Source organism: Acipenser ruthenus, chromosome 21 (assembly GCF_902713425.1).
Source record: "Acipenser ruthenus chromosome 21, fAciRut3.2 maternal haplotype, whole genome shotgun sequence".
Taxonomy (NCBI): domain Eukaryota; kingdom Metazoa; phylum Chordata; class Actinopteri; order Acipenseriformes; family Acipenseridae; genus Acipenser; species Acipenser ruthenus.
The window spans coordinates 19,629,804-19,918,161 of NC_081209.1; the positions used below are offsets into that span (position 1 = coordinate 19,629,804).

The 288,358-nt window shown below is 41.0% G+C and overlaps 10 protein-coding genes across 23 annotated transcripts in view; 8 read left to right on the forward strand and 2 right to left on the reverse strand.

Moving 5' to 3' along the window:
* Nucleotides 1-39,344: 39,344 nt before the first annotated feature.
* Nucleotides 39,345-46,622, forward strand: LOC131699105 (zinc finger and SCAN domain-containing protein 29-like). Its single transcript, XM_058994928.1, has 2 exons — nt 39,345-42,251; nt 46,018-46,622. The coding sequence occupies exons 1-2, from the start codon at nt 41,264-41,266 to the stop codon at nt 46,026-46,028; spliced, it is 999 nt and encodes a 332-aa protein (XP_058850911.1). The 5' UTR covers nt 39,345-41,263; the 3' UTR covers nt 46,029-46,622.
* A 14,238-nt stretch (nt 46,623-60,860) lies between these two features.
* LOC117427741 (RNA-binding protein, mRNA-processing factor 2a) lies at nt 60,861-87,991 on the forward strand. The gene is made up of 8 exons (XM_034045989.3): nt 60,861-61,275; nt 73,004-73,081; nt 75,176-75,214; nt 76,727-76,789; nt 77,896-78,046; nt 79,836-79,984; nt 86,574-86,646; nt 86,894-87,991. Exons 1-7 carry the CDS (start codon nt 61,222-61,224, stop codon nt 86,637-86,639), a joined length of 600 nt encoding a protein of 199 aa, XP_033901880.1. The 5' UTR covers nt 60,861-61,221; the 3' UTR covers nt 86,640-86,646; nt 86,894-87,991.
* An 18,535-nt stretch (nt 87,992-106,526) lies between these two features.
* LOC117428540 (AP-3 complex subunit beta-2-like) lies at nt 106,527-175,668 on the forward strand. Of its 10 annotated transcripts, none has more exons than XM_058994934.1 (29): nt 106,527-106,933; nt 130,090-130,165; nt 139,427-139,501; nt 146,634-146,729; nt 147,431-147,591; nt 148,125-148,191; nt 148,476-148,658; nt 149,773-149,955; nt 151,269-151,366; nt 152,818-152,872; nt 154,260-154,331; nt 154,424-154,486; nt 154,979-155,111; nt 155,454-155,563; nt 155,988-156,164; nt 157,564-157,750; nt 158,445-158,563; nt 159,901-159,960; nt 161,255-161,366; nt 163,226-163,394; nt 164,371-164,539; nt 164,981-165,047; nt 166,952-167,061; nt 167,649-167,880; nt 168,595-168,679; nt 168,772-168,869; nt 169,887-169,910; nt 171,509-171,647; nt 171,898-175,668. In XM_058994934.1, the coding sequence occupies exons 1-29, from the start codon at nt 106,821-106,823 to the stop codon at nt 172,046-172,048; spliced, it is 3,384 nt and encodes a 1,127-aa protein (XP_058850917.1). In that variant the 5' UTR covers nt 106,527-106,820; the 3' UTR covers nt 172,049-175,668. The 10 variants fall into 10 exon arrangements, with proteins under 10 accessions (XP_058850917.1, XP_058850918.1, XP_058850921.1 ...); XM_058994930.1 differs by lacking the exon at nt 106,527-106,933 and adding an exon at nt 122,652-123,228; XM_058994935.1 differs by lacking the exon at nt 159,901-159,960 and having other exon boundaries at nt 158,445-158,575.
* Nucleotides 175,669-177,433: 1,765 nt separating this feature from the next.
* On the forward strand, nt 177,434-196,171 carry LOC117427681 (cytoplasmic polyadenylation element-binding protein 1-like). 4 transcript variants are annotated; one of them, XM_058994939.1, is made up of 12 exons: nt 177,434-177,550; nt 179,306-179,474; nt 183,078-183,266; nt 188,151-188,395; nt 189,732-189,975; nt 190,345-190,458; nt 191,099-191,203; nt 191,661-191,797; nt 193,451-193,649; nt 193,822-193,916; nt 194,200-194,280; nt 194,855-196,171. In XM_058994939.1, the coding sequence occupies exons 1-12, from the start codon at nt 177,536-177,538 to the stop codon at nt 194,963-194,965; spliced, it is 1,704 nt and encodes a 567-aa protein (XP_058850922.1). In that variant the 5' UTR covers nt 177,434-177,535; the 3' UTR covers nt 194,966-196,171. The 4 variants fall into 4 exon arrangements, with proteins under 4 accessions (XP_058850922.1, XP_058850923.1, XP_058850924.1 ...); XM_058994940.1 differs by having other exon boundaries at nt 191,099-191,188; XM_058994941.1 differs by having other exon boundaries at nt 188,175-188,395.
* Nucleotides 196,172-198,362: 2,191 nt separating this feature from the next.
* On the reverse strand, nt 198,363-215,103 carry LOC117427856 (synaptic vesicle glycoprotein 2C-like). Of its 2 annotated transcripts, XM_058994943.1 has the most exons (14): nt 214,823-215,103; nt 211,961-212,053; nt 210,782-210,943; nt 209,587-209,749; nt 208,986-209,107; nt 207,419-207,582; nt 206,669-206,749; nt 204,612-204,653; nt 204,223-204,312; nt 203,548-203,636; nt 202,321-202,457; nt 201,600-201,695; nt 200,943-201,102; nt 198,363-198,939 (listed from the first exon to the last, which is right to left on the reverse strand). In XM_058994943.1, the coding sequence occupies exons 1-14, from the start codon at nt 214,917-214,919 to the stop codon at nt 198,756-198,758; spliced, it is 1,680 nt and encodes a 559-aa protein (XP_058850926.1). In that variant the 5' UTR covers nt 214,920-215,103; the 3' UTR covers nt 198,363-198,755. The 2 variants fall into 2 exon arrangements, with proteins under 2 accessions (XP_058850926.1, XP_058850927.1); XM_058994944.1 differs by lacking the exon at nt 204,612-204,653 and having other exon boundaries at nt 214,823-215,102.
* A 763-nt stretch (nt 215,104-215,866) lies between these two features.
* On the forward strand, nt 215,867-231,998 carry LOC117428458 (sorting nexin-1-like). The gene is made up of 15 exons (XM_058994945.1): nt 215,867-216,078; nt 221,786-221,918; nt 222,547-222,692; nt 223,261-223,330; nt 224,917-224,960; nt 225,090-225,231; nt 226,181-226,259; nt 226,530-226,605; nt 227,777-227,890; nt 227,972-228,065; nt 228,234-228,439; nt 228,968-229,111; nt 229,417-229,497; nt 229,730-229,801; nt 230,090-231,998. Exons 1-15 carry the CDS (start codon nt 215,950-215,952, stop codon nt 230,138-230,140), a joined length of 1,581 nt encoding a protein of 526 aa, XP_058850928.1. The 5' UTR covers nt 215,867-215,949; the 3' UTR covers nt 230,141-231,998.
* A 14,167-nt stretch (nt 231,999-246,165) lies between these two features.
* Nucleotides 246,166-260,094, forward strand: LOC117428420 (sorting nexin-24-like). The gene is made up of 7 exons (XM_034047415.3): nt 246,166-246,542; nt 255,317-255,400; nt 256,759-256,863; nt 257,405-257,499; nt 257,809-257,841; nt 258,316-258,386; nt 259,602-260,094. Exons 1-7 carry the CDS (start codon nt 246,477-246,479, stop codon nt 259,742-259,744), a joined length of 597 nt encoding a protein of 198 aa, XP_033903306.3. The 5' UTR covers nt 246,166-246,476; the 3' UTR covers nt 259,745-260,094.
* A 729-nt stretch (nt 260,095-260,823) lies between these two features.
* On the reverse strand, nt 260,824-264,453 carry LOC117964293 (peptidyl-prolyl cis-trans isomerase B). Its single transcript, XM_034907499.2, has 5 exons — nt 264,251-264,453; nt 262,340-262,453; nt 261,996-262,089; nt 261,391-261,575; nt 260,824-261,261 (listed from the first exon to the last, which is right to left on the reverse strand). The coding sequence occupies exons 1-5, from the start codon at nt 264,383-264,385 to the stop codon at nt 261,139-261,141; spliced, it is 651 nt and encodes a 216-aa protein (XP_034763390.2). The 5' UTR covers nt 264,386-264,453; the 3' UTR covers nt 260,824-261,138.
* Nucleotides 264,454-275,158: 10,705 nt separating this feature from the next.
* LOC117963145 (uncharacterized) lies at nt 275,159-281,345 on the forward strand. Its single transcript, XM_058994948.1, has 8 exons — nt 275,159-275,192; nt 275,834-275,923; nt 276,206-276,315; nt 278,264-278,281; nt 278,571-278,656; nt 278,861-278,961; nt 279,454-279,615; nt 281,128-281,345. Exons 2-8 carry the CDS (start codon nt 275,891-275,893, stop codon nt 281,335-281,337), a joined length of 720 nt encoding a protein of 239 aa, XP_058850931.1. The 5' UTR covers nt 275,159-275,192; nt 275,834-275,890; the 3' UTR covers nt 281,338-281,345.
* A 479-nt stretch (nt 281,346-281,824) lies between these two features.
* The window catches only part of LOC117963200 (uncharacterized), a 12,111-nt gene continuing 5,577 nt past the window's right edge, over nt 281,825-288,358 (forward strand). Inside the window, exons 1-10 of the mRNA XM_058994946.1 lie at nt 281,825-281,972; nt 282,373-282,479; nt 282,576-282,677; nt 283,318-283,483; nt 284,130-284,275; nt 284,485-284,538; nt 285,017-285,133; nt 285,766-285,870; nt 286,546-286,636; nt 287,649-287,807. Of these exons, the coding sequence (XP_058850929.1) occupies nt 281,828-281,972; nt 282,373-282,479; nt 282,576-282,677; nt 283,318-283,483; nt 284,130-284,275; nt 284,485-284,538; nt 285,017-285,133; nt 285,766-285,870; nt 286,546-286,636; nt 287,649-287,807 (1,192 nt within the window). The 5' untranslated portion in view covers nt 281,825-281,827. The remainder of the gene's footprint in view (nt 281,973-282,372; nt 282,480-282,575; nt 282,678-283,317; nt 283,484-284,129; nt 284,276-284,484; nt 284,539-285,016; nt 285,134-285,765; nt 285,871-286,545; nt 286,637-287,648; nt 287,808-288,358) is intronic.

Below are 288,358 nucleotides of genomic sequence, written 5' to 3' on the forward strand. Positions count from 1 at the left end.
AAGTTACCAACTGCTTCTTCCCTTACTGCCTGACTTACCTGTCAGCCAGCTTGGGATTTGCAGCCTCACGTAGAGCTCTCTTCTGTAGCATTTAGTAAAATAGGTCAGGGGGAATGAGACATTCTTTTCTATCTAGATCAAGATCAGGGATCAGAAGGAATTCCTGTTTGTTTAAACAATTACATATCACAGAGAGGAAAGCAGCCTTTAAGCTCCTGCCAATACAGAGGATCTGCACCATTCCTGTAAGCGATCTACACACTACTGTTTTACCACAGCATTTCACCATCAAGGGCACTATATCTAGTCAGTTACAAGCTATTTCAGTCTTAGTTGAATGGAAAGTTGTTTGTTTGTCTTTTACAGGACCTTTTCCTTCTGTGTCCCTATAAATGCTCTTTCCCTGAAGAACATACTGTAGCAAGCATAGCATCCAGCTGGTTCCTTTAAATCTTCTTATAAATGAGAGTGGTTTTAGTTAAGCAGGTCTCATGCAGGGAATGCATTGCTCTTCAGGTTGGAAAGCCTGCTGTCCTGACATGGTCCACATTTCGAGCTGCAATGCTCACGATCATGTTTAATTTGACATTAATATAGGATCCTTGGTGACTGTTTTCTTCACCAGCTACCTGACAATATTGGTTTTCCAGTTGGCTTACTTTCGGTAAAGGTTTCAGCTACAAGCAAACAAGTTCACTTACTCGAAGCTTTCTTTCTGTCTCTCTCTGGACTAAACCGGCTGCTACGACCTGTGGCAGCAGCACAGTAAGCTTATCAGGGCTCCTAATCCAAATTGGGGACCGTGGCATGGTGGATGGACCCTACCTCTGTTTAACACCCAGCACCCTAACTGTAAATATTGTGTTATTGTACATTGTGTGTACATTTCAGCTTTTTGATCTTCAGATTAATAAGCTCCTAGAGCTGACTGGCTGGCTAATTGACCAATAAGCTAATTAAGCCAATTCATTTGGAAAGCAGGCAGATCAAAGCTTGCAATGTGCCTGTTTTAGGGTGGGCTGGAGCTTGTGCAGGGCCTTGCTGGGTGCGAAAGCAAAGCAGTCAAACCATTCCTTTTTTACCTTTAAGAAGAGGAAGGGACTTTTTTCTGGCACTTCATAAATTCAATAATTATTATTATTATTTTTCATTTTTGGGGGAACCTCTGTCACTGCAGTGGTTTCTACAGGCAGACGGTTAAGGACAGGGACATAAAATATACTGTGTGTGTGTGTGTGTGTGTGTGTGTGTGTGTGTGTGTGTGTGTGTGTGTGTGTGTGTGTATTACATTAATCTTGGTTGCATTAGCGGTCACAGTGACAATTCTAGGAAAAAAGTACAGGGAACTAAGTAGGATATGATTAAGTATGAGAGATGTCATAGGGGACTGGCTGGATCGTTTCTTTTTAAATTATGGGGCCTGCCCTCATTTGATAAGCACTCCCTTCTCAGCCAGTGGAGAGCATTCAGCGCCTCTGGAATTTCCTGTAAAAAGTGCCATGTGGGGGTGGGGGTCTGAGAACCACTGGTGAGAACCACAGATTACAAAACAGAAGTTTGTTGACATCTGAGATATTTAAAACCAGTCGTAAAAAGATACATTACGGTCAGTACTTGCAGATAAAATTCAGTATTCTCAGATTCCGTTAGCTAGTACTGGGCTATTTAACTACCTCTAAGCCTATTGACATGCACAATGTTACAGATATAAATTCATTCATATTTTAAACTATAATCAGTTATGGAAAGTGTTGGATCATATGGAAATCTATATGTATGCATTGTTGTGTAATGCACTGATGTGTTTCTGTCCCCTGTCATGACATCAGATGAGGTCAAAAGCTCACTCGCCAGTTTGTACCCAGCCTGCGTCGTGTTACACATACTTCACATTGTTGGACAGCTGGATGTATAACATGAGCACATAAACACTCCTGTGGTAACATGATCAAAAATGCTCAATCCAGCTTTTATTTATACAGGGTGATTCATAATTTGCGCAAAGTTATTATTATTATTATTATTTATTTCTTAGCAGACGCCCTTATCCAGGGCGACTTACAATCGTAAGCAAAAACATTTCAAGCGTTACAATACAAGTAATACAATAAGAGCAAGAAATACAATAACTTTTGTTCAAGTAAAGTACAAGTTTGACAAACCACAATTCAATAATACAGCAGGTAATAGTGAAAGTTACATCAGGATATGATTAAATAGTGATAGTTACATCAGGATGTGATTAAATACAAAGTACTACAGGTTAAAAACTTGGCAGATTACAGTATTCTGAAGTACAGGATTAAATGCAGTAAAATAGGGGCTGATAAGAGCAAAATAAAGCACATTTACATGAAGGGTGATAGTGTCCCAGGATACAAACAGAGGAGTTCTACAGGTGCTCTTTGAAGAGGTGAGTCTTAAGGAGGCGCCGGAATGTGGTCAGGGACTGGGCAGTCCTGACATCTGTAGGAAGGTCATTCCACCACTGCGGAGCAAGGGCGGAGAAGGAGCGGGCTTTGGAGGCAGGGGAGCGTAGCGGTGGTAGAGCTAGTCTTCTAGTGCAGGCGGAGCGGAGAGGTCGAGTGGGGGTGTAGGGAGAGATGAGGGTCTGGAGGTAGCTGGGTGCAGACTGGTCAAGGCATCTGTAGGCTAGTACAAGAGTCTTGAACTGGATGCGAGCGGTGATCGGGAGCCAGTGGAGCGAGCGGAGTAGTGGAGTAGCGTGGGCGAAGCGAGGCAGAGAGAACACCAGGCGGGCAGCAGAGTTCTGGATGAGCTGGAGCGGACGGGTGGCGGACGCAGGGAGGCCAGCCAGGAGGGAGTTGCAGTAGTCTAGGCGGGAGAGTACCAGGGCCTGGACCAGGAGCTGGGTAGCATAGTTGGTGAGGAAGGGTCGGATTCTTCGGATGTTGCTCAGGAAGAATCGGCAAGTGCGTGCCAGAGTGGAGATGTGCTGGGAATAAGAGAGGCAGGGGTCCAGGGTGACTCCAAGGTTCTTAGCTGAGGAAGAGGGAGAGAGTGTGGTAGATTCCAGAGGAACAGAGATGGAGAGATCAGAGGAGGGGGAGGAGGAGGGAAAGAAAAGGAGGTTAGTGAACAACCATCTGGCGGCCTAATGATGCGTCACAGAGTGTCTATTATAAACATTTTCCTTTGCACATCATCCTCCAAGTACCCTCCCCCTAGTGTTTTCTCCACTGATACATCCTACTGTATTGTGTGCTGTATGCATATACACATATAAAGTAGAACCTCAAAGTTACGATTGGAGGGTGTTTACGAATCTGAAACGTCCAACACTGAAACTTGTATTTTTCAATGTATATATATTCTCTGAAGAATAATAAGGAAACAAAAAGAAAATAAGCCAGACTCACCCTGTTCCACAGTTATTCCCAGCATCTGCCCAGGAGCCCTGTTTCTGGCTTCAAGTGGAGTGCTTTGTTGACGTCAGTTTGTATGTGTGGTGTCTGTAAATGGTTCTACTGTATAAGTGATTTATTATATATCAAATATCATAAGGAGTTTATTTCCACCCCACCAGTGGCCAGAGCATCTTTCAGCCTCCCTATTCTGTGACTTGTTATCCTGTGTTGCTCTGAGGGAGATATGAGGTAATTTCAGCCAGTATGTGCGTTTGGCATGATATAACTATATTATATTATATTCAGTTTGTGTTTGAGGCCTCAGCTCATTAGTTGAGCATGGTATCACTCAGTGATGCTAAAGTGCATATAGCTAACAAAATCATTCCAGTATTCCGGATCTAATATGCGTTTCCATCACTGTAGATCCCACATTTTCCTATATGTTAAACGTGTATTTGATTTGATTTTAATGGTAGTTAGTTCATTATTGGTTTCAGGTGCAGGTTATTTGAGTGCAAACCACCACAGGGCTTTTAAATTTTGTCTGAAAGGTTTCTATGTGGAACATTATTTTAGTTAAGAAGATTGTGACCAATAAAACTGTAGCATGCAAGTTTGTACAATATTTACCTCTGAACTTAAAGGGCCATATTCATAAAAGATGTCACTGGCATACACCGTCTGTTTACACCGTCACGGTATGGATATGGGATGTGTCTGGAGACAGGTTATCTGAAATATCAAGACATAAGATTAATCAAAGTTTAAATAAATTGCACACACATACACACAAACACGTATTTATAGTGCTTGTTTTATTTTAAATGTCTAAATCATTGTGCTGAATTAACATTAATGTATTAATATATACTATAGCCAAGTTTGCATCACCCTGTAGAATATACATATTTAGCTTCATGAAGTCGAATGAAACCTGCTGAGTAATGTTACGTTAACATAAATTTCCATATTATAATATACAAAAACCTGACAAAAATTTTAAAATGTGACATTTCGAAATCTAATATGAAATCCTGTACTAATATTATGGCTTCTGGTAGACTTTTGAGTTATCATTTTGTAATTTACTTGGTTACATGATGTTAAATAAAAGATAAAAATTATGTTCATATCGTTTTGTTTTTGTTTAATTATGTTTTAGTCCTAAAATTCTAGGTAATGCAAAACTTTTGGCTATAGCTGTACAGCAAAGTCGTAAACTGAAATGAATAGCCACACAAAACAAATCATGCTGCTGCATAACACACACTGTACAATGCTAAAAATAAAGTACAATAAAAATAAACCATGATGTTAAATTGAAACTAAACGGTTTTAGCACATTTTCTTTTACCATAGCCTACTTAGCACACAAAACAGATCACAGTGCCGCATTTACACGTCATGATACTATACAGTACCTTACATATACTGCACACACTTTACAGAAATAAATCATTTTAAATGTACATAGAAACCTGTATAGTGTACAGTTGGCTACAAGTAACACACAGCCTACCTGCTACTTTTGTTTTCTTTTGACATGAGTCAAACTTTCTTTTCTTTGCAAAAAGCATAAAGACTTCAAATTCAGAATATTGTCGTCCACATCTTGAATTTTGAACCACAGGAGTGTTATCAGTATTTCTGAAAGTGTCTTGCCCTCTCTGTTTGTTTTCAGTGATTTAGTGTGCTACTTGTATCTGTTGTTGGGTTTATTTTCATCCAGTCAGTATAACAGTCGGTTTTTTTTGCAATGGGTGTGTTGGGATAATGTAATTCTTAGCATCACATTAAACTGGTTATGATCGGGTACATATCAGGCATATCAGAATGTATGGCATAATGGTGTCTGTATAGCAAGGGACTTAAAGGTGCTGGACATGAGTGAGAGGTTAAGAAAACCTCCATTCACTCCCCAGTAACTCGCAGTATTAAAAGAATATGTACTTGTCAACGTAGATCAGCTGTTTGAAAATACGCGGTTCTGTGGGAGAAGATAGCTGACCGGGTTAATGCGGCTGGTCCTGTAAAAGGAGAGGTCATATACTGCCAGAAGCGCTGGCAAGATGAACGTCAGATTGCAAACAAAACTGCAGAGTCTTCTTCACTCTTCTGGATCATGTTCCAAGATATTGTATTGACCCTGGGTCTGCTGTGACCGCGTTCGGGAAGGTTCTGTGACTCAGGGTCAACAGTTCAGTGTTTGCCGTGCGAGTGGTACCCAGTTTCAACATTGTTGGCACAAACCAAGGGATGAGATGTTGCAACCATCAGGGGATGGAGAGCAGGAAGCCGTGTCTGCCTGTGATTGGTGGCTGGTGCACTGGGGGCGTGTCCTGGACACAGGAATATGTAGCGGGCTGCTGCTGCTGAGCTGCTGAGCTGCTGCTGAGACGGAGAGACAAGCTGGAGTGAGAGAAAGAGTGCAACAGAAACAGCCAAGGAGAGCAGAAGAGAAGCAGGACTTCAGAAACAAGGAAGCAGAGACTGCACTTAGTGGCTGTAGCACACGGCTGAAACCGTGTGCTTTGGATTTGTCACAGTCTGAGTAGCACTATGCTGCTCAGCTATAAGTTTACCACTGGCTGGTAAAGCAGCACACTTTTACCTGCTCAGTGTAGTCCCAGCTTAATAAACCGTGAATTATTGAGCCTGCAAATCCTGTGTGAGCCTCCTTCATTTTTCTGCAAATGCTACAATATCTCCCTCCTCTTGATGTACAGTCCACACAAGCATACTGAAGCCTGGTATTTTCTTAGAGCAACGAATAGGGTACAAACGTGATTTATAATATATTTTCCATCCAGTAAGTAGCCTATCCTGTTCAGACGAGTTAACAATACAATTTAATGTATGCGTTACAAATAACAAAATACTAAAATTACGTGTTATTGGATAATTAAACATAGACATTTTTTTTATTACTATTGACTTTAATACATGTTCTTAAATGCAGAAATTATGCTAGGAAATGATACCGTTAAAAAACATTCTCCGCCTGGTCTGAGGCACGTGTTAATTATGATGCTGGTAAGGGTCAATTAACCGCACAATGCAGATTTATGAGTCAGACGAATAATATGCTAATGAGAAAATTGGTCTCTAAGGGCACGTTAGTCTAACGTCACGATGAGTGATGTTTTTTGATGGTAAATGGTGTTCATGCATCACCTGATTAAATAGTGTCATGTTAAACCCTATTACTGGCACAATAATGGAGACGGTAAGGTTTCTGAATATGGGACTTAGTATTTGAATGCATCGCTTTTGTAAACATACCTGTATGTTTTTGCTTACTATGAGCACTGTTGTAATGTAGTTATTTGATATGTATAAAATCCATTAAACACTTAACAGTGCTGAAAGACATTCAACTTTTTTTTTTGTCAAAATGTTTTTCTTTGAATTTTCTTTTAGTATTTAATGTTATTTCTGTTTCTTTTTACAGGAGGCTGCTATTGCCCCTTCCCATGCTTATTTTGTTGCACTTTGTATTGCTTGCTGTGTAATGTGTTTATCACTTAATGTGTGTAAGAGTAATAGTAGAAGTGGTGACTTCTAACAACACACATTTTTGTCTGATGAAACTCACTTGCATTGATTTACTGTGTTTGGGTAATTAAGAGGTTAAGATAATGGCTGCTGTAATGAAATCGTGGCCAGCGTTTGTTTATATGCTTTACTGGTATGTTGCAATGTTGATAATTTATGCTTATGTAAGGCCGTCAGACTGTATTCAATTGAGTATGTCCAGTAATATTGTGAGTAATTTCTCAGAAATATTACAAGTCGCAGACCAGAGGACTCTGCAGTTTGTTTTGTGAGTGAACTCCAGGGACCAAACTATGGAAAGCCTCTGTTAAACAAATCTGTACTTTAATACCCGTGGAAAAAATATGTTTTTCAGATTCTCCTCTGATTTTAATTAAGAGGTTGATCCTAATCAGTCATGACAAGGAAGCTGATTTCTCATAAATCAGACAGCATTAGCTCCTACAGTTCAACATGTTCAGCACAGATATAAAACACAGGATTTGTAGCTGGTCATTGGCTGCACTGTTGTATATTATATGCAATTCATTGCTAAAGTGAAAAACATATAGTTATAGATAAGGGAAATAAGGTCTGGAAACATTTAGGAAAGTCTACTCAGAAACTAAGAGGGTTTACTCCTGAGATGTTTTAACATATGATTTAATGGAATATGAATTTCTGTTGCTCTATAGTATAGCATTTCATAGGCAGAATATTTTATTGAAGGATACAGTCAAGGAAAGGATTATGGAGCAATTGCGTCTCTGCTAAATATTGATTTTAGTTAGTTTCTTCTTGGCATCGTCAGAATTTACCCGGGAATAACAAGGAAAAGTACTGAGCCTGAACACATTGTTTGTCACAAAATATTTGTATTATCCTTTCTTTTATTATTGTTTCATTACAATGCTATGAAGAGTGTAAATGATACCTGCTCAAATGACAATTCTTATGATGTTGCTTGGTGTGAAAGTGGTTGGAAAATGTCCCTGACAACACGTTGTTAGGGAAGTTGCCTAGAGTTCCATGGGTTCCATTCATTCTCTTCTGGCATCTAATCTTCTGCCTTGTTTAAACTGACCTGGTCAGATTTTGTTGAATAATGTAGCATGGTGTTTGAGTAAAGCTGAACCCACCAAAACCCTTTCAGTTTTGGCCGGAGCTGTATTCAAACCCAGGGCTCCACAGGTGGCACCTTGCACCACTGAGTGTTTATCTGGTATCTTTAAGGGCTTTTGTTGTTGTCCTTCATGTACAGTGAATTGCCATCGTTTTCCGAATCAAAATGGTTGCTGTTGTGCTTCCAGTATCCTCAATTCAAAGCTGTTTCAATTTGTTTGAAATTGAACCAGGTCACTATGACCTGAAACATAACAGATGTAATTAAATTCAGAACATAACAGGAGAGTTCTTTAAAAACGGTCTTTGGTTCAGCAACAGCGATGGCTAAATTATTTAGTGGCATCTCTCAACATCAAAAACACTACTTTTTAAACTTTTTCTTAGGGAAAAAAGTGATACAATCTACACTGTGATTTTATTCCCTTCCCTTTAAAACACATTTTGGGTAGAACAACGCACATTCATCTACACAGCCTGACAATAAGCTTTAATATTTTGTTATATTTAAAAAGAAAAATATGCAGAAATAGTAAAATAAACTAATAACATTCTTTGACAAATGTCTTGCCATGTAGCCAGTTTGCAATTTGTGATTGTGTTTGTCGTTTCATTTTAATTGTAAGAGTTTCATTTTATTTGAAGAGTAAATACATGCTTGGCTCTGTCTGTGGCTCCCATGGTGTGTGGACACGGCTTGAAGGAGCTGGAACACAGTTATCTAAATAGTTGGAGGATGCAGACAGCTCTGTTTATGTACGCCTAGCTCTTGCTTGTGTCTTAATATGCCATAGCTTTGGAAAATCTTCCAAAATCCATTATGCCGTGCACTTTAAAGGTCATTTTAAAACAAGAACATACAAACACAATGTAGTAATGTAGCAAACTTTAATTTGAGGGTCTCTTCAGAAACAACATGGAAAGATTAAAGTTTGTTTTCTATGTTTGGAAATTCCTAACCCAGATGCTTTTCTTGCCCAACTAAAATGAAACCGCTGTCAGTCTCGCAGGACTGGGTTTTGATGTAGCATTTTTTAAGAGAATATACCATGATTGAGAAATTAGCACCATTTATCATAAACGATCCCATTTTTATACCTGAAGAACAAAATAGTATTAACAGTAGTTAGGCAGCTTAACACGCAGGAATAATGTAAAAAATAGCTGCAGTACTACAGGATAACATGTTTATCATTGCACATACTATAGCTGCTTCCAAAACATTAACACAACATACCATTACTTTGGTGCCGTCAAAATAATCAATGCTGGTGATATGTGAGTCTTGCACACAGTCATACCTGTGGTCACAGTGACACTGTGCCTTATCTCCACAAGTAAGATTGTGAGTTTATCTCTGTTGTTGCTGTTGCTGTACAAGCTCTTTCCTCTCCTCTATGGAGAGTGTCCCATTCGGCAGTGCTAAAGCAATTGCCTGGATGCACTGTATATATCCGCTGTATATAAAGTTAATTGTAAATTTTAACACTAGAACCGCCACGGTTATTTATACTCATACCTAAAACCGCCAACGGCAGTCATTATGATGGACACATTTTAAATAACCTCAATATTAAAATGAAAGACAAACTATCGGATACAACTCAAAAGTTTTATTCAATCTGCTCAGCCAAAACGCTGTATTTAAATGAATAATTAAACATAAAAAGGTTTATTTTTTAACTTACCACATATAAAGCACTACTTCAAAAAATGAAAAACTATAATAAAATAAACATTTCAAAAGAAACTAGTGTGTAAACAGTACAGTGTATGTACATACAAAACTGTAAGAAAAACTAAATATTTGTTTAATTTAAAATGAAAATATGTTTTCTCTAGCGTGTGTCACTCAGTGTAGCACTGAATCCAAGTTGAGCTGCATTTGCTTCCTGCTTTGCAGTTTTCTGATCGAAATGTTTCTGCTGAAGCGCTGTGGCTAGCTTCAAGGTGAACTCTCACCTACTGATATTTTCCCCGGTGCATTCTTTGTACAAAACAAATAACAACAGGCCTGTGTATGTGTATATGTATATATATATATATATATATATATATATATATATATATATATATATATATATATATATATATATATACAGTGCCTTGCGAAAGTATTCGGCCCCCTTGAACTTTGCAACCTTTTGCCACATTTCAGGCTTCAAACATAAAGATATGAAACTGTAATTTTTTGTGAAGAATCAACAACAAGTGGGACACAATCATGAAGTGGAACGAAATTTATTGGATATTTCAAACTTTTTTAACAAATAAAAAACTGAAAAATTGGGCGTGCAAAATTATTCAGCCCCTTTACTTTCAGTGCAGCAAACTCTCTCCAGAAGTTCAGTGAGGATCTCTGAATGATCCAATGTTGACCTAAATGACTAATGATGATAAATAGAATCCACCTGTGTGTAATCAAGTCTCCGTATAAATGCACCTGCACTGTGATAGTCTCAGAGGTCCATTTAAAGCGCAGAGAGCATCATGAAGAACAAGGAACACACCAGGCAGGTCCGAGATACTGTTGTGGAGAAGTTTAAAGCCGGATTTGGATACAAAAAGATTTCCCAAGCTTTAAACATCCCAAGGAGCACTGTGCAAGCGATAATATTGAAATGGAAGGAGTATCAGACCACTGCAAATCTACCAAGACCTGGCCGTCCCTCTAAACTTTCAGCTCATACAAGGAGAAGACTGATCAGAGATGCAGCCAAGAGGCCAATGATCACTCTGGATGAACTGCAGAGATCTACAGCTGAGGTGGGAGACTCTGTCCATAGGACAACAATCAGTCGTATACTGCACAAATCTGGCCTTTATGGAAGAGTGGCAAGAAGCTTTATGGAAGAGTGGCAAGAAGAAAGCCATTTCTTAAAGATATCCATAAAAAGTGTCGTTTACAGTTTGCCACAAGCCACCTGGGAGACACACCAAACATGTGGAAGAAGGTGCTCTGGTCAGATTAAACCAAAATCGAACTTTTTGGCAACAATGCAAAACGTTATGTTTGGCGTAAAAGCAACACAGCTCATCACCCTGAACACACCATCCCCACTGTCAAACATGGTGGTGGCAGCATCATGGTTTGGGCCTGCTTTTCTTCAGCAGGGACAGGGAAGATGGTTAAAATTGATGGGAAGATGGATGGAGCCAAATATAGGACCATTCTGGAAGAAAACCTGATGGAGTCTGCAAAAGACCTGAGACTGGGACGGAGATTTGTCTTCCAACAAGACAATGATCCAAAACATAAAGCAAAATCTACCATGGAATGGTTCACAAATAAACATATCCAGGTGTTAGAATGGCCAAGTCAAAGTCCAGACCTGAATCCAATCAAGAATCTGTGGAAAGAACTGAAAACTGCTGTTCACAAATGCTCTCCATCCAACCTCACTGAGCTCGAGCTGTTTTGCAAGGAGGAATGGGCAAAAATTTCAGTCTCTCGATGTGCAAAACTGATAGAGACATACCCCAAGCGACTTACAGCTGTAATCGCAGCAAAAGGTGGCGCTACAAAGTATCAACTTTTGCACGCCCAATTTTTCAGTTTTTTATTTGTTAAAAAAGTTTGAAATATCCAATAAATTTCGTTCCACTTCATGATTGTGTCCCACTTGTTGTTGATTCTTCACAAAAAATTACAGTTTCATATCTTTATGTTTGAAGCCTGAAATGTGGCAAAAGGTCGCAAAGTTCAAGGGGGCCGAATACTTTCGCAAGGCACTGTATATATATATATATATATATATATATATATATATATATATATATATGTATATATATATATATAATATTGTAGGTTATATTCCAAATAAGCGCCACCTAGGTATTAATTCTGTGACATTGCACTCCTAGGCTGGTTGATGTTTTCCTACACCAAGTCACAAAACCTTATCCCTCATCGAGAACGAGCTACAGTCTCTGTGCCCATAGCCAAAAACTGATGGCGACACCCCCTTCCTGGCATGCTACACTATAAAATATGTATACCACTTTTCAACTTGTGAGGCAACAATTGTGTCTAGTAAAAGAGACTGAGCACTTCCTGAACCATTTCCTCCCCCTATGAGCAAGACCTGGGGGAAGCTGGACCTGCCTCCCCTCAAGTGTGAAATGTTGGCAGTGAACTATCGCTAACTCTGTTATTACTGAGAGTATTATTATTATTATTATTTAGCAGACGCCTTTATCCGAGGTGACTTACAGAGACTCGGGAGTGTGAACTATGCATCAGCTGCAGAGTCACTTACAATTACGTCTCACCCGAAAGACGGAGCACAAGGAGGTTAAGTGACTTGCTCAGGGTCACACAATGAGTCAGTGGCTGAGCCGGGATTTGAACCGGGGACCTTCTGATTACAAGCCCTTTTCTTTAACCTGTTGATATGCAGTGCCTTTTAAACCTGTTCTACTATGAATAAAATGATTGAAAAATTCAGAGTAATTCAGATGCACAAAAAAGTATGTCTGGAGCAGCCTGTATGCACAAGGATTATTATCGGAGAGAGACGGGAGGGGATTCATTGCCGTTCAGCTGTATCTACCTGTGTATCGCTGTGAAGGGCTGTAGGCTAACTGCAGTGGAGAGCTGCAACTCTGGAGTTGCTGTAGCTATGAAAACAGTGTCATAGAATGCCTCAAGGCTTGCCCTCTGTGTAGGGCAAGCCTTGAAATGTCCACATTTCTTTGCTTATTTTGAGTTTCTGTTTGAGTAAATGAGTCTGCAGCCTGGGTTATTCATTCACAGTGTGGGTCTATAAATACATCTGAATCTACTCACTGTTTTGCTTTGTCCAGTCAGTTTACAGCTCCCTTGTTAGTTTTAGCAGTAGAGCTAACTGTCTCCCTGAAACGTGCTTGTCCGTACAATACTTCATTTTAACTTGAAACACAGGATTATAAGGTAACAACTTTTGTTAAAATAAATAAATAAATAAATAAATAAATAAATAAATAAATAAAAACCCATAGAAGCATCTGGGGAACCACACCTTTATATTTGCTGCCCTTTTAAATGTGAAGACACACATATTCAAACTCCTTGTGTGCAGGACAGAATTTTGAGTTTTGAGAAGAATTGCAAATTTCTCTAGAAATCAGCATGCAGTGCTTGTCTACATAAAATCAATGCAAGAAAATACAACATGCGCTGTTTAAATTGAATAGTCATTTTATTCATAGTAGAACAGGTTTAAAAGGCACTGCATATCAACAGGACACTCAGTACCGCATCACCCCTTGTTCGCTGTATTTATCACATACCTCTTCTGAGTCGTACATACTGATAAATCCATTTCCTGATCACTCGATTATTCACCAAACTCCTCTCAATAATGCTATCCAAGTTATTATTTTATTCCTATAACATCTCAAAAAGCCTGGCAAATGTCCACGATTTTCTGTGAGTGCTGGATGCGGAAGCAGCTATCTTGGTTGCTTGTGTCCGTGCTATGTCTGTGATGAAGGGACTATGCGTATTGCTCAGATCCGCCTCCAGTTTTTCTTTCTGGCTTTTTTCGGCTTCTCTCGGCCATTGAAAGCTTTTCTCTGCTTTTTTCGGACAAAAAACGACTAGGGACCTGTGAGTGATGCCTTTTTGATGATGTCAGACAGGGTCCAACATTGGAAAGGAAAGGGAATTTTGCAATGTCGGACCTGGATCGACATAGGACCGCAAAGAGTTAAACTATGGAAAAAGTCACCAGGATGTACAGACTGAAATATAACAGTAAATGATATGAACTGAATCTAAACAAGAACAAAAATACTTTAAGATAACTCTTATTTCATACCCTTGCCAAGTTGTTAATTAAGAGTTATGGCTTACATAAATTTTAATTGCATTTTAATTGCCTTTTTGATTAAATGTTTTTGATTATATGTTTTTCTGGTATATCACCTAAAGGACATCTCCAAATCAAGGTACATTTCAAATTGCATTTCCTGTTTTTACAGTTAATTGTGAAATAATAACTTAGACAAGTCAATGATACTTGAAATCCTGAAGCAAATTAAACTGTAGCTTACTGTATTTGTCAGTTGTACAAAAATGAAGTACCCGAATCAAGTATGTTAAACATGTAATGGGCCGTGTTGTGTGATGTACCTCTGTTACGGATTTTGTGAGGAGGTTAAAAGCTCTATAACTACAAATGTAGACACGCCCTCTTTTGCATTATGGGTAAGAAGCTTGCTTGCAGTGTGCATGGATTCCGGTTCACTCCCAGCCTCTGGCCCTGATACCTTGGTGCTGGGCTCATCTGCATTTGTGGTTATAGAGCTTTTATCTCATCTTACCTGCATTGAGAACCCGCTGGACTTTCCAAAAAACAATATCAGATTACTGTAAGTCATTGTTTTGCCTGAATTCAACACCTAACCATTCTTTGTAGCGTTTCTAAGATCAAACCAGTTGGTATCTGAACATGGAGACTGTTCTCCAGTCACACTGATAAAGACACAACCCTAACCTTGATCTGCAAAAAACATATTGAAATACAATAATTAAAAAAGTAAAATAGTATAAAAGTAAGTATCTTCAAAGACGATTTTCCTTAACTTTGTAGCGCTTGTATTCTGTCAAAAAAAATATTGCCCTCTATCATTATGTTTTTACATTTTGAATGCTGAATTACTTAACCGCTGGCAATTTAGAATGCCCACTTGTGCTCCCTCACCACCTCAATCCCCACAATAGCTCGGGAGAACTGAAAGTCATTGGGCATCCTCCAGTCCCACGACCAAGCCAATCGCCTCTTTACACACAGTTACCGGCCCCTGGAAGACAAAGGTCAGCCCTGCAGGTGTCCACTTTACTAGAAGGGTCTGCTGTAGCGCAATAAGGAGAAATAGTCTCTGACGATTTTGACTCCCTAAATTGCAAAGACTGGCAGCTTCACATAGGACTGATGAGTGAGTCAGCACACCAAGTGGTCTTGCCTTTACCAGGTGAGCAACTCAGGACCCAGGCCCTAGCTGATTTAACATACCCTTCTGCATTGAGAATGTGGCCCATAGCCACCTTCATTAAAGGTCCAGCATTTTAGAATCAACCATTTTAGCCCAGAAGGAAACACAAGGTAAGGATATGCTCCCACTTCTAAAAAAAAATAATTCACTTTTCAGCAGCATAAAACAGCCTGTCTTGGATAAGGGGGTAAGTCCTTGTAGACTGCTTAGAAGATCATCTTTTTTAACAGCAGACAACTTGAAAGTTTCCTCAGACTTGAATATGTGTTTCACTTAGAGGCTGAGGACATTGGGAACATAAGCTAAGTGCTTTAGTGCCTCCCGATGCTGATGCGATGTGACAGCTGCAGCGAGGCATGCAGGTGGAAGAGTGCTGCACGACGTGGCCTTTGGGACAATGGGGCTACACTGCAGAATAAAACATGAGGCCCATGAGGGACCCAAACCCACAAGCTTGTCTCAGCCTGTCTGGCCAGGCTCTGTCAGGTGTTAGGCACTGTGGCATTGTGCCCGCCCCCGTGTCTGTTATATGTTACATGTGCCGTGTTAATGTTGGTGTATTGTAGTTGGTACACGGAATATAAATGGGTGTGTGCAGCACGAGTATTTAAAATGTATAATTGTAGTTAGGCACAAGGATTGCACATCACATCACGTGCAGATAAAATGTGTATAATGTGTGTCACGGGATTGCACTTAATTAATTCACGTGCAGTTGTACCGAGATTCCAATTGAATGATTGACTAGCAATCGAGTCTCAGTACAACTGCATAAAAACAGCATTTTTTCACTCACTCTGGGTTGTGTGTTCGGTGAGTGGAGAACGGGTGTGGAGAAGGAGAAAATAAAAAGTAAACCAAGGAAAAAGTAAATATATGTTTTCACTCACCGTGTTTGTTCGTTTGTCTGTTAGTCCACCGTTTGGTAGTGTTAATCCGTTTTGTTTGTCTGTTTATTTTGGCTCAAGTGCCGTGTCCTGTTTTGTTTTTAAAACCTTTTTATTTTGCAATAAACCTTCTGAACGCTACCATTGCGTCTCAGTTTCACTCACCACTACTGTCTGTCTGTGTTTCTTCCGGGTCTGACGTGTCACCACTCAGCCAGCCTTGTGACAGGCACCTGTAAAGGTGAGGAGGAGGAGGACAACAAGCTTCCTCTAAGCAAGCAAGGCCAATTCAGTGGCTCTTAAAGGAACGGATGACAAATCCAATTCCAAACTCTTTATGCCAGGTAGTCCTGTGTTGATGTGTTGAGTGTATTTTACAGTCTTTTTCTTTGTTGCACTCACTGTTTGAGCGTTGGTAGACATTAACTCTACCCTTACCCACTAATATTGAATGGCTGTGCAGTGTACCTATGTCACAAAGACGGCCGGAGTGGGTGGCGTCAGACCAGAAACAGGAACACAACAAACAGAGATTTGGGTTTAAGCTGGGTGCGTGATTGCGCTCAGCATTTAATACAGAAAATAAAAAGGTTGAAACAGAAAACACGGGACACGGCACTTGCGCCAAAATAAATAGACAAACGAAACGAACTAAACAGTGCACAGACAGACGAACAAAACACGGTGAGCAGATACAACTAATATTATTCTTCTTCTTCTTCTTCTTCTTGTTATTACTTTTACCTCTCCACACCCGTTCTCCACTCACCGAACACCAACCCCGACTGCATGCTACGTGTCTCTATATATACTGTTGTGCTGGGATTCAATTACTAATTAATTATTCACTTGAATCCCAGCACATGAATTAATTCTGTGCAACCCCGTGCTCACATATTACATTTAACCAGCACGTGAAGTGATTTGTGCTCTCCTCGTGCCTAAATACAAATCTACACTTTTTAAATATACGTGAAACACAGACCCGTTTATATCCCGTGTACCAATCTATACACCAACATTAACATACGCACCCATACATACATACACAGAACACACAAATGCACACAGGGGCGGGGCACTTTGCCACATATACCCCCCCTTGTGCGCAGCACACATGGCCTCAACGGCCACCTCCCCCCTTAAATACCCAGCAGTCCAGGCCAAAGTCTCGGGCTGGGAAGGGAGGCTTCAGTGGGCCCATGGCTGGAAATGCTGTCAGCTCCCCTGCCGGTAGTGGCACGGCTGACAGCATGCTGGTCCCGTCCTGCAGCGAAAAAGCTGCGGGGGCAGGTGGTCCCCCGACCTCCCCCTTCTTCGTAGCCGGCAGCTCCCTCCTGTGGGGCTCCGGCCACAAGAACTCCTGCAGCGAAACTGCTGCTGGGGAAAGTGGTCTCCAGACCTCCTCCCCCTTCTTCATGGCCGGCAGCTCCCCTTTCTGGGGCTCCGGCCACCGTACTCCCTGCGGAGGTACGGGCAGCAGAGGCAGCTCCTGCTCCTCTGCTCCGGGCGGTGGCGGAGGCAGAGGCAGCTCCAGCTCCTCTGCTCCTGGCGGTGGTGGAGGCAGAGGCAGCTCCAGCTCCTCTGCTCCTGGCGGTGGTGGAGGCAGAGGCAGCTCCAGCTCCTCTGCTCCTGGCAGTGGTGGAGGCAGAGGCAGCTCCTGCTCCTCTGCTCCTGGCGGTGGTGAAGGCAGAGGCAGCTCCAGCTCCTCTGCTCCTTGCGGTGGTGGTGGCGGAGGCAGAGGCAGCTCCTGCTCCTCTGCTCCTTGCGGTGGTGGTGGCGGAGGCAGAGGCAGCTCCTGCTCCTCTGCTCCTTGCGGTGGTGGTGGCGGAGGCAGAGGCAGCTCCTGCTCCTCTGCTCCTTGCGGTGGTGGTGGCGGAGGCAGAGGCAGCTCCAGCTCCTCTGCTCCTTGCGGTGGTGGTGGCGGAGGCAGAGGCAGCTCCTGCTCCTCTGCTCCTTGCGGTGGTGGTGGCGGAGGCAGAGGCAGCTCCTGCTCCTCTGCTCCTTGCGGTGGTGGTGGCGGAGGCAGAGGCAGCTCCTGCTCCTCTGCTCCTTGCGGTGGTGGTGGCGGAGGCAGAGGCAGCTCCTGCTCCTCTGCTCCTGGAGGTGGTGGAGGCAGAGGCAGCTCCTGCTCCTCTGCTCCTGGAGGTGGTGGAGGCAGAGGCAGCTCCAGCTCCTCTGCTCCTGGCGGTGCTGGCTCCCTCTGCTGTGGCGGCTGGGCATGTGCGCGCCGTGCTGCCTTCAGCAGCATAGCGAGAGGCTGCTGGGGGACACCAGCATCCTGCCCTTCTCCCCCCCAAAAATTTTCAGGGGGTTGAGCCTGTAACCCCTCCCCTTCCGGCTCTTGGGGCTGAACCAGCAGGCATTTTCCCTCTGCTGGTGGCTTGGGTCCCAGGGCTGTGGAAGCCCCGACTTGCCTCCCTTTGGGCTGTGGACGCACCGACTCCTCCCTTTTGGGCTGTGGACGCACCGACTCCTCCCTTTTGGGCTGTGGACGCACCGACTCCTCCCTTTTGGGCTGTGGACGCACCGACTCCCCCCTCTTGGGCTGTGGACGTTCGGGCTCCCCCCCACTCAGGCGTAGGATGTTCGGGCTCCTCCCACTCAGGCGTAGGACGTTCGGGCTCCTCCCACTCAGGCGTAGGACGTTCGGGCTCCTCCCACTCAGGCGTAGGACGTTCGGGCTCCTCCCACTCAGGCGTAGGACGTTCGGGCTCCTCCCACTCAGGCGTAGGATGTTCGGGCTCCTCCCACTCAGGCGTAGGATGTTCGGGCTCCTTCCACTCAGGCGTAGGACGTTCAGGCTCCTCCCATTTGGGCTGTGAAGGCAAAACCAGCAGGCATTCACCCTCTGCTGGTGGAGATGGGGACAGCAGGTACTCACCCTCTGCTGGTGGAGATGGGGACAGCAGGTACTCCTCTGCTGGTGGTCCTGCTACCTGGGCTGCTGTTCCATTTATGGTTGCCTCCAGGTAGCTGAGGACAAACTCCACACCTTCCTCCAAGGTGTTTGGGGTGTGTTCCTCCTGATAGGCCTCCCATCTCTCACTGTCCATCATCCACAGGGCTCGGACGACTATGGGCAGAGACTGGGCCTCCAGCCCAGCATTCTCTAGGAACCAGCCCCGCAGTTTGATGGCGTCTTCTGCCATTGACTTTTTTTTTTTTTTTTTTTTTTTTAATCCAGACCCCTCCTGGTCTGACGCTTGGAGGCGCGGCTATCCCACGATGACACCACGTGTCACAAAGACGGCCGGAGTGGGTGGCGTCAGACCAGAAACAGGAACACAACAAACAGAGATTTGGGTTTAAGCTGGGTGCGTGATTGCGCTCAGCATTTAATACAGAAAATAAAAAGGTTGAAACAGAAAACACGGGACACGGCACTTGCGCCAAAATAAATAGACAAACGAAACGAACTAAACAGTGCACAGACAGACGAACAAAACACGGTGAGCAGATACAACTAATATTATTCTTCTTCTTCTTCTTCTTCTTCTTGTTATTACTTTTACCTCTCCACACCCGTTCTCCACTCACCGAACACCAACCCCGACTGCATGCTACGTGTCTCTATATATACTGTTGTGCTGGGATTCAATTACTAATTAATTATTCACTTGAATCCCAGCACGTGAATTAATTCTGTGCAACCCCGTGCTCACATATTACATTTAACCAGCACGTGAAGTGATTTGTGCTCTCCTCGTGCCTAAATACAAATCTACACTTTTTAAATATACGTGAAACACAGACCCGTTTATATCCCGTGTACCAATCTATACACCAACATTAACATACGCACCCATACATACATACACAGAACACACAAATGCACACAGGGGCGGGGCACTTTGCCACAACCTACAATGGCAATGCTTCTGTGCTACTGTAGAACAGGATTACATTTGTATAATTTGACATACCAATGGTATCACAGTGATTTGAGACAATGCACATTGGTTTTCTTTTGCAGTACCATGGTACCATCTCACCACTGTACAATTTGTTCCAAAACCATTGTGTTGCCTTTGCTGTAGTCTACTCTGCTAAGGTGTCTTATAATGCTCAATTTTTATTTAAGAGTGCCCAATTGTTTTATGTCTGTTTTTTTCTCCCAGATTTAGTCTAATGTTCTCTCATCACAACAACTCCCTGCAACAGCTCACAAGAAGTGAAGGTCAGTGGGGGTCCTCCGATCACCTCTCTTCTCCCAGGTGCAGGTACTCCCCCTGACTCTATGCCTCACCCTGCACACCACACGGTCGCGTCTGTATATGTGGATTTTATCACTTGTTTCGGAACATGCCTATTTGTCCAGCCTGTGCAAAATAAGAGGACTTGTGGAAGATGTCATGAAAGTTGGTATCAACATTGTTTAGCATGAGTTATTGAGAGAAAGCTATACTGAGGTGTCTATATGCTGCAGTTACATTTTTGCATTAATCTGGAGGATCGCATATCACATTGTAATGAAACATTTAATTGCTCATTCTTTTACACAGATACTTTTCTGTACATATTGTTCCTATATGTCATGGCCATCATTTTGTTTTATCATACTGCTAGCTCTAAATCTGAATTTACAACCGTGCTGGGAGATGTATGTTTCTGGCATTTATTTAGGAATTTTAGGACTATCTGAAGATGTTCTGAAACTAGATATTCCAAGATACTGTAACCCATTTAAATCAAGATATTTGAAATAATTTACGAGAGGTAAGAAAATGTTTTTTTCCTTGGTTATCCCCTTGTATGATCTACAAAGAACTGTATCAGCACTGTTATATTGAACTGTCTGAGAGATGATACATCAACACTGGTCCTGTCCTCCACTCCCTTGAAGGGTGTTTGGAGATGGACTGTATCAAGCTTATCCACCAGCAGAATTCAAACTGTGACCTTCGAGTCACCAACACCCTTTAAAGAATGATCGAGTGCACTCTGGGGACTAGCACTACACAAATGGTTTACTCAATAAGTCAATGCTGGGACCATTGACAGAAATGCTTTGGAAAGCTGTCGCTCAATGTAACACTAAAACCTCAGCAAAAAAATTACCAAATAATTTACCCAAACATCAATGTTTCAACAAAACTTTCAGGACGTATAGAATAACAAGTAAAAAGAAAAATATACATTTTTATGGTTTCGGAAGTACTTTATACTGTCCCCAGTGTGTTCTGAAGAAGAGGACACCAATTCCTGTAAATAAATTAGTGCATTTTTATAAGAAGAGAGTCAATACAGCCAAAAAAAATGTGATCCTGGGGGCGCATCCCACTGAAAAACGTTTGGTCCTTAAAGAGTTAATAAGAATGCCAAGGGACCAGCCAAAAGAAATGTGTAATGCATATCAAAGTCACAGTAACACTGACATCTATTGTCAATTATAGCACAATGAAAATGATTATAAAGTACTTTGCATTTAATTGAAAATACTGTTGTAAGTGAACTTTTAAAAAGTACACATTACAAATGAGCTGTGCTTGAGCATGCCATTCTGATTACAGGCATTTTTAAATCACAAAGGCAATGTGTCCTCAACATCAGGGTATTGAGCAAATCAGAAAGCTGACCACTTCATAAGCCTGTATTATTGTATCCTGGGTTTTCAGAATGGTTGACATTCACTGGAATGTTGAAATCTGCAGCAGCATCTTTCTTTTTCGTGTATGGTGGTGCATCATCCACCCCTTTCAGCATCTCCACTTTTGTCTGCAAGGATAATGCATGTTTTTTGCACTGCTTCGTGGAAATGGCATTGATGCGTGAGCACTATGGCAACTCGAAAATTATGTCTATAGCAACTTGAAATGCATCATAGTATCAGTATTCCCAAAACAGCACGAAAATACAGAACAGAGGCACTAATCTGGATGCAAGTTAATACATTTCCCAATATCCTTTATACTTAGCTGTACAAAAAATAATTTGCACAAACAGGAAATTCGTGCTGAGCGAATTTGTATTATAAGAAGTAATTTACAATAACGACTGCTAAGTTTGTCCAGGACCACGTAGAAAATTCATAGTATCAGGAAATGTGTTTAATCCAAGTCCAATTTTATGAGAAATGACTGTATATATTTATGTATGTTTTTATATATGGCTTTCCCAATAGTAGTTAATGAGTTCATTATTAGGTATTTGGGAGATGGGGATTCTGTTGAGGAACCTTTTGCTAAGGAATGTGGAAATGAGGCAATGAATGAATGTGGAGGTCTTTATGTTTATTTAGAACATATGAAAAGTTTGAGAACGAGAGAAGGCCGTTCATCCCTTGTTAACCGTTTTCCCCCACGGGGGAGGGGGGACTCGTTTAAAAGCACAGAATCTAGACTTTTATTAAATATTCCCAGTTTTAGGAATTGTTTCATTATTTTTTAAGGAAAGCGCTGTTTTAGGGCTTTTTTAAATCTTGTTGGCTAATGGAAGTGTTTTTTAGTTTGAAATTCCCATCTCCTGTGTTTGTTTTAAAAACAAGTTACATTAAAGTAGGAACACGCTGCACAAACTATATTTCATACATCAAAGTGGACTTTGAAAGCTTTTTTACTCCAAAGTGTGTACTACTCCCTTTTTCAAATGGGGAAAAACTGTGAATAATTCATAACCAAACTGTACTTCAAAGTCTTTGTATTAACTACCTGGTGTGATTCTTGTTTTGTTTTGGATCAGCCCATTGGGGCGAGTTTGGAGTGGAACATATGAAGTGATTGGGTACCAGGCGTTAACTTTTCTTCCGTGGCATTGTCATTAAACCACACAAGCAAACCAAACGATCTTTGACTGAAGGAAAGTAGGATCAGTAATGCCAGATCTTAAGGTAAGAACATTGTTATTTTTTATTTAGAAGATGCCTTTATCCAAGGCGACTTACAGAGACTAGGGTGTGTGAACTATGCATCAGTTGCAGAATCACTTACAACAACGTCTCACCTGAAAGACGGATCACAAGGAGGTTAATTGACTTGCTCAGAGTCGCACAGTAAGTCAGTGAGTGAGCCGGGATTTGAACCAGGTACCTCCTGATTACAAGCCCTATCCTTTAACCACTGGACCACACAGCCTCCTCACATGGATTTAAAACTTTACTTTGCACTCCTTTGTAAATGGGACCCATAACTCAAAACCCATTACCGATAGTTCTATGTGATACCCCCAGAGCCACAGCTGAGATATCTCTATGTGACATGATTCGACTCAAACCAGGTTATGTAGTCTCAACGCGGGGGTGGGACAGTCAGAGGTTCCAGTCTCAATACTAAACAGACACCTGGTCCAAGCTAACTTAACTCCAACAACAATGACATGAACATTTCAGTCCTAGCCAAAGACTGCAGAAGTACAGAATTGTGATAAATAATACATCTTTCTTCTCTTGTGTTTATCAGGGGGAAAGATGTAACCGCACAATGCTGCATAAAATATGAGCCCTGAACTTTCCGTCTATTTTATTTATTTATTTTTTTTGGCTTGAACGACAATGCTTTAAATCATTTAAGACGTTAAGAAGAAAAAAATAAGGGAAAAATATAGCTATAGTTCTGCCAATATAAAAGCATTAACACCTGTTATAAAGAATTCATGTATAAAATGACTTGGACATTTCCAGCATTGTGATTGGCTCATGACATTCCAAAGCCATATGGTTACTTGAGAACAAGCAGTGTCCAGATTGAATTTCATTCCATGCATTAAGATCAAAGCACGCCTGGGTCAACAGCTTTTTAGAGCGAAATTCATCTGCATTACAACTGCTGGTTAAGAGTTACAGGCCACTTATAAATTGAGTTTTCTTCATAATTATTCATTAGTCTAACCATGTGATAAAGTAAACACAATTGTATACTTTTTAAATGCCTGGAAGTATCTACCCTAGGTAGAGACAGTATAAACTGGTTTTTAAAGTAGATAGTTATATACATAGTATTTACATACTAAAACAGTAACTGTCAATACGGTGCAGAAATGACTGCAGTGATTCAAGGTCCTAGAGCAGGGGTTCCCAGCCCTGGTCCTGGGGACCCCCTGTGTCTGCTGGTTTTCATTCCAACTCAAATACTTAACTAGACCCTTAATTGAACTGATCGTTTGCTAACTGGAAATATGCAACTGTTAAGAGCTGAAAACAATTAAAAAAGTCTAATTCAGCAAGCTATCAATTCAATTAAGTAAATAATTGAGAGCTCAGTTGGAATGAAAACAGCAGACACAGGGGGTCCCCAGGACCGGTTTGGGGACCACTGCTCTAGAGGGATGCATTACCATTCTTTAATGATTATGTCTGCAGATTCTAATGGATAGACATTCGGCTGTCTGTACAGTGTTCTGTGAAAATATGTACATTGTGATGACAGGGATGCACCCTAATCATAGCGTCCCCAGGTCTGTGATGTGATTCTGAGATGTATATAAACTTTATGACCAAGTAAATGTTAATACAGATACCAAAACAATCGTGATTATGTTAAAAAAAAAAAAAGACATTGCAGAAATACATTCAACACAGTGGGCAGCACTGGTAAGTAATGTGTTTTGTTGTAAACCCAGCCCGTTCAGAAAGAACGCCATTTTGAGTGGCAGTGTGTGAAACAGACTCTGTTATGTAGTTAATGCCCATTTCATAACTTGTAGCTGCCTGCATATGAAGTTCTTTTATGATTAGTATTCCAACTCTACTTTATGAGCAGAAGATACTCTTTAATTCCCATTCTACAATATTCCCAGCCCATGGACCATTCATTTTTAATTTGTAAACCATTTACTTCGCTGCCTAAAAGCAGCAGAACAAGCGGGGGAAGTACTTTTCAACCTTGCAGGAGAAGTGAAGTAGAAGAATGGACTGTGTGGAAATGAGGACAGGAAGAGAGTGGAGTACCTTGGAGAGCTGCTAAAAGCCTGTTTTCAATATGGGCTTCACTTCACAGCTTCACCGGCTACGACTGTGATGCTTGCTGAAGAATATGAAATGAAAATCTATCTAGAAAGATTCTAGGGAACGTTTGAAAGACTAGCCAAGCTAATGAGATACTCAAGCAAGGACGCCCTTAGATCTGGTCATTTAGGGAAAAACTGAGGTAAAATAAGTGGACTCCCTACATGTATTGCCAGACCAGCTAAACACTTCTTTGACAGAACTCTAGAAACACTTTCTTTATATTCTCCACTGTTAACGCGCCCCCTTACAAGCCCATCATATCTGATGAATCTTCACTGTCTGTTATAGTAAGTGACTCTGGCTAGCTCTTGCATCCCACAAATACTTAGTCCTCTCGGATAAACCCAAAGTGACAGTCCTCCCCTTTTAAGGAAGGGAAAGCACAGAAGTGGCTATCATTCTGTGAGCCTAGCGTAGTCCACCCTCCTCACAAGCACTATCTCTCTGCAGTTTGTTTTTTACCTTCTAAGTGGCAGCTATTTCAGGCACTGTGCAAACTCAAATTTTCCATGATGGCGGACAACTGCCAAGATTCCATTAGGCCTACCTTTTATAAGTACCACCTCATATGGAAGTCCCAAGTTTCTGTCTGCTAGGAGAATAAATACACTACTCTCCAAGCAATAGGAAACTTCACAAAAGATGACAGCCTTCTCTTCAAATACAGGCATCATTTAAAATATATTGATATCCCAAAATATTATCTATGAATGGGCTCCTGGCAGTCACTTTTGCATTATTTTGAGATTAGAACCACTATCCAACATTGTCATTCTGTCCTGGTACAGAATGTATATTGTTGGAGTGGAGTAGCACTTGTAGGATGGTCTGTACCTTTTTTTATTTCTTGTTCCTTGGTTAATAGCATCATAGTACTGTATGGTTTCATATAATTAATTAGAGCTTCAGTTTTTCGTTGTATATTTTTAGACATTTTTTGGCTTTTGGTGTTTATCGATGTTGCTGCCATTGTGCTAACAATCTGTTTGTTGAGTCTTTTATTTTTTATATCACCCGAATAGTGAATTGACAGCCTCTTTATGGTATCTCTCAGAAGCACTGCTCTTCAGTATTGGTGTGTTTGGTCATCCTGAGAACAGCACAGATTGGAATCAAAGCCCCACGCTTGCAACAAAATACAGAAACCCTAAGTAAACACCATGAAACACCACGTACATAATCTACTAAGGTGCACCTTATACACACTACTATACTTTGTCACTATTGTGAAGCCATCTGGTTCATATCATTTCTTTACTACAATAACCAACATATTCAGAATCCCATTGTAAAAGAATGGCATTACAGTTTTTGTTGTCTCTCTTAATGGTTTTTCAGAATTGAAGATTGTGAATAGATGTGTTTTTCAAAGCCCTGCTGCTCCTCTGCTTACCAGTCTTTTGCCTTCAATTGCAATAGTTCTGTTCGAATGGTATCACAAGAACAGCTACAATAGCATTCCATTGGTAGAATGGTACCACTCCACTGAGTCGTGACCCACTGAGTCGTGACCAAAAAAATAAGAAAATCTATCTTTGAGGCCACCATTTTCCCTTGAGGAAAATGAATTGGGTGTTAACAAAATGTGGAGTGCTGGTATAAATAAGAGGGTACTTTCTGTATTTTGTCAAGTATTAGAGACTGACACTGATCGACGCTGTTCTTATCTCAATGCTTAGGGAAATAAACAGTGGGGCTATTAGTATCTGTGAACCTAATGAGTCTGGAGAAGGGGCTTTTATATTCATGTTAAGTTAAATTAATAGAAATATTTTTGGCTTTAAATCTATTCCTGAATACACTCTTCATGTGTGTTATTTAATGAGTTAATATGTGGTGTGTAGGGTGTCATTGTGTAGGGTATATATATATATATATATATATATATATAAATTTATTGTGAAAGGTGAAGCACAATGACACCGGCTACAATCACATCGTATGGGCAGGCACACTTGACCTGAACACCAAATGTTTCTAGTTCAGGCCTCTCTCAGCAGAGATTGACAAGTGTGCTAAATTGTGCCAGGTACCATAATTCTTTCTACTAGGAGGGGCGTGTACCTTTAAATACTGTACCTTATGACTTTATAAAACTTCTTCTTCATTTCTATGGTTGAAGCCGCTTAAAAAGTAAGTAGCGGGGTTCCAAAAAATCTAGCGTTACACATCCCCACGTGTTGCTACAACTGTTTAAATAACGTACTTGTCATTTTTCTTTTCATTGTTAACATCCTGTAGCTCTAGTGCTCTGATAGTGTAAGGATTATTGCCCACATTGTCAAACAGGTAACACAGCAATAAAGATCCATGATGTGGTACGGAACAGAAAAGCCAGAGCCCGTGTGATTGTGCTTTTTTTTTTTAATTGCTCTTCCTGCAGTGATTTAGAGGACAGATCTCAAACCCCAGTGCACAAGAGCGGCCATTTTGAAAAGAGCTTTGAAACAGACATTAAAGTTGTAAAGTGTAAAAAGCTGTCAGGATGTTAACAATGAAAAGAAAAATGACAGGTATGTTATTTAAACAGTTGTAGCAACATGTGGGGCCGTGTAATGCTATATGTTTTCAGAACCCACTGCTTACTCTTTAATGTGTAGTGCCCAGTACAGTTTTAAAAATATATAGCTAGCAAATATATAAATAGCAATGGTGCAACTCAGTCATATTCCCTTGCACTGAGCTTGAACCCAAAGGGGAATTCAGCACTTTGCTGTGTGGCAGTGACAAGAGAGCAAAGTTTATTAATTTCAGGAGAAATCACCTTAAATGGAGCTCAGCTGATACGTGTAGAAAAGACATCTGGTAACACATTACGTGTTTGTCACATTCGCTGTCATGGTTACTAGTAAAAATATCTGTGTGAATTAGTAGCCGTGTAGTGATTTGTGTTCGAGCTGTGGTGTTCTCATTTTCAAGAGTAGGCTTTATTATCATGTTGCTAAAAGACTTGTTTAAATCCAACTGCAGGTTTTGCTAAATGTTTCCTTGCCCCTTGAAACCTGCTTGTCATTCTAAAAGTCAAACAGTTTCACTCTTGCTAAGACTGTAGTAGAAAAATGCTGAGGGTTGACTTTTTTTTACCAAAATGTCCAGGTGATTTTACAAGAATATATTTCATACATGGGCTTATAAGGGCTTCTTAAAAATGTTAAAACAGTGAATCATACTCGTAAAAGTTGTTTACCGGGTGTTGTTTGCATGTGTGTATCACTTGGTCACATCTAAAGGAAAAGGACTTCCCTTATAAAAGTTTACCATAGAAAAGGTGTAATAAAGCACAGTGAAAACATGATGAAGCATAGGTAAAGCCCAGCTAGGTATGATGAAGCATCTTGCAACTAGAAACTCATAGACAATGGCTTCATTTAAACAAATCTCGAACGTACAGGTTTATTTACCTTTTCAATGTTGTGCTTTCCTTCTGTTTTGTTGTTTTAAAGCTAGGTGCTCTATCTGATTGTTCTGTGGTCGTCTAATGTGTGGTAGTGCCCTACAATGGAGCGCCCTGATTGGTGGATTAAGGAGGGTTCTAATGTTTGCATTAATTGTTATCTGGTTAGTGACTGATTTAATGTAGCCACTGATTTTACAGTATACATGATGGATTACCAGTACTGCTTTGGTGCAACACTCAAAAAGGATCCTTTCCTTTTATTTTAACCTCATTAGGAAGTTGGATATGGAACAAATTAGTAAAGGATCCTTTTTGACAGCTAATTAGATGAACATGACATGTACAGTGCCTTGCATAAGTATTCACCCCCCTTGGACTTTTCCACATTTTGTAGTGTTACAACCTGGAATTAAAATTGATTTAATTGGGATTTTTACCATTTGATTTACACAACATACTTAACACTTTGAAGGTGCAAAATATGTTTTTATCATGACACAAAAGTTAATTAAACAAAAAAGAAGACATTTGTTGGTTGCATAAGTATTCACCCCCGAGTCAATACTTGGTAGAAGCACCTTTGGCAGCAATTACAGCTGTGACTCTTTTTGGGTAAGTCTGTACCAGCTTTGCACATCTGGATCCTGCAATTTTTGCCCATTCTTCTTGGCAAAATTGCTTAAGCTCTGTCAAGTTGGATAGGGACCGTCGGTGAACAGCAATTTTCAAGTCTTGCCACAGATTCTCAATCGGATTGAGGTCTGGGCTTTGACTGGGCCATTCTAAGACATTCAGGTTCTTGTTTTTAAACTACTCCAGTGTAGCTTTGGCTGTGTGTTTAGGATCATTGTCCTGCTGGAAGGTGAACCTCCGCCCCAGTCCCAGGTTTCTTGTAGACTGAAACAGGTTTTCCTCTATAATTTCCCTGTATTTGGCTCCATCCATCTTGCTCTCAATCCTAACAGTTTCCCAGTCCCTGCTGATGAAAAGCATCCCCATAACATGATGCTGCCACCACCATGCTTCACCGTGGGGATGGTGTTCTCAGGGTGATGAGCAGTGTTGGCTTTGCGCCACACATAGCGTTTTGCGCTAAGGCCAAAAAGTTCAATTTTGGTCTCATCAGACCAGAGAGCCTTTTTCTACATGTTTGCTGTGTCTCCCACATGCCTTTTGGCAAAATCCATACGGGATTTGATATGGGTTTTTTTTCAGCAATGGCTTTCTTCTCGCCACTCTTCCATAAAGCCCAGCTTTGTGGAGCGTCCGGGTTATAGTTGTCCCATGGACGGTTTCTCCCATCTCAGCTGTGGATCTCTCCAGCTCCTTCAGAGTTACCATTGGCCTCTTGGTTGCTTCTCTGACTAATGCCCTCCTTACCTGGTCACTAAGTTTTGGTGGACGGCCTTCTCTAGGCAGAGTCGCGGTTGTGCCATATTTTTTTTATAACCCAACCCTGATTGGTGCTTCTCCAGAACTTTATCCCGGACTTGTTTTGATAGCTCCTTGGTCTTCATGATGCTGTTTGTTTAGATCTGAGATCATGTGACACTTTAATTGCACACAGGTGGACTCCATTCAACTAATTATGTGACTTCTGAAGGCAATTGGTTGCACCAGAGCTTATTTAGGGGTGTCGCAGCAAAGGGGGTGAATACTTATGCAATCAAGACTTTTCAGTTTTTTATTTGTAAATAATTTTGAAAATTATGTAGATTTTTTTCCCCACTTCGACATTATGGACTATTTTGTGTAGATCAGTGACAAAAAATCCTAATTAAATCAATTTTAATTCCAGGTTGTAACACTACAAAATGTGGAAAAGGGGGTAAATAATTATGCAAGGCACTGTGGACTTTTTTTAGAGCAGTTAAGGTAATCATTTTTTAATTACTAGAAATAAGTAATTTAGGTGTGTCTGGCTAAAAGGGTTTAAACCTAATTTCATGTATTCATACACATTCTTAAACATCGTTTGTGTTAAATATGGCTAAAAGTGAAAGATACGATACAAGGCTACAAAAACATGTTGGTTTGCTGTAACCCGCCCTGCCTATCATTTTCAACCCTACCTCAATATGTTTTCATGCAGAGGTTCTCAAACTGGGGATCAGGACCCTTGGGAGAGTTTCAGGGGGGTCACAAAACAATCAAATCTCAATCAAAGCTTTACTGAACGTAATGGCTCCAGAGCTCTACAGCTGGTTCGTTTTCTTTTTAATCTAAAGCCGACATTGCATTTTGAAACTCATGTCAGATAAGAATGCATGTCTTTTTTAACTCAGACTTAAAAAAAAAAATGAAGACATTGAGAAAGACTTCGCATTTTGGGTGACTCAACAGTTTTGCTGTCGCCATTTGCTGTCTTCTGTTCCAACCAAAAAACTCACAAGAATACAGTTTTATACCATGTGACAACTCAGAGTCAACTGGACTCTAACCTAACCACACCCCCCCCCCCCCCCCATCATCCAAACTAAATTAAAAACTAAAGATAAATATGTTACTGGATTTTAGGAGGAAAAAACTTCAGCACTGTAGTTATTAAAATATTTATCCATGTGCTTTCGTCCAGACATGAAATTGCTATAAAAAGTACTAAATATTTAATTTCCTTGACTAAAAAATGTTTTTTCTAAGTGAAGCTTGACAAGGTGTGGGACAAACAAAGTTAAAATGAGTGAATAGGCACTGGAGAAATGAAATTATGAGAATAAGAAAATATAGAAATAAACTTTCATTTAAACAAAGGGGTAAGCTGCAAGGGTGCCCCCCCCCATTTCAGCCAGAACATTGAGGCAGATTTAACTTTAACATGCTGTGGGAGGTCAAGGTGTTAGGGTGTGGTTTATTCTTTTCTTTTCTTCTTTTTTTTTAATTTAGAGTGCCAATTTTTTTTTTACTCCAGATTTTTCTGCCCAATTTAGAGGTCCAATTACGACACCACAGCAATTCCCCACAACAGCTCATAAGAACTGAAAGTCAGTGGCAGCCCTCCGATCCCCAAGCCAATTGCCTCTTTACACCCAGGAGAACAAGAGCGGATGTCGGAAAACTACCCTTACCCACCCTGGGCCAGTGGGGTCCACTGTAGTAAGGAGACACAGTCCCTGCTGGTTTTGCCTCCCTAACCATAGGATCGCCAGAGCCAATGCAGTGCTCCCTCTAGAATCCCCTGTGAAGACCAGGAACTTTGCACAGCTAGGACACAAATCTGTGCTCCCCTGACTGTATGACTTACCCTGCATACAGAGCTGGGACACAAAATGTTTCAGGTTCAAGCACTTTCATGCACCCTTTTATCAAAGAAAAGATTTTAAACCATGAAATAAAGTATATTTAAAATACTAAAAGAAATGTTATGTACTCTTTCTTGAAGACATTGACAGAGAGTGTTAGTCAAAACATTTGTTATTGAATTTACAAAGTTTCTTTGTGCTTCTTTGTGTGTTTCTTTCAAAACTTTGTGACCAATGTAGCTAATGGGAGGTAAAGGTTTGGGATAATCTTGTGTTTAGGGCTATGTGTAAATGCTCATGGAAGCATCAATGTTTCTGTCTGAAATGAATCATCACAGTGACTGCTTGTTTCTATGTTGCAAAAAAATTTGAAATAATTGATTATGAGACCAAAAAAGATAACCTCAAGTCTATTTGATATTACATCAATAAATAAACTGGCCTTACAGCTTGGGAGGATACATTCATTTCTGTCATCTGTCTCGTTTTTCTATTACATTGTGAGTTATTACTACTTTCATCTAAATACAAAGGAGATTATTGTTGCTATGAAATAATTATTTTCATTAGTTGAGCAATTTTCATCTAATTCAGTGCAATCTCAGTTCCTGTGGATGTATTTTTAAGCAGCTGAACTGTATGAGGATAAATGACATAATGGGCTATACAGTAATTGAACCCTTGGTAATGCTATCTTTTCATTTGAGATGTTTTCTGAAAAACATGGAGGAGTCTGATTCTGGAGTTAGAAGCAGCTTGCCTTTCTGAGTGACATTTTGTTGGCATAAATATATGTATAGGGATAATTTTAGTATCTTTTTTGGAGAAAACTTGAGAGCCCTTTTCTTCAGTCCCTGTAATTTTTAAAATCCACTGTTTTACTTATTTAAGAACGTTGTTACCTGGGCGTCCTGGCTGTGCAAAGCTGTCGGTCTTCACTGGGGATTCCACAGGGTGTTGCATTGGCTCTGGTGCACTCGCGGATCAGCAGGGACAGTCCTGGCCACAAGACAGCGGCTCCAACTGACACCCAGTGAGCTCAAGCAGACACCTGCAGGGCAGGCCTTTGTATTCCAGAGGCCGGAAGCTTGTCAATATCTGCCGAAAAGCTCCTGGGTATAAAGAGGCAATTGGTTTGGTCATGGGATGGGAGGGCGCCCACTGACCTTCAGTTCTCTTAAACTGTTGTGGGGAGTTGCTGTGGTCACAGCAGCATGCGTGTCTGACTGACACCCTTAGATTGAACTATCCTTAAAACAGCGTTTAAAAAATGCCAAATAACTAGGCAGGCAGTGTGGTCCAGTGGTTAAAGAAAAGGGCTTATAACCAGGAGGTCCCTGGTTCAAAACCCACCTCAGCCACTGACTCATTGTGTGACTCTGAGCAAGTCACTTAACCTCCTTGTGCTCTGTCTTTTGGGTGAGATGTAATTGTAAGTGACTCTGCAACTGATGCATAGTTCACACACCCTAGTCTCTGTAAGTCGCCTTGGATAAAGTCTGCTAAATAAACAAATAATAATAATAAGATAACTCATTGTTTCGGTATTTTATCCAGGGTTAGCATTAAATATTTTCAGTGTTATATTTATTCATTATTTTGTTAACTGTTTTTGTATACTGGACAAGGGTTAAGGTGACATAAAAAAAAAGTTTGTGCATGTATCTGGAGAAGTGTGAATCAAATCGTGATTAAACTTTTCATTGCCATTTGTTATTCTATACATACTGGTCATATTCATCCATTTTTGTTTCATAGTAATGGCTCTAATTTTTGATTTACCGCCATGGAGAGGGGGTGCTCTTTACTCAACCTTTTCCTTCACGTTTTCTAAATCTCCAAACAATATAAACCATGTTTGCCAATACAGTGCTTCCTTTTTCTAAGTTGAAAGTGTCTTTGAGAGATGGATTGTGCTGGCTGAGTCCACACAGATCCAGCTTGTTTGTGTTAGACAATAAGATTTATTGCAGCCTTGTGCAGTGTTTATTTCATACCTTCTCTGTTATAATTAAGAAATTCTTACTGTTTAAACTAATACAATGGTGAGCGCCTTAAATGGCAAATAATTCTGAGCTGAATTATAATGCCTAAGTTATGACACTGTCAAATAGTCCTAGATATGCTAGCCTGCTAGGTTACAGGTTCTGTAAAAACAGCCACCGCAAATACAGGTTGTGTAGTCATGAGTTGTTCGGTATTAAGTAAATGTACTAAAACATGTTAATTACTCAGTACAAAACCAAGTGTTCCCTTTGTTGCCCTTGTTTGCACAATCATTGTGTGAACTGACAGTGTGATTACACTTAGTATAGAACCTGTCGTGATCAGCTAACTAAAACCACTCGTATTTTATATGCGATTATGTCTTAAATGCCAGGGTCAAAGACTCCCAATCAGTTTTAAAATCACTCAATGCACAAGTGAATTGCCATTGATAGGTACTCAATTGTAAAGGTGAGAGAAAGGCAGCTTTTCCTGTTGTGAAATAAATGGGCCTGTTAATGAACAGGCTTATTTGGTTTCTTTTAATACCTGCCTACAAAAACGTCTTAAAGGGATTTACCCAGAAAATACGAGTATCGTATTTATGAAACTTAATTTTAAAACCTTAGTTATCACTCATTTGAACCTTTTCAGTGCCAGTGAGAAGAGGTCTGGTCCTAATCTATTGTTAAACATAAAGATTATAACATGAGTAGCCTACAAAACATTAAACGTATCTAAAAAAAAAAAAAACTACACTGCTTCTATCTGTCCACTCAGGGTAATGTTTAGAAGTTAAAGTCTTGTGAGATGTCATAGCTAACCAGGTTTAATGGAAGCAGTGTTAAAATACAGATTTACAATGTAACTGCAATGGATGATCAGTGGAATATATATATATATATATATATATATATATATATATATATATATATATATATATATATATATATCCCCTCCAAAATCCTACCCTATGCCTCAATGTGGCGGAGGGGTGGCACTGGGTGTCTGTCAACGATGCACAGCGGGGATTCAACCCCCCAGAAGGTCCTACCAAGCTGAAAAGAAGACAGACTTCCGGCTGGCACCAGCCAGTCGGGCCCAGCTAAATAGGGAGGTTCCGGTCCTAGAGGCCCAGCAAGCCATGGACCGGACAAAAACAAAAACAAAAAAGCTACTACAACAATGAACACGGGCCCCAGTACCCTGCACGTCCGTGCGCCCGCTACCCGGCGGCGGAGCGACCCGGCCACGGGTGAGGGGCTGCTAAGAATCACAGGTAGAAGGCCGCCTTCTGGAAACCGACCACGGAACAACAACACCAACACCAACATCTACATTGGCACCTACAACGCAAGGACAATATCCCGGGAAACGGATCTGGCCACCATCATCGCCAAGAAAGACAACATCCAGTGCGACATCCTGGGCCTGTGCAAGACGCGGCGCCGCGAGCCCATGCACATACGATGGGAAGACGGATCGACGGTGGCACTGGGAGCCGGCGAAGCGGACAGGACGGTCAGCGGCGTCGGATTCATTGTCTCCAGACGATGGCCGACGTCCATCGACCTGGTCGACGTGACCAACCCCCGAGTCGGAGTGCTCACCCTGGCGCTGACCAACAAGACGACCATCCGCATCGTGCAGGTATATGCGCCGACCACAGCAGCCGAGGACGACGAGATCGAGCAGTTTTACGGGGACGTCGAAGCAGCCATCGCCCCTGATGGCCGACTTCAACGCCAAGGTGGGGCGGGGGCTCGACAAAGAGAAGTTCGTCAGCCCCTTCGGCAGCGGCGACCGGAACGACCGGGGCGAGTGGCTGGCGGCCATGGCCGAGTCCAGTCGCCTCTACATCGGCAACAGCTTCTTCCAGAAGCGCCTCGGCCGTCGCTGGACGTGGTTGTCGCCAAACGGCACTACGAAAAACGAAATCGACTACATCCTCTGCAGCCACCGCCGCCTCCTCCAAGACGTCTCCGTCATCGGCAAAGCGTTCTGCACAGGCAGCGACCACCGACTGCTGCGTGCCAAACTGACCATCGATTCCAGGGTGGAGAAGCGCGCACTGGCAGCCAGCAACCAGGCACAACGGCAGACAGCCATCGACCCGATCGTCTTCCGGCACTATGTCGACAGCACCGACTGGGCGCAGACCGACGAGGACATCACGAGCGACTGGGACCAGTACACAGAACGGCGCACGACGCTGCTGCAAAGCCACGCACAAAAGACCAGACCAGCCGAATATCAGACAGCACCAAAGCCCTCCTGCTGAAAAGGCGGCAAATGAGATAGGACGGCGCAGACCACGTGGAATACGGTCTGCTGTGCTAGATGGTCCGGGCGCGGCTCAAAACCGACCTGGAGCAGTACAAGCAAAGCCGCCTGCTAGCAGCGGCCGAGCAGAAGAGGAGCTTGAGAAGTGCAGACGGCTGATGCAGCAGAAGCGCGGTCAGGTGCCGGCGCTAAAGACACCAGACGGACGGACGACCAGAACCTGGCAGGTCATCGAGGCCGAGTGCAGCCGTTTCTACACGGACCTGTTCGCCAGCAAGACGCCAGTCGACCCGCCCAACATGCAGCACGATGCCCTACCGGCCATCCCGTCAGTGCTGACCAGCGAGGTCAGGCACACGATCCAGAATACCCAGAAAGACCGGGCGCCAGGACTGCACGGAATTGAGGCCGAGCTACTCAAGGAGGGCGGACCGACGCTGTGGGCAGCATTGGCCAGCCGTTTCAGCCGCTACATGGCGCAGAGATGAACACCGGAGCAATGGAAGACGGCCAAGACAGTGCTGCTCTACAAGAAGGGTGACCGCGAACAGCTGAGCAATTATCAGCCCATCTGGCTCCTGCCGACCGCGTACAAGGTCTTCACCAAGGTGCTGCACAACCGACTAGCCAGGCAGTTGGACGAACAACAGCCACCCGAACAGGCCGGCTTCCGGTCTGGTTACAGCACGATGGACCACATCCACGTGCTGAACCAACTGCTCGAGCGCTGCCGGGAGTACAAGACGCCCTTGGTGCTGGCCTTCGTAGACTACGAGAAGGCCTTCGACAGCGTGGAGACCAACGCCGTACTGCTCACCCTCCAACAACAGGGCATTGCCGACGAGTACGTGGCCCTTCTGCAGGAGCTGAACAGCGGCTGCGCCACTAACATCACCCTGTTCGACCGGCCACTGCGCATCCCCATCGCCAGAGGCGTCAAGCAGGGTGACCCCATCTCGCCCAAGCTGTTCACGACGTGTCTGGAGTACGTCTTTCGACAACTCGACTGGGACAAGAAGGGCATCAGCGTCAACGGCCAGTGGCTTAGCCATCTGCGCTTCGCCGACGACATCGTCCTAATCAGCGAGTCAGTGGCCGACATACAGCTGCGACTCGACCAGCTCGACAAGGCCGGCACAGAGGTCGGCCTGAAGATGAACCTGGCCAAGACCAAGTGGATGCGCAACCTCCAGGCAGCCAACAACAAGATCCTCATCGGCCAGAAGGAGATCGAGCAGGTTGACAGCTACGTCTACCTTGGCCAGGAGCTGACTGCTGGGCACAAGAACAGCCGCGAACTGGCCCGCCGACGGAGGGCCGCCTGGGTCAGCTATGCATCCATAGCAGAGGTGGTCACCAACACGGCCGACGTGACCCTGCGCGCCCACATGTTCAACAGCACCATCCTGCCAGCCATGCTCTACGGGGCCGAGACCTGGTTGCTGACCGCGGCTGACAGGCAGAAGCTGGCAGTGACCGAACGCGCCGGACACGTGGCCAGGAGGTCGGACGGGCGATGGACGCGGGCTGTGACCGAATGGCTGCCTCTCGACATTAAAAGACCGCTCGGCCGCCCCGCAACCCGATGGCGGGACTCGCTCAGACAAGACATCGGCAGAGACTGGATGGGACAGCAGGGAGGGAGGTTAAAATCCTCCCTGTGTAGGATATGTGCGCAGGCACCTTTTTTCTTAGTTTGCTTTATTGTTTAATTTTGATTTGTTAATTGTTTTATTATTAATCATCCCCTGCACCTGGTGCTTATTATTAAATTAGAGCCAGGTGCAGGGTATAAAAAGAGAACAGACAGTTTGTTTGAGGCTGCTGAGGAGAAGGAGGCTGGAGGGATGCTCTGCTTCCAACCAGTCGTGAATAAGTAAGTGCAAAGAAGAGTGCGTTTTGTTGTTTGGCAGGTAAACGGCTTAGCCGTCCTGCGGGTGAGTTAGGTTCCCGCTGTGTTTAGCTAGTGCTCATTGAAGAGCTAGGTGTTTCTTTTGTGGTTTGTTTATTTTTGTGTTTTGTGTTTATTAAAAAAATAGCGCAACTGCGCTTGAAAAATCAATTTCTGCTGTCTGGGTCAAGTTTTTAAAGGGGCAAGAACCGTGAGTGGTGCTGGCCAGTTCACTATATATATATATATATATATATATATATATATATATATATATATATATATATATATAATGTAAAAGATTGCACTCACTCGCGTTCGTTGCCCCTTTAAAAATACGACCCAGGACACGGAAGTGGATTTTTCAGCGCGTTTGCGCTATTTTTTTAATAAACAGAAAATAAAACAAATACAAAGCAAAACAAACACCTAACTCCTCTTGGAGCGCTAACTCAACTTTCAGGAATCCCCTTCCTAACACGGGACAGCTAAGCCGTTTTCCCGTCTTCACAAAACCCAGGTTTAACACCGCACTTACTTTTCTCTCTTCAATGGCTACTCGGAGACAGCGCACCTCTCTGCCTCCTTCCATTCAGCAGCCCCGAGCAGACTGCTTGCTCTCCTTTTAAACTCCCGCACCTGAGTCTAATGCCCAAATAGCCCAGGTGCGGAAGATAATTAATAATCAAACAATTAAACTAAACAATAAGCAAATCAATTAGCAAATTAAATAAAACAATAAAGCAATACAAATCAAACAATTAACCAAAAGGTGCATTCCCACATGTTTTTTTCTTGCAGGGAGGTTTTAACCCCCTCCCTGCCGTCTCTCACAACCCGCTATATTACATTTCCCCCCCCTTGTCTTTCCAAGACACAGGCCACGAGACGGCCACCTCCTCCCCTAAAACACAACCACCCACCCTCGAGTCCATAAATGTCCATTTTCGCCCTCTTCCACGGGCGAACTCGAGGGTGGATCGGTCCACGTCCTGGGTCGGCCAGGTAGGGACCGCGCACCGGCGACGAGGGACCCCACCAGTTTGTCAGGGGCGACCGGCACGACAACCGGGGCACTGGAGGCTGCAGAGGTCTGCAGCTGGGACCCAGTGCAGCGACGTCCGGTCAGCAAGGGGGAGCGAAGTAGTGACCAGGGGGAGCGTACGCGACGTCTGGGAGCAGCGTAGCGACGTCTTAGTGTCCGGGAGGAGCAGAGCAGGGGACCAGGTGGAGAACTGTGCCCGATCCTGCCGACTCCTGGGCTCCAGGTCAAGTAAAGGGAGGTCCAGGCTAACCGACAGGGTGTCCAGGAGCAAGGGGTGAGGGACTGGACGCAGCACCGCCGGACTGGACCCTAGGGGTGGTGGTCGGGGCTGTGGTGGAGGTACGCTTGTCACCTCCTCCCCTCTGGGCTCTGGCAGCGGCAGCTCCTCCCCTCTGGGCTCTGGCAGCGGCAGCTCCTCCCCTCTGGGCTCTGGCAGCGGCAGCTCCTCCCCTCTGGGCTCTGGCAGCGGCAGCTCCTCCCCTCTGGGCTCTGGCAGCTCCTCCCCTCTGGGCTCTGGCAGCTCCTCCCCTCTGGGCTCTGGCAGCTCCTCCCCTCTGGGCTCTGGCAGCGGCAGCTCCTCCCCTCTGGGCTCTGGCAGCGGCAGCTCCTCCCCTCTGGGCTCTGGCAGCGGCAGCTCCTCCCCTCTGGGCTCTGGCAGCGGCAGCTCCTCCCCTCTGGGCTCTGGCAGCGGCAGCTCCTCCCCTCTGGGCTCCGGCAGCGGCAGCTCCTCCCCTCTGGGCTCTGGCAGCGGCAGCTTCTCCCCCTCTGGCTCGGGAGCCTGCGGAGTTACGCTAGCCTGCTCCCACTTTTGGAGTAACAGCTCCAATTCGGTTGGCTCCCTTCTCTTCACTGGGGCCAACCCCATCTCTCTCTCCCATCTCCCAAGTTGCTCTCTCTGAGCAACAGCATTCCTGGTTATCTGCTTGATCATCTCCAGCAAATCCATCTTCTCTGGGTCTTAGGGGCGCCCACACTTTCTGACACCAAATGTAAAAGATTGCACTCACTCGCGTTCGTTGCCCCTTTAAAAATACGACCCAGGACACGGAAGTGGATTTTTCAGCGCGTTTGCGCTATTTTTTTAATAAACAGAAAATAAAACAAATACAAAGCAAAACAAACACCTAACTCCTCTTGGAGCGCTAACTCAACTTTCAGGAATCCCCTTCCTAACACGGGACAGCTAAGCCGTTTTCCCGTCTTCACAAAACCCAGGTTTAACACCGCACTTACTTTTCTCTCTTCAATGGCTACTCGGAGACAGCGCACCTCTCTGCCTCCTTCCATTCAGCAGCCCCGAGCAGACTGCTTGCTCTCCTTTTAAACTCCCGCACCTGAGTCTAATGCCCAAATAGCCCAGGTGCGGAAGATAATTAATAATCAAACAATTAAACTAAACAATAAGCAAATCAATTAGCAAATTAAATAAAACAATAAAGCAATACAAATCAAACAATTAACCAAAAGGTGCATTCCCACATGTTTTTTTCTTGCAGGGAGGTTTTAACCCCCTCCCTGCCGTCTCTCACAACCCGCTATATTACAATAGCTATTTCTGAAACAGATAACACACACGTCGTAAACAGCTAGAGGTTTCTTAGATTCTGTCTGAATCTATGTGTTTTCACTGCACTTGGAGTATTTTCTATTTAGATGCCATTAGTGCAGAAGTTAGGTTGGTTGTACCATACTAGTCCCCATACAAAGTCTTTTTGGCAGTACCTTTCAATAGAATCAGCTGAATATGTATTTCAAATACACAATAGGGATAACATTAGCAGTGTATTATTACAATGGCAATCCTTGCAAAAGGATCTTCAATAGCATTATACTAGCAATGTAGTAGTTCTCTACCAAGAGGTAATGGGAGCCTGTGACAGAGAGAGAAAGAATTCAAACTGTAAATCTCCCTCCCGACCAAAGAAGGCGCTTGGTAAGGTGGATCGTATGCTTCCTCCTAGATGGACTGCCTTGACGGTAGGCGGAAACCGGAAGGTGACCATATTAGGGGGAGCGCGTAGTTGCATGTACCTGGAAGGATTCCATTGCAATCAGCTGCGGGGCGGGCCCCTATTGGAGAAACCATGGCAACGGGTTGTTTGCAAGGAGGAGGTTCTGGGTACAAAGGGGAAGCAGTTACGTTAGTACGGCCCCCTTGCGCTGATGACGGTATCCAGCCGGAGCCTGTGTCTCTGTTATTGTTTTGTTTTGTCTCTGACAGAGGAGGAGTGAGAGTCGGGAGCTGCAGCCGCGGAGCCAGCATTAGACCCGGAGCACGTCCCTCACAGCACAACACAGCACAGCACCAGCACTCACCACGACCCCGGAAGAAAGAGCACAGTTTCGTGCACGGAGGATTGTGGTTCAGGAGTGTCATTCTTTTTGTTAATAAGTACTGTAAACCTGCCGTGTTCCCCCCGATACCATCGCTGGCAAAAGGGGGGGGGGGGGTGTTTATTATTATTATTTATTATAATTATTGAAATTAAAACACAGACGTTTTTGGGAGAACTCTGGTCTGGACATTGCCTTTATTATCACCACTCACATCCTGTTCACAAGTGGTGTCAGAAACGGGATTTTACAATGGACCCTGCAGCACTGAACACCATGATGGAGGCTCAGGCACGTAGGCATGAAGAGACCTTGGCAGCGGTGATGGAGAGGATGAATGCCATGTTCCTCGCGGCCAACCAGAGGAGGGAACCGGTGGCCGAACCAGCAGTAGCGCCTCCGAAACCTAAAGTGGTGAAGATGTCGCTGGAGGATGATCCCGAGGCCTATTTAACATCCTTTGAAAGGCAGGCGACAGCAGCCCTATGGCCTCGGGAGTGGTGGGCTACCCAGCTGGGACCCAATCTGATCGGGGAAGCCCAGGCAGCCTACCACGCTTTAACCCATGAACAAGCCATGGATTATGATCTTGTAAAGAAAGCCATCCTTCAGCGACTGGACATCACGGAGGAGACGCACCGCCGCCGGTTCCGGGAGTACCAACGCCCAGAAGGAGTCCGACCCCGAGTAATGGCCCAGCAGTTGGTGGACCAGGTGACCCGGTGGCTCTGCCCTGGTGAACGCACAGCAGAGGAGGTGGCTGAGATTGTCACCATTGAACAATTTATACAGTTGCTGGGGCCAGAAGCCAGTAATTGGGTCAGCCGGCACCGGCCCACCACGCTGGACGCCGCGGTCAGGTTGGCTGAGGGGTACGAGGACTCTATGCCCACACCGCTGCCCACCCCGATACATTCCACGCCGACCTTCATCAGACCCAGGATGGCGGGCCCAAGGCCGGGGCCCCTTCACCCACACACACCCTTCACGTCTGGACCAGCACCCTCACGTTCCCCAACGGGTGGCCTCGCTCCACAACACTGGAGGCCGAGGTCAACCCCCAGCTGGGGTAGAACAGGGGCCCCCTCCCCGCTGTCAGGTCGGCAGCGGGACAATCAGGCTCCGTGGGCGCCTCTCCCTCTGGAATGTTACCGGTGCCATGGGGTCGGCCACCTTGCCCGGAATTGCCCCTCAGCAATGGAGTGTGGTGCGGCTTCGCATTATTTGGTACCGGCGACAGGTAAGTCCAGGGGTAATGATTGGGAGGGACCTTGTATTGTTGATGTGCGGGTTGGTAATGTGAGCACCCACGCATTAGTGGACTCTGGGTGTGGTCAGACCTTGATTTCGGAAACTCTCTTAGAAGGGGTACCTTGGTGGTCACGTGGGTTAGTGGTCATCTCCTGTATCCATGGAGATAACAAGGACTACCCCCTCACTAAATTAGATGTGACCATTGGTAGTCACACCCGCCGTGTAATTGTGGCGGTGGCAAAAAGGTTGCCATACCCTGTTATTTTAGGTCGAGACTGGCCATGTTTCGAAACAATTATAAACCAAAAGGTAGAGCCAGTCTCCGGTAAGACCATAGGAGCAGCGGGGGAAACTATTGGAGATATTTTTCCGCTGCATGCTGATCTGTTCCCCTCTCGGTTCCGCCCAAAAAAAACTAAACGAGAGAGAAGGGTGGAAAAATGGGAGGGCGCATCAATGACACGAGGTTGGGGTTTGGTAGGAGACTCCTCCACGTCTGATAAACGCCAGGGAAAGGGAACTGGGATCCAGTGTGACCGACCGGGCCAAGTTACTGAGACCCCTAGTGCTGAGGCTACCATATCCCCGCTCGATATACCGAAAGTCTGGGACCGAGATGTTGATCTGGCGTACGAGCAAAAAAATGATCCTACGCTGGCTAACCTCTGGGGGCAGGTTCGGTCTATCGAGGGGAAGGAAGTAGATGGCAATCGGCCGCTCACATACCCTCACCACATTGTGCTTGGGCATTTGCTGTATAGAGTATCCCGAGCCCCGAGCACAGGGCAGACTGTAACACAGTTACTCGTTCCTCAGTCTTTTCGACATGAGATCATGCGGTTGGCTCATGATGTCCCTTGTTCGGGCCACTTAGGTAGCGAAAAGACTCAGGAACGAATATTGGCTTGATTTTACTGGGCGGGAGTGTACAGTGAGGTGAAGCGGTATGTGGCGACCTGTAGAGAGTGCCAACAGGTAGCGCCGGGGCGGGTTCGCCCGGCCCCATTGGTTCCACTGCCCCTGATCAATATCCCCTTTGAACGCATTGCAATGGACATAGTGGGCCCATTGAGCCAGTCTGACTGTGGATATACGCATATTTTAGTAGTGGTGGACTACGCGACCAGATATCCAGAGGCAGTACCATTGAGGTCCACTAGTGCATTAGCGATTGCAAAAGAGTTAGTGCAGATCATAGCGAGAGTAGGGATCCCCAAAGAAATTCTGACTGATCACGGAACTAATTTTATGTCACGGTGTTTAAAGGAACTGTATAAATTATTACAAATTCGATCCATTCGGACCTCTGTTTATCACCCGCAATCGGATGGTTTGGTGGAACGTTTTAATCAGACATTGAAGCAGATGCTGAGGCGGTTTGTCAACCAGGAGCAAAAACATTGGGCTAAACTCCTTCCCTACCTGATGTTTGCAGTGAGAGAGGTGCCTCAGAGCTCGACCGGGTTCTCTCCCTTTGAGCTGCTGTACGGGAGACAGCCACGAGGGGTCCTTGATCTTGTAAAGGAAGGATGGGAGGAGCAAAATAAAGATGCTAAAAACATAGTGAAATATGTAATTATGTTGAGAGATCGCCTGCAATTGGTTGGTCAGTTGGCACACGAGAACTTAAAACAGGCTCAGCATCGGCAAGAGCAGCAGTACAATAAACAAGCACGGATTCGGACTTTTCGGCCAGGAGATAAGGTACTGCTGCTACTTCCCACTTCGGAGTCTAAACTGTACGCTAAGTGGCAGGGACCATATGAGGTGATGCGGGCAATTGGTAATGTAAACTACGAAATCAGACAACCCGATCGCCGGAACAAAACTGAAATTTACCATATTAATTTATTAAAACCCTACAATGAAAGGGAGGCCCTGTTTATAGCCAATGACAGTATAGAAGAGGATTTTGGTCCCTCTGTCAGTACACCAGCTACAGTTAACATTCCGATGGGGGAACAATTACTTCCTGATCAGAAGTGTGAACTCCGTGGGTTAGTGAAACAATTTGGTGATGTTTTTTCTGACTTGCCTGGCAGAACTAATATGATTGAACATGCTATTATTACTCCCGCAGGTGTCAGGGTTCGAGAGAGACCGTATCGAATCCCGGAGAGTCGCAGGGGTGCCGTTGGCCGGGAGGTGAGGGATATGCTCGAGCTTGGAGTCATTGAGCCTTCCCGGAGCGAGTGGAGCAGCCCGATAGTGATGGTGCCTAAGAAGGACGGCTCCACTCGGTTCTGCGTGGATTTCAGAAAGGTTAATGCCATCTCCAAGTTTGATGCATATCCCATGCCTCGGGTAGACGAGCTCCTCGACCGACTGGGAGGAGCGCGGTTGATTTCGACTTTGGATCTGACGAAGGGATACTGGCAAATTCCACTGACCCAGAGTTCGCAAGAGAAAACTGCTTTCTCTACCCCGGGTGGCTTGTTCCATTTCCAGACCATGCCCTTTGGGTTGCATGGAGCCCCGAACACCTTTCAGAGACTGATGGACCAGGTCCTAGCGCCCCATCAGCAGTATGCCGCTGCATACATTGATGACGTGGTGATTTTCAGCTCTACCTGGAGAGAGCATATTATTAGACTTTCGGCCGTCCTACAGTCTCTGAGGGAGGCGGGGCTGACGGCTAACCTGGGCAAGTGTGCATTCGGCAAACAAGAAACCCAGTATCTTGGCTTCCTTATGGGTAATGGGCGGGTAAAGCCGATCGCTTCTAAAGTCCAGGCTCTAGTGGAGACGGCGATCCCGAGAACCAAACCGCAGGTGAGATCACTATTGGGGTTAGCAGGCTATTATCGCCGCTTTATCCCCGAGTATGCCACCATAGTTAACCCCTTGGTAGAGCTCACCAAAAAGACGGCTCCAAAAATAGTTAAGTGGACAGGGGAGTGTCAGGGGGCCTTTGACACGATTAAGAGGAGACTATGCCAGGCCCCAGCACTTATTTCACCAGATTTCAGTAAGGAGTTCATCCTCCAGACCGATGCCTCCCAGATTGGTCTGGGGGCGGTCCTGTCCCAGCAAGTTGACGGGGTAGAACACCCGATTATTTACATGAGCAAAAAATTGGCTCCACGGGAGATTAACTACTCCGTCATTGAGAAGGAGTGTTTGGCCATCAAATGGGCCACTCATGCCCTTCGCTATTACTTGCTGGGGCGTTCTTTCACTCTTGTCACTGATCATGCTCCTTTAAGGTGGTTGCATACGATGAAGGACAATAACGCTCGGATAACTCGGTGGTATCTGGCGCTGCAACCCTTCCACTATACAGTGAAACATCGTGCGGGTAAGGAGCATCAAAATGCAGATTTTTTTTCAAAGAAAGGGGGGCCCATTGGGGAACTTAGAATTGGCCGAGTGTGCCTTCGGCATCACTCTGAGGGGTGAGATGTGTGACAGAGAGAGAAAGAATTCAAACTGTAAATCTCCCTCCCGACCAAAGAAGGCGCTTGGTAAGGTGGATCGTATGCTTCCTCCTAGATGGACTGCCTTGACGGTAGGCGGAAACCGGAAGGTGACCATATTAGGGGGAGCGCGTAGTTGCATGTACCTGGAAGGATTCCATTGCAATCAGCTGCGGGGCGGGCCCCTATTGGAGAAACCATGGCAACGGGTTGTTTGCAAGGAGGAGGTTCTGGGTACAAAGGGGAAGCAGTTACGTTAGTACGGCCCCCTTGCGCTGATGACGGTATCCAGCCGGAGCCTGTGTCTCTGTTATTGTTTTGTTTTGTCTCTGACAGAGGAGGAGTGAGAGTCGGGAGCTGCAGCCGCGGAGCCAGCATTAGACCCGGAGCACGTCCCTCACAGCACAACACAGCACAGCACCAGCACTCACCACGACCCCGGAAGAAAGAGCACAGTTTCGTGCACGGAGGATTGTGGTTCAGGAGTGTCATTCTTTTTGTTAATAAGTACTGTAAACCTGCCGTGTTCCCCCCGATACCATCGCTGGCAAAAGTGGGGGGGGGGTGTTTATTATTATTATTTATTATAATTATTGAAATTAAAACACAGACGTTTTTGGGAGAACTCTGGTCTGGACATTGCCTTTATTATCACCACTCACATCCTGTTCACAGAGCCTAAAGGCAGGTGCAATGCCTGAGCCTAACCTGAAATCTGAATATTTCCCTGGCCTCACAAATTGTTATCCATTGCAAAACCTTATAGTGTGCTATTGTATCCACTGTGCAATATCTGCTTCAAATCTGTATTGTTATTGCTGGTAATGTTGTGGTCTCCTTATGTTAGGGTTTCAGGGCAATAAACTGGGATTTTAATGGTATCCCATTTGTATTTTTCAATTCTTTACTGGAAGGGTAGCCTTACTGATTTACTGTAGTTGTGTTTTCTCTCAAAAACGGGGGTCCTGCAAGAACACATTAGATAGGACCTTTTTGGTCTTGTCCTGTCTTTGGTGATAAACTGAAACAGTATCTGTAATACTGAAGTTAGTAAGAAAATAAAACTATTTTTTTCAGTAAACTATATAAAGCTTTTGCAGTTCTTTTTTATATTGTTGCTGTTTTTAGTAGTTTTACTACCACATTGGTCTTAGTAATTTTCCCCCCATTTTAAAATGCCAAGCTCTTCGGACTGTTTGAACCATACAGTTGACGATCCCCCTCCCCCAACCCCCTGCGGTTGCATTGAACTGCCACTCAGTGAAACGCTGGCTGTCGTCCTTCGGTCCTTATCTCTGTCAGGATGGAGGTGTTTGGGAAAGTGATAGCCGACTGGAAAACAGAGAAACACTTTATTTATAAACCCAGGAAAGAGATAAAGGAAAGCCAATGGAGGAGGAACTTTATCGTGATTCTACAGTGTCGTTTTCAGCTACTGTCTGAACAAAAGAATGCCTCAGTGTGCCCGGAACATAAAACAACACATGTACCACATTTACACAATATACACTATAGGTTTATTAGAAAGCTCACAGCCCTTATCTTTTGTGAGATTGGCCTTGACTTCTTGGCTCCAGCTGCACTCTGTGATACAGGTGCTTCCACTTGAGGAACACTGACTGTAATGTTCCTTCACAATCCCATAGATCTTTGCGTTTATCCTTTTCAGCCCAAGCAAAACAAGGAGGCTTGCTCGACCTCTTACTTCAATGGTGGAAAGCACGTGTGTTAAAATGATACCAGCGTTATTTGTCTGTCAGGGCACTCCCCAATATGGCTCTTTTGATTCATAAGTGTGGTATCCCATTCAAGGCTCTTAATGTGTTTGAAAACACAGCCCAATTGAGATTAAGATTGCTTTCAATATCTAAAAACATGACAGTTACCCAAAAGAACCAGGAGCTCACATAAGCAGAAAACACGATTGCACTGGTGAAGTCCCTCAGGCTTTATTCCTTGTTGGTTACACAGCCTTTATTGTTGGCAGGTTGCCTTTGCTTTGTAATTCTGGGGAAAAATGAATCAACATTAAACTCTGTTTGCTCCGCCAGTTGAAAAGTTACAGTGATTTTAGTTTGTGTGAAGTAAAGACAGTTGGGCAAATAGCAGGGATTCTCCAAGCAAGTTCAAAACAAGTTAGCATGGGTACCAATGCTGTTTTCTCCTGTCTTTTTGTATAATTTATGGAATTTCTATCTGTGTCATGGGGTGAACATCTATGAAAAATATTGAAAAATAAAATCTCTTTGTTCAAAAAAAAAAAAAATAATAATTAAGAAAAAACTTAGACATTTCCATGGGTATCATAATATTGTAGATAATCACTTTAGTTTAGCATGTACAGTTAACTCTACCCCTTATAATATAAGAAGTGGGCTTGCTTCAGTCACCCAAAGTGTGAACAACAATACAGAGAAGGGGTAAACTTTGCATATCATATTATGATAACTCATCTTCAGTTTAAAGAAAAGCAGGAAACAGGGATGTTGTTAACAATTCCTCAATCATTTTACTGCTACTGCCCCCCCTCACTTTGTAAAATGGTTTGTCCCAGTCTGTGCACTTGGGGTAAAATGAACTGGTGAAAATGAAATGTGTGTTTGGTTGAAAGGGACTTCATGGTTTGAATTCTGTTTCAAAACACTCTCTGACCTTAGAGCATGCCTGTGAACACTCTGGCCTACAGCTATACCCCCCTCTGAACCTGGTCTCCTCAGCTCTCAGAAGATAAACAAGATGGGAGGCGTCCGGTGAACCCCGAGGAGCAGCAGGAAGTAGAGCTGCACAGCGGTACAGAGAGCACCAGGCCCTGTAAGCACAACACCAAGCCAGTGCCTGAGCCTGAACACTCAGGAGGGGCTGTGATGTTGTAGGTTCCAGGGTGAGATGTTTAACTGAGATATCCTGGTTAGAACTAGCGGGTTGGATAAACATGTAATGCATTTACAGTGGTTGTAGCTAAAATTATTCCATACATTCACTATTGTGCACTTTCGTTCACTATATCGGTGCAGTATGGAGAACAACACATGAAGTGAATCAGAAACAGATACCCTCAAAGTGTATCATGTTTTAAAATGCATGTTTGCTGCAACATGTGTGTCTTTCAAATGAAGACCCATATACCCACTAGCACATGACAGGTAAGATTTGTGAATCATTGCGTTAGCTACAGCCCCTTTAAAGAGTAAGTAGGGGTTCTGAAATATATTGTGTTACACGTCCCCACGTGTTGCTACAACTGTTTAAATAACGTATCTGTCATTTTTCTTTTCATTGTTAACATCCCGACAACTTTTTACACTTATAACTTTAAAGAATGTTTCAAAGCTGTTTTCAAAATGACCGCTCTAGTGCACTAATAGTGTAAGGATTATTAACCAATGTTGTCAAACAGGTAACATAGCAATAACGATCCGTAATGTGGTACATAACAGAAAAGCCAGAGCACTTGTTATGTTTTTTTTTTTTTTTTTTAAATCGCTCTTCCTGCAGTGATTTAGAGGACAGATCTCAAACCCCAGTGCACGAGAGATGACATTTTGAAAACAGCTTTGAAACAGACTTTAAAGTCATAAGTGTAAAAAGCTGTCAGGATGTTAACAATGAAAAGAAAAATGACAGGTACGTTATTTAAACGGTTGTAGCAACACGTGGGGACGTGGAACGCTAGATTTTTCGGAACCCGTCTCTTTAATGTGTAGTGCCCAGTACAATTTGAAAAATATATATTTTGAAATGTAATAATGGTACATACCTTCAAAGCCGATGATGAAAATAAGAGTTCTGTTTTGTATTACCTTTCAAATGTTATTTTGGCTTTATAGCTAAATAGCAATGGTGCAACTCAGAGTCCTATTCCCTTGCACTGAGCTTGAACCCAAAGCAGTCTTTAAAGCAGACACCCTGGGCTCATTTATTAATTCAACTATTGATCCAAGTGGCATTCTTGTGAAATATAAACTGGGGTTCAAGTCCTTTTCTGACCCAGTCCTCTAACTGTTTACTTGCGAGTTTCCTTTGGAGTGCACCAGGAAGCTCCATGAAATTATACAACGTTTACAGTCAGCTTTTTTCTTAAACCTTTGGCCTGTTGGTCTGGGAAAACATATTAGGATGAATTCTTGACACGTTAAGCATAACAATAAATAGATATCCTTGCTGTGATACATGCTTTAAGGGATATACAGTTACAGGGAAATCACCAAAGAGTCAATCTCAATTAGAAAACAGAATTTAGAATTGTGTCCAGTACTGTAGGGCACATGGCCACCTTCCCACCTTCCTCTGCTTCAGACTACTTTAAGTGATCAATACTTCCTGGGTTGAGATGGTCAGATAGGAAACCACAGTGCCCCAAACGTAGATCTCTTAACCTTGATTTAACTTCATTTAAAACAACACCCTCACGTTTTTTCAAGTTAAACAGTGACGCTCAATTAGAACGAATTAACTGTGTGTTTGGGAGAGTAAGCACATTTTTAAGTGTATTGCAAGCCATCCTAGAATGAACTATTTGTCAGTGTTTATAACAACTATTTTATTGATGTACTAAATGTTTTGTATATGTTTTGATATGAATGGGCCTGGTGTTTACCTCCATCCTATTTTTTTTAAACTAGCAAGAAACACTATTTAATCTGAAAAAAATTACTATTGTCCAAAAACACTTTAGTTTTCCTATAATAAACAAAATATACTTAAAATGACTGTATTTAGAAAGTACTATGAAAGTACTAATGTATTGTTTGAGCACATGTAATAATTTAATATGTACAGTATTACTATTGTAGCGTGGTCTTTGGAATAATTATCAGGCGCAATATATACAGTCAAATCTCAGAGAGGTAGGTTTATTTATTTTTCTTCTTGATACAGCAGTAGTATAGATTTAGCGGGGCAGACTTGAAACCGAGAACATGGCCGCTTGTTTATCTCTCGTTCGCTTACAGCGTGTGTAAATACATATATATATATATATATATATATATATATATATATATATATATATATATATATATATAATTATTTAGTAAACAAACTACACTCACAAACTCCTGATGTAGACAGGCTTCGGTAAGGAAGATAATGGTTTCTTGTTGTGTACTGTTTCTGCCTAACCCGTGGCTATTTATTTCAAACTCACATTATTACGAGAGTGAATGACCTTCTCGTTAACTAGTGTCTGACGTCACCATCTTCTTCCTCACTAACTTCCCGTCTACCCCCGAAATCTAGTGTCTCTAAACGGCCAAAATGCTACATATAGAATTAAACACAAATGAACTGAAATATACTGCTTACATTATAGTAATAATAAGTCCTGCGTTAACCTAAAGTTTATTATATTGTTAATTCCCAACTTATACATATATATAATAATAATTCTGCTGTTTTTAATTCTACACTATGTTTATAGTGTGCATGGACAAGTTAAAACAATTAAAATATATCTTGACTTTTTAGATGTGATGAGATTAAATTTTATTGGTGCTGTTGCTACTGTAGATATTAGATATGGTCATGACTTGAGCCCTGTGTTTTTCGCAAATACGAAATAGAGCGAAATAAAACGAAATGCAACATATAAAACGAAATGCAAATATAAAACGAAATAAAACAAAAAACCATCATAAAGTAAACAAAGAATGACATTTTTAAATTGGGAGGTTTATATAACAAATACTTAAAATAAGTACTTGCAATCGTAGTTGTCAAGGCTCAGCCGTTACCATAGACACGGTCTGAAGGGAAACAGAAGCTCTGACTAGTACTGAGGTATGACACAGGCCCGGTTTTTGGGATGGAACCGCATAACAGTCTCGCGTTTTGATTGGTCCATGTCTGTCACATGAATATGTCGTCACACGAGTGGAAAAGCGTGCAGGCATTTTTAACATTGTGATCAGATAGGGAGAGTGTTCTGCTTTCCACAACCTTTCCATTAAAATATAATGTGGTATTACACTGTACTGATATTACAAACTATGAGGAATTACTTTATATAAATTATCATGTTATGCACGAATATAAGAATTGGCTTTCTGTGGTGGTGTACTTTTTTCTTTCAAGTAGCATATATCTATAATCGTTTTTGCGATATATTTTAATATAAAACATATACGCTATTGCAGTTTTGTTACAGGATACATTAGTTTATCTCTAATGTAATCACAGTTTTACATATAGACTGCCCCTGTTTTCATTTACGTCCCAAATTCTGGGCCGCTTTGCTTTTCAGATAATGTCCCAAATTCTGGGCCGATTTGGTTAGCAGATAACATCCCAAATTCTGGGCCGCTTTGGTTTTTAGATAACGTCCCAAATTCTGGGCCGCTTTGGTTTTTAGATAACGTCCCAAATTCTGGGCAGCCTTGGTTTTTAGATAACATCCCAAATTCTAGGCCGCTTTGCATTTCCGAATTCAGCCCACTTTTGGGGAATCAGCTGACAGCCGAGTTTCTAAGTCATGCATGCACAGTTTACCATAAACTGGATCGTGAATTCATTTGAGAGTAACCCTTAGTACATTAATCAAAGTTCATGTATTTTTTACTCTCCCCAGAAATCTTTTTTTTTTTTTAATGAAAAAAACAAAAATGTAAATGTTAAAAAACGTATTTCTTATTACATGAAGAAACTACATTGCACTGAAATAGATACATGAAAATTAATTTAAGCAGTCGTTTTCCTTTATTAAAGGCTAATATTAAAACACATTTTTGGAAAGGAACATGGTATTCCGAAAAAATGACATCTCGTTTTCTTATGTAACGTCCATCAATATATTGTAGTGTTTTAGGTTCTTTTTGGACAGAAATGAGACTGCAACTGTGAGTAGATGAAGGCCGTTTATTTTGACAATAATTAAATAATCACAAAATAAAATCATAAAGTGAGGGAAAGGAGACTGGGAGTCGAAAGTGAAAATAAATGATTGTAGTAATTTTTCTTTTACCCTACCCTTCCCAGTCTTTTCCCCGCCCCTCTTGTGCGCAAAACCTGAACTCCAATTCCCCTCCACACACATGTACCACCATGCAACCCTGGCACGCACACACCACCATGCAACCCCTGCACGCATACACCCACCATGCAACCCCTGCACGCATACACCCACCATGCAACCCCTGCACGCACACACCACCATGCAACCCCTGCACGCACACACCACCATGCAACCCCTGCACGCATACACCCACCGTAGCAATTCTTTGCAAAATATATTTTCGGGTATTCAGCCCCATTCATGTCTATGGCAGTGTTATAAAACACATTTTCAGGCATATCTCTCGAACCCGATCACGTAGAACCACCATTCAAAGTGATATAGACTCAGGGGAGCACCCCAAACCACCCCCTAAAAAGGTGTGGTGGTTCACCCAAAAACTCATGTCATGACGAAAAAATTCACTTTGCCAAGCCGTCCTGGCGTTTGAACCATGAAAATGGTGACTCCTTGTTCGGGGCCCCATGGGGCCCCAACGCAAAAAAAAAATCAAGTTCCTAACCCCCACAGAACCCGAGATACGCCTTGTCAAAAATGTCCAAAAACTACCCTTTTCGGGGTCATATCTCCATGACCCCGGGGCCTAGAAACCGGGTTGAACTTCCTAGGGTCATGTCTGGGGGCCCTCTTTCACAGGGAGCCACCCGTTTTCAAATGCTACATTTTCAACAAATTTTCACATTTTCAGCATGATGGCATGTCAAGGTTGCATTTCCAATAGCTTTTGAGCTCCAGGTTGGCAAAAAAAAGTCTAAATTGGTGTCCTTTCTAGCTGGGGACACGTCACTTGGAGGGATCGACAGGGGCCCCGAGGTGGACCTCCATACCGATTTTCAAGTCTTGGGGACCCCCGGAACCCGAGATACAGCACCCTGAAAAATGTCTATGGGAAATCCCATTATAAAACCCCTTTGGGGCAACGCCCACCATCTGGCGGTGGGGTGGCGTTTGAACCCGTGGCTGATGTCTTTCTTTAGCTAAGATTCTTGTGCACCTTCCCTATGGCAAATCCCATTATAAAAACACCATCGGGGTAAGGCTCAGCTAATGGCGGTCGTGGGTCTTACGAACTCGAAGGAACCCATTTTCTTTAGCTAAGATTGTTGTGCATCTAAAAAGAGTACAGAAGCACCAATTTAAGTCCATTCCAAGTGTTTTGTGATCACAGTATCAGCCTGAGTGTATCGGAGCATAGTTTTGCACCAAAAGCGAGGGGAGGCGAAAAAAAGCACTATATACCCTATTCTTTAAGATATCACTTTGCACTGCAAATTTGAGGAACGCAACCACTTAGCAACTTGCAAATTGGTACTGCAATTTAAAGGCCTGTAGTGTCAGACTGGTAGTGCCTAACTGATTCAAGTGTTTTTGGAATGATTCTTGCAAAGACTGATTTATAAGAAAAAAGAGAGATTGACAAACAGCATTTTGCTTTATATGCAGAAACGGGCAACTACAAGAGGGTGTCAAACAAGCTGTGAATGTCCCAGGAGGCTACAGAGTACCTCTGAGTATGAATCCAGATGCTCGCAGTACCTGTTCTTAGATGTCCGAAACCACTGTATCGCTGTATAAACTGTATACCCTATAAATATCACTTTTTATTGTGTATTTGAGGAACACAACCAATTACAAACTTCATTTGAATTGCTGTGCTATCAGAATATCAGTGTATAACTTTGCTGGGTATTGCAGTGTATGCTGGGTATCAAAAGGCCTTCAAACTTTTACAAAAGGCCGTCAAAGTTACAAAAAAATAGGTGTGCTCCTAACCCAATACTTGTCTTTTTAATTCTGTGCATCCAAATACTTGTAGTTAAAAGTTTTAAGAATTAAGCTTACTGTTTGTTGTTCTGTCCTAAACCAGCAGTTTGTCACCCAGATTTATTAAATAAACAGGGGGGGGGGGGTCATCAGATTATTCTCCATTTTATTGTAACTGAGGTACCGTTCAGTTGAGCGAAAATTGTAAAGGGGTACTCGAGCTGAAACCTCCAGATAGAAGGGGTACAGTTTCAAAAAAAGGTTGAAAACCCCTGACCTACAGTATAAATGATCAGGAATAGATAAGGGAAATGCTGACTAATACAATACAATAGGATTTATTTGAAGTTGTTGAAGGGCACTGGTCTCTTAAACCCAGAAGTTCTGATAAACCCCTATGCCTCACTATATATTGATGGACATTACATAAGCAAATGAGATGACCTTTTTTTTTTTTTTTTTGGTATACCATGTTCCTAAATGTTTTCTGAGGAGAGTAAAAAATACATTAACTTTGATTCATGTACTCTTAAATGAATTAACGGTCCAGTTTATGGTAAACTGTGCATGCATGACTTAGAAACTCGGCTGTCAGCTAAGCAGAATATCTCAAAAACTGGCCTGAATTTGAAAATGCAGAATTCGGAACGTTATCTGAAAACCGGAGTAGCCCAGAAATTGGGATGTTATCAAAGCGGCCCAGAATTTGGGACGTTATCTAAAAACCAAAGCGACCCAGAATTTGGGACGTTATCTAAAAACCAAAGCGGCCCAGAATTTGGGACGTTATCTAAAAACCAAAGCGGCCCAGAATTTGGGATGTTATCTGCAAACCAAATCGGCCCAGAATTTGGGACATTATCTGAAAAGTAAAGCGGCCCAGAATTTGCGACGTAAATGAAAACAGGTGCAGTCTATATGTAAAACTGTGATTACATTAGAGATAAACTAATGTATCCTGTAACAAAACTGCAATAGCGTATATGTTTTATATTAAAATATATCGCAAAAACAATTATAGATATATGCTACTTGAAAGAAAAAAGTACACCACCACAGAAAGCCAATTCTTACATTCGAGCATAACATGATAATTTATATAAAGTAATTCCTCATAGTTTGTAATATCAGTACAGTGTAATACCACATTATATTTTAATGGAAAGGTTGTGGAAAGCAGATCACTCTCTCTATCTGATCACAATGTTAAAAATGCCTGCACGCTTTTCCACTCGTGTGACGACATATTCATGTGACAGACATGGACCAATCAAAACGCGAGACTGTTATGCGGTTCCATCCCAAAAACCGGGCCTGTGTCATACCTCCTAGTACTTACGCAGATGTATAATTTGAAGTGAGTCGTTTGGGAATTAAAATTGTGATGGAAGCCGTTTGTTTCTAAAACGCCTAAACTGCACATAACAATTAAACAACACTGCAAAGAATTTGAGCATGAGGGGATGTATGCAGCTGACGGTGACAAAATAATGGTGTGCAGGTTTTGCAATGACGGCTGGAATGAGAGTCAAAAGATACCGTCGTTAAGCATTAGCTGTTTATTCCTTTTGGGGAAAATATGGCTTGTTTGCTTGTATTTTGCATTAGTATGCTAATTATTTGTTTTATTTCAAGTGGTGCAAACTTTGCACTGGAGCAAATGCTGTTTTGGTTTTGAATTAATTTGAATGAATGAATCTGTTTTGCTTAGTGTTTAAATACTGAGAAACCCCAAGCTTGCAGTATACTGCTTCAGTGCAATGGGATTGAAATACAATTCCTATCGTTTTTTTAATGGGTAGATTGCTGTATGTGCAATTATTAGGACAACCCCACAATAGTAAGGCAGTGTAAATATATATTTTTATTTTATCAGGCAGTTAATTAAAAAGAGTGGGGGGCTGTACGTAACAGTTACTGCCGCTAATGAGAAATTATGGTAACTACATTTTTTTTCTGTTTATGTCAAAATGTAAAAAAAGCAGCTGTTTAATAAAAAAATATGTGTGTAGTTAAAACATGATGTATACTATACTATTATTGATATACGTATATTTGAGTTGTTTTATTAATGTGTATCTGTAATAAAACTAAATAAAATGAAATTTGTGAAAAATAAAATGAAAAATTATAAAAAAAATAAAAAGAATTCCACAGGGCCTTAGTCATGATCTTATTGGGATAGGCTTTAGACAGAACAGTGGGTGTGGTCTTCTAGGCCAGCATTGAGGGACATTGCTAGAACTCTATGGGGAACATTGGTGTTGGGAGAGTTGTTCAGATGAATAAACACCAATTTGGTTGAAGGCTCAACTACTCTTCATAAAATAATGCCATGTTACAAGAAAGAGGGTCTATCAAATGAGAATTTTGCCTACAAAAAAATGAAATGGTTATTATGGAGGTTTCACCTTTAATGAATATACCATATATTTGCATAAATTAACTTGTCTATTGCCACATTCTTGTTTTTTGTATCCTATGTAGGCAAGATTTTGCTCATTTTAGGTCATTATCCTATGTTGCACCATTTTTTTTTTGTTTTTAATCTTTAAACTTCAGTTTAGCATTAGGAGATGTGATGTGGGTCTACATATAATTCAATACAGATGGGAAAAAAGGATGTGACAATAAACAAAATCATTTCTGAAAATATATCCTCTGGTAGTTCCATTACAGGTGAAACAGCTTCCATAGTAAATACTTCATTTTTGTCTGTCACTTGCAGGCAAAATTCCTATCCGATACACCCTTGTCCTTGTAACTTGACACTGTTTTACAAAGAGAAGTTGTGTCTTCAATCAAATTTATCAACCAGTGTTAATTAAAAAAAATGTACACCAACTCAAAATGTTTGGGGCAAGGAGTTTAAACAAACATTCTCAAATGTTATGTACAGTACATTTGTGAAGATCGGTGCTTGGGATTTGACATGCTATTTTTCTGTGAAATGCAGTTACTTCTTTGGTTTCATATACCTCTATCCGATATAAGTGCATCACACTGACACAAATATAAGCTGAAGATAAGTGTTAAAAGTAATTGCGAAGATGTTTAGACATTTGGATTATTATTCAACAGCAGTATCTTTTGTGATTGTAAACACATACTTCAATTGGTTTTGGACTTTGTCTTCCATTCTCCATGAAAATAGACCTGCATACAAGCACATGTGCTATCCACATAGAGGTGCACCATGCCATGCACCCGTCTACCAATATATTTAAGATGCAAGGGTTCTGAGTGGGGCACAGTTGGCAATAAATGCTCCTCCCCTATCATTTTTCAATTCATAGGAAATTGATAACTTTTTGGAATACCACTGCACTTGCAATCTGCAGCTTTAAAATATGAGAAGAGGAGACCATTGTTATTCAGGGATAACGAGACATTTAGAAATCAAACGGGGCATCTGAGTCTTGTAAAATAGGAAACTATTGCCCCACTTCCAGGCATTCTGCATGTATTGATCTGCCAAGCTTCAGCACACATTTTCTTAGTTTGTATTTACTGTCCCCATTTTGAGGATGTTTGCAATCATAGTTTTTTTTTATAATTCTGTGTTTGTCTGTGAGTGCAGAAGCTGTTCTTCAGGTCTAGTTACCAGCTATATATATATATATATATATATATATATATATATATATATATATATATATATATATATATATAATGTAGCCTAGATTCGCCAAAATGTCTTAATATTAGCAGGTGCCATGACCCTCTATTTTATAACTGTGTGTTACCAGCAAAAACAAAACTTTCAAAAGTAGCTAGCTAAAGTAGTCTATGTTACAAGCAGTATATCTATGAAAAAATAAAAACAGTATTTTATTTGCAATAGGAACCATTAAGCATCATTACAATGTAAAAGGACAGTAAAAAATTGAACAAAATAATAAAGTGTAATTGAGGCTACTGACTCGTAGCAATTCCGTGTTTCCAATTGCCATTTAAAAAAAAAAATCAGCAATGGTTAAGTTCACGTGAATCTATCACATTAAAATGTGAACAACGGCTTACATAGCACATGGGTCTGAGGTGCCTCATTTTTACATGAACTTCATTGATGGCCTTCCTTCTCTCTCTCTCTCTCTCTCTCTCTCTCTCTCTCTCTCTCTCTCTCTCTATCTCTCTCTCTGGCCATTATATGATCTGAAGCCAGTGGTCACATGCTTACCTGTCTGAAAGAGATTCCTCCACAGGGGGAGATCTAGGCGCTTAAGATACAAGGTCATTCTCCCTCTCTCTGCATACATTTATTTTCATTAGAAACAAGCTTTATCAGTCTCAGCATGAAACATGGACAGGCCTGCTTTGAGTCAAATGTGCAATGAAATCAAAGCTGCAGTAGAACGCACACACACACACACACACACACACACACTCTTTCCCAAGTTAACCATTAGCTAGTGGCTAGTGGTAAAGCCGGCTATAACTTCAACATGACACTGTTGGAGGCTGGAGAAACTAGGTATAGTAGACTTCATGCATTTTCCACCAATTTGCTAGAATCAAGATTGTTTCACAGTAAAAATTCAGCTATGCACACAGTAAAAATTCAGCTGTGCACACAGTAAAAATTGCTTTCAATAAGCTGAATAGGTTGCCAGAAAATATTGCCTGGTGTTGTATAATGTAGAAGAACCTGGAGCACAGACTTAAGACATGCGTGTAAGGAAGGCAATGTGGGCAGGCTCACATTGGCAGTGCTTGTGCTGTCCCAGCCCATCTGAATACATTAAGAGGACTACAGGGAAGAAGGACAAAAATCTAAACAAATGGAGGGAAATAAATATATCCTTTTTTTCTAGACTGTGTTTTAGTTAAACTTCTAACAGTTTATAGGAAGCACCTGGGGAGATGCTATTTTCAACATGGGCTTATAAAGTAACTTAAATATATACAACAGACTATTATTTAAACAGCATTGCTCACTGCACCTTGACATAGTAAAGCTGTTGTATCTTAGCTTACAATAACACCTCCAAAGAAGAATTGTATTTAATGACCCCCCCCCCCCCTCCCCCCTCCATCCTGTTTTTTTTTTTTTCAGAACTTGACACGCTGCGTGCTTCTTTGGGGAATTCACATACCATCTTTGGTGTTTTTTTTTCTTGTAGCAGCTTCACTGGCATTTTGCCTTCCGATAGTCTTGTGTGCAATCTCTTGAGACCAAGGGCCGTAATATCCTGTAAGTGTGTTTACAGTGGGAACATTTAGTTGGGTGCATCTTTGAGAATGTTCGTGTGTTTGGGAATGTTGGGTGTTTGGGGGAATCAGAATGCTTTCAGAAATCTAACAGTGCATAATACTCCTCTACACTTCAGGAATTGTGGGTGTTAAGTAAACAGCCCAACACCCAGCCCCCCTAAAATGCTAGTTGCTCATTAAAAACTACCTGCAAAACTTTGACTACTAGTTTTATTAGTTCACATGCAATAAGGCTGAAGGTCATTGGAAACAATTAGTCCATGTTAAAAGTCTGTCCAATATTAGCAGCTCTAGAGTAGTGAAGTTAAACAACCAGGAGTCAATCTCTAGCATTCTGCTATAGCTTTTGCACTTCACATATACATAAACACTGCGTTTACATGTAATATGTGCTTGTAAAATGTGAGATTTGTTAGAACATTGTACAGTCTGTATAAGGTGTATGTCTATGGACATGAATATTTTTTTATTATTTAAGAAGAATTAAAATTGTTACTACGACTACTACTTCTAAGACTGCTACTAATGATAATAATAACAATTATAATGTTAAAATCTATGTGTGAGAAATTACACAAAATAGTGACTTACAAACAAATATAGCAGTTTAAGAATACCGTATGGAATTATCAGATGGGAATTGTAGGGAGATTTTATTCCCGACGCTTTACATTCTTACTGCAGTAAGAAAATATAAACAAAATAAATACATAAATAAATAAAATAAGTGCTGCGGATTGGTTCACAAAAGGAAAATAATATAAACATATACATCTGTTATTTGGAGTTTGTTAAAAAAAACAAACATTAAAAGATCAAATGTATGTTATTTATGTATGCATTTATTTTTTAATTTGTTTATGTTAGCATATCGGTACACATTTCAGAATTACTACAAGGGTTCCATTTTTTAAGTTTTAAACATTGACTTTTTAAATATTCAAACATTAGGCAAAATAAAAACTTACAGTAAAAAAAAAAAAAAAAAAAAAAAAAAAAGATTATGCAACTTCGGAGGTGTGTTATTAACAGTTTAGCAAGAATGATCAAAGCCACAAGTTTTGGGAGTGAATTGTGATTGGCTTGTAGGTTTCCCATAGAGACGGTGATGCGGTCGAGTAGGGGGCTGGGCTTGGTCCCAGCTGAGACCCATCTCAACATCAGTGCCATAGACTTTCTTTGGCTTTTAATTTAATTGATGACCAAATTGAAAAGCAGAAGGAGAGAGACCACGGCGCAAACCCCCCCTTTAAATTCCTTTCTTTCTTAATTGAAATTTAGGGCAAACAAGCTTCATGTGAAGAGCTAAGGGGATAAAAGTCTCTTTTTTTTCCTTCTCTCACCGTCACAGTGCACCTCTCCACCTAGATCACCTTTATTTTTCATTTCAATTTTTGTTTTATACTTCCTTGGATATTTTGGCTGAAGCACGGCTTCACTTGGGCACCCCCTTTTCTGAAGTCTTTCACGAAACGGCACCAACTAAGGCACTTCAAGGTGAAAACTTTCTTTTCTTTTTTTTTTCTTGGACCAAGACGCTTAAAAGTTCCACAATGAGTAACCTAAAATCTGACAGCGAGCCTAACAATAACAACGTTGAAGAGGAGGTAAGAATAAATTGCTCTTTTACTTTCGTACAATAAGAAATTATGTCAAGTTTTTGTTTTGTGCGTTTAGATACATGTTAACATTTAGATTGAGTTCAAGGTTTGCGGACTTCCTAAACGGTACCTGTACTGTACGCATCAGTTTCGTGTGTGGGGTCTAATTATTACTATTATTGCGGGGTGAGTTTGGGTACTTGGTTTTAAAGTTTCTGGTTACAGGAGTTGTGTATCTGTCTATATATTGAGAGTACTGTAGCATGGTAAACAATGATATTTAGAGGTCGAAGTTAATGCGTTTTCTATAACTGTATTTAAGTATTGTTTATTTGGAAGGAAGCCCTGCTGCCGAACGACTGCCAGGCGAACTAATTTATACTATTAGGCCTGAATAGTATTGCTGTTTTTTTTTTAACTAAAGTCTTTTTTTGGTTTTAATGCAGTTTTAATGAAACTGCAGACAAAACTGGATACAAATAATGGCAAGCCAGTGGTTCTCATGCAGCGGAGCAGAAAAGTTGAGGGCAAAACATAACGCGCTTCTATCTTTTTGAAACTGAGAAGCGAAACTAAACTTCAGTAAGTAGTGTAACGTATTTAAACAGACAGGAGTGAGATCTCAAACAATTGTTTACAAAGTATAACCGTAATACAGTAGTAAACGCGTGTACTTTTACAATGGGTATCTATTGACGGAATCATACGTGTGCAACATAGATTAATGCATTGTTTTAAACTATTAGACTCCTTTCTCAAGTGGCTTTGTTGCTACTTTTTTAAAACGTTTAACTGCGTGATGCTTTAGTAAATTCAGTTTACATGATCAGTCATGATGCCTGTACATAGGAAACTTGAAACGAAGAATTTTGTTCTGACCTTTTGGCCACACAAAGGCGAGTAGAAAAGGACCATAGTTCATTAATGCAAAAGGAATGCTTCGCCAAGTGGGGCAGCGAGCATTCCTTTGTTTAAACTTCGTCTAGTTGTAATTTCAGGAAGTGAAAGATGAGGTTTGGCATTCCACCTTGTTTTGGCAAGGACTATGCCATTAGGGGGGAATGGGTTCTGTCCTCTGCTAGCGCCTCAAATCAAATTTCTTAAACCTATATACTATGCAACGTTTTGGAACTTTGCAAATGAATGGGTGCTAGGCCAACTACAATAATTTCCTTATTGTATTTAAATAAAATCCCATAAGGGTGGGAACTTTTTTTTTTAAGCAGTGCGAGTTTGGGGTACAGTATTCTTAAAGGGTATTACCCCACGTAGAAATTGGTATCCTGGTGATATCCAATTACTGTGGGCTAATGTTGAAGACCACTGGGCTCCTAAAGAGCCTGTAAACTTAAGTACCCAAATTGAGTAGTTTCACAGTGTAAATCATAGCGAAGGTGAGAGAAATAGTTGGAAATAAGGTGACCAGTTGTCCACTCCATGTACACACTACATAACCGATCTCGAGAACCGTAGGCTACTCGAAACCGTTAATTAATCGAGCTGGGTAATATAAATTTGCTTTGTCAGTAGTTACGTTTTGTTTATGCCCTCTCTCCTATAAAGTAGCTTCTACCTCTGCACAATTTTTTTTATATAAGTTGACTAGTTCAAATCGAGTAGAATTTGCTGGTTAGGTGACAAGATACGGTATATGCGTTTAGTCTGTTTGTTTTGATATAAGAAGATAATGGAACTTTACACCAGCTTCTATGCAAGGTTTTTTATCTATTGCTATACTTTTTTACAAGACATCTGAACATGTCTTGTACAACATTAACAAAATATAGCAACTATAGTTGCGTGACTGCTTGTTCACTGAACAGCAACTGTCCAAATATGTTTTGCACAACAAATTCCAAATAAGGGTATCGGTTTGACTTCAAACGAATACTTCATCTATTATATATGAACTGGGGGGTTGGGTCAATATCTCTACTTTGGCAAGGGCTGTCTGTGTCCTCAATCGCTATTCTTACTTGGCAGGCATGTATGTAGGAACCATGTCTAAAACTACACTGCATGTTTCTATGAGTTCAGTCAAGATTGAGGTCTGCATATTAAATGCTAGCTTTTCTGCAAGTTCTGTATGTAGTATAATGAACTCCAAATAGCAGCAGGTGCTTTGACTCAAGCGGAGTACTGAAGGAGCTAAAGGGCAGTGCCACTGAGGTGTTTTTAGTATTTGAACTGTATTCTAGATGGCTTTGAGGATGTAAAGTGCAATACGTATCTGTTTTTAATTGTGTGTTTTGACTGCTTGATGCTATCCCTGTTTTAAAAAAAAGACTAATCGACATCTGATATTGCAGAGGAATCCATACATAGTGTTCTCTCTCATGAGACCCACTCGTAGATTGTGACTGTTATTATGTTGCAGCCAAGTTTGTGACTTTGATTTTTGGCATTAGGTTGGCTGGTTTATGGAAGCATGCATCTGCACCCAAATTGAGTACCTTTACATTTGTTCTAAAAATATTTGATGGCTACATCCATCCATCTGGTATTCCCTTTGATTAGCGCATCCTAGAATAGCTGTTTCTGTGCAGGGACTGGCTGATGTCCCATCAACATGGAACACAACTGCAGTTTGATTTTGACCCTATTTGAATCCTGTCTTATACCAGACGGCTACACTTCAATTTCTTGGCTGGTGGTTATGCTTCCTACAAGTTTTGTTGTAGTTCCAGAGCATTTTGGAAGCTTCCATTTTCACAGTACTTGTGTACCGGGTATTTTGCTTTATAGTCGGACGCGCTTTAAGAGACTACTTGTTTTCTGTCTTGCAAGAAGGAGAATGATCTTTATCATGGAGTACTGAGCATGCCCAAGACGAAGTGGCGCTGCAGGGGTAGCTCCTATTCAATCACCATGTTTTGCTGTAATGTAGAGGCTTAAAGGTGTTTGTTTTTTTGTTTTTTGAAAATCAAATTAAGCTGGGCCTCTGTACCAGCATGAAAAGGATCTCTTTTTGGCCAGGCTGTAATTGAATCATTTTTTATTTTGGTAGGGTGAGATGTAGCACAAGTTTTTTGTGAAGTTCAGAGCTTTTATTTATTTTTATATTTGCAGTGGCCAGGCATATGAGATTTTTTTTAAAGTTGTAAAAGTTCTCCCAGGAGTTTGCCATTATCCTTTTAAGCATTTCCCAACTTTCTCATTTCAATGGTATAATATTGCAAACCTGAGATGGTGTGGTAAAAATATACGTTTTAAGACCAAGCTGAGCTCCAGAACGAGGCTTGTGTCTGGCAGTTTGTAAAACCCGAATAGTGTCACTGATGCTGCATCCCCTTGAGTTCTGATGTACAGTAGTCTTGAGCTAAGAACACACCTCGGGAAGCAAGCAAAATGTTCTAAGACTGAGTTCACCACCAGGCACTAATATGAATCAAATATTTATTACTTGTGACACTTGCATCAACATATGAATAGAATAAGAGAAAAGCAATAGGCAAGTAACAAACTATAGAAGTAACTGTCAAACTAAATTAACATGTTAAATGCAGCAGCTCTAGATTGATTAGGAATACCTGTACAGGAGCAATATTCAAGACCTGCACAAAGTTATTTAACAGAATGGTGAAGCGAACAGTAAACACCAAATTACTTGGCGACCTGTGTCATTCCATTTTTTTTTTTCAGGAGCTTGCACAATTTCCAACTTTTAAAAATCGAAACGGCAGTGCATTTCGCAGTTCTTTTTACATGCTGTTTTGTAGCAGAGGTGCGCTCCTGGAATTGGAATACAAAACAAGGTAATGAGATGCCGGTTCTAGAAAGATTAAATAAATAAATTTGTGCCTGAAGACACCCTCGTGATAAATTACACTTTGAAAAGCTTGAATAAGCCATTTGAATTTAAGTGAGTTATCAGGTTACAAAACGGTACAGTATCAGTTGTGAACAAATCTCTAGCGGTGGCAAAAACTTCCTGTTCCTTTTTAGGCTGAGCATTTACATAGAGAGGGGGGGGGGGGGGGGGGGGCTATAGCATATGCAAGAGTTCAATGCTTTGAAACTACATACCTAAAAAGCACCGTCTGTCTGACCTCGACATTGTTGAAATATTGCATGATTTTGGCTGTAACCCAAGTGCAAATTTAAAATTGTACCTTTATGTGCTGGTATTTTAGAACACTAACCAGCCTTTTCTACTCTTGCCTAAATTAGAATCTAGCTTGTTATACAGTGCAGGAGTACAATGAAGCCCGTGTTTAATTAAACAAAGGAGGAACTCTGGAGCGTATTTTTTGCATGAGTTTGGCATTCTAAATGTTAATGGGTTATGAGTAGACATGGTCATGGTTTTTGTTTGCCTTCCAATACATCCCAAGCAATGATGATGTAAATATGAACTTCTCCCACATTATTTACTAAACTGGACATATTACTTTGACTAGACCGCAAGTGAGTTTCGCAATCCTATCTGAGGAAGGACGGTTGCATGGATTGACTGTGCTGTGAATATTGTGCTCTACAGAGGAGTAGTATTTCATGTAGTTATGACAGGGGTTTAGTTGGGAGTGTTAGGTTCAGGGTGTATTGTAAAATGAAGGCTTGACAAGGTTGTGCAGGATGGCTAGTTGGCCATGGCTCAAAGATGATTGTCTCTGATTCCTTCAGGGATGTGGATCATTTTCTTCAAATTATATCTTCTTGAAAAATGTGTGCAGCCTTGTGGGTAATCATGGCAACGGAGATTTGTTTATGGTGGAGTTAACTGGCACATTACATCACTATCTGATTGTAAGGTTTAATTTTGTTGAACATGGTTACTACATCCTATAATAATGCTGAGGCAAAATCATTGGTGGTTTAGTCTGTACAGGGTAAGTTTCAAATTGTATATCTGGAGTTTTACATTTCCAATTCCTGATTAATAGCAATTGTATAACCTTTGTTTGGAATGTATTCTAATTTCTTTCTGCACACAGTACTTAATAGATCCAATATATTCATCAATGCACACTAGCTTATGTGCACTCTGCCACATAGTAGTGCAAGTGTACACCCTTAAGTGACTAAATTGTGCTGCTGGTTTAATCTACACTATAGGCACATTGATTTGTTTAAATTGTATTTTAAATAAACAAAACTTTGCACAACTAAACACAAACTTCTTTTTATAAGCTTATTTAATTCCTAGGCCTATGTTCTAGAAGAAACAAAGATGCTCACAGGGCAAGTGTTAAACGTATTTATTGCAGAGCATATGATCCAGTGTATTTTGGTGTTAAGTGGTAAGACTTTTTGGAAACCTTTGGGGTAAATGCACAGCCACTTCTCTACGTGCACTAGTTTACTTGTACAATTTAAGTGCAAGCAACATCTTCCCTAATCTTTTTTAGTTGTGCTGAATATGCAGCAAGTCTAAATTGTATTTGTGCTTTGAAATTGTTTTGACCTGGTTAACCCTGATGTAATTACAGTGTAGTAATTTGTAGAACAAGTCCTTGGTAATGTAATTTATTCCACATGGTGCAGTTGTGTTCGCTCACTATCTGGAGAAACGTCTTGGATTGTGATGAACCTTAACTGGGAGGAGCAGAGTCTTGAATATATGGAGGTGCCCGTTTGTTCATGCCTGTCAAATGTAACCTGGATACACTGTGGAAATGGGTCATGAATAGGCATGATGCTGACTGAGGCACCTTGGCTTGTTCTGCTTTGGTAGCAAATTGTTTGTTTCTCATCTGCTAGATCAGCCACAGCATGACTGGATCTATCCCAAAGCTAAACAACTTTATGCCATATATATCTATCTGTATCTTGTGTAGTTTTACAAGTGGGGCCTGATCAAGTATGACAAGTGATTTACATTATGTGAAATGGGTTAGACTGTCACAAACTAAACCCTTGCTCAAACTAAAAGATTATCTACATATGGACAACCAGCAGTAGAAACCTGACCTTTTCAAAGTTTGATGTGGGGTGTGTAATTTACGAGCTGCCTGGCTCTTTCGACCAACCAATATTGCAAAATCTCCTCCGCTGGCTGATGCAGGCTTGCACTATGGAACGGTGCAGTACTAAGCAGTGAATGAAGTCCCCATGGGTGTGGACAGACACCCAGTGCCCCCACCATTTGGGAATTTGATTCTTTTGCCCATTTTTAGTCCTTTGGCTGAAATAGTTAAGTGTCATTGTGTAAAAGCTTGTGAACCAGCAATAAATTGACCTGCTGCTAAAAGTTCCCTCTTTCTCGGTTTTACAGCTACACTCGGGGTTGCTTTAAGAAAACACAGCAGGGAGCTTCTTGGTGCAGTTTAGGAGGGGGGGGGGGTGCATTTACTACTTGCATTAAAACTTGTCTCCAACCCCCAGGATAAAGCGTGCATGCATTCATAAATCCTGTTACTCAACAATTCGGCCAATCAAACTTGTGGTCTCTTACTTCTGAAATCCTTGTTTTGAAAGCATTCTTGGCACCCAAATCAACACTACTTTCTTCTGGTCTTGTTTTGTGTGAAGTTGGATGTTGAGCCACATGTCATCACTGATGCTCAGACATGCAGAACACACTCCATAAATAGTAAACCGTGCCATTCCCAGCAGTAAAAGCTAATTGTATTCATTTCTGGAACAAAGGTATTTAATGTAAATGGGATCTCTTCCAGGAGCAACCCGCCCCTTGGTCTCCAGATAATCGCAGCACTTTTTGGTGGGGATAATTGGCTTGGCAAATTAATGTATACCACCCATGGTTTCTTTTTGGAATGTTTTGGTGCCTTTTGGAAGGTAGTACTGTTTTCACTTGCTTTTTATTGGTATATGAAATGTGGTATGGAAATCAATCAAATGGACCACCATCACAAAGTGCTTTACAAGATATTGAGGAATAATGCATAATACGTTAAATACAGGGCGTAGTGCATTAAAAAACCATGCAAATACATTAAATAAGACTAGGTTGTGAATTCTAAACATTGTGGATGCATGTGTCCAGCAGAATTAAGATGGAGTAAAAAAAAAAAAAAAAAAAAAAAAAACTTAACCAATTTCAAGACAGTGGCTAATAAGATACCCGGCTTGGAGCATTAAAAGCAAGAGTGAACAAGTGGGTCTCGAGTTGATTTTTGAAGTGAGCAATTGTGGGAGCTGCACACACTAAAGCTGGGAGAGTTCCATAGTCAGGGCCATGAAGCTAAAAGTGTGCTTTCTCTGTGTGGTGCACTTTTGCTTGGGTATAACCAGCAGGCCCGAGTCGGAGGACCTACGCTTGCGTGCAGGGATATAGTGGGTCAGCAGGTTGAGATACTCTGGACCTGTGTGATGAAGGTCCTTGTAGGCAAGATGGAGAATTTTCAAGTAATCTTGAACTTTACAGGTAGCCAGTCAAGACAGGGGGTAGAGTGTACAAACATCTGGTAAAGATTTTAGCAGCGGCATTTTGAACCAGCTGCAATCGGTTTATGGCACGTGATGGAAGACCATCAGAGTTGCAGTAGTTGAGATGAATGCATGACAGTATCTTTGCTTCTGGGAGGGGAAGGTAGGGATGGACCTTTTGAGATGGTAGGAGCATTTGACTACAGAGGACATTTTGGGCATCAGCGAGGTTACTATCCAGAAGTACACCAAGGCTTCGTACAGTGGGGGAAGGCAGCAGACTGTTAGTTTGTTTGTTTGTTTGTTTGTTTGTTTGTTTGTTTCAAAGGTTCAAAGAAGCAATATTGATATTGAGTTGAGTTTTTGCTCCTGGTAGGTTGTTCAGATTTGTTGGCGTTGAGCTGAAGAAAATTGGCAAACATCCAGGCCTCTGACTTGCATGCAAACATAGAGCCGAACCATGGCAGAGGGACATCCAGGGTCTAGTTTTTGGGTAGAGCTGGGTGTCCTCTGCATAGGAGTGAAACATGAGGCTATATTGGCGGATAAGGTGACCCAAGGGAAGTGTTTAGATGTTGAAAAGCAGGGGACACCGCACGTGACCGGGTTTGCACTGCTCCCATCATAGAAAACTGACTTCATGCGTCCAGATAGGCAAGAGGACAGCCAGGAGAAACGGGTTCCAGAGATCACTGCATACTTCTGAAAGTGGTCAAGAAGAATGCTATGATGTATGGTATCAAAAGCAGCAGTTAGGTCAAGGAGAATAAGGACAAAAGGTAGCATCAGCAATGAGCAGGAGATAATTTACAATCCGGAGCAGAGCAGTTCCGGTACTGTGATATGGCCGGAAGCCAGACTGCAGAGATTCAAGCAGATTATCTGCGAGATGTTTATTCCGCACTGATGTTACTCGGGCAGCAGGAACCAGGCCCGAGACAAGGGATAGGTTGAGTGTGCGTAATGGAAGGAGCAAGATCAGAAGCACACAGGCAAGATTTGTTGGCCAGGGGTCCAAGGGGCACGTGGCAGTAGCTGATTTCAACAAAAGGCTGGAGACATCAGTAATGGAGAGAAGGAAGAGAAAGCAGGAGGGGCAATCGGAGGAGAGTCAAGGTGGTCAACTGCTATATTGGGTTTGTGGCAGGAGAGCGTAGAATAAATGGTGTTGATTTATTGTTCCGAAAGGGGAGAAATCCTTACAGGGAAGAGGAGGATGAATGGGAGATGGATTTATGGATGGCTGGATGCAGGATTTGGTCAATGGTTTTGAAGAGTATTTATTTGGTTTACTGTGTCCCAGAAGTTCTGAGAAGTGCTTCACACTGTTGGCAGCGAGCGCACGTCTGTAGCTAATGAGGTGACCGGTCCGAATCTCTCTAACTGAAATCAACAATCAAGATGCCTTGTCTGTCTGGTTTTAAATGGTATGTATCCCCATATACATTCCACAAAATTAAGTGGAATTGGACTAATGAATGGGTCATTCATGTTTTGTAACCTGACTGATGGCATAAGCACTTTGCCATTTGTAAAGTACAAATTGCTTTTCTAGGTTATAAAAGCATTAAGGGGTAGATCTTAATTTGCCAACAAATGCTATAATTTGCTGCCTTCTAAAATGTGTATCCTCCAGCTTGAACACTTGCTAGCTGGTGTCCAGTTGGTTGCTTCAGATGAAAGGGGCGGCCCATAGAAGCCAGGGACACCAGCAGGGCTCACTTTTTACAATTTGTGAATGTGTTGCTGCAGTAACATTAACCTAATTTTTAATGAAGCATTCATAATCTGTAAATTCTCTACAGTCAGTGTGCCTGTCCCTTGTCTTGATCATCAGTGTGTGATCTTGTAGTCTGTAGCCTGTCGTGACACTGATTTTAGTAACTGGTTTGAATGGTTCTAACTGCCTATTGTCCTGTGCTTCAGATGCTGCTGATGGTGGGTTTAGTTTCCAGGTTCAATTCTGAAAGCCAGCAAACTCTTATGCTTTCACAATTCCATAAGCCATGCCTCACAGGATTAGTCTTTTTTATCCAACAACTTACTACTGTATAAATGTTTCCCCTCAATCCCATATGGTCTGGTGTTCTTAAATGTGGACCTTCCCACCCAGTTTCCATTGGAAAGCTCTGCATGACTACCTTCATTTCAGCAAGTCCCCCTCCCCAAGTGGTTTTTTTTTTTGTTTTTTTTTTTTGTTTTTTTTTGTTTTTACTTGCCCCAGTGTCTGCTTGAATAAATGATTGCTTCATGAGATGGTTTAAGGCTTTTTCTGCAGCAATTCTTGCCATTAGTTTACACTAACCGAGTGATCTGTAAGTCTTCTGAGTAGTCCACAACAGTGGTACTCGTACATTTTTGGTGGCCACAGAGTGCAGCCACAAACGGGTCAAACAATAGTGTAAAGTTTGAGATGATGTATAAATACGTCTCCTGCCATGACATTGAGTGAAGACAGATGAGCAGGAATTAGTATGTATTGATTTTACATATTCAGAATTGGTTTTAATTTAAGAATCTTTTTTTTTTATATAAATGTCCCATACATCAATGGGATCCCGTTTTGACTAGCAAGTTAATACAGCTTTAATTACTGGGCTGACTTGATGCATTGTTTTACAATCCTCTGAAGGGAGGGTGGTCAGACAATGTATACTTTTGTTGCAATTGAGCATCTTTTAAAACCTGCTGGTATCTGGAACCTCTTGATTTGTTGCAATTGGGACTATCCTGCAGTATCATTTTAGTAGCGTCCTCAGTACTACCCGCAGGAACATTGCCAGTTAGTGCGCTGCTTTTAGTTCATTGCAATTGCAACAGTGTTGGACTTTTGGCCATGGCTAAGAGTTGCAAACTGGAGTTAAGCACATCCTGGTGAAAAGGCTTTCAATGAAACTTCAACCGGTATTCATAATGACTTGAACACCCTTTTAGCTCAGCCAGTCTGTTAGATGGGCACTGTTAGCTACAGTATGTTTAAGCTACAAGTGGCTATGCATGCAGTCAAGTCGTGTTTTTTTTTTTTTTTTTTTTTTTTTTTTTTTAATTCTCTGTATAGACTTTCCCTTGTTCTACAAATTTACTGTGATTTTAGCCACATCTAATGTAGAATGTATGCGTGTTTAGAGATTAACAAACTGCACGGTTTACACAAGAGGAACATGCTTTCTGTATGATCTCAAAATAAGTTGGTTGGTTGGTACTTGGGTGTTTTGTCAATTGTCATCTTCTTACTTGGGCATTGTAGGTAGACTTTCCTACACCACCTTCCAGACTGCCCCCCCCCCCCCCCCCCAAACTGTTTGCAATTGGTTAAATTTACACATGTACATGTTTTAGTTTTACCTACATGTTTTTTTTTAGCCATTATTGAGTATTTAAAGATTTTAGTGCTGCATTCATTTGCTTTGAAGTTAATTAGTTAGTTTGTTCCTTTATTGTAAATGGCAGTTTAACAGACCTTCTAAACTGTATAAACCTGCCATTTTGAAAGTGTGTTCCTTGCTGGAGGGCTGCATCATACATGGCCTTCTGTCATAGAATTGAAGTTTTCGGTCATTAGCTCTCAAACAAGCTGCAAATAACTTTTCATCAATTCAGTCGGTGCATGCAGTGCCAAAACCTTTTCTAAAGCCTCTCTGGCAGCAAGCACTAGTTCAAAATAACATTTACTCTACGCACCAGAAAGGCCTGCTTGGAAAGTGTGAATTCTTTGGTCATATATGGTTTGTGTATATAAAGTGTTTTGTTTTAATAAATCCAATATGCAATTTGTAGATGGTCTGAACAGGTGTTTAGTTGCAAACATCTGGTTTATCTTGGGCACCATCATTCTTTCCCAAAGAAATGTTTACCCTTTTTGTATTCTACTAAACCTACTGAATTTGTGCTACAGTAGTATTTCTGAAGGCTTAAGTGTTCTGGCTTGAGCAAGACTTGGACTTGAATGTGTAATGGTCAGTCATCCTTGGTATTTAGTATATTGCCTTTTTTGTTTTATTTTGGCAAAGCAGTATCTTTAGAGAAGCCCATACTGTACAGTGTACTGTTGGTTATAATTCCAGAACTATCAATCTGACAAGCTGCTCACTTTACCAATGAAATATTAAGGGCAGCTATTGAGGAAAAGGCCTACCTGATTGTTCAGTGAATGCAAATTTACTCACCCAACAATGGTTAGTCTGAGAAACTATTGCTGACCTTAATGCCTTCAGTTTAAGGCAGGTATAGCATTTGTGTATTTCAGTCTGAACAGTTTTATACTATTGATGTACTTTTTTTTGTTTAAAGAACACTTTTAGCTTTTTTTTTTTTTTTTGCAAAATTGACTTTACAATTCCACATACTCTGGGTTTTTTTTTATTTCTTGTATACAAGCTTTAAATTATTTCTTGTTCTCTTCTAGGTCCGAACTCTCTTTGTCAGCGGCCTACCAGTTGATATCAAACCCCGGGAACTCTACCTGCTCTTTAGACCGTTCAAGGTAAGCCTTAGCTGCTTGGAGTCAAAATGCAAGTGCGGTCTTTAATGACTGGTAACCTGCTTAACAACCAATTGAAATCCGTTGGAGCATTCAAGGCACTTAAAAAAAAAAAAAAAAAAAAAAAAAAAAATTAAATAAATTAAACGTCTGTCTCTACCTAGCACTTGTACGTGAAACCGGTGTATCCTAGAAACATTGAAAACCGGAGTTGTTTTTTTTAAACCATAATAAAATGTGTATTTTCAGTTTCAATCTGTACCATTCAGTTGGTAGCAGCTTGTGTAAATCAAGCGTTAATGGAAGGTATTGTCTTGCAGGATCTACCTATGATAGGTTCTACTGTACATACATTATACTTGAGTTGATTTTGATCAATCCAAAGTATAGGTTGAGCTATTTCTGCTAAAGCTGTTTGCACACTAATGAAGGCACTTATCAAATATCTAAACTTGTTATACCGTAATCTGTTTGTGAATGGATAGTTGTCATGGTGATCACCACTGTCATGTGACCTGTGTGTTGCCATTTATTTGTTTGTCAGTGAGCACAGGACGTTATCGTGACTTGCAGTGCTGCTCAATGTTTATAGTGTATTTGAGCAAAACACCTTGGCATTCGAGACAATGGTATTCAAATATGCCACTGTTTAAGACTACATCCCAGCACAATATCAGGCTTATTGTATAGCAGCTAAAGAACTGAAACGAGTATCAGTTCTGGAGAAGAATTAAACCCAGACTTCATTGATGCTCAGCAGTCCCACTCAACCGTGTAGATGCAAATGATCTTACACATCTCCTTAATGTGCTCGAGGATAGCGGATGTTGCATCAAGTGGCAGTCTCAATGTATAAATAACCAAAATCACAAGTGTTTAAAAGGGAATTTATGAAAAGTGTAGTCCTAAACTAGCAGACTTGTGGAATCAGATACAAAAACAGTCTTGACAGTTGGTTTCACCTCTACCACGGAGCACCTCTGTGCTGTGCTCTCCAATACTGGTTGTCAAACGATTCAGTGGATGGCTGCATCGGTCTAGGCCACGTCATTTTATGGATGCTCAGATACTGGTCATGTGTGAGGCAACTAGTACCTTGTACTGCACCATCTCCATGCAGCCTTGACCACCTGTCTCTTTGTATTGTGAACCATGGCAAGAAAGCACTCCTTGAAATCCATATTGCAGCCTGAATGGTTATCCCTTTTACTACAGTTGCACTTCCAATTTTTAATGACCGTGCTTTTTTTTTTTCCCTTTTCTAAAGCGTACTGTGGACAAGTGCTAATTTTCATGACTGATCTAATGTTACATTGCAAGCTTATTTTGTTTGGACAAATACTCGACTATAAGCAATGTCCTGTAAATTGCATGCAAACACAATTCCTTGCATAGTTGAAGCACACAGACATCGGATTAGTTTAACATTTAATGGTAATTTTGATTTTAAAGTCTTCAAGCCAAGCTGCAGTTGGCATTGCTTGTGTAGAGTAAATTATAACTAGTAACAATTAAGTTAAATAGTATACACTAGTTACTAAATTTTGTAGCGGTTTGATTTCTTTAGCATGAAAGCCCACAGTCAACATTAAGATTTAGATGCCAGAAGCACACTGATAGATGGAAGGTGGGTGTGGGTTGTGTGTGCTTTTTTATAGATATAGATATAGATATAGATTATAGATATATCTAATCTATATATAATTTCCTGCATTCATTTTTAGCCAACCTGGGTTTCATTGACATGGTTGTGATCCAGAGAAAGCTGGATCTGTTGTATCTAACACTTCCTTGACTGACTTGGTTAGTCCAGACGTGTAAAATATAAATATATATATATATTAAAAATATATATATCCTCAAACTGAAGTTCAATGTTACTACATGTTCTCCAATCTAATGCCAGGCACTACTTAAGAGTACTCCAAACCCATATTGTGCAAGACCAACCTTCTTGGCAGTGGCTGGACTGGTATGGAATGTTGACTGAGCTGACATTCTAACTCCATAGTAAACCTAGCCCCTCAAACTGTATTCTGTGTGAACTTTACATGCAAGACTACATGGCTGTTCATTGGATTGATTTTGTTTTCACAGGGTTACGAAGGTTCACTGATTAAGTTAACATCAAAGCAGGTAGGTTGTGTCTTTTTTTTTTTTTGTTTGTTTTTTTCTTCCCCAAGTGAAGGCTCTGGCAGAACTGCATTACCTAAACCATGCATACTGTGCATTTTATAGTTTGTCCATTTGGCTTCACTGTACAATGCCAATTTTTAAGCTCGAGGTATGCAATGATTACTAAAATGTAGCAGTTTTCACCAGTATCATACTTGCATAAAGTGGATCTGTAACACAGTAGGATAAACCCTCCTTGCTGCATGGTCTGCTAATTGAATGAATGTGTTTAAACTGGTTTATGGAAATGTAGTGGTATACAGGAGTAGTTGGATGGAAGCTTAAATCACTGGCTGTTCAATTCCTAGTCTGGGAGTACCCCAGTGTTTAGTAAGGGGGGGGGGGTTTGTCTGTAAATGTTCCAGTGGTCCCATCAGGGGACAGCTGTCTGCAAACCATCAGAACAGGAACATTCTGTGCTTCTGCTCTTAACACTTGTGGATTTGTTTAGTAAAACATTGACGGCTGTAACCCTCCCCGCATTTTAAACCTGCTCAGACCACCTACCTCGGCTAGTGATGCGAGCCGTCCCATTTCATGGCTCTGCTCACGATCACTGAACTGTGCCTGACCCCCGCCCCCACCAAATAAAAACCTTGCACATTTTGTATTTAGTGTTTTGCAGCCAATTTTAAAGTTTTAGGATAACGCTGAAGTTTCCCCATATAAAACTTAACATTAGAAATATTTAATTCACTAATCCAGCTGAAGTGGGGGATCTTGGCCTAGCTCCCAGCATGCATTAGTCATGTTACAAAAGCTCCCCACAACTGTCTCTGCTTGAGAGGCCCAAAAACAAATGGCAAGTTGGCTCTTGCAGCGATGAGGGCCAGACTCATGTCTTGTGCACCTGGCTGTAGCTTGGTGTCGTCCTGTTCATAAGCTCAATTCACAAGCAGTAAAATGTCTTGGTCAGCCCTGTGCCTTGCCTAATGGAGGCTGGATTTACAGAACCACCTACCTAAATTTTATAAACCTTGCTCAGGCATTTTCTAATTATACTGGGACTGTAGCTCAGTTTGTAACTGCTGTACTACCTTTCATAGAACTATAGTCCAGAGCCATAATTGAATGTGCTGTTTGTGTACCGTCTTATAACAGTGCTAGTGGAATGGGATTATGGGGGAAATGGGAGATGTTACCATGCAGTATTAGAACCTGTTTCGCAGTAGAGGGGCAAGTTGTAAAGGGGCAGCACTGTATTGATGTTGGGAGGATTTGTACAGGAAGCCCATAGATCACTTCAACCTTACTTAAGCCTTTTATAACCATGTCAAACACCAGCTGTGTGTTCCCCCTTCATCAGTGTTACTTTTCTTGGTTAGAAAATTGATAGATTTTTTTCAATGGTAGTTAAGGTGCAGTCTTACAGCTAGTCACACTTCATGTGTGTTGCTACCTGCTGGCCTCTTGTGGAGGTGGCAGTTTCAGGAGAGCTAGTACTGTAACAGGTTTTTTTTTCTCTTTTTCCAGCCTGTTGGGTTTGTTACCTTTGACAATCGGACTGGTGCCGAAGCCGCGAAAAATGCATTAAATGTAAGTAAGCAGCGAAGCGACAGTAACCAGATGTGAAAGTACCTCCTGAAATAAGTGGCTTCTGTCTGCGTGTTGCTGAGGGATGAGAGAAATTGGAGATGGATCGGCATAAATGCATTTGATTTTCGGGGTGGTGGGGGCTGTACTAGCTGTAATTAATCATTCTGGACTCTGAAATGTGCTTTATTGGGGGGTCTACATTTGCTTGGAGTAGACTTAAAGTCTTGTGTTTGTTTTTTTGTTTTGACGGTTAACTTCCACCTCCAATAGATTAAAAACCTGATCCAGTGTCTCATATAATATATGGCATTTCATCTTTTTTAAATTTCTCCTAATTTGGATTAATACTGTGGCTATTGAACATGGCTTTGAACATTTTTTTTTTTATATGAAGGGGAAACCTGATTTGGCTACATTTGCAGATCAAGACAAATTGGTTCCGAAGCCTTTTGGTTTAATTGGTTAAATTTTTTTATAACCTGAAATGTGCATTATGATACCATTACTAACTACTCTATTGAAAAATGACAGCTGCTATTGTAGTATACATTTTGTCCTTTTTTACCCATGGTGTCAACCCTATGACCTATTGTACTTGGCTGGAAAGTCTTAAACACATTTTCTAGGTCTTTCACCTAAGAGAAACCGCCTTGCATAATGAATTTGCCTGCTGAAGTAAAATGGGTAGCAGTTATTTTGAATTTGGTTTTGTTTAGGTGTTTGTATGCTTAAACATGTAAAGTAACATGGTCAGAAAATATCGCACAATGCATGTTGGTTTTGGGCTGGTAAAACCAGCTTGAGACATGAAGTGACAGTTTTCTGAACCATATATTGTGTTCAAGTACTACCACCCTTCCCTCAAGCCAGACGTGGATAATGTTCTCTTGAGATGCACTCTTGTCATTTTTAGTCTAAACTGTCATTTCTTTTACACAGGTATGAAAAGACACTTGCGTACAGCCATGTAGATCACCAGAAATGTGCACTTGTAGGGTAGGCTGCACACAGGGCACTACTTAAACTGGGCATTGCCAACACTGCTCCACCATCACCACACGCCACCCCCATCGGCTTCAACCTTTCCCCATGTGTTTCTCCTCTAGGGAATTCGCTTCGACCCAGAGAGCCCACAGACACTGCGATTAGAGTTTGCAAAAGCCAACACAAAGATGGCAAAGAGTAAACTGATGGGAACACCAAACCCCAGTAACATGCACCCTGCTCTGGGAGCACACTTCATTGCACGGGACCCATGTAAGTATACAGCTTGTGCCTAACCCACTTGCCATTTTACACTGCAGCGATCACATGAGCTTACCATATCCAAATGCACCCATGCATGTTCTTTTATCTATGCCTGCTGCTTTTGACAAGGCAATAATTTTGATGGTGCATTAAAATATTATGCAATGGAAACCAATGCATAAATGTCAAGCAACACCTTTTATTGTAGGTTAAAAGGTAATGCATTGATATTGCGCGACCAAGTTAATCACCTCCTGAGACCTGCAAATATTTTAGAAGAATAAGCTATCTCGACTGTTTGATCCCCACATGTGAACCAGCCATGCCATGTTTTCAAAGACACCTTTCAGTACAGAGTGCTGCATGTGCAGTTTACTGGCTGAGTGCAGTGAAATTACTGTTTTGGTGAGGTGTTTAGTGAAAGCTAACACTATACACAGATCAGGTATAGTACCCAAGGCTTATCCCCACTCACTGTTCAGACATCTCCATTATCAACAGTAATGGTGAGAGGTCTGAGGCCTCAGCAACTGACATTGTTGCTGTAAACCAGGAATGAACTCCAGCTTAAGCAGATTGTTATCTTTAGGAGATGGCGGGGGGATTGGACAAACCATCAATTTCTTGTTTTTTTGTAAATGCAATTGGGTTGTTTCACCCGGTAGAGAAGGGAGGGGGGTGTAAGGTGCAAACAAAAAAATAATTTGACTTTAATCCTGCCTCATTTATTTCTTCACTGCTGCTTGGCAATGTGCTTCCAGTAAGTTTTAAAGTGGACAAGGCATTTTTTTGTCAAGAGCGTTTTCAACAAGCTTGTTTTGTTAATGCCTGGCCCAACTATTAAACTAATGGGGTGTTAATTTATTTTTTTTAAATTCATATCCAACTTCCCCCCCCCCCCCCCCCCCCCCCCAAAAGGTTGGCACTACTGTTGTGGGGGGGCAGTGGCTTTACAAAATGGAACCTGTAATGACAACCTCACTAACTGGGTTGACAGTCCAGTTGTCCTAATGTGTGTTGCTCTTTCAGTCTTAGTCTAGGATCCTTCAACCACGCAGATTTTTTTCAAACCAGTCTCTATTTTAATTGAAACTATGGCTTCTATTAAGTAATTGATCTGGTTGGAACAAGGTGCTCTACTCTGGAATGGACAGAGTCAATGTCTTTCAGTTCCAATTGTTGCCTTGTTTCAAAATGTTCCTTAGCACATTGGTAGGCAACTCCTGGTTTTAAGTACTTTTAAAGAGCTGGTTAGGGTGTTTTATTTGGTTCCGTTTAATGGTCTGAACCGTTGGTGCTGAGGTTAGTACAAGTTCTTGAGAGCTATCAGGATCTAGGTATATTAATGCTACATCTGCTGATCCAATGAACCCCACTGCAACTTTGACCCTACAAAATATACATGAAGGGTCTACAAAAATATGAATGAATTATCAAATTTGGCATTCATAAATTCCTCCCTTGTTGTGGAGGAAGGGTGTAATTATGGTAGTTTACCCACCACATGCAGAGTTTCTCCTATCCCTGGGTATGGCATGGTTGCTTTATTGCAAGGCACAAAGCTATTCAAGGCTACCACTTACCCCAAAATGTGGTTGTTTCTTGGGTATTCACTAGTTTTGGAAACTGCTTGGGCATTTTACATGCTATGGTATAGATTAGTGCCCTCCATATTACGGACACTAGTAATTGCGTCCTCCTTGACCAGTCTTCCGTCACTGAAGTAAGGATTGTAAATGTGTCCGAACACTGATTTTTTTTTTTTTTTTTTTTTTTTTTTTTTTAATGCGTGTTTCAGATGACCTGACTGGAGCAGCACTGATCCCTGCATCTCCAGAGGCCTGGGCTCCCTATCCACTGTACACCACTGAGCTGGCCCCTGGTATCCCCCATGCTGCCTTCACTTACCCAGCAGCGGCTGCAGCAGCTGCTGCACTTCACGCTCAGGTAAGGGTCCCGCCCAGCCAGTGTGGACTGGAAGAGCAGCTTTTAGGTATTAGAAACGCTTGAATACACTTTGATATTGTATATTGAGTACTTATCCAAGTTCTTATAAGATTTGTCCTTTTTTTTTCTCTTTCATTTCCCCCCCCCCCCCTCTTATTTGGCTCTATTCAGTCTTCTGGATTTAGATATTCTGGTGAGCTAGAGATGCCAGATCTACCTTTTTAATATAGATGTTGCTGCTCTCCACAAAGCTTTTTTTTTTTTCTTGGCCTCTGTAGAGCAGCAATTGGTCCAAATTCAAGCCTGGGTGGCATGAGCAAACATTCAGTTGAAACATGCCTTTGTTTGACAGTCTGCTTCCCTGTGTTGTGGCTGCAAGTTACGTTTATTTGTATTGCCTCTTGTAAAATCCAGCTATGCTTGAGGGAACGAAACTTTGCTAAGAAACCACACTTTAAAATAATGGAAGCTAATGTCTTGGTTATTGCTGCCCACTACATTTGGGTTATGCATTTACAGGTGGTGGTAACCGTTTACATATGAGGTTAAATATTACACCAGCTTGTACTGGCGCTTAAGGGATTGTTCCCAACTGTACACCATGCTGTTATGTAGTGGTGCTTTTTAAAGGTACAGTGTTCCATTCTTTTGCTTGAGGTAAAACTGAGCTTGCTTGACATGCATACCCCCTGCTGAGGATGGCAGTTTAGTTCAGAGTGAATGTTCCAAGATTCAAGGCTGTGTGCCTGTTCAAACTACCTTGGGTAATGTAAACAACCTCTCTTGGCTAACCATTCCCGGTTTGAGGCACAGGAGGTTCATCTTTGGGGCATCTTGGTAAAACATTAACCCAGAAACCATATTATGGTGTAAAATGTAACACGAGGGACAGTGGCGTTTAAACTGCAGGAATTTAATGCAGACGGTCAATCTGTTTAATGGAGGCCTTCTTGTGATGGCTGTTTTTAGTGCTGTTAAAATTATATATATATATATATATATATATATATATATATATATATAAACAATTGCAGCATTAATCCATGTTCACAATTTTACATGTAGCAGACAGTGAATGTACACATCCTACATTTTGAGACCCTAACTCCAAATTGCCTGAGACATCCTGCAGTTAGTGCTCAAAATAGTCTTCTCACCTAGTTGCAGCAGTATTCATTTAATGAGGTTCACTTTAAAGAGTTAATCAAAGGTGACTGGCTAAGCAAGAGTAGGCCTGTGACCGCATGGATTGATCGCAAACCAGTTTGAAATTGTCGCCTTGGCAACAACCTATTAAAAGCATAAGGTCAAAGATGAAAAGGGTTGACCAAGCATTGCCTTTGCAGAAACTACTTAATTGAGAGGGATTTTCCACCTGATGGCTTTTGGGGATTTTATATCTAATGCAGTTCAATAGTCAGACATGCAGGGACAGGTTTGAAAATGGCTTTCACCATTAATTGATGATCTATAATCACCAATACCTTTGGTCAATGTAGCATGTGGTCTGTCTGTTGAACTGAGTAATTTAGCTTGGTCTGTAATAAACAGTACTACATACAAGACCTAGCCCTTTTTTTTTTTTTTTTTTTTTTTTGGCCTGAATTGTATACAAAAAGCTTCACCTGAGGCATTTTATTTTTAGAAGCACTAACCTTCCCAGTCAGTACAAATCTTAGAAGCTTGCGAGTCCTACAACCAGCCCAGGGTTTTGGAATTGCCTTCAATTGGGTATATTTTAATTGGGAGGTAGGTGTGAGCAATAAATTAACAGGGGTCTAATTAGCCATGTAGGTGTTCATGTGGCAAATGGTGAACCTACAGGCTCCTCCTGACTCCCTTATGACCAGTGAAATTGTCATTAGATTTAGTTGGGGGCCTGATTTTTGCTGGTGCCTGGTTATTTCAATAATGTACCTAAACAAAGGCACCTTGGAAATCCAGGACTGGGTGCAGTACCAGCTTGTTTCTAACCCTATTTAGACAATTTAATAAAGCTTATTTTAAGATTGGGTCAAATCTAGTTGCCCATGTAATAAAGAAGCCATGAGGATTTAATCTCATTAGAGGAAGCAGCTGTAAATGGAACTGAAGAAAAGCACTTGTCTACAAACTAAACAATGCTTTGAAGTGCTGGAGAAAGATCCAAATGACCAGCACAATTGTGCAAACAAATTTCTTTAACTAGCTCATTGATTTGTTGAAGCTCTGCAGATTTACTGCACTTTTAATTTTTTTTTTTTTTTTTTTGTATGGCAATGGAAGGCAATTTAAGAATTTCATGAGCCTCATTTTTTTTTGGGAGTTTAGTGCCAAGACTGTGCGAGGCAATGATTTTAGGGAGGACCTACCAGGGTTGAATTTGTTTTGTAAATGCAATTGATGGGATTACTTTTTTATATTGAATATGTACCGGAAAGATTGCTAGGGGTGGGTAATTGTCAGATTTGGCTTTCCCATTGTTGAGACCCAACTTTCCTAGGGGCGTGGTATCAAAAGCTAGTTGGCCCACTTCCGATATCAGTCTAATTTCCAACTTGAGGTCCTGCAAGGAAGGAAACTCATTTGCCCAAGGCTATTGACAGTTGAAATTCAAAGCCAGGAACTCCTGGCTTGGACCCAGGTGACCAAACTAAAACTGGCATGCAGTACTGCATTCATTATCCCATAGGATTGGTCTGCAGCCAGTTTTGGCAAGTGTCTTATTTACTTGTCAATCCACACAAACAGGAGCTTCTTTGTTTACCTTCCAATGGTAGGAGAGGGGCATGTTGTCAAAGCAGGTGCTCCCAGACACTGCTTGGAAATTGTATCCATTTCATCAAGAACCATTACATATTTGACCAGGAAAATTGGTTTAGCTTTGACTGGGATAAATGTACTGCATAGGCCTATTGAGGCACTGAAGGCTGTGGGTGGAGAGGCAAGCTCCTGTGTCTGCATGAGGGCCAACAGTTGCTGGGAATAGACAGCAGCAGATGAAGTTGGCGTCTCAAAGGAACCATTCTGGTTTTCAGTGAAGGGTTTCACAAGAGGCTTTAATTGCCCCAGAGAAGATCGATATCCCTGGTGACCGATGTAGTGGAGTTTTGCTCTTTTTATAGCCTTCTCATGAGAACCACTTGGCTTGTGATGCAACTAGTCCTGTTTTTTCCACTAACTTTTCAGAGGGATTGAGCTCTGTGGCAAAGTGCCCCCCTGTGTATGTTATATGTTACGTGTTGTGTAAATGTTGGTGTTTAGGCATTGGTACACGGGATATAAGCGGTCTGTGTTTCACGTGTGTGTAAATTGTATATTTGTATTTAGGCACGGGGATGGCACATCACATCACGTGCAAGTAAAAAGTAATATGTGAGCACGGGGAATTGCACTTTAATTAATTCACGTGCAGTTGTACCGAGATTCCAATTGAATGATTGACTAGCAATCGAATCTCGGTACAACTGCATAAAAGCTGCATGTTTTCACTCACTGGGGGTTGGTGTTCGGTGAGTGGAGAACGGGTTAGGAGACGGAGGGTAGTATAAAGTAAAATAATAGTAAAAGAAGCTCACCGTGTTTGTCTGTGTAGTTCGTTTTGTCTGTCTGTTTATTTTGGCTCAAGTGCCGTGTCCTGTTTTGTGTTCTGTTTGTTAAACCTTTTTATTTATTTGTTATTAAACGCTGAGTGCAACCATCGCACTCAGTTTCTCATCATCACCGTCTGTCTGTGTGTTTCTCTCTCTGGTCTGAGTTCCTCCCTGCAGCCGTCTTTGTCACAAGCTCGCATTCACTTTTCACACATTCTACAGTTGGCGTGTCTGGGGTATTCATGTAGATTTATTGTGGCCGAGTACATTAAGGCTGTTTTTGAGAACAGCTTTCTTTTTTTTTTTTTGTTACTCTGTACATTGGTATTTTGAGATCCTAATCTTTGCACAGAAGAATGAAATTAAGCAAGGGTGGGTGGTCATGACAAACGCAAAGGAGCATGTCATTCCTTGAGTTTTTTTGAAGTGCTTGTATCAAATTAATGGGAGGCAACATTTTACGTTGTACAAAGGCCTAGAGATGCTAGTACCCATTAAAAGTGCCCTCCTTTTGTTTTAAGCAATGGTTTCCAGATGTAAACAATTTACATTTGACCCATGAAAAGGATCCATGCTTACAAATATTTAATGTTGGCTCTTAAATGTAATGGAAGTGCCAAATTGCTGGGCTTGCAAGTGGAAGTAGTTCAGACTCGTTCTGGGTGCAAAACTGTATTTGGTTAAACTGACCTAAAGCTTCCATTTGACTTGCGTTGTTGAAGCTGGCCGAACACTGGTATTGGAAATGGCTTTTGCAGAAATATAGGGTAGTTGCATTACATTGTAATTGCAACTGGTGTGTATTCCTAAATCCTTTTTTTGCTTTAATGTTAAGTTGGGTACAACACCTGCATGGAGAAATTAAGCACAGGTTTTTTGAATCCGACTTATTTTTTTGTAAATAAACCCAAGCTCTGCAAATCTACATAATTGCAAAGCCGCACAAGTCTCTGGAGCCATATCTTGCATGGAAGGACCTCACTTTTAAATTGTCAACATTGTGTAAATTTTTTTTTTTTTAAATAGTTGTACATTTAGACCAGATGTGGGTTTTTTTTCTAAATTGATACAGTAGAAGTGCTTGGTGAAACTGTCCCCTTGAAGGCAGGTCTCATGTTTTGAGTTTGTTCAGGAACAGTAAACTCCCACATTGGGGATAGTTTGTGAGACTGGCCCTCTAAGGGGTGGGCACTGAAGTTTAGAATGTAATAAGGGCGCTGCTTCTCTCCAGGGTGGATTGAGGGTCTGCTGTGTGAACAAGGCTTACAAATTAACAGTTTCCTCTGCCTGCATCCGGAGGACTAGTGGTAGGTGGGGGCAGATTAAAGACAGATGTGAGGATGGAGAGGGTAAGAGAAGCTCCTTAAGGATATTGTCATTTGTTTTGGCAGCAGGCCTAACTAAACCCTCTATGCTAGAATTGCTCATGTAACTGATTTAACTCTTTTTGGTATAGCTTTAAATTAGCCTTTTTTTCCCAGAACTGACATTTAACCAAGATGTTTTTGTAGCCTGTCTTCACATGATCTTCCAATCCTATTCAATACTTAAATACAATATCTTTCCAGTAGTAATCCTGCTTTGGAACTAGCTGCAATGCAGTGGTTCTTAACCATTTGTTCTCTGACTGTAGTTCTGTTGACAAATCTTTACCTGTTTGCACAGTGTTAATGTTACATGATTCTAAGGCGGCCAAATTGCATAATTGTATTATAAACAAATTTGTGCATATTGGAATCCAAAGGAGCATGTGTTTATTTTAAGTCTCAGCATTGGTCTCTAGGGGTATAATGATTCATTGTGTAATTTCTTTACATGCAGTAATGCATTGTATAATTGAGGGGAGTATTGTGATGCAAGGCCAAAAGCACTAAAATGCTACTCAACCTTTTGGATGAGATGTTGTAATACATGATCTCCATATCACTTCAACACACTAGTCCATTAACACGTTTCAAAGCAGCCCATGTACAATGATGCATATCGTGATCTGCGTATCAGGATACATTTTGTAGTCCTGTATCGTTGCACCCCTAACCAAGCACTTCCTCCAAAGGAGGAAACCTTTGCTGTGTAAGACCTACCGAATGCTTGGGGTCGGAATTGTGGCAGGTTACTTGAATATACAGGGGAATGAAAGAGCGATGTTCAATAGAGAATTGGTATGTTTTGGCAAGCTGGCTTGCACCATTTAACCTACATTTTTGGCAAGTATCCAGACCAAGTCCAAGCCCTTCATCAGCACTGCCAGCTGTGACTGGCATTTGTAACACTGCAATGAAGTAAGACCTGTTCAACGTTTTTTGCTATATTCTATTTTGTAAATCTCCCTGAAGTTGAGCGTACAGCCTGGTGCCTGGCTTTAAAGATATTCACACTCGCACGCTAGCTCTGTCCTCTGACTCTGAGCTGACTAGCATTAGATGTTCCATATTTGTGAAACTCGCTTTGCAAAGGATTTTGTATTTTTTTGTAAAGCTTGTTATGTTTTTGGTCATACTGTATTTGTCTTATTTACTGCCTGAGCTATCTGGGCAGGGGCAGGGAAGTAGACTGGCTTAAGATGTATTACATTGGTTAATCCTGAAATGACTCTTGGTTTACCTGAGGCCAGAATAGGGATGAGATTAGCTGTAAATGTACAATGGTGATCCCAAAGTGCAGTCCTTTTGGTTCCAAAAAGTAGATTGTGTAAAGCATTCTCTACATTACAGCATTTTCAGCGTAGGCAGTTTTTGTTTCTTCCCTGCTGTGGGTTTGAATAACTGTACATTTCAGTTACACTAGAAACTCACTTTTGCTACAGCTCTCGTCTCATTTGCTATTTGACCATTGGGGCACCAATTTTATCTACGCATTACGAAAGATTTAACAGAAAGGGGGGGGGACCAGCGAGATTGCTAGTATTATGGTTGGGGTACTTTTTTTTTTTTTTTAAATGCATATTTTGGATTTGATTTTCAAGGTTTGGGTAAGGGGTGCACATGTGCTTATCTACTTGTCAAATATTGTTTCAGATGCGCTGGTATCCTTCTCCATCTGACACTAGCCAGCAAGGATGGAAGTCTCGTCAGTTTTGTTAAGTATTTAGTAAGTATCCTTTTAGTAAGTATCATCTTCCGTAATTACAAGACCGTGGACTGGGGGAGTAGTTTTGTGTCACTGCCAAGTCTGGTGGGACTCAAAGTAGCCTGGATGGTAAATGTATTTCCTTTGTTTTGCATTTGATAAGGGCTTGTGACGCCCTTTTTATTTAATAGGGTTCTTTTAAAAGAATAGTTCCATTTTGAAATCATACAATCCATTAACCTGTTATCCTTTCTCCTTTTCATTTCAGATACCATTCAGGACCTGAATATTTTGTGTTCTCCCATTTTTCTGTGGAGTGATGTGACAGGTTGTACTGGGCTATATTAATTTAATCAGGTTTATTTAATGGACAAATGTGCATTAGCAACTCCTATTCCAACTTTTTTCCTTTTTGAAGAATCTAAAGGACTTTAAACCTGTGGACTACAAGTTTGAAGCTGAGGCCTATTTGGAGTTTTCATGGTACAAGCGCTGCACTTCAAAACTCTGTGCAAGGCCAAAAATCAATTGCAGAAATGGACTTGTTGCTGAAAAAATAATTTAAAAAATGTAAATGATATAGCTGCTCTTTGGAGAAAAAAAAAAAAAAACCTCAAGACAATCAATGTGCATGTTGAAGTTTCTGGCATGAATTAGATTGCGAAGTTTTGTGTATCCTTGTTTTATAGTGCTTGTGTTGCCATAGCAACAGGTCTCTGCCTAGTCAATTCTTTGTTTTACTGTATCTTTTGGTCTCTCACCTGAATTTTGGCTTGAGTTGCTTACAATGAATGTTACTTTCAAGATAGAGGCCAACTTCTGGTTATTGGAGTTTTTTTGTTCAAAATGGACAACATTATGCACTGGGTTTTATGATCTTGACAGATGAATCCTGCTTAGGATGTAGGCTATTTTTTTATTTTATTTTTTTCCCTTTCAATGACCCAGCTTCTACAGATCTACATAAATCCATGTCTGAACCAGTCTTGCCAAAATATCAACTATCTGTTCGGAGAATATTTGAACAAATGAGTACAAGTATTTTTGTACTTAATTGTATAATGAAATATTTATGCATCATTTTTGTGCAATTAAATAAGTAATCTGTATTAGTTTAATGTCTAGTTTTTAGTTGATTTATACATTTTTTTTGAAAGATGCCGATTTCTATCTATCCTGTTTGACGTAGTTTATAAGAAGTGCAATTGTATATGTATCCATTTTGTTTTTGGCTTGGTGTTAAATACTAAAGTGTTCTATGAAGGTGGCTGAAATGTTCATTTAAAGGATTGCTGACGTAAGATTGCTGTAAAATAGCTGATCTATGAGGATGTGAAACTGGATAATAAAGAGATATAAAAGCTAATGTTGTGATGTATTTGGGTAGGGGTTGACGAAGAAAACCCTAACATTATCTAATCCCTTTGGTATCCTTTTGTAACTTGAATGAAATAACAATTCCAGTGGTGCTGGAGAAACCCATAACAAAGAGTAAGTTTTACATGAACAATGGAAGTTTCAGAATTAATTCACTACAATGTAACACCCCTAATGTGTGTTTTTGTATCTCCTGGACAGTTTTTCAGGAACCGCAATTTGTTCATCGCTTAGTAAATCGATGCAAACTCTGCTTTTTACATTTGTTTGAACCATTGTTCAAACAAGCATACAGGCCACGTATGTTTTCAAAACAGATAGATGGCAAAAATAACTTTTTTTTTTTTTTTCTGTTCCTGGTTCACAATCCTTTTTTGTATTTGGTGGTTTTAAATTAGGGTGTGTTCACACTGGGTCAGTTTAGAGACTAAAAGCAATGGGAAGGAGATTTAAGCAAATCCCTAATACGTTCTTTATAATCAAGAGAGGTTATCAAATTCCATTGAGCCATGAAGTGTTCCAGGTTTTTGGAGTTCAAGAAATAGCCAGTTCTCCCAATCGTGTCCATATCCTTGGGACTACCAGAATAATGATCGCAAACTATAGCCAGTATTGACCTTTTTGACCAAAGTATTAAGAATTGGGAACCATACCTTGTAATAACTTTAAAGCAATACCAGTGATTTTAAGCCTTTGATTTTTAAATATACACATGGCAGTCAAAGGACACAAACGGCAGCATCAATTATATTGTATACAATTTTTGTAAAGACTGCTTGGAAGCAAACTGATTATGTAGAAAATATTACAAAGTCTGCATTCCCTTTATAAATTTCAGCTCAGCAGACCATATAACTAGGCCCTCTGCTGTCTGTAAATACCTGTCATTAGTGTTCTCGCTGTAGCGCAGGGGAATATGTGAAACCAGTACAAGAATGTTTAACTTCATATGTACAATAAATACTGGTATGTTATATAATGGCTATTTCTGTATGAGGTGCATGTTCCTTTTACTAGGGAAAAGATCAAACATGGTAGTGTGTGTTGTGGTGTGTGGTTTTTTTTTTTTACATATCTTTTTAAGCTTTATTCATCCATTATGTTCAGCTGAAGTGAAACAATTTGACCACACCCCCACCTATCACTTAAGACAATCAGTTTCTAAGGCAGGTATGACTGTTAATGGATCACTGGGTTGTTGACAGTATTTTAGACGCCCTTATCCAGGGTGACTTACAATTGTTACAAGATATTGTGTGGTTTTTTTTTTACATAGAATTACATTTTTACATAGTTGCCCATTTTATACAGTTGGGTTTTTTTACTGGAGCAATCTAGGTAAAGTACCTTGCTCAAGGATACAGCAGCAGTGTCCCCACCTGGGATTGAACCCACGACCCTCTGGTCCAGAGCCCTAACCACTACTCCACACTGCAATTGTGTGAGGATAAAGTTTACTGCAGCAGCTATGTTCTGATCCCTGGAAGTTAAGATGGCAGTGACTTTGGTTTTGAGGTATATCCTGGAATACCTTGAAATGGTCTCTATGCATGGATTGCTCTATTGTCTGTTTAGTTTGCTACTCTGTCTGGGTTCACACCCTGCATTAGTGATCCTTTAACACTAGTTTATACAAAAAAAAAAAAAATCCAACTTGATATTCTATTGAAATCTTACATAGTATTTGTCTGGTAAAATAAAATTCAATGTGGCTTTCACTGAAAATACTTGGTAGCCTATTTCAGTTTATTTCAAATACTTTAGCATCTATTAAACACCACGATCTATCAATGTGTTTTAAATTGACGTTGCTGTGCTCCTATCGCATGAATGATGTTGCCTTATGATATTGGTACGGCTCTTCTGCTTGTCACCAACCTCTAACCTGTAAAGTAGTCTTTACCTTATTGCTGGTAGAAACCATTGCTATGTTTTAGGATCAACAAGAATGCGTCAGGCAATGGAAATGCATGACTAATGCTGCACAAATTAAATAAAGCAACTAAACTGATTGATTGTTTGTTCATAGTCCTAAAAAGGGAATGTGGGGGTTATGCACTAAATGTTCTGTGCTAGCTGCCATAGTTTGTTATCCAGAGATAAATTACAAAAAGGATTGTGTTACTCGATGCACTAAAGGATTTTCACTGGCTAGTGCTGAGTGTTTCTGAAAACTGAGATGCTCAAATCTTTGTGCTTTGTTACTTAAAAACGGGCATTATATTGGCTGGCTCTACCTTGAGTTAAGTTTAAAGAGAAACAAATTCAACTATTCTATCATTTCCAAGCTAACCTATAAAATGATTCAATGCAACGTTTTTATTCCCACACCTAAACTGGTTTAATTTAACATCTTCAAGAACTTATTTGCTAATGGAAAATATGGGGATTAGAAAAAACAGGTCTTCCAACCCAAGATTGTTTTAGAAGTAACTGGACCAGTACACAGAAGGGAAGTGCCACAGAGATATGAAACTTGTCGGGTAGGTATGGAGGACCTTCTGAAAGAATTGCATGTATGGCACCATTGGGAGCATCGGCGATACTTGGTCTAACACTTGCTTAATATTGTGTCTTCAGCATGTGTGAGAGGAGGACGCAAGAAGGAATTAATTGTTTAAACAATTTATTGCATGTATAGACAGTGTACAGTACAGGGCAACTTCCTCAAAAATCCTGTTTTGTTAGGTATTGTAAGCCCATAGTGTTGCTAGAGTAGAACAGAGATCCCAGCACTCCAGCTCTAGCATAGAAGGTAAAAAGAAACGTCCATGCCTTGATCCTGTAGGTAACAGAGCCCCAGCATAAAGCGCTGTGGTTTTTAATCTTTTCACTATTGGATGAGAACTGAACCATGCTATTGATGAGCTAACCGCAGGGACTGATATAGGTACAACACACTAACTAACATGCGTAACAATATAATTAACAGCACCTTCTGCGGAGCAAGGTGCAAGCTAGAAGTAGAAGGACTACTAATTTGACAGTTAAATAGTTGGTTGACTATTTGCAACTTAAATATATATATAAAAAGAAATCAAGTGTTTTCATGTCTGGTGTTCAATTTGTGGATGTACTGTTTCCTAACCCTTTGTGCCAATATTTAAAAACTGCTTGGAATGTTTAAATTATTTATCAGTGGTCTTAAGTGTCATGTATGTGTTAATGTATTGCAACTATTTCCGCTCATCTGAAACCTCACGCTTCACAATCGTGGGACGTGCAATTAGTTGAGTATTAGTTTTGAGTTGACGGTTTGGTGCCACCCCTAATGCTGACCATGCCATCTTCACCGCTATGATCTGCTGTTGCAAACTTCTGAACTTCATTGCACTACAGTGCATATTCTCTCTGAATTATAACCTACTGTAATAAATCATATGTCCACACTTGCTCAAATTATACTCTGCTCCCTCAATTTAAAGTTAACCAGATTGTTTCCTTATACATTTTCTGCTGTAATCTAATAATGCATAATGCAGAAATATGATGATATTACTTTTTTTGGCTCTGGTTCATTGCATATGCAAGCTCACACAATGATGCATTCAGACTATTCAGTTGATGCAAAATGTGTACCTCTCTACATTCCTTTTCAGATTTGTTAAAAGCTTTCCAACATTACAATAATAATACACTGAACACCAGTGTGTGGGCTACTTTCAGCTCTTTTCTATTTTCAAGCAGACCATTTTTTGGACCCCTGTAACCGTCTTTAATTAGTAAGAATAATAAAAGCCATTGTCTTGATGCCCTGCTCTGACTAGCTCTAATAGAGTTTAACGACAGCACCATCAGTGCAATCTGTGGCTCTCCATATCCTGTTTGCCCATAAAAGGCCATAAGATTCACTAGAGATGTTCTGTTTCTTCTATCCTGACAATGCAGGAATGCTAGGCTGGATTAATACCTTGTAAATGGCTAAAAGCAATCGTACATGAAGAACGCTAAAGAAAAACATTTACTGCCATCAGAATTCATCTTTTTGATTTGTTTTTGACCCCCTTTTTTCTTTTTGGGTCTGTACAAGTCTGGCTCTGACATTTCCAGTACACTTTGGTACCGCTACGCTCACCTAAGTAGTTTGAGTTAAGTATCTGCTCTCTAGAGAAACCTTGTTTATTGTAATGTTTGTTCATTTTTGTTTTTACAATAGCAACTGTATTCTAGACTACTGTACAGAATGTGACATTGAATTTCTAACACCTTTATGTTAATGCTACATCATTTAGTGTCAATGTAAAAATGAGCTGCTGGTTTTACATTCAGTAGTTATTTACATCAGAGCAATGCTACTTGTTCCAGAATGGTTGGATTGAGCCAGCAGCGTTGATTTGAGCCAGAATGCAGACTGAGCCAGCAGAGTGAGAAGGTCAGGAACTAAACATGCTCAACAAGGCCTCCAAGCAAGATGAAAGCCAGGGGTTTGATTTTTAGATTTCATATTTTAGACGCTCAGTGTTGGACTGTTGTGGTATGAAGTAAAATGTAGCAGCGATGCAGCTCGCTTTGTTTTTTAGAGGAGGGTTAACATGCCAGTTTCTTAGTCAAGCTGCTGCTGCTGCTGCTCCCTGCTGTCTCTGCGTAGTCATGCAGCGGCATTCTGTCTTCGGCCTCCTTATTTGTTACTTTGAAAGCCGAGACTCCCATCTCACTGACAGCATCATTCATTGACCAGACCAATTAAAGTGTTGCCGTTTTCTTGTAGATTCCTGTAACCCCATTATGCCAATGGATCTGTGCCAGCATTTCTGCAGTTAAAACAGTGCCCCTTGTCCATTTCAGCTGTAAGTTACACTGTCTCCTGTTCCAGAGTCAGAAGATCAAAATGGGCACACAATGAGTTTTAAAAAAAAAAAAAAAAAAAGTTTCTATGGATTAAAGTTTTGTAGGCAAAACTTTTAAATAAGACTTTAAAAAATAAATAAATAAAACATTTTTGTGAATAGGCCTCGTAAGTTGATCACCACCCAGTTTGTGCGTGGGTCCAGAAATGACACTACAGATAAATCCATAGAGGGGACTAAAAACTAGACTCCAAGTGGCACAAGGTTTTTTGTTAAATGGCAGTCCCACACCTGACTGATTCATTTGTTCTGCAGATGTATCCCTGGTGTACTAGTAAATAAACACTCCCTGTTTCAGTCATGTTGGGTGAGATCCATGACTTGGAGAGCGTGAATATTGCTGTCCCATGATGCCTACCAATGGAAGATGAAAACTCCAATTGGAAATAATTAACTTAGTGAGGAGTTGTTGTTTTTACTCAGAATGACAGACACCTAGAAAACTAAGGCCAAATGCAGCATCCCACTTACTTGAACAACCCCTTGCTGTTAAACTGGGGTCTGGTTCAACCCCAGTTAGACAATTATGTTAATTAGTCTAAATTAAACCCTACTTCAACATCCCAAACACTGAGCCACTTACTGGTTTATTAGATCTGTTTCAAACCAGTCCTATGAAGAATTATTACTTGCCCTTAGTGTGAATGTTTGACTAAAATGATTGTGTACCTTTTTCTTTGCTTATATAATTAACATTTTAGCATCAAAGTATCAAGCAAAAAATGGAGGCATCAGGACATGGGGGTAGCGGTTCAGAAGAGACCGTCATACGGCTGCTCAGAGCAGACTTGAAGCTGAGGGAACCTGCTATAACCAGTCTACCAGGACCATGCACTATACAGGGCTATAGAAATGGCTTAAAGAAGCGATCACCACCCCTTATGAAGTGCTCAAGTTCATTCGTAATAATAAATCTATTTCACGAACACAAACCATGCTTACAAATGTTCACGTTTTAACATTGCAAAAATAATTCAGTGTATTTGCTGATTTATCCATGATGTTGCATCTCCTCCAAATAATGATAAAGTATAAAATGTCCAAACTTTATTTGGCTGTTGCGCTTTACTTGATTTCACCTTTTGAATAAAATATTGCATCTCCAGCTGTAATAATATGTAATGTTTTCATTATACTAATAATAATGATGATGATGATAATATAATTCTGTAGCATAGGATTGTTTTTACATCTATATTATGACATAAAAGAGATTTGAACGCGACAAGAAACCGTTGTGTGCTGCTGATATATGAAATACCAGTGCTATAAATAGCATAGTTGATAACAGGCTATGTGATGCAATTAATGCCAGCTTCTGTTTTAAATATCCCATGCTGTTACTATACTAGATAACATTCAGGTCTGATTATGTGTGTGTTTAAGAGTTTTAGAATGCTGTGGTTACTATACCTTCATGTTGATCACAGGAAGCATTTGTTTTACATTACAATATGTGGTTTGATTAAATGAACCAGTGATTCTATTAAGTGTTTGTCACTATATCCTATGTTGGGTCTTTTTGAATGTGCCATTGATTTACTAAGCAAACCATCTGAAGAGAATATACTTTCATAAGTATAAATGCCTTGGGTAATCTTTCTTTTCTGTGCTTTATATTTAATCAATGCAATTAAAACACAGCTGTAAATGTTGTATCTACTCATCATGTAATTAGGATATTGAGGTCTGGGTTCTCTAGCTGCATGCATTTCATAATGGCAGCATGGTTCTGATTATAGGTCTGTTCAGACTTGCAGGGTTCAGATTATCATATGGAATGAGAAGGTTTCTCTTCATTGCCTCTCACAAGGTCTCAGATTATACCGACTTCACTTTGAAGTGAACATTAGGCTGTGCGTTATCTGTGATGGATTCAAGCTGATCCACCCACTGACGGACTCAGACCTCCCATGGGGAGCAGGCTCAGCCCCCTGCAGTGGATTAGACTGGGACTGGATAAGAAAAAAAAAGATACCAACATCTTACAGCCAGTGATAATTAACTGGGGTTGTGCTAAGAATAATAACACACAGACTAATTAAATCTATTGAGGCTAAAGACTGTGAATATAAACAGCACAGATAATATCTTCATGTCTTTAAACATGTCAGCTTCATCTGGCTAGTGCAAACCAGGCACTCGTATCGGTGTCTGCAGTGTGAAAGCAGATCTGAATTAGCACTGTAATCAGCTTTCTTACTCTCTTGGTCTGGTTACGCTAATGTCACAATTAGGAGTCTGGTATTCAGATGTACCTCTCTATGCTTATTTTCTCTATATACAATTTGATATTGCACATATTGTTTGCACATAAAAGCATATTGTGAAGTTTCAAGTTTTGTGTAAACCTGCTTATTAAAAAAGTTGGAACTAGATTGGGACACTTTAACTGGGCATGGTTCATACATTTTAAAATCCCTTGAAGTCCAAAATGAACCCACATTTTACATTGGCGTTATAATAACATGTCATATCAGCAGAGCCAATCAGATCATCTTACACAGTATTTGAGTCATTGCTATAAAAAAATATCACAAGTAAAGACAATGTTATTACTCTACAATTTCTCCATACTCTAAATCTATACAGTAAGGGAGAAACTCTTTAAGTTCTGACAAAATGTCTACTTGAAGATAATAGGGGTAGAAGCTGCAAAGACCCAGGTCCCTGACCAAATGAATAATTAAACGTGTGATTATTAATTATACATCTCTATCGGTGCTGCATGCGTGGCTTTCATATTAGCAGCGGGTCTGCCCAGTACATGCTGCCCTCCGAGACATTAAAACATTCCTGCTCAGCGATCCGCAGAGCCCATTCAGACTCCTTCAAACTTCCATTTACAGCCCGGCCGGCTGCCTAATTAAACTGTCTGATAAAATATTTGCGGTGGTTCTGTGCAAACTGTCAGAGCCTGTTTCAATCAAAAGGAGCTTAATTGAAGTAAATTTGCCTAATAGCAGAGAGAATATACATATTACTAGAGATTTGTTTTGTTTTTTACTGTATGGTATTACCATGATAACACTATGTAACACAATTTTTGTTCCTGGGTAGTAAGTGTTATTTCCTAATTGCTTATGCCTCAAAAGTATAGAAAATGGCTATTATTCCCCACAAACTTTGCTTTTGTGACCAGGACAGTGATATTTTGAAATTTACCTATTTCCAATGAGAAAACGGGCGAATTTGTGTCTTTTCGTTCACATAAAGTCAGAAAAAACATATGAATCCAAATTAACATGTATTTATACTAAAGTAATAGAAAAATGACTACAAAAGATTTAGAAGTGAGTAGTTTTTCGAGATTTACGTTTATACTGTAAATCACTTTCACGAATCAGCCCCCAAATGTAGTCTCCCATCATGTTCTCGTTATACTGTCCTTGGTAGCGGCGTTCAAAGTCCAGTATATCCTGGTGGAAGCGCTCGCCTTGCTCCTCCGAGTACGCTCCCATGTTCTCCTTGAATTTATCAAGATGAGCATCAAGGATATGGACTTTGAGGGACATCCTACAGCCCATTGTGCCGTAGTTCTTCACCAGAGTCTCAACCAGCTCCACATAGTTTTCGGCCTTGTGATTGTCCAGGAAGCCCCGAACCACTGCGACAAAGCTGTTCCAAGCCGCTTTCTCCTTACTAGTGAGCTTCTTGGGGAATTCATTGCACTCCAGGATCTTCTTTCTCTGTGGTCCGACGAAGACACCGGCTTTGACCATTGCCTCAGACAGCTTAGGGAAGAAGTTTTGAAGGTACTTGAAGGCTGCCGACTCCTTATCTAGAGCTCTGACAAATTGTTTCATAAGGCCCAATTTGATGTGCAGTGGTGGCATCAGCACCTTCCGGGGGTCCACCAGTGACTCCCACTTGACGTTGTTCCTCCCCACAGAGAACTCGGTCCGCTGTGGCCAGTCCCGCCTGTGGTAGTGCGCCTTGGTGTCTCTGCTGTCCCAAAGGCAAAGATAGCAGGGAAACTTGGTAAAACCGCCTTGGAGACCCATCAGGAATGCCACCATTTTGAAGTCTCCTATGACCTTGATGCCATCTCAGAAAAATGCAGATATGTATCCACTTAGGCAGCTGGAACTAAACTGAACTGGTGGGCTTAAGGCCCCTGTATTTATACTACTATTTATATTACTGGAAAGTTCTAGAAGTTACTCCAAGTTTACTCAGCACTGAATCTATCTGGAATGTTCTGGAAAATAGGTAAATTTCAAAATATCACTGTCCTGGTCACAAAAGCAAAGTTTGTGGGGAATAATAACCATTTTCTATACTTTTGAGGCATAAGCAATTAGGAAATAACACTTACTACCCAGGAACCAAAAAAAAAAAAAAAAATTGTTACACGGTGTAATCCTTTACAAAAAAAATTAGCATTAGTCATTTGTTTTACAAAAATAAAATAGAAAAATATTGTCATCTAGAAATTTTGAGTAGTTTTAATAAATGGAGTTTATACTGAATATTCCCAGTGTTCTAGTATTAAACACAGTGTGGCATCAAATGAAGCAAAATAGGTCACATGCTCTGATCACTTGTGACCGTGGTCGCTGGTAGAAACCACAGGCTGAAAGTTGCTTGCTGGCCCTTGTTATTTGAAGCTGTTTTGAAAGAAAATATAGACTTTGTTTTCAAATGTTCACACACCGATAACTCTGAACGCAGTAAGCAATGCTCTTGTTGGTCCACTGGCTTCAGAAAATCTATCTGAAAGACTGTTTATTATTTATAGGCTCTTGAGAGACAAAGGTCATGTTTTTCCCAGTTGCTGGGGCAACATGTACTGTATCACCTAGGAATGTTTAGAGCTGTACCTGTAATTGCCCTGGTTACCCGAGTGGCTCACTGGATAAAGGCACAATCACAAGGTATTCAGGGTGATGCGTACAGACAGGGGAGCACAGGTTTGTATCCGATGATCTTCCCTGGGGAGTCCACAGGGAGCGTTGCATTGGCTCTGGCACTCCTGCGGGTTTGGGTAGACTTTCCTCGCCACTCTTAACAAAGAAAACTGTTTAATGGGTAGACTTTCCTCGCCACATTTAACAAAGAAAACTGTTTAATGCACAGAAGGCTAAAGAGACTATAGGAAAGTGCATCAGTGAATTATATTGTAGTGTAAAACTCAAGATGCTTTTAGACGCTGCAGTTTTCCATTGCATTTTAGAGGCTAACTACATGAAGTATCTGGAAAACATTTATCTATAAAAATACTGCAAGTAGTTTTGCCCTATAAGCCTCAACTCAAGTAAATATTTGTAAAATATGAGGACATTTGGAGCCCATTTACCGTTTTCCTTGATAAATAAAGGCACTTTAGTAAAAACATTTATAGAAGAGGATTATTTATTATAGGTCAAGCAAAATTGTCTGGGTTACCCCAGTGTATTACCAACAAAGCACACATCTGAATTATTGTGTAATAATAATGCTATATATAGATATAGGTATTTAAAACCAGCCTTCTTTATTTAAAGATATTGCTTGTTTTGATGCATTACAGTGTATGAGTTTTCTAAGCAGTTTCAGAAGATGGTTTGTACTTTATTCGTAGGTTTCAATACACTCAAACAGAATATATATATATATATATATATATATATATATATATATATATATATATATATATATATATATATATTACAGAAAATGAAATTCAATTTGGTGCAAAAACTTAAGTAAAACAAATGAACCTATACCAGTATCTTATTTGTATCTGGATTCTAAACCTGACATGCATTGTGGTGTAAATCTCTCGGTATTGTTTCTTTGGTATTTTTAAGGTCAGTCTCTCTGTTTAGAAACTGGAAGGGGTGGAGCAGTGTTCAAGATTGCAGACTATAAAAGGAGCTAGGAGGTGTGAGCCTGTAGTCTCGACACAGCACAGTAAGTATTTCTGGACCGCTGTGGGATAACACTCTTTAGAAGCGAGATAACAGGGTTTGTTGGGGTTGTTTTTTTTAATCAGAAATATGTTAATTTGACATGAAACAGGCTTGTGATGTTCCAGATACTTATTTTGTGTGATAAACATGCAAGTTTATATGGCAGGGAATTGATTTACCAAATATTAAGGCCATATACTGTCATCATGACAACTATAGGGGTACAAACAAGCAGAGTAAAGCTAGGGCTAAAAATAAGTTTTGAAGATAGGATTGAGGGAGCTAAATTTATTTAGCATAAAAGAAAGATTTTTTAAAAAATATTAAAGAGTTGACAAAATTAAACCTAACCAATATAGTAATGACAGCACAGAGACCAGAGGGCTCAGTTGGAAAATGTGTGGAGAGATTTAAAGACACAGGGTAGGAGACCCTTTTTGGCACAGAGAGTGCTGATGCTGAATTATTTGGAATCCTTTAAGAACTGACTTGACAAAGTTTTGGTCATCATCTACTAGGAAGCGGGTGAGCATAGATGAGCCGATAGGCCTCCTCTCCTTTGCAAATGTTCTCCTGGTCTTAGAATCTCAAAGTTATGAATTTAACGGTCAACCAAGCAAGGACAGCACTTAGAGCTGGACACTGCTCCAGCTAAACACAGCTCTCTAGGCTTTTTTTTTCTTCTTTTTGTTGTTAAAGATGTAGAGCTTTTATTAATACGTTACACACAGACAAAGTCATTTAAAATATGACATGAATACCCTCCAATCCCAATGGCTTGGTAATGTATTGGTGCGGGCCCCCTTCGGGAGTGCTAAATCCCTCCTTGATGTTTCAGGCTGGGCTCCCCTCCCCTTGTCTGACACCTCCAGTTGAGTTCCTCTTTAATGTGTCTGTTTTCAGCAGCTTGAGAAGACCAGTCGTCTTTGACTGATCACATCAAACCACTCACCCTTCAATAGATGGCATTTCAGTCAAGGACATCAAATTGTCACCTGCCTTATAAAAATAACAAGGGAAAACAGTTGTTGTGGTGTGTGAAAAAAAAACAAAACATACAAAGTGTTTGAGTAACATTGTGTGTACGGTGCAATATGTGTCAATGTAGGCCTGACATGGAAAGTGGAGAGATATTTTGAGAGGTTTGAAATACATTCAAAATTCATGGTAGAGAAGGAAGCTTGAATGAAACAAAAGCAATCATATACAGTATTAACATAATAAGCCTTGGTCTACTAATAACAAATGCAAAAAGAATCTACTTTCAATTCAAACTTATTTTTCTGGGTTTCCAAGTGTTTCTGACCAAGCAATCCATTGTGATGATGTAATGAATACAGACGTGACAACACATTCACAAAGAATGTATCATTAAGGCAAAAACATGACTCATATTTGGTGTATGGACTGTACTGTATGTGCAGTATCGTATGCTGCTTTTTTAGGTAAGTATAGCATTCATTTTGGAATAGATTTTGAAGCCTGTTATAATTGTGTTAAATGTTATATATATGGAGGCTGTGTGGTCCAGTGGTTAAAGAAAAGGACTTGTAACCAGGAGGTCCCCGGTTCAAATCCCACCTCAGCCACTGACTTATTGTGTGACCCTGAGCAAGTCACTTAACCTCCTTGTGCTCCGTCTTTCGGGTGAGACGTAGTTGTAAGTGACTCTGCAGCTGATGCATAGTTCACACACCCTAGTCTCTGTAAGTCGCCTTGGATAAAGGCGTCTGCTAAATAAACAAATAATAATATACAGTATATTAATTAAATAGACTCTAAACCCCATTTTGAGTTCATGGGAGCCAGTCAGGCTGTCTCTTGCATCATAACCACAGCCTGGCAGTCTCCTGCTGAGTCTAATAATGCCTAGTTGGTGGTTTAATAATGTACTGGTCATGAGTCTGATGACATCAGTGTTTCGCCTTCACTGGGCACCCCAGCATGGAAGAGAGAGTGGGAAGCTGAAAAGAATGTGACAAGTGCTCCATCTAGTGTAGGGATAAGGTATCTGCAAGCAAAACAAAAGGGTAGTTCATTATTTGTAATGTTCTCCGAAACAGGGGTAGGGCAACACCTGGGGTTGTTATAGGTAATTGGTGTTTGATAAGTTCAATTTCGTTAAGGTCATGGAAGGTGCCAAGGTTATAGCGGAGCCCTCATCTAAAGCAAAGTAGCACCATCAAGTCATGCAGATCATATGTGCAAACAGCACTTTCAGGCTACAATGTTACCATTCCCCATGCATGCTTAGATGCATTTGAAGTTCCCTTGAACATATAAAGAATAATATAAATCCAGTATTAATAGTAAATAATTAAGCTCTCTCTATTTTTTGTGAAAAAAAAGAAATCATATTGGTTCTCCCCTTTTCAAAAGAAGTTTATGATTATTACTCGTAGCACCGATGACATTTTTTTCTGTATTGAGCCCAATGTGTTCAGTCAAGCTCCTCAGAAGGCTTTATAATCATTGGCATTCAGACCTGAATGAACCTGCTTGCAGAGGGAGGGGAGGGCAATCATTGGAACAGTACAGTGCTCTTCAGGAATTTGAATTGTGAATTAAAGCCGCCATGGACTGCTGTAGCTTGGCCTTTCCAGTCCAGATCCCTAATCACATTAAACTAATTAAGTACATATATTTCATCGTTTAAATATACCTCTTAAACTTGGAACTAAGGACTCCTACAGGACCCAGGTTTGTCAATCCCTGAGTTTCAGAATATTACAAGTGACCTCCGCTCCTCCACCACTGGCAGATTAGCTGCACCCCCCTCTGCTCCCCCGCTTCCAGAGCCCGCTCCTTCTCCTCCCTTGCCCCAGTGGTGGAACAACCTACCCACGTCCCTGACCACCTTCAGGTGCCTCCTCAAGACACACCTGTTCAGACAGCATCTGTAAACCTCACAACTCTCGACAAATACTGGACTATATGGCACCCAATTGTACCAGTACTTGCATCAGCTTGTACTTGCACTGAACTGCTCCATACCTTACCGTATTCTACTACTGCTCTTAATTATAACTACTTCCTGTATCTTGTACATGATTTTACTCTTATAGGTATCTGTATTCATGTTTTTGTAATGGCACTTATTTGAAATCATTCTTATCCATCTATCATACTTACTACATGCTCTTGATGGACTTTACTTGTATAAGCAAATATTCTCTTCTATAAGTTAACTGCTCTCAGTCAAACTCACCCTTTTATGTATTTATTTACTGTATTCTTTATCTTACTATTCGAATTCGATCTTATTTGCCACTGATTCTACTTTATAACTGCTCTTATCTGTAATGTGATATTCTGTAATGTGATACTCTGTACTGTAATATTTTATAATGTGATATTTTGTAAGGTGATATTTTGTACTGTGATACTTTGTAACAACTGTAAGTCGCCCTGGATAAGTGTGTCTGCTAAGAAATGAAGAGGAAGATGAGGAGGAGGAGGAGGAGGAGGAGTGTAACTACAATTGTAGGCCTGGCCACACATATTCAGTTGTAGTCAAAAGTTTACATACCCTAATGGAAATTTATAATTTCTAGAAATTTCTCATAAACAAATAATTATAGGAAAGATCTTTTGTAGCAAAAGGTTTGTTTTTGTGGATGATAAAAAAAAATGGTAAAATAAATGGATGTCTACCATTATTTATTAAAGCAATTTCTTTGCAAAACTCCAAAAATGGTAAATCAGAAGTATTCATACCCTGACAAGGAAAATGAAATTAATAGCTAGTTGAGGCACCTTTAGCAAGAATAACCTTTTTAAAACTATTACGATATTTGTCAATGATGTGATTTTTGACCATTCTTCACTGCAAAATTGTTCCAGTTCATTCAAATTCCAAGAACTTCTCTTGTGCACAGCCTTCTTCAAGTCATACCAAAGATTCTCAATCGGATTTAGATCGGGGCTTTGACTAGGCTATTCCAGAACCTTGATTTTATTCTTCTTTAACCATTCTGAAGTAGATTTTGATCTGTACTTTGGATCGTTGTTGTGTTGGAAAGTCCAGTTGCGCTTTAAACAAAGTTTTGTAGCGGAGGGTTTCTGATGATTAGCCAATATATTTTGGTATGCTATGGAATCCATTTTACCATGTATTGCAACTAAATTTCCTGTGCCATTAGAGGAAAAACAGCCCCATAGAAGGATATTATCACCTCCATGATTGATAGCAGGTATGGTGCTCTTTTCTTTGTACGCCTCACAAAGACTTTCTCCATTTTTGCTCAATTTTTGTTTCATCACTCCACAAAACCATTGACCAGAACTCATATCCATCATTCAAATGCCATTTTGCAAACTTTAAGTGATTGTCCTTGTGACATGTTCCTAAGAGTGGCTTTTTCCTTGGCCTGCGATTATTGAGACCTTCACCATGCAACACTCAACCTATGGTTGAAATGGAAACCCCAGTCCCACTTGCAGCCAATTCACTTTGAATATCTTTGGCAGTCAATCTTGGATTGTTATTAACCTTCATCACAATTCTTCTACTTGTTGTGGTGAAAGAACCTTCTTTCTTCCAGACCGAGGGAGCGTTGTGACAGTACCATGAGTCTTGTACTTCTTGATAATAGAAACAATAGTTGAAATTGGGATACTCGAATGCTTGGAAATCTTCTTGTATCCTTCTCCAGCTTTATGACATAAATAAAGGTCTTCAGATAGCTCTTTACTTTTTCCCTTATTGACTTATTGGTAATGACAGCAATCATCCTATGCCTAAGCCTTTTATTCTCTCTAAGAATGTTCACCTACAATCCAGCATTTTCTAGACTTTTCTAGAATTAGGTTCTGCATTATCATATTGAAATTTCTAGCACCTTGTAGATAATATTATCATAGCATCAAAGGGTAGAAATACTTTTGAATGAAGATTTGCTGAAATAAATAATTGTAGACATCTATTTCTTGTAACTTTTTTTTTCCTCATCCACAAAAGCAAACCCTTTGCTATGAAAGATTATTCCTAAAATTCTTTGTTTTTGAGAAATTTCACCATCCCAGGTGCTGCACTTTGCTCTGTAGAAAACCCTGCTCTGTTTCACAGGCTGCTCCAAGCTGTCCCAGGTGCTGGTACATCAGACTGCTGTTATGCCAGGGTTGGGTTATTATGGAGATGGTGTTCATCAGTTTGCTATAGCAACTGCTCTGCAAAAAATTGAACACCTTTTTTAACAGAATTTGCATATTTAATAGCAGTGTGAATCAATGACACATCATTGTGTTATTATGTACTGTATGAGAAACTGGATTTGCATAGTCTGAATTCACATAGAAACTTTCATTGGTGCCAAATTATCTTTAAGTGCATACAAAAATCAAATGCCAGCCAATCTGACCAGTCTGTTACAATACTGTTCTAATAATTATTCATTGCGTTCAAGAGCTAGCCTTAACTTCTCCATTCTATCTGCGAGGAAGTCCATCGGAAAGGGTTCCTTTGCTTATTTTGCTCCTTCAAGCAGGAATAACCTTCTTACTCTCCTAGATTCTAAGGATTTGTTATAGCAGCATTTTTTTTAAAAAGTCCTGGAATTGTTTTAAACTCTATTCATCTGATGGTGTAGGATTTTCGCTTGTGTTTATTGTTCGAATGGATGATTGTGAATTGTAACCTGTCTGTGGTCATCTGGGACACCCTTCAAGCAATATGTTCTTTCTCAAGGGTCTATCCTGGACTAAACATTAAAATAAATAAATAAAATACTACTTAATGTTTGTGATCTCCTGATGACGTCATCTCTTTCTATTCAGAACATTGTTGTCTCTTTTGATATTAAAGGTGTTGGACTGTACATCTTTCTTAATGTGTAGAAATGCACATGAAATATCATTTAAGATTTGTATATTAAAGAAGCAAATCTATATCATTTAAATACTACCTGCTGTAAATTAGATATAAGCATGTTCCTAAATAAATACAGAATACAAACTCAAAAATTATAAAATGTTAATTGTCTAAATAAATACAAACTGCAGAAACAGCAAAGTTTTTTTTTTTTTTCACTGTAGTTACATTTTGGGGTTATGTCTTTATATTTCTGATGTTAACTAACATATCACTGGATAATTCTTGCATGTTGGCTAAGATCCAGACATTAAATAGCATAGTTTTGGGTTTGGGTAAATATAAAATTAAAATATATTTGAAGGAAGGCCTCTTCTGCTTTACAAGCACTTAGCCCATGACCTGCATACATGAACACTAAGCCTACACGTTCATCAGCACTGTGACTTAGAAACCCATGTCCTTTACATCATTTCTCATGTTGAACATTCCCATTCCAACCAAAGAGACATCTCAATTTTTATGCCTGAGGGTTTAAACTGGCATACAAATTGTAGCTGACATTGTCATCTCCGTTCCAGTTTAGCTTGGCTCAATCCATACACAACTGTATGATTCTCAAGTTTGACTTGGGGTTCTTTCCAATATAGGCCTTTGTGGCAGTAATTTTGCATTGCTGCTCCTGTCTTCAATACCTCAGTAGCATTTGAGATACTGACTTATTATATGCTGAGTTAAGCACTGCAGGCTAAATGTGTAGGCAGTGACTTCTTATTGTCAGGGTCATATAAACTGTATATGCTAAATGTGTTGGTGACCATGACATTGACCTCTGACCTATATGGCTGCCATATGGAGGCTTGGGGGCCCAGTGGTTAGAGAAAGAGGCATGTTACCAGGAGGTTCCAGGTTCAATCCCAGCCACTGACCCACTGTGTGTGACCCTTAGCAAGTCATTTAACCTCCTTGTGCTCCGTCCTTCAGATGAGACGTAAAACCGAGGTCCTATCTCTGTAAGTTGCTTTGGATAAAAGCATCTGCTAAATAATAATAATAATAACATGGAGGTCTGGGGCATAGAGGCAGTACACTTTGAGTTGCTGTTTCCATGTTTGGTACACAGCTAAATTAGATTTTCTATTAAACATGAATCATTTATCTGCTCCATTGCTTAATGATACACACCACAGGCTTTGGCTTAGGGTTTATATAGTTTGTAGGTACACAGTTGTATTCTGTGATTTTTCTCAATAAAGTTCCAATTGCAGGTAGTGTCCAGTGAATTATAAAGTTTTCAGTGCCACATTCTTTTAACATCTGGCCATGGCTGTATTCTACAATGCGTTGCCCAGTTTTAACTTTCTCTATGTTTTGAAAGCATAAAAACACTTGTTAGTTTTACCAGCTAGAGCCTAACAGTAAACACTTGAAAATATCCCCCAGCTTCTCAGATTTTTCAGCTGTATTCTAAATATTTTTTATCAGTTGCAATACAGTTTTTACCCAATTAAAAATGTTGATTTTGCAGTCACTCTTTATGGTAGCCTCCAGCCAATCTCAGAGGTCAAATATAGAACTTCATTTAAATGTTGACGTCTATGCATTTGAACTTCTATAAGTAACCATGGTCAAACATGAAGACCATGCTAAGATCTGATACAAGCAAAGCCTGTATTGTAAATTGCTAAATTGCTTTGAAAATGTAACTTGGCACATTTATAATGAGAAAGTGCATGAGCTCATTATTTATCTCTAGTTGAACTATGCTATATTTTGCTTTAGGGACAATGTGCGAATTCTTAGCCAGCGCAAATTCTTATTCATCACCTCCAGCCGGAACAATGTACAACTCTGACACATTGACAGCACACCATTTACAATGGTCGCATTTGGGCAACAACCGTCCCACCATTCTATCGGTGTGTCTGGCCCTTTAAGAGCTTCATCTCTTCTGTCAACCCCCGTTCGAGACAATAGAGCAGGGAGATAAAAGCTGGTCTCGGTAGCTGGTGCAGCTGTTTACACAAAGAACTCCGCCGTACCAGTTGCACAATTCAGAAACAGCAAATAATTCTGTTAAAACAATATACCTCCTCTAATCTGCAAACAGGATTGTGGGTTTCACTTCACGTGACCTCGACATCATCTAATACCGAGTGTGTGTGTTTATTTTTGCCGAGAGAAATTGGTGTTCTGTCTCTTTAATTTAAGTCAAAGCCCCATCTCTGCTCAATCTCCCTCATCGTGTTCCACGCGAAAAGCTGAACAATGTCTGCGGGCTCTGCTTATAACGATGAAAAAGGGGGTTCCTCCAATACCGGGGAACCAGAATATGGACATGATCCAGCCAGCGGGGGTATTTTCTCATCTGACTATAAAAGGTAAACAATTTTGTATATTGGAAAGCAGATGGGGGAGGTGCAGAGGGTATTGCATTTAATTTCCTGCTGGAAGTACGGATTGCCATAGGAAGCAGAAACAGCGGGGTGTTCATTGGGGTGTCTAGAATGTATTATAGTATAATCATAATTTATGTGTTTGAAGTTTACCGCAAACATGCAATGCTGTTTTTTGACTGTAATAGCTAATTATGATTGCTGCATCAAAAGGGGAACCTGCTGGCCGGTGGGCCGAGGTATACTGCTTGATAACACCGATGTGATTTGTGAAATAAAATCACAATAATTACAGAAATTATAATTTAAACAATAATAAAACGCGAAACTTCCTTATCGTATTCATTAGAGAAGACGGTCGTTTATGTTAATGGTGTGATTGCAACATACTGCTGACTTGAAACGAAAATGAAATGTGACATTAGCTGTATGTTTGGAACCATTTAAACCTTTCATTAATGCACAAACAGGAACTTATGCAATTCAGTGGTGTCTGCACCCATATACTGCTTTTACTGCTTAGTACATTGGACAGCGCACCGTGGGCAGCTGCATTAGCAGCTGTATTTGTAGCCACAAAACACATCGAAAAACTTGACGTGTTTAACACGGCGTTTTGTAAAGTATAATAATCTATCGTTATACTTGTTCGAATCTTGTAAGCATGCTTTTCAAATTTGGGGTAATAATTGATTTGTCCTATAATGTTGTCCTTATATATTGACACACTGTACTAAACCTCAGTAAAGCGGTCTGAATAGGCGTCTTACCACAACGTTCGATTAAGTAACACATTTTAGTCCGAAATACAATTTTTTTTAAAAAAGAACAATATTAAGGTTAGTTAATAAATGTCTTTATCGTAAGTACTTACACCGATTCAGATTATCTTTATTTAAAAAAATAATAATATCCGATCTTCTTTTGAATTTATAACAGCTTCAAGGCTTCAATTGTTAATAATTACAAATCATAAATTAAACTTTAAACTAGTTTAAACAGTACCGACGTTTAATTAATGTATATCTGTATTCTGTCAGAGAATGGGGTTTCTCGTCTGTGTTTTTGAGCACATTGGGAGTGCTGGACATTGAAGGATTGCTCACCAAGGTTTTCAAATCAATTTTCTTACTGTTAACAGTATGAGCAGCGTTTATATTGGTCCTTCCTACTGTTAATATGAATGAAATGGATTTTAAAACCTTAGTAAGCACTTAAACTGAGGTAAAGGAGATAATGAGCTCACACAATTAAATTCAAGCAGTGAAGTTTTGTCTCTCAAGAGTTTGAAGATATGTCATTTATAACCTCCTGTTGCTGCAAGTAGATTTTCACAGAGGGGGGTAGCTGTAAACAGCTGAAATACAGAAAACAGACACCTGGCATTATTATTATTATTATTATTATTATTATTGTTATTATTATTATTATTATTATTATTATTATTATTATTATATTGTAACCTTAATAAGTAGTCATGCATTTGGCTCTGTAACCAGGCCTGATTCTCAGATAGGTAAGTACAGCAGACTCAAAGACTCTCAATAGACTTCTGTGTGTCCATTGCTTTGCAAATCATTGTTCCAGATAACAGGATTGCAGCTTTGATTTTTTTATATATTAAAAGTCAAGTAACCTTAATCATTAGTGGGTCACTGTACCGTTTCTATTTCATTGTTTCACACTACACACTACGTGATTGACTAATTCATTAAGGGGTCCTTTATCTGCTTCATCCTAATATGTCATTTCCTACGTGTTTTATATACTGCTGTGTGTGTCCTGTGTGATTCACAAGTGTTGGTTCTGCTGAGCTCATTATTTGGCATGTTTATTTACTGTTTCTTACTTACTCTTATAAAGACTAAAGAAACTTCTATGTCATCTATAACTTGGAGATCGCAATCATAGCATATTCATTCACACTGCTGTGTTGAGTTATAATACTTAACCAGAGTTCCCATGTATCTTCCATGCTACTATTTTCGATATGTGATAAGGAAGCGTGAATCTTTACTCTTTTTGTTGCTGTACAGTTCATTACACAACGGTTATATTTTTCAGGGAAGGCATAAACTTCTGGCTTGAGTTCTCTGAAGACGGGTATTTACATTCCTCCAATTTAACTGCATTCCCAGGGCTGCACATGTCGTTTTCCAAATGGGTTGAAATGTACAATGTCAATGAGTTTACTCAGCTACATTGGATCAGGTAACAGCATAATGAGTGACAGGATATTACCAGAGGTGCCACAGGCAGACTTCCTGTTTAAATGATAACTGGTAAGGGCCTTTCCAGATACCGTCCATCTTCTGTAATAAAAGACTATTGATGTGGAAGATTTACAGGTAAAAAGCAAAGGCATTATTAATAAATTAGAACCTATACCAACAGAAACAAAATAAACCAATCTCTATTATGATAGGAATGAGCTGAGGAAGCTTGAAGGAACTGAATTTATTCAGCCTTGCACAAAATTAGAACATTTTACTCTTTAAAATCTTAGAAGGAGTTGTCAAACCCTATCCAATACTTTAGGGGCAGCACAAAAACTAGGACCAGAGTGCACACAGTTGTTTTGCATAAGAAATCCAAGAGTTATTAATAATCCAATGTGTGTACAAGATCAAGCTTTAACAATACATGCAATGAATTATGATTCACAATCCCATCAGCTGTGATGCAGTATAAATAAGGTGAAAACTGAAAGGGTTAACATTTCTTCACGTCATAGGCTATCGCTGGATAAAATACAAGGAGGTATGAGGAATTAAGGCATTTCAATGTATGGTAATACAAAAGTAGGGATACAAGCAGTGTCAACTAGAAACTTTTAACATCGCTCTACCAACCAAATAAGCCTTTCTTTTGCAGCAGTAAAGGTTTATAAATGATATCTTCAAACTCAGGAAGAAATTAAAAAGGAATCCCATTTTAGTATGGATATGAACACGCTGGATAATACAGAACTTTATTTAGCCAAGAAAGTGAAATATATGGATTGCAAGTGAAACGCTGCATAGAAATGAGAATCAAGTGAACTGCATTGCCTAAAATAGAGTATGGCAATGCAGGAGTCCAGATTATATAAACAGGAAGTCGATTCAGCCGGTACTAAGTGCTTAAATCACAGTGAAGGTGAGCAAATAGCAAGTTTGCAATCTCATAGTGATTAAGGATAAGATTAAGTTACATGTTGTGGGGTACAATTGTATAAGGTTGGGAGCATTCCTAAATTGGCAGCGTACATATAGACTTTTAAATGCAAGAGTCTTGTGTGATGCAGATTGGCTCTCGTGTGTACATCAAGAGGTCACCATTGTGACATGCTCAGCACACGCAACTGCTTGTCTTTGGAGGGCAGGTGGGCTTTACATGGTTACATGTTTGGCTACGTGGTAGAAATCCCAAGTACACAACTAGATGAGTGAGAAGCTATGTAAGGAATGTAAAGAATATAAGGAAAGGCATTTGTACACATGGTTCCATTTCATTGGTGCAGCAGTTGGAGAAGATGCAGATTTTAAAAACGCAATGTTTGAATACTGCTTGTACCTGTAATAGATGATTATTCTGTTTAACTAATGAGGAAATGAGAATGTGGATGTTTTCTTGTATGATTTATCCAGGAGCACAAAAAACAAACAAACAAATAAATATATCTAGGCTTCTATGATAAAATGAACAAATCCTGTTTTTACCAGCTGTTTTTCTTATTGTAGCTAGCTCGTGAACAGTCTCAGATTTGACTGCTTTCTTCCCTGTCTCCTGTCTCAGAATTGTGTGTTATTTTTAGCAACAGCAGTAGAAGCCTCATTATGTGATCTGCATAAAAATAGCTTTCACATCGAAAATGCACGAGAGACTTCTGCTCTCCCACTGAGGATAGCCTACTCTGAACCACTTCCATGATGAAGGGACACTGCAGCTCAGCAATACAATGGGGCAGCAGTGTGGAGTAGCGGTTAGGGCTCTGGACTCTTGACCGGAGGGTCGTGGGTTCAGTCCCAGGTGGGGGACACTGCTGCTGTACCCTTGAGCAAGGTACTTTACCTAGATTGCTCCAGTAAAAACCCAACTGTATAAATGGGTAATTGTGTATAAAAATAATGTGATATCTTGTAAGTCGCCCTGGATAAGGGCATCTGCTAAGAAATAAATAATAATAATAATAATAATAATAATAATAATAATAATAATAATAATAATAATAATAGTACATTGAAGAAATAGTTCAAGCTGTTGCTATTCCCAGTGACGTTTCCCCATATATCTGGAAACCATGTATCTGGATTGTAGAGATTTATGGAGGTGTCTGTCTGTATCGCACAGAGAGCTCAAGAAGTTATTCCTCATAGTGTAATAAATATACTTTGGCTTGATAATAGCACTTCATCTAGGTCTTAGAAAAAACACCATAGCCAATTTTCATGAAACTGTTCATCTTGATTTCTTGTTCTGTAGTGTTCTGTACATGCTGTTGATGGATGGCATGGGCATCAGCTTTTCCACATACTGATAGCTCTAATTTAGACTTTACAGCAGTGGCAAGGGATGTTCGTTACTGGCATACATGTTGATTTTGGTTCATATGAGAAACGCACACAAATATGTGTTTAAACAATGAAGAACTTGGTTACCTGATGAAACCTGTAAAACACCTGTCGACAGCCAAAATCAAGCCGCACTGTTTGACTGCCTTCTGGACTCCTGAATACTTCCTGCTGTTACATCAGACACTGAGTCTCTCTGCTGTACAGTAACCCCTAAAATAACCTGTCCAAACTTTTAATATCGCTTCAAAATGATACACAAGAAGCTTGCTGAATTCATTAGGAGTTCATCAATAACGTGACAAAATGAGCACTGTTGATACAACAAATATGCCTGATTTGCTGTGGAACTTGATATGCAGTGCTAGGTGTTGCATTGATTACAGCATTAATACAAAAAAATGCAATATGTACTGTAATGCACATAATCTACACATTGCAGTTAAAGCTGTATTGTGCTATTTGGAATGTTTCAATATTGTACAGTAACTTGCTTACATGGAAACATTTTAATGGTATGCTTTAATTATCCTAAGTGTGATGGAAATCAGTTGCATGACTGATGAATGGAACTGATATTATCCAGAATGTGATAATAACCAACGTGATCAGGTGCTTGTCCCCATTAACTCAAATTATGTTCCAGATATTTCCATTACATTGCAGGAGAGGGCAAGATCTACTGCAATAGATAAGACACATTTTTATAATTGTACGATTTTATGCACCACCCTGTAAAATGATCAAAGTAAACAGTTTAGCAATAAGGTGCATGTAGGTCTGGTCGGCATGAGGCAGATCTGAGGAGTTGAAGCTGCAGCTGTGCATTAGTTGCTTTTGACATCACTTGTTAGATTTGATAACACTGATGCTGAAAACCCATTCACTGGAGCCAATGAAACCTGGCAGGTGAGGGAAACTAAAGAGCTGACATGGTAATTTAATAAAAACCTTGCTTAGCTACCACGATTATTTTAAGTATGCATACACTTTTTTCTTGTCAATCATGTTTATACTGGCCTATAAGTGGGCTTGTTCCTATTTGAGGTTTATGTTTTCAGGAGGTCACACAATACTGTAAATGTAACTGATTACACTTGCAGAACACCTGCAAAGTAGTCTAGTCATTATTGAAAGGGTGCCAGTTACTGGTAACAGTACTTACTGTATAAAAAGTGTGCTGTATAAAATCTACTCCAGGAACAGCAACACATTTGTCCATTACAAATTACGTTTTTAGAATGCTGAACATGTTGTTCAGTAAAATTGAGTATGTTAATGGGCTGTTCAGGGATCTTCCAAAAAGTGAATCCAGTCTGCTATTAGAACAAGTTCCTGTGCCTACGTTATATGGTGGGTTGTATTTAAAAGATGACTGCAGAGTTCCAGGCTCTTTCTCTCTGTGTTTACTGTGGAATATAATAATTTAAATAAGGTGTTTAATTCCCCGCTAGGGATGTATAGCACAGCTATACACTGACGTGTAGTTTTGCATATATCTAGAGATAGCTGGATATATCTTGTCTAATTGTGATGACACCTGTTTAGGACATAGACCTTCTTTAGTTATTGAGTGTTAGCGGTGTAAAGATTCATTGTGCATCATGATACTTTCTTTACATGATATATCGTATCATAATAGAGGTATGTAAGGGCACACGCACAACATAGCTCCTTGTAGTCACACAAAATATTTTATAGATTATATGAATACAGTCTCCCCATCTCTTTTCATTTTTGTCTTTTAACAAAATAGCCCATCATTAAATGATCATTTGATTGTGTGTCCACTTACATTTTATTTATCTAATAGTAGAGAACCACTTGCTGATAACCTTCTTTAGCAAAAGATACTGAGTGTATCCTTATCTGGGGGGCAACCGTTATCCAACGATTCCAGATATTTCCAATATTTCTAGAGAACTGGCTATCTCTACTACAAACCGGTGAGCATCAGTATCAGAAATTGGGTGTCCTTCTGCCTGGACTGTGTGTCAGACTGACATGTTTACATGAGCACACAGTGGAGTTAGGGCAGGGTGATAGACTTGTTTTGTGTTATGTTACTGATAGCTCTAATTTTGTAATTACAGACATGTGGATGCTAATAAGAGGTAAGAAAATTGATTTTCACATTTTGGGTAGTACTCCTTTAAGATCAAATGGTGGCATCAGTCTCCTTTCATACTTGGATTACAGTACTGTATTTGATTACTGTGAGCTTCTTATAGAAGCCATAATGATTGACATTTCAAGCGAGTGCAGTATATTAATTCTGTCATTGATTGATATGCATTAAAAACATTTAAGAGGTAAGGAATGTCTAAAGACTCTGTGTTGTGAGTCTGGGTTTGGCAACAGCTGGAATTAACATACTAATATTTCTTTAAAATGAATTTCTGTTACACGCATAATTTAATGTGGAGTTTGTGAAGTACAGTATGTCCTACTTTAAAAGAACTGTACATGTGTAATATTAGGTCAACATGCAGGTATCATAGGGAGATTTATTTTGTTCACCATTTTAAGTTTTATTCCATATAAATGTTACTTTCATATTGAAAACTGTTCCAGTTCTACTTTTTTCTTTGATGTACAAGAATATTAATGCATTTGGACAGACTTAAAAGGATACCCTAACCACTTACATTTCACAATATTTAATTTCTCACCTGTCTGATATCCTAAGATGTGTGTTTTCTATATTATTTTGCTTAGATAATTACTTACAATGCGTATGGTTTGAATAATGACCACTAGGGGGCATAAAGCTGTAATTCCTGTCTCCTCTCTGTAGCTATGACACTGCTGTAACATTACCAGCAGGGGGCTATAAGCTAATACAGTATTTACTGCCTGCACAGGAAAAGGGATGTGGATGCTGTTGTGATGCAGGAATTCAGCAATAGAAGATGGTAGATTCTTGATCCTGGCTCTGCAGTATGATTTAAAGAAACAGTGCAATCATTTTTGTTAGACAAAAGGCACAATTTGACTGGAATCTACTTTGGTCAGTATTGTCTTTGACTTAATTTACAGATTGCTATTTTTATCAATGCATCCTTAGTCTCAGTGATACTGTACTCTGGTCCTCAAAGGCTATTGCAGTCCAGACCGTTGCTCCTAAATTATTAAACTAACCCTGCTAAAGTGCATCTACAAGTTTTTGTTTATAAGGACTAGACTAATAGATGTGACAAAATGTGGTTTATGTAAATATCACCGTCATTGAAATCAATAGGACAAGGAATGGTGGTTTTTTTTATTATTATTATTTATATTTATATAAACCACTCTATAGCCAAGGAGAATCATATATATATATATATATATATATTAATATTATTTATTTCTTAGCTGACGCCCTTATCCAGGGCGACTTACAGTTGTTACAAGATATCACATTATTTTTACATACAATTACCCATTTATACAGTTGGGTTTTTACTGGAGCAATCTAGGTAAAGTACCTTGCTCAAGGGTACAGCAGCAGTGTCCCCACCGGGATTTGAACCCACGACCCTCCGGTCAAGAGTCCAGAGCCCTAACCACTACTCCACACTTCCAGCTCTGGAAAAAATTAAGAGACCACTGCATAATTATCAGTTTCTCTGATTTTACTATTTATAGGTATGTGTTTGGGTAAAATGAACATTTTTGTTTTATTCTATAAACTACTGACAACATTTCTCCCAAATTCCAAATAAAAATATTGTCATTTAGAGCATTTATTTGCAGAAAATGACAACTGGTCAAAATAACAAAAAAGATGCAGTGTTGTCAGACCTCGAATAATGCAAAGAAAATAAGTTCATATTCATTTTTAAACAACACAATACTAATGTTTTAACTTAGGAATAGTTCAGAAATCAATATTTGGTGGAATAACCCTGATTTTCAAGCACAGCTTTCATGCGTCTTGGCATGCTCTCCACCAGTCTTTCACATTGATGTTGGGTGACTTTATGCCACTCCTGGCGCAAAGATTCAAGCAGCTCGGCTTTGTATGATGGCTTGTGACCATCCATCTTCCTCTTGATCACATTCCAGAGGTTTTCAGTGGGGTTCAGGTCTGGAGATTGGGCTGGCCATGACAGGGTCTTGATCTGGTGGTCCTCCATCCACACCTTGATTGACCTGGCTGTGTGGCATGGAGCATTGTCCTGCTGGAAAAACCAATCCTCAGAGTTGGGGAACATTGTGAGAGCAGAAGGAAGCAAGTTTTCTTCCAGGACAACCTTGTACTTGGCTTGATTCATGCCAAAGCTGCCCGATTCCAGCCTTGCTGAAGCACCCCCAGATCATCACTGATCCTCCACCACATTTCACAGTGGGTGCAAGACACTGTGGCTTCTAGGCCCCTCCAGGTCTCCGTCTAACCATTAGACGACCAGGTGTTGGGCAAAGCTGAAAATTGGACTCATCTGGGGGTGCTTCAGCAAGGCTGGAATCGGGCACATTTGTCTTTGTGAAGGACGCATTCAGTGGCAGTGGCAGTTTACATCAGTTGAATACACCCCAAAATGTCATTTATTTCTGTATGGGGGTGGGCCTGTTGCTTCTGCATCATTCAATAGGTGGTATAGTCAAAGAAAAAAAAAGCCTTCTGGTCTTAAACAGCTGAACTGTGAAACTCTTATTACATATTACATGAATAGAATTGTGTCTCAATCTGAAAGCCTCGTGGAAATGTATTTCTGTGACTAGGCTCTCTCTTTGTGTTGCAGGCCACAACTGAATGATAACAGAGGCCTGTTACCTAACAAGCGATTCATCAAGCTCATCTGCAATTCTGTGTTCATGTTATTGCCAGATATATTAAAGCTGTGCAGTTCCATGTAGTCAGACTTACACCTAAATAGAATTTAAAATAAATTTAGCTCTATTAAGACCGCAGTTTGCGGTAAACTAAATTAAAAAGGATGCAATGAAAGAAAATGATATACAAAGTGACGGGTCTAAACAGCAAAGAACACATTAGATAAGAGAACTGTGATATTTCAAACCCGTACCAAATTGGTCTTTAAGGTTATTATCTTACAAACGCAATAGAGCTCTTAGAAACATGTCTAGGTACAGCTGGTACACTTGAGTGTAACCATTAACCTGTCCCCCCCTGCAACACTGCCTCAGTTGGGACAGAGAGTTGGAAAGGTTATAGATACACTGGTGTACCAGCTGTACTTACAGATGAGACATGTTTCAGAGCTCTAAAGAGGCCACATAGGTGCTTTAAACTTTTAAAAAGTCACCAAGATATGATGACTGAAAGAGAAAAAGTTATACAAAGTTATACAAAGTAAATGTACAAAATTAAATCATTTTCTTACCTACCTATTATTCATGTTACTTGAGCACACAAAAACTTTTTGCATCTTCAATGTAATACTAAAATGAAGAGACGGAGACTCATTTGATTATTCATCTCATGTTCTACACCTGAGTGAGCTTTCTTGCTGACAATTGCGTCGTGACGGGCGAGCTGAGTTAATTGCTGCTGTAAACACGATGCAATGAATCTGTTTTAATTACAGGGAAGCTTGCACAGGTGTTGAAGGTGAGAATTATTATCATAGTCTCGCACTGATGATGCAAAAAGCCCTTATGAGGAACTAACTAGAAGCATGCTTTAATGGTCTTCACAAGAGAAAATGCTACTATGAACTCAAACTTCTTTCTAAGAAGTTCCAAAGATGTAATGAAAAACAAAACACAGCAAGATTTGGAAACCAGTTCAGGAATGAATGAATGAATGAAACATGAATTGTTTAATTTTGTACACCCTATTTATTCTGCCTTTCAAACCACAACTTGTGCTATCCTCATTGTTGATACTGCAGTGTTTTATTGGGGTTATGTAGAATTTAAAGCACATTGCTTTCCACCAAAAGGTCCTACATAATTTACAGGTGTATTGTAGTTTATTTCGGAGGCCAAATATATACTTTCAACTGTACAAACCTACAGCTGTGCATTCTAATATTCTGTGGTAAGAATATTGTTTTCCAACAGCTCCATAGCGAACTGAACTAAAGTTTGCATAATATAGTCTGCGTGAATCAATCATTTCTATAACACAGGACCTATAACCTAATAACAAATCAGGAAATGTGATCCGTATTGGAAGAGACTATGGATAATCTGATATCCTACAAGTCATCTACCATTCTCCTTGTGGCCGTATTGATTTTCATGGCTGGGTTTTAATGGTTTCATACAACTGATTTGTCTGACAGCATGCAACAGTTCTTTATTTACTTCAAGCTGAGATTTAAAACATATGTTGCATTACTGTTGAATATGAAGCATCTATCCCTTACTAATTTTAGTTAAGTAGTAGGATAAATATTGGCCCAACTTGGCTCACCTGGTAAAAACACGGCTATTTTGATTAATTAAATTCATTCAGATTAACTAACCATTTCAGCTGTTTTCAGAGGTTAGCGGTTTATTAGTTTTTTCTCATTTTTCAAAACACTGTTTAACCTAAGAGAATGCTTACAAACATTTCGAAAATGGCCGATAAAAAGCATTCTTTAAAACCGTCATTTTAAAAGTCCACTGTAGGTGATGCTTGTAAACCTCAGGTACCTCATTTACAATCACTTTAGTGTACAGTATAATTTTAACACTTCCATTTCCACTAGCAATACTGGAACCCTTTTTCCATTGTGCTGTAATGTTAAAGCACTACTCTTTTAATTTAGTAAGGTTAAAAACAAATCACTCATGTTATGCCTGCTTTATAATTAATACTCCTAATTTACATTTTCATTTCGTATTGTGTGTTGTACAGCTCACTGTCACTGGTTCCTCCAAAGTGTCTGTGTAATTCTACAGACTCCTTTGAATGCAGTTGCCTTGGAAACCCTCGGCATATAGGATAAGTCTGTCCAAAGTAGAGAATTTGTGAAGTGTAAAGCTGAAAACTGATTTTTTGTTTAACAATTGTGTCAAACTTATCAGCACGATTGAAATATTCCTGGGGTAGCTTGAGGAATAGGAAGCTGGTGTCAGGCTGTGTTCAGTGTTGGGATTTTTCTTCTCTGTGGTAAATAAGACAGAATAACTCGTACCCAGTTTATTAACATAGCAGAAGTGGGCTGATTTGATTTATTTTGAGTGTGTCAACATGCCACGGGCGGTTCTTTGTTTGTCGTGAAATCTTTGGCTGCGCATTGTTATACATGAGGCTTCTTAAAGTGGCTGCTTATGGTAAGTTGTTTGCATGCTGTATCCCTACCCTCATTCACACTCAGACATGACTTCTTTCTGCTTGTTGTATGTGTTGTTAACCCCAGCAGGGGATTTATATTCCAGACACGCCACGGAACACGACACACAGGCATTTTCAGCTAGATCTTGATAACCACGCATCCCATAGTGATGGTACTGCCATTCTGTACAGCTTGTCTGGGTTGGATCTTCAGTACTGCTTGCATGTGTTTGATTAAACATTGCAGGGGTATTTGTTGCAGTAAGTTATTCCACTGTCAGGGCGACCACAGGATTTCTGCAGTATAGTAATGACATCTTTAGCAAATTACTGCTAAACTGTGTATGGGTAATTATCCCCCGCTTGGGATGAAATCTGCTTGTGATGTAGAGGAGGTGGTGGTTCATGCGCACTGAATGTCACATTTCACATTGTCTGGAGAAGTGCTTTTCCAAACGTCATGAAACTTGGTATTAACATTATTTAGCAAAAGTTATTAAGAATATGAGATTCTGGAGATATTGTGGGGGTGGGTCTCTCTGTCCGAACATTCATCCATCGGTATGTCTCTTATACATTGTTGCATATATCTGCTGAACCTCTTATCCAATTGTCACAAAACATTATATTAACCTTATTTAGTTATTGAGAGTATCAGTGTAGCAGTATAACTGCTTGGTTGAGTCTACATTTACATGGCTTGGCTTGGCTTGGATTTGTGCAGTTGCTGTGTAATGAATGGCTATCTGTCCTCTGATTGGCTGAAATGACCCTACGAGATAAGCTTGTATGGGTCTAGTAGTGGATCACATGACCATATACATTTACATGGCATTTTTATTAAAAAAAAACACCCTTTGAGTAGGGTGAAGGAGAGTTGGTCTAGCTGCCAATGTTAAGGAATTGTGTGTTGGGTTTGTGAGAAGTTGAGTCCAACCTACTGTTTCATGATACTGACACCTGTTATGTGTTATTTATATCCGAGGTGGAAACGAAATACCTTGTTGGAATGTAGCCAGACACCAGTCACGGTTCCCTTTAAAACAATACCCACACAAGCAGATACCTGGGTCTTTCTCATTAAAAATATTCTGGCTGTTCACAGGAGCTTGGCCAGGTCAGGCCTGGTAACTTCTCATATGGGAGAAGAGCTGGGGGGTGTTGGGAGCATGGTTGGGTTAGGAACCCTGTTCTCTAAGCTGCTTTCCCAAATCTCAGCCATTGCCCCAGTGTAGAGTAAAGGGACCTTCTCTGTGGGTTTTTCTTTAGGATGAGGCCTTGTCATTGCAGCACAGCAAGCCCTGTGTCCTGGTGGAATTCTAATACTGAGCCAGATTACATTTAAGCGATAGTGCCCGTCGATGAAGGCTCTACTGTGTGGTAGTTGACCACCGCTGGAGTTATGCGTCCCTGTACCATTCCGCTGAGAAAAGTTTTAGGAAAATAGTCCCCAAAATGTTCAAAAAGGATCACACACATAATTACAGAGAGAGAAAAAAAAAACTTTATTAAACAAAGAACTTTTTTTGTCGGGGCTGCTTAGAGTTTATCTGAACAGTGCCAGATATAGGAATGGAGCAATGTTACTGAACTGTCCGTGTCTCGCTTTGTTGTTGTTGAAAGCTGCTGTGTCTGAGCTCCAGTCGAGCTGACAGGCTGTGATTGACTGACTTGGCAGTTGCAGGTACAGGATTGGTTGCTTTTGTTGATTTAAAGTACTGATTGGCTGGATTTGGTGGATAATAAGATTAATTTGGACCAATTGTGTCTTTGTTTAGTACTGGCATCTCCAAACCTGGTCCTGGAGAGTCTAGAGTCTTCTGGTTTTCGTTTCAGCGGAGCTCTCAGTTACTTAATAGCACCAATTATTGGCTTAATTAGTCAAGATTAACAGGTGTTCCAGATCTTTAGCCACTGGTGATATAGACACCTATAAAAGCTGAGGATTTGGGTCTCTCCAGGACCAGGGTTGGAGACCCCTGGTTTAGAATGTCCTGTCCAATAGATGTGATCTACGCTTAAAAATACAGCGAAAGAAAAAGCCAGTACCTCCGTGGATTGTCTTTAAATGTGATTTGATGCGATGACGTTCCATTGGGCATCTACTGTGTATTAATGCCCGCTGTAGGTGGAAGCTGATTGGCTGATGATACTGAATCGTTTTCCATACAGCCCAGGATAATTTAATACAAACCTCCACATCCAAAGTTAATAGCACTAGCATATCCATGCAGCCAGAGGTCTCAGTGGATCAATTCAACACAAATACCTCTCACTGGTATGTGTTACAGAAGCTGAATCTGAAGCAGTATTTGCAGTAGTTTTAGTCCAACCTTTTATCTGTTAAGGGTTGCTATTGGGCGTTGGTAGTGAGGTAGCAGGCAGTGGTTTTTAAATCTGTGTTCTTACCTCTTATTAGCACAGCAGCATTATCTCACTACCACTTTTGTTGTATTGAAGATTTAAAAAATCAAACATAACAGGAAGCAGCAGCAAATTTGACTTGTGTTGTGTTGTATTTGATATATCTGCATATTCCCTACTGAAATAAAAAATAAGCCAAAAGATCTTCAACAGAAGAAAAAGGGGACCAGTGATACCCAGTGGACACAAATACAAACAAAGCTCTATCCATGTGGAATTCTCTCAGCTATGCAAACACGTGGCTGAGACACTGAGACACTGACACACAGACACGCAAAGTGAAGCAATCCGACAAGATGGAGGAACACACTTTGTGGAAATACGTGTAGAAATTAGATAAACGTATTACCTATATTATGTGTTACTAGAAGTTCAGTATACAAGTAAAATGGGATTTTGTATAATAATTCTTGTTTAAGAAAATCCATATTTTAGTGGTGTTCCTGTACCTTCAGATTTAAGACTACACCACTGGTGATAATATTGCTACGTGAGAAAATTGAGCCCTAATGTGGTAAGCAGCAACCACAGCATCCCCAACAGTGATGACATAGGGGATAAGAGGTCCTGATAGAGCAGCAAACTGCTACAGTTATGGTGCCACTGTACTCCAGTTGATTAGCAGCATGCATTGTGATAGCACTGATAGTATATCACAGTTTTAATGTGTAGCACTGTGGTATCAAGTAGTTCTTGCAACTAATATCCTGTGTGCCATTACATTGCCATTTTAGTTCCACTGTGGCGCTTTTTGATAAGCACCAGTTAGGGGCCAATAGGAAAGCACTCTGGACTGGATTTTTGAACATGGCCTCAATTTATGTGGGTACTCATCAAGCTCAGTGGGTTGTGATCTGCTAATAGACCAGGATTTATCAAACACGTCCATTGTGAGGATAAAAAGCACTGCTTCCCCCACCCCTATTCACCAGAACAGTTAAGACCACCCCCCCTTCCAATAAACACAGATCTCATTTTCTCTTGACATTTTCTTTTTAATGAGCTATTGATTTCCAAACAGTATCCGTTAATAAAATCAATCTGTTATCTCCCATAGCGTGTTTAAGCCCCCCTTAGGAACTCATTAAAAAACTGCAGTTCAGGTCGAGTAATAGAGTAATAGAGGAATAGAATAGAATAGAATAGCCACACACTGAGCTGCTGTTACCATAAAGCACTATAGCTCAATTGAACCTGTCAGAGCCAAGTATCACGTCTGTCTGTCACAATGCCGACTTGAGGGCAACTAAAGGCTGGGGAAACAGCTATGATATCAGCCTGGCAGGAACAGCATTGGGTTTCTTCAGGCAGGGATCGAATGACTGCAAGCTTCTGAAAAGGAAGCAGGGATGCAGGTTATTTGGAAAGAGGGTAAGAGCCGAGGTACCATCTCACAAGCACACGCTGAAAGCTGAGTCATAGATCAGACACAGAGAGAGAGAGAGAGAGAGAGAGAGAGAGAGAGAGAGAGAGAGAGAGAGAGGGGAGGGGGATTGCTAACGTGGCTCAGGGAGTGGGCTGTGCCTTCTTCACACACAATAAAGGGAAGCATTAGAAGGAAAACTGCGAGCTGAGGAGAGGAGGTGAAAGGAAGGGAGCAGGGTTGGGCAACTGAGAGACTTTGCGCTGTACCAGATGACCAATCAGGATTTGGAACTAAGAAACCTTTCTAACAAGCTGCCACATTTCCAACTGAGGATTTATTGATTGGAGATTGTTTTAATGTTATAAATACCCTTGCCATTCCAATGGAATTACAGTATCTCTTATCAATTCTAAGTAATTAATCGGATTTAAATATTGTTGAGTGTTTTCTAGACTTTTGCCCCTGGCTCCAAGGTTCTGGTTATCACTTTGAGAATGAAGCCCATGCAAAGACTGTTTCAGCTGCCAGTGACTGCTGTGAATCTGGTCAAAAACGCTCAGACACCAGAGGAAGCTAAAAGCCCGGTTTTGTCGCCTGATGGCGGACAGCAAACGTGGTATAATGCCTTGCAGTCGGACGAGCTGCGGCTCTTAAGAACGCCGGATCAGGAGACGCCATTGGACGAGACTGCGGCCAGTAGCGGCCAAACTCAGCCACTGCGGTAGGAGGAACGCTTGCATGTGACCGTGCTAACAGCATTTCAAATTGTAATTGTCCTTCCATTCATGGAAATACCTTTAATTGATTTACAAAAGGGATCCTGATCACAGGTTGAGAACATTAGCCAGGTTTGTAATGGCTACAGGTTCGTCAGGTTATAACTTACAGTTTTTGATGGCATTGGCAGACAAACCAGTCATTTGAAAAATGTCACTCGTGGTTAGAAATCTTGTTTTATTGTGTAAACCAGAATCAATGCTCTTCAATTGATTCCACCAAAAGGATAATCAATATTTTATTATTTTGATATTAAAACAGTGTTTGGTGCATATGTAGCTGTTGGTTCTGTCTCAGTACACAGTGCAGGTTCTGTCCCTGTACAAATATCCGCCAGCAATGAACTTTGTCTGTAACTTACACAAATGTAGATATTGCTGAGAAAGGTGTTTTTTTTACCTGATCTAAGACTGTGTAAGAAGCAATAGTGTGTATTAGTAAGTTTGTTACAGTAAGACCAGGCACAGGTCAATTTTTATACTGGACCTTAGTTAAAGGTAAAGAGCTGCAGTACTTGAATTCTTCACAATGTTCTTTATGCGTAGTTAGCGTATGAGCCAGACTGCATGATATGGGATATTATGACATTTGCGGGTAACATTTTTAAAAATGGTCAGAAATCCAGGTAGGATTAAGTCCTGAGTCGGATTGGCAGTTTCATTATGTTGTCAGTCACTGATTCTAAGCACTCCATTGCACTGCTGCTGCCTGCACCACTACAGCTGTTCTGCTGGACTCACAGAAAAATACGCTTTTTGTCTCCAAGGCAAAATGTGCTAATTTTCTTTTTACTGAAAGGAAATGCAACCAGTAGGTTTTTTGTGATAAAGAAAATCACTGTGGTGAGCTTGTGTTGCTTTTTTTCTGTAAATTATTTAACAGTTTCAATTATTTTGATGATTCAGTGTACTATCCTGTGACCATGTCCTGGAAGTTATTGTTTTTACGGTTCAGTGTGGGGAGGAGAGTAGTCTATATTAAGTTTGCATTACTCACAAGTACTGCACTCACATAAACACTGCACTGACCTGCATCTGAAGCCTACACCTCTTAGCTCAAGGTGACTTATTCGAGTGGAAACAGGTGTTTCTTGTACAGTGTTGATGGTTTCTGTGATTTGGGCCTTTGTAACACCTGTTGCTAGTCACAATATTGACATTTTTCCTGCTGTAATTAGCGCCATTCATACCTGTGCAAGGTGACTGTCTAATATCAGCATTCACACAGTGTTCTTAATGGGATCAGTAAGAGGCCCTTCACACTTTACCAACTGGGGCTCCACATCACCCAGGGATAGAAGTATCTGACTCAAAACTCTTTTCATGACATTGAAAAGGACTTCTAGTCAAGCGTTTGTCATTGAACTTGTTTAGTTTCTTTCAGTATTTAATTAGCCGTATTGAGTGTTTTGTTGTGATTGTTTCTAAATAGTTGCACGCACTCTCACACTAATTTTGTGGATCACATATGTAACATGACCACAGATATTTACATACTCAGAAGTTCAGTGCATTATAACGTTTTTATATTCTCTTCCCTTGTCTGGGCCTGTTTAGGGGCTGCTCTTCTGTTCTAGTTGACTGCCATAGACATATAAACCAGGCTAGGTCAGCATTAATAATCCTGTTTTACAGGATTGTTGGGCATCCCTCTGGGATTACAGCCTGCAAGTACTTCAGTGATGTAGGCACAAGATTGCAGCCACGAATGTTCAAGTTCATCCCACATATCCTTGTTTGATTGAGCTCCGGTGACTGGCACAGACAATACCAGCAGGGTGGATGGTCACATTAACATCTTGTAATGGTCAGGTTGGCATTCAGCACTGTGGTCTGGGCTTGAGCAGAAGCAATGTTCAGGTCTTCCATAGGAATCTAAGGACCCAGTTTGCATGTGCAGAACGTGGAGGGTCCACTGCATATGGGTGGGTTCTTATAAGGGGCTCATGAGAGCAGAATAAAAACATATTTGTATGAATCAGTAGTATTGGTGAGAGCAGCCTTTTACGCATCCTCAAATTGTTTTGCTATTTTATTTTGGATTGATGTTTTAATCGAATAACAGAAGTATTCATTCAGGGGAGATATTTGTGGTTTGTAGTATTACATTCCTTGTTGCCGTGGAAACAGACCCCAGTTGTTGCACTTTATTACATCCAGTTAAGGCAGCGCACTATTACCATGGGAATAATTTCATCAGCATTTTGTTTTTACACTCATGTGCAGTACTTCGAAAGGTATATGTAATGTAGATTCATTTCCATAATAACCATGTGAGCATCTTTAAAAATGAAAGGTAATAAATTTAGTCAAAGGTCACCTTTACATTATAGTACATTATCCTTTAAATATCTTAACGTCAATGCAAACTTAACATTTGTACAAATACTGTTTCTTTCAAACTCCAATAATTATGCGCTATAACCTATTTCACTGCAAACAGCAGACTGCTCTAGGCCTTGTATACCACACCAGTGGTTTATAATAGTGGTACCGTTTTTTTGCTTCAGCTAGGAACTAATAAAAACCTGGACCATACCTGATGACCAGAGCTAAAAAACACCACACAGCTGATCATGTGATACATCACATGCATTTCCTTCTAGTACCATGGAAAGTAGCCACAGTATGTGCATAATGTGGTAATTTGGGTTAAATTGCTGACAGAACTGCCCTAGTCATTGTATTCAGCACACAGACTCATCTTCCCACCATTAAGCCCTGCCACAGTGAGCACAATTGGCATGCCAGAAATCAGCCCACTTAGATAGAATTCCCACGGGAGGTCTTATGATCTCTTTGTCTCAGTCTTGATGTTTCCTTTCTAGTGGACTAAGATGGTTCTACTTCAGCTTGCAATGATCTGTTATCATGCAGTACTGAATGAAATACTATGTTAAACATGGCCTTTTGTCCAAAGAATTTATACCGGTATCAGTGTTGATAGATCAGATTAATAACATTTAAATTGACACACTGTGTTACATTTTTTTATCTGCTTTAGTAAAAAAGAAAAATTATAATTGCCTCGCTGTTTTTCGAAAGCAAATAAGACACAATTGCAGCCGGGGTGGCTCTGTTTTGATGTGCCGACAGGGTGTTGAAATTGTTCTGGAGAGATTTGTGACCATTCCTGTTTCAGTTCCTTCAGCGGTGGATGGAAAATGTGCTGCTGCTTAGTCTATAGAATAACCCATAGAGTCACCACGCTGAAGGATTTAGTAAGATTGAAGCAAATTCAGTAAGACAGCTTCTGGTATATCCTTGCTGTATATCTGTGATAAAGCTGAAGGTAATGTTAAAGTAATACAAAACAATGGATTTAGCAGAGAACCCGTAAAACAAAACTACCCCATGCTTTGGCATAGGCTTCAAAAGAAAAAAAAAAACGGCTGGAAGCTATGTAAAACTGGAATGCTGGAATGCTATTGTAGAGGTTGCTGTGGCAACGGTGTGGCCTGTGGTGGTATCAGACAGCAGCTACCTAATGGTAACTGAAACACAACACTTAAAGGAGAAACGTCAACCTGCTGTATCACTCAACCAATTACTCAGGGAAGTGAAGTAACAATTATTAGCTCCCAGTGCTAGGCCTTAATTGTGTTGACCCTCTCATATGTACTAGAAACACTCTACAGAATCGTGTTTGTGAATCTTCTATGTCTGGGTATTCACCACCTGTATCAGGATGAGGAATGAGGCTGTATAGATCTAGAAAGGAATTGCTGAGCTGAAGGTTTATAAACATATGGGTCTGATTGCGGACAGAGTGGTCTGAAACTCCACTGGTTTGCATTTCATGGTGTTCGCCATAAGGAATTTAAAGCTTTTAATTGAAGAGAATACAGTGAAAGTCCATCAAAAAAGTAAGCAGTCATTAAATATCTCTATATGAGTTTGCCTCAAGTAATGTCAAACCGGTACGGTGCTTCAGGGGTCATTGGCTGAAATCTTGCTGACCCCGTCAAACTGAGTTACTTTTCTTATTTTGTGTTGTGTTGGGTTTGTGTTGGTTGTGTTTTGTTGGACTGCATCTGACAAGTAAACAAGCTATATATCGTTTCAAAAAGTCTGTTTTGTCACTTTCAGTTCAGCTCGATTGTGTTTAAATGGAACTTAATCCAGAAACTATTAGGCCGAGGCAGTCTGATAGACCAGCCTCCAAGCCACCATGAACAGGAGTCCTTGCACATGCAGTTACAGGACTAAAGTATTGCTCCTCACACAGCACCCTGCACCAGAGCAGCCCTGCTACAACATGGCAATCGTGTTACCCCTAGAAACCCTAAAATGCTGAATAACAAGGATTTCCCAGGATCCAATTCCCACTTAAGCAACCTAGAAGTGCCAATAGCTTCCAGTAGCTGCTAACAAAAGGAAAAATAGACTCACTTTAAGCTCAAAAGTGTCTTAACATTATGTTACCGGTACTGGAAGAAAAAAGGGACAGTAGTAGCACTGGGGCAGCTACAATACAACGGGATGGTGAGTGGTCATTTTCATATTGTGACGTACCAATGTGCGTCTTACAATAAACCAGTTAATTCAGAAACGCACTGTTTGTGAGTGACTATTTATACAACTGGCTGGAGGCTTTAACCCCAGAAGACCCTGACATGGTATCAGTGTGGTTCTGTGACAGGAGTTCTGTGGAATATCCATTGTGTTGCAGTTGCTGGTAGTGTTGTAGTCTTTTAATGGTTCTGCTACTGATTCTTCATTAGTTATATTTTTTAAAGGGCCAGCACATTACAATGGGGACTGAAATACAAATTGGGAGCAAAATAGGAGATGGGAGCAAAATAGGAAAGTGCTGCCATGTGGATCTAAGAAGAGGTCAATCAGCAGGACTATGGAGTTGTCTTGAGGCACAGAGATTCCACTGGCATTTACTGTTTCCCAGCTGGAGAGAATCGAATGGTAATGGTCCCATGCTGACATTGTTTAGAGAGAAGCAGGTTTTGAATCGTTGGCTGTTTCCATAGCGACGTTGTGTCCCTTTATAGGACGCTGTGTGGTCCAGTGGTTAAAGAAAAGGGCTTGTAACCAGGAGGTCCCTGGTTCACATCCCACCTCAGCCACTGACTCATTGTGTGACCCTGAGCAAGTCACTTAACCTCCTTGTGCTCCGTCTTTCGGGTGAGACGTAATTGTAAGTGACTCTGCAGCTGATGCATAGTTCACACACCCTAGTCTCTGTAAATCACCTTGGATAAAGGCGTCTGCTAAATAAACAAATAATATAGCTAGCACAGTGGAAAGCTTTTACCAAGCAAACATGAAATGTACAATTCCTGGAAATGTCATTGGATTTTTTTGTTGTTATGAATTACTCTTAAGTAATTCATTTAATTTCGGGTCATTTGTACTTCTGTTATAGTACACCAAGAAACAGAGTAATACATCACCAGTGTCTTACCACATTTTGTTAAAGGAATTAATGTCCTTTAATGTGTTGTTTTTCACAAAGTCAAGAAAGTACACTTTCTTAGTAGTGTGTGCAGCCAGTTGTGCACATACATACATACATACATACATACATACATACATACATACATACATACATACATACATACATTCACATAAGTATTGGAGAGCCGATTGACAAAGAATTTAGTACTAATTATCATTGTTCTGTAGTGATCTCCAAAAGTATTTCGGCTTAAGTATTTTCCTTTGTGAGTATTGATAGGGTTATGTTTATTGTGAGGTTCCTTGCTGGAATAACACTGGGTAGAGTAATATTTCACTGAATAAGGTCCAGGCATCATGTTTTCCAAAAAGGCCTTGTATTATTTACCCAGTCCGTTTCCCCGTTCTCATTTGTTTACATACACCAGAGATACAGTGCATGGTCAGAGTTTACCTCCTGCATTGAGGACCAGCTCTGAAATACATTCAGATTGTATATTTACTTTTTATAAGGTTACCGTATTTCAGCCTAAACTAACCAGCAAGGCTCTTTTCTAATTGCGCACCCGACTCCACACACCTTAATCATGCACCCACAATGCATTTGGGGTTAGAGTTCAGTCTCTAAAAAGCCTAAACCTTTAAAGTTATAGAGCTACTATATATATATATATATATATATAAGGGATCATTACATTATGCATAAGTCCAGTTTGGCTCACACATATTAATAAAAACTCTTCTTTGCTATAAAAGTAATAATATCTGACTCTTGTTGAACATTGCATTATTTACGCAATATTGGCACAGGTCTTAATAACAGCAGGGATTGTACAAAAAAAACTATCTATATGGTAATAGATCTTGTTAACATGAAAACACTTTCCAAAAACAAATTAATCATTACTGTGTTGTACATGAACAGTATAGTAGACTGTACTGATTAATACAGTATTTTAATGAACACTATTCATGCAATAGCTATTGCTATATCTCAAGTTCCATAGCAAAAGCCGCAATGTGCTATCAACACTAGGTTATTATATATTATTTTGTCAGGTTGTTGGTTAACTTTTGTAGTCAACTCCACTTATTTTCACAATATATAAAGGTTTCCACTTTATACAAAAAATACACGCTTTCTAGTACCTTACATCAGGTACCTTTTATTTAATTTTTTTGTATTTGGCCCATGGAAACCAGGTGTGTCAATCACAGTCCTGGAGTTCCATTCCACTCCAGGCTGTTTAACAGATACAATGATATAAAGAACTATTTCAGGCTCTGGGTTTAGAACAGGGATCCACCTCTGCCATAGACAAATAGACTTTTCTGATCAGATTGAGGCTCAACACCTGTGTTCTAAAGACGATTCTGTTCATTTTGCTTTTCAGACACGATGACCTGAAAGAAATGCTGGACAGTAACAAGGACTCTCTGAAGCTGGAGGCTATGAAGAGGATTGTCGCTGTAAGTGTATTGTTACCAGTTACATCAACTGAAAGCTGGTTGAGGGTAAACACACACATTTTAACATTACAGCTGCATTAACTACACCCAGTTACACTGTATTTACCATTTACATGTTCTACAGCGGCCCCATCGTCACTGCTGAGCTTGACAGAATGTAATCTACATGCACTTAGCACACAATTCTGGGATTGAGTGGCTAGATCTCCATACATGTATTTAACACAGTTATTTCCACAGTCCTATCACATTGCTGAACGTATTACAATAAGTATAGTGTAACCACAGTGTATTAATGTACCTGTATGAAGTTTCTGTCTTGCATCTAGCAGATTTCCCCACAATAAAGGTACAGTACGTTTTTCTAAACACTACTTTTTTATATATATTGCTTTAAAATACATAGATCTAACACATTATTGCCAAAAAGCAAGTAAGACACTTCATTGTTTTAGTGGGTAAATATAGTGTGTTACAGTACAGTCCATTCACACCAGACAGGACTCCAGGAAAGAGGCTGATACGTGTTCCGCTAGTGCAGGCTAAGTGAAATCAAACACCAGGAACCGATATATAAAAGTAATTGATACATACTGTGAATACTAAAATGAAAACCTAGCATTGGACAAAATGCAATTGTTTTAAAAAAAAAAAACGTGTAATATCTCACTGCACGGATATTATTTAATTGAGGTATTCATATTAGGAGAAGCATTTTTTTTAATGGGAAGCAATACTTTTTTTTTTGCTGTTCTGGAGACACCATTGCTCAGGATGACACGATGTAAATGGAATCTTCACAGGCTTCACAAAAAGAAACCAAGCGCTTTCTCCCCTCGTTTTGTGAACCTATAAGAGATCACTTTCACACCTGAACGTTTAAAAGTTATAAGCCCTTTTTGCCACGTAATTTGAGTAATATTTTCAATTTGTGATGATCATATAAATCACTCATAATAATATAATCCCACTCCCTTAATTGAATATAGCATTTATACAACAATGTTGAGAGCATTGCATTTGTGTATTCAATGATACAGAGTGAATATTCAAGCTGTTCTGCTTTCATTCAAATCCAACCACAGTATGACTGTACAGCGCTCATGTGGTCCTGAGAGTATCAGATCCATCCATCGTCTATATGTCACATTTACAGTTTTGCATATATCTGTTCTTATTCTCTTCTATTCTGTACATACTGTTGTCATGGTCCTCATCACACTGATAGCTCCAATATTGCTTTACAGCCGTGGTGGGGACGTATGGTACTGACAGAGCAGTTGTATTATTAATTGTACAGTGTTATAGAGCACCTTGGTATACGAGAGGACTCTCAATTAGCTTTAACACCTTTAGTACCCCCAAAGAGCAGCCCTGTTCTTGCTGTTGCCTCGTGTCGAATGTGTGGTTAAGTTTTGGCTGATACTGAAGTGGGCGTCATGATGTATGCTTTGGAAGGACATGACACGCTGTGTGTTGTGTGCAGCTAGGCTTCATGCACCGTCCCTTTTTCTTTTAATGTGTTTTAATAAAAAAAAAACAAGATAAAGAATCACTACCATAATATGAAAAGCAAATAACAAAACAAAGTTTAATGATATGTGACAATCGGCACAGACAAAACACAGAAGGGTTTTAGACACTGTGTCTGCAGCTAGAACAGTAACTATAGTAACTATTTGTATTATATTGCAGCCCTCTGTGTGACAGGTAGCTTTCATTTACATCTGCATAGTGTATGGACTGGATTCTCAGCTATTTACTACTGTTTTAAAATTGTAATTGTTTCCCTTGCAGAATATTTGTGCTAATAAATAGTACTTTTTTATTTATTTATTTATTTATTTTTTACTGTCAGTAAGCAGTAATCGTTAGAATGGAGATTCGGTTTACAGTGAGGGAAATATTGGAATTGTTATCACAATTCCACTTCAGAAAGCAAGTTGAAAGTTATGTCGGTATATGAAGTAATATAAAAAATGATAGTCAAATGTTTGTCAAAGAATGGAGCTATGGTCAAAAGTTTTGCATCACTCTGTAGATTTAACACATTTTGCTTCATAAAGTCGAATGACACCTGCTGAATAATGTTATGTTAACATATTGAATTACATACCGCTTTGTAGTTTTCCATATACTTAATGAAAAACTGACAATTGTGATATTTAGAAATCTGACATGAAATACTATTATGGCTTCCGGTAGACTTTAGCGCTATCATTTTTTTATTACATTACGTTAAATAAATAAAAATATGTCTTCGAGGGATCGCAGTGTATGCAGATCGAGCTCCTTTTTGCAACAATGCTGGTTTTCTGTTCCCACAATACACCACTCATTTCAATCAGCGTGCCAGCATTGGCCAGGTTTCCATGCAGCTTAGAAAGTCGCCACTCTCTCTCCACGGTCATTATTTATGTGATGTGTGAAGAAAATATCAAAGCAATTGGGATTGTGTTGAAAAATATAAAGTAATGTGTTTCTTGTAAACACTGCAGGGGGTTCTGTAACACTTTTAGCAGAAAAATGGTTAGAAACAGAATGCATGCGTCATGAAAAATAATAACCTTATTATGCTTTATGAATTTTTTTATTGATTGTTACTTATTCATGTTCATGAGCGGGGATCTATATAAAAACACTATATTGATCTATCTAGTGCTTAGTTTGCCATCCACCTTGTTTAGTACTTATTCTAGCATAAGGCTCACAAATAATGCATGTTTCTCCCATTTGTATGTGGATATATAAGACTGGCCCAATAGCATTAGCTGGGATAGATCTAAGAGATGATGAACTAGACAGTCAGTTTGATTTGTAACTGTGCTGTAACTGGTTTTAATTCCCCAGCCAGGAAGATTCACATTTAATCCAGAATGGCTGGCCTGGAGAATCTCCACTGGAGTCTCTAGGCTTTGTATAATTTCTTCTGGAAAGACAAGAACAGGGGGTCAAAGTACTTGCCTAGCATGTCAAGCCAGTCAGGGCATGAGTAAGAATTCAAACCCAGGATCTGTTGGCTTTTAGTCCTTTAACCAACCACCAATAATTTGTTATTGTCTGTCAAAATAGAAATAGATTAAAAAAAGAATCTCCCCTCAAGGCCCTGGAGGGCCATTCCACTACAAGCTTAACGGGTCAAATGAACTACTTCAGGGTCTGGATGGAGGTTTAATTGGTTCAATTAAACAATTTAGAACAGGGTTGGAACAAAGACCAGGAGTGGAAGAGCCAACTTTGGACACCCCTGGTTTATAGTAAAGTTCTCAAAATCCCCTTGTGTTTATAATCCTAGTGTGATACTCAGCAGCTTCATTAACGGAGCATTTTGTTTCACTTACATTTTGTACTTCTCTAAAACAGATCACTGGCAATGATATTTAGGTCTTCATCTGTTTTAATATCCCAAGCATATAGTGTGGGATACCTTTTTGTTATTTCACTTCACTGGTATAACATGAGTTGGATAATATGAGGATTAATCCTTAGGAGGATGTCCTTACATAAACCGCTCTTCCCTACGGGGCTCGTGTCTTACTGGGAAGGCAAATAAAAACCATATACCTCGAACGATGAGTCAGTATCCTCTACAGATACTTTCAAATATGAAATATGAGTGGCATAAATACAGATTTAATTAATATACAAGTAACCATTTGCTGAAGTTTAGTTACATGTTGATAAACAGTCAATAGATAAGCCATGCATGTGTGTATCTATCATTAGACTGCCATTTGAACCCATATTTCATGTTTGTTGAGTGTTTTTTTGAGACTTGGTAGTTTACTGTAGCTTTGCTGTTTTGCTAGCACTTTCCCTCTTACCCAATCCCAGTTTGAGTAGGTTAGAGTGGAATCAGATATTTGTATTTCAGGGTGCGATGTAAAAAGTAAAAATCTTAAGGCATGTTTTATATCATTTGTGTTTTCCTAATATTTTTTTTCTTAGATGTTTAATATCATGTAATTTGTGATCTCTGTGGTTTTCTGTCATTGCTGCTTAGATTATTATTTGTCATGCTTACCAGCAAAAAGCTAGGTGGGGAAGCTTGTTTATTGTGAGGAAGTTAGATAGGGAAGGATATGAGCATTGCACTGTGTCCATATAGGAAGCAATGTGTCCTTATTGTACTGAAGCCTGTGTAAATGTTCAGTAAATTATAAACGGTAAAGTAAATGATCCTTCAAAGTTGGTTCTCACAATGTTTAATTTACTTTTTTCAAAAATAGTCCAGATGCTTGCCCAGGAGAGGTCCCCGAGTGGCTCACCTGGCAGAAGCGCAGCCGTGTGGTGCGCAGGGTGAGTCGTACAGTGCAGGTTCACGTCCTGACTGTGTGAAGTAGGCCGGTCTTCGCTGGGCGCTCCTGTGGGTTAGGGAGTTAAAACCGGCAGGGACTGTTTCTCCTCATCGCTCTGCAGCGAACCCTGCTGCCCAGGCGCCCAGTAAGCTCAGAGCGGACACCTGCAGGGCTGGCCTTTGTCCTCCAGAGGTCGGTAGCTCACTGACATCCACTCTAGAGTTCCTGGGTGTAAAAGGAAGCTGGCTTGGTCGTGGAATCGGAGGACGCCCGCTGAATCTTTGGGTCTGCTGAACCACGTGGGGAATTCGTGCGGTGAGGAGAAAAGCGATTGGGCATTCCAAATTTGGAGAAAATCGGGGTGGAAATTATAATTGGAAACACAAAATAAAAAAATAAAATAAATAAATAAATAAAAAAAATACTTGCCCAGGATGCCACAGCCAGTCAATGTGTGAATCTTGTGTATATCTTAGTGCTATAACATTGACGAGAGTCTCGCTTTCAGTCTCTTTGGCGTTCCCCGAAGCTTGGCCTTGAAACCCAGTTGCTATGGGAAGGTTTTTTTTTTTCCTAACCACAGTTGCAGCTTTAATAGAACAGATGTAAGTGAAAGAGAATGCGCAGGCAGGTGTTAAATATTCATAAGTGGTGTCAGTGTCAGCATGGAAGGGCTGAATGAAGTGCTAAATTATTGATGACAAAAAAAAACTGGAGAACCTGATTCATTTTCCATTTGTAAACCAATGAGCGATAGAAACCGGAGCACTAAACCAGCGTGGACTTCATTTTGCAACTTCAATCGCTATGGCTACCACACCCAGCCATACATCAATATTACCCAAGACAAAGCTGTTTCTCCAGGACAGGTATGGCTAGTGTGTGGACATTGAATAGTTATTATTATTGTTAGTGGGCTTCAGAAACCAGAAAAGTGTATATTTATTACACGTCAAAGACAAAGAGAATTGAAGCCAGAGGAATAAAACAAGGAATTATGTTATGTAAATTAAGTGTTACCCGAAAACCAGTGTTATACAGTATCATGTCGCTATAGTATAAAGAATGATATTTTATTTCAGATACAGTACTACCATCTCATACAAACACACCTATTTAATATCACTTCAGTTAATGTCACCTTCTGATTATTATCACCATATTGAAACGACCTGCCAAGGACATAATATTATTATTATAATTTATTTCTTAGTAGACGCCCTTATCCAGGGTGACTTAAAATTGTTACAAGATATCACATTATTTTTACATACAATTTCCCATTTATACAGTTGGGTTTTTTTACTGGAGCAATCTAGGTAAAGTACCTTGCTCAAGGGTACAGCAGCAGTGTCCCCCTGCCTGGAATTGAACCCACGACCATCCGGAGTCCAGAGCCCTAACCACTACTCCACACTGCTGCCCCTAGGAGTCAATGGAGACAGGGTCCTGATAATATATCACTTTGGTTATTGTCACACTCCTATTAATATCAGCATTGATTAGTCATTCTGCTGAGATCCCCAGCCAGAATCTTTCCGTCTCAACCACAGCCAGTTGCTGCTCCTCTCTGCTGCTTCAGATAAGTTCTTCACTGTGCGACGCAACTCTTGGCCACTGAATCCGACGTCTCTGAGAAACCGGGTTGTAGAGTGTGCCACAAATCCTCGACAACCCACTTCCACTGGGTAAACCCGGACTCTCCATCCTCGCTGTTCCACTTCAGTGGCTAGTTGAGCATACCGCAGTTTCTTCCTCTCATACGCCTCATCTACAGCATCCTCCCATGGCACTGTTAACTCTACCAGGTGAACAAGGCGTGCTGATCCAGACCACAAGACAATATCTGGTCGAAGGTTAGTGGTGGCAATCTCAGGTGGAAAAATAAGCCGTTGACCAACATCTGCCAGCATTTTCCAGTCTCTAGCAGCTTCCAGTTGTCCTGGGCGAGGATTGGTTTTAACACCTTTTCTTGGTGGTTGCTCTCCTGGGCGGAGGAATGTTGTCTTTTGTGTGTAATGTTTTGATGGAACAGGTTACAACTTATTGGTCATGTTACGCTTGTCTTCCAATGCTAAGGCCAAACATCGCAGCACCTGGTCATGGCGCCAAGTAAACCGTCCTTGGCTAAGAGCCACCTTACATCCTGTCAAAATGTGCCTTAATGTTGCAAGTGATGAACACAAAGGACATGAGGGATCCTCTCCTACCCAGAGGTTTAGGTTCTGTGGTGATGGGAGAACATCATATGTTGACCTGATGAGGAAACTGATCCTGCTCTGTTCCATTGACCATAGGTATTGCCAGCCAGTCTTGCGTTGTTCCACACTCTCCCATCTCATCCATTCTCCCTGCTTGGCCTGGGAAATGGCTTTTATACACCTCATCCTCTCCTCCTGCTTTTGCACCTCGTTGACCACCAGCTTCCTCCTTTGAGCTGGGGCTGCCTTGTGCCATGTAGGAGGAGCTGAACTGAAACCAAGACCCCCTCTTCCATGCTGAACTTGCCCCATGATATCACCAATTCGAAGGGCAGCCTTTGCATCTTCCACAGCTTTCTTTGCCGCCCACTTTCTTCCAGTTTTCAACACAGGTGCTGCCTCCCTTACGCATTTATCGCGTGACTACTAATGTCATTTCCAGTCTGACCTTGGCGCACTTAAACTCCTCGGTTAGAGCAGAGACTGGTAGCTGCAGTATTCCTTTACCATAAAGTCCCACTCTGCTGAGGCAGCGTGGAACTCCCAACCATTTCCTGATGTATGAACTGATTAAAGCTTCCAGCTTCTCTACTGTTGTCAAAGAAACCTTGTACACAGTCAGTGGCCACAGCAACCTCGGCAGTAGACCAAACTGAAAGCACCAGAGTTTTAGTTTACCTGGTAGAGCGCAGCTGTCTATGCTCTTCAACCCTTCCACTGCTTGTTGTCTAACTTCTCCCACACAAACTGTGTCCTTTAGATCCCCGTCGTACCATCTCCCAAGACTCTTCACTGGCTTCTCAGACACTGTTGGTATTGCCTCACCATTAATAAAGAATGTTTTATCTACTACTTTGCCTTTAATTATAGAGATGCTCCTTGATTTAGTGGGCTTGAATTGCATTTGTGCCCATTCAATGTTATTGGTTAATTTGCCCAATAATCGATTAGAGCAGGCTACTGTTGTAGTCATGGTTGTCATGTCATCCATGTATGCTCGAATTGGTGGTAGTCGCATTCCAGAAGCCAAGCGCTCTCCTCCTACTACCCATTTTGATGCCCTAATGATTACTTCCATTGCCATGGTAAAAGCCAGTGGAGAAATGGTGCATCCTGCCATTATTCCAACCTCTAGGCATTGCCATGTAGTGCTGAATTGCAAATCTCCAAAATAGGCTTTCACTAAATTTGTTATTGTCATCGGTACACTGAAAAAATCAAATGCTGCCCAAAGTAATTCATGTGGCACTGAACCATATGCATTAGCCAAATCCAGGAATGTCACATGGAGCTCCTTCCTCTCCTTTTTAGCTGATTGAATTTGTTGCCAGATCACATTGATGTGTTCTAAGCAAATATACAAACGAGAGGTGGCCATTCAGCCCATCAAAGGTCGTCTGGTTCCTATTAGAAGATCTCAGAGCTTTTTCAAGTTGGGTCTTAAAGTATCCAAATCACACTGCGATACACAAACCTAGTTTCTATTTATCTTTTTTTTAATAACTCTACTATAAAGAGTATTTTTTACACCACTACATTTTTCTTCTTTTTGTGACTTTATTCCCAAAGAATGTTCTCCAATTGATGTTTATTGAATAGGATGAATTCCCAGAATAGTGTGATTTTGCTTTCATGCACACGCAAATATGATTTAATGATGGTATATGTTGTAATACTAAAAGAAACGTACAGCTATAGGCAAAGGTTTTGCATCACCTAGAATTTTAGGATTGAGACATTAATATCATGTTAAAAGAAACTCCAAAAGTCTACCGGAAGCCATAATAGTAGTGCTGTATTTCATGTTAGATTTTGAAATGTCACCTTTTTCAGTTTTTGGCAGTTTTTCATTAAGTATATGGAAAACTGCAAAGCGGTATGTAATTCAATATGTTAACGTAACATTATTCCCCAGGTTTCATTAAACTTTATGAAGCAAAATGTGTTAATTCTATAGGGTGATGCTAAACTTTTGACCACAGCTCTATTCTTTGACAAACATTTGACTATCATTGAAAAAGATTTCTAGTTGATACAAAGAATTGTATACTTTTTTTATATTACTTCATATTACAGACAAAACTTTCAATTTGCTTTCTGAAGCGGACTTATGATACAAATAACATTTACTCCCTCACTGTAAACAGAATCTCTGTTCTAACGACGTCTGCTTACTGACAGTAAAATGAAGTGTTTTTTTTCAGTTTATTGCAAACTGTTCCAGCTTGTATTGTTGCCAGTATATGGCATGTCTGGGTTCTGTGCCATTGGCACAGGGGGCAACCCAGTAACATGACAAGTTTCCCTGTCTTAGGCACTGAAAATAAACAAACAACACATAAATAAACCTGGTCCAAGCACTTCAAACGCACAGGAAAACAACAGCAGTAACAAGAATCACATTTGCCTGAAATCCTGGTGTAACAGGTAAGACATTGGTCAGGTAGACAGCAACAAAGGACTGAAGTTCAGCTCTTCAATCTCTTTTAAACAGGAGACACAGCTTCCCCTGGTCCAGGTACAGACAGTTATGCAGGTTCTCTAGTTTCAGAGCTCTGTCTTACTTTCAGCAAATACTCCCAACAGCATATATGTAGCACTCAGTGCTGGAGCAGCTTCCAGTACTGTTCCTACAGCCTACCGAGACCAATGCACAACATATACACTAATAAGGTGACAGGGGATGCCTCGTTTTTTTTTTAGTTTTGCTCCATTTATGAACGTGTTTCTCTTATTAATATTTTCATATCTTTGTTTCTTAGATGATTGCCAGAGGAAAGAATGCTTCAGACCTGTTTCCAGCAGTTGTCAAGAATGTGGCCTGTAAAAACATTGAGGTGGGTAAAGTGTCAATATCTCAGTCATTGACTCAACCCTCCACTGTCATTTTAATGTTCATATTTGCACAGATCTGCCGTAGACGTGGTACAGTTACAGTTACAAGTTACTGAAAAATGTAATCAGTAATGTGTTACATGTAATTTGTTACTACCCAATACTTTGTAGACCCTAAACTTGTTTAATTCACAGGAGTGTATTCACAGAGAACATTTATTTTCATAGTCAAATCACCACAGTTACTCCAGATAAGGGAGACCCGTCTACACAGCTCTCAGTACCTTTCCGTGATATTCAACCGTGTCATCAGTCATGGGCGTCCGCGGAATTAATTCTAGAGGGGGGGTCAAGGTGTTTAAAACTTGTCTGGGTACTGTGGTTTTGTAACACATAATAATTATTACACCTCTAAGCCTCATTTACATTTACAACCCAGACTTAAGCCGGGATAGGTCCGGATGGAAGCAGAGATCCTTCTCATTTTCAGGTAGCGTTTACACGTGTCTGTCTTTATTTAATTCAAGAGCACAGACTGTGCTGCACAGTAACGGGAATTTAAGAATACACGTTAGCTACTTTCTCCACATCTAGAGAATTATTTTAACCACTTATTTAAAGCCAGGAACCTCCTGGTTCCAAACCTTTTCTTTAACCACTGGACCACACAGCCTCCACAGAATATAACTATGAACAGAAAATAAAAACGATATTCACAGTTGGGCATTGTGGCAGGATGGCTCGCAGTGGTGAGGTGTGGTGACGTCACGGACCAGGAAGTAACTGAAACCAAAACAATGGATGGGCGGGTGAAGCTGAACGCATCGGCGGTCAGCGTATTTAATAAATCAAATAAACAAAACAAATGATTTTAACAAAACAACAAAACAAAAGGGCACGAGGGCCAAACGAATCAGACAGACAAACAAGTAAGTGTCGTGCTGACTAATCCAGCACGTTTTAGCAATTGTTAATTTCTGTCTCCTCTCTATCTCCCCGTACCTCCTCTCTGCACCCAACCCCGCAGCACGGACAGCTGCAGGTTCTTATACTCTGGCCGAGGGGTTAACTGGCTGTTAATCATCTTATTACCCCTCGGCCACAGTCTGCACGCGTTTGGTAAGGATGCATGACTGTCAGCTAGTTAAATAATCAGTAGCTGATCAGTCATGCATCCTCACGGGGTTTTTAAATATAAATATAAAAAACAGTAACAAAAGACGCAGCGCTTTTATCCGCGCCGCAAACAAATACAAATAATAATAAATATGGGCGGGACACTCCGCCACACATGCCCCCCCTTGTGCGCAGCACACATGGCCTTTTCGGCCACCTCCCCCCCTTATTCCCTAAAGTCCCGGCTAGCAGTCCCAGCCCAGGAACAGAGGAAGCAAGATGTCTCCGGAGGTGGCCACGGCGGGATGTCCTCCTCCCACCCCAACAACTGTAGCTTCTCAGTGGACCACGCACAGGCCGGCTCCTCTGGCCAGAAAAATTTTGGGGGTGGTCTCCAGACCTGCCCCCCCCTTTTCCGTGACCGGCAGCTCCCCTTCATGGGGCTCCAGCCACAGTATTTCCTGCTGCATGGCAGGACTGGTAGCGACCCCAAGGCAAAACAGGACCCTCGGGAGGCGACGGCAGCAGCAGCGGACCTTCGGGAGGCGACGGCAGCAGCACCGGACCCTTGGGAGGCGACGGCAGCAGCACCGGACCCTCGGGAGGCGACGGCAGCAGCACCGGACCCTCGGCAGGCGACGGCAGCAGCAGCGGACCTTCGGGAGGCGACGGCAGCAGCACCGGACCCTCGGGAGGCGACGGCAGCAGCAGCGGACCCTCGGGAGGCGACGGCAGCAGCAGCAGCAGCGGACCCTGAGGGGAGCCCCTGGCCATGGAGGCGGCAGCAGGAGCTCCACTTCTCCCTCGTTCCCTGTAACTGGTGGCTCTCCAGGTGATGCGGAGCAACAGGCAGCCCCAGGCGATGCGGAGCAACAGGCAGCCCCAGGCGATGCGGAGAAACAGGCAGCCCCAGGCGATGCGGAGAAACAGGCAGCCCCAGGCGATGCGGAGCAACAGGCAGCCCCAGGCGATGCGAAGCAGGCATCCTTGGGGGGTGCGAAGCAGGCATCCTTGGACGGTGCGAAGCAGGCATCCTTGGGCGGTGCGAAGCAGGCATCCTTGGGCGGTGCGAGGCAGGGCAGGAGCAGTCCTTCCCATGACGGTGGATGTGGAACGAGCAGGTATTCACCCTCTGCTGGTGGAGGTGGGAGGGGCAAGCAGTCCTTCCACGGCGGCTGAGGCGGAACCAGCAGGCATTCACCCTCTGCTGGTGGAGCTGGGAGCGGCAAGCAGTCCTCCCACGGCGGTTGAGGCGGAACCAGCAGGAATTCACCCTCTGCTGGTGGAGGTGGGAGGGGCAAGCAGTCCTCCCACGGCAGTTATTATTTATTTCTTAGCAGACGCCCTTATCCAGGGCGACTTACAATCGTAAGCAAATACATTTCAAGTGTTACAATACAAGTAATACAATAAGAGCAAGAAATACAATAACTTTTGTTCAAGCAAAGTACAAGTGTGACAAAACACAATTCAATAATACAGCAGATAATAGTGATAGTTACATCAGGATATGATTAAATAGTGATAGTTACAGCAGGATATGATTAAATACAAAATTGAGTTGAGGCAGAACCAGCAGGCATTCACCCTCCGCTGGTGGAAGTGGAGATGGAGGTGGCAGAGACAGAGGCAGCTCCTGCTGCTCTGCTCCTGGTGGTGGAAGTGGTGAAGGCAGAGGCAGCTCCCGCTGCTCTGCTCCTGCTGGTGGAAGCGGTGGAGGTGGGGACAGCGTGTAGTCTCCTCCTGTTGCAGGGAACCGGTGCTTCTCCTTCTCCTCCTCTTCCTGGAGAATGGGGCAGTTGACCACAAAGTGGCCCCATTCCCCACAGGCAGTGCACCAGTTCATGGCCTCAAGTGCGCTGAGGTATGCTTCCCAGCTGCCCTTCGGTCGTCCCTCCTCCTTCTCTCCAGGACGGGGACAGTTGACGACGGAGTGACCCTCCTTCCCGCAGGAAGGGCACCAACTTGAGGCCTCGACCAGGCGAAGGTAGCCATCCCAGCGTCCACTCTTGAGCTTCCCTCTCTTGGGCTCTTGACGCTCGGGCTCTACCTTCATGGGTGCTGGAAGCACGGGCTCCCCCCCTCCGGGCGCTGGATGCACGCGCTCCCACCCTCCGGGCGCTGGAAGCACGCGCTCCCCCCCTCCGGACGCTGGAAGCACAGGCTCCCCCCCTCCGGACGCTGGAAGCACGCGCTCCCCCCCTCCGGACGCTGGAAGCACGCGCTCCCCCCCTCCGGGGCGCTGGATGCACGCGCTCCCCCCCTCCGGGTGCTGGAAGCACGCGCTCCCCCCCCTCCAGGCGCTGGATGCACGCGCTCCCCCCCCTCCGGACGCTGGAAGCACGCGCTCCCCCCCTCCGGACGCTGGAAGCACGCGCTCCCCCCCCTCCGGGCGCTGGATGCACGCGCTACCCCCCTCCGGACGCTGGAAGCACGCGCTCCCCCCCTCCGGGTGTTGGATGCACGCGCTCCCCCCCTCCGGACGCTGGAAGCACGGGCTCCCCCCCTCCGGGCGCTGGATGCACGCGCTCCCCCCTTCTGGGCGCTGGAAGCACGGGCTCCCCCCTTCTGGGCACTGGATGCACGCGCTCCCCCCCTCCGGATGCTGGAAGCACGCGCTCCCCCCCTTCGGACGCTGGAAGCACGCGCTCCCCCCCTCCGGGCGCTAGATGCACGCGCTCCCCCCCTCCGGTTGCTGGAAGCACGCGCTCCCCCCCTCCGGGTGCTGGAAGCACGCGCACCCCCCCCCCTCCAGGTGCTGGATGCACGCGCTCCCCCCCCTCCGGACGCTGGAAGCACGCGCTCCCCCCCTCCGGGCGCTGGAAGCACGGGCTCCCCCCTTCTGGGCACTGGATGCACGCGCTCCCCCCCTCCGGGCGCTGGATGCACGCACTCCCCCCCTCCGGATGCTGGAAGCACGCGCTCCCCCCTTCTGGGCGCTGGATGCACGCGCTCCCCCCCTCCGGGTGCTGGATGCACGGGCTCCCCCCTCCGGGTGCTGGATGCACGGGCTCCCCCCCTCCGGACGCTGGATGCACGGGCTCCCCCCTCCGGGTGCTGGATGCACGGGCTCCCCCCTTCTGGGCGCTGGATGCACGCGCTCCCCCCCTCCGGGTGCTGGATGCACGCGCTCCCCCCCTCCGGACGCTGGATGCACGGGCTCCCCCCTCCGGGTGCTGGATGCACGGGCTCCCCCCCTCCGGGTGCTGGATGCACGCGCTCCCCCCCTCCGGACGCTGGAAGCACGCGCTCCCCCCTTCTGGGCGCTGGATGCACGCGCTCCCCCCCCTCCGGACGCTGGAAGCACGCGCTCCCCCCTTCTGGGCGCTGGATGCACGCGCTCCCCCCCTCCGGACGCTGGAAGCACGCGCTCCCCCCTTCTGGGCGCTGGATGCACGCGCTCCCCCCCTCCGGACGCTGGAAGCACGCGCTCCCCCCCTTCTGGGCGCTGGATGCACGCGCTCCCCCCCTCCGGGCGCTGGATGCACGCGCTCCCCCCCTCCGGGCGCTGGATGCACGCGCTCCCCCCCCCTCCGGACGCTGGGAGCACGCGCTCCCCCCTTCTGGGCGCTGGATGCACGCGCTCCCCCCTTCTGGGCGCTGGATGCACGCGCTCCCCCCCTCCGGGCGCTGGATGCACGGGCTCCCCCCTCCGGACGCTGGAAGCACGCGCTCCCCCCTTCTGGGCGCTGGATGCACGCGCTCCCCCCCTCCGGGCGCTGGATGCACGCGCTCCCCCCCCTCCGGGCGCTGGATGCACGCGCTCCCCCCCCCTCCGGACGCTGGGAGCACGCGCTCCCCCCTTCTGGGCGCTGGATGCACGCGCTCCCCCCTTCTGGGCGCTGGATGCACGCGCTCCCCCCCCTCCGGGCGCTGGATGCACGGGCTCCCCCCTCCGGGTGCTGGATGCTCGCGCTCCCCCCTTCCGGGCGCTGGATGCTCGTGCTCCCCCCTTCTGGGCGCTGTAGCCTGTTTCTTCGCCTTCTTGGCACCGACCCTCCTTCCCTTCTTCGGGACCAGCAGTTCCACCTCCTGCCATGGAGGGGGTTGGTCAGGTGGTTTGTGCCCGACCTTGCCGACGGCAAAGCACCACTCCTCCCCTTTGAGGCAGGTGAGGCAGGTTTCTTGATCCACCTGCGGCGACTCATCCGTAGTCTCCACCTCACCTCGATCAAAGGCCTGCACAAAGAGGGGGTCTTCATATGGGCACACCTCAGGGAGGTGCCCATACTCCAGGAAGGCGAGGCACCACGTAGCCCCTCCTCCCTTCAACTCCCTCTGATGCTCATGCCACCTCCCCATGTAGACATCCACTTTATCCTTTTTTTTTTTCTCCAAACACAAAAACACTTATTCGGGAAAAAAAAAAAAAAAAAAAAAAAACGTTTTCTTTTCTTTCCTGGTCCGGCTCCTGGAGGCGTTGTTTGTCCCACGCAGGACACCATATGTGGCAGGCTGGCTCGCAGTGGTGAGGTGTGGTGACGTCACGGACCAGGAAGTAACTGAAACCAAAACAATGGATGGGCGGTTGAAGCTGAACGCATCGGCGGTCAGCGTATTTAATAAATCAAATAAACAAAACAAATGATTTTAACAAAACAACAAAACAAAAGGGCACAAGGGCCAAACAAATCAGACAGGCAAACAAGTAAGTGTCGTGCTGACTAATCCAGCACGTTTTAGCAATTGTTAATTTCTGTCTCCTCTCTATCTCCCCGTACCTCCTCTCTGCACCCAACCCCGTAGCACAGACAGCTGCAGGTTCTTACACTCTGGCCAAGGGGTTAACTGGCTGTTAACTGGCTATTACCCCTCGGCCACAGTCTGCACGCGTTTGGTAAGGATGCATGACTGTCAGCTAGTTAAATAATCAGTAGCTGATCAGTCATGCATCCTCACAGGGTTTTTAAATATAAATATAAAAAACAATAACAAAAGACGCAGCGCTTTTATCCGCGCCGCAAACAAATACAAATAATAATAAATATGGGCGGGACACTCTGCCACAGACATTCACATTGTAAGACATTTTATTTAATACACTTCAAGCAAATGCATTTAAAATTAGGTGATTTAAATGCAATGCACAAAAAATTACTTTGGTAAAGTTACAAAAAAATAAACATGAATACAAATGTATTTACCTTTGTATATGTTGCCCTTTGTGAAAGAAAGAGTGCTTTAAGTTGCTTGCAGACCCATAGAAGATGAGTAAATACAAGTACAAAATAGCCCCTCTTATTAATGCACAATATCATAATAGTTTTTATAAATGCACTTTTGCATTTATAGATTGCTAGAGCAATCTGATTTTCAAGAAAAAACACCACCAGTGTTCACAAAAATCCTATTTTTTGTTGTATCATTAAAAAAAAAACATACTATCTGCTGTCAAATTTAAAAGATTAATTTAATATTTCACATCAAGAATAACATCTGTGCATTATAAACTGGGAGATGCAAGACGTTTCTACACCAAACTTCCTGAAAAGCTGTGTGCTGTGAACTACATATCTGAGAGTAGCCTGACATTTCACCATTTTACATTTACAGAAATTCGCTATAAATACAGTGTTTTTTAAATAGCAAATGTTAATATTTTTGTATTGCCAGTAAAAGCACCATCTTTGGGCCTAAAAATTTCAGGCTAAAACTCTAAACTTTCTCAGCGCTACTCCGGATGTCTGAATGTGTGAGTTCTTTAACGTCACACTGACTTTCTGTTCCTGTAGTCTGCACTATTGAACGCACAAGAATCCCTGGACAGTCTGCCCAGCCTTTGAGCAGGACAGCCAGCTTGGTATCCTTTTGATCAGCTTGGTGTGCTTTCCAATAGCTTTTAAAAACATGATATCATCACCCGAATAGATGACTCCTCTGTACTACTGCGTACACTGTTTGATTGAATAGACCCCATTAAGTTTGACATTGACGATATATGATCTCTTACAGTCCTGTCTAAGCACTGAATTTTGGAATGCACGGTACAAATGTGACTGGCCTTCTCTTTTTGGACAGGTGAAGAAGCTGGTGTATGTGTACCTGGTCCGGTATGCAGAGGAACAGCAAGACCTGGCGCTGCTTTCCATCTCCACCTTCCAGAGGGGGTTAAAGGTGAGCGGCTACACATTAACAAGCTTTAAGGGCTAATCTGGTACCTGGTCTGCAACACCCAGGGTTACCATTTCACTCCACATACACTAGAACAGTTTGGGACAGTTCAGGCTTTTCAACTCACACCCCAGTGCATTGTGGTAAATGTAGTCCTGCTGTGAAAGGTACATGAGACAGGTAAAAAGTACTAGAATGCATTGCGATGAGAGTTGAAAAGCCTGAACTGTCCCAAACTGTCCTAGTGTACATGGAGTTGTATGGTAACCTTAGAAATACCCACTTGGCTTTTAGCACCATGCTATGTCAAGAGCAGCTCTAAAGGCAGTAGGATTCTGTTCAGCTCCCTAGCAAATCCTGTGATGCAATGTTTTTCAGTTCTGGTTCTCAGTGCCAAGAAGTGGCCTTGGAGAGAGTCCAGCTAAATCTTTATGACACATCACAAATGAACCCCATTCATGACACCAACGGTACTAGTTTCTACTAAATATCTGTATGGTTGGCTTGGACACCTGTTTGAAAGAATCACATCTTCGCGTCTACTTGTGCAGATGTTCCCTCATCCATAAACGTTAGCTGTCGTTGCCATTTAAACATCAGTGTGCATGCTTTTTCCATATGGCTTTAGACATTTATACTGTTCATTGTTGTTTTCCTGGTGTAAATGAAATAAAGTGTCATTAGTTTTTTGTTTTGTTTTGCAGGACCCCAACCAGCTGATCCGAGCCAGTGCTCTGCGAGTTCTCTCCAGTATCAGGGTCACCATCATCGTTCCCATCATGATGCTGGCCATCAAGGAAGCAGCGTCCGACATGTCCCCCTACGTTCGCAAGACAGCCGCCCATGCCATCCCCAAACTCTACAGGTAAGCAGCCAGCAGGCCTCAGAAACAGCATGCCAGTGCGGATCAATTCACAGCTGCTCCAGCCACAACAACAAGGCCATGTGTGCCCAGGAGCACAGCGTTGTTTACCAGCTAGATAAAAACAACAGATGCTGTCTCTGCAGTTAAACGCTGTTAAATCTTTACAGCAGCTGTCTCATTGGATTACCACAGTCCGAAAAAGCTCTGCGTCCTGTTTTCAAATGTTTCCCTGCTTGTTGAAATAACAAAGAGCTAAGCAGAGATGGGGCTGGTCATTACTTGAAAGGAAGGTCTCCAAAGAGTGTCGGCTGCTGCCGTGTATGGAATGGTGGCTCAATCTAAAGAACCTTTTTGTTATTGGCCAACCAGTGCCCCAGCATGGTGTCAGTATAGTGGGTTCTGTACCATGGGAGGTGCAGTCTGATGAGACATTAACATGGTAACTAGAGCTGACCTTTAATCTTTTGGAACTCAGATTGACTGGTATTGAGATATAAAAAGCTGCATAATTTTTTAATTTTTTTATTTGTTAGTTTGGACCCAGATCAGAAGGACCAGTTGATTGAAGTTATTGAGAAACTCTTGGCAGACAAAACAACGGTAAGGCACTGCTTTCCTATAGAAAAGGCAGTGGTGGCTGAAAATATTATATACAGTGGCTCTCAAAAGTATTCACCCCCCTTGGACTTTTCCACATTTTATATATTTATATGCTTTACTGTGCATTGCTGTTCTTTACAATGCTTGCCTATGCTTTACCATGTTTTCATTGTGCTTTATTACGCTTTGCTATGCGTTTGCTGTGGGACACTTTTCTAAGGGTGGTTTTGAGTGTGAATGGCTTGAAATGAATGCTGTGCTCTCTAAATCCTCCCCTCTCTCAGCTGGTGGCGGGCAGTGTTGTGATGGCGTTCGAGGAGGTCTGCCCAGAGCGGATCGATCTCATTCACAAGAACTACCGCAAGCTGTGTAACCTGCTCATCGATGTGGAGGAGTGGGGCCAGGTGGTGATCATCAACATGCTGACCCGCTACGCCAGGACCCAGTTCCTCAACCCCAACCACAACGTGAGTGCGGCGCTGCCTCACGCCTCAGCACCCTTCCAGGATGAATAGCCAGAAATCAGGGCCCCACGTAAAAGGACAAGCGACTCTATTTAAAAAATATAACAGCTAATGAAGGGATCTATCAATATTTGTAAGGCATTTTCAGGTGAAATCAGATTTAACCTAATTCAAAAAATTCCCTTCATGGCGTTAGTGTTGGTGTTTTTATATAAATTAGTACACCATACATATAAAATAATTGTATATGTCAATGCAATATTTAATATGAAATAAATTATAACTGACTAAGGCTATTAAATATTTCAGCAAATTGTCAACATTTAACACTGGAAAAACGCCATCTAAACTGCAATTAGCACCCTGTGGCAAAGTGCCCCGCCCCTGTGTGCATTTGTGTGTTCTGTGTTGTATGTATGCGTGCGTATGTTAAATGTTGGTGTATAGTCATTAGTACACGGGATATAAACGGGTCTGTGTTTCACGTGTATTTAAAAAGTGTATATTTGTATTTAGGCACGGGATTGCACATCACGCACGTGCATTTAAAATATAATATGCGAGCACGGGGTTGCACAGAATTAATTCACGTGCTGGAATTCAAGTGAATAATTAATTAGTAATTGAATCCAAGCACAATAGTATATATAGACGCACATTTCATTCAGTCAGGGTTAGGTGTTCGGTGAGTGGAGAACGGGATTGGAGCGGAGGTAAATGTTAAAAAGAATAATAAGAAGTAGTCGTAGTAGTAATCTGCTCACCGTGTTGTGTTCGTCTGTCCTGCACCGTCTGTTTAGTGTTTAGTACGTTTTGTTTGTCTTTTTATTTTGGCGTGTAGTGCCGTGTCCTGTGTTTTTGTACTGTTAAACCTTTTTATTTGTTAATAAACGCTGAGTGCAGCCATTGCACTCAGCTCATCATCACCACCGTCTGTGTGTATTCCTTTTCTGGTCTGACGCCACCCACTCTGGCCGTCTTTGTGACACACCCCTACTAAAAATAAGCTTAGTGGTAAAGTTAGACAGACGTTAGGAAGAGCTGGGCCGATCCGGTTTGATATTTTCCCGTCCAGTCAGCCCCTAACCCCGGTGTAATAACCCCGCTTTGCCTGCAGGAGTCGCTGCTGGAGGAGAGTGCGGAGAAGGCGTTCTACGGCTCTGATGAGGAGGAGACGGAGGAGAAGGATGAGAAGGAGGAGGTGGCTGCCCTGGCCAAGAGGAAGCCCTATGTGATGGACCCTGACCATCGGCTGCTCCTGCGCAATACCAAGCCCCTGCTGCAGAGCAGGAACGCAGCAGTGAGTACAGAGGGGCTGCACAGAGAGGGGGAGAGGGCCTCTGCCAGTCTCATTCCTGAAAGGAAAAGAACTGTGTAAAACACTGTAGTGTTTAAAACAAACTTACTGCACTGCAGCTGCTGGACTGATCCATGTTTACTTGTGTTTTATATTTCCGGTTATTTCCAATTAAAGAGAATGGTGGCAACATTTCACTTGCCATATAATAAACTGTTATTAATGAGTAGCTGAAAGTTAGGGTTGGATCAATGGTTCAGGTAATAGAACCAAATACTATTACATTTCTTGATAATATCCTATAACAATTGGTTCAATTTATATTATTTCCATACCAATCCCCTTTGGTCATGTAGAATGATTACTTTATAATCAAAATACACATTTGTCCTAGGGTTTCCCGTAAGACTGGGTTAGAGGTTAGATGAGATAATAAAATATGTTAGCTAGCAGTAAACTGTAATTAACAGCACTCAAAATGTATTTCATCTTATAGTTAGAGTGAAGTACAATGTTTATTGGTGCATCACAAACTGCAAAATTCTAATGATGATTTGTAGTAAAAAGCTGTTTGAATCTCTCCCTTGTACATTCAGTTTACTCCTCGTTTCATTGCAGGTGTGAAGCTGTTTGAATCTCTCCCTTGTGCATTCACTTTACTCCTCGTTTCATTGCAGGTGTGAAGCTGTTTGAATCTCTCCCTTGTACATTCAGTTTACTCCTCGTTTCATTGCAGGTGTGAAGCTGTTTGAATCTCTCCCTTGTGCATTCACTTTACTCCTCGTTTCATTGCAGGTGTGAAGCTGTTTGAATCTCTCTGCATTCAGTTTACTCCTCGTTTCATTGCAGGTGTGAAGCTGTTTGAATCTCTCCCTTGTGCACTCACTTTACTCCTCGTTTCATTGCAGGTGTGAAGCTGTTTGAATCTCTCCCTTGTGCATTCACTTTACTCCTCGTTTCATTGCAGGTGTGAAGCTGTTTGAATCTCTCCCTTGTGCATTCACTTTACTCCTCGTTTCATTGCAGGTGTGAAGCTGTTTGAATCTCTCCCTTGTGCATTCAGTTTACTCCTCGTTTCATTGCAGGTGTGAAGCTGTTTGAATCTCTCCCTTGTGCATTCAGTTTACTCCTCGTTTCATTGCAGGTGTGAAGCTGTTTGAATCTCTCCCTTGTGCATTCAGTTTACTCCTCGTTTCATTGCAGGTGTGAAGCTGTTTGAATCTCTCTGCATTCAGTTTACTCCTCGTTTCATTGCAGGTGTGAAGCTGTTTGAATCTCTCCCTTGTGCACTCACTTTACTCCCCGTTTCATTGCAGGTGGTGATGGCGGTCGCTCAGCTTTACTTCCACCTGGCTCCAAAGGCTGAGGTCGGTGTGATTGCGAAAGCCCAGGTGCGCCTGATGAGGAGCCACAGGTAGGGGACGCCATTCCCTTTGTATAATGCAACAAACAAAAAATGAGGACGCGTTTCTTTTGTAAATGGACTGTCCCAGATTATAAATCAAATTCACTGAAGATTTCACACAACATGACTCGCCTGCAATGCAGTTCAAGTCTACCAATGTTCAAACCAAACCATGAAAAAAATATCTGTGGCAGGTTGCATACATCTATTCCATCCCATCTATGGATATGTAGCCTACACGATTAAAACCCTGTAGCTCCAAATTCAGAGCATTTCACTTTGAAAGAGGAATTTGTTTGTGTAATTAATATCCCCCTGGAAGAAACTAGACAGCCCCAAGTGACATGAAGATTTTACAGTTGTTTTTGCATCTACAGTTTATCTGCTCTTAATTGCACCACTGTTTCACATAGCACTGTGTATTAATGATGTATAATACTGCGACTTGTAGGGGAAGCACAGAATAGTCGACTAGTCCAATAGAAAAGCCACAGTCGACCTCAGAAAGAGCAGGGACCAATCACACGTCACGTAATTGTGAAGTGTGAGGTTTCAGATGGATGGAAGTACAGTTGTATTGCAAACCATTAACATATAAATGACATTTTAGGACACTAATAAATAGCTTTGAAAAATTTAAGCAGTTTTAAAACAGTGTGCAGACAGCAAAGTGTCACAAAACAGTATGTTCACGAATGAAGCACCAGACATTAACAAATACATTTATTAGTCTTTTTATTTTTTAAGTGGCAACTAGTCGACCTATTTTTACCCGTTGAACTCAAATTCAATGTCAAATTAATAGTTGTTCTACATCTAACGGATTCTAATAGTCTAGGTTATCCCCTGCTAGTAGCATTTTGACTAATAATTTAGCATAGGACCACAAAAAAGCTTCTTTTTAAAAATTGCCTGTGCAGAAAAACACATTTAAAAGAGATCCATTCAATCTGAAAGGAGGCCAGCAGCCCATGTTACCAATTAAATGTCCCCCTGAACCATGTAACGGATGGGGCTCGCAATTAATGGAGTACCGCAGTGGGGTTATTAATAGTCTGCACACGCTAGTGATGAAGTTTAAATGCACAACTTGGGCTCATTACATGGGAAGGAACTCATTCAGTCATTGATCTGATGCAGGAAATTAGTGCTCATCAAATATCAAATTATAAATGTGCTTTTGACAGAAGACTGCATTAACTAGCAATGCTTAAATGCACCAAATTAGACTGCAGCAGAACTGACAGGGTGCAGGTTTTCAGCTGGTCGTACTGGTTCAGGAAACTTATTACTGGTTGTGGAGCTGGGTAAGTTGGTTCAAGAGAAAAGGTCCATTAAAATGTCATCAAACTGTCTTTACACCTAAATGGGGCCTATTTGCAGTATATCTGGTCTAGGATTGTATGTGCATGATGGGAGCTCTAACAATCTCTTAAAAAGTTTTGTTTTTTTCTCCACAGTGAGGTCCAGTATGTTGTTCTTCAGAACGTGGCGACCATGTCTATCAAGCGCAGGGTGAGTTTATAGATAGTATTCTACATTGCTGTTTGCACATACACTGTCACATCTGTAGCAACATCTCTGGGATTGAACACAAAGAAAGAATTTGAAAGTGGTAAGAGATAATATTATACAGGCTTCTTATTTATTAAAAGAAGTGGTACAGAGGATTTAGCAATTGCATAGAACCATATGCTTTTATTATTTTACAGAACCTATCAGAATAATTACAAACATATTCAAATGCAGCTACTTCAAATATTCAGAATTTCTAAGTAAAAATAAAGTCAAATAGACAAAGTGAGACTGCTAAAACCTCTTCCCATAGTTCCTCCGTTCACAGTTGGAGCCTCGCTTACATAATAATTTGAACAGTACATCCAATAAACATGGAATGTTTGAAGTGTTTTTAGTATAGTTTCTTTGGGTGCAACGTTTCTTGGGATAGCTGGTGATTTTGTGAGTGCAGAAGTTGGCAACACTGGTTAAAACCCCAGATTCTACTCAGTGTTCCCACAGACTGTAGACACACCCAGGGCTGCACAGTGTAGAACAGGAGCTTCTGCTGGAAGCTGCTCAAGCAGAGTCTCTCATCTCTGAGGGAAGAGTGCTTTCAGTGGAGGGTCCTCTTCACACACTGGTGTGGTGGCACTCTTAACCTCCAGTAAGTGCTATTTACTGCCACTGCTGGTACATTATACATCCTCATGTTGTGAGAAGGAGCAGGAAAACTGGGGTCACATAATAGATGGAGCCGTGTATAAGACTCAAAGCTGTAAGTTAGTTGTCTGTATATTGGCTAGAAGTTTTATGGGAGCTGTGATTGTGGGTTCCCAAGTGGTCAGAGTATACTTATCCCAGACTGCAACTGAAAATGGAAAATCAAGCATCATAAGCATCATATTATGGGCATAATTTAATAAAACTGACTTTGTTGTGGTCAAAAAGTAAATCCCAGTAACTTACAAGTATGTATATAACAAATTATACTGTATGAAAGATCATTCTAAAATGCCAGGACCTTTCGTCAAAGATTAAGAAATGGCAGGCGCTGTAGCTAGAGAAACTCTATGCAGTTGTGATGAAACTATGTAATAGAATGTGCAGTAAACTAGGGGATAATGGAGGCTGTCTGATTGCCTGTCTGTATGTCACACATAGATATTTACATATATCTAGAGAACCAGTTATTCAGGTTGTGATTAAACGGTTGAGAATATAACAATGATCATCTATATCACAAACTTACAAGTGTACATGCATACAGTGGACATGGGTTGTAGTGATGAACTTTTTCATGTTACCAATGGCTCTGCTTTTGAATTTACCAGCAAACACAAGCAAAGCTAAACAAGGCTTGAGAAGAAAGCAGATCAATACAGCAAGTGTTCTTCTTTTCCAGGGAATGTTTGAGCCATACCTGAAGAGCTTTTACATCCGGTCTACAGACCCTACCCTGATCAAAGTGCTCAAGGTACAGCTCTCATGTCTCCTTGCTCGTACGCAGCATTGTTAGGGACAGCTGTCCTGCTTCATCTGTGTTAACTTGTCCTTCTTTGTTTGCAGTTGGAGGTTTTGACCAACCTGGCGAACGAAACTAACATCTCCACCATCCTAAGGGAATTTCAGGTGAACTTGTATCTGGAAATATAATCCCAGTACTGATTTCTTAAATATTTATAAACTGAAGAACCTGAGTGATCTTCATTGTTACTGAAAGAAGTTTAGAGCACCCCTGTGGCCTCAATTGATTTCTGAACCATGCCTAACCCCAAAGTGCATCTGGTACTCCAGGGTGTAACTGTTAACCTGTCCCCCTACAACACTGCCCCTTGTGGATTTAAGAAATGGCACAGTATTTCTTGCATTCACAGACGGTTGAACAGGAGTTTAGGGTGACCATACGACTACATGTTCAATAGGACATCACAATGCATTCTGGTACTTATAGCCCTGCTTATCTTAATGTAAAGGGGCAGGTACCTGAATGAATGCAGTTCAAATCCTTAAAGTAATTACAGCTAACAAAGTAGTTCCATACATTTTCTCTGCCATGCACTGCCATTCATTGTGTAGGTCTCAAATGTGCAGTTTTGACACAAACACATTGTCTTTCCACAGACCTACATTAAGAGCATGGACAAGGACTTTGTCGCCGCTTCCATCCAAGCCATCGGTCGCTGTGCCACCAACATCGGAGAGGTGCGGGACACCTGCCTGAATGGACTGGTGCAGCTGCTCTCCAACCGGGACGGTCAGTGTTACAGACAGCGCCACCTACTGATTCTACCAGCACCTCTCCGCTGCTGGAAAAAGAAAGTTAGACTTAAGCAGCAATGCAGAATCGCAGTTACCACATGATACGATGCTGTACTGGAGATACTTCCTAGGAGAATAGCTTTACGTATGATATGCTTATATGCGGGATAAGTGCAGATACTTGTATTCAGGAGAATTTTAGAAAAAAAACTTGAAGAGAAAGAAAAAATCTGATTAGAAGGCTTTATAGAGGTCTTCCTACAAACAGCGCTCTGAAATCTCTTTAGGGAAAACAATGACAGTCTCTAAACTACAGTAGTTTATCTATTTCTTTCAGAGCTGGTGGTTGCAGAGTCGGTGGTGGTGATTAAGAAGCTGCTGCAGATGCAGCCCGCTCAGCACAGTGACATCATCAAGCACATGGCTAAACTCACTGACAACATCCAGGTACTGAGTGGTACCTTTTACAGTAGTTGCTGTATGCCAGCCAGCTGTCACTGGCCATCACCAGGCAAATTAGTTTGAAAGATGGTTCTGGTTGTAATATTGGATACACTTCAAAATACAGGTACATGACTACACTGTACTTACTGTTTTTGTTACATTATCTAATAATTACAACAGATCATCTGGAAAAAACCTTGTTAAATACATGTTAATATATGGAGTTCCATTCAGAACTGTGTGCTAAGTGCATGTTGTAAGTATTAGTAAATTGAATCTACAGTGTACAGCATTCAAATACAAGTGCATTGATGTTTTTTATGTACCTGTGAGTGCTTCATATAGCTTATTTGTTGTTGGTATGGTCCTTTCCAAAATACGTATTTTCCTGATTAAGGCAATAAGTTCATTCCATTTCTACCACCAGGTTCCTATGGCCCGGGCCAGCATCCTGTGGCTCATAGGGGAATACTGCGAACACGTTCCCAAGATCGCCCCCGACGTGCTGAGGAAGATGGCAAAGTCCTTCACCAACGAGGAAGACATCGTCAAGCTGCAAATCATCAACCTGGCTGCCAAGCTGTACCTGACCAACTCCAAACAGGTAACACACAGCACACTGCTTTACAGGCTGGGCTGAGGTAGCGAACTGCAGAGCTGGACTGTAATGATGTTTCACTGTAATCATGATCATGTTAGATTTTTAGTTGTGACTTTCTCTATAGTTTATAATACTCTTAACCCTTTCATGCATGGCGACTTCATGCAGGGATGGACACAAAAAACTCTTATCTAGTATTTATATGGGGACATATGGAAGACGCAAATGCATGATGACCTCATGTGCGGATGCCATAGAAAGCAATGGGGAAAAAAATGAAAAATTTTCAGTGAAAAATAGATTTTAAAAAAAACAACGACTTTTTCCAGCTATTTTCAATATTTTATGCACGTGGACCTGGGTAGGGTCTGTCGACCAGATGTAAAAGTGCTTTGTTTTTTAGTTTTTTAAATTAAAGCCATACCACTCTTCTCTCTCACTGTCAATGGGGTCTGATGTGAAGTCATTGTGTCCAGTTTAATTCCATGGCATCTTCTCCAGAGAGAGAAATCAAACATCTCGATAGTAGTGGTGCTGATCCTTTTTGACTGTCAGAAACATGATTGTTGGCAACTAATTATTGATAATAATATTTCATTACAATAAATAATCAAGACTAGACAAGTTCATGGTAATATCACAACAATCAATTATAATTATAACTCTAAAACACACAACGTCACTGCTTTACATGGCTTGATCTTGATACCTCTGTTTACAGAGACAAATAATGAGTAATAGATGAAGATAAAATGTTTAATGTGGAGCTGGGGGGCTGCACTGAATATGCAGGCAAAGCAAGTGCCCGGTCTCAGAACATTAACCTGTTTAAGGAATTTGTTTTAATTCACATATAAAATAACGGGGGATTTTATTATATTTATTATAATTTAAAAGGCTGCTTTGCTCTGCTGTTGTGAAAAAAAACAACTTTCACTTAGTGATGTGCATGGCTTTAACTATAAGAACATTATTATTACAAAAGCATGAGTCATATCAAAACAACTGTGTGTCATTTTAGAGTTTTGCATATTTCTAGCGGACTGATTGTCCAGTTGTGATGAAACTTGCTAAGGTCCTTTTGGTATTAATGTAGTATCATTCTTGTCCATCAGCATTGCAGAAATGGTCACTGTTTTGGTGTAACATAAAGAAATAAACTGAGTATCTATTTAAAGAGGATGTGATTAGCTATTCAGTCCTAAGCTAGTTATTCTGTTTCAAGGCTAGTGACATCATCATTTTGACTGCCAGTGTATATCTAGTGAAGCACTTATGCCATTTGTATCTGTACACACTTTAATACAAGATATTGAGAGAATATATGAAGGCATCTATCCCTCTGTCATAGTGATCAGGTTTTTCATGTTCCTGATAGCTCTAATTTTGTTTTCCCCCCCAGACCAAACTCTTGACCCAGTATGTTCTCAACCTGGCAAAGTACGACCAGAACTATGACATCAGAGACCGAGCACGCTTCATCCGGCAGCTGATCGTCCCCACAGAGAAAAGCGGGGTCCTCAGCAAGTATGCCAAGAAGCTCTTTCTGGCCCTGAAGCCAGCGCCTGTCTTTGAGTCACCCTTTAAAGGTACAGGAGACCAATCTTAAAACATGCAATCGCCCACAATTCAGTTTAACTCTAAAATACCTTGATTTGTTCCCAAGTACTCTTCCAATCTTTAAGACTAAGACATTAGGACTTCTCTGTTTAAAGATGATACGGGTATGAAATGCCATAGTTATCTTAACTTTTGTATTCGCTTTGTATAACATGTTCAGTCAACACCTCCTAGCAGAGTGCTGCAGGGGGACAGGTTAGTGATTACAGTGGTGTGCAAGCTGAACAGACTTCAGCTGTCCACGGCTAGCCACCGAAATCAGAAGAGCGTTTCAGTGCTTACCAGGCCAACCTCGGAAATTCTTGCCATGCGTCAAAGGTCACTGGGGGATTGTGGGATAGTATTGTGTTTTAAAGAAACGGTTGGTAACACTGTGTTTAGAACAAAGTAGTCCGATCAATGGAAGCTGAAATTGAAAGAACCTTCATTGCTATTTTCATTATGGCACTACATACAATTTTAGACAGCCTACTCATTTTTTCTTTTAGCTTCTTTAAGTTTATGTGTTCTCTTTGTATTATTGAAAAGGGGATTGCCTTTTTTTCTTTGAAATGTAAAGCCATATAGGCATTAAAATAAAGAAATAGAGAAAAATGTTGTGTCATTAAATTACTTTTTTATCTCACCTAAGCTGAGTTTATTCTTCTCTGTTTCACGCTGAAGACCGGGACCACTTCCAGCTCGGCTCACTCTCCCACCTGCTGAACGCCAAGGCCACCGGCTACCAAGAGCTGCCCGCCTGGCCAGGCATGGCCCCCGACCCGTCAGTGCGCAATGTGGAGGTGAAGGAGGCTGTGCGTGCTGTGGAATCAGTAATAGATAGTGATAAGGACTGCCCAGGCTATTCAATAGGAATACAGAGCGCTGATCGCCTCAGCTACCAACAAACGCTTTGGTTGACAATGTCAAGACCATTGGTGGGCAAAATTCTGATTGTTCTGGGTTCTGGGTTCAAGTCGTAAGTGAAATGGGTTTCAAACTAGCCCCCAGTGGACTTCAGTCCATAAAACCACCAAACAGTTTGGCACAATTCTGTTTGTGAGGCACTGCACTGAATGGCTTTGAGGGCTGAGATGTGCTTGCTTGCAAAACACCGTGTCTGACCGTGCCATTGTCCCTCACTTCAAATATTCACCCCCAAAAAAATCCCAGTTTGTTGGTGCATTAAAATAGTGTACAGACCTGTGTTGGATTTGAACCCAGGAGTCCAGAGTTCCACCAGCTGAGCTTTCAGGTCAGTTGGTGTTCTGCATGCCCCCCCACCCTTCCCATTCAATCACCTTCACTTCACAAACCCCACAAATGGAATCTTTTGAAAGTAAAAAGTCTTTATTATTTCACCCATATAAAATAATTCTATAGGACTGTCAAAAAACACTTTCCCATAATATACAATATACTATAATATAGTATATACTATAGGAAATGTTCTTTTTTATATGGGGAAACCACTCATAAAATTAAATAAGTCCCAAACTTTCATTACTATCTTTATCGCTGAGGTTTTGTCCCTGTAGCCACTCAATTCAATTCAGTATGTTTTGTGATACTGGTTTCTCTTTTGTAAGCACTGTTTCCAGACACACTCTATAGTCAATGGCTGGTCTTTGAAGAACCCAAATGCTTCTTTCCAGACTGAGCAGAACCATTAGCACATACAGGATTGCCATCAATGACAGCGCAGTGCATTAGAAACGCATGTCATCCATGGATCTATACTGACTGGTACTGCAATGGATTACCAGTGTATTTTATTCTACAATTAGTATGTAAATTGAAAATTGTGATTTAGTGTCTTATCATTTTAGTTTAGCGTAAACCCGGATTGATAAGGGATAGACCAAGGCTGGAAAGAAACACAAAGGATAAGTTTGGCGGTGTCCTGAGCAAAGACTCCTGGAAACTCACTTACGAAAAGGGAAGTTAAAATAAGGAACTGTAAAATGTAATGTGTGTTTTTACATATATAAAAGTCTCCATAGTTTAGAATGTCATGTTTGGTGAAGTTTCCTGTACCATTCTAACCATATGGAGCACTGCACCTGTAAGTGATTAGCAGATAAGTAAGCACATTTACTTTCATTGATCTGATTGGGTGTCTTTCTACCCCGGCCCGCAGCTAGACGAAGTGATCTCGCCGAGCGAGGGACGGATCGGCTTGTTAGGAGACTGGCGAGAGGTGCCTCTGAGTGCTGGGTGCTGTGCAGTGTGCTTTTCTGTCTAGTTACTGCTGTCCACACTTGTGTAGGGAAAAGGAAGGGCTCACATTTCAATTCACACAGGGGATGGCAAATACACCAGTTATTTAATATTAGAAACTATTCATAGGAAAGCTTATCCAGCCCAGTTCAGTAAAGTGTATATTACAATTCTCAATATCACTCGCATGTATGATAAATGTGTTCTAGATATTGTATAGGGTGCTGCTTGATGCAAGCTGATACTTGTACTATAGTTAAATAAGTTAAACATTGTTAAATAAGAATGAAGCAGTATAGCTACTCTTAATGTGATGTCATTTCCATGTGATATAAGCCTGCGGTATTAATGTCATTTATACAAAACTCGTTTCAGCAATTCAATGACACACATCCACCTCAGATTGTAAATACACCCTTGACCGTGCAGTTATAGTTCTGAATGTGTAATTATACCAATACCTGATATACTGCAGCCCGGAATGAAACCTGTGTCACAAGTAGATGTAACTCAGGCAAGCCTTGTTTCTCATTACTAAAGTTCCATAACTGAGACTGTTTACTAATGCTGTCCGTGTGTAAATATTCCCTCGGTAACCAGGTGTTGCGACTTGATTATTCCATATATACTCAACTGAGATTCAGACATTCGCCAGCCTGTGCCCAGATCTCGTAACATGCTTTGAATATAGAATTCCTGCAGTAAGCTGCACACTTTGTATAGTGGCAGGATCCCAATTCTGTGTAATGGGTACTTTTCTATGTTCTAGTCTCCTGATTTAATGTAGTGCATCTTTCTTTGAATGCAGTGCTGTTCACTATGCGTGTCTCAAGAACCACTCTTCATTGTGGAATAGAAACACTCTTAAATGATTTCAATAATGGCCCTGTTCAGATCATTAAACTAGAGGCTTTTGTCTACCAAGGTTAGGAAGGAGACAAGAATGTTTACTAACAAGTGCATGGGAAACTCTTGTGTCTTAACATTTGTAATACATTAGGGAGGGTCATTTTTTTTGTTGTCTCTCTGTCATCATAATTGAGGAATTTCATAAGCATTTCCATTCATTTTTACAGCCGATGGAAGTGAGGCGCAGTGGTCAGGTGACTTGCCAAAGGTCACACGGTCAGTCAGTGTCTGAGGGGAGGTTTGGGGAATGTAGGCAGCAGCACACCAGAAAAATGATTTGATTGTTAAACTACAGTAGTTAATGACTGGTGTTATTTTACTTGACATTTGGATCCTTGAAAGTGTTGTTCGTTCCCACCCCCCAGGTTCCTGAATGGACCAGGTGCAGCAGCCGTGAGAAGCGCAAGGAGAAAGTGGAGAAGCCATTCTACTCTGATTCTGAGGGAGAGTCTGGACCCACTGAATCTGCAGACAGCGGTAACCATCACTGACCCCCTGTTGCAAACTGTGGATGACACAGCATTTGTAAACAACGTGTTTGGGTGTTCCAAAGCAAAACTATATACCAGAAATCAATGGGCTGCCACTCTTTAACTCTACATTAATCCACGGTTTTACAAAAAATCTGGTTTCTTTTTTACATCATTAAACAGACTCCTGTGTCTTATACTGAAAAAATGGGTTTAGATATACATATGAGTATGTTGGATGAGTTTATAATCTGCAGTTTTGAGTAGAGCTCTCATTCCTGTACTACTGTCTCCAATGGTAAATCAATCATTGGATTGTATTTTATTATAAGCAGTGAATTTCAGTGCTGAGTGCTGTGTTGGGGGCTGGGGGCTGAGTGCTGTGCTGGGGGCTGAGTGCTGTGCTGGGGGCTGGGTGCTGTGTTGGGGGCTGGGGGCTGAGTGCTGGGCTGGGGGCTGAGTGCTGGGCTGGGGGCTGAGTGCTGAGTGCTGTGCTGGGGGCTGAGTGCTGTGCTGGGGGCTGTGCTGGGGGCTTAGTGCTGTGCTGAGGGCTGTGCTGGGGGCTGGGGGCTGAGCGCTGTGTTGGGGGCTGGGGTCTGAGTGCTGTGCTGGGGGCTGAGTGCTGAGTGCTGTGCTGGGGGCTGAGTGCTGTGCTGGGGGCTGAGTGCTGTGTTGGGGGCTGGGGGCTGAAGGCTGTGTTGGGGGCTGGGGGCTGAGTACTGAGTGCTGTGCTGGGGGCTGAGTGCTGTGTTGGGGGCTGAGTGCTGTGTTGGGGGCTGGGGGCTGAGTGCTGTGTTGGGGCTGGGGACTGAGTGCTGTGTTGGGGGCTGAGTGCTTAGTGCTGTGTTGTGGGCTGAGTGCTGTGTTGGGGGCTGAGTGCTGTGTTGGGGGCTGAGTGCTGTGTTGGGGGCTGGGGGCTGAGAGCTGTGCTGGGGGCTATGCTGTGCTGGGGGCTGGGGGCTGTGCTGGGGGCTGGGGGCTGAGCGCTGTGTTGGGGGCTGAGGTCTGAGTGCTGTGCTGGGGGCTGAGTGCTGAGTGCTGAGTGCTGTGCTGGGGGCTGAGTGCTGTGTTGGGGGCTGAGTGCTGTGTTGGGGGCTGGGGGCTGAGTGCTGTGTTGGGGGCTGGGGGCGGAGTGCTGTGTTGGGGGCTGAGTGCTTTGTTGGGGCTGGGGGCTGAGTGCTGTGTTGGGGGCTGAGTGCTGTGTTGGAGGCTGGGGGCTGAGTGCTGTGTTGGGGGCTGGGGGCTGAGTGCTGTGTTGGGGGCTGTGCTGAGTGCTGTGTTGGGGGCTGAGTGCTTTGTTGGGGCTGGGGGCTGAGTGCTGTGTTGGGAGCTGGGTGCTGAGTGCTGTGTTGGGGGCTGAGTACTGAGTGCTGTGCTGGGGGCTGAGTGCTGTGTTGGGGGCTGAGTGCTGTGTTGGGGGCTGGGGGCTGAGTGCTGTGTTGGGGGCTGGGGGCTGAGTGCTGTGCTGGGGGCTGAGTGCTGTGCTGGGGGCGGAGTGCTGTGTTGGGGACTGAATGCTGTGCTGGGGGCTGGGGGCTGAGTGCTGTGCTGGGGGTTGGGGGCTGAGTGCTGAGTGCTGTGCTGGGGGCTGAATGCTGTGCTGGGGGCTGGGGGCTGGGGGCTGAGTGCTGTGCTGGGGGTTGGGGGCTGAGTGCTGAGTGCTGTGCTGGGGGCTGAGTGCTATGCTGGGGCCTGAGTGCTGTGTTGGGGGCTGGGGGCTGAGTGCTGTGCTGGGGGCTGGGGGCTGAGTGCTGTGTTGGGGGCTGGGGGCTGAGAGCTGTGCTGGGGGCTGAGTGCTGTGCTGGGGGCTGGGGGCTGGGGGCTGAGTGCTGGAGGCTGAGTGCTGTGTTTGTGATTGCGCTGCAGAGTCGGAGCTGCCAAGTGAGATGGAGAGCGGAGGTGGGAGTGAGAGCGAGGAGGGCGGCTCTGGATCGGGCAGCGAGGAGAGCGACGAGGGCTCCGAATCTGGGAAAGAGAAAAAGAAGAAGCCTGAAAAGATTAAAGTCAGGAAAACCCTACCAGAGAGCGCAGAAAGGTGACTATTTACAGGAAATGCCTACAGGATAACCACCAGTATAAGTCCTGTGGGAATGTTTACCACACTCTTCCATTGTTGCTTTGCTTTCTGTACACTCTGCTTCATCAGAATCCAGACATTGTTGGCGTACCTGTTTGTTTATATTGTGTCACAGACTTCAACATGTCACAGTCATATTGAGCATAACATGCCTAATGTATTTTTGGCTTGTCATTTTTCACTTGGTATGTTTGAGTAATCCTGGTGACTTTGAAAAACTCCCTATAGAGCTCCCAGAATCATGGCTAACCTCTAAGTACATCTGGTACACCAGAGTGTAACCATTAACCTGTCTCCCTGCCAAGTGATGTAGTCCTAAATCTGAGGGTACTGGAACACCACTCAAATATAGATTTCCTTAAACAAGGATTATTATACAAATTCACATTTTATCTTTATACTGAAGTTCTAGTAACAGCTAGAAGTTTCGTTTCAGCTTTTCGTTTATGTTTGTGTAGAAATTCGTGGTCGATGCACTGTTGCTGTTGTTTTCAGCAGCATTTTTAGCCTTCTTAAAGAAGTAGCTCATACAAGAAGACATTCCTAATGCTCTTTTTATTGCATCAAGAGGACTACCGACTGAATCAGAAAGTTGTGCAGGAGTTGTGCGCCATGTGATTTAACTTGCCTACACCATTGGTTCAATGTAGTATTTGTGTTTCTCACATCCACTAGAGACAGAGTGTTGCAGGGGGACAGGTTAATAGTTACATTCTGGAGTACCGGATGTAGGTAAGACATGATGCTGAGAGCTCTATTGAGGCTACATTGGTGCTTTAAATTTAAAAAGTCACCAGGATGTGATGACTGAAACAGAAAATGATACGAAGAGAACCTAATCAACAATCCATTAGATAACATCGCTGCTATTTCATTCCCATGCTGTTGTTCTGTAAGTGAACAGCTGTAAACATCGTGAAACTCTTGTTTTCAGTGAGCAGAGCGGAGAGGAGGAGAAGAGCGTGAGGAAGAGGAAGGAGAGGAAAGCGAGCTCTGAGTCTTCGTCTGAGGAAGAGGAGGAGAGCTCATCCGAAAGCAGCTCCTCCGAGTCCGAGTCGGAAGAGGAATCCGAGTCTGAGCCCGAGACCAAGAAGAAGAAGAAGGTATCTAGCCACAGCTTTCCAAATTCCATGGCTTTGAAATGGCTATAGAAACGAACACCACGTTGACAAGAAACATTGAAAATCTGTACTAGCGCAATAGATATGTATAATACGTGTTTTAAATCGCTTGCTCGCTTTCATTTCCTATTAAGTGTTATAAGTAATATTGAAATAAATAGTCATTTTAATGCAGATGTTATCAGATGTAAAATGCACATATCTGACATTATAGTAAATGCTAGGTAACAGTGTTCCAATTGCCAACCGTCTATACCTGCCGTATTGTCCATCCTCTGTTCGTTAATATTTTTTGGTGCATATTGTATTTACCCTTTATAAACTGCAATAAGGGGAATACATTAAAGGCATTGAGCATCTACATGTTAGTGTGGCAGTATTAAGATCTGTAAGTGTTTAGATCATTAATAATGTCTCTTCCAGATCTCGCTTTCCAAACCAGCTCCTAAACTACCCAAAAAAGAGATCTCCCTCCTTGACTTGGATGACTGTGAGTGAATCGTCTGACTTTGTTAAATGAATGTATTAACTAGCGGGGCTGAGACTGGAGCATACTGCATACTGCTATCACATTAGGTGTTGGTGCTAAATTACTCTAGAGGAATCTTAATCACTGCTGGTCAGTAAATGGAAATCATGAGATACAGCTAATATTATCCATTGAAAACTCCCTGGCCTTGTCTTTGACATACCGTACCAAACAACCATGAATTTTTATGTATGATTTATACATATACATTGATTCATACATTTTTAGGATGTATTAAATATATACTGAAATCCATGGTCTGTAACATATTATACATGTATAACACTATGTAACACAATTTTTGTTCCTGGGTAGTAAGTGTTGTTTCCTAATTGCTTATGCCTCAAAAGTATAGAAAATGGCTATTATTCCCCACAAACTTTGCTTTTGTGACCAGGACAGTGATATTTTGAAATTTACCTATTTCCAATGAGAAAACGGGCGAATTTGTGTCTTTTCGTTCACATAAAGTCAGAAAAAAACAACATATGAATCCAAATTAACATGTATTTATACTAAAGTAATACAAAAATGACTACAAAAGATTTAAAAGAGAGTAGTTTTTCGAGATTTACGATTATACTGTAAATCACTTTCACGAATCAGCCCTCAAACGTAGTCTCCCATCATGTTCTCGTTATACTGTCCTTGGTAGCGGCGTTCAAAGTCCAGTATATCCTGGTGGAAGCGCTCGCCTTGCTCCTCCGAGTACGCTCCCATGTTCTCCTTGAATTTATCAAGATGAGCATCAAGGATATGGACTTTGAGGGACATCCTACAGCCCATTGTGCCGTAGTTCTTCACCAGAGTCTCAACCAGCTCCACATAGTTTTCGGCCTTGTGATTGCCCAGGAAGCCCCGAACCACTGCGACAAAGCTGTTCCAAGCCGCTTTCTCCTTACTAGTGAGCTTCTTGGGGAATTCATTGCACTCCAGGATCTTCTTTATCTGTGGTCCGACGAAGACACCGGCTTTGACCTTTGCCTCAGACAGCTTAGGGAAGAAGTCTTGAAGGTACTTGAAGGCTGCCGACTCCTTATCTAGAGCTCTGACAAATTGTTTCATAAGGCCCAATTTGATGTGCAGTGGTGGCATCAGCACCTTCCGGGGGTCCACCAGTGACTCCCACTTGACGTTGTTCCTCCCCACAGAGAACTCGGTCCGCTGTGGCCAGTCCCGCCTGTGGTAGTGCGCCTTGGTGTCCCTGCTGTCCCAAAGGCAAAGATAGCAGGTAAACTTGGTAAAACCGCCTTGGAGACCCATCAGGAATGCCACCATTTTGAAGTCTCCTATGACCTTGATGCCATCTCAGAAAAATGCAGATATGTATCCACTTAGGCAGCTGGAACTAAACTGAACTGGTGGGCTTAAGGCCCCTGTATTTATACTACTATTTATATTACTGGAAAGTTCTAGAAGTTACTCCACGTTTACTCAGCACTGAATCTATCTGGAATGTTCTGGAAAATAGGTAAATTTCAAAATATCACTGTCCTGGTCACAAAAGCAAAGTTTGTGGGGAATAATAGCCATTATCTATACTTTTGAGGCATAAGCAATTAGGAAATAACACTTACTACCCAGGAACAAAAAAAAAAAAAAAATTGTTACACGGTGTAATCAATAACAAGAAGGGTGTTTGCAAATGTGGGCTCGCTAATAGTTATGCCCATAGATCCAGCAAGTCAGTCACGTTAAAGTCAAAAGCTTTAATCGAAACAAACAGCAAGAAAACATATAAAACAGTAACAGCGCTGCATGTGCACTGTACTGTGTGGTGTGGGGCTTGTTTAATATACCGTATTGTAGACTGTGAATCTCTGTTAGCCTGTATGCTAAAGCCTCTCCTCTTTTCTTGTGGTCAGTCATCCCCACCCCATCCCCTCAGGTGACCCCCATCAACAACATTGTGTCCAACAGCCTGGCCACTGACTTGCAAGGGCTGTCCCTGACCGACAGTGCCCTCTCCCCGACGGTGAGTGAACTGCAGCCTGGCCAGTCACAGGGAACTGCATCCAGCATGGGATTATACACTGATTGCTGATTATATAATGATTGTGTTGAATTCTGTGTGTTTGGAGAGCTGCTACGGGTCTGAATTATCACAGTTACCTTGACTCATGTATTCTTCTTCTTCTTCTTTAGATTCCCATTGTATTAAATTGTGACTTTTTAAAATTCAAAACTCAATAGAGCTCTCAAACATGTCTTGTCTCAGCTGTTACACTTTATTATTATTTATTTCTTAGCAGACGCCCTTATCCAGGGCGACTTACAATTGTTAGAAGATATCGCATTATTTTTACATACAATTACCCATTTATACAGTTGGGTTTTTACTGGAGCAATCTAGGTAAAGTACCTTGCTCAAGGGTACAGCAGCAGTGTCCCCACCGGGGATTGAACCCACGACCCTCCGGTCAAGAGTCCAGAGCCCTAACCGCTACTCCACACACTGACCAAGTATTTGTGCCCTATGGCATTAGATTCCATCAGATGGTGTGTTAGCGAGTAAGCCTCGTTCCCAGCATTCCCTGCGTTCTTATTCTGTGTGCTCTTCAGATGATCAGCCCCTCATTCAGCTCCGTGAAGACCTACGAGCTGCTGCACCGCATCACCGGGGAGGGCCTGGCGGTGGAGTACTGCTTCAGCCGGCAGCCCTACAGCCTCGACCCGCACATGGTGGCAGTGCAGATCCAGTTCAGCAACAACACAGACACTGAGGCCAAGAGCCTGCGCATCCAGGAGCCCAAACTTATGTCAGGCATGAGGATGCAGGAGTTCCCTGAGATCGGTGAGTAAGACAGCGCTAATAAGAGCTACATCTACGTTATATAGTAGGGTCTGCTCTGGTGGAAATTCCAGCAATGATCAGCACTGGTGTATGCTGGTCAGAGCTGGTGGGTTTACTGGTCATGCTGGTTCAGGAGACTCGTTGCAGGTCGAGGAGCCAGTTGAGCTCTCTCGACAGTTGCTGTAATTTTCAGCGGCGTAAGAAGCGTGTAGTTTTGAATGTTTGTCATCCATAAAACTCAATCAAAATACAAGTTAAAACTAAGAAACAAAGTCAATGAGACAAACGTTTCCGCTCCTGCCTTGATCAGTGTAACTTTAAATGTTTATCTTAACTTGCTTCCTGATTGTGCTGGGAAGAATATTTGTGTTGGGACAGCTCTTCACTCTTATTAGTATTTGATTGAAATAAATCTAAAGGCAAAGTCCCATATTTATTTGGCTGTAGCATACAAGTGTAGGTTAGCTTCACTTCACTGAAAGACATCAAGCCATTGGTAGTACAAGTGACTCTGAATACATCCAGATGTGAAATACAAACTAATAAAGCACAGTTTCTACCTGTATACTTGTAAGCCAGTATATCACACCATCACTTTTCAAACAACACGTTTACATTATTTGTGTTTTGATTTGAAATAAGCACGTTTATCTGGGATGATTTGGGCTCTCTGTGTATTGCTGCTGTAACAGCACTGCTGTTGTTTGCCTGCAGAGGTCCTGGCTCCTGGTGAAACAGTCACTGTCGTCATGGGAATTGATTTCTGTGACTCCACGCAGGCTGCCAACTTTCAGCTGTGGTAAGTAGCACTTCCTGTGTGGAACTTGAACCCTTGCAAGGACAGTCTCTGTGCTTTGTGTAACGTGTGTGTTTTTCTTGTCCCCTTTGCAGCACCCAAACCCGCAAGTTCTATGTCTCAATCCAGCCTCCGGTGGGTGAGCTGATGATGCCTGTGTTCATGAGTGAAAACGAGTTCAAGAAAGAGCAAGGTCAGCATTGCCATAGAAATACCTGAGCGGAAATTAAACACACACACTTTTTTGCACCACACAAATTGTTGCTGGAACATACAATAGAAAACCATACTTCTAGACCGCTTTACAATTAAGGCTACATTTGCGCAGTCCCTATTTGTACCTATTTACTACAATGTGCAGTTCATTTTAAGGCCACCCAGGTGTTCTGTATAAAAGTACATGGATAATTCCAGTAAATCTTACGGAATATCTATTACCATCATTTCGTAGATCTCACATTTTCCTCTGTAAAGGGACATATTTTAAAAGCGTATCGTTCATTCTTTAATCAATTCCATTTTTTTAAAGGAGAAAAAAATCATGTTAGTGTTACAAAATGAAAAACACAACACATTGAGAATGCTCAAGAGGACTTGAAATGTATAACTTAAGTTGTTTGGTTCTAGTTTTGTAAAATGAACTAGTGTTTTAGACTGGATAAAAGGCTTTGAACATATGGCTCAAAAGGTCATGCTTTCTTTTAAGGGACATTTATTGTTTAATAAATGTTAACAACTTTTGCTCATTGTGGCAGGAATAATGGGCAATGCATGGATATAAGGTTGGTTGCAGATCAGAAATGTTTTGTTATACTTTTAGGATTGCAGTTTATTGGACAAAAACAATAGAAACACCTGCCATGACAATGTTGAAACAACATGACCATTTCATAAACTGTTTCAATTGTCATGATATGTGTCCATTCCACTGGTCATCTCATTTCTTTCCAAAACATCAGTGAATGAAATGACAACAGGGAGATGCAGCTTTCCTATAGGAAACAATACAGGGAAGGTTAGGAGTCCCATTAACATAACAGGGATAGCCAAGTTACACACAAGTATGAGCTACATATGGCAGGTGTTTCCAATTATTTGTCCAACCCTGGTATTGGCCGTTTCCAGGTCAGGAGGAAAAGGTGCCTTGATTAATGCTGTATTTCTACACTGTTTACACCGTCCATTTCATTTTGTATTTCCTATCCCTTAGAGCAGCTAATAAAGCTGAGTATGGGTAAGTTGTTGTGACAGATGCATTCTGTCCATTGTCGCTGTGCTGTCTGCCTTACCTCCCCTAACACTGTCCTAGCTGTGTGTCCTGTGGCTTTCAGCAGAACCTGCAACTATTGCCTGTTTTAGTGAAAGCTGACCCCTCGCTGAATATCACAGGTATTACAGCAGGTCCGACAGAGGCAGTACTGTGGATTGTATTCCCATCGTTCAGGGCTTGCAGTCGTTCTGAGTGGGTCAGGGTTCTACTGGTCCAGTATTATATCTGTCTTTACCTGACTCTTGCTTCGAGTTTACCTGAACAGACTTCCTTATTCCATTCAAACCATGTGACAACGGCAACTTTCAACTCTGCTCGTTTTCAGTATATATGTTTCTATTGTTACATGAACTTGAATGGTATGAGCAAGTCTGTTCAATGTCAGGCAAACTCAAATACAGACTCATAAAGAAAAGTAATACTCGATATTGGAGCAAAGACACAGAGAACCACTCAGAATGACAGTAAACATCAGAAGAGCTTAACGGAAATGTAACAAATCCATTCAAATGACATTCAAAGCTATTTGGGAATGAAATGGAATTTGCAGATAAGGTAGTGGCAGTAGCAGTTGTTTTCCTAGTATGTGTAATGCAGTTGTGCAGCAGTGAGGCTCTGAACGGGGGTTAACAGCACTGAGGTCTCATTTGGCTGGCGGATCACATCCCAGGCTTCACAGTAAATCATTGGCAGGGAAAGCACTTGTCCTAAGTCTCCAGGCCCTGTTCGCTTGCACTGTGCAGTAAGATTCAGAAATGATGGTGGATAGCTATCATGTATTGCTTTCGAATTGGAAAGTAGCCATTTAAAAACACTGACGAACGCGGTCCAGACGTCTGCAAACAGCACCAGGTTTCCGTCATTTTCCTAATTTATAAAACATTTATAAAGACAACATAGGTGCACTGAAACATCCAGGAGCTTTGCCAAATTACAGGACAAAGTTAGGACAGAATGTGCAGACATCGCGTTTCATTTTTCTGGACAATTTCCTATCTGGTGTGTTGAATAAATACATTTAGGTATAGCTTAAGACATCTGTTACTAAGTATTGACTTTTTTATTGAAGGTCATTTTGTTATTTATCAATAGATTCGGTAATTGGGAGAACCTTGTCTATTATAATGGTCCTCAAATTACGTAGAAAAGACCCCAAACACATCTGTGCTTTACATTGGGTTCCATTAGCCACAGACCAGATCTTTTAATGCAGGGAATCCACCTGGAATACATCAGCCACTTTGGATAGATGGTTGATCAAATTCAGGGTGATTCTCCAGTGCTGTAAAATGCTCTAATTAAATCCAATTGTGGCTTAACATGGCATAATTGATCAGATTGACCCATTAGTAATTTTCAGGTCCATTTAACCCAGTAATGATCCTGGAGTTGGCTATCTGACCAATGTGTACACCACCTCATATTTAATGCATATTTCATCACCTGATAGTTTACCTTTCTCGTGCAATCGACCCTGATATCCCAACTCTTGACCTCATGTCTGCTGCTAGGCTGTATTAGAAACATGTGTCATACACTCTGGTCTTTGCCACTCTCTGTAGGTCATCTGATGGGAATGAATGAGATCAATGAGAAGCTGACCATGGGAGAGAAATGCCAGAGTGACCACGCCATCGTCCAAAGAGTGACCTCAGCTGCCAACCTGAGCCGGGTGCCCTGCGGGTCAGACAGAGAGTACAGGTCAGTAGACAGGCGGGGACAAGCAGGTTTCATTGCGGGAGGAAGCTTGTGTCCTGGAAGCTAAAAAATACCATTGGTCAATGATAATGAACAGATACATTTGAATACACAGACATTTCAGCCATGGAAGTTTAAAATGAACCAACACCAAAGAATTCAACTCTCCTCTCATATAAATGAATAATAAAGAGGCTTGCGTCCTGTCGTTCTGTCCACTCATACCTGATGTTCTTCAAACATTCTTTTCCAGATTTGCTGCTAAGACGGTGGCCAGTGGCAGCCTGGTACTGGTTACCGTGGTGACGAAAGAGGGCATGGCGGCCCAGCTGACCGTGAACTGTGAGAAGATGGTGATTGGCACCATGCTGGTGAAGGACATTCTTCAGGCCCTGTCACAGTGATGGAAATGTGACCTTTAGCTGTACCATCCCCTTAGACTGCACCAATCTGCTGTAATACCCAGACACTTCCCCTGTCCCTTTCCCCAAGTCTCTCCTTCAGCCAGAAACCCATGCCTGTCTTAGCCATGGGAGAATTCGAGTCATGTTTGCAGAGTACTCATGTAGCTCTTGCTTGCTCATAGCATTACATGTTTGCACAATCAGATAGCAACGAGTTTGCAAGATGTGTACAAATGCAGCCCCAAGCATTTCCAGATATATTTTCAATATGTGGTCAACATATATGTGAAGCCATGTTTTTGATTTATTATACGAGAGCTAACCATGGCTTTAAAATCAAATGTATTACCTCTTATTAGATACAATAACATGATACCCCTTTAATTGTCATGATTCATATTAATTTAGAATATGCAATTATTTCAAAGGTTATAGATAAACTGGTACCTTTGCTGTAGGTCTGATTGAAGCTTCACCATTGGACCGGGAAGCATCAGCCACTTTTCACTGTAGCATTGTGATTGAAATCTCTGTTTACAAAGCTTGAACTCATTTACATGGTCTTGTACAAGAACAAAGAAGTGTTTGGTGTCTTAGAAAAACATAAAGTATAAACTGCAGGTGTTCAAAACAAAGGTAACAGAAAGTCTATCACAACAGCTCTCTAACACAGCTCCTAAACGATTTTCACACGTTTCTCATAAACTAATAATTACCAGAATTTAAGAATTTAATTTAAGAAATTCTGGTGCTTTACTGGCCTCTCGTGGCCAATTCCGGAACTACAGGCAACCGAGACACACCCAATTTAGGCTGCCAAGTTATTCAAGAAGTCTGTTTTTATGAGTGAAATCGAGTTTGATGATTCTGAAACTGTTCGGGACTGTTGTTGATTTTATTAACAACAGTAAAGAACAGTTTAATAAATATTTAATAAAACAATTTTTAAAACAACCTGTGTGTTAAAGCTTTGTGAACAGAGTTCATTCATAATATACGTATGTTCTTAAAGCATGGAAATAGCAAACATTTTACCCCCTTTGAAGGTGTTTTCAAAAGTTTGATGACTGTAGAAAGAAAGAGCAAGTAGAACGAAAATGAAATGGCAATGATTTGGATTTCTTTAACACACCGTTGATTGTACACATTGACATTGTTTATTATTTTCCCAGGCAAAAAGGCGTTGGGCATGTTAGTCACAGCTGAAGGAGTTTGCTCCATAGTGCAATCACCTCCATGATTGTTCCTGGTTTCATTTCTGCCTAGCGTGAATGTAGCATGTATTAATGGGTTAGACTGATACCACAAACCGCCTTGTTGATTGACAAAACCTGGAAATCACCATTTATTTAAAGAGGAAACATCGAAACCCTTTCATAACATTTCCACACCAAGTATCTGCAAGGCCCTTAGCATTTGTTTTTGTTGTCTTCCAAACTTGTTTTCACTTTTTCTAGCAAGGTCAATGTATCCTCCCTATATAATTGCTCTTGATTGTATTAATACTTGTACTGTGATTCTTGAAATGTATTTTTGTTTACGACTGTAAGTCGCCTTGGATAAGGGTGTCTGCTAAGAAATAAAAATAATAATAATATATATACAGGGGTGTAGTGCTGGGGGGTCGGGGGGAGCGCTGCCCCCCCACTTCTCTTGGGCAAGGAGAGCACCACTTCCCTGCTTTACGTGCAGAATATTGAACTATTTTGCTCCTGTTGTTAATATATGGAGATATACATGTGTGTAACCCATACAAATAAGCAAAGAATACAATAACCGTAAGAAACCCTTGAGAGATAAAGAAAACATTTGGAACAACAGGTGTGAATAATGTAGAGAGGTGAAGGGCACCTGTATCAACGCTGTGCTGAGGTGTCAGCGTTTTACAATTAGATGTAATAATTGGAACAGTTCTTATTTTTAGACCCATATATCAGAAAGATAAATTAAGCTAAACATATATTTAAAAGATAAAGCTCAATCGCAACAAATAAATAAATGGTACCTGTGGCCTTACACATCTTTTTTTGCAAACAGATGCACTTCTGTTTCAAAACCTCAGTCTCATTCGCTCTTAAGCGGCTGCAATAGGCTAGTGAGACGAGCTGATTCTGGACCAAACCATTCAATATACGAGTGGGGGAGTGTTACACATAGGATTAATAATAATAATAATAATAATAATAATAATAATAATAATAATAATAATAATAATAATAATGACGACGTTTTAATCGTGTGTATATTAGTGTATGAAACTGGTTGTGAAAATATGTACAGTATTTATTTATTTATTTATTTATCTTTAATATAAATAGCTGTACATCTAGTTGCTTTACAATAATACCTCAATACCTGATTGTCTGAATTTGTAATCAGTTGGTACAGTTGTTAGCCGTTTCAAATACCGTAACTACTAGTGATAAACTGTGGTTCTGTTGAGTGTGTGGGGAAACAGGGACTGGTAGGGTTGAGAGAGTGGGGAGGGGGGGGGGGTAGATAATAGCGACCCCTCACTTCTAAATATAGCACTACACCACTGTGTGTGTGTAACAGGAGAGAAATTCATAAATATCAAGCCACATGGAGTATGTCAACTTTTTTTTTTTTTTTTTACATTTTTCAAATGAACGGTGAGTTAAGGTTTTGTGGCTAAAGGCCATGGTAGCTATTTAGGATTATTATTATTATTATTATTATTATTATTATTATTATTATTATTATTATTATTATTATTATTCAAACAAGCGTTTCTCTGCTGAATGTGTTAATGTAATAGAATATGTGGATTTGTTCTCTGGTGGTAATTACAATGAATTATTGTATAAATTAGAAGGCACAAATATTGAATGATGGCATGTAAAGGGGTAGGGAGGTGCTTTAATCATTTTATGCAATGTGTTGTATTTATCCTTACAGAAAAAAATGGGATCCCAATGTATTAACCTGAAAAGAATGCTAAACCATTATTAGACAATTACCAGCAATTAGAACCACACACTCTGGTACCAGTGTCATACATTGTGATGTCACCATTCCACCATACCAGTGTAGCTGCTACCATAGCCCCTTAGTACAGAACCATTGCCTTGCCATTGAAGAAGATTTATTTATGTGGTGTAGCATTGCTGACACTTATTTCAAATTACTTTAAGAACACAAATATGAATTGCATCTAATCAAATCTAAAATGTTGGGCTGCATTGCTTAGAAGATGACAAATCTTATACCAAGGCCTGGACTAAGTTACAGTCCACAGTGCCATGAAAGCAACTTGTTTCTATGGTGCTTCAGTTGCTATATATACAGAATACAGTGAATCTGAATTGAATGCTAGCTTAGGTTGTCAATTGTATGCACATGACAGTAACATATATGAGACATCCTAATTTAAGAAATTCTACTAGGAAACTTCCAACATTTGAGTCAGACGTTTGTGTGGCGATCATTTCAAATGACTTGATGTAGACAGGGTGACTCGTGTACATGGCGCAGCAGGTATAGCAGGTATCAGTCTGCCCCTCTTTCCTGTTTGGTTGTAAAATGTGATGATGTGTTGTTTGAATGTGACAGCTTTATTTATTATACAAAAAAAAACTATCAATAAAAGCTGAAACCACGCTGCAGACTTATGCTTTTTTATTGTGAGCTATTGTGAGTTTATCTCTATATGTACTTAAGGATTTCCAAATTATGATAATGCAAACCATTTTTTTAAAAATATGTTTTAAAATATAAAGTAAAAGCAATGCAAAGTAGGAAAAACTACCTTCAAATTAGGACAACTGCCCATTACCATCTGTGAAAACTGAATTGAATTCATCAACAGTAACGTTCAGGTAACCTCTGAATTGACCCTGTGCCACAACAATATCATGCAGTACAGTATATCATGCATAATGTGTTCTCTACTGAAAGTCCTATGAGCTCCATTTCAATAACAAGCACTCTGAGTCATTCCTCAAATTAACACTTTGATGTGGCTTTTCATATGAAAAAGGCTGAGAATAAGGTTGTTCAAATGAAATATGTAGGTATAACCCACTGAATAAAACAGAAGCAAAATAATAACCCTTTTCTTCACTATAGAAACTACAGCTTTTTTTCTACCCTTCCTAGGGCATAAAACGCATTGACTACCAAAAAGACAAAAAGTTACCTGACTCAAGTTGTTTTGTTTTTGCATTAGTCTAATACAGTCCATTTTCAGCATCAACAGAGCATTTTAATCTGTAATGTGTCTGCCTCACACAATTCAGTGGGTGGGATGGCATTATTGCGATACCTTTTCATCCCTGACCATCTGTAAATATAAAATCGTGCACGGTTTCAGTCACCATGGGCAACACAGCCACTCTGACATTGCTAGAGGGGTTATAGGAAGTGTTTGGTTGGCAGGTGTTTCTTATTCATGACTGCACAAATTACCGACGTCTCCTGGAACGGTCTCAAAAATGATGAATCACTCTATGAACGATTCTGGAGAACAGGGTTTTTACCAGATTTCTACAGGCCACGTAACTGATAGAATTGGAAGTGATAATGAAACTATGAGCTGGTCACTTCAGTCCTGCAGACCTCACTGCGGTGTTTATCGTTTACAGCCAAGAGCCAACATGGACTCGCACATTAAATCGCTTCTCATTGCAATAGACGTGCGGTTGTACCAGGAATATCTAAATACACGTGCCTCTCTCAAGATCAGCCCTTCTCCAGGAGACGATGCCATTTGTCAACATGACGCCCATGCAAGATGTTCGCAGGTATTTAATGTTTCGTGTCCAATAAACAGGGATATGATACATTGTTTTAACTCCCGCCATAGAATATTTAAATTATAATTTCCTGAGATTTTAAATGAAGAGCAAAAGCTTTCCACACAGACTAGTTGGCCGAAACCACTTTCAAAAACAAGGGATATATAATCATTTTAAAACATAGTGTAAAAGTATTCACAATAAAGTACGTTTTTAAAATAAGTACGTGAAAAAAACTATATTGATAATAATAATCAAAAATATATAATAATAATAATAATAATAATAATAATAATAATAATAATAATGCAGTCGTATAATACAGAAAAGTACGTGTATCGGTAATAGAAATTTTACATGTTAAATAATTACGCAAATAAATGTATATACACAGAGACCTATTTCAATGTTTTTGCAAATGTTTACTAAGGTAGTAATTAAAAAAAAAAAAAACATAAAAAGTACAATTTCTCAATATCTTCAATGATGAAAAAAGAAGAAAAAAAAACTCTTAATTAAGTACACCACGCCTTTAATACTTCAAATGATGTGCTGATTGGTACAGAATCAGGTGATGAAGGCAATCATTTCGTCAGGTTTGAATTTGCAGAGTATAAATGCATGTCAGACGGTTGCTGTAGTTGTTGCGTAGAACGTAGCGAGTAATTTGTGGGGTTGTAATCGAATTTTCTTTTTTGTTGTTTTAAGATACAAGCAAAATATATTTGTCATGGCTTTTTCTTTGGTAAGTAGACAAGGCCTGTTAAAATAAACATAAAATTCAAATCCTGAACTAGTTTACACAAAACCGAGCGTTTTGAATTTAATTGACTGTGTTTAAATATTGTTATATTTTGGTTGATTTGACGTGATTATACGTGCTCGTGTTTTTAAAATACTAGTAATCTTGATTGCGGCAATTCGGGGACGGCTTTGTTGTTATATATAAACTTTAGTGAATCCTTAAATTCATGTTTCATTTCATGGCTCGTCTTTCAACGTGGTCCAAAAAATATTGACGCTTTTCTAAAGTTTTACCTTTGTCAATATCAAGTTTCGAAGAAGGGAGTTTTAAACATGCGGACACTTGTCAGACACTTTACAAATTGTAAATAGTAAAACAATTTAACAAGATAAGTTTAATTTGATAGTCGTGTGGGGAAACCCATTAAACGTGTTCTTGTCGCCAAATTATTTTTTTGTGTGTGTATTCACTTGGCGATTGACGCGTATTAGTTGCTCCTGCGCATGAGGCATTGCAACCCTAACATACAAACAAGACTATTGTAAACTCGGCGTGCAGATAATTTGTACAAGTTGAATTGTTTGCCAAACTAAAACCGTTAAACGACGTGTCGTGGTCGAAACGCCAGGTTAAAAAAAACGGTTGAAATATTTAATGTTGTAAAGGGAGGCCAGAAATACAAGGGGGTAGATGCGCCTGGTGTACTAGCCCACCTCACACAAGTTTATGTAAATGGTGTGGTGTGTTTTTTTTCGGGGTCCCGCACAGTAATAGCATGTACAAAAGTTTTTTTCTTACTCGCGGCGTTACTGGCTACTTTTTTAATGCAGTGTTTCCTGTAGGGGAGGAAACTGTTGCCGATTTGTAGTATTGGAATGGAATTAAACACGCACAACAACCCAGCATAACTGTCTGTCGAAACGCAGTTAGTTTCGTGACAGACTTTGAACCTAACGGATTGCCGTAAATATTATAATGAATAACGCAAACCTCTCCACATATTTAAATTGGTCCAATCGTTTTACAGTAAGCAGTCACGTTTTCTTAACGTGATTCGCAGTTGCTGTTACTTTCTGTGGCAGGACTCCCCCCGAAGGAGGTAATTCGAAAGCGGCTGGAACGAGCGTTGGAATGGCCTGTTAAATTCATTCTTTTGACCTTCTGCAAATTGAAATGACTGGCATTGAGTAATATACAATGCCTAGCAAATAACACGCCTGCAGTAATCTTGGGTATTTCGTGGTTGGTAGGGTATAGTATCCTCAGTCTTTGCCACGTGGAAGTCAAATGGCGTCTTCGCATCCATGGTGAATTTGTAGTCGTGTACAAGAAGACGTTGTAAACTATGTATGTTGTTTTAATGGTGAAATTTGGGCAGATGTCTTGCGTTTTGGTTTTGTCCAGTGGAACGCACAAGTGTACAATACGATTTTGATTGTCTGCTGTTTAAAAATGAACTGCATGTTGCATGCAAAATAGTGGTTATTGTGGTCATTTTATTTTGTAGTCTTGCAGCCTCCCTTGCAGTTTGCATATAGATCAGAAACAATAGTGTGTGTGTGTGTGTGTGTGTGTGTGTATATGTATATGTGTGTATATATATATATATATATATATATATATATATATATATATATATATATATATATATATATATATATATATATATATATTATATAATAAATAAATAATATTTTGACTTGGTGTCAAATTCTGATTTGTAACCTTCTTGATTTCTATTTTCTTTCCTCAAAGGACGACCTTAATAAAGCCCATGAGCGCTGGGAATCGGATGCTCCAGCTTTGTCTACCTGCAGTAATGCAGATCTGTTCCGTAGAATGAACACCATGCTGGGGAACTCTCTGGACTTTACTGGGGTGTGCACTACACCACTCAACAAGGGAAGACGTGATAATTTGCCTGGTAATGTCTGATTTTATTGGTCTGGTCACTGCATTATAGGGGTGCTGCATCTCTAGTATTTGAGCATTCATCACAACTATACCCCAATTGCTACATGCTGCTTTCTGGGAAGTGAGAAATCCACTAAAGATGCACAAACCTTTAAGAGTGTGTTATACACAAGTTATGACTGGAAACTGATGTCCTCCGTAGGGTTGAAAGCACCATGTCGTATTACCCTGAAAAGTCTAGTTTGCACCTTCACCTACTGTACCAACATTTCATGTTTTGATTTTTTTTAAATAGGGGTGAGACAATACACCAAGGTCCCAGTACGATATGTATCGGGATACACAAGCCACAATACTTATGGAAACTAATTTGTGCTTGACTGACTTGAAAATATTTCCAAATCTCCCTCTGACATTTGAGGAAAAAAATACCAAGCAATGTGTTAACTATTGAAGTACAGTTTTAGTTCATGTGTTTCTTTAGAAAAACTTAAATATCAAGTTTGTCAGCATTAAGTTGTGATGTCTAATCAATAACAATTTAAATGTTTAAAGTACTTTTTTTTTTTTTTTTTTGCTTGCATCGTACTTCTCTCTCAATAGAGCAAGACTTATACCATACATTCTATCACTAAGTATTTGTGTTAGTTAAGGTTGAGTTTTATTTTGTATACAAGTCTACACAGTGTGGTTTTTAAATGTGGTTATAAATGTAATTTATTGGTCATCAGGATTGACATTCTTTAACATGTTCAACTAAATCAGTTTAAGGATTATTCAACCAAATAAACATTAGCGTGCACTGAAAGGAACAAAGAAAATAACTTGTAAAGTGTAAATGCAAAATGTTATGTATAATAAATAGCTTTACAGTTAATGTATGTTCCTCCCCAAAAAAGACAGGTATGCTTAATTTTTCTAGCCTATCCTCTCTCTCTCAAATGAAAGCTAGATAGATAAAAATGTATGAATCACTTACACAGATTTTTATGGTAAGGAAACATTAAAAGGAGAGCAATACATTAACTGGTACTGGAAGAACATATACCTATCTTTCTATGAAATATAATGCTCTTACAAAACGAGACAAAATATAGCATTTGAATACAAAAACTAGTGATTTAACACTGCTAGCTTCCTGATTCCTCTGGCTACAACAAAGGCAGACCGTCTCCGCCTCCTCTACACTCCCATTGGCCAGAATCACAGCCATCTCAACTCCCATTGGCCAGGTAGTGATTTTGCAGCCTGTTCTGAAGCCTTTACAACAGTGTTAGTATTCCCTGCTTGCTAGCAGTAGAATACAGAAACTTTTTGGCCTCTAATAAATGTTTATCCAAGTGTTTTTTGTTTTCTCTAACTTCAACTTTTGTCATTTGTCCGTCTCAGTTTTCATTTAATGATTGTAACCCTCAATTAAAATGAAGAACTCTCCTTTGTTTCCTACTCCCTCTTAAATTCCAGAAGCATCTGGCCTGCGCACTGCACAATGTGATATGGATCAAGTGGAGTTTAGGTTCAAACAACAAAGACCTTATGATTTGGAGTTTAATTGTGGAATTAGGTACTCCATTTCAAGGTTGTATCGCGATGCATCGATACAATGAATCGTCTCACCCCTAGTTTTTAAACTAGGTTGCCAATTGGCGTCTTTGCTTTGCAGGCAGAATCAAAGACTGGCTGTGATTGGGATGGGCATGGGAACTGAACCATTCCCCTTTCCTCAGCATGGGCTGGCTTGAGGAAACCTTGATTTAATCCACTTAACTACCAATTAGTTAACTTTCCCGGTCTTTCTAGAAATGGGAGACGATCGGGGCAGCATTTAGGTAACACCTTAAATTGGTTGGAGGATGCGTTTACAGAAACTGTCCTGGCATGTTGAAGCTTAATTGTATGTGCATATTAAAATTTCTATAATTTAGTCTAATTCTGTATCTGTTAGGTTAAAAACAAGTGAAGATTAAAACTATGTACTAGCTTCTAAATGGCTTGTTACGCCTGATATTTGGCTTAAAATTAGATGCATCTGGAAGTGGTCCAAGTATTTATAAGGTCATGACCTGATTTTTATTCCGTTAAATAACCCTTATTAGACATCTTCCTTTTCCATCGCTGGTGAATAGCTTAAGGTATTCTTTGTTCTGGTACCAAAATGGCAGTATTGGCCTCGGGTTTATTAAAGCTGATTCATGCTCCACTGTCTTGTGTGTCTGCAGCAAACTGCTGTTACTGTAGCTCTTCTAAAAAACAAAAGTGACTTGTTTCTGACTGACCGCATTGTTGATTGTGTGCTTTGCTTTTGGTCTCGGATGTGATTTATTTCAGTTTCTAGTAAGAGTCTAACTTTGCTTTTCATGCCATCTTTGTCTGTCTCGGATAAGCTGAGTAACTGAATAATGGGAGTGGTGTGTGCATTTTTGGGAGGGTTAAGGGTTCTTGGGTAGCCTTTAAGGTAGTGGAGGTTTTCAACTTTAATCCTCTAATATGTATTGCTAATTTGTAGAGGGCAAATTCTGTCACTGTTCCATCAGAAGTATTTGTCGCTTAACCTCTTGGGTTTTTTTTTTTTTTTTTTTTTGCATTTCCTGGATACAAAATGAATTGACTTAAGTTGTGAGAAGTATGACTTGCAGAAACTGCCTCTGTTGCTGCTTGCAACTGAGGAGAGTTTAAAAATAACTATCACTATATAGAATACAGAATGTATCTACTCTTCTGTGATTTACCTTCAGAAAAGAATGAGCTTTTGCCAATCAAGTCCATATATAGCTGTGAGGTGTGGAAATGCAGACAGTTATATTTATTGTAAAGATGGCTGCCCAGCACTCTTCAGTGTTTTGCAATCTCATTCTTTCATGGTGACATCCTGGCACCCCAGATCCTAGATGGTTAATGGGGGCGGAGACCTGATGCCCACCCCATTTGTAAACTGAAAACCCCCTAGGTTTCTGAAGGTTATCTGTATAATGTGTGGTGAACAATGCAGCATCAAGCAGTGACATCCAAGTTGAAGCAAAGGGATTATGCTAGCAGAATTTGTGAAGCGTTTGCTCCGGCAGGAGTTGCTGAATCAGGACTGTAGCCACCAATTGGAGGCGGCCCAGCATTAAAGAGCAGTGGGGGGGCGGGGCTGGCAGTGCAAATAGCTGTCTACCAACTTCTGATCTGGCTGCTGCTGCCTGTGTCACCGGGAAGCTGTAGCTCACAGAACACAAGGGATTTCTGCCTAGACTTCATTCTCTGCAGCTGCAGCACAGTATTTTTCTCTTTAGCCCATTTTCTCTGCCTTCCTGAGCTTGTTTTTAACCTGCCAATGAGAAGTTTAAGGCATTTCATTTGTATTGCATGATGCTCAGTGTGAAGGGGTGGGTGATGTCATTTAGCAGGGGTGTGTGAGTGCATCAGCACCCCAGTCACATGTTGGTTGGGTCAGTGATGCAGACTGAGATGCATGGCAGCTACATCAGTCACAGGTTAGCAGATCCAGCTTTTTGGCAGATCGGAGAGTGCCGGCTTCCTACGGAGTGTGTGGGGGGGGGGGGGGGGGGGGTGGAGAAACAAAACTTCACAAGCCTGAACGGAGACTCTTTCCTTTCTGTCCACACCACAGATTTGCAGGACGCGGACACGGCCGTCGGAAGCAGGATGCTTTTCCCCAACACTGCGCAGGAATCTCCTCGGGTCCTCCCAGATGTCAATGACCTGAATTTAGGCCTGCAGTCCCTGAGCCTGTCAGGGTGGGACCGGCCGTGGAGCAGCCAGGATTTAGACAGTTCAAACCAGACCAGCACGCCATCCAGTAAGTACAGCAATGAGACTGCACCTTCTGTCGCTGAAACGAAAGCAAATGCGACACTAAGGGTTTGCCAGATGTGTCTTTCTAGCCAGTAAAGGAAACATGCACTTTAAAACTGTATGGGAGGAATAGGGTGATGGGGGGGGGGAGTGCTGTTTGTCTAATCCTTCAACTGGAAAAGGGATTCCTTGTTTGTAGTTTGGAATTGTGAAACGGCATCCCAGAATTGTCCTGAGCTCTGGTAAGATTTAATGAGCTGGATGTGGGTTATACAGGTAATTGCTTTGCAGACCTTTATCTGATTTTTCTAGAAAATCCTGGGATTTGAATCCAAACTGTGTAGAAGTTTAGAACTGGTTTAATTAAAGCAGTTTGTGTCCTTGTAGGTCTGTGTGGGGTTTCTTTTTTTTTCTGCTTTACCCAATGTCGCCCTAGGCTGCACTTGTACCTGCTGGCACTAACTGTTTCAGGAGTTTATTTATATGCTAGCTGTAGCTGCATACTGTAGAGATCATTCACTGCACTATTGAAATGCTGTAAGCTCATGTTCATTTTATCCAGCATACCTTTTGGCATTGAAGAGTTTTTAAATGCTCATTTTATTACCTTCTCCTGTAATTGTATTGTAATCCTCTGAATTTCAGTGCTCAATACTGATCCCGGCTGGCAGTAGTAGGGTCTGGCACTAGGCTCTGTTGGAATGCTCGCACTGCAGTGGGTGCTGTAGTGTAGGGGGGTGATTTGCTGCTGACGTTTGCCTGCTTTTCTACATCCAGTGGCTGAACCACTGATTCTTGCTTGACTAGGTTAATAGTGGTCCCTTGAGGATCTGGATTGTGAATCATATGTTTTGATGCAAATATCCCGGTTACTGAACTGTTTGGGGATGCAGTACAAGGTGCGCTATGTTTTAGTTGAGTATTGGTCTGTGGTTATATGGCGGACCGTGTCTATACGTTGGCCTTGATGGATGTAGGTCATGGTCGCCTGCTTTTATTTTTATTTTAGTTTAATGTATTGAAAACTGACAGGATGTATATCCCAAACAGTATAGTAAACCTAATCCAAGTGAGTGGCACCTGACTGTTCAGATTTAACCAATTTGTAATCTGCTATTAATGCCTTGTGGTTCAATTAACCTACTGTAATTTTAAAACAAATATATATTTCTATAACCGAAGGACTTGGCAGCTGTTCTGTTCACTGGAAAGCAGTGCTTTAGACTTGTGATCTTAGGTTGGTGGGGTGGATAATGTCTTTCTTTTAGGTGAGCCTGGGTTTGAATGCATTTGCACAGGCAAGTTCTCATTTGGCAGGTGTTTCTGATTTAAACTATCGGAGGGCTATTGGGACGTGAAGGGATTTGCTATAGCATTTGGGATTGTCGCATCCTTCCAGAACCATGCAAGCGCCTTGCTGATCGGTGTGGCCCACACTTCAGTTAAGTCTGACTTTGAATCTGTACTGATCTGATTTTTTGGATTATACAAATACTGCAATTGCTGGTGGTAGCCTGTTTGCTGCTAAGCGTAGACGCTGACGCCATGCTGGGTGTCCTGTAAGGTTTTGCCTGGAAGCTTGTTCTTGGGTGGGATTGTTTGTCGGCACAGCAGAGGGGTGGCTGGTTACAGGCAGGCAGCACATACTTTAAATTGTTGGAGGCTGAGCTGTTGCTGCACAATTGGTGCTATAGACGATCTGTGTTTCCAGAGTCCTACACGTTAACTGTAGTGGTGCTGCATGGAAGGACTTGAATGAGAAGAGCATCAGAGTGACCTCGTGATTCCTCCCTCCCCATGAGGATGCATATCCCTGGTAATGGGAGAACTGCTGATGCAATGCTGTTGAAACCTGATTGTGTTTTAATTGGAGGCTGCCTTGGCCCAATTTTCAACTATGTCTCATTTCATATACATGTTGGGACCCCAAGCAGAAATACGCCCTCATCTAGGTCTGGTTGACCCCATCGGGTTGATTAAAATTTAGGACCCTGAAATCTTTTGGGGTGGGGTTGTGTGACAGGATGCGAGTGACATGGTGCAATAAATACAATGTCCAAACCAGATTCTCCCAGAATGTCTGATTTATTTAATAAAGTTTATGAAACAAAATAACAAAAGAGAAACATTCCTAATCCACGATCCTCCGTGCACGAAAACTGTGCTCTGTAATTCCAGGGATTGTGGTGAGTGGTTGGTGCCGTGCTGTGAGGGAAGTGCTCCGGGGATTGTGCTGGCTCAGTGGCTGCAGCCCCTCGCTCCTACTCCTCCGCTGTAAAGACAGACAGCACGTAACACAAAACGAGAACAGCTCCGGCTGGTGGGTCATTTCTCGGCGCAAAAGCCCAGGTACTGACGTAGCTGCTTCCCCTTTTGTACCCAGCAAACTCCTCCCTGCAGTCAACGCGTCGCCATGGTTTCTCCAATAGAGGGTTGCCCCGCAGCTGACTGCAATGGAATCGTCCAGAGTACTTGCAGCTACGCGCCCCTCCTAATATGGTCACCTTCCGGTTTCCACCTACCACCGAGGTGGCAAATCTAGGAGGCAGCATACCCTCACCTTTACACAGCACCCTTTCTAGTTGGGAGGGAGATTTACAGCATTGATCTTTTCTCTCTATCACATGTCTTGCGAATGACCCCATCGAGATACAGAAAATTCACTTAACCCGATTTTGAAGATCATCCGAAGACACACCCTAAACCAAGCAGTGAACAGCAACGTCACGGTGAGTGTTGGTCTAATTTAAAGCTACAGTACCACAATAACTGCGCAGTAAACAGAATAAAGCACAAATGGCACCCTAAATATTCTACATTAATTCTAACAAATAACATTAATCTGAGTAGTGCAACAATTATGCATTGTTGGAATGTGTTCTATTTTGGCCAGGTTACAACATCTCAATTTATATAGCGCCTTTCACGGCAATGATATCCCCAAGTGCTTTACAGGAACAATACAAAGTGCATTGTCATAACTGAAAATAAACATGATTACAAAACTATTTATAAATATCCACAGTCTTCTCTTTTCAGTAGGAAGCTTGAAATCCCAAGTAGATGGCAGGGGGGTTTGGGGGTCATCCCCAGCGCGGGATTAAATGGGGCCCCAAATTTCTAAATTTATTGTGCTTTTTTATTTTAGGTGTCCCAGATTTTAACCCTTTCAGGACCAAGCATTTCAGTGGGATGTTCCCCCAAGACCAGGCGTCTTGGCTGTAGTTGACTTCCTATAAATTCACAATCTTATTTTTTTTATATATTTTTTTTTTTTTTTTTTTTTTTTTAAAAACAAGCTCTGGGGAACATTTTTATGAAACTTCAAATCATACAGAAATTACTAAATAAGATGAGCAGTATTAATTGATAGTAATTTGAATACGGAAAAGGGTAAGCCATTAATCCATAAATTGACTTACGACAACTGCAATTTCGAACACTAGTAATGTGTGCGGTTCATCTTGTACTCGTCAGTGTTCTTGTAGCATTCTGGACTAGTTGCACAATTCAGATTATTTTATTGATTAGAATTAAACAGTGTAGAATATTTAGGGTGCTATTTGTGCTTTATTCTGTTGTGTACTGCGCAGTTATTGTGGTACTGTAGCTTTAATTAGGCCAAAGCTCACTGCTTGGTTTAGGGTGTCTTCAGATCAGGTTAAGTGAATTTTCTGAATCTCGGTAAGACCACCATACCCCAAACACAATTTTTTTTTTTTTTTTTTTTATCCATTCGGTTTAGTTCTGTTGGAGTTCATAAATATGACAATCGTCTGTCCTGCTGGGAACTGCCACCCACCCCCCAAATTGGGCTGTATTTTAAAAGTTAAGTGGTGGCTGTATTTTCTCTTCAATTAACAGATCTGAACTTTGACTCATTTTACAGTTCAAAGCATCTTTGTCGGGTATATGGTGCCAAGCAGTGCCCAGTGTTGCCCTTTCTGAACATGGCAACACTGCTGAAGTGGCATCTGCTGGGGTAGTGCATTTATAACATTAACTTTTATGTTTGTCCACAGCAAGTTTGTCTTGCATTGCCTTTTTTTTTGTTAGTTACAAGGTGAAATCCGAGCAGTTTGTAGTGTAAAGTAGGAAATTATTTTTTTTTTTCTCCCTACCTCTGGCTTGCCAAACCTTGTGCCACAGCGTGTCCCTGTGTGTACAAGTGTCATATGACCTTCCCATCGGTGGACTTGCCTTTCTCCAACCTATCCTTTTAGTGTTCCTGGAAATGTGTCTATAAAAGAAACCTGTGTTGCAGGTTAACTATCCAGAGAACCACTTGCACATTTGTAAAGTCGTTGGTTGAATTTGGGAATATTTGTAGGTGCATGTCTGTCATGGTTATCCTGTAGCGCCACTGGTTATGGTGGTTCTTCTATCCAAGATGATTCATAGTCCTGACTCTAGTACGTATAATTTGTTGCTTACAGCAGCACTCTAGAATAGGTTCTTGTTGGCGCTAAAGTGAGAGCTGGTCAGTTACTAAATGTGAAACCTAGTCTAAAGGCTTTTTGTTAATATGCCTATATAGTCTTTAACTGGTTCAAGTGTTTCTGATTTAATTGATCAGATCATTTGGTTTTGGTCAATGGTTTAATTCACCTCATAGTAATTAACTTCAGTCTTGGACTGTAAGAACTCTGGAGTATTTGCCCTGGATATTTGGGTTAAATTGTCTTGGTCTAGTTGTCACCCAATTTCAAGGGAACCAAAGACTGTCCATCAAATGAATGTATACCAAGTGCAGTGGAAACTAAACCAGTTTTTGTTGTAGGGTACACAAGTAGTGCATTGAGCCAACCTTGCTTTCTGTAGTAGCTTGAGCCTAGAGAGGGATACAGCGGGGGGGGGTGCTTGAAACCTTTTTGTTATAATGTTGCAGGGTTTTCTTCCCCACCCCCTCCAGTGTTGAGTATGCTCAGCAGCCCTCTCGGCAAACTGGGCAAACCCATGGGCTTCCCGTCCCTGGATCCCATTGGCTCTGACTTCCTGGACAAGTTTCCTGGTTTGGCCCCCCGGAACACCCGCCTGGAATCCCGCTCCCTGCTTGACTCGCGATCCAGCAGCCCTGTCGACTCCGAAACCAGTGGCTTCAGCTCCAGCTCTGACCACCTCCATGACTTGCTTGTAAGTGCTTATTTCTCATGGAGCACAGGTAAAGGTCTTCATTGCAGTCCCTTAATGATTCTCATATCTTCGATGGGAAGATGATTTTATTGCAGCATATTCAGATTATGTGCAGAGCCTAGAGATTTTAGGATATTATGACTTGATCCCTATGGAAGTTTGGCAGTTGGTTCCCCATGTAATGCAGCAACTTGTGTTCTGAAGCTTTAGGATTCTAAGCATTTAAGTGGCCTTGGTTAAGCATCACCCTTTTTGTGTATTTACACATGATCAATGCATAAGTGAGGTCCCATTGTCAATGCTGTGTGTTCCACCACTGGTGCCAATACAGGCCTGGTATTTGATTTTGTGCATCTGCAAAATGAGTGCCTGTTTGTGAATGCTTCATTTTTACCTTTTAGATATCCTGAAACCATGTAATTTTAGGCAGATCAGGAGACTAGCTTCTCCTTCAGTAAGGCTGTTCCTTGTTGCAAATGCAGTACAAGTGTAATTTGTCGCATTAACCTGCAACAACGAGCGTGTGGGTCCTTGGAATGCTGGTGGCTCACTTGGTGTCTGCAAACAATGCAAAGCTTTTTCTTGCAGCTGCACAGCCTTGCTAATAGTTATATGCCTCTTGCAGTGTTCTGCACCTTTCCACTCTTGAATGGATGTATTTGTATATTTACCCTTTTGCAGTCTGTCGGACCCTGTCCAACATGCTCAGACATCAAGCACAGGTCCCTAGTCGTGTGTTTTTTTTTTTTTTTTTTTTTCTCTGGGGGGGGGGGGGGGTGGGAGAAGCAGAGAACCTTTCAATGGCTGAGAGACCGGTAGAATCTGAAGAGGTGGATCTGAGCAATACATAGTCCCTTCACCACAGACAAACAAGATGGCTGCTTTATTGCAGACATTTGTGGAGTTGAGATGTTATAGTAATAATGACTTGGATAGCATTGAGGAGTTGGGTGATAACGCGTGATCAGGAGATAATTTATCAGTATGCACAACTATGAAGAGGTATGTGATAAATACAGCAAAGGAGTGGGGCAGGGCTGGAGATGCAGTACAGTGTGTCCTGTTATGCAGTGCCTTTTAAACCTGTTGCTATGAATAGTTATTCAAACTGGGGGAGGGGGATAGATATAGATAGAGATAATATATCTATCTGCGTGTGAAAACAAATTGGACCTGGCAGGTGCTGAATAAATGGACCGGAAAGGGTTAATGAGGCTGTACACATGCTATTTAGTATAATCCCACCCCATACTTGCTCTGAAGTAGTTTCAGCAAGATTTGTTTTCCAATTGAAATGTGTGTGTGTGTGTCTCTCTCTTCTCTCTCTCTCTCGTAGTCTACACTCCGGATCTCCCCTCCCCTGCCATTCCTAATGAGCAACTTGCAAAGGGATGCTCTGAAAATGGGGCTGGGATCTCGCCTGGACCAAGACAACTCCTCCCTGGGAGCCATCTCGTCCCCCAGCAGCCTCTCCAAGAGATGGCCCGGGACCTCTGTATGGCCAAACTGGGACCTCCTGGAGTCTCAGGATGATCCGTTCAGCATTGAGAGGGAGGCCAGACTACACAGGCAGGCTGCAGGTAATCCTGGGTGACGGGATTTCAATAAAGCCTAAACAAATCGAGGGAATTGATTGTTTTCCATTGGGGATTTTGGACATTTTATTGGTAGTGGGGTGTCTTTAGTTTTTAAAAGACTTCCATACACTGCAAGTCGAGGCATGGCTGACTTGTTTGCTGATCGTTGTGGGAGAATTGGTGGTACAGTTCTTTCATATACGTAGTAATAAAGCCGGAGGCTAGGAGTGGATACAAATGCAGGTATGCAAGTGGTGTGTGTACAGTTGTAATGTTGCTTCATGCAACTTGACAACTGTACAGAGAATTTAACTTTGTAACTAGATCTCGTGAATGACCTTGAGCTCTGGGCTCTTCTATGCTTTTCTGTAGCTGTGAACGAAGCCACCTTCACCTGGAGCGGACAGCTGCCTCCCAGGAACTATAAGAACCCACTTTATTCCTGCAAGGTATTCCTTGGTGGAGTGCCTTGGGATATCACTGAGGGTAAGTGGCCTTGCTTCTAGAATCCAACACTACACACATTTTCTACCTAGCTTTGCTTAAAGATTAACTAGGCTTTGTGAACACTATACCCATTTGTGTATTAAAGTTGATTTCAGTGAATGGTGCTGATGGGACTTGTTCTTGCAGCTGTCCTGCACAGTTTTTTGTTAATTTCTGGAAAACTCCTTTTTAGAAGTGCTCTGGATTGTACACATGTGGCTTTCAATTGTGAAGCCGCCCCCCCATTTGCAGTTGCATAGTGCATTGGCTGTTTGTGGTTCTGCAGTGTTGGAGAGCAATGCTGTGGATCATTCACCTTGGTGCTTCAGTGACTTTTTCTAGTGGCCTGGTGCCCGAGCTTAGATGTGGATTTTCCAGGCTGGGCTCTTGCATCCAGGAGTCTGCTTATCAAGTCCACAAGATCAGATGGCTGCGATGAGGCTAGTTTTGAATTTGTTAGAAAAGCCTGAAAGTGGCAGGTGTGTTTAATGTAGTAGATCATTTCTCTAGGTGGAGGAAATGCCATTCCACTTCCCAAGTGGAACAAGCTGTCTGTATAAAATTAGATCTCTTTAGTTTACAATTCAGATTGTATGTTGTATTATGTTAAGTTGAACAGGTTTGTTTGTGTTCCCTCTAGCTGGATTGATCAACACATTCCGTGTGTTTGGTCCCCTGAGTGTGGAGTGGCCTGGTAAGGATGGCAAGCACCCTCGCTGCCCTCCCAAAGGTAATATGCCTAAAGGTAATAACTGAGCGGGTAGGATTTTTATTTAGAGCACTGGATCTGGGACGGCACTGATGCATGAAGGGGGAGAAATCTGCTGCATCTTGATCAGAGCACGGTGGGTAACTAAATGGGTAAAAGGCTCTTAACTGTACTTTCTCTAACTTCAGTGTATTTTAATAATCTGCTCCCGTTCACATTGGTTTTCTGTTTTGGTGTGGATCTATTTTCCCATTTGCGGTGTGGACTTAAGTGATGCACTCCTGGTGCATGTTACAAGAAATCCAACATTCCATAGAGTTCTTGCTACACTGTTTTCTGGAAATACCTGCAACTCCCATTTCATCATAAGGCAGCAATCTGTTTTCAACAGTAAGGAGGCATATGCTATAGAGTGGCTTGAATATAATGGGGGGGGGGGGGGGGAGAGTCTTGTTTCTATCCCTGTGTTGACCCCTTATTTCCTGTCTGGTAGGCTATGTGTACCTGGTGTTTGAGTTGGAGAAGTCTGTGCGAGCCCTGCTCCAGGCCTGCACCCAGGACTTGCTGAACCCAGATGACTTGAGCGAGTACTACTTCAAGATGTCCAGCCGCAGGATGCGTTGCAAGGATGTAAGGAGATTGCCCTGCTACTTTTGTCTGTCGGTATGCTGCATTAGTGGAGTTTATTCTTGACTCCAATGCCTGACAAACTGAGGTCCTGTGACCTGTTCCACGGGTACAGACTGAATGCTTTGCATTAACTCTCTTGTGGTCCTTTGTCTGATTGGGTCAGACATTACAATTTTCCCTTTCCGGTCCGATGTCAGACGTCAAGCACAGGTCGCTAGTTGTGTGTTTTTTTTTTTTTTTTTTTTGTTTCTGAAAAAAAGCAGACAACCTTTTTAATGACCGAGACGGAAAGAAAGGGGCGAATCTGAGCAATACACAGCCCCACGGACATATAACAAACAAGACAGCTGCTTCTGCATCCAGCGCTCAAAGAATATCACATTGGCAGAGCTTTTTGAGATGTTAGTGAATGACAGGGATTGCATTATTGAGTTTGCTGTTTTTTAAAGTGATCAGGAAATGATTTCAGTATGCATGACTGAAGAGGTATGTGAAATTCAGCCAACAAGGGGCAGGGTTGGAGATACAGTACTGTCTTGTTATGCAGGGCTCTATTTTTTTTACTGTGGGGCAGGAGTATTTAACCCTTTGCGGTCCATCGTCGGACTGGGTCCGACATTGCAATTATTCCTCACAGGTCCTTTGTCGGACTGGGTCCGACATCATTATAGCAACGCAATAAACGGGTGTTTATTCGTTTTTTCTTCCGGAAAAAGCAGAACCATTCAATTGCCGAGTGGGAGCGACAGGAGCCGAGAAGTCAAAAAAAAGGCGTATCATGAATAGTCATACATGGTATCAGATAACGGGGCGTTCATAGTAAACAAGCTGGCTGAGTGCGTCAGCGCACAGACTATCATGGACATTTGCAGAGCTTTTTTCAGATGTTATAGTAATAAAATAATGACTTGGATCGCATTATTGAGGAGTTTGGTGATAAAACGAGTGATCCGGAGATGATCGATCGGTATGTATCGGTATCGGTAGGGCAGCAGTGTGGAGTAGTGGTTAGGGCTCTGGACTCTTGACCGGAGGGTTGTGGGTTCAATCCCCAGTGGGGGACACTGCTGTTGTACCCTTGAGAAAGGTACTTTACCTAGATTGCTCCAGTAAAAACCCAACTGTATAAATGGGTAATTGTGTGTAAAATAATGTGATATATGTATAACGTGATATCTTGTAACAATTGTAAGTCGCCCTGGATAAGGGCATCTGCTAAGAAATTAATCTGCTAAGAAGAAATTATGTACGACTATTATTATTTATTTCTTACATAGGTGAACGCTATAGCAAACGAAAGGGTGGGGCGGGGCTGGAGATGCCTAGTGAGTGCTTTGTTGATATGCAGGGCCATTTAAACCCGTTTGACTGTGAAAAATACTTTTAAACAGCGCGTATAAAATTAACTGCGCGTGTGAATTAATTAGACCCGGCGTGCCTGACGCGCAATTAATAAATGGACTGCAAAGGGTTAAACGACGTGTGTGAAAACGAGCACAAGGCACTAAATAATGGACCGCTAAGGGTTAATGCTTTAGTTTTTGCTTGCCTTTTAAGGGAAACACCCTAACTGTACACAGGGGTTCTGCAGCTATTGAATGAAATTTAAAACTGGGGGGGGCCCTCCTAATTCCCTGAATGTCTCCCCTCCAGGTGCAGGTGATTCCCTGGGTGATCTCGGACAGTAACTTTGTGCGCTGCCCCTCCCAGCGCCTGGATCCCAGCAAGACTGTGTTCGTCGGCGCTCTGCACGGGATGCTCAATGCTGAGGCTCTGGCCAGCATCATGAACGACCTCTTTGGAGGAGTGATGTATGCTGGCATTGATACAGACAAGCACAAATATCCAATTGGTAAGGTCAAGATGAACGGGGTGGGGGGGGGGAGTTGGGGGCTGGGACGGGACGACTCCAAGTATTAATTCTGTTTGCTTCCCTCTGTAGTCGGGCAGGTAACCTGAAGCATGTAAAACTATTGGTGTCGCAATGCATACTTTAAAGGTAGTAAATGTGGCTTGTCTTAAAGGTTCTGGACGTGTTACTTTCAACAACCAGCGCAGCTACCTGAAGGCAGTTAGTGCAGCTTTTGTGGAAATCAAAACTCCAAAGTTCACTAAAAAGGTAGGGGTTGTCTAATAATGCAAGGGTTTATTTGGTTATAGATTCTGTATCCCAGGCTTTCACTAAAGTTCGTTATTCAAACCTAGCCAATGCAGTTAAGTTGATTTTATTCAGTTTCCAATTTATTGAATTAATCTTTTGTATGTTTTGTGTCCAGTTTGGTAACTTGAGATTGTTTGGGGCAGGAAGCAAGCTGGTATTTATATAGCACTGGTGACGTGTGTACTTGTTATAAACCCAAAGCTAATGCATTCAATTTTAATCCCACCCCCATTTTACTAAGGTTCAAATTGATCCGTATCTTGAAGATTCAATGTGCCAAGTCTGCAATCGCCAGCCTGGACCTTTCTTCTGCAGAGATCAGGTCAGTGAATAGCTTTGTCCAATGCTATAGGTGGTGCACAATGGGTTGTGTGTGGGGTTGTTTTTTTTTTTTTGTTTTTGTTTTTTTTTTAGCAAAAAAAAGCTAGGCTTTAAAGTGTGTACACAGGGATATTGTAGACTGGGCAACCCACCTTGGGATGTGGGTTGACACTTTGATCTGGGTTGAGACAAAATGCTGGATGGCTGTTTTGAGCCAACACTAAAACAGCCACGCCTGCGTGAAGGTTTTGCTTCCACAAGGAACATTTGTTTTGCCATATTGCAGCAGGCATGAAGTAATATTTTGCTCTAACCAATTTTGGGATGACGGTTCAGTCCAGAGAAACTTGGATGGAAGCGTTGGTAACATGCTGCTTCCGGGGCACTGATGCGTGTATTTACTTGAGTGTTGCTCAAGTCAACCTCTGCTTTTATCAAAAGCAGTGTGAAATCGTTTACACAACCTGCATGACACCGGGTCCTGTCTGGGTAGGTTTTTGACCTGGGTAGATCATGCCAGTGTGAAAGGGGCTTTAGTAAGCTTGCTGACTTTTTTTTCTTTCATTCTCCCCTAGGCATGCTTCAAGTACTACTGTCGTTCTTGCTGGCACTGGCAGCACTCGATGGATATCCTGAGAAACCATCGCCCACTGATGCGCAATCAGAAGAGCCGTGATTCCACTTAAATGGCAGAGCCAGCGACCTGCAGCCGCTCTGCATAACCTGCTGAGAGAGAAGAGCCTGTGCTGGTTCTCCGACTTTTTTGGGAACAGCACTTCAATGATGACTTAGAAATAAGAAATCTTTAAACAACAAAAGTTCACTATTGCACTTGCTATTTTTTGTTTCTGTTCTCGTTCACGATCTCACTATGCACACGTGTTGGGTGACGGGCTCGCCATTATGCAGTTCCCAGACTCGTCACTGTTTGGAGAGAAATAAGGCCAGGGTTTAGAAGGTGTTGATGCAAATGCCTTCTCCTTGATTGATTATTTTTAAAGAGCTTTTTTTTTTTTCCCATACCTTGCATATAGAAGTAAATAATGCAAGTCGCATTGCCTTTCATGTTGGCAGTTGCCATACAGTGCCTTTAAATTTATTTCCTCCCTATCTGAGCTGCATGCTCTTCTGTGCAGTCAGCTTTTTTTTTTTTTTTTTACTTCAGAAGATGAGTTGGGCTTCATTTAACCAGTCGCATTTCAGATTTTTACGCAGTGTTTTTTACAAATTCTTTTTACACAACGGTTTTAAGTCGTGACAACATGGGGGAATTTAAGAGTAAATCTACCTGGCGGCTTTTAACTTTTTTCTTTCCTTTTTTTTTTTTTTTTTGTGCGTCCTGGGGGCTGTTGGTAGAGTATCAGTTTTTTTTGCAACCAAACAAAATGGGAGGGAAAATTTGGATTTACGGATTTGAAACTGGACCGGATAACGACCTTTGAGATGTGTATATAGTTTTAAAAAAAACAACTTTGTTCACTTTTTAATTTGCACTTCAGAAAGAGGTAGATGGTAGTTTTTAATCACAATTTTTTTTTTTTACTGTAATGGTGCAGAGAGGCAGTGTTGTCAGGGAGGGGGACCTTCCTTTTTGAGATGTTGCTTGTTGACCTATAGATAACTCTGCAGCTTTCTGACATGCTGCTAGGACCGATAACTGACCTAATGCATTCTTTTTAGTTTGATCTGAAAATGTGTGCCAAAGAACCAGTGTCCTTTTATTTTCCATTTTGTTTCTGCTGAGCTTGTTGCTGTGTTGCCTAGCCCAGCTGCTTTTTAGAGTGTTCTAAAGGTCTCTACCTCATTGTGGTCTGCAGCTATCACTGCAGTTACCTACAGATGTGGAGCAAGGTGTTCTACTGATGGGTACAAATAAAGGTGTTGAAGCATTACTTGTGTGAATTGCCTCTGTTCATCAGTCTTGTACACTTGAGACCAAGCTGTACGTAATATTGGTTTACTGGTCTGCTGTTTTCAGTGGAATTAACTTTTCATGTATGATCTGCAGTGTTGGACTGTTCAAATGTGTACATAGATGCATGCTTTAATACAATGCCCCCCTTGAAGTCTGGGGAAAGTGAACCCACTACTATCAGACCCTGATTAGCACAAATGTTGCCTTAATCGGACAATTGCAGAGTGTTTTTAAAAATACATGCCTGCACACAAACTGATCCTCAAAACAATGGATTTCCTTTTCAGCCTCATTTATTGAATTTTTACATTTCCTTTGCCCTCTGAACCTTTAATTGACATATGGCCATTCTGATGGAACTTTTTGGGTATTTGGATGATGTAAAATAACTAACATATGATTTGGTAGGTAAATTCTTTTTTTTTTTTTTTTTTTTTTTTTAAGGGGTCACAAAGGCAAAGTAATGGCAAAGGTGCTGCCTTTCACTACTAAACTGGCTTAAGTGCCATTTAAATAAGTAACTCTTGAAAGCAAATGGTGTATAAAAACAGGTAAAGGTTTCAGATTAGTGAGGAAACAAATATTCTGAAACTGTAGGAAACTTGTTCATTGACAATGATGGTTTGTATTCAATACATGCCTTGAATCATTCTGCTATACAGAAGTTCCCTTTCCTATAAATTGGCAGACTGGGGTGTAGTTTGTTTTTTGTCATTCTGCAATATATGGTGTGAATCATACATTGTTAAATATTAACAAGGAAGAACCCATGCTCTTCTCTCTTTCTTCCCCCCCCCCCCCATCCCATAACTAGAAGTGGATTTACATGGAGATGAGTTGCTTCACCTGCCTTGCATGTTCTGTTTGTGTTGCAAATCTTCTACTGAGTCTTTTATAAAATTGATTTTGTGTAGGTGGTGCTGCTTTTTCATTTTATTCCTTTCAAAATTTGAGCAATTAAGAAACCAGTTTTTGCTTTCTTCTACTTCAATTTACATGACTGCTTTCTGGCTCGGGCAGCGTAAATCTGAATAATGTTATTGGTGTATTGGACAGATGGACAAGGTTTTGACAAATATTCAAAATGATTTATACACATTTTTTTTTATTAAATTGACCACTTTCATCTGATGGGGATGAATGTAGTCTAGAATGCTTGTTAAATGGGCACTTGATGCCATGAAGGTATCAAAACCAATATTTTGACTACTGTAGTAAAGAGTACCAAAAATACCCAATTAGAAGCAACCACTCTGACCTGATACCTTACAAAATGGCATGGTTTTTTGTTCCTCACTAGCATTTTCATTTAATAACTTCAACCTGAATACAGCTGAGGCTGGAAATAGATTTAAACTTTCGGGAATCCTTTAACTTTAAACTCTCAGTTTAAATTGCTTTACACCACTTTCAATACCCAATAGCCCAGTTAGACTCCTCAGTACCTTAAACTGGTCTCTTTACTGTTCAGCATAAAAATGCTGACTATTCAGTAAGATAACTAAAAGAACCTGTTAGTCACTTTTTTTTTTTCATCCTTTTTAATTTGTAAAGTGCAGGAGTGCACCACCTGACATTTTTACAAATGCAGTGAACATGTGAAGTTACACGGTTCAAAAGCTACTTCCATTAACACAGTTGCAAGTACAGGTAGTGGACAAAAAAATGGTAACACCTGGGTAAATGAGGGACACAAAGAATATTGAAAGCAAGGGCTTCCACGCAGGTGTGGCTCGTGTTAAGCAAATAACATCCCAGCATGCTTAGGGTCATGTATAAATAGGCCTGGTTGCCTATAATTATGGCTGCATGAGAAGACCTCGGTGACTTTGAAAGAGGGTATTTGTTGGGGTGCGCTTGGCAAGAGCTTCAGTGACCAAGATAGCTCAACTTGCTGATGTTTCACGAGCAACGGTGTCTAAGGTGATGTCTGCATGGAACTCTGAGGGAAAGACAGCAGCAAAGGGCAACAGTGGGTGGAAGCGCATACTCCAACATCCTGATATCCGTGCATTAACTGAAAGTGCAAGGCAAAACAGGTAAGCAACTGCAGATCAAGTGACTGCAAATTTCAACCTGGTGTGCGAGCAGCCAGTTTCGTCAAAAACAGTACGCAGAGCGGGATACCATAATGGCCCAACGCCCTATTAAGTGACTTTACATTGGTGTTTCCTTTTTTTTTTTTTTTTTTTTGTCCACAACCTGTACAATAACTTGCACTTGTTTTTTTTGTGTGTTTTTGTATTGGTACTCATGAAAGGTGTGAATGGCACAAAGCTGTGGTCACAACAGGAACGTCCCCAGCCCCAAGTCTTTATAGAGCAGTGATAGGTCTTGTGGCAATGCATAAATATATTTTCAGCCTAGGAAATACGGTACATGTGCCTTGAGTATCACAATTCAATGTCTAATATACATCTTTTATATTTAAATGCTACTGATAAATTAATGAGTAAATGACTGCTTTAATGCTGATTTGAGGGAATTAAAGTATCCTATTCCTTCAGTTAAGGCACATATTCAAAATGAGTAAACAAATGCAAGTGTGACAAGTTCTGCTTTTAGGTCAGCTCAGCATGTTTAGTGTGAGGCAGTTTGATAGCAGCCACACCTCCAATGAAGAGCAAGGCTGCCACCAGGAGAATGGGAACAGCACAGTTAGTATCAACCAACTGACCAAACACCACGTTCCCCAGGATCGATGCCACACGACCGACTCCCGTGAAGAAACCAAGAGCAGACGAGCTGAAAGACAGGTATACCAAATGAGCAGAAAGAGTGAGTCCAGGTTAAACTCCACTAGGACACGGGAAGTGTGTTTTTAAAATAGCAGTCACACTGCTCATGGTTCAGTTTGAATTGGTTTATCCAGCCATGTTTGCAAGAACTGTTTGTTGCAGTACTTCATAGCTACACACATGCACCGTTTGAAGACATAAGCCCAAATGCTGGTGTACTTGGGGGAATATTTTCATAAGGGTTTGCTCCTGTTAACTCATTTTCTTTTTCTTAAACAATAATACACCATGAGAAACACCTTAAGATTGCAGAAGAGACCTGTATTTGTTTGGTTCTTTTTTAATATAAAATGAAGTGTTTTATTGTGTGGGGTTTAGTTTCCTATTTTTTTTTTTTTTGAATGAGAGATGTTATAAATTAACATATTGCTCCAGACTCCTGAGCCAGGGGCACACGTTACTCCTTCAGAGTCTGTAGTGGCTGGTGGATCATCTTTCTTTCGGAACAAAATCAGCACCATTTATTCTACACTCTCCTGCCACAAACCCACTATAGTACTTGATCACCTTGACTCCCCTCCTGCTCTCTTCCTTCTCTCTCCATTACTGATGTCTCCAGCCTATTGTTGAAATCTGCTCCGGATTGTAAGTAATCTCCTGTTTAATGCTGCTGCTCCTTAACCTAACTGCTGCTTTTGATACCATAGATTATAGCATTCTTCTTGACTGCCTTCAGAAGTATGCTGGGATCTCTGGAACCTGTCTCCTGGCTGTCCTCTTACCTATCTGGATGCATGCAGTCTGTTTTCTATGATGGAAGCAGTGCTGAAGCAAACCCGGTCACTTGCGGTGTCCCTCCAGGGTCTGTTCTTGGGCCTCTTCAACATCTACATGCTTCCCTTGGGTTACCTCATCTGCCAACATAGCCTCATGTTTCACTCCTATGCAGATGACACCCAGCTCTACTTAAAACTCGACCCTGGATGTCCCTCTGTCATGGTCCTTCTGGATAGTAACCTCTCCTTTGATGCCCAAATCTTCTCTGTAGTCAAATCCTCCTTCTACCACCTCTGAAACATCTCAAAGCTCCGTCCCTACCTTTCCCTCCCAGATGCAGAGATACTCTGTCATGCATTCATCTCTCGACTCGACTACTGCAACTCTCTCTATGGTGGTCTTCCATCACGCGCCATAAACCGATTGAAGCTGGTTCAAAATGCTGCTGCTAGGATCCTTACCAGATGTAAAAAACATGATCACATTACCCTGTCTTGCCCAGCTGCACTGGCTACCTGTAAAGTTCAGGATTACTTTCAAAATTCTCCTGCTTTCCTACAAGGCCCTTCATCACACAGGTCCAGAATATCTCTCCAACCTGCTGACCCGCTATGTCCCGGCACGCAAGTTGAGATCCTCTGACTCTTGCCTGCTTGTTATACCCAAGCAAAAGTGCACCACACGCAGAGCGCTCTTTTAGCTTCATGGCCCCGACTCTGGAACTCTCTCCCAGCTTTAGTGCGTGCAGCTCCCACAGTCGCTCGCTTCGAATCAACTTTGAAGACCCACTTCACTCTTGCTTTCAATGCTCTAAGCCTGATATCTGTTATTGCCTGTTGTCCAAATTGCTATTTCAGATTTCTCACGCCATCTTATTCGTATGATTCTGTATGACACACACATCCACAATGTTTAGAATTCACATCCTAGCCTTGTATTTAATGTAATATGCCTGTATTTAATGTATTTGCATTTTTTTTTGTATTTAATGTATTATGCCCTGTATTTCACTGTATTTAATGTACTATGCATTGTTTCTCACTATCTTGTAAAGCGCTTTGTGATGGTGGTCCACTATGAAAGGCGCTAAATAAAATAGATTAATTGATTGATGTCTTCATTGAAGCCAATGAGAGACTTCTCATTGAAACTTTATCTATGAACTCTCACTTGTAGCTACTCTTACTGTCTGTGCAGCTGTGGGAGGAGACAGGGAGAAGTTACAGTACTGACCGGAGCTGTGTGGGGTACAGCTCTGTGCCGATGACATCCAGAGCGTTCCATGCGATGACCGAGACCGCGCTGAACACACACGACATGATCAGGGTCTGGGTCTTGGTCTGGACTGCCCAGATGAAGAACACGCTGACTCCCGACAGGAGGAGGCTGAAAGCTGAAGGAGCGAGACACCGGGATTAGACAGGCGATGCAGCAAGGAGTGTATACCTAAGGTATATTTCCACTCGCACTCTTTATTTTGGTGCGGTGTTCAGATGCTTTCTTGTTCAGTCAACAATTTAAAATATATTTAAAAATTAAGGGGTAGGTCTGTATTTTAAAATGAGTGATAAACTAGGATTCAAAATATATTTTTTTAATAAACAATTTTAAAAATGTATACTGTTTGTCTATTGATCGCCTTTGGTATTTGTCTCTACAGTGTCCACAATCTTGAAAGGGGGTTGTATGTACTGTACATTTAAGCACTTCTTTGAACCTCCTGCATTAGATCATTTGGAGAATTGAATCAAGACCAAACCTACTGGTTTTATATAGCAGGCATGGGTGGGTCTGTCCTAGCAAGCTGTTTGACAGCATGTACAAATGCACTACTCTCGAACCATGCATTTTATTTACTTGTGCTCATTTTTTTTTCTCCTCGTTACTCACTAAGCAGGACCTTCCCTCCCACCACGTCCATCATAAAGATAGTAAATATATTTCCAGGCAGATTGGCAGCTGCAGTGATGAAGCCCTCCATGTACACTGCAAACAAGCACAAAGCAACAGGTTACACCTGTTCATGCCCACAATCTCAATGAAATAGGCTGGTAGGGTCACAAACAGGGTTGGAGTCCATTCCTGTTTTTCAATTCCAATTCCCACTCCCTTTTAATCAATCAAACTGGCTTAAAATGAAAGCAGCTGAACAATCACAACGATATCTTTAAAATATAAATTCCAATTACTTCCAAAAAATTGGGAATTTATTTTAAAAAAGAACTGAAAAGCATGAATTGACCCCCAACCCCCACACTCCTAATTCATAGGTACATTTGTGAATGAGAGCAGGCTGTTTAGCCCATCATGGCTCCTCCTCATGCCTATGTTGTCTTTAATAATAATAATAATATTATATATATATATATATATATATATATATATATATATATATATATATATATATATATATATATATAATATATATTTTTGTAGTATTAGTAAGGTGACCAGAACTGGACACAGTATGCTAGGTAGGGTCTAACAAGTACATTATGTAGTCTTAGCAGAACTTCCCTAGGCTTGTTGTGATTCTGCAGTAGTAAGATAATGCTAGGGTAGTGTACTGCACTGCTCTGGTAGGTTGTGCCTTGTCCCAGGGTGTGCACACCTTCAGTTTTCACATGGTAGCAGGTGGCATTCGCTGGCTGCAGAGAGCTTGATGACTGAGATGCATTAGCACACGGAGAGCCACCGTCTTCTATCCTTTTGAAGAGTTCTGGAAACCACATCCACAGGCCATAGTACCTACAAACACAAGCCGAGACGGTATGTAAAGAATGATCTTACTGCTTGGCTGGAAAGGTTTAAATAGGAAACTAAAACGGAATTCCTTTTTTTTTTTTTTTTTTTTTTTTTAAAACCAAGTACCTGATTTTTTTTATGAGGACCTTGGATTGATTTTGAATTGTTTCAAAAAGTTTAATCATTTATAGTATCTTGTTGCACTATAAACCACTGTGTGAAAATCAATACAAAATAAAAGCAGTAACATCTGAAATAAATCCAAAGATTACTGTAAATGCCAAATATTCTACTTTTTTATTGAACATTTTATGGTTCACACAGAAGGTTTAAATGTTAAATCAATAGATTTACAGCCTTAGTGAAACTGTAACTCCCTGTACACTCCTGTGTAATGCAGCTAGTTGATTAGGAGTAAAATTATCTTGATGGGCCTATTTAAAAGAAGAACATGTGATGTTCTGCATGTACTGATAATTGACCTACTTACAGCTGTGAATAGCCAAGCTTAGCTATGAGCTGGCCAGGCACAAAGGCATTTTACAAGAAAACAGTGACAAGAAAAAGATAAAATTCAGTAAAGTTGGAGAAATACTGTAAGGTCAAAGTAAAGATACGAGAAAAACAAATGAAGACAGTGAAGTATTAGGGAAGCAAATGTTACTGATAACTAAAGTAAGAAAGAGGTTATGGTAGAGGTGGTGTATTGTTAATAATGTGTAGAATGTCTGCCATTAAAAAAGCCATTAGCTGCTTTCATCCTTTCCTGTAATGTTTGTCAGGTATAGAACAGAGATCAATGCATGTTTGAAATTGTGACGATGCTGATTAAAATGTAGTCAAAATGCTCACAATGAGAGCGGGTTTCTGCTAATCTAGTAGCCACTGATTGCTTATTTCATTTATTTCAAGTCACTGGTCCAATCGAAACATGACAATCTCACTAGTTTCTTTTCGTATTTTTATATATTTCTTTGGATAGAGTGTTTTATAGTTATGTAATATGATGTACAACAGCGAGCAAGTAAACAATACAAATCCAGTGTTGAACAATATCATAAAGCACTGTGTTGGGTAGAGATGTAAAACTTACCCAAATGATATGCAGAAAAAGATAATCAGCAGAAGAACACTTCTTGAAGTCAAGTGATCGGAGAAAAGCTTCTGAATGGGTTCCAGAACCTGAAAAGGAACAGAGAACATTAGTGTAACCACACTGATACTTAATGACTAGAGCATTTTCCATTTTAATATTTACTTTGTGATAGGATCATGTGTTTCTAGAAATATAGAATTGCAGGAAGTACTAGGCTTACTGTAGCACGGCTATTTCGTTTTTACCTATAATTTGATATCCATGCAGCCCCAGACTGATAAAATCGGGAACAAGAATGTATTTTTTTTTTTTTTAGTTCGGCAATGGTAAGAGATAATAGATTATTAGATATTTAGAAGGTGAAACTGGCTGCAACTACTTTCAAACAAATACTAAACGATCACATAACAGTTGGCTTGTTTCATTTGGCCTACCCAGGAGACACATTTAAGATCTTCTTTCCAAACCACCGCACAATTCAGCACTATTGTCAGTTTCGGCATAAGTTTTGGAGTACAAAATCTTATTCAGATGGTATGGTACCATTACTTCGTCTCTCTCTCTCTCTCTCTCTCTCTCTCTCTCACACAATCAGTGTGTTCCAATTCCAGATTCTAACAGTAGCCTGTTGTGTCTGCTGTCCTCGGTTGTACTGTATATCAGATTTCATACCTTCCTTATTCTGTGACTGATCCTCTGTATTTTTGTATTGGCAACTATTTTTCCTTTTTCTGATGTTGGACTGATCTTTAATTCTGTGACCTGAGGGGGTGGAAATACAAACAGCATTAAGTTGTTGACTGGAGCGAGAGGTACATTACTAAACAAACCCACAGGTTTCTAAGACAAGCCTGTCATCCAAACAGTTATTTCAATTCTAAACATCAGATTGAGTAAAATGCTTGTTGTACTACGCCCTCTAAAGCTATTTATTAAATCGCTGGTAACTAAGACATGTCCTTAAAATCATTATAGCAGGCGTTATCCAGCTAGTGGCCTTTTTTTTTTTTTTTTTTTAACATGAATCTCTTACTATCCTGTACAAGCCCACCTTGTCCTACCTGCTGAGCCAGCTCCATGTGTTGCAGTAACACAGAGTTCCTCTAGGGGGAAGAAGGAGGAACCAAGAGAAAGAGAATAATAAGCATGACACCCATGTTTGTTACACAGTTAGTAATGCAAATCTGCTGTGGCACTCAAGCGCACTTGCAGCAGTCCAGTAAGAAGCTCAAATGACACACTGCAGCACAGGGGCAAAAGTAAGAGAAATAGGAGGCAGAATTCAGAAAGCAACAACCAATGCAAGAGGTTTCTAGAGCCCCTTTCACACTGGCACTCCTACCCGGGTCAAGACCCAGGTTCTGGCTACCTGGGTCACAATCCCACGTAGTGTGAAACCACCTACCCGGGCTGACCCAGGTCCCAGCGACCCACCTCAGGATGCGGGTCGACACGCTTTGACCCGGGTTAAGAGAGACAAAATGCATGATGGCCGTTTTCTTAAGCCGACGAAATAACGAACCGCCACGCCTGCGTGAAGGTTTCACTTTGGCAAGGAACGTTTCTCTTTATTCTGTTTGACACACCATGAGCCAGATTGCAGCAGGGATGAAGAAACATTTGCTCTAAATCAACATTTGGGCCGACGGTTCAATCCAGAGAAGCTTGGATGGAAGCAACAGTAACAAGCTGCTTGCGGAGCATTGATACACGCATTGTGTACTTGCATCTGTCACCCAGGTGAACCCTGCTTTATAAAAAGCAGTGTGAAATCGCGTAGCTGACCCGCATGACAGCGGGTCCTGACCCGGGTAGGTTTCGATCCGGGTAGAGCATGCCAGTGTGAAAGGGGCTTAAGTAAGCAGTCCAAAAAGCAAACAATATATCTTGCTTTTTCCTGATACCACGACTCCTCCAAAAAAAAGTTAAAATGAACTAATTTCAAATATTTTATTGGCCATTTATATAAAATGTGTGTTGATTTAGATTTGAGATGATTTAGTAGTATTTGGCAGGCGGAGTTCTTAATACAGTACCTGACTGTAAATATTTTTAGGAACCGGTTCAGTATTAAGCAGTACAGTTTGAAAAAAAAGTAGTATTTTATACCTAAAAAATTGCTGCTTTTCAGCTGCGCTTTTACTTGTTTATAGTGTGTGCGGGCAAGATCACCTCCTCTGGTTATAAGAGGAGGAGGGAAAAAAATGATGCAACACTCCTATGACTGTACGAGATCATTCTACCACACTTATAAATGTTTTAAAAATCAGTCAAAACTCTGAAACAAAACTGCTTCTTGCTAAAATGGATGGTTCATTGTAATTGAAGGAAAATCAATGCAAGATCAACATATAACTAAACATTTCAGGTAAACATTTAGTAACATACTATAGAATTTAGGATTTCTTTACTTTGTTGAATGATTGATTAAACATTTACTATCTCAATAATTTCAAGTACTTTTTTTTTTTTTTTTTTTCTCAAAAGCAGTTGGCAGATGGTATCACTGAAGGAGCTTTAGGACAAATACAAAGTGCAACAGTCCAGGAATGATGACATTGCATCTACTTGCATGCTAACTTGTTAAAGTGCTTGTCAGGCTTTGCTTCAAGAACAGGAAATATTTGTTTAACACTCCAAGCAAAGAGTCAGACTAGTGCTAATAAAACAAGAGCTAGAGTGGGGTTACGTTTCACCTTTTAATGAGAATTTTGTACAATTTTTAAATATTCTTTTCTATTTGACAATTTCACTGCGAAAAATGGCATTAAAATTGTAAAAAAAAAAAAACGTATCCGCAATTTACTTCTTACAAATTTTAACTAATGGTAATTTAAATGTAAGTACTCTGATTACAGTAGATTGAGACATTTTCTCAGAGTAACTCAAGAGTTTTAGGCAATTTGTAAAGTCGTTTTTATTACTGCAGTTTGTTTGCTTTCTTCTCTACTCTGTATCATAACACAAATGAACACTATTTAATATTTTTCCTTTGAGTCTGCTATTGAAATGACTGTCACTACAATGACTTGTGTACCAGCAGGAGCCACCGGAAGATCAAACAGTCAGTCTCCAAAGTATTTTTATAATTGATGGTGATAAGAGCACAGATACTTACTGGAAAAGGCTTGGTGTTCCCTCTGTGATTGAAGTTATACATCTTCCTAAACACGCAGACGGCTGCCTCCACTCGTCCGGCCTGCAGTGTGTAGATAAAAAATGTAAAGCTGGATTGCTGACATCTATTTTCAGTTTAATCTGAATAAGATTTCAAGCAGGGTATTAAGTTTTGTTTCAATTGTGCTTTACCTGGGCTGTGGGGACAGTTAGCTTTAATTGTACTTTTAACAGTGTTCTTCACACTTGCAGAACCCCATTCTCGCTCCTTGATGCTGCCGTCTTGGTTTTTTAACGGGCACAAATGATGGAAGGTCCCTCTCCCCATTCACTTCCTCTGTTACAGGTACCTGACCACACCTAGTTTACTGTGTGGCAGCACAGGAAGTGAACGTCATGTTATGGCAGGGCAAATGCACTCAATATTTACACAAAGATGTATGTAAATATGTACCTTGATATTGGCACCCTATTATGATCAGGCTAAAAGAGGGTCCTTAGAAATCCTTTATATTTGGACCAGCAGGAAAAATAAAGTAAACTCCATGTGCCCCCAGATTTGTGACACAACCAATAACTTGTGTCTAAACATGCATTTTTTTTTTCTTTTAATGTTCTCTGTGAGTTTTAGGTTCTAAAATGACAAAACTAGCATTAATCATTTATGTTTTTCTTTGAGTGCTTTGCCTGTGACCAGCCTTGATGGGGTTTCCATTCAGAGTTTGAGTGTTACTGTACATTACATGCTTACCTCCATGAGGAACTTGGGGCTCTCTGGCATGACCAGCCCAAAAATGAGTGCTGAGGACAGGCTGGGGATGGAGCACAGCACCACAAAGAGCCTCCAGCTTTGGAACTCCAGCGTCCCCAGCTGGAAACTTAGGAAAGTGTTGGGAATAACCAGCCAGGCCAAGCCTGCAGTATCAGAAAAATAAGCATATCAGTAACTGACTTGGAATTAGGTGGATTAAGCTACTGTGAATTGTTGATTTATTTAGTTTTTTACAAATCAATAGTTTGTATTGATAGTTGAGTTGTAGATTAATGGACTACTCCAGTTTTTCCTCTAGAGGCCTTGGTTCAAAGTTGTAGAGAGAAAATTGGTAAAGACTCAGGGCATCACAACTCTGCCATGGCTTGACCAATTACCGGACATGAACCCCACTGAGCACATGTGGGCTGTCCTCGACCGATCCCTGCGAAAGCATCCCATAAACCCACTTTCTGTGATCTCCCTAATATAGATCTGTGCCAGGAATGGGCTGCAATCCCGCAGACCAGGATTGCTGATCTCATACACACAATGTGGCAGCGCGTTGCTGTCTTGCATAAAGCCAAGTGCTGCACCCAAAGGCATTAAAGCCCACTCATACTTAGTCAGTGTGAGGTACAGTGCCTTGCATAAGTATTCACCCCCCTTGGACTTTTCCACATTTTGTAGTGTTACAACCTGGAATTAAAATGGATTTAATTAGGATTTTTTGTCACTGATCTACACAAAATAGTCCATAATGTCGAAGTGGGGAAAAAAATCTACATATTCTACAAAATTATTTACAAATAAAAAACTGAAAAGTCTTGATTGCATAAGTATTCACCCCCTTTGCTGTGACACCCCTAAATAAGCTCTGGTGCAACCAATTGCATTCAGAAGTCACATAATTAGTTGAATGGAGTCCACCTGTGTGCAATTAAAGAGTCACATGATCTCAGATTAAATACACCTGTTTCTGGAAGGCCCCAGAGTTTGTTAGAGAGCATATCTAAATAAACAGCATCATGAAGACCAAGGAGCTATCAAAACAAGTCTGATTTACATTGGGAAAAATCAGTTTTACCACAAGGGTGTTTTCTTAGGAGGTGTTCCTATACGCAGAGACTACTGTAATTTACACAATAACATCATATTATAGTATACAGGATTATGGATTTCTTTTAGTTTATTTTTTAATTTACATATTGGTTCCAATTCTTGCTTGGGGTTAGTGTAGGTATACATGACTAGGATTTGTTTTGTTGTGGATTTGTTCTTTAGTTGGCATTGGTCAATATATTCTATTCCAAGTAAGCAGTGCAATGTGTTGAAACATGGATATCTTGCCAAAATAAGTACTGTATGTATTATGTGATGTGTATATTCAGCCACCAATGTATTTGAAAAAAGCAGTAAAAACACTTCCCATACACTGTCAATGCATTCTATGTGACCATTCCTGCGATTACTGCCTTGAATTCTTTCAGAGCGCTTTTGAGATTCACTATGAAAGATAAGTAATCTCTGTTTATCAAGCCGTCAATGTCTGTCGGGACAGCATTACCTGCTGCCAGTATATTCCCAGCCATCCAGAATGTGGCTAGACCACTGATCATCGCTCCCCTCTTAGTGCGAGGCTGGAACTCAGAAAAGTAGGAGAAGATGACGGGAATGGAGCCTCCAACCCTGGAATAAAGACACGAGACACTGAGAACCCGGGATTATATCCTCTTCTTATATACTGCCAAGGAGACCGGGAAAAGAAATACAGAATTACACTTGTTTGTTTTTGTCAAAAGGGTTTTATAAAACAAATATGGGCTGTATATTGTTTAGGTTATGGTGGGATCCGTTTTTCAAATAGTGTATTGAAACCAAGCTTTTAAAGGTTTAATTGGTAAACTAAACTAAACATCATTCTAGCATTTTACTAAACGTTAAACCAAATATGTCCTGTTTATTACAGTTTAAGCATTTGATATATTAAAACGCAGATTAATATATCATACACGCTGAAAAGGGGATCTCTAGTAGTCACCATAATCTAGTCAGTCACTTTTTCAACCTGCTGGGGAGTGAGTTTCCACTGTAAGCTCTATCCTCTCTCACATGTAGTACAACACAATCGCATTCACACTTTGTGTGCCATGAAGAACACTGCCTACCCGATGCCACTGATAAACCGCAGCAGCAGAAAGAGCCAGAACCGGGGGGCCAGGCTGGCCAGTGCTCCAAACACCCCGTTCACAGTCAGAGAGATCACCAGGACCCTCTGTCGCCCCTTCTGGTCAGCGAGGTAACCCCACACATAGCCTCCGATCATCATTCCTGGATTGTCAGTGGAACAGAAAGACAATGTTGGTGCAAGAATCAAATTGGATCACAATGCAATAAGGGTAGAATAGACATACACTTTTTAAAGCCCCTCCTGCTGCAAGTGGGAGAGGAAAGCCGATATCCCTTCATGTAAAACTACCTTCAATATAAAATGACATGAGACTTCTTTTGAAATGGAATCTCCCTGCTATTTCACTGGGATTATAAATCCTGTTAACCTATGCCAAAATGCCCCAGTACACTATGGAGTCAGAGTCCACAGCAACAGCATTCAAATTTCCCTAATTCAACTTTTAATAACCCAAATGCTTCTGTAAACTTCAGTTCTCCTTTCTTGTCAGCACATTTTTATTTTATTATGCATGTTTTTTTCCTGTTTGAAGAGTCACAAGTCATTTTGCGATATATTTTGATGTTTCATTGCTTTTACTTTCTAGTTCTCGCTTACCTAAACCCTAAATGTACAAAACTACATATACTGTAGTGAGAGAGTTTTCACACAAAAATGTTTTTGGGCAGCGGGGAGGGCACTGATTCAATGTCACGAGACTGTAATGGAGGGATACTTGACCAGTCCGATTACCTCCTCTAACAACTTCAGAGAATTTAAAGCAAAGCCACAGAATGGCACATAATGTCTTTTGAGACTCAAATCAATTAATTGGAATCAGAAGCACTGGCCATTTGAGCACATAGTTGACATCCCTCGCATGGATTCTGTAATATATACATGTATATATAGGCTGCATCTCCTTGTTGCAAGTTTGTTTCAGCCTTAGCAAGCAAAACAGCAGATCTGTCAGACATGGTTGATTGTAGGCTCTCAGCTGTCTGGTTAACAAGTTTGGTTAACAAGCTTTTGGGACTTTGCAGATTTCCAGCTTCAGAGGCGGTACGTAGCCACTTCCAGAGCAATGTAAACACCTTTTTCCTTTGAGCAGTGCCATCGAGGGCTGTCCTCTGTGTAACTCAGCCGCAGACAGTCAAATAAAACAAGGTAACTGTCGGCATGGCTTGACGTACCCAGGAAGATGCTGGCTGTCAGCAGACCCATGTCGGAGGAGCTGAGCTGTAGGTCACAGCGAGCAGTTGGAAGGAGGAAGGACACACACAGGATCTCCACTGCATCACTGGCATTGGCCCACCCACAGACAACCAGCAGCAAACCGTGGAACAAACCAAAACCTGGTGTAGCGAGAGGAGGAGGAGGGAGAGAAAGAGTTAGCAATACACAAGAACAGAGACGTACATCCATACCCATGAGGAACACTGACTCCAGACAGGCATGTAAAGTGACATCTGTTGACCAGCTATGCTGTGTGGCTTAGCGAATAGAAGTATTGCTATTATCCCATCCTCCACCAGCTTTGCCTGTCATTTCTTTTATATAGCCATTACACAAACAAATATTGAATTTTGATATGAAAGGGAAATAAATACAGCTTTACTATCTCATTTTAGCTTTCAACTAGTAAACTTAATAATTGAAAATCTTTATTTTTTATTTATTATTATTTTTTTTTACTTTGACTCCAGTAAAGTCCACTTAATTTGCCACTACTCTAAATTCACTCCATGTGCAACAGCACGGGCACCCATCTATTGGTTCCTTATATTTTGCAAGGGTCTTTCATGGGAGTGTGGGCAAACTGTGGAAGGGATTTTGAGAAAGGAATAAGAGGATGGTTTCAAATACCTTTCATTTAACCAAGTTATTTTTTTCTAACTTAATACAATTGTTTTATTCCTCAGACAATTTACCTTTGCACTAATGTCCTCAAAATAGGGCCATGAGTCTATAAGGAAAGATCCCACGTATTATATGCCACAAATATTGCAGGTTATAGGCCTATTGCTATAGATTACAGCATTGGACAATCTGTACATAAATCATAGATACCTTACAACATGCCCAAATAAATTAAACTGTACTGTGGAATACACGGTACAGTGCATGCCATATTGTAAAGACATTAAATCGATGGAGCACGGGAAGATCCAAGGACACCTAGAGCAATAGGTTATCAACCACTTCTGCAATAACACTGTAGGTTAGAGAAGACGTCTTCATCCAGTACAGGCTCTGCTTAAACAGCACGTCAGGAATTTGTCTTCTGTATTATTATTATTTATTGATTTATTAATAAAATTTGTCAAGGACCCAAAACCTGACACAGTAAGTAATCCCTCAGTTCCCAATACCTGCTTCTTCAACTGCTTCTTCATAGGAGAATTTTGGACCCTGAGCTGTTTCATTGACATGTCTCCTTTTCTTACGTTCAAAAACAGCATCTCCTGAAATACAGAAATCAGAGGAAGGAGTCAAAGCAGAGGTTTACCCAAGCTTCCGCTATACAACTTAAACTGTAATACGTAGTTCCCCTCCAACAACTGTCGTCATTTTGTCTTTCTCTTTGCAAAAATTGCTTTCGTGATTCAATTTCTAACATTTAAATGCTTCTTGAAACCAGGGGCAGTTACCCTAAAACCTGCCGGCCCTCTTGTAAAGCAGGGACCACTGCAATGTAAACCAGGCTTATACAGACGTGCTCAAATTTGTTGGTACCCCTCCACAAAAAATGAAGAATGCACAATTTTCTCTGAAATAACTTGAAACTGACAAAAGTAATTGGCATCCACCATTGTTTATTCCATATTTAATAGAAATCAGACTTTTTAAAGTTTGATTGACCTTTTAAAGGTTTGTTGCACAACCTTTAGAGGCAATCACTACACTCAAACGTTTTTCTGTAGCTCTCAATGAGACTTCTGCACCTGTTAACAGGTAGTTTGGCCCACTCTTCCTGAGCAAACTGCTCCAGCTGTCTCAGGTTTGATGGGTGCCTTCTCCAGACTGCAAGTTTCAGCTCTTTTCATAGATGTTCGATAGGATTCAGATCAGGACTCATAGAAGGCCACTTCAGAATAGTCCAATGTTTTGTTCTTATCCATTCTTGGGTGCTTTTAGCTGTGTGTTTTGGGTCATTATCCTGTTGGAGGACCCATGACCTGCAACTGAGACAGAGCTTTCTGACACTGGGCAGTACGTTTCGCTCCAGAATGCCTTGATAGTCTTGAGATTTCATTGTGCCCTGCACAGATTCAAGGCACCCTGTGCCAGGTGCAGCAAAGCAGCCCCAAAACATAACCGAGTCTCCTCCATGTTTCACTGTAGGTATGGTGTTCTTTTCTTTGAAAGCTTCATTTTTTCATCTGTGAACATAGAGCTGATGTAACTTGCCAAAAAGCTCCAGTTTTGACTCATCTGTCCAAAGGACATTCTCCCAGAAGGATTGTGGCTTGTCAATTTGCATTTTAGCAAATTCCAGTCTGGCTTTTTTATGTTTTTCTGTCAAAAGTGGAGTCCTCCTGGGTCTTCTTCCATGGAGCCCACTTTCGCTCAAAAAGTGACGGATGGTGTGATCAGAAACTGACGTACCTTCACCTTGGAGTTCAGCTTGTATTTCTTTGGCAGTTATCCTTGGTTCTTTTTCTACCATTCGCACTATCCTTCTGTTCAATCTGGGGTCGATTTTCCTCTTGCGGCCGCGCCCAGGGAGGTTGGCTACAGTTCCATGGACCTTAAACTTCTTAATAATATTTGCAACTGTTGTCACAGGAACATCAAGCTGCTTGGAGATGGTCTTGTAGCCTTTACCTTTACCATGCTTGTCTATTATTTTCTTTCTGATCTCCTCAGACAACTCTCTCCTTTGCTTTCTCTGGTCCATGTTCAGTGTGGTGCACACAATGATACCAAACAGCACAGTGACTACTTTTCTCCATTTAAATCGGCTGAATGGCTGATTACAAGATTGGAGACATGTGTGATACTAATTAAAGAAACTAATTAGTTTGAAATATCACTATAATCCAATTATTTATTATCTTTTCTAAGGGGTACCAACAAATGTGTCCAGGCCATTTTAGAATATCTTTGTAGAATAAGCAATAATTCATCTCTTTTCACAGCTTCTTTGCTTTATTCTATGACATACCAAAGGCATGCAAGTATACATGATAAAATAGCTTTTAATTTCATCACTTTTCAGGAGGAATGAAGCATTATTTCAATGAGCTGTAAGGGTACCAACAAATTTGAGCACGTCTGTATAACGCTGTTTTCAGGAATTCTATCCCAGCGCAAAGTTACCAACGCAAGAAAAATGTATGCTCATTTTGAAAAACTAGAAATAAACTTGTACCACATATTTTTCCAGTTCTTGTAATTTTGTCTTTCTATTTGCTTTTGCGACTCAGTTTCAGCTGAGAAAAAGAAGTTATGTGTTCATTATTAAGGGTAGACCAGCACATTGTGTCTTTGCTGGAGGGTATCCTTTCTAACTGAAGGTACATTGGATTGCTGGTAATAAATGAATACCATCTGGCATATTTAAAAAGTTTTTAGTTTAGCGAGTTTACTTTATTAAAACGTTTAACCATTCTCGACTAAATTTATTTGAGTTTTCATACTGTTCTTATATACTGATTTACGTGTGGTTGCTAAAACCCAAGATTAAAACCTAGAACATTATAACAAGCATGTGAAACCATTACACAGTCAATAACCAACATAGGCTTTAAGATGCTGTTGCTCTGCTTCTATAGAATTGTGTAAATGCGGACTAAGGCTTGCACAGCCTGTAACTAACTGTGCTCTTTAAATACACTGCCACTGCAGCAGCAAGTCTTGAACGACTGTTTTTGTAACTCCGATGTCTCTAATGTGTATGGTGCTGTATACTGATGAATGAACCGTACCTTATTTCAATACCATCAATAGGGAACACCGTCTACAGCTCAAACTGCCTTTGAATGTACACAAACTACACCAAGGAATTAAGCACCAGCTATCAATCCTAAATCTTGAATCTGATCAAGATCAAACATTAAAAGTTATTATTTTATCCTGACAGAAAAAAAATATGCAATTGTTGTGAGAAATGTGTATCATATAACCGTGAAACAACAACGTCTACTAAGAACGACTCTGCAATATTAGTCAACCGCAGTGCACGCCAAAACAGCGACAGCAGCATATACCAACTCCGGGAGCTTGCGTACCTTCTGTATCCGAGTCAGACAGCGACGTGTCCGGGTAGTCGAGGAGCGGTTTTCGATCTGAATCGCTTAATCCTTCCTCTAAGATACGGCTAGACATTGTAAACCAGTATTGCCGTATGCAACCACATGCTTTCGAAATTAGCTCTTGGGGAATATGATAACACTGGTGCTATTCTCTGAAGTTTGTTTATTTGTGTTCATAAAACGCACAGGCGTGACGAAAGCAAGTGTCCAGTGCTTTAGAACTTCCGCAATTATGCCACAATGTTGTGACAAAACTCCGTGACGCCTCTATAGTTAGTCTTATTTGTAATTAGCGGCAATTAAATAAACTAAAGATAACCAATTTCTGTATGTCAGTAATTTGCTATTATATTTCATTTTGAATAAAATTTAAATAAACACCCAAGAAGGTTAAATAAGTATGGTTTTGTGATGTTTGCCGACGATTCTTACTCCAGAAAAAAAAAAAAAACATTACTACACGTATCAAAATTCTGTGTCCGTTTTTTCCAGTGAAACTATCAACCAAGAGGACATGTCTTTGTATACAGTAGATATTTTATCTACAGATGCAAAGCCAACCCAAGCCCAAGCATTTTGCATAGTAGGCTTATTTAACTTAATTAGGCACACCTCAGCTTGTTAATGTACCCCTGCGGAAATATATATACTCAGAGTAAAACCTTTAATAGACCAAATGGAAACACAATGTGAGTATGCACATGAATAAATAATATTACTGACACTGGAAGTAAAAGAGAAAAAAAGCTTGGTGCATTATTATTATTATTATTATTATTATTATTATTATTATTACAATTGCAATGCATTGTTTAGACTCTGCTCAAGATAGATTAGTAAATTCATAGTCTCTCATTTTCTAAAATTCTGAAATGACTACTTTACTGAGTAAAATGTACACAATTCTGTATTTCATTTACAGTTTGTTTATATTTTTGGGTTGTCCTCTTGAAAAATGACTAAGCACGGTCTATAATGGCCAGGATCTGCGGGGTACGCTGTCTTCTCGTCTGTCGCCAGCGGGTGTCGCGTTAGGTTTGTTCTTTTCTAATAAAGTTTTGTTTGTGATGCTGCTGCTCTCTCGCCCTGAACTGTGAATAAAGATGGCAGACGACTCGGAGCGGGTTCCTCCTCCTTTTCCAGAGTCGGAGCAGCGGGAGACGGATCCAGCAGACGGGGAAAGCGACGAGGATAGCGACGACTTTGAGGGAGAGGACATCTTTACCGGCAATGTGAGGGCGGGCGGCATGGGTTTGGGTAACAAAAACAGCAACGAAGTGTTGAGTGGTTGCTGAGCTGCAGCGAAACTAGTTCGACTAGCGTCAGTGCTGCTGCTGCTGCTACTGCTGCTGTTGCCTAGGCCCCGGATAGGCTGCAGTTTATTCTCTCAAAATGAAAATATAAAATGTGTCGTTAACTCGGAAAGTGTGAAATAATGAAAATGACAAATGAAAGGAGTTTGTCGAGTTACGAGAAAGTTAGGATTTATAAATTGTGACATTTTGAAATGTATGCCAAAGAAATTCGATTCGATTTTATTTTATTTTATTGATAAAAACACATATCGAGTACATCGCAAAAACGGCGAGTAGTGGCCGCAAGTCTGTTGTGATGTCGTTAGGCAGACAACCTCACCTGTACAGTATCTGTCACTGTACCGACAGAACCTGTCTGCGTCCAGTTTCCGTGCGCTATAGGTTTAGTGCAGTTGGTTTGTTTTTCTGCTGGAAATAATTATAGTTTTGTTTTGAAAAGCTTAAATGTATATTTGGATTAAATACATCTGCTGTGTACTTTAGCCTTATGTTTTAACATCAGAGAGCGGTATCTGACACGCCCTACATGAACAACATTATTGTCCGCAGTTAGCTAATTTTCACTAGAACAGACACATTTACGTGGGCATTTAGTCATCGTGTATTCTGTTAAAAGCTAACACTTGGTATGTATTTATTTTTTTAAACTCTTCAGCAATGGTAACTATATCTTGCAGCACTGGGATTTCAAGCGGAATTGTATTTATAGTTTGTATCCCGCTGTCAATGGCGCAACAGGAACATTTTTGGCTTTTCCATGCGTTTTCCCTTTACAGTACTCATCGTGTGTGTGTTTTGTTGTTTTTCAATAGAAATGTCGACATTTTTTTTTTCTACTTCAGTATTGGAGTACAGTGTTTGTGACAATTAGTGCCCAGAAACTTTTCAAAATAAAAACATACACATAATTCAGATGGTCCCTCTCAAATAGAACAGTATTATAACTTTTTTTCTTTGTTTAAAATCTTTTTTTTCTCTCTCTATACATGATCACATTTGTTCTGTTTAATGGGGCCTGGCTTGCTCGAAATAATAGCAATTATTTTATAGCAACTGTCAAATTATATTACATTCATTTTTATTATAGGCTGTCTATGCAAACCTTGCAGTATGGTGTTCAAACTGTGAAATTTCTCCCAAGTACATTAGGCACAGAAAACAATCATCCTTGCACAGTAATCAGACACATGGAATGTTACATTTTGTTGTGCTGCAGGATATTGCTTGCTTTTTTCATTTGGCTACAATCAACATTGCAAACTGTAAACTGCATGCTGTCTGCTCTGACCTTGTGGTGCAGGCGTTTCTTTTATTGATTAATTGACTGATGGTGGTTTTGCTGGAGGTTCCTATAGGCCTATATGAAAAGACAAATGGCTTTTTGCTGCCAGTCACTAGACCCACTCTTCGCTCCTCAATGGTAGCATATTCTTGTCCCTGTACTGCTGTGTTTAATGCCTCTTTCTGACTGGCGTCTACCTGGGTCCCTGAACCAGGGTCTAATCCCGTGTAGTGTGAAACCATCTACCCGGGTCGACACCGACCCAACTCAAGATGTGTGTTGACATGGATCGAGCGAGACAAAGCGCATGCTGGACGGATGAAGTAACAAACCGCCACACCTGTGTGAAGGTTTCACACAGAGCCTTTTCTGTTCAGCCATATTTCTATTGATCGAGACACACAATGAGCCAGATTGCTGCAGGGATGGCATACAGTAAGAAACATTTGCTCTAATCAACACTTTGTCGGACGATTCAATCCAGAGAAGCCTGGATGGAAGTATCCGTAACAAGCACGCCATCTTGTAAGCCTGAACAGATGAAAGGGTGGTCATGTGAACATTGCTGCTTCCAGGGCATTGTGTACGTGCATTGTGTGCTTGCTTCTGTCACCCAGGTCGACCCTGCTTCAAAAAGCAGCAATAAATCGCATAGCCCACCCACATGACACCGGGTCTGACCTGGTTAGAGCACGCCAGTGTGTAAGGGGCTATAAAGAGACTGTAGAAGAATAGGTAGATGTCTTGGCTTTTATTGTTGCAATACTTCCTGGAATGGTGGCATGTTCCTAAATCCTTATCAGAACTGAGAAAGGGTGAGGTTTTACAGCACAAGGCTGTCCGAAGATTACATTTGGGAGTGTGAAGCTTTTTATCTGTGTGGTTAACTCAGTTCCCTGAGTCACCAAAACCCAGGTTTACAAGTTGCAGCTACTTTTAAGCAGGGTAGCATCAAAAGACAATTTATTTAACAGTGAGTGCTATATTTGATTTTTTGTCAACGTGCAGAAGTTATGCGTCCGATCACAAACCAACATGCTTTATAATTTGATTGGAAAAATATTTTAACAAAAACAGCTGATTAACTCTTGCTTTTATGATGAACGGGTTCCTTTTGTGTACATGCAGCCTGAAGGAAACATTCAATTGTGAAATCAGGAAATTTAGCCTGCATTGTCACTGCTTAATCTTGGTGTACTGGGAGGGGGATGCATGCTGAAACCTGGTGTTTTTACTATTTTCAAGGTAGACTGGTACATCCTAGTACACAAACAAAGAATCGAACAACCCTGGTATTACTGTTTAGTTTCCATAACATAATTTGGGGATTTGTGGCAACCCTTTATGAAAGTTAACTTGTATAGTACAGTAAAGCCTGGCTTTAAAAACAGGAAATGGTAGCACTCCTAGTGCAGTTGACCCTAATTTATGCAGGATGGTTATGCAAATCAATAAAGCCAGCTGCACTGCTGATGTTTTTAATATTTCTGTACTTCTGAAATCGCACTCAAGCAGAGACTGCTTTGCATGTTTAAAGTTTTAAACAACTGTTTATGTACGGAGGACAGAACCTATGGGGAGGATTTTGTCTGTTAATTTCTTAATGCGTCGTATATATGCGTTTACAGTAATTGTAATCTTGCTTGTATAGTAACATTGAAAGTGAAGTTCAGTTAATCTTTTGATGAAACCGGTTTTGCTTGGAAAGTATTCGATTTTAGGGAACCAAAGTGTTAATTGGGGAACACTGACAAATGTAAAATTTAGAATTTTTAAATACCACTGTCAACTGATTCTGAAGATGCTATTAATACTTCACAATGACAAAATGTCAAATAAAAGGGAGGGCTCGGCTCAGATCAGCTCACAGTACCGAGAACAGAAAACGGATGCTATTGCCACAATGCAAATACTAGAATGCAAAACAAAAAGGTAGGCATGCATTTCAACACTTTAAGCCTCCCGTTAATGGTAATCTTTATGTTTTTTGTAAAGCCATCACCACATTGTCAGTATGATTCTCTGTCAAGGTGTTACCCAGGAAAAATTCTGACTTTTATTCTGACTCTGTTCTGCTGTTAAGTGTCTGTCCAGATACAGTGGATGATTTGGTACACACAGTAGCTTTATTTTAAGCATTATAAGGCGATGGGCAATATAATTAACTATTTTGTGGCCATATATATTTGTAACCACAAATCAATTAACCAACAATACTATTTTTTGTTACTCTACATTAGATAAATACCTCATGCAAAATGTGACTGTGTCGTTGAACCTGGTTTCTGACTTTGTCGTTGCCATATTTTCTGTGTGACTTCAATTTAAAAAACGGAACACTTTTTCAAATTCAATTCACAGCTGTATTCTATAGGGCAGTCAGTTAAGCCTCCAAATAGCAATCGATTAATTGGGCACACAAAATCTAATCGTTTAATATTGATGATTGTACCGCCCACATACATTTTCGCTCCATTCCTATTTCAGTTTAATCATATCAGATCTAGTATTCTATGATTCTGTTGATTTTTTATTATGGAAAACATTTAGTTTAATGTCTCGCCCTATCAAAATGAGAGACTTTCAGAAACCATAAACAAGATCTACTTCGTCCTTTTCCACTTCAGAAAGGCTTCTCATTTTGTCACATTCAATTTACAAACCATTTACCACTGATGACTTTCACCTCACACTTTTGGCTGCTCTGCTTCTGTTCACAAAAGCATTTGGGTCTAGATTGTGTTGCTCCCTGATTATGAAATTCCCTGATATTTCAGTACCACATTTGGAGAAAGTTAAACTGCTGGGGTTGCCACTAGGGACCAATCTACTGATCCATGCTTTAATTGAATTGACAGGCTTGTCAATACAAGAAGCGGTTTCTGCATTTGGATCAATGAGTAATTCATGGTGGTTTTAGCCAGAAGTTTAATCAGAAAGATGAGGACTAGCCTGATCATGCAGCAGTACAGTATTTGTTTATTAGTTTATTATTAAATCTTATCAAAAAAGAAAGACAATAACACCTCAGCCCTTCGTTTATTTGGCAGCTTCAAGCAGCTTGGGTTCATTTGATCAGCCTATACCCTAAAGAGTAGAAAGAAGCCAGCACCCCTTATAGAATAGCTTTTTATTTAAAGAAAAATAATAATGGCAGAAACATAGCAAACGCGTTGCAGCTTACACGCCTTCATCAGTGCATACACATAATGAGCATAGACTCTCTTTTATAAGCTTAACGACAAACAGGTGTTATTTTGTAAAAAGCGTGAAAATGCAATACTAATTAAACTGTTGGTGTATTTAGTGAAAACAATTTCCTTAATAATATAATGACAACAACCTTAAATCACATTCAACTATCTTTTTATTTTGTTTTACAGATAAAACATATATTGGATAATTTAGATAGAAAATTCATACCATTGTTACAGAACATCCAATAGGAGAATCATTCATCAAAAATTAAGTCTCAATAACCATTATTGTCAGTAAATCTCACACAAATCTATTAGCTTACAAAACCAATTAAACTTTACTGTACATCTGCTTTTAAACATGTCAAATGAAAATAAAATAAATTACAGAAACACTGATAAGAACAATTCTTCATTCATACCAAATGGTGCCTCAGTTTTAAGTGTGTGAATCCAGTAAGCTTCTCTTTGTAACAATAATTTCGATCGATCTCCACCCCTTCTAGAATTTGTAACCATTTCAATGCCCAGAAATCAGAGAGAGTAAACCACCCTACCAGGATTTTTTATTTATTTATGTAATGTATTTCTTTATTTATTTAATAGCATTGTTCAGTGCCAGGGAATCTACCCGAATTACATCAACCACGTGTTTTGGGGTTAAACGCTGATTGATGGATGATGCAATCCAGCTATGGTTCTAATGGTGGGGTGTACAGTAGGTTGATCAAATCATCCCCGTAGAAAGTTCACTATTGATTTGAAAATTTCAATCATAAAATGTTCATAAATTCTGTACTGTCACCACACTATAAACTACATCCTGTGCAACAGGAATTAGCATGCCACCTGAGCACACTTAAGGACGTGAATTTATACTGTGGTGGATGTAAAGTTTGGCTTCAACCGAATCAAAGTAAAAACAAAGTCTGAAACAATAGCGAAATAAGTAACTTGTGACAATGTTCTGCTAATTAGAGGTATGAAGTTGTAGCTATGAGATGCAGTCGTGATCGTCCTGCTTTGCTGTGATATGTCATCCATAACTACTAGACACTCTAAATACTAAAAGAAACTCAAATTCAATGACCAAGGTTTTGACTTTTGTGGTATAAATACATAGCTCTTGTTTTTTTCCGTGCAGAGCCAACCTTCAGAGCCTAAAAAAGACCCCCTCCCACCAGCAGCTCCCACCACCAGCACCACCACCACCACCAGCAGCAATACAAAGACCAATGGACTGCATTCAGACGATGAAGAGCAGGATATATTTGCAGGTATACTCAGTATATTAACAAAACGCTGCCATTTTATTTGTGAGTGTGGTAATTTATTTTAAAAAATGTTAAAATGAAGTGTTCAGTCTGGTTCCTCCCTGAGTGGTCATCCCAGGTTTGACTTTATAAAATGTGAAAATGCAAGTACAAAAAAGAAAAAGCATCATCTGAAAACAAATGTTCTTGGTTTGTATTACGCAGTATGTATTTCTGTAAACTATTCCAGCTAGTTTAAGGTAGCATGTGACATGCATACTGTCATAGACTGATATTGGCGTATAGGTGTATTATATTAAAATATGTGTTTTTTTTTGTTTTTTTTAAATAAATAGTCATCTTTTTTTTTTTTTTTAGATAGGTAAGGGTAATATTTTGTTTAAATGTGCCGATCCATTATATGATGGAACATGCATTAATCTCAATACTTAGATGCTAAACTTAGAGCTGCGAGTACATCACAGAATACCCTGTGACGTTCACAAAAAGCAATTCTCAAATTTCATTCACCACACAAATACAGTACAGGTTATTTAACAATATTGATGGATATATTTTGTTTCTAGCTTTTAAAAAGAGTTTTCTTTGGCTTCAGTTGTGTATCCAAACACTTTTTGTTTTATGTCCACAGAGGCCACCGTAGAGCTGGCTCTGGACAGTCCTCTCAATAATAGAAAGAGAGAGCCAGCTCAGGCCAAACCATCGGCACCTGGGCCCTCCCTTACCGTCACGGGGCCAAGCACTTTGAAACCACCGCCGGCCAAAACCTTCGAGGAGGTATGTCCAGATGACCCTGTATTTGATCAGCAATAGCCATCTAGTTAGCTGTTTAAATTGAATATTTTGTGTGGGGCTGGGGTTGACTGGCAGGGTATTGAAATGAATTTACTGGTCTCGGTTCCCAGTGGACACTGCTTCACATCACAAGATGCCACATTGACAGTTTGACTGGATGTTCAGGTCAGGATTGAGTGTTAAAATTTAATATTGCAATAAACTAACATAATGCAGTCCTGGTTCATTGCAGTGTATAATTTGTTGGAAAGGGGATTTTTATTCATAACTACAGTATTAAACACACAATGGTAGAATATTTAGTAAAACCAAAATAACTTTTACAAACTACAACTATGAAAGAGAATGCTTTTGTCAAAAGAGATGTCATATCCCCTTTTTTAAAGTTTTAAAATGAAACAGTTTTTCTGTTCCCACCCCTTGCAATATTGATTTTGGTATATCAAAGGTCTGTAAAGAGAAGGAGAGGTGGAAGTATTGCATGTAAAAACAAGCAGCACAGCAGTTGCTCAGGGATCTGGTTTTAACAGAAATCTCTCTCTTGTTGCAGCTAGAGGAAGAGGAGGAAAAGGAGGATGCATTTGAATTGAATATTGCAGTTACCAATCCTGAGAAAGTTGGTACGTATTCTTGTTTAGTTTTAAACATTAAACAATAGAAATACATACGATTTACATATTTGCCGTCATTGTCGCCTGATGCAGAAAATATAATATAATAAGTTCACCTTGCAATTTTATTTATTTTCATATAAATGCATTTCTAGCAAGGAGAAGTAAATATGCTGCCAGGTGTGTTTGGTGTTGCACCAGGATAGATTGATTGATGATAAAATACCTTATTCAATGTCTACATAGGGCAGATGAACCAATAAAAGCCTTCATCTTGCAACAGGCTTTTTTAGCCTTTCTGTAACTCTTCATGTCCATTTCTGGATTCAGTTGCAGTGTATATGTGGTTTAAATGGATGGTATTTTTTTCCCCTTTTGCTAATGCAGTGTTCCAGGAGTGTCCTTGTATGTACCAGTTAGATTGAATACCTCAGTAAAGCAGGGAAATAACATGTCATAGTGCTGCTTTTATCTTGTTTTCATTGAATCTGCCCCAAAAGAATACATCAATAGGACATACACAAAATCAATTGACTAGTCTGCTGTTTTCTGTACTGCAAAATTGTAAGTTGAGTGAAGTGTATATGAAAACAGCTGTTTGAAAACATTCACAATCTCCATCTTGTAAGAAAGCCTTATTGCATGTGGGAACATGTAGGAATGTTTACCAGCAGCAATTTGATTTACTGGTAAAATGCAACCTAATAGAACAAAGAACTAGTATCAAGAAATTTCATTGTGCGAAGAAATCAATGAAAGTCTTTTGTTTTGGGGATTTTTTTCCCTCTGAAGGTTTACAAAGAAAAAGTCTGAGTGGAATTTGTCTTTTTAACCCCAGGAGAAATAATCAGCTTGCTACACCTTGCAAAGTAATTTCTTACATCAAATACAAGTATTTTGAAATATTAACCCAAAAGGAAACAATGGGTTTAATTGTTATGAATCAATTCAATCTTAATAAAATCGTTAGATTGACAACCAAAAATCGTGTTGCGCATCAACAGTATGTTTCTGTCAATGATTTGGAACTGAGCCAAACAGACTCATTGCTTCCAGTTTTGTTTAAAATTCTGTAAAGGCTTGTATACATCCTAATAAATTGCTATCCTTGGTTCATGGTTAAGATACTTTAGCTAATTCTGTACCGTAACATAGTATTGGTGCGACTTTTCACTCTTCTCTGCCTTGGGGTAGGCAAGCATCACACTGACAGTGATAGCTCTAGCTTAGTATTTCCACCAGTGGGGGGGGGGGGGGTATATACAGTACTGTACAGTATGTATATGAATGACATGCTTGTTTAACCACATGCTTAGTTATATTGGTTGGTTCTGACAATCTATTTTGAGGAGGCTTTGTCGTGAGTAAGGCCTGTTTGGTTAAATATGCAAAAATACATTGTCATTTTATCACAACCACAAACAAAGCTGTCAGGCTCTAGCTAAGAGTCATTCCAAGTTTGTACAGTGTCTTGCTAAGTTAATAAATAAAACAAAAATTAAAAAAAAACTTTATTAAATGTGCAATCCTAAATCCCATGATTATAAGACCATTCATTTGAGTTCAATTACTAAGTATTTCATTTATTTTTGTAGGGGATGGTATGAATGCATATATGGCTTATAAAGTCTCAACTCAGGTATGTTGTAACAATATTCAAAATTCTACACAAAACATTTTATTTAAACAAAAATCTAATTTGCAGTCCTGCTTGCACAAACATGTTGTGGGACCTGTTTAATTGATCTAGACTGCAATTGTCTTTCAGACCAATTTACCGATGTTCAAGTGTAAGACGTATACAGTAAAGAGGCGGTTCAGTGATTTCCTGGGATTATACGAGAAACTCTCTGAAAAGCACTCGCAAAATGGATACATTGTACCCCCGCCTCCAGAAAAGAGCATACTTGGTAAGATACGGATCAAAGTGAGGTCCCCAGTGGCTCAACTAGTTAAGGTACTTCTTTGTGGAGTGTAGTGTGAGTCATGCATGCAAGAGATAACTGATTAGAATCCTATTTACTGGCCAGGGTTCCACAGGAAGAACCATACTGAACTTTGCTCTCCTGCTGCTTAGGAAGGAGAATCATCTGGGTGTAGTTCACCTCCTGTCATTCAGAAAAAAATTAGATCACCATAAAAAATGATTAAAATGTTTTAGTGTTTATGGATATTTTTATATTGACATGTGTTCCTCCTTTCTTAATTTTAAAGAGTCTCAATGATATATTCATAGGCACATTTCTAGTGCAGCCCCAATAAAACAAGGCTTACCTTGTCTGTTAGTATTTAGCATTTGGACATCCTATTAATACCAGATACAAGGCACAATAAAGTCTGCTATGAACTAAAAAACGTGTTTGCTTCCAATACAGTTACTAGTATTGCAAGGCATTAGAGAGTACTTGGCATGCTAACACGTTCTGAATGTAGCCCGTGGAGTGCTAGGCTAGTGATCAACAGGGGAAGCTGTGCTTTACAAAGACAGTATTTCTGTGTTGTTCTGCTTACTCACACGGTCCTGTACTACTTTATAAATACAGTGGAGAATGAATGGATGTGTTTTAAATTGAAGAGCCTTGTTCATTTAAATGGTACAGCAGTAGACTGTTGCAGATCAAAAAATAAATACATAAGCTAGCCTGACCCGTACATTAACTACTGAAACTGAGAACGACGATGCCTCCAAATTTTTATATTAGGGTTTTCAATTAATGTGTGTTTTTCCAAAATAGTTTCATAAAGCGTTTCATTAAACTCTGAAATATACATAGAAAGTAATTGTCATAACCAGTGTACTTTTGCAGATAGACCACTTAAAATATAACCAGTTACTGGATTTCCATTATTTCTCTCCAGGGATGACCAAAGTGAAAGTGGGGAAAGAGGACTCCTCCTCTGTAGAGTTTGTGGAAAGGAGACGTGCTTCACTAGAAAGGTAAGGTTTGTTTTATTGGGGCTGCTCTAGAAAGGGAAGCCTCATTTTATTGGGGCTGCTCTAGAAAGGTACGCCTTGTTTTATTGCTGCTGGACAGTTGTATTTTGGCCTGTTGAGTTTCAAGATAATCAAAAGCTTTCTAATTCCCAAATTTCTGAATTTATCCCCCCTCACCTGTGACAGTTCCTATTGTTCCTACAACATGTCCAGAAGGAAAGGGTAAATGTTTTCACTCCTTTGTTTTCAGATGTTTTCACTTATTCTTTTCAGATACCTTCAGAGAGTTGTCAGTCACCCATCATTATTGCAAGATCCAGACGTCAGGGAATTTCTGGAGAAAGACGAGGTATGTTTGTGACCTGCCAGGCCAGCACCTGGTTCACTGGCTGAATTCACACTGCACGTTTACATTGAGCGTTTTCATGCAGTCCGAGAGTGCTGTGCTTTCAAATTCATGTGGTCCTTAAAATGTACAGTCAACTCAGTGACCCGCTCCCAGGGCCAAGCCTGGTAAGATGATGGTAGAGAGGTCACTGTTTGACTGTTTCAGGCTGGGGACAGCTTTTTGTGCTTTTTTGTGCTACAATTACTCTTGTGTGATTTGGTATGTCAGCTTATTTTATTACACTATTAGACTTCTTTAAAAAAAGAAAACCTGTCAAAATCCAGTGCAGGGATGTAAATAAGAAATGTGCCCTATTCTAGGTTTTACTATAAGTTTGATTTGCCACAGTGTCTAGGTAATGCACTCAGATTGTATCAGACAGATATGGAATGGGAGTCTTATGTCTATAACAATACTTTTGTATGATCATGTTGATATAGCAGCACTTGCACCACATCTTTTGTGATTATCCACAAACTCTTCTTTTTAAACATGTTATGCTACCAAATAGAATCAACGTGTATGGTGTCAGAAGAGAGTCTAAATGACTTCACATTTATTTCTTACCAAGACGAGAATACTGCACTTCTATTAACTTTTTCTGGTGCTGAAGTCATTTAAAATAACTTGCAGTATCAAAGAACTTCAATTTGTTTCAGTAATTAGACCTTCAAAAAGAAGCTAGCTAGTGTTGTTATTAAATCCACCCATCCCTTCTCATGAGCTAAAGTTAGCATGCTGTTACTAAATGTACTTGCTAAAGTCTGTGTGTAAATGAAAGCTCAGGACACCAGCAACCTCCTTGCTCATGCATACCTCTGACATTTAACATTCTAATTGGTGACCACTTCCAGCACTGCAGGGTCTGACTGAACAGCCTCTCCCTGCAGTTGCATGTCATTTATTTGAATCTTTGCCTGAGTTCTGTGACAGATGCAAAAATAAAACAATGAATTGGTCTCCCTGCACACAAACACATCTACAGAGATTTTGGGGGTTAGTTTTACTAATGCTTTCATGAATGTGATCTAAAGTTTGCACTGTCCAGATTGAGATGTTCATCAGACCCATTTCGATTTTGAATTCATGTATTTCCATTTCTTGAGTAACAAGCTCATGTTTTGGTTGTCAGTTACCCCGCGCTGTGAGTACCCAGGCATTGAGTGGAGCTGGCTTCCTCAAGATGATAAACCGAGCTACCGACGCAGTCAGCAAGATGACTATTAAGATGAACGAGTCTGATATTGTAAGTGTGTACGTTTTCACAGTCAGTCACAAACTTGGAAACTATCCTTTCCCTAACTGTAAGACAATTGTTTTTTTTAAGTGGTTTGAAGAGAAGCTGCTGGAGGTGGAAAGTGAAGACCAACATCTGCGTAAACTTCTCTCAGTTGTGGAAACCCTTGTAAATCACAGGAAGGGTAAGAATGTGAATTAATGCATTTACTTGAGGTTTTGCTGCAATTATGTAGTGATTTCATTGAAGTTGTGACAACCAAGGCCTCTTACTGACACATACTTAGATAAATCAAGTAACTAATTGTTAACATGTTACGCAGAGAAGTGAACTCTTATGTGTCCCGTGGCAGAGCTCTCCAGCAACACGGCCATGTTTGCGAAGAGTGTGGCGATGCTGGGCAGCTCGGAGGACAACACGGCTCTGTCCCGGGCTCTGTCCCAGCTGGCTGAGGTGGAGGACAAGATCGAGCAGCTTCACCAGGACCAGGCCTGCAACGACTTCTTCATCTTGGCAGAGCTGTTCGCTGACTACATCCGCCTCCTCACCGCCGTGAGGGTATGTGCTTGAGTCGCCGGCTCTCCTCGTGCAATTCAAGTGAATTTATTTTAATCATTACACCCCATTTAAATTTTAAGGGGTGTGGGGAACTGTGATAGGGGGGTGTAGGTAATCTGCTGACAAAGGGGGAGGACCCGGAAGTACCATCGAAACAGCGCTCGGGTTTTATTTTGCAGCAACACACAGCAGGAAAAGCCATTACAAAGGGAAAAATGGTTTAAGAATCTGGTTTGTTTGAAGTCATTTAATAAGGAAGTCAATTTTTTATAACAAATTATATTAAAGTACAGCTTTTAAACCGTTTTCTGTGTGAGGCTGCCAAACAGTGTCCTTTAGTGCCAGCTGGGGCTTTGTTTCTTTCTATAAACAAAGAAAAACACACACGCACACACATATATACTGTACACACACACACACACACACACATATATAATGTTTCAATTGTCAGCTAAAACGTGTCAACTATCACTGTAGTTTATTTGAATGTTTTTTGTTCATGATGAAGTGACTGATTTCTCTCTACAGGGCTCATTTGACCATCGAATGAAAACTTGGCAACGATGGCAAGACGCTCAGACTACACTGCAGAAGAAACGTGAAAACGAAGCCAAGCTGCTGTGGGCAAACAAACCTGACAAGCTGCAGCAGGCCAAAGACGAGATCTCGGAGGTGAGTGATGGGAAGAAGATCCTCTTGTGTACAGGAGGAGGAGGCAAAACCTTTCAGCACATGCCAGTGGATGTTATTATCATGAGACAGAACTGGCATGAGAAGAAACTGGTGGTACAACAGCTGTATTCAAATTGAAGTTGTAATACAGGTTTATGTATCTTCTTTATTTGCACTTCTGACATCTGCTGTATATATACATCGCCAGTTCTGTGAAGTATGCTACTTTTGGTCAGGCATCAGTAAACTTTAATAGTTTCAGTTGTACTTTGTTCCATTGCTAAATGCACCTTTCCTCTTTTCAGTGGGAGTCTAAAGTAACACAGTATGAGAGAGACTTTGAGAGGGTGTCGGCTACAGTGCGGAAAGAGTTTCTCCGATTTGAGGTTGGCTGCAAATTTTCTACATCCCTTCAATGAAACGGCTGCTGATTTATGTATACATTACGCATACAGTAGTTCTACAGTTTGTCCTTCATCTCTAAAATGTGTGCTGTATAATTCTGAGTGTCTTGCAATCACCAAGTAGACAAAAGTTATTGCTAGTGTCTGTCTCCTTGACTTAAAAGTTTTACCTTGTTATGGACTCCAAATAATCATCTTGATTATTGTTTTTCAGAAAGAGAAAGCCATGGATTTCAAGAACCAGCTAGTGAGATATCTTGAAACGCTTCTACACTCGCATCAACAGGTAAAAATCATTTAACTCTTTAATTGTCATCTTTTAATCCTAGAACTTGTATGACTCAGTTGTGAATGTATCTTAGTCCTAGCAGTGCAATTTAAAATACAGTAAAGGCTACTATCCTGTTTTCAAGGGGAATGGTAACTTGCTGTATTTGAAAAAGTAATTTCCTCGAGTGTGTGCTATGCATTTACTATGAAAGTGGTTTATACTAGCTCTGTATTTATAAATTGCATTGCATTTACTCAAACCACAAACCCACCCACCTCTAAACTATGTCTCATTCTCTTTCAGCTTATTAAATACTGGGAAGCATTTCTACCGGAAGCAAAAGCAATCGCTTAACATGACCAAGGAAGTCGTGTGAGCCTCTCAAACTCTGCCTTTTTATACACTTTACCTCTTGCCTTTTAAACCAAGAAAACAAACCAAGATGCACCGCAAAGGGAAGAAACTGAACTAATACAGTACATGTTAGTATAGATATTCATCTTAACGATTCTATTAACAATGTATATTTTACATTTAACTTCCATATGTATTTTCTTATTAAAAAAATAAATTAAAAAAAAAAAAAATCCTGTATAAGGGAATGAAAAGTAGATGTTGGGTATGGGTGATATTTTCAGGGCATTGGGTTCTATTAGCAAACAGCCAAAACACATTTAGTTTGTTTTAAAAAAAAAAACAACAAAAAAAACAATGTACCACTATTTACTTTATATTAAGGCTTTGCACTCGTTAGCTCCTGCTGATTAGCCATTTTAATAGATGATTTTGGGGGTTCGACAAAAACCAGGCGGGACAGCGGCCCTCCAGGACCAGGGTCGAGTAGCCCTTCTGTAGTGCAATGGAATGTTTTAGCCAATATGATTTGTATTTGTTAGTAATCATTGTATTTCATTACACTGTAAGTTCCCCTAATGGCTCCTGTGTTATTCAGTAGACAGAGTTGATGCTTGATTGGTGAAAGGGTTCGCAACATACAATACAATAACGCAAGATAATCTTAAATAGCTTGAAATAGCCAGGCTTAACATTCTTTAACAATTGGCTTCATAGAATGACCTAAGCCATTGTGTCCCCTTTCTGGGTCTGTATAAATGTGTCTTTCTAGTTTTAAATAATATTCCATTTCATATTGTTGAAACGCCATGTGTGTCTTTATTTCATGAAAGAGGTGGGACTGGCAGCAGCCACTTAATGTTTGGTACTACTTTGGCAGCATATAACAGCTGAACTGGTGTATATAGTTTAAAAATACAATTGTAGCCCTGCCCTTAGAATGTTTTACAATGGTTGCAGCCATACACATTTTCCTGATCTCAGATTAACTATGATACCAAACAATGTTACGGTGAGTTCTGAGGTCAGGAAGCACAGACACATGGTGAATTATTAGCTGTGTAAGCTCAAAGCCTGTTGAAGAGTATTAATAGAACTTGCTATTGAACTGGGACCCATTCCAAATATTTGCACGCATAAAGACTGAAAATATAAAATGGCCTTTTGATGCATTGTCCTTTTTTCCTCTTTGTCTACAACTGTCTGAGGAGATAGGGCTGTAGCATCACGTGTTTGATTAACAGGGCAATGGGCTTCATGCGTGAAGGGGACACAACCTGGTCAGATGGAAAGATAGAAACTTTTTATTTTTAGTAATTGTCAAACAATCAACTTTGAATGGTTTCTTTTTTTATTATTGCATTCCATTTGGTGCTGGGACAGCTATTCAAACATTGCTTGAAATATAATTTTATACAGAAATTCTAATTTGTTTGCACCAGATTTATCAGACATGATTTATATACTTTAGTAAACTCAAATACTATAATAAATGTATATTTTAATCTAAAAAAATAACCTCTAAGTATCTCTGTCTCCTGGTATTAATATCTTTAGAGGGTTAGAGGGTTGAGTTTTCCATAACCCAGTGCTTACTTGTTTCAGTTAAAAATGAAAACAAATGTGTTTGTCCCAGCACTAATTAGTACATCTCAACCCCACTTCTTTTCAAAGTGTTTACATGTTATTAATATTAAAATGTGTCTTCTCCACAGTATTCGATATTCCATAACAGTTGGCGGATATTAAAAACCGTAATTATAAAAATTGTGTGCATACTACAGGGTTGAATTTGTTATATTCTAAATTTACTCAAAGTAGTACATTTATTGAAAATAAAATTCTTTAATAAATCCTATTCTCTCTCTTTTTTTATTGCAGCTCTTACATTTACTTTGTTAAACTCATTCTAACATTAAATAATCATCCTTAAACAAGTGATTTGTAATATATGTATATATATTTAAATGCAGATAAACATGATTTGAGCCAATTTAAATGTTGATAATTTATGTGCTCAAAAGCATTATTAAAAACTAAAAATGAGTTGCATATAACACATACATGCATAGGTCATATTTAATTCAGTGGTCTAACTCCAAGCAGGCAATGGGAAGTGTTTTTATGATCTAAACCATGGCAAACCTGACTTCACTGTATTTCTATTGTAAGTCTCAGCTGGATTAATACAGAGTTAAAGAGCTGTAGCATTTTGAGCCAACACTATTTAGATCATTATATTGGACCCCAATGACACCTTCAGCACATGGGTAACACAACTCAAGCACACAGTATTTGGAAAATCTACATCTCCTTAAAGCAAATTAACCATCAGCGAAACAGAAGTGCAGGGGTGCATCAATAATCTTGCAAACACTAACAAGAGGTAAGAACATTTATTGTTAAGCTTTGGTCTGCATTGCAATACGAACTAAAATTGTTGGCAATGCACTAGGCAGGTATTTTTAAAGTTATCTTTCCAGTAACCCTCTCCCCATCATTCATGGTGCATGTTTGTCATTTCAAAAGGTTAATGCTCATAGGTGTCTGCGCTCTGTAGGTGGTAGTCCAAACCTAGGTTCTGTGTCTTAATTTGCACCCTAGAAGTGCACTTTTTTCAATATTTGGAGAACCTGGAGACCCCTGCTGCTATGTCATCTCTGATGATCCAGTCCTTGGACAATACAGCTCTATATGCTTTCCGGAAATGGTCTGACCCCAGTTCTGGCCCCTTCCAAGTCAACTACACTAATGTGCGTATTGTTCAGTATACAGCATGTTGACTGTCCTCTTGTTTGGCGGGAGAGGAAAGGGATCAGTATGTAGGGTATAAAGTTTGATCGCGTATACAGCCATAGTGTCGTGTTGCCCATAGTCTTTTCCTTCTCCTTTCCAGGTTTCATTTCTCTGAGGTGATTGGTTTATCCACAGCAGCATTGAGAAGAGGTCTTAACACAAGAAACTCGACTTTTTTTTTTTTTTTTTTTCATTTTGCTAGAATCTTTACATGGAGAATAATACAAACCTTTCATCCTGGGAGATTAATACAGGGAGAAATCCTGCATTTCAGTTTCACTGCAGGAGAAATGCAAAAGATTGAAAGCCTGCACATTTCATTGTTTCAAGTGACTGCTGTTGGAACAATCTGAAGTTCAGCGAGTTTTAACCTGTATCTCCTAATATAGTTGGCTGGAGAATTCCACATTTCCTCTTTGGGGAGTGTGAAACAGGTTTTTTGCTTGGCCTAGGGCTACACTTTCTTTACTGTAAATGCATGCAAGTCTGCCAGTGTATTGTGCATGTTGAGGCCTGTTTTTTTAATTATTTTTCAAGTCATATCTATTGTTAAAAGAAGGAACCAAAATTGGGATCCTTCCTTGTTTCATTCTGTCACGCAGTTCATAGGAAACGGAGAGCTTGTGTTTTCCAACTAGTGAAAGCAACAGGAGAAGATTGAGACTTAAATAGGCCTTGTTGATAATTTGTCCAATACAAAATGCACAAGACTGGTATCTCCAACATGGTAGTTTTCTGCAGAACGTGTGTAATGGTCAGATAAGCTGATCGACCATAAACTTAAACACATTTAGGAGAGAACATGGTGCTGTAGTAACAAGAGCATGCCTGTTTGTCTTTATGAGCGGAGCTTGTCCCTACAGCTAAACTACCTTTTATTAATGACTTCTTCTAATCGCTTCTGGTTTTATCATTGGCTGGTTGTCATCCCAAGAAAGAGCACAGAACCCTGAGTGCAATGTAATTCCTGTTACACTGCTGTGTAAAAAACCCAATTCAAGCCTTTTGTTCGCGTTCACTACAACCATTGCAAGTAACCTTGATCAGCTGTGGTGGTCTGTCTTCACTGTTTATTTAGTCTACCCCCTTCATTATATCCTTGACTTGTCTGATAACATGACTGGAAAAGTACTAACTGGGCCTTTCACAGGCTTGAAATTGAAGAATTCACTGAAAAAAATACCACTTTTCTGAGCACCTCCCTGTTCTCTCAGTCCTAATGCTGCGAGCTACATGCTGTTTAACTGAGTGTGGGGTGCAAGTTATTGTATGGAGGCGATCGTACGTTCATGTGTACGTATGTCACTACTTATTAAATTGTGTTGAAACTTGGTATTAACATTACTCAGCATAACTTGTTGGGAGTATCAGATTGTTTTGATATATGGAGGTATCTCGGTCTGTACATCTGTCTGTCCCTATGTCACACTGACATCAAGTCCTTATCATATATATATATATATATATATATATATATACAGACATGCTCAAATTTGTTGGTACTCCTCCACAAAAAACGAAGAATGCACAATTTTCTCTGAAATAACCTGAAACTGACAAAAGTAATTGGCATCCACCATTGTTTATTCCATATTTAATAGAAATCAGACTTTGCTTTTGATTTTTTATTCAACATAATATTGTAAATAAGAAAACAAATGAAAATGGCATGGACAAAAATGATGGGACCGCTAACCTAATATTTTGTTGCACAACCTTTAGAGGCAATCACTGCAATCAAACATTTTCTGTAGCTCTCAATGAGACTTCTGCACCTGTTAACAGGTAGTTTGGCCCACTCTTCCTGAGCAAACTGCACCAGCCGTCTTAGGTCTGATGGGTGCCTTCTCCAGACTGCAAGTTTCAGCTCTTTCCATAGATGTTCGATAGGATTCAGATCAGGACTCATAGAAGGCCACTTCACAATAGTCCAATGTTTTGTTCTTATCCATTCTTGGGTGCTTTTAGCTGTGTGTTTTGGGTCATTATCCTGTTGGAGGACCCATGACCTGTGACTGAGACAGAGCTTTCTGACGCTGGGCAGTACGTTTCGCTCCAGAATGCCTTGATAGTCTTGAGATTTCATTGTGCCCTGCACAGATTCAAGGCACCCTGTGCCAGGCGCAGCAAAGCAGCCCCAAAACATAACCGAGCCTCCTCCATATTTCACTGTAGGTATGGTGTTCCTTTCTTTGAAAGCTTCATTTTTTCGTCTGTGAACATAGAGCTGATGTGACTTGCCAAAAAGCTCCAGTTTTGACTCATCTGTCCAAAGGACATTCTCCCAGAAGGATTGTGGCTTGTCAATATGCATTTTAGCAAATTCCAGTCTGGCTTTTTTATGTTTTTCTGTCAAAAGTGGAGTCCTCCTGGGTCTTCTTCCATGGAGCCCACTTTCGCTCAAAAAGCGACGGATGGTGCGATCAGAAACTGACGTACCTTCACCTTGGAGTTCAGCTTGTATCTCTTTGGCAGTTATCCTTGGTTCTTTTTCTACCATTCGCACTATCCTTCTGTTCAATCTGGGGTCGATTTTCCTCTTGCGGCCGCGCCCAGGGAGGTTGGCTACAGTTCCATGGACCTTAAACTTCTTAATAATATTTGCAACTGTTGTCACAGGAACATCAAGCTGCTTGGAGATGGTCTTGTAGCCTTTACCTTTACCATGCTTGTCTATTATTTTCTTTCTGATCTCGTCAGACAACTCTCTCCTTTGCTTTCTCTGGTCCATGTTCAGTGTGGTGCACACAATGATACCAAACAGCACAGTGACTACTTTTCTCCATTTAAATAGACTGAATGACTGTTTACAAGATTGGAGACATGTGTGATACTAATTAAAGAAACTAATTAGTTTGAAATATCACTATAATTCAATTATTTATTATCTTTTCTAAGGGGTACCAACAAATGTGTCCAGGCCATTTTAGAATATCTTTGTAGAATAAACAATAATTCATCTCTTTTCACAGCTTCTTTGCTTTATTCTATGACATACCAAAGGCATGCAAGTATACATGATAAAATAGCTTTTAATTTCATCACTTTTCAGGAGGAATGAAGCATTATTTCAATGAGCTGTAAGGGTACCAACAAATTTGAGCACGTCTGTGTATATATATATATATATATATATATATTGTAACACAGCAGGGACCCTGCAGAAAACATGTGCGTATGCACATTTTGTTAATTTTGTTAATTTGCTTATTGTTTTTCTGTTAATTGTTTTATTGTTAATTATCACCTGCACCTGGCTATGATTGTAAATTAGCGCCAGGTGCAGGGTTTATAAGGAGATCAGTCAGTCTGCTCTGGGCTGCTGAGTAGAAGGAGGCAGAAAGAGGTGCTCTGCTTCCTAGCAGTCGTGAGGTAAAGTGTGTTGTATTAAACCTGGGTGGTTTTGTTTACTGTTTGGTGGGAAACAGCCTAGCTGTCCCACTTGTAGTCAGGGTGTTCCTGTGTTTTGTTTATTAAAAATTGCGCAACCGCGCTTTCAAAAATCCATTTCTGTGTGTTGGGTCGGTGTTTTAAAGGGGCAACGAACCGCGGAGAGGGTTAGTAATTTACATATGGTGGCAGCGAGTGTGGGCGCCCCTGGAGACCCAAGAATGGATTTTAAAGAATTAATGGAAAGGATTATTAAAAACACCGCTGCTCAAGAGGAGCAGACAAGAAAGATGGAGAGGCAGACACAGGAGCTTGGCGTGGCCCCGTTGTTTATACAGGAGCGGGAGCCAACCGAACTGGAGCGGCTGCTACAAAAGTGGTAGCTGCCGTCCCGAGAGCCAGAGGGGGTGGAGCTGCCATCCTGAGAACCAGAGGGGGTGGAGGTGCCGCTTCCGGAGCCCAGAGAGGAGGAGCCGCCGCTTCCGGAGCCCAGAGGGGAGGAGCCGCTGCTTCCGGAGCCCAGAGGGGAGGAGCCACCGCTTCCGGAGCCCAGAGGGGAGGAGCCGCCGCTTCCGGAGCCCAGAGGGGAGAAGCCGCCGCTTCCGGAGCCCAGAGGGGAGGAGCCGCCGCTTCCGGAGCCCAGAGGGGAGGAGCCGCCGCTTCCAGAGCCCAGAGGGGAGGAGCTGCCACTTCCGGAGCCCAGAGGGGAGGGGGCGAAGAGCATACCTCCGCCACAGCCCCGACCACCACCCCTACAGTCCAGTCTGGCGTTGCTGCGTCCGGTCCCTCGCCCCTTGCTCCTGGACACCCTGTCGGTTGGCTTGGACCTTCCTTCATTAGACCTAGAGCCCAGGAGTCGGCAGAAGCAGTCACAGTTCTCCACCTGGTCCCCTGCTCCGCTCCTCCCAGACACTAAGACGTCGCTTACGCTCCCCCTGGTCACTGCATCGCTCCCCCTTGGTGACCGGACGTCACTACACTGGGTCCCAGTTGCAGACCTCTGCCCGCTGCTGCAGCCTCCAGTGCCCCGGTTGTCGTTCCGGTCACCCCTGTCGAACCGTTGGGGTCCCTCGTCGCCGGTGCGCGGTTCCTTACCTGGCTGGGCCGGGACGTGGACCGATCCACCCTCAAGTCCGCCTGTGGAAGAGGGCGAAAATTGAGGACTCGAAGGGTGGGTGGTTGTGTTTTAGGGGAGGGGGTGGCCTTGGAATGCCCGATCAGTGTTGCACACTTGAGGGGGAGGATGTGTAACACAGCAGGGAGGGGGTTAATATCCTCCCTGCAGAAAACATGTGCATATGCACATTTTGTTAATTTGCTTATTGTTTTTCTGTTAATTGTTTTATTGTTAATTATCACCTGCACCTGGCTATGATTGTAAATTAGAGCCAGGTGCAGGGTTTATAAGGAGATCAGTCAGTCTGCTCTGGGCTGCTGAGTAGAAGGAGGCAGAAAGAGGTGCTCTGCTTCCTAGCAGTCGTGAGGTAAAGTGTGTTGTATTAAACCTGGGTGGTTTTGTTTACTGTTTGGTGGGAAACAGCCTAGCTGTTTTGTTTTTTTATTAAAAATTGCGCAACCGCGCTTTCAAAAATCCATTTCTGTGTGTTGGGTCGGTGTTTTAAAGGGGCAACGAACCGCGGAGAGTCGTTCACTATATATATATATATATATATATATATATATATATACATTTTTTTTCTTTTTTTTTTAATCTGAAATATCAATTTAAAAAACATACTATACTGTACATAACAGCAAATGCTCTGGCACCAAACTAGTCATATCAAAACAATGGCAACAAATTCAGAGCTGAAGACTCAGTCACCATTAAACTTGACAACTGACAAGAGATTAAGTCACCACAGTACTGTTTGTCCGAGACCCTGCGCACAAGACAGGAAGTGAGGTTGTATTGAGTCCTCTCCAGTACGTTTGCAAGGTTTTCACATCCACCTTTCTCCTCATGTCTGAGGCTCAGGTTAGATCACTCTTGTTCTACTTCCCTAAAACGCTTCCCATTGTGTCAGAGAGGTTTTGCTATTGTTCAGCATAGATACGGACTGTACACAGTATATTAATTGCTTCTAAACTACAGTGAACTCAAATTTCAGGGCCGGATTTGCAATGTTTGCACCATGTGTTTAACAAGGTAAAAATGGCAGTTGAATTAAGTTTTAATTAAGTCATTCCAGTCATGTTTCTTTTTCCAGGCGAGTCCAAAACAAGCTTAAGGTTTTGAAATCTATCATTCTACCCTTTCATAACATCAGTGCCACTTTCATTGCTTCCTTATTGTGCAAATTGAACTTTTTCATTTCAACTAATCCCAGTGCCTTCTCTTCTCCCTTCAATTTAACCCATTGATGCTTGGCGACCTCATATAGAGATGGATAAAAAAAAAAAACTATCACACGCATGCATGCTTTCATACTAGACTAGGGGATAGTGGGTATGTGAAGTAAATGAGCGGCTCAGTGACAGAACCCACTTAACAACACACTCAATAACACTCCTCCAGAGCAGCTCAGTGACAGAACCCACTTAACAACAAGCTCAATAACACTCCTCCAGAGCAGCTCAGTGACAGAACCCACTTAACAACACGCTCAATAACACTCCTCCAGAGCAGCTCAGTGACAGAACCCACTTAACAACAAGCTCAATAACACTCCTCCAGAGCGGCTCAGTGACAGAACCCACTTAACAACACGCTCAATAACACTCCTCCAGAGCAGCTCAGTGACAGAACCCACTTAACGACACGCTCAATAACACTCCTCCAGAGCAGCTCAGTGACAGAACCCACTTAACAACACACTCAATAACACTCCTCCAGAGCGGCTCAGTGACAGAACCCACTTAACAACAAGCTCAATAACACTCCTCCAGAGCAGCTCAGTGACAGAACCCACTTAACAACACGCTCAATAACACTCCTCCAGAGCAGCTCAGTGACAGAACCCACTTAACAACAAGCTCGATAACACTCCTCCAGAGCAGCTCAGTGACAGAACCCACTTAACAACACACTCAATAACACTCCTCCAGAGCGGCTCAGTGACAGAACCCACTTAACAACACGCTCAATAACACTCCTCCAGAGCAGCTCAGTGACAGAACCCACTTAACAACACACTCAATAACACTCCTCCAGAGCGGCTCAGTGACAGAACCCACTTAACAACACGCTCAATAACACTCCTCCAGAGCAGCTCAGTGACAGAACCCACTTAACAACACACTCAATAACACTCCTCCAGAGCGGCTCAGTGACAGAACCCACTTAACAACACGCTCAATAACACTCCTCCAGAGCAGCTCAGTGACAGAACCCACTTAACAACACGCTCAATAACACTCCTCCAGAGCAGCTCAGTGACAGAACCCACTTAACAACACGCTCAATAACACTCCTCCAGAGCGGCTCAGTGACAGAACCCACTTAACAACAAGCTCAACAACACTCCTACAGAGCAGCTCAGTGACAGAACCCACTTAACAACACACTCAATAACACTCCTCCAGAGCAGCTCAGTGACAGAACCCACTTAACAACACACTCAATAACACTCCTCCAGAGCAGCTCAGTGACAGAACCCACTTAACAACACGCTCAATAACACTCCTCCAGAGCAGCTCAGTGACAGAACCCACTTAACAACACGCTCAATAACACTCCTCCAGAGCGGCTCAGTGACAGAACCCACTTAACAACACACTCAATAACACTCCTCCAGAGCAGCTCAGTGACAGAACCCACTTAACAACACGCTCAATAACACTCCTCCAGAGCAGCTCAGTGACAGAACCCACTTAACAACACACTCAATAACACTCCTCCAGAGCAGCTCAGTGACAGAACCCACTTAACAACACGCTCAATAACACTCCTCCAGAGCAGCTCAGTGACAGAACCCACTTAACAACAAGCTCGATAACACTCCTCCAGAGCAGCTCAGTGACAGAACCCACTTAACAACACGCTCAATAACACTCCTCCAGAGCAGCTCAGTGACAGAACCCACTTAACAACACGCTCAATAACACTCCTCCAGAGCAGCTCAGTGACAGAACCCACTTAACAACACACTCAATAACACTCCTCCAGAGCAGCTCAGTGACAGAACCCACTTAACAACACGCTCAATAACACTCCTCCAGAGCGGCTCAGAGCGCTACAGAGCAGATTTCATCTGTGATCTGAGTGAGTGGAAAAATTCTCTCTCTGAGCCACTCGGTTACTTAACGCACCCACTGTGTTACTTTTGTTGTATAATGACCTCATTAGAAGATGCAATTTTTTTCTCAATATAAAGCAATGGGGAATAAATGGTATAATTATCAATGAAATATATGTTATGTGTCCAAAACGACTTCAAATGTTTATTTCAGCTATTTTCAATATTTCATGTGTGAAACAATAAATAGAAATAGTTGTGCTTCTGAATTTTAGTGACATGAAGATTACAGCCGCTAAACCGTTTCTGTTTGACTTTGCGTATACTTCCAGATTCTGTATTTTAAAACCTGGGCCAGCTCTCAGATGGCTACAGACAAACCCTGGCACAACATCACAGGAGACCGTGAACAAACAGAAAACCAAACGAGTTAACCATGAGTCAAAGTGTTTGTTCAGGTTCTCAAAACAGTTTGTGTCCTGTCACACAAGAGTGAAGACCTCAGGGGAAAACTAGTACCTTTTGAAATAAACCTTTTGTAAATATTGTAAATATTCTCAGTACTGCACATTGGAAGGTTTACTCACTTTTTGTAAATGTTGTAGGTAAACATTAAAAAGAAGCATTTACTTTTTAGTGTCTTTATTCCCTTTTAAATTGTAAAATATAGTGGCTTCTTTTAGTATTTCTCAGTTCAGTCCTATAGAGGATTTATTAGTTATGGATGATAAAAAAAAATGGCAGTAGAAAACATTATGATGCTATTTGTGTGGTAACGGTGAAATTATGTTAAAGCCTTATAGATTTTTTTTTTTTGGAAGAACATGAGAATCTTAAGGCAATTTTGAAACCTAAAGAGGTATTTTTTTTACTCCCCCCAAAAAAGGGTTGTCTGTAAGTGTTTTTTTTGCTTGTCTAGCATTTTCAGCCATGCGTCTGTGTGCAGGAGCGTGACTCTGTTTAATGAATGGTTGTGGAGAGGAGAGGGGTAGGGGTAGTGTCGGGCTGTTTCCTGTCTATCGTTCCTGCACATGATCCCTGGCTTTGCTGAGTCTGTAGCTTTCACTCAGCTCAGGATTTAGTCCATGAAATGGCTGTGCATCTGAGCTCCTCACAACTGTCATCTCGAGTGCAAAGTTTCTATTTAATAGAATTCGATATCTGGCTTCAGAGCTAGAGATATATACTGAATCCCTCAAAGAGCCAGGCTACTGATTTTAGTTTTTTGGGGTGGGGTTATACATTGTAAGGTCAGTTGTTGCTATATTGGGTGCAAAATGTATATTGGGAAGTATGTAATTCACACCAAAAGACCGTGCCCCACAACATGTTTAACCAGTTTCACAATCAGTAACATTCCCTTTGGTTTTATACAGGATTGCAATAATGTTTCACTGTCGCAGAGGTATTTCATAGATCTGCAATTAGGTATTTATTGAACTTCAGATTCATATATGTATATTTAAAGAGTAACAGGGTTCTAAAAAATATAACATGTTGCTACAACTGTTTAAATAACGTACCTGTAATGTTTCTTTTCATTTTTAACATTCGGACAACTTTTACACTTATTACTTTAAAGTCTGTTTCAAAGCTCTTTTCGAAATGGCCGCTCTAGTGCACTAATAGTGTTAGGATTATTGCCCACATTCCTCTAAATCCTGCAGTGGTTTAGAGGACTGATCTCAAACCCCAGTGCACTAGAGCGGCCATTACAGGTACATTATTTAAACAGTTGTAGCAACAAGTGGGGACTTATAACATTATATTTTTTAGAACCCCACTACTTACACTTTAAGTCTTATATTTAGGTCATTTTCAGCTAAACCAAATATTTAAGAAATACTGTAAAATATAGCTCTTTGTAACATGTGACAGATCATCTCTCCTTGCTGAGGCCAATAGTTTTTGGACTGACTCATGCCTTGATGAAACTCATAAAGAGTCATCAGCACTCTGCAAACCACTTCAGTCACTGTGTATACTGCTAGGAATACAGGATAAAGGGAACTGAGTCACCCAAATCAAGTGGAGGATGTTGGCCATACAAATGAAGTTTTTTTTCTTAATTATTCAGCTATGTCTGAACTGTTGATGTGTTTTTAAGTGAGTCAGACTGGTGTGGATTGTTTTGTGTTTCTGCATTCTGATTGGATGAGATTCTCTTATTTAAGTTGTGCTGTTATAAGCGTGGTTCTTATGCAACACAAAGAGCAACTTGGTTCTAGTATGAAATATCAGTTATCTTCACTAATTGTATTCTCCTTGTTGTTTAGATCCTCAATTGAGCTCTAATCTAACCTTGACACTGATGTCACGTGTATCGGGTTTTGCACAAACAGGAACTAACCCTTAGGAACTGACCTATAATCGGAACCAAGATATCCCAATGAAATGTGTGCTGGTAGCAGCTGTAAAAAAACAAAACTTCAGATGAATAAAGCTGCCAAATCCTTCATTGCCAGTATCTTGCTTTTTCCCATCCTGGCGATTTTTCCCCATGCTTTTTGTTACCGGCTAATTTATAAATACAGTTTACGTTTCTTATCCACCAAGGTTATTGGCTGCTCTGCATTCTTAATACAGTCTTCCTCAGCGATGAGTTACACAAATAGCCTCCGATAAATGTAGATTAATAACCAGGATTATGTGTTTTTTAGTGACTGCGCTTCAAGAACACCACCAGTGTAACTGTTTTGTGTATAAGGGCTTGCTTACACTACCGGGGTAAATAACGGGTGCTCGGAAAGACTTTTTGTTTAAAATTACTTGGAAGTCCTATCGGTCTAATGTTTCAATCTAAAGCAGAAAGGTAGCTGGTGACGGTTTTAACAAACACACTTGTCTCTTGTATCGGTCATTGATTGTATTATTATGCAAGATGCACATGCAGCATTGATAAATGATCCAATAACTATATACAGTATATTGGAAATGGTAGGAAAAAAAATCTGTTGTTCTAAGCACCAGCCGTCCGAGGGCAGTCTGAGCTGTGGCAGTCCGAGCGAGGACCTTTTCCAAATCTCTCCCAGTGGCTACTAGAGGCCTCATTCCAACTCTTGAAGTACATTGAAACTATTGTATTGCTTAAGTATTGTCTTTAGCGCAGTTTACTATAATAGACAGTTAGCCTATTTGTGCGCCAGCAAGAAGTGGCAGCCAACCGAACAGCCTCTCTTCCAAAGAGCCGGGAGTCTAGCTGTGGGAGTCCAGCGAGGAAAGGCTGTTGGAGAAAATCCGAACCTTGCAGCGCTCTGGAAGACGCCAACTACTAGACAGGTCTGTACCCTCCCCCCCACCACTCCTGCTCCGACTACTACTGTACCTATCTGTCTCACCTGTCCTGCTATGACTGTCACTCACATCCCTGTTGTTCTGTCCTCGCACTCCCGTCCTCTGTCCTCTCTCTGCCGCTGCTCCCCTAACCCCTCTAACCTCATCCCTTCCACAGCTTCTTGCTTTATCTACTACAAGAAGTGAAACCCAGCAATGACAGTTAGAAGGTATTTGCATGATAACAAATGGCAGGCGAGCCTGCACCATCTGGTCTGCAGTGACAACAAGGCGCTAGCAGTCCCAGATACAGCCCCGAAGGGGGGATTCCTATTACAAGGGGCAGCTCTGAGGTCCCTGTTACACCCACAGCAGCACAGTGCTGTAAAACAATGGCAACACTTTGAAACAAGAGTCAGTTCGTGATGATTTCACTTTGGAGGAGCGTTTCAAACACATACAGAATGTGCCACGACTGGATGTTGACTTTAGAGGAGCACCCATTTAAAAACAAAAACACAATTCTGAATATAACAGGTCCTTTAGAATACGTCTTGTCAAGTAGACAAATGTTTTGACCATCACCAGTTTGTTCATTGTATTACAGATAAATGTTTTAGGCTTTTGAAATGTTTTAATAGCGGCAATCAGATCATGTGATCTGCAGTAAAGAGGTACGAGGTGTTTTAAATATTGACATGTTCAGATTTAACATAGACACCACTGAAGAAACACCAGGTTGCCAGCACAATAAAAGTGGGACCAGTAATCCTGTTAATAAAGCCAGTAAGAAGTATGAAAAGGGGCTTGGTTAGACACATGAAGAATCTACTAGATTGGTGAGATTAGGTTGGAAAAATGAAAACCCTGAAATGGAAAGTTCTTGTAATAGCTGCTCTGTAGTGGAGTTTTCTTTCTAGTTGGTGCTGAGGTCATAACTCAGAAACAAGCACACATTGTGCTTTTAGGAAAATGCAAACCTGATGGAAAGATTTTCCAAAGCTGTAAAAATGACATTTCATTTCAATGAAAGAAGGTGCTCAACTGTTTTTCTTAAGAAGATATTAGACATGTTTTAAAGCAAGTTGCCTACTTTGTAATGCGGCTGTAAAATAAATAGATAAAACATTCCTAATCGGTCTGAAAGGTGCTGCTGTACCTGTGTGGTGTATCTCTATCATTTGAGACTCATGTTAGGGAAGTTACTAAAGTATCTCTTTACCATTTGAGAAATATAGACCAATTATTCCATATCCGATGCCAAGAGACTAATGCATGCCTTTGTTTCATGTAGAATTGATTCTTGTAATGCACTTTTTTCTGGTGTCCCAAAACATGTGGTATCCCGCTTGCAACTTGTTCAGAATACCAGCACTAGAATTCTGATTAAAACCAGGAACAGTTAACATATTACCCCTGTTTTGGCCTCTACACTGGCTCCCTGTGCAGTGTAGAATTGATTTTAAGATTTTGCTGTTAACTTACAAGGCCCTGAATGGATTAGCACCTAGTTATTTGCAGGCGTTACTGACTTTGTATCTTCCAAACAGCACTCTGAGATCACAGGATGCAGGGCTGCTGGTTATTCCTAGCAAAACGAGAGATAGGGCTTTTTCTTGTAGAGCTCCTAAATTATGGAATGCTCTGCCTTCGTTTCTCAGGGAAGCTGGGACTGTTACAGTTTTCAAGTCAAGACTAAAAACGCACTTTTATAAAAAGGCTTTCTTAGTGGGTTTTAATGTAACTTTCAAATTGCTGCATTTGTGTTCTGTGTATACTGTTTAAATCTGTATTTAAATAGGCTGAGTGTGGCAATCGTATGTGTGACATGCTATACAAATGTATTGTGGTTTGTTCTTTTTTCTGCTATGTTGCTACTTGCAAGTCTGTTTCAGTTATAATGGGCACATTTTCTAGAGGGTCTTTTGTCCGGTGTATCCTAATTCACCTAAGTCTGATGTTTCACTGTGTTTGACCTTTTTTCGTGGGATAAAGGTATTCAAACCCCATCTGAAACACGAAACTCCATTCACTTCACACAGGAGAGGTGTCAAGTGGGATCCTAATACCTGCTTCAGGGGGAGTGTATCTACACTGTTGTAGCAGGATAAATGGCAATTCAATGTGAAAATACAGGGTCTAAACAGTCTAAAGAAACACGATCAGGGGTTTGCCTAAATACCCCTTTAATTTCTCTTTGGTAGAGCTATTTTGTAAGCGAAAATAAATACATCAACAGTATAGTTTTACAATAGACCTATTGACTTTATACAAGCTTTACGGGTATTTGTAGCTTGAATCGCTCGTTCTATGCGTGCGTATCCTGTAATTTAGTTTTGTTAAGAGGTGGAGTTTGGAGTGGGTGTTGAATTCGATCCACCTCAGCAGAGAGCAAGAGCTTGTGCTGTTTGTAGTGAATCGGTCAGCTGCGCTTCGCGTACAATCTGTCAATCTGGTCTCCAGCATTACCGAGCTGTTCAGAAGAGGCAAGGACCGTGGTGGAGAGGTCCTGGCACACGGGCGAGCGGGGGCAATACATATATTTTGGAGCTGTGAAATAAAATACCGGGGGAAGAACCGAGTGAATTGTTAAACACAGGCTGGATTGATCATCACCGAATCTGCGCCCCCACCAGACTCTCCGCTGGCTTTCTCATTATTGACAGATCGATTGGATCAGCTGTCTGTTAAACCCCGCAATGATTGAAGTTTACATCCCGTCATTAGAGAACAGCGCTGTTGAAGGCTCTGGCAAAACACGTACAGTAAGTGCAATATACCATGAAAAATATTGATTACATTACTGAACAAGACTGGTCATTCTGCCGGGTGGCCAACGTATCTTATATCTTTAGTTTTGTATAATAGGATACATGGATATTCCATTCAGTATAGTAAACTCAAATTATCCAAAACCCGGTAAAACTAATTAATCTAATATTTATCTATTTATTTATGTATTTATTTATTTTTAATTGGATTTACTATATGTTTTAATTAGGTATTTATTTTAACTTATTTAGTTTAAAATGCGATTTTATTTTTTTCAAATTATATGAATAATACTTTTTTGTTGTTGTAAACAACACAAAGTAACTTTGTTGTAGCGGTTCCAAATTAAAATCTTAAAATTCAGCTTGAAACAGTTACCACTGTGCTTAATGATACTTTTAATTGCCTTATCTTTTCTACTTTCCCGTTTCGTTTTTATATAACACCACTCAAAAGTTTTTTCCGTGCAAACGTCTAAGCAACCAACACGACAGAAAACGCCCTGAAGCAAGTGTTTTGTTTATTTAATTGGATTGATGTCGTATTTTATATTATTCCTGAAACCCGATACAGTACCACCAATGTGGCTAAAGAAAAGGGCTTGTAACCCGGAGCTCCCCGGTTCAAATGCCACCTCAGCCATTGACTCACTGTGTGACCCTGAGCAAGTCACTTCACCTCCTTGTGCTCCGTCTTTCGGGTGAGACGTAATTGTAAGTGACTCTACAGCTGATGCATAGTTCACACACCTAGTCTCTGTAAGTCGCCTTGGATAAAGGCGTCTGCTAAATAAACACATTATTATTATTATTATTATTATTATTATTATTATTATTATTATTATTATTATTAATTACTGCAACGGGATAAGTCGTCCTTTGCGCTTTGCGCTTTCCATTAGAAAGTAATTCACTTACACGTATATTTAATTTTTAGTTCAAATTGATTTCTTATGAAGCTCGGTATTGCATTCTTTAATAGTTTCATGTACTTTAGCAGAAAACAGGTGTTGATTGTCCAGTTTGTTTACGTATGCCAAGTCTTGTTTTAGATGTTGTGAAACAAGTGAAACGACGAGTCCCCCTGCTATTCATTGCTATATACATTGCGTTGTGGTTATAAGTTATGGTTTTATTGGGTTCTAATAATGATTCGGAGATCACACAATTCTTTTTAAATATGTTTTTTTTTTGTTGTCTGTGAATTAAAGTAAGCAAACGGATTATATGGAAAATGAAATTTTGAAGTTGTACTGTGTACTTCAAATCCTTCTTTCTCTCTTGTCAGAAACCAAGCTCAGCTGCTCGCACTAAACAAAGTGAAAAGAACCAGACTGGACTCCTCTAGTTAAAGAAAAGGCTCCCATAGATCCCATATGTTGCTCCTGTCTGTTGTGTAGTTTAGGGATCACATTACACGTCCCAAATGAAAGTAGCTAGATATGCAAAACACGTGTTTTATTGTATAGGTATATGCAAATGAAGAGTTACACTTACTAATACAGTAACCCCCCACCAGCACCATTTCTCCTTTCAATTTGGAGGCATTCTGAAACAGTTCTTGTAAAAGCTACATTCAGGACCTTATTGTTTAGCTGAAGTTCCAGCCCACGCTGTTGCTGCAATATACCAGTGAGAAGGTATAATGTAAGCTGCAGATTTGTTTTTAAGGTTAAAACTTAAAATCAGAAAGCCATTTCAAATTGATTAGACAGGTGCATTGTGGGATTTCTCTTTGTGGAAAGCCCACTACAGTAGCTGAACAGCGTTCCAGGAAGGCTCTGTATTTCAGTGTGGCATCAGAGGAGCTGTTTTGTTCTACAGCGGAAGTATTTCAAAGCTTTTGCAGGAACAGAGACTGCCTTGTAACTGAGATGGTCCTTTGTACAACTTGCTCATAGAATCTCAACATTGTGCGATTTGAGATTTATCATTTCCCACCTGCAACCCGTACAGAATGAATCCAGCACCTTCTTTTTGCAACAAAAATGCATTCTATATTGATTTAGGCATTGTTTTTCAGTAGGTGTGTAGTTGATGAATCTGTTTGTATTGTTTGCATGGTTTTGGCATCTAAAGAATATGGGTAGATTCAACTACGTTTTTTAATGAACAGAAGCTGTCCGACGTTCAAACAGGGGAAGGATAAAACTCTCCTCTTCACAGTATCTAATAGTCGTTCATTATTCTACAGCAAAGAATCGTCTCCAACCCACTGTCCAAAGTCTCCACTTTATTTCCAACTGCGTCTTCTGGTCCTAGTTCCTGTGTTAGTCTGAATTAGTCTGGTAACTGTGGTCTCAGGTAGGCCCCTTTTTACCACAAACACAGGAGGTTCACTTGGATAAATTAGCTTCACCTGTGTCAAAGTGAAAATAAAGTTTTTTAATGACCTACAGAAGAAAAAAAAATAATGTGTTTTTATTTCACCTTTTAATTTTACCCAACAAGATTTTAAAATGGAATCCCTTTGGGCATTGTTGCTGGCCTCCCTTTTGTGGTGTTGGTCGTTTTACAACACAGACACACACCTACGTAATTGAGTTACTTTGTTTTGTGTGTTCTGCCAAAATAAATTGCCATAGGGTATTTAATGTTTACCTTTTTTTGTGGATATAAGGTTGGTTTTGGGTGTGGATCTTTTTCATTGCATTGCACTGTACTTTTTTTTTTTTTTTTTTTTGTGGCTCTGCCCAACTAAATAGTTTAATTTATACAAAACATATTGAATTCCTTCAACACTGCCGACCGGTATACAAGCCTAAGAAAGAGAACTCCCCTCAACACTGCAGACTGCTCTAGGAAAGAGAACTCCCCTCAACACTGCAGACTGCTCTAGGAAAGAGAATTCCCCTCAACACTGCACACTGCTCTAGGAAAGAGAACTCCACTCCAGACTGCTCTAGGAAAGAGAACTCCACTCCACACTGCAGACTGCTCTAGGAAAGAGAACTCCACTCAACACTGCAGACTGCTCTAGGAAAGAGAACTCCCCTCAACACTGCAGACTGCTCTAGGAAAGAGAACTCCACTCAACACTGTAGAACAGTAAACTAATGAATGCCCTTGTGATGAGGTACACTCCCGCCCCTGTGTGCATATGTATTATTATTATTATTATTATTATTATTATTATTATTATTATTATTATTATTATTATTATTATTATTATTATTTAAAACGTATTGTTTATGTGTAAAAACACGCCATTTTATTGTTATGGTTTGACAGCCTGGATGGGGTTAAAATCCAGATAAAATCGTGAGAATGCGTGGTCAACAGCAAGTGATTATTGACAAACTGGCTGTTGAGCACGTATGTGTGAAACCCCGTGCTGAATGTGGCAGAGGAATAAACTAGGTAACTAATACCCTGTTAATCCCTGTGCTGTAATATAAATACCCCCAGCTTTGGCTGAACATTGTTGGGTGTTCAGAGGTGGAACGAGAGAGCGAGACAGTAAGAACTGAAAAATGTGCCGTTTACTTTTGTGTGCAAGTGTTTTGTGAACGCTGCACACAAAAGGCTTGTAACACAGGTCGGCAGTGTTGAAAGAGTTCAATATGTTATGTGTAAATGAAAATATTTAGTTGGGCAGAACCACAAAAAAAAAGTACAGTGCAATGCAGTGAAAAAGATCCACACCCAAAACTTTATATCCACAAAAGGTAAACGTTAGAAATACCCGATGGTAATTTATTTTGGCAGAACACTTTTAAACGCTGAGTCTCGGGATCCATTGTCAGGAATTCTTAATGATCTTTACTGTAGATAAATCTGTCAAGCTTGCCCAGCTGAAAACCAGCTTGAACCAGGGGTGCCGATAGCTTGCCCCTGACTGCTCTGCTGCTTTGTGATTCTTGTGTTGGTGGAACTGAATAAACTCTTACATTCTTTGTAAAGCTGCTGTGCAATCACACTTGAAATGACTGACTCATCTACTTCAATAGGAATTTGAAGCTGTGATATCCTACAATATGCCAACCTAGTGTATGTGTAACAGGGTGGAGGCTGGGCTCGAACCGACAACCCAACCTCAGTGCAAAAGAGCCAGGCTCCTTTAGTCGTGATTTTAGAGCATTTAACCTAACCCCATCTCATCTCATCGACAGAGGACTGGACAGGATCCGTAACAGCAGTGTGTCACAACACTGCCCGTTACACATGATAAACCTGTCCTAAAGACTTCACTTCTAAACCTCAGCACAGCTCAGCCACTGAACAGACTTTCAAAGGGCCTGTCTATAATTCCTATTAAACTGACACAGACCTGTCATTTAAAAACAGCTGTCTATATGCTATCAAAATAATATTACAAATAGACTCGTTCCTTATGCAGAAGCAGTACCGGTACTTTGATTTGATATTCATCTCTGGTTGTTTGAAAAAAAAAATAAAAAATTTTCATAAATCTAATGGTTTCACAGATGTACTGGTACTGTTAACTGCTAATGTGCACCCTGTGTCAAGAAATTCTTTTTTTTTTTAAGTCATGTTGAAAGCACTTGTCTTATAATTGCTAGAAGTTTAGGGCTGACTGTGCGTGTAACTCAGAATACCAGACTCCCTCCCTCTCCAGTATAAACAGCCCTAGGCAATGCTTTGGGGGGTTTATCTACTGGGGAGTCGATTTTTATTTTCCTTGTACACGTAACACTTAACCAGACCTAAAGTTATTGCTTAAATAAAGTAGTAGGATGTCATATATGTAAATACAGTTACTATACAACAAACACTGAGACACATGACATATGTAGCGCACACTTTTGTGTCCCTTACATGACTCATTAATGTGTAATGCAAGTAGCATTTCTGACATTAGCTCTCTACTATATAGGATATGCATTTCACACTTGCTAAGTTTTTTAGTCAAAATGGGCAAGACAGTAACAGCAGTCATTCTGGGGATCAGACTGCTTCAGAAATCCCAAACATGGTGGGTGTATAGCATATATGTGTAATTCCCTTGTGCTGTTTGCATACAGTTTCCGTAGTTCAAACTACAGTGCTTTCTACTTTAACACAAAGCAGCGGAAGGCACACAAGCTTATTGCTCCCTAGAAACATACTTGTCAATATAACACTGTACAAGTCCCATTGGCAGATAGATAGATAGATAGCAGTAAGTTTTAAAAATGCACCCAATTTTGAAGCGAGTGCAAAGTAAGGGCACTCACGTAAAGCTCATATTTTCATATTATGTAACACACGCTTTAAATATGTAAACCAGATTTTGAAATATAAACAGTCTGCCTAGCTCTCTTTTGACTTGCTAATTTCAAAATTATTTTCTTGAGAATCATGCAGGTGACTTTTGAAAATACAGTAGCGCTACTTTTTTATTTTCTAGACTGTAAGTCTAGTTTAATTTGACACTTTATTATAGCCTGTACTTGATATTGGCTACGTGATGATGAATGCGTTGTTCAAGTTCATCCCATACATGCTCAGCTGGATTGAGATCAAGGGATTGTGGTGGACAGACTTAGAGATACTGACTTCATATTTGGCAAATTTAATGGTGGGTATGGTTCAGGAACAATCTAACTTTGCATCAGTACACTTTGAGTTATTGTCTTAATATTTGGCACACAGCTGTATTGTATGCTTTTCTCATTAAACTTCCATTATCTGTGTTGTCCAGTGAAGAGTAACCGTTTCAATCTCCGAATGGATATTTTACTTAATTTGACCATAAATGAAATGTCACATAATGCCCCTGTTGATACTTTGTTTGGTTCACAAAAACTCCTGATTTTAAAAATTGGCAGCAGCGTTTCACCCTTATAAGACCTGTCACTTTAGCTCACGAAATGGAAGATTAAATAACCCAGTAAACTATGTCTAGCACGCTACAGCAAGAGCTAAAAATGACACAGATGAGCGTCCCGTCTGTGAGTCATGGCCATGGCTGTAACTAGCTGTGAGGACATCAAGGTCATGTCCTTGGTTGCTTTTTTCATCATCAATGCTGATGCTCATGTAAAAATACTGGTGAAGTACAAAAGACTCCTTAATCTCTGTTGGTTTGCTGTGTAACATAGATTTGGAGGTTGAATAGTCAATACCAAGCAGTCATATAAAAACTGCAGCTACAGCTTGAAAGCTAAGTTTGACCTGGGTAGAATGGCAGGTCTGGTTACATCGCTGGTCATGACTGTTGTTTCTGTCCCTTTGATGTTGCTATCCCTGTGTGAAATGCTGAAGGACACTGTAGGGTGAAACCTTGTGACTGCAGTTATCTATCCTGGGAGCTTCACTCGAAATAAACAAGGTGACCCGACTTCCAGGAAGATGACTGGTTATTTTTATCATCACAAAACAAAAGGTTACTTTAAATTCTGCATCAAAGTGACAAAGTGAACTTAACTCTAACACATTCAGAGGCTCCATATTTACCAGTCTGGCGTCGACATCTGTGTCCTATTTGCCAGATAACACACTCCAACCAGGCAATGATTACTAGCAATTACAAGGTACTGAAATCCTCACACAGGAATGAAAACTTCCACCTTGACCGAATCCTCACAAGCACATGGAATGAGGTCCCTTTTATACAATATATTGCAGTTTTTGGATGTTAGATTTGTTTTTTGTTTTTCCTCAGTTTTATTAATATTTATCAACAGCTTTATATTTTATATAAGTAAAACTTATCGCAGTCTGTTGCTTTTTATTACACAGTTTTGTGAAATATTTGGAGGATATACAGAAAACGACAGCTTTTCATAAATTGCATTTAGATTTGAATATATTTTGTAATTTATTGAGAAACTGTACATTTGTTTCTTGCATATCTTTGGTACAATTTAAAATCCACTTTCAATTATACTGGTCTGCCGTCCCATTTGATATTATAAAGGTGTCACATGATTGCTATGACTTCGATGCTGGTTGTACACTACCGATGCTGGTTGTACACTACCAGAACACAGCAGATGTCTCCAGGATGCAGTCTCGGAGGTGTGTCAGGTAGCGATCACTCCCTGCCTGGAGCCATGTATTTACATTAGCTGGCAGATATAACTAGCTGTGTGCTGTGTGCTGACATGTTGACTGCATCATTCTGTCCTGCAACACCATATCTTTACCAAGAGACAGATTTCTTTATTTGAGTATTGTATTGTTTTCTGAAAGAGACTTTTTCATTAAAGCTGCTTGTTCTACCATTTTAGACTAAAAGATGATTGCAGGATAGCTGGTAACTACATTTTTCCAAAACCTTCTGTGTAGCAATAGTCAGATCTTGTTGGCTGTCCAGTTTGTGCATGTACAGCCAATCATATTTCTGTTGACTAAGTGAAGATGGCAAGGGAAGCTCTGAAGGTTTGCAGTGCTGGTTTGAAAGAGTTTAGCCCCCTTTTTGGGGAGTGTGTCGGGCAGCAGAGATGTCAATGACTGTGTTTGTTTGCCACAGCTGGAGCAGAACCAGGTCTGACAGGGGCCCAGTTCAGAGCCCTAGCCAGCTTTGTGAGGACTCTTTGAACAGTTCCTGTGTGAGTCAATGGGCTCTTTGTGTTTGGTACTCTGTAATTGGAATACAGCTCCAAAGAGACCGAGGGGTCCCAGGACAATGGGAGCTGGTCACAGATTCAAACACATTCAAATTGTCTCCAACATGGTTCCTTCCTTCTAATATAATCACATTATAAAGATACCACCTCGAGTATGACCACTTTACATACTAGAAGAACTAAATGACTTCTGTACAAAATGCAGATCTTTCTTTCTGTCTCTCGCCTTTCGTTCTTTCTTTCTCTCCTTTCTTTATCTATCTCTCCTATCTTTCTTTTTTCTTTCTTTCTCCTTTCTTCTTTCTCTATTCTTTCTTTCTCTCTTCTTTCTCTCTCCCCAATCTTTTTCTTCTTTCTTTCTCTCCTTTTTCTTTCTTTCTTTCTTTCTCTTTTTCTTTCTTTCTCTCTCCTTTTTTCTTTCTTTCTTTCTTTCTTTCACTATCAGTTGTTCTAAACTGTGCCGTGGTTGTGTGATGTGAATCCCTAGGACTGAGTCTGAGAACACCAGAGGGAGTCCACTGAGGTGCTGAATTCTGTTAATATTCCAGTTCTGGAATTCTAAACCTCAAGGTGTGACATTCCTGAAACTAAAATCGAATCCTGTGGTGTTCACTGTTAGCCTTTTTACTTTAGCAGGAGGTTAACCGTCCAATTTGTTTTCATTCCCAAAAAACAGTTTTTAATGAAAATTGTGCAAGTGGTGATCTAGTACACTATTCTATTACATTATTATAAATCAAAAGGTTTATTTTCCAAAACCTGGGTGTAAAATGTTTGTTAATTGCGAGCAGGGTTTCTGATAAAATCTAGCTTATCCTGTGTGCACTGTGTTTCCATCTGTGTTATAATTTTATTTGAGCAATTCTCAGAATGCTTCATCACATCGAAACGTCAGCAGAGCTTTTGACAAATACCTGAATAAACTGGGCAACTATAACGTTATCAAAAATTAAGCCAATATTTATTTATTTATTTATTTATTTATTTATTTATTTATTTATTTATTTATTTTTGCCATCTACAAAAAGCCTGAAAATGTCTTTAGTTGTCGATGTTTTATTAGTTTTGCATTGTTGTGTATAAACACACTGTAGAAAAAAGTATATAATATAAATATATGAGACGCTTTGGTGTCTGTTCAGGTGTAGATTTGTGCTATTTTTTTCTTGTAGTATTTAAAATCCAACACTAGGGGGAGATAAAGGACCATTTCCACCGAAGGTACATTATTGATTTCTCTCTTCTTTTTTGTAGGTATTCCGTGTGGAAGTCCTGTTCAATGGAAGAAAGCACTTTGTATCGAAACGTTACAGCGAATTCCACGCTCTTCATAAAAAGGTATTACTTGATAAAATTATATTAATATGTAAAGCATCAAGTCTGCGTGAAGTCACAGATCTTTGCTGGGGATTCCACAGGACAGTGTCTAAAATAATTGGTCACGCTTATTTTTTTTTTAATGTAAATAATAATAATAATAATAATAATAATAATAAAGTTGCACAAAAAAAAACATGTTGTATGTTTGAGTCATTCTCTTATCCCACACTACTATATGATTCTTGTAGCTCTCTGACCGCCCCCTGTAGTTGGAAGAGATGGGGCCCAAACTGTTCTTTCCTTTGACAGTTGAGATGTATAAACTTAAATGATCTCTAGTTAAGACCCTGAATGATTATGAGAAGTAAAAACTTCTGCAATACTGGTACTGCAGGTGTCAGTATTGTGTTATTTATTTTGATAACCGTGGTTTAAAGTGGTATGTTGTGCCCACAAGGTCTGGTCTTGCATCATATTACACAGCTACACTTTCTCCAGCTGAACAGATCTGTCATCATCCTCTGCAGATACCCAGTGTAGGTCAGTGTGTCAAATTGTGATAAAACTTGGGTACAAATGTCTAAGTTATTGAGCATTTAAGAGAAAGCATGTCAGTCTGTCTGTACATATTGCACACTATACCTGCTCAATCAATCGCAGCCATTCTTTTGTAGAATTGTGGTATCAAAGTGAATTAAGAATAATAAAAAATGTTTTCATTTTTTAAAATATATTTCCTGTTTTATACTGTAAAAATCTAGACATATTAGTATTTTTTTTAACAAGGTGGTCACAGCAGACCCCAGTCAATTCAAAGAGGGTCCCAGCTTGAAAACATTTGAGAAATGCAGATTTAGAAAACCACTTCTCCCTGTCAAAATGACTGGACTCAGGAAAATTAGCAAATTATACTTTGCACCTGTCAACCGAGCTTCTACTGTCACCTCTCAATCAGACTGTCAGATCTGCTGTCCCATTGTGTCCAAAAGTGACCTGCAACAGGAGATGCAGTTTTATATATTACAACCAGATAACGCACCAGGATTACTGTTTGCATAACAAATTAATAATGAGGCTAGTTTACACAAAACTGTGTGCTCTGTTCTTGCAAGCATATAAAACAACAACAAAAAAACAGTTGCAAATGTATTTTTGAAGAACTGCAGTGCAAGGAAGGTAACTAGCAACTTCCTGCTGAAAGTTTGATCTTCGTTGTGCAATTGTGGTTGAAGTTCAGACTGCCACAGCTGCACATCCGCAGCCTTTACACTGTGAGCAGGGAAGGGACCATGGGAGACGCCAAGAGAAAGCTGGAGACAGAAGCTCTGGAGTGGATCAGACACTGCTTTCAATTCCCTCTTCTATTCCCTCCACAGCTGAAAAAAATCCTCCACACCCCAGACTTCCCTTCAAAGAGGAACCCGAACTTGAGACAGAAGCCGACCCACCAGAGGAGGCAGGAACTCGAAGACTATGTACAGGTACCTGCGCCTTTAATAACAGGAGGGCTGGGTAGCCAGGGGAGGTAAAGGCAGTGAGAGATTTCATACTGCTGACCAGGCAGGGGAACACACCTTTGCTTATATTTCTTCCAAAAAATGATTGGGTATTAGCAATTTCAGCAGTCGGGTCCTTGGTAAAAATACACTGAGCAGACAGTTTTCACCCCTTATCTTCCAGTTAGTAATCATGAGACTTCATATCCTGTCTTCTGTACGTCAGTTTGTCGGTTTTACATATAGTATCTAAAGAACCTTTTTACTCAAGTGCTGTAAGATGAAACTTGCTACAGATCCTTTTGCCACAAATTATTGAGCACATTGGGGATGGGGAGTATATGGAGCTCTGTATGTGGATACAGTGGCTGTAGGCCAAATGGGATCTCTTTTTTTAATGTTCCGATAGCTCTGATTTTCTATTGAAAGCCATGGCAGGGGTTGTGTGTGTTCACAGAATAATGCTGTGTTGTAATAGCAAAGCTTTGTGCTGGGGTTGATTTTATTTTGGCTTCTGATCTTTCAGTATGTTCTACGATTCAATAAAGAGGTTCCTAAGGAGATACTGGATTTCCTACATGTGAAGCATTTCCATTCTGTGAATACAAGCTGCAGTCTCGAGTGAGTATTTGGAGTCCCTTTCTCAATAGTAAAGTACCAGCAGTGCCTCAATAAACCCAAGCACTGCTAATCGACCTGTCTTGCAGCTTGCTGTGTCTGGAATGCTTGTCTAGAATTCAGGTTTCTATCTGTGTGACCAGACCGCTGCACATTGAGCCAGCTTTGCTGTTTTTGAAATAAAGTAAAAGAAAATAAAATGTTGTTCAACTGTTACTGAGGACAGCAGTCTTAGTATTAGTTATGTTGGGACGCACTGTACTGTTCAGGATAGCCGTACTGTGTAACAGTCGTCTTCATTTCTATTTTCAGATCCCTCAACGACTCTCATTCTGAGGACTACAGGTAACCGGAACCTCTTTGTATTTTACGGTTTGCTAAAGGTTCCCAAAGACAGAGTCAAGTGTGAGAAGCAATCGAAATTTGTTTTTTAAAACAGGGGTGCTGAACTGCACCCTCCCTCACTGCTTAAGAAAGGGTGCTCCCTCCAGTCCAGGGCAGACTTGATGCACGGAGACTGAACTGCTCCCTCACCCCCTAAGAGAAAGGGTGCTCCCTCAAGTCCAGGGAAGGCTTGATGCACGGAGACTGAACTGCTCCCTCACCCCCTGAGAGAACGGGTTCTCCCTTAAGTCCAGGGAAGGCTTGATGCACGGAGACTGAACTGCTCCCTCACCCCCTGAGAGAACGGGTTCTCCCTCCAGTCCAGTGTAGGCTTGATGCACGGAGACTGAACTGCTCACAGTACCAGACAGTTCAGAAATGCCTTTTCTGACCCTCATCACTGTCCTAATCTGAGTGTATTCTTTTTATTTCCAGCTGCAGACTTCTGCACCAGCGTGGTGTTGTTGGATTCTCTAAAGATCCCTACATGCTGGAGGAGAGCTCAGGTACACACTGTTCTGGTTAGTCAGTGGGGTGGAGGTGCTTCTGTTTAGGGAGTGACTCCAAGTATGCTTCACATAACTTTCTAAACTGTGCAGTGGATGCTTACTCAAGTGGAAACATGTGCCAATAAAAAAAAAAGTCGTTAAGTCTTTTGAAGCTGCTTGCTTATTAAATGCAGTCCTGGATATGGACACGCATGCCAACAGAACACAGAACTTGTCTGAGTTGGTCAGATCTGCTGGTTTTCGCATTGTAACTGAGCCATTAATGACAGGAAGGTGCAGCTTTTTTAAATGATTCTGTATGAACAAATGAATCAGTCATGCAAGGGACAGCCCATTTACACAGAAGTTTGTGTTACATAATGCAGATTTGTATTTTGGTCCGACCTTGATTATATGGTTTGATATAAAGACAAATAATAGTTGTATTATAATTAATATTATTATGCTATTGACTAGTATAAAAAAAAAACAATTTGCAGATGACTATGCAAAGTTTCACTATTGAGTTTTATTTTTTTACTATGCTTTACTACTTTGGTACACTTCACTAAAGCTTTTAGATAGGAAAAGCCTGAAGCTTTCCTGGTGACCTCTCCCGATAGGACCTGGATTCAGTGCACAAAGACAGACTGTGTTCAAGCAGTGCCTCCCCTTTCCCCTGGGGCTTCGCTCGGCGGTACTGAAGAACGTGCCTATAAATGGGTCTGTTGAGTCCAGACCTGCAGAAATGCGTCCTGCGATCTCAAGAGATCTGTCTGATGAATGCTACAGCAGGACCTGGCTACCTCCTACTTCTGGATCCAGAGGGCACTATTAAATACTCAACACATTTTTATTTTTAATATAATTTCTTAAATTATACACAGAAAGGTAAAGCACACATACATTTACACTGCAATCTATTCAATGATTTGAAATTGACCTGAGCACAAATACAATTCTGTACTGGGTGAAAGTAGAGCACAGCGCAGAAACCAGGACTGGAGGACATGGTTCAAGTGGAGACAGTGTAAGAGACCATTCTATACACAGAGTGCTGAGGGGATGGAATAGGTTACCAAATTATGGTGTCCTTTGTGATCAATCAGCTACTAGGAACCGGAAGAGCACTGATGGCCCAAATGGCCTTCTCGTTTCTACATTTTCTTATGTTCCTATATTACATGCACACACACTCTGTGCAATACATTTAGAATCTTTTCTTCTCCGCAGATTTCCTTCCCAACATGATTGTGGATGGTGTTCTCCAGGGCTTGTATCCCCGGGACATCAGAGTCAGTTTTACTCCGTGCACAAAAAGCTGGCCTCCAACAAAGACAGAGCCTGCAGCCTCTCCGGAAGCCTCCCCGAGCTAACCCTGGTGGTCAGAGGCAGATCTCTCACTGTGGGGTGGGGAGGGAGGCCTCATTACTGCTGAAACTTCCGTTTTCTTACTGCATCATTGCCACTGGAACATTTCTCAAGAAATCAATTATTTTCCCCCAAAGGCCACTATTGAAAAAACTAAAATTGTTTTGTTACCCACAACTGAGCCAACTAGGTGCCTGATACCAGAATTATTGTGAATTTCAACAATTGTAGGTAGCATTTTTTTTCCTTCAACTGTTTGGTGTTCTGGTATTGCAAAGCAAGGGGAGTGTTTTATTATGCGTGGTATTTTTCAATGTGAATCTCCTCCTAGGTTAATAAAGGTCATTTTCATATACATTATTACTCATCTTCTTTCAGTGGGAAACATAATTTTTAATAATTCATCTCTAACTTCTGTGTTTTATTGTATTTTATTTTTTTGCAGTCCAGCTTTTTATCCAGTGCTTGATGGAATCCATTCCTAATATCTTGATTGCTCAAAATGAGTATTCCACATTTAAATTTGAGGTGGCATATGTTTAAATATAATTTAAAACATGCAGAAAATCATTTTCATCTAAGCTGCTGACTGATAGTTTCATTTCACACTGCAGAGGGCAAACAAGCACCTTCCCTTCAATGTATTTTGATTACTGGATCCAAACATACTCTGCAAAACGTGTGAAATTTTAATTTTTAAAATACATTTAAATAAAGCTATTTCTTAGTTAACTTTACCTTAAAAAGTCTACTAAGCACTAAACTTTAGATAATACACCTAGTCAGTCACAGAACTACTTAAGCACATGAAAAAGGGTACAAACCACCCATCCCAAAGATCTGAAATTTGTGAATTAGGGTTTGTAGTAAAAATAAAGAAAGCTGATGACTTTGTGTTTAAAGTTATGAATGAATTAGAAAGAACAGAGTTGCTAACCAGACAGGAAGAGTACATTTATGTCTCAAAAGAGGGTCAATTTAACCAGCAGCGCTACTGAAATCGCTTTTGAAAGCCTAATCAAATTCCAGTTGTGTGTATTTATGTCCAGGTCAGCAGAAAAAGAACCACAATGGAACAAAACAGTAACAAAACGTTGAAACTTTAATTTGTCGAGTGCTCTTTACAAAAAGTCAGCACGTTTAGTCACATTTTGGAATGTCTTTGGAAGTGGACCCATGGTCTTTCACAAACTTGCGAGCCCTTTACTAGTCAGACATTACTTGAGCGACAGGGAGATGACATCACTGTCTTGGTTACGATGGTCAGATGTGGGGGTGGGCATTGCCCCACAGAGGACAGGGCAGGTGTTAAATACCCCTTTGGGCACTGGTATAATCTGCCTCTCCCCCAGAAAAGAAACGGCTCCAGGAGAACTATTTCTTCTGAACCCTCTTTCGCCTATTCCTTTGCGATCGTAAATGGTTTTTCTACTTCAATTTTACCACTGTCAGCGACAACTACGTCTTTCAGGGGCCTGTCTCTGCCGTCTGTCTTGGTGGCTTCAATCTTCTTAACAACATCCTGCAAGGTAAGAAACGAGAGTCCCCATTAGCTTCTTTAACCCAAATTGTAGCTTTTAAAATCAGTTTTGTGGGCTGCTTGATATTATATAGACAGCAGACTCCAGTACAAAGCAAAGAGATTACTCACCATGCCTTCCAGGATCTTGCCGAAGACCACATGCTTGCCGTCCAGCCAGGGGGTTTGGACAGTTGTGATGAAGAACTGGGAGCCGTTGGTATCCTTGCCAGCGTTGGCCATGCTCAGCCAGCCTGGTCCGTAGTGCTTCAGCTTGAAGTTCTCATCAGGGAAGCGGTCTCCATAGATGCTCTTTCCTGAGAAGATAGTGGAGGTTGATTAGAGGGGGTTTGAATACAGCAGGCACACGCCCAACACCAGCAGCAAACAGAAGTGGAACTCACTGGGGCTCTTCCATACACATGCTTTACAAATCAGCAGTAGATAGGAAGGTTGATTGTGGATATTTAAAAGGGAAGTGCTCTTTAAGCATGCAAGCTCACTCACCCTTTTCAGGGAATGATGTTGCATTAGTACTTCCTTTTGTGTTTCGATTCTCCTATTTTATAACCTCCCTCCACCAACAGCTGCTGGGGAGAGCAGCGCAGGAGATTCTCCAGCATGTTTATGCCTGCACCTGGTACAGAACTGTGCCCCAGCTTGTCCCCCCACAGGGCACCTATCCCTATCTCCTGAAGCAGGACGAATCCAACAGCCAGGTGAGCTGCTTGACCTACCTCCTGTCCCATCGCCTCGGGTGAAGTCTCCACCCTGGATCATAAAGTCCTTGATAACACGGTGGAACTTACTGCCCTTGAATCCAAAACCTTTCTGTGGGCAAAAAAGAAATGTGTTGCATGTATATCAAAAACAGTGACAACTATCAGATATCTGGCAGGGGGAAACTGGTAAGAGACTGACCAATAGTCTAGACTCCGCCATTTTTACAAGCCCAACTTCTAGGTCTGTTAAATCAATTTGTCCTCCAATACACTTTCCCTTTTTGTATTTTCAACTCCCCAACCCTGCATCCCCAGGTCTGCATGTTTAGTGTATCGATATGCTGCACTACTGTACTAACCTCTCCAGTTGCCAGGGTAACGAAATTCTCAACAGTTTTTGGGACGGTCTTTCCAAACAGCCCGATCACAATGCGTCCAGCGTCCTCATCTCCGATTCTGATGTCAAAGTACACCTGGATCAAGAACAAACCTGGGTCACTTTCCGATTCAAAGCACGAGGTCTACAAGACGTGGAGTCCTATGGATCAGTGTAGGCTCCAGTGCAGCCAGATCCCGTTAGTCTGGTGCAGAACGACAGGAGCTTTGTAGCACTCATGTCTGGTATCTGCTTCTCAAGCAATCCAGTATGTTGTACACAATTCATGGAAGTTGAAAACCACACCAGCTACAATTCATCTCTAACATACTGCAAATTTGTAGAGCATTTTCATGGAAGGGGGAGAATTCTGCCACAATGCAGTTAAATTGCTCTCATTGTGGTTTGATAATATCCATTCTCAAATGTCCCTATTGAGTATGTAACTGAAGATCCACAACCAATTACTGACAAGGGTAAATAAGGGATGAAGTGCAGTCTACCATTCCATCCTAAATAAAGTACTTGGTCTGTATTGGGTGTAACTTGCCTTTTGGGGTACCGCACTTACAGGGTGATTAGAAAGTAAGTTAACCCCAAGTTTTGAGTTTAAGACAATGTAAACCCTAAATTTCAAAAACAAAATTTAAACTGCTACTTAAATAAATGATAGCGCTAACCCAATTCGATAGATGTTTAAATACACTGTCAATGGTCCGGGTATTTTGGATTGTTTGGAGGAATTATGCTAATTACAACAAAAGCAAAGTTACGTCAGTACGTTCTGTAGCAGGAATATACATTTGACTTTCATATTGTGACGAGCAAATTCCCACATTTTATCTGTATGCAGCATGCATGCACCAGCTGTGAATATGCTTATAATATTTCAAGCATAAAACCCGCCCCCGCAGACAGACCTCTCAGTGTTGCCCTGCTGAGAATCAAGAACAAAATGGCCACGTAGTGTAGTTCACTGGATGGAATATAGCTAGAATGCATTAAAGGGACGGATGTACTATACGGCATTTTGAATTGTACACACAGAACAAACCGAGGAAGCAAATGCGTGATTTTGCCGAGCGGATGGTGTTGTGCAATGTTTAGGCCGCAAGCACAACTTCGTCCGATTTATTAATTCAGGATGCATTTGAAGTCTACTTCAGTGAACTGATTCGGGCCAATCTCAATGTTTATTTAAAATGTTGTGTTTGTGTGTGTATGTATGTAAAAGCTGTTCAATCTAGGGCGGATTGACACAACAATGCATTCGTTACACTGAAGGTCTAAAAAGACGACGTGTCAGTCACGGTCCATTTAAAGGGGCCGCTATTTATTTATTTATTTATTTTAATCCAGAGTTATACCAAGTTAATTGTTCCTATTTGCTGTTGGTGTAACGTCTCCAATACCAGACTGCAAATATAACACCACATTATTTAAACACACGTATTTTTGTCGCTATTGTGGTTCTTATGCGTGCCTTTAATTTGACATTTCTCATGCAAATGCAACACACACACACACACACACACACACACCATTTTATATATATATATATATATATATATATATATATATATATATATATATATATATGCTGATAATACCGAAAATACTATAGCCATACACACATAATATGCTCACGTGACATGTTACATTGTAGTTTGCATGTTTTCAATCTGAATTTCACAAAGATTACGCGAGCTGACATTTAGCAAGCGACCTTAAAATGTGTTACTAATATGATTATTTATTTAAATGAAGAGAAACCTCGTATTTTCGAATATGCGCTGAAGACGAGTCAATACTTGAAGAAAGCCGCGCTGTCTCTTTAACACTGCTATGTTGTAATTATTCCTCCCTGTAGTGTTATGTCGATGCATTGATTTACCTTGGCAGTGACTTTGGGTCCTTTCTGCTTTTCCTCTGCATCGGAGCCGCTCGGGAAAAGCAAGAACATCACCGAACCAGCGATCAGGGCGATGGCAAAGAGCAGCTTCATGTTCTTCTCTAGGATCCGCAGCATGAACCAGACTGAAGTAGAGCTGTGGCGTGGATAAATGCAGCTTCCAGGCAGGAAAAGAGAGTATCCGGGGAGGGGACTGGGGGCGACCGCCGGCCTCCATTGAACACCTACTGGGACCGCAGAGCGAGACCATTTGTGAACTAGAGGGGTGCTGGATTACTTGTTAATGCACTTTAGAGAAATCACACACCAGATAATATGTCATATATTTTAAGGCATTGTGTTATTTAACTGTGGAAAAATACATTCTTATGTATATTTATTGAATAAGCTTTATTATTGTTTTTTTCGAAATGTGTCACTTCCACATTTGTAAAGTAGGTTCCAAATTAGTACGATTTGGGTGGATTCAATCTCAATAACATAGGTTAATATTTCTTATGATATGTGTTCTAAGGGCAATAAGCCAGACAAAAAATACGTCAAATGATATCGCAATGTGCATGTATTGTTGTTATAATATCTAGGAAAGACAGTTGAATTCCTGCTTTTACAGTAACGCCATTACAACAATGTTATTTCTGAACTGCTGGCTACATGTTTGTACAGTAAATGAAACGGGAGACAGCGAGCATGTGAATTGTGGATGTAGTGTTTGTACAACAGCATCCTTATTGATTTAAATAATGTTTAAAATCGATTAAAGACGAGTGGTTAAACTGAATTTAAGTAGCAAAGTGTTGACAATTATTGAAATCAAACTCATAATAACTATACGCAATACTACTATAAGTATTAATAATACAAACGAAATGTTTAAAATTAAGGTGGTCAGCTGTGTAATTCTATTCGTAATTACACTGATTATATTTAGAGTTTTGATTTCATTGTCACCCGCTACCCACGTCTTTGGTACAGTCGAGACTCCTTCAGGTACTCTGAAGCGTCCACGTTAGTCTAACAGGATTGGACTGCTTAACATCCAATGAGAAGGAGAAAGGTGTCAGGGACTGAGTCCAGTCTTAAGAGATACTTTGGGGATGGTGCTGTTTAGCTGCAGGACTAAAAGGAGGAGGACTTTTTTTTTTTTTTTTGTCGTCTGTTAAATTCATTTCTGAAAGTAGTGGTAACGGACCTGAAGTGATTTCACCCCCTTTCATTTATGATATTATTAACCTCTCCCACAATGACGTTTAGTTGGTGGTGTCTTTTTAGTAAATCTTACATGGCTTAGTTTATTCAAAGGATGTATGTTAACCCTCTATTGCATATTGTAACATAAAGGTAACAAACCAATCTTTGTTGCTTAATACACATAAAAATGCTTCAGTTCTGTAGTTGCAGGCTGTTTCTTTTAGGTAACAGTCCAAATAAACCAATGGTAGCTTTCCATTTGGTCATATGACTTTCTTATTTTTTATTTTACTTCCACAATGTGGTAATATGTGGAAGGTTGAAGGCCATCTTTCTGAGTGTTGTATTTGGTCTACTACATTGTTTTTTCTGCTTTTTTCATCAAAAGAAAAATTGGATTCATAATTATTGGTATGTAAAGGATTATTTTCATACCTAGCACTTATTATTATATTAGTTTTACTATGAAAAATTTACAAAAATTGGCATGTATCCAGAAAGTAACATTGTGCAATCTTGATATGGGGAGATACTAGATTTACTGTTGACATAAGGGAATATTTTGTATTAGGAATATTTATTATTACTATATACTATTGCTTTACTTTTATTTTTTTCCTATATTATATTATTATGTATTTGGTCCCATTCAAAGGAAACAGCTCCATCAAACAGTACAATCCTAAAAAGCCGAAACGCTGGGGATACAAAATATGTGTTCTTTCAGATAGCAATGGCGTGGTTTACAACTTTGATATTTACAGTGGTCCAATTCTATGCCTGACATTGGTGCAAGTGGAAACATAGTCCTCAAACTTGTGTCAATTGTACCACAGAACCTTTCCCACAAGATCTACTACTACAATTGATTTTGTAGTGTAGATTTGCAAGTGGCACTCAAGAAGAGAAAAATTCAGTGTGGGGACTGTCTGATCCAATCGCTTGGGTGGATGTCCATTCATGTCAGACGGTGAGATGAAGAAAAAAGGGAGGGGAACCTTTCAAGAGAAAGAAGCAACTGTCAATAGCTTAAACCTCAGGGCAGTAAAATGGTATGACAACCGTGCAGTGACAGTATGTTTGCTGCTGCCAACCCAACGCCTACTGTTGATAGATGGGATAGGAAGAAGGAAGTTGTTCAAGTGACCTGCCCTAGTGGTGTTCTGGTTTATAACAAATTCATGGGTTGGTGGACCTTCTGGATTCTCTCATTTAATTGTACAGGACGAAGATTAGATCCAGGAAATGGTATCATCGGTTAATCTTCCATATGCTAGACCTGACTGTTGCAGAGGCATGGCTCCTATACTGCAGAGACAGTCAGGAATGCAGAGTCCCCAAGAAGGAGCAGCTTAGTCTTCTTGAGTTCAAATGTGAAGTTGCAGCTTGTCTTTGTGCAGAGAAGAAGATCCAGAAGCACAAGGGAAGGCCAAGCTCAGATGTTGAGGAGAAGCATGCTGAAAACAAGCGAAGAGGGCCTGCAGCCCCATTGCCCTGTACATCAGTTTGACAGGACAACACTGGACACTGGCCTGTTTTTGCTGAAGCAAGAGGCAGATGCAAAAATCCAGGCTGCAAAGGGCTTATAAAATGTACAGTGTCAGAAGTGCAGTGCAAATGAAAAATGTTATTTTGTTAGAGAACATGCAATACAAAAAATGTTTTCAATGAATTGAATTATTTTTGTTGGTTCTTCAATTGCACAATGTTACTTCCAGGTAACATACCCATCTAAAACTTCCCAAAATATATTTCACAATTCTTTTTTTTTTTTTTTTGTGCAATATGGACCTATTTAAGTAAGAAATTCTAAGAATTCTTTTATCTCACTCTATTATCATAATGCGTGCAATAGAGGGTTAATAATACTTCTTTGTTGGTGAGTCAGTTACATAATCATGAGGGGCAACTCTTTAAATGTTTGTGAAATTCCAATCACTACTAAAGGATATGCAGTGTGTGATGCAGTTCCACGCGGCGCTGTTACAAACCGTCGTCTCGAGTCTGATTGCACATGGGAATTCTATAACGCTGAGGTATCAACGGTAAAAAAAATAAACCTCTAGAAATATATTTATTTTTTTTATTTTTTGGTGTTACTTAGGTCAATATAGGTGAATATATATATATATATATATATATATATATATATATATATATAATTTCGTGTTTGGTGTATTATATATATATACAGTACTGTGCAAAAGTTTTAGGCAGGTGTGAAAAAATGCTGTAAAGTAAGAATGCTTTCAAAAATAGACATGTTAATAGATTATATTTATCAATTAACTAAATGCAAAGTGAGTGAACAGAAGAAAAATCTAAATCAAATCCATATTTGGTGTGACCACCCTTTGCCTTCAAAACAGCATCAATTCTTCTAGGTACACTTGCACAAAGTCAGGGATTTTGTAGGCATATAGTCAGGTGTATGATTAAACAATTTTTCCAAACAGGTGCTAATGATCATCAATTCAATATGTAGGTTGAAACACATTCATTAACTGAAACAGAAACAGCTGTGTAGGAGGAATAAAACTGGGTGAGGAACAGCCAAACTCAGCTAACAAGGTGAGGTTGCTGAAGACAGTTTACTGTCAAAAGTCATACACCATGGCAAGACTGAGCACAGCAACAAGACACAAGGTAGTTATACTGCATCAGCAAGGTCTCTCCCAGGCAGAAATTTCAAGGCAGACAGGGGTTTCCAGATGTGCTGTCCAAGCTCTTTTGAAGAAGCACAAAGAAACGGGCAACGTTGAGGACCGTAGACGCAGTGGTCGGCCAAGGAAACTTACTGCAGCAGATGAAAGACACATCATGCTTACTTCCCTTCACAATCGGAAGATGTCCAGCAATGCCATCAGCTCAGAATTGGCAGAAAACAGTGGGACCCTGGTACACCCATCTACTGTCCGGAGAAGTCTGGTCAGAAGTGGCCTTCATGGAAGACTTGTGGCCAAAAAGCCATACCTCCGACGTGGAAACAAGGCCAAGCGACTCAACTATGCACGAAAACACAGGAACTGGGGTGCAGAAAAATGGCAGCAGGCGCTCTGGACTGATGAGTCAAAATTTGAAATATTTGGCTGTAGCAGAAGGCAGTTTGTTTGCCGAAGGGCTGGAGAGCAGTACACAAATTAGTGTCTGCAAGCAGCAGTGAAGCATGGTGGAGGTTCCTTGCAAGTTTGGGGCTGCATTTCTGCAAATGGAGTTGGGGATTTGGTCAGAATTAATGGTCTCCTCAATGCTCAGAAGTACAGGCAGATACTTATCCATCATGCAATACCATCAGGGAGGCATCTGATTGGCCCCAAATTTATTCTGCAGCATGACAACGACCCCAAACATACAGCGAAAGTCATTAAGAACTATCTTCAGCGTAAAGAAGAACAAGGAGTCCTGGAAGTGATGGTATGGCCCCCACAGAGCCCTGATCTCAACATCATCGAGTCTGTCTGGGATTACATGAAGAGAGAGAAGCAATTGAGGCTGCCTAAATCCACAGAAGAACTGTGGTTAGTTCTCCAAGATGTTTGGGCCAACCTACCTGCCGAGTTCCTTCAAAAACTGTGTGCAAGTGTACCTAGAAGAATTGATGCTGTTTTGAAGGCAAAGGGTGGTCACACCAAATATGGATTTGATTTAGATTTTTCTTCTGTTCACTCACTTTGCATTTAGTTAATTGATAAATATAAACTATTAACATGTCTATTTTTGAAAGCATTCTTACTTTACAGCATTTTTTCACACCTGCCTAAAACTTTTGCACAGTACTGTATATATATTTCGTGTTTGGTGTATTATATATTTTAATGTTTGAGTTAAAGCAATAAAAAATATATAATCTACCCTGTTGACAATCACTCGCGTTTGTTACCCAAAGGCAGGTGTATGGGCACAGTGCTCCTCCCATTAGAAATCCCATACTGTATAGACATTTCCTTACAGCAGTAGGAGGTTATACATGGCATAGTTAATCTATTTTCTATATTGATTTTAAAAACTCGCTGTTTAAGAATTGCATATGATGATGAGCAGTGCAGAGATTAACAGATCCACCACCGTGCAAAACCAAAGCTTTGTATTCAGCAACAAATAATATCAACACCAATAAAGGTATTGGAAACTTCATATTTAATATGTGCATACTTGCAGGAGTCAAACTTGGTCCACGTCTGCTTGAGAAGCTGAGAAAAACGGGTGTGCACTGCAGGCGTTTGTGTGTGTGTTACTGTTTGCATTAGCCTGTCCCACAGCTTCGTGAGCACACAATAGCTGTTGATAGTAACCAGTACCCTGGCACACAGGGCAGTTATGCTGAGAAATAGTCACTTGTGCGTAAATACCGCTTAAAATAGGAGAGAGACGGGTGAGTGTCGCAATACGCATTTCATTGATATATTAAATTTTTTTTAAAAAGGTATTTATACATATTTTTGTACTATTACACAAATATAAATTATATTTTTAAACGCAACTGTATATTTGTTATTATATTATATGCAGTTCGTTTAAACTTCACTTGCAAAAGTTTATTATTATTATTATTATTATTATTATTATTATTATTATTATTACTTTAATAGGATGAGTGTAGGTATTGCCAAAAATCGTTGTTGCACAAAATATTTGTAAAATGTATGGAACTGGACATACAATACAAATAATGTATACATGTATGTTAACTTTGTTGCACTCTTCGTATATGGACCAGCACTGCGCATCCTGTTCGACGAATTTATTAATAAATATATGCATAGACATGTTAGCATTACAAACCTGAGCGTTCTTTTAGTTTCCTTTGTGGAACTATCGCTACAATACTAAAACGTTATTCAATAATACATATCAGTTACTGCGTGTTTCATTTCTTGTTATCTCTGAAATAATGAAAGCAGTTTATTGAATCTGGAACTTGATACGGTACCACAGTGTTCCATTGATTACATGGTATCCAGGTTCTACCATTGCCGTGCAATTGGCATGTAAAATGACTCGTGCCTCCCCTCGTTCTACCATTGCCCTTAGCACAACACCATTGCAGTGACACTGTACTATGTGGCACATCACCAGTTAACGGGTGGGCTGTGGTGCTCAATTCATAGTATACAACTGAGATTTTGTTCGCAAAAAAAAACAACGAATTATCTGATACTTGTAACACAAACCATCGACTCTGATAAAGACATTCATCAAAACGCGTGTCTGCTTGTGTTCACTCAGTTTATGATGTGTGTGAAGGAATGGTGGTTAAGAGCTGCTGCTTGGTCCATTTAAAGTCACTTTACTGTTTCATTTTAAAGTCGAGTGATTGATAAACCAGTGCTGGCTATCCAGTAGGAACTGAAAGTACAGGGGCAGAAACACTTTACTCTGAGAACTGTTCTATTTCATGTTGGTGCAATGGAGTAGTTACTGTTGACAGCTCATCTTAAATCATTATAATTGTACATTTGATGGCTTATCTTTTAGGTTAAGTAATAAGTAGTGTTTGTTTTGAAAGTACCCATTTGTTTACAGATCTTTTCTGTAGTTCTACTTGTAACTTACTAGGAAGCTGGCTTTATCATGTAGAAGTGTCTTTCAGGCAAGACAAGCAACGGCAACAACCAGCATCCGTGTGATCCATGGAGGGCATCGTCAAATGCCATGGCAAAATGATTCCGTTTTTTTCACATAAGCAATATTAAACTCTATTGAGTTTGTTGAGACATTAAAAAGCAGCCAAATCCTCCATTCACACACACATACATTTCTCATTGTTCAATGATTATGTATACTTTGAACAAGAGAATAATTCTGAATCAAATATTGAAATTCACGCAGTGAAGCTGCCTTTTGAATGTCAATGTGTAACTGATGCCAGGATTCAGGAGCTCTGTCTGGTCTATCTTTGCTCTAGTCAGCGTTCCTTCAAATATAACACTCATTCACTTCACTTGTTAACATGGATTGCAAGTATCAAGGACCATCACCTTGTTATTTTCTTTATTTTTTATTATTATTATTTATTTCTTAGCAGACGCCCTTATCCAGGGCGACTTACAATTGTTACAAGATGCCACATTATTGTTTACATACAATTACCCATTTATACTATTGGGTTTTTACTGGAGCAATCTAGGTAAAGTACCTTGCTCAAGGGTACAGCAGCAGTGTCCCCTACCAGGGATTGAACCCACGACCCTCCGGTCAAGAGTCCAGAGCCCTAACCACTACTCCACACTGCTGCCACATGTTAAGCAGAGAGGCAATATGAGACTACAATGATAACAGATCCATGTTAGTGTACATCAGGCAGTGGTGAGCAAACCTACACACTTCATCCATGTTTGATGTTCTTCAGGTTTGGTGAACCGTCCCTATTTACTGTCAGTCCCTTTGAAGTGATATTAAAAGGGCTTGACTGTAACTGCTGAGTTAAAGCCTAGAGCAGGGGTTCCCAACTTATCTGCTAACTTTATTATTCCACCCAATCGATTGCACAGGAAGTATTATCCCAAGTGGCAGTGGAGAGAAGGTTGACTTCCCATCTTCACCATGAGTGTCCGGGGTTCAGAATCGACGCCAGGGCTGGGGCTGCCGGAGTCTGAGAGCAGCCAGGCGCAGGCCGCGCTGACCGCGCACGCGCACTCCAGTCTCGCACGGAGCAAGGAGCAGACCCGAGACGAGCTGGAGAAGATCAAGAGGAGAGTCCAGCACGTAAGATCCGGCTGATATCTTATTATAAATGTACAGTAGCTGGTACATCAAGCTTTCCTCTCTCAAGCAAAGTGTGTTGGAGAACAGTTCAGCTCTCAATAGAGAATTAGCTGACCAGTGGGCTACCTCTGCCATTCACTTTCATTGGGATTCCTAATCCTGTTATCCCACGATAACGTGGTACAGTCTGGATAAACAGGCTGCATAAAGAGCTGCTGGAAAATAACCAGCAGCCAGCAGAAGCAGTACTTATCTGACCTTTTTAAAATTAAAAAACAGGACCCTTAATAGCTAATAACCGTAGCTAACAAAATAACCCGTTCTGTACTCTCAATTAGCTACATGGATGTACTACACAAAGTTATCAGTTTACTTGCCTGGCCTTCCAGGAAGTCTGTTACAGCCTTACCTCCTTGGTCATTTCACCCCTGCAGTGTCTTTTGGGTCAAAGCGTATTGCTGTCTGAAAGCAGTGAATTGGGGAAGCAGCTAATTGGTTATTGACAGGAATGAAGCCAGTGATGAGGGACAGGAATTGCAAGACATTTAAAAGCATGGCTTGCCTAATGAAAATCCATGTTCAAAGCTGACATGTGGGGCCAAGTGGAGTCCCAATACCTTCTGCACAGTGAGGGAGTTTATAATGTGGTGGCAGTAAACGGGAGTTCCATCCTAAAACAACTAAAATGATAGTCAGAGGACGAACCTCCTTTTTGAAAACACCATGCCAGAAACTTCAAATGGGGTTTTCCTTTTGTTTAAGAAGGCGGGACTTCTGAAGGCCTCGCACAGATTGAGATGTTTGAAATGAATCCTTGTTTTGTGTTGTAGACGGTGCAGGCGTTTGAACTGGCCAATAACCGCCCGTCCCTGGAGAGTCTGCAGCAGGCTAACATGCAGTTTGTGGAGGACATGGTGAGTGGAATCTCCACATGAGAAATAAATACACGTCCTCCTAGTGGAGACCCCATGCTTACTAAATACCTACAACTGCAGAATGACATTTGGTGGAGCTGTTTATGCATATCCTCAGCGACAAGGATGTACATATATCACATTGTGATATATTTAGAGAAGCGCTTCTCATATTGTGATGAAACATGATTAGCACAAACTATTTAGAGTAACAGAATTGGGATGTATCCTGGAGCTGTCTGTATTTCTCAAATTATATTATTACATGTTATATTGCTCAAAACAAAGATCTGGGTGACTTCAGAAGGGGAATGGTAGTGCAAGCAGCTGGTCTCGATGCAGGGGCTGCATTGACCATCGTGCTCGTCAGGATAGTCTCTCTGGTGTTCCTGGAATGGCAGTGTATACAGAACACCGCCACTGGAAAGCACAATTCCAGTCTTGGGTCATGAAGGCTTTAGCATGTATTGACAGATTGTTTCTTTGTAAAAAAAAAAAAAAAACATTTGGGTTGGTGTCTAATTTGGGGTTCCCTGAAATATGTTGATACCGATGCAGATGTTAAGGGGTTTCCAGTATTGCCTGCCGTTATGAAGTATATACAAATTATGGGCAATTCTGGTCAAATCCAAGTTTACAGCTACATTTCTTTAAGGGCATATTACTATTTAATATGAACATCATTGTTGATTCTGCCATTGTCTCTCCAGGCACATTTAGAAGTGATTGTAGGGGACCAGGTGAACAAGAAGAAGTACCAGCAGCAGATGACAGTGTTCATCGTGGGATACCAGCAGCTCTGTGGAGAGAGGAAGCACATTCTCTCCCAGCTCAATGAGGTGAGTCATGAAGCAGCTGGACTGGGCAGTGGAATACCAGCAGCTCTGTGGAGAGAGGAAGCACATTCTCTCCCAGCTCAACGAGGTGAGTCATGAAGCAGCTGGACTGGGCAGTGGGATACCAGCAGCTCTGCAGAGAGAGGAAGCACATTCTCTCCCAGCTCAACCAGGTGAGTCATGAAGCAGCTGGACTGGGCAGTGGGATACCAGCAGCTCTGTGGAGAGAGGAAGCACATTCTCTCCCAGCTCAACCAGTTGAGTCATGAAGCAGCTGGACTGGGCAGTGGGATACCAGCAGCTCTGTGGAGAGAGGAAGCACATTCTCTCCCAGCTCAACGAGGTGAGTCATGAAGCAGCTGGACTGGGCAGTGGGATACCAGCAGATCTGTGGAGAGAGGAAGCACATTCTCTCCCAGCTCAACGAGGTGAGTCATGAAGCAGCTGGACTGGGCAGTGGAATACCAGCAGCTCTGTGGAGAGAGGAAGCACATTCTCTCCCAGCTCAACCAGGTGAGTCATGAAGCAGCTGGACTGGGCAGTGGGATACCAGCAGCTCTGCGGAGAGAGGAAACACATTCTCTCCCAGCTCAACGAGGTGAGTCATGAAGCAGCTGGACTGGACAGTGGAATACCAGCAGCTCTGCAGAGAGAGGAAGCACATTCTCTCCCAGCTCAACGAGGTGAGTCATGAAGCAGCTGGACTGGGCAGTGGAATACCAGCAGCTCTGTGGAGAGAGGAAGCACATTCTCTCCCAGCTCAACGAGGTGAGTCATGAAGCAGCTGGACTGGGCAGTGGGATACCAGCAGCTCTGCGGAGAGAGGAAGCACATTCTCTCCCAGCTCAACGAGGTGAGTCATGAAGCAGCTGGACTGGGCAGTGGGATACCAGCAGATTTGTGGAGAGAGGAAGCACATTCTCTCCCAGCTCAACGAGGTGAGTCATGAAGCAGCTGGACTGGGCAGTGGGATACCAGCAGCTCTGCGGAGAGAGGAAGCACATTCTCTCCCAGCTCAACGAGGTGAGTCATGAAGCAGCTGGACTGGGCAGTGGGATACCAGCAGATTTGTGGAGAGAGGAAGCACATTCTCTCCCAGCTCAACGAGGTGAGTCATGAAGCAGCTGGACTGGGCAGTGGAATACCAGCAGCTCTGTGGAGAGAGGAAGCACATTCTCTCCCAGCTCAACGAGGTGAGTCATGAAGCAGCTGGACTGGGCAGTGGAATACTAGCAGATCTGTGGAGAGAGGAAGCACATTCTCTCCCAGCTCAACGAGGTGAGTCATGAAGCAGCTGGACTGGGCAGTGAGATACCAGCAGCTCTGCGGAGAGAGGAAACACATTCTCTCCCAGCTCAACGAGGTGAGTCATGAAGCAGCTGGACTGGGCAGACCTTGTCATGCTGCATTGAAGGCCAAGGGGCTACAGTTCTGGGAAGCTGTCACAAGCACTTCCACCATAAGGATAAGGATATTCATTGAAGCCATCCGAGTGCAAGTCCTTCTTTCTGAAATACTAGAAACGTATTTGAAGTTCCTAACTTTCTGTCCTTGAGATTTATAAAAGCTACACAATATATTTCGAAATACTGAAAGAAACGTAATAAATTCCATGACTTGTGATTCGACTAGAAGACATAGAGAAAGACACCTAGTCAAAAAGTAAGTCACTGAGTTTCTTAAGTTTCTTTTAATGTCTGGCCAGTTCTAATTTAGCACTATTGCGTGTTTAGTAGTTATGGGTGATGCACACATATGTTATCAAAGGGAACTGTCAAGGCGCATTTTGACTCCCATTCTTGGGGGAAATCGGGTTTATAAAACTCCACTTGGCAGGTAGAAATGTGGCTTTAGTGAGTTTAACCCTGACATGAGTCATTTGTTTTCTGGATGGCCAGTGACCGAATGCTCTTGTGTAGTTTTTTATCCAGAATGCTAAGCTGGGGGAGGAGGACAGCATCTCCACCTCTGAAGACATGGACATTGAACTGGACGATGTGGCCATGCAGGTAATGGCCAGCTTCACCCCTCTCAAACCCAGTGCAGTACCAGAAATCATGTTAAAAAGTTTATTTCACAGCTGAGACTTGTAAAGTGTTGTATATCCATGGCACAGGACATGCATGGGATCAGTTTATAAGATACAACCGCTTTAAATGTTAAAACATTATCTTGAGTACCAAGGCTAATTAGTCTATGGTAAAGTGTATCTAATTTGTTTGGTTAAATTCCCAACCCCAAAAAAGTTCTAGTTGTGTAATCCATCAAGGCTTCGTGTGCTTGTTTGACAGGTAAAGGATGCCCTGAGTGCAGCTGAAAGGGCAACTATCAGGCTGGCAGAGATCAGCCAAGAGATCATCAGCTACATGAGCAGCACGGCCATTTCCAACACCCAAAAGAGGTGAGGCTGTCCACTGCACCTGCAAGTTTAGAGCTCTTTTTAGCTCTATTTTTGTAAAATGCCCAGGAGTGCTTGTGCACGACTGACTCTATAGAAATGAAATTGGTTTATTTCGTTAAATATGTAGGGAGATTGGGTTGGGAAATGTTCAACAGCTTAGGAATGATTGAAGGTGATTAGATTTATTTTTTGAAACCACGCTTTCTATGCTAGCAGTTTTACCAAGGCTTTCTAGGCTTTTTTTTTTACTAATAAAACTAAATTAAGATTACATGTTCGAAGTTGCTGCCTTCTCTGGAGTACTGCCAGATTCCAAAGGAATCGCATGATGCAGTAACGTTTCAGCTCTTTAGAAATACTTAAATGATTTCTCTGGAATTAGGAAGCACTCAAAAGGAGGTGGCAACTAGGATTCTACAGGCATGCGGATTAGATCCTGATGCAAAAAATAATTACAATTCAATGATGGAGGAACAGAACTCAGAATCACTCAGACTGATTAAATCTTAATAAAAAGATAAGGAAATGACAAAAAGAAATAGTGAGTGAGGCTGCTCTATATACCTTCCCCTCCTGAGGCATGTTGGAAGGGTTATATTACTGTTTATACAGGAAGTTTATAACTAGTATCACATGCTAGTTTGCACTGTGACCATTGTTTAATCAATTTAATGCTGATATTCATGGTTGTTTATTTTAGGGCAAGCAAGGACTTGTGTGTTTATGAGCTTCAGGCTTTCTACGAATTCGTCACGGGTATTTACCCATTTAACCCTTTCCTTTGTCTTGAATAACAACTGACACTGAAGGGTACAAACAAGCCCAATATTACCTGGAGCTGCTGTCTGTCTGTGAGGGTTGATTAGTTAGCAGAGCAACATGCCTTTATTCCCTCTTAACATAAGTAACATGCTGTGAATTTTCGGGGCCCCCTTTTATTGTGCCAATTGTATTTTGTATTGTGACATTAATTTAGTACAACACTCTAAATACTGCTGCACGTGGTCTGTTTTATGATATAAACCGGATCCTAATAGCCCTTAGAAAATTGAACACATGAAATTTGTATGATAATTTAGTAGTTTTCCCATGGTTAAGTTATGCATTTCCATGTCTTTAAATATGCTTTACCAAACCTCTCTGGGCTTTACGATGCTTACCCATGCTTTACCATGCTTTAACTTTGCTGCATTATACTTTATTGTGCTTTTACTAAGGTCAGCTTTTATAAGGGACCACCTATTTCTCACCTATAAACCAATATTATTATTTCTTCATTTTAATCCAATCAATATTCTGCAACAGCAAAATGCTAAATTCCTATAGACACCACTACAGGCCTTTCTAAAAAACTTGAACTCATTCTCAACACAGTGTGTTAATTATTGATATAGACTGGCACCCAGTGACCACTTCCTGTTTGGTTTCCTGTGGTTACTGTGCTGGACACAGTTGCCTCTCTTTCAGCCTCCTTCTGTGCTGAGCTGAGAGCTTTTGAACAGCCCTTGTAAACATGATGAACTCCTACTGTAGCCAAGTAGCTGTAATAGCAAGGGAAGAATGTTTGTTCAGAGCCTACACCAAGTCAAACAGCATCGTGCACAGTGTCTGTACCAATAAGATAACAGCTTTCGTTTAGATTGAATCTGCCCTGTCCAACATATCAGTGCCCGGTATCAGAGCCAGGACTGCAAAACGCTATGAAGTAGCCTCACAACATCATATAATCATTTCATCAGTCTATTATTTGGTGCAGTGAGAGATGTTGCTGGCTATTGTCATCGAAAAACAAAATCATACTTCCTGTTGCTTGTGTTCCATGACTTACAGGCGCCCTCTTGTGGCTGTTAAATGTACGCATTATAAACTTGTCTTTAATGAGTTTAAGAAGTTTATGTCTGTTTACTTGCATTAAACTAAATGTATCCATGTCCATTTCTTTTTAAAGGAAATCTGCTGACGACAAGTAAGTATTTTTATGCACGAAAAGATGGGTTAGCCTCTGTCATGCCCTTGTATTTAAATCTGTTTTGGGATTTACTGGCTGGCTGAATTCTTGTCCTCATCAATACAGCCTTTATTATAATGTCCCCATGCTTCTCTCATGGTAACATTATGCATGTACCATAGTTTTTGTTTTAATATGTTTTACCATACTTATTTAGGCTTTACAATGCTTTCCCTCTGCTTTATTACCTATGCTTTTATTAAGGTAAACTCTTGTGAAGTGTCCTTTGTCTGTCCCCGCTGTGCAGGTCTCGCAGTAGGCTGGACAAGGCAGTGAACCAGGCCAGAGAGGACATCCTCCAGCTGACTGGCAAACTGCTGCAGACACAGGCAGGTAGGCATCACCACCTGGGGGCGCTGGCGTTCCTCACAACTTCATCGACCCCTAAGGGAGTGCGTTCAGCTCCCTCCTCACACGGGATCAGGGAGTGCATTCAGCTCCCTCACACAGAATCAGGGAGCGCATTCAGCTCCCTCACACAGGATCAGGGAGTGTGTTCAGCTCCCTCACACGGTTTTGTGCTGTTTTATGTTTCAGATCTCGAGTACAAGGATGAGAGACTGAAAGAGCTGTTAAAGCAAAACGAGGCCAAGTTTCTGGAAAGCCAGTATTTCAGATCCCAACTGGAAACCACAAAGGTACCACAGCATTATTTAAAAGGGACATAATTTTTATTTTCCTGATATTTTTGTTTTATTAAAGTCATTGTATAACCTTGAATTTCTTCAGTTGTGAATACAAGGTTAAGATGTAAACATTGGTTCTTATTCACAAAGCTTTTCAATGAAGGAAACATGTCTAACTTTACTAAGCTGAAGAAGACTTTAAAGTGGTTGTAGATTGCAAAATACTTTCAAAAATATTACCTGTCATGCAATTCTATTCGTTCATTCATGAGCCTCAAAGGTGCAGTATCTGAAGAAACATCTGATATTGCCACCATGTATTTTCATTTTAAAAATGGCATCTGGAGCAACAGTAGGTGATAACAAGTTCTCAGTTTGCTTCCCATCTATTCCATCTGTTCCACTTGCACTTTCTAGGTCATTTCATCTGATCAGTGAACAGCAGTTAAGAATAGAGATGTTAACACTTTGAATCTCTGTGTGTCTCTGCTTGTCTCTGTACAGACCACTCTGAGCTGTGTCCAGAAGGAGCTGGGGTTGCAGATATCCATGAGGGAGGCAGAGGTGAGGAGGCAGGCAGCCCGAATAACTGAGCTGGAGAGAGAGGTGCAGGAGAGGGGAGTCAACCAGGGGAGCGGCCAGGAGATCCAGCCAGCAGCCTCACAGGTACTGTACACCCACGAGGAGGCCACCAGCCCTGAGAAAGCAGACCCTATATCGACACCAGGCACAAAGCTACACTCACAGGCTGTTTGATATTCAGCTGTGTGCTGTGCAGGGTGAGTCATACAGTCGGGATCGCAGGTTCGAACCCTGGCTGTGTGCTGTGCAGGGTGAGTCGTACACTCGGGAGCGCAGGTTCGAACCCTGGCTGTGTGCTGTGCAGGGTGAGTCGTACACTCGGGAGCGCAGGTTCGAACCCTGGCTGTGTGCTGTGCAGGGTGAGTCATACAGTCAGGGGAGCGCAGGTTCACATCCTGGCTGTGTGCTGTGCAGGGTGAGTCATACAGTCAGGGGAGCGCAGGTTCGATCCCTGGCTGTGTGCTGTGCAGGGTGAGTCATACAGTCAGGGGAGCGCAGGTTCGAACCCTGGCTGTGTGCTGTGCAGGGTGAGTCATACAGTCAGGGGAGCGCAGGTTCGAACCCTGGCTGTGTGCTGTGCAGGGTGTCATACAGTCAGGGGAGCGCAGGTTCGAACCCTGGCTGTGTGCTGTGCAGGGTGAGTCATACAGTCAGGGGAGCGCAGGTTCGATCCCTGGCTGTGTGCTGTGCAGGGTGAGTCATACAGTCAGGGGAGCGCAGGTTCGATCCCTGGCTGTGTGCTGTGCAGGGTGAGTCGTACAGTCAGCGGAGCGCAGGTTTGAACCATGGCTGTGTGCTGTGCAGGGTGAGTCATACAGTCAGGGGAGCGCAGGTTCGATCCCTGGCTGTGTGCTGTGCAGGGTGAGTCATACAGTCAGGGGAGCGCAGGTTCGATCCCTGGCTGTGTGCTGTGCAGGGTGAGTCATACAGTCAGAGGAGCACAGGTTCGAACCATGGCTGTGTGCTGTGCAGGGTGAGTCGTACAGTCAGAGGAGCGCAGGTTCGATCCCTGGCTGTGTGCTGTGCAGGGTGAGTCGTACAGTCAGAGGAGCGCAGGTTCGAACCATGGCTGTGTGCTGTGCAGGGTGAGTCATACAGTCAGGGGAGCGCAGGTTCACATCCTGGCTGTATAAAGTCAGCAGTCTTCGTTGAGGGAGCGTTGCATTGGCTCTGGCGCTATTGCGGGTTAGGGAGGCTAAATCAGCAGGGACTGTTTCTCCTCATCACGCTACAGCGGACCCTACTGGCCAGGCGCCCTGTGAGACTCCTGCAGTGCTGCTGTTGATTCTAATAACATTTATAAAAGTATGCTGAAAATACTTTGGGGCTAATTGTGTCTAACTGAAAAAAACATCTTCCTCACGAGTATAAACAGCCCTCAACAAGGTCTTCTGCATCTATCCTCTTCGGAGTTGGTTTATTTCCTCATACACTTAACCAGTGCTAAAATAAAATATATTTTATGAAGGACCCATGACGGCTTCCCTTTAGCTGGTTATTGTATTTACACAGGAATGCAAGTGCCCCTCTGTGAAGCTGTAGTTTACCTTGGTTATCCAGGTTTGAACAGCAGGCCGCTGTGTGGTCTCTCCCCAGGACAGTGAGTGTGTTCAGCCTGGGACTAGCGCCTCTGAAGCAGCCGCCATGGAGGAGCCACGGGGGCAGAGAGGAGAGGGGGACCCGGGAGGCAGGGTAGATATCGAGGACCTGAAGGAGAACAGCCAGCTCCGGATTACAGAGCTGCAGCGGGGCAACATGGTGAGTACATACTGCATGAGCGGCATTGGTTTCATTGGTCTGCCTTGACAAGAACAAGAACAAGAACAAACAGCAGAGACACACTCTTCTCATTACTTTATTTACCTTTCAAATGATACAAACTGTGCTTCGGTGTTAACATGATAAATGTAAACCACTGTGCTCTCTGTTTATTGCATCAAGAGGACTACTGAGTGAATCTCTTAACACTCCCCCAGCATCTCTTTATGGACAAACCGGTTGTCAACAGGAAGAGAGAGGAACAAAGCATCTCAGCAACAGTGGCACGGAACCTTTTTAGCTTCAGATGGCTGTCAGAAACATGATTATTGCACATAATTATCAATAATAAATTCAGTACAATGAATAACCAAGACTAAAGACTAATTGTTTCCATTTAGGCCTGCATTAAATCAAAATGATGGCAGCGCCTTGAAAATTATAAAGCATAGCGCCATAAAATTGGATCGTAATGCTGACACTGTATAACGTAGTTCTGGGCTGTGAGCCGCTGTAGTAAAAGACAGGTTTGTTATTAATGAATTCTGTGAGAAGTGTGTGCTATTTCACTGTCTGCTGGCTTGTTTTCCATGTTATTTGTTTGTTTCTGGTGTGGATCAATGTTGCTGAGCTCCAAGAGAAACTGCAGGAGCAGCAGATCAGCCAGCAAGAGGCACAGAGAGGTAAGGAGGCTGGAGCACATGATACAGTATCTCAGTTTAGGACCACCGCTACTCCTTCACTGCAGCTTACTGGACCTGCAGTAGTTCTGATATGCTAGAAAAACAGAGGGTGCCTCTTGAGAGATGAAGTCATACAAGCAAAGGGACATTTTGCAGCTTTTCTTTTCTGTGTATATAAACTAATATCTAAAAAAATTATTTATTTTCAGATTTAAGATGTTGAGGTGAAATTGAGACGTGTGAGGCACTTTCAAAATAGAAATACTGCTTCTGACAATTTTTCATTCAGTCAAATAGTTTTCGAATATGTCAGTATTGTACTAATATATCGACTGGGTTCAGTCGTGTCAGTCGGGGTTGCAACCCCACAGCCCACTCTCCTCCTGTGCTCTTGTTTCAGAGCTGCTGGACACAGAGAGGCGACAGCTGGAGGCAGTGAGGCAGGCCCACGAGGCAGAGCTCCGGCAACTCCGAGACTGGCACAGGGAGCAGAGGAGGCAGCTGCTGGTAAAGACTCCCGAACCCCTGTCCAGAGCCTGTCGCCTGTGCCTTCAGGTCTACACTCCCAGCTCACATTGTGCTGCTTTCTACCTCTCTGTGCAGGGTGCAGAGGGCGTCTCATTTGAGGAGCTGGATTACGAGAGTGACTTCAGCAGCAACGAGGAGTCCCAACACAGCGTCATGGCTGAGCTGGAGTGGGAGCAGGTAGGTCTTCATAGATTTCTTTTACTGCTGAAATAAAATCCTATGCCAGTTTGATGAGGGAGGTTTCCAGATTGCTAACTAAATATCTGGCTACCCCTGATCAGTTAATCACCCCCTCTTGGTTAGTTGGTTGTGTCATTAAGATTATTTGTTGTATTGACTTGAAACTTCTAAGGTATAACAAACAACCATAAATGAAGACTGTTTAGTAATCTTATCGCTGTCTCCGCAAAATATTTTCTTCCACGATTGCTCCTAATATATTCTATTATAATCGAATATCTTTGATTGCTCCAAGACGGCTGAATGAATTTCTTTCAAATTATATTGAGCAATGACCCGTCAAGGTCTACAAGTTGGCTTTTTATTTGGTAGGTGAATCTTTAACATGATATCCTACTGTAGAAGCAGGTTCTTTTAAATGGCATTCTATACACTTCTCAGATCAAATAACAGCACAGATGTGAATTACAAACAAAATACAGCAAACTGCACTATGAGTGTGTTAAATGATCACAAAATATCTCTGTAATGAGTTTTGGTGTATAAAGATTGAGACTGGCAACCATTGTTTCAGTAAAATCAGAAACCTTTATTATATGTTACTTCATCTGAACTTATATCTTTGTCGTTTGTGTAGCAAACATTGTTAGACATGGATCCACAACAGAATGACAACCCAACAAATGAGGGAGCAGAAAATAGTCTTTTACCCGAGTGGTGTGTCCTTCCAGCGGAAGAGACTGGCCAGCCCCCCTCGGAGGGGGGACAGGAGCACCACACTGAGGGGACGGACTATACTGGAGGTGAGGGGCAGTCAGCACTGGAACGCTCTTCTTTAGTCCAGGGCAATGTGTGATTATGCTTTCAATGTACCACACAGTTATGCCCGATTAATCACAATTTTAAAAAGGGAAACAGCCATTTAGAAATGAATTCTCACTTAAGCACGAGAACATTCTTGCAGATTCGCCCTCATTTTGCTGTAGATCAGATGTTCTGTTTTCTAGTGGTGACTCCTGTTTATCCACCACCACACTATGAAGGCACTTCCAAAAGAAACAAAATAAATGACATGACAAACATTTGGACTAGAACACAAAACTCTGATGTTGAATTTATTTAGAATTCTTTAAGTATTTATAGATGACTTTTCACCAAAAAAAAAAAGTTTTATTCAGGACTGTCTTTAGAAAACCCATTTGGAAAATCAAGTTTGTGGTTCAGGAAAATTCTCAACTGTTTTAGAGAGACTTTAGCAGTTTCTATTGGAGTATATTAAACCACTTTAAAAAACAGTGCTTAAAAAAACATTCCTTAAAACATTCCTTAAGGTTTTGCGAATAGGGCCTAATTATTACTCATATTTGCTTTTTTCTTGAAAATATGTTTAATGATAAACATCCATTTATACAAAATGCTCAGCCGAAAACACTTCTCATGTGTTTCCAGGGAGCCCCAGGGTTTCCCCTGATACAGAGGGCACTGCTGTATCCAAGGAACCCAGAGAAGAGGCTGTTTCTGACCAGGCTCTCCAACCAAATAGTCCAGAACCAGCCGCCACTGAGCTTGACCGGAAAAAAGAGGAAGCCAGCTGGGTAAGGGTTAGATTGAAGTGGATCTGTAAGCAACGTCTAGAAAACCTACTGTTTATGTAACATACTCTATTACAGATTAACAATATATCACAATTGACACTAAAGTGTTAGATTCACGCCCCCCTTGACTCTTACTGTTCCTGTGTGCTACATATTGTTGAGCAGATCTTAAACATGTTCAAACCTGATGTTTTCTTTTGACCTTGTAGGGAGCTTTACCTGCTGAAGACCGGAATGCCATGTTTGCAGTTTACAGGAAGGAGGTAAGCTAAGCAGAAGAAAGGCTATTATACTGCAAGGACTGGTTCTTACTTCAGATGCGGAGCAGCCGGGAGAGAAAAAAACTCAACTCTGGTGACCGGTTTCCATTGGATCGTCAGACAGCAACACAACTTTATACCAGCCTTCATGACACTCAGTCCCTTGACTGGATTGGAAACAGCGGAGGTGAAGGCATGTGACCTGAGCTATGCCCGCTGCACCGCCCAGAGAGGCACACATGATCCTGGATGCATAATATCCATTAGATTACAAATCTACATTCAGTTTACCAGCTTGTCACCTGACTTGTAAGCGGGAGCTAAACACTAAAAAATGACATTTGACATGATAAATGTAACCAAATAATATTTATGATAAACAGTGCTGCTGTCAGCTGGGGTGGTATAATTCGGGTTTTTTTTATCTATAAAATAATTGGTGCTGGTTAAATGTTTTTTTTGTTTTTTTTGTCTGTTCCAGGCAACTATCCAGATTGAAGCTCTAGAAGCAGAGTTAGAAAAGCTGAGACAGGACAGCCAACAAAAAACAAAGAAACTGAAGAAGCTCTGGAAAGAATCCAAAACCAAATGGGACACGGTAGGGAAGAGTGGCTTGGTCCGGGTATGAGTTCTCTTCACAGTGTGTTCTTCTTGTTTAGATTCACTATGAGTTATCTTCACAATGTGTTCTTGTTTAGATTCACTATGAGTTATCTTCAGTGTGTTCTTCTTGTTTAGATTCACTATGAGTTATCTTCAGTGTGTTCTTCTTGTTTAGATTCACTATGAGTTCTCTTCACAGTGTGTTCTTGTTTAGATTCACTATGAGTTATCTTCAGTGTGTTCTTGTTTAGATTCACTATGAGTTCTCTTCACAGTGTGTTCTTGTTTAGATTCACTATGAGTTCACAGTCAGGTGAGGGGCATTGATGCTGAATGGGCTAATTTACTATTCAAGTGAAGCAACCGAAGAAACAGCTGCTTGTGATGAATGCTGTTCTCCACAGAGTCTAAGAAAAGCAGCAATCATCCCAAATCCAAGCCGTTGTTTAACTGCAGTCTGGCAGCACTGTAGTTACTCTAGTTTCCACTGTTCTCACAGTTTTTTTTTCAGATTCTTGGTATTGAAATGTTACTGTAATGTATGTGTGTTGAATGATTCCATCTCAGTTACAGAGGTGTCTGCAGACTCTTCTGTTTCAGGGACTAGAGCCTGGTGTTTCATTGCAGGAGAGGCAGGGTCTCTCTGAGTGTGTGCAGCAGGCCAGGGAGAGACAGGCAGTGGCTCAGAGGGATTGTGAAGCTGCCAGGACTGAACTGCAGAGGATGACACAGGTACAGTACACAGTGACAGGCTGCAGTTTGCAACATTATTCAAATAATTTCAACGGCGCTGTGGCATGTATGCTGAGCAGACCAACGCAAAGATGCTGCTTCTGTTCGCAAGGTTTATGGTGTGGTGAAAAACAAATTAATTCAAATAAAGCTGGTGATGAATAAGGAACCAGCACCTCTCAGTGCAAATCTGCAAAGAGGTACAGGCTTTTATTAAGAGGTATATGGTGAAACAGGTCATTGAGTCAGGGGGTCAACAGCATTGACAAGGGAGAATGCAATCGAAGTAACTGTAAATGTACAAATTGTGTGATTTGGATGCTAGCTTCAGAGAATTCCACCCCTATGGTGAACACAGCAGCTCTGACACACTTTGCTAGAGGGCTGGCAATTAGCACTGGGTTAGCAGGTATTTTAGTGAAGGGCTCTGATGTGACAATGTGGACCATTCCGACAAACAGAACATTTTATCTCCCAAATTCCCTGAAGGGGTTGGAACCTGTAATCTTTGAGGAACGGACTTGCATACATGACTGGTATAATATAACCAAACAATTTAAACAGACTGAAGTCAGTGTGGTCCGGGCTGCCTGTGGAAGCCCTTCAGCATATTCAAAGTGTTTGGTTATCATTTCAGTTTCCCCCAGTGCCTCAGTTGTTTCCCTTGATTCCCAGAAGGTATCTGGGGACCAGTCTATCCTCCAGTCTACAGGAGCCCAGATGAAGGAGACCCCGTGCGGGAGAGAGGAGGGGGGAGCTGCTGTAGGTGAGGAGAGGGCAGTCAGAGTCACCTTTGACATTTATTATTATGGTCTAGGCCCAAGGCAGTTTAAAACACTCTACTTGACCTTGGGGTTGATTTGCCCCACCTGTACCCTGATAAGTCACAGCGGGATTTTCTACACTGGAGAATCCCCCTGGATTGCATCAACCACCTATCTGGTTATCCCGGGATTACCACTAAAAATAGGCACAAATGTTCAAATGTAAAAGTAAATGTGGCTTATCCCACATTTATCAAATATAACACCTAAGTCAAACAGACACTGATGAAGATCACGCATTAGCCAAAATGTTCATAGATGTATCTCAGAGTTTATAATTAAGTGTTTCAAGTTATGGATGAAAATGATCCTAGATTTTCTGATTTCAAGGCACTCATGAAACCAAGGTAACTTGACCATAATGGGCTTCCCCTGGAATCTGAAATTATACAATAAAAAAATACAGTAAACAATCCAGTCACTATGAAGCTCCTTCCACTTTTGATGGCTACCATTTGATATTAAAAGAGAACTTTGATTTTGTCGATTAAACTCTTCTTGCTGGAAATGTACTGCCTATCTAACTTCAACAGCTAACTGCTCTCTGCCTTATATACTGTCGATCACATGATACGTGTATAAACCAAACAGTGAAAACCACCTACATGCAACAGAGCACAACAACTGCAAATGTACTTACCAAACATAGCTTTGCAATATTTACAGCAGCTGTGGTCATAATCCCTGGTTGATATGTAAAAATACATTTCTAATTCGAAAATTCCATTTGATAAATCTCATTTCAGGTTGGAAAATGACAGGTGTTACATATAGTTGGGCAATAACATCTGCTGCATTCATCCAAAGTAAAACTATACGACACTAAGTCAAGTAGGCAAAGTTTCTGCTAGTGCCTTCTTTAGTCCAAGACATTTCCATTGATTGATTCATTAGTTCCGCTATGTGTTTTTGTCTGTGCTGGCTGTTGTCTGGTACCCTGCGGTGTTGTTTCAGAGAGGGCTGTGGGTCTGCTGGGGGCCCCTGTCTCTGTTCCTGGCCCAGGTGGTGACTTGAAGGAAGAGGGAGAAGTGGCCACACTGAGCGCAGGATTCAGGAGTATCTACTTCATGGTGACCAGGTTCACAGAGACACTCAAAAACACTCTCTTCAAAGGTAAAACACCTTGCAAATTGGTGGTTTTTCTATTCATCCAAAACACTTTGCATAAGACTCTTAGGGTATAAACAAAGCAGGAAATGGGGCGCCTGAGTGGCTCACCTGGTAAAAGCACGGCCACGTGGTGTGCAGAGTGAGTCATACAGTCAGCGCAGTTCTTCACTGGGGATTCCAGAGGGAGCATGGCATTGGCTCCGGGGCTCCTTTGGGTTAGGGAGGCAGAATTGTCAGGGTCTGTTTCTCCTCATCGTGCTACAGCGGACCTTGTAGACATCTACAGGGCTGGCCTTTGACCTCCAGAGGCCGGTAGCTCACTGACATCCGCTCTCGAGTTCCTGGGTGTAATAGAGGAAATTGGCTTGGTCGTGGGATCGGAGGACGCCCACTGCACCTTCAAATCTCTTGAGCCGTGTGGAGCATTGCTGCAATGAGGGAACATTCTAAATTCAGAAGGAAATCACAGTAAAGTAGTTTGTTAAAAAAATTCAATAAATAAATAAAAATAGCAAGAAACTACTCAATAATGGAACAATTCCTTCCTTATGGCG

What these genes read in the sequence shown, in the direction of transcription:
- LOC117428540 (XM_058994930.1), top strand. Translation starts at nt 123,002, where the DNA reads ATGAAGCCCATGCAAAGACTGTTTCAGCTGCCAGTGACTGCTGTGAAT. An exon ending in TCCTCAACCCCAACCACAAC is followed by an intron (nt 148,659 to 149,772) that starts GTGAGTGCGGCG and finishes CTTTGCCTGCAG; the next exon opens with GAGTCGCTGCTGGAGGAGAG. An exon ending in AACTCACTGACAACATCCAG is followed by an intron (nt 155,564 to 155,987) that starts GTACTGAGTGGT and finishes TTCTACCACCAG; the next exon opens with GTTCCTATGGCCCGGGCCAG.
- LOC117963145 (XM_058994948.1), top strand. Translation starts at nt 275,891, where the DNA reads ATGGACATTGAACTGGACGATGTGGCCATGCAG. An exon ending in TGGACGATGTGGCCATGCAG is followed by an intron (nt 275,924 to 276,205) that starts GTAATGGCCAGC and finishes CTTGTTTGACAG; the next exon opens with GTAAAGGATGCCCTGAGTGC. An exon ending in CCCAACTGGAAACCACAAAG is followed by an intron (nt 278,962 to 279,453) that starts GTACCACAGCAT and finishes GTCTCTGTACAG; the next exon opens with ACCACTCTGAGCTGTGTCCA.
- LOC117427856 (XM_058994943.1), bottom strand. Translation starts at nt 214,919, where the DNA reads ATGTCTAGCCGTATCTTAGAGGAAGGATTAAGCGATTCAGATCGAAAA. An exon ending in GTCTGACTCGGATACAGAAG is followed by an intron (nt 212,054 to 214,822) that starts GTACGCAAGCTC and finishes TCTGTATTTCAG; the next exon opens with GAGATGCTGTTTTTGAACGT. An exon ending in GGAACACCAAGCCTTTTCCA is followed by an intron (nt 204,654 to 206,668) that starts GTAAGTATCTGT and finishes TCTTCCCCCTAG; the next exon opens with AGGAACTCTGTGTTACTGCA.
- LOC117427741 (XM_034045989.3), top strand. Translation starts at nt 61,222, where the DNA reads ATGAGTAACCTAAAATCTGACAGCGAGCCTAACAATAACAACGTTGAA. An exon ending in ATAACAACGTTGAAGAGGAG is followed by an intron (nt 61,276 to 73,003) that starts GTAAGAATAAAT and finishes GTTCTCTTCTAG; the next exon opens with GTCCGAACTCTCTTTGTCAG. An exon ending in CTGCTGCACTTCACGCTCAG is followed by an intron (nt 79,985 to 86,573) that starts GTAAGGGTCCCG and finishes ATATTGTTTCAG; the next exon opens with ATGCGCTGGTATCCTTCTCC.
- LOC117964293 (XM_034907499.2), bottom strand. Translation starts at nt 264,385, where the DNA reads ATGCTGCGGATCCTAGAGAAGAACATGAAGCTGCTCTTTGCCATCGCC. An exon ending in GACCCAAAGTCACTGCCAAG is followed by an intron (nt 262,454 to 264,250) that starts GTAAATCAATGC and finishes TTCTTGATCCAG; the next exon opens with GTGTACTTTGACATCAGAAT. An exon ending in CCGAGGCGATGGGACAGGAG is followed by an intron (nt 261,576 to 261,995) that starts GTAGGTCAAGCA and finishes CTATCTTCTCAG; the next exon opens with GAAAGAGCATCTATGGAGAC.
- LOC117428458 (XM_058994945.1), top strand. Translation starts at nt 215,950, where the DNA reads ATGGCAGACGACTCGGAGCGGGTTCCTCCTCCTTTTCCAGAGTCGGAG. An exon ending in CGGCCAAAACCTTCGAGGAG is followed by an intron (nt 222,693 to 223,260) that starts GTATGTCCAGAT and finishes CTCTTGTTGCAG; the next exon opens with CTAGAGGAAGAGGAGGAAAA. An exon ending in TCCAGAAAAGAGCATACTTG is followed by an intron (nt 225,232 to 226,180) that starts GTAAGATACGGA and finishes ATTTCTCTCCAG; the next exon opens with GGATGACCAAAGTGAAAGTG.
- LOC117427681 (XM_058994939.1), top strand. An exon ending in ACTACACAGGCAGGCTGCAG is followed by an intron (nt 189,976 to 190,344) that starts GTAATCCTGGGT and finishes GCTTTTCTGTAG; the next exon opens with CTGTGAACGAAGCCACCTTC. An exon ending in CAAGCACAAATATCCAATTG is followed by an intron (nt 193,650 to 193,821) that starts GTAAGGTCAAGA and finishes CTTGTCTTAAAG; the next exon opens with GTTCTGGACGTGTTACTTTC.
- LOC117428420 (XM_034047415.3), top strand. Translation starts at nt 246,477, where the DNA reads ATGATTGAAGTTTACATCCCGTCATTAGAGAACAGCGCTGTTGAAGGC. An exon ending in GCTCTGGCAAAACACGTACA is followed by an intron (nt 246,543 to 255,316) that starts GTAAGTGCAATA and finishes TCTTTTTTGTAG; the next exon opens with GTATTCCGTGTGGAAGTCCT. An exon ending in AACTCGAAGACTATGTACAG is followed by an intron (nt 256,864 to 257,404) that starts GTACCTGCGCCT and finishes CTGATCTTTCAG; the next exon opens with TATGTTCTACGATTCAATAA.
- LOC131699105 (XM_058994928.1), top strand. Translation starts at nt 41,264, where the DNA reads ATGGACCCTGCAGCACTGAACACCATGATGGAGGCTCAGGCACGTAGG.